Genomic DNA, 288,358 nt, shown 5'->3' on the forward strand with positions numbered 1-288,358 from the left:
CTGCTTAAATGCATTTGGTGTGGTGGCATTTCTGTAAGATGGCCATAATTCCTCTTTGTAAACACAAGTAATTTCATGTGGAGTAGGAAATCCTGTGTTTTCTTCCCCCTTGCAATTGCATTTCACCTGCTCAAAACCTACTCACGACATAATGTAGAAACAGCAGTTGGGAAGGGGTTTTTGGGGATTTTTTTGGTGTTCTAGGCAGGATTTCTGTTTTTATTGATTCAAAAAGAAAGCTTAGATGTTTCTAAGGATTTCTCAAAATTTCCAAACCTGTGATGCTCTTCCTCAACTGTTGTCTTTCAAAAGTGTGCTTTCACAACTACTAAATATCAGGAAACTTCAATGTTCTGAATTTTGCTAAATTCTGCTTTTAAAATTTAAGTGTGAACACTGGGTGCATTACAATGGTTGCACTCCCAAGGAACACAGTTTCGACGTGCTTCATTTTCAAATCCCCCTTGGTGCTTCTCTTGACTCCTCACCCCAGTCTCCCTGCCCGCAAGAACCATCTCCTCAAAGAGCTTTGGGTTTGAATTAATTTTCCTCCTTCTCTGAAAAGCTGCTGTGGGCCATCACTGCCTTCAGGAGATCTCCCCAGGGTGGCTGCCCCTCGCTGGTTAGCAGATGCAGGGGCAGGGGGGCTGGACTTGCTCTCTCGCAGGCATTAAACAGTAACCAACAGCAGAGATTTATTTGCATTGTACTGACCCAATAAATAAAACTGATCTTGACTCTGTAATTTGGAGTCAAGCAAAAGCAAGTCGAAAAATGTACCGGTAAGGAGAGAAACCAAACACCAAATAGAAAGAGGTAGGAGAACAATTTTCTTTTGTGATTCGTTAAAGCAAGGGGTACACCAAATAAGTGGTAAATGTAATGATGAGAACTTCCTCAAAGGGGCATTTCTACACCTCATACTCAAACAGCTAAAACTTGTCTCAATATGAAATCTAAGGAGACCTCAGCTTTTACTTCTGAAACAGTTTTTCAAATTATTCTGACAGTTTCAAAGAAAGTTTTTTCTGTCAGAATAGCAGAATGGTTTAAGACAGATTAAGAATAAATGGCCAGAAATGCACTGGTTTCCCTCTAAAATAAAATCAAACAAAGAAAAAGAGAGGGAGGCTTTCTGGGTGCATGGAATTCGACACAAAAAGCATTTGAAAGTATGTCCCAGACCTCAGCCTTAGCTCTTGGCTTCTCTGCACTGAAGAAGAAAATTAACTGGTTTAAGAAACGCATATGAAATTTCCCATCTGGCTAACAACATGGATGTTTCTGCTCACTGTGACAATCTGAAAACGCTGCTGAGATGTTTTAAAGTCAGTGTTTATATCTAAAAAGCCAAATCTTCCACAGCTAAGGTGCCCCTCCTTGCTTCCCTAGGATATATTAAGACAATAAAGTCCATCTGAAACTAATTTTTAAAGGTGCATAGCCACGTCATATGTGCTTTGATTAGTGCCCTTTAAAATCTATCTTCTTATACTGAAGCAGGTATTTACTTTCAAAGCTGTTTTTTTCCTCCATCAAGGAACATTTAATAACTGGATTTAAAGCATTTACTTCTATAGTTTATATTTGCTTGCTAATCATCTTAACATTGCTAAATACATGTATCATGTGAAGGTATACTGCTACAATTCTTAACTTTCAAAGGCTTCAGGTACTTTGGAAAAACTGATGATGTTATGACAGACAGGTAAAGAGCACCATAAAGCTGTCTGCTAGATACAGTGTATGCAGAAGCAATTTGCCTTCTAAAACTCTGAACATGATATTCTCTAATATTTCCTGGCAGATCTTCAGTAGCTAGAAAATAAGCATTTCCATATGTAAGAAAATATTCCTTTGAAATGTAGATTTTTCTTTACAAGAAAAGAACACAGAGAGAATTGCATTTTTAAGCTAAGGGTTCATTATTATTTATTTTTCTGCTTTGAAAAATGTTTTGCGCTTCCCATACAGCACTTAGGTGGTAATTGCAATTCTAGAATGAGCTAAATTACTTTTAACAAAATTCCTAGCTTTTTTTGTCCACTAAGAATAATCTCTCAATAAACAAATTTTGGCTAATACATTAGCTCCTCACCAAATACTTGGATTATGTTAAATTTAATTACTTCTGCATACATTATCGCATGTATCTAAAATTTAAAATGTGCTCACAACACTGCCTCTCTGTCCCGCTGCTTTAAAAGGGTGTTTTCCCCTTTAAGGAAAGCATTTAAAAATGGTTGCTAGTCATCTCAGTTGCTGCAACCACATGATGCAATCTATTGTCAAATTAGTGGGTGGCAGCAAGTGGAAACAGATTTCACCAGCAATAAAGCCTATCATATGATTTCATCTGTTCACAGTCATACAATCTCTTAGCCTGTTCCTTCAGTTTGATCCAAAGGCTCTGTCCACATGGAAGCTGATCTTTGCTATCTTAAATGCCCCTGCTAAATAACAGACTTTGTCTTTGTGAATGGTTTACACTGAGCGGCATTTTGGAAGTGTACAGGGAATTAAACCATTTAGCACAGAACATTTTGCATGTTTTTTAAAAAGTGGGCCAAAGGCACAAATATCTTGCTAAGTAAGAACTAAACTTAAAGAAAATAGTAATAAAATATTTGCAAAAAGAAACCAAATTAATTAAACTTGTAGAAAAATTGTGCATATTATTAGTTATACATATTATTATTAGTTATTATGTATTTGTAAGATGTAGATGAAAACTATATCTGAAGTTCAAATAAAGTAATCTATCTAGTATTAAGTTAGCAGTAAACATATGAATCAGCAAAAAGATGGGGGTGGGGCAAAGGAGAACAACTTGGTATAAAACCAGCTACAAACGTGTAATGTAAATGGAAAACTAGAATATTTCTAACCAGAAACATTTAGTTTTTCTTACAGAACAGTGTCGTGAGACTTATTTCTAACTTAAGTGCCAATAAAATCACTGTCACAAATTATGAAACCAGTCATGTGTTCTTGGTTCTTTATAAGCTGGTGAAATATCTTCAGCCCCACCTGGTCCAGTATAACCAACAAATTACAGGTCCCAGGGCCAAGATCATTCATCTTGTAATGATAATATGAAGGAGTGTGGGAAATAGGAAGCTCAGACACAACAAAAAAAAAATCATGGAAGAAAACCACAGTGTGGGTGAGAGAAGACAGAGGTTTGTCCTACCCCTCTGTATACCATACCTGAAAGACAATTGAAGCAGTTACAGGGACTTAGGGACTCTCCCTCCCTCATACTACAGCTTTTCCCTGTTTCCCAAAGACTTCTAGAAGAGAGCAATTGTCTTGTGCACTCATTAGCTGAGGAAAGATCATTTGTTGAGTGCAAGTTCCTTTCTGACACCTCAGCACCAGTGAAACATGGTTTCTTAGCCCTTGGCTCAAGGCTAAACTTTGACAAAAAAAAGCATTCCATAACTAGTCATCTGCAATATTGCTCTACAATAACTAAATGTCCCAGTTTGAAATGAGGAAAAATGTAATATTCTTCAGACCCTGGACCACTATCTGAACATTGATTATTCTTGAATAATGTGATTCGCACTTAAATGGGTTGGTCAGTTAAATTAAACATAAATATTTGTGCTGTCAAATAATATTCAAAGGCCAATATTCAAATTTTTCTGGAGAAGTAAGTGTCACAGACTTCATTTCAGAGAACTGTAAGCTTATATGCACATCAATAGGACCACCATTTCCTTAACAACTGTGGAAATGCTAGGTACAGTGCACAGCATGTATTGGAATTTCTCAGCTCTTACTCAGATTAACTTTGACCACAAAAGGAATCTGGCTATAAAATATATCTGACAACACCTAATGCTGCATCCTCTATAAACTCTTGCCATTGAAATTTGGTTCTCTTGCAGTGTAGAAAATTGGGAAGCATGGAAAAACGTAGAACTCTGGATCTAAATGTGGGTCCTATTCAGAAAAGTACTGATGTATGTGCTTAACCTTGCTTGGATCTTAAGCTTCACTAAAGTTAAACATGTGCATAGATGTTTTGTCAGTATATTTGCTAGGTTCACTGTTGAAGCTACTTTATTAGTGAGGTAGTTTCAAAGACATAAAGAAATACAATGGTATGAGACAGAAGTCCTCAGCCTCAGAGTTAAAGGCCCTCTTTTTTGTGTATGTAGTCATTAATGTAAACAGATCTGTATTTAATTGTATTTCATTTCATCTCAAACATATCTGTATTTTATGTAGTCATTCTTGTAAACAGATCTGCTTACAAAAAATATTTATGCAAGAAGATCAAGTATTTGCACATCTAAGGACCCATTTTGCATGGGCAAATAGTTGTTTACATGTACAGATGAAAAATAGAGCTACACAAATATGCAAGTGACTCTGAAATCTTGACACACATTGCCTTACAGGATGAAGCTGGAAGAAAGTCAACAGGCAAGAATTATCCAATTAAAAGTCCTCAGTCGTGTATGCATTTGGAATTAGTTCTAAAGACTTTGCAGAAAGAATCTACCACAGTAAACATTTCATCATCACTAATTCTGTCCAGATTCATTCAAAGCATATCCTCTTCTGAAGAACCATTTATACATTTTTGATTGAGAGAAAAAAATCAGCAAAACACTTGTTTCAGAAAGCTGCCAAAAAAAGATCGAGACACGTGTAGTGGAAAAGTATCAGGACTTTATTCACTTTCAAAAAAAAAAACCCCAAACATAAAAAGCCAAAATTATTGAGGATCTGAGAGAAAAATCTGGCTCTTGGTATTTTAAAAATTCAGTTAAAAAACTAAACATACATTGGTTGTTATAGAGAGAACATCTTACTTTCAACCACAATTGCAGATGTGGTGGGGTTGAAGTGAATATGTATGTCTGATAATATTTAACAGCTATGTAAAAGATGCATAAAAGTGATCTGAGATTTCTTTTTTCCCCAAAAAATATTAGGTAATTGTGAGTTATGCACTGACTGCCCAAAGGAATATAGGAGCATTCCACAAATAACTGAGATTTAAGTAACCTTAAACAAAAAGTAACAGTTGGCCACACAGTAGTGCTTGTTTACAGATAACACATTAAAAACAGTAAAATAAAACATGCATTAACCAATAGTCAAATGTAAAGAATTTACATAGTTGCTTGATCTGTCTGTGTAGAAAACCATGAAAGAAAGTCTGCAGTCACTAATGAGAGGTAAAGGGGAGTACATCTAACCACTTGGTGTAGTAGAGAAAGTTCACTACCAGAGTACCCTCATCTCATTCCCTACCCAGATCAGTGCCTTTTCTGTCATGTTAAGTCCCTCCCAACATAAAAAAGCTACCTGCACAGGTCTTCCTTAATACAACAGATAATATAGAGTGATTTAAAACTCCCTGCTCTTTGAAGCTATTAATACTTAATTCTGAGATCACAGTAGCACCAAAAGGCCACTGATGAAGGCCACATCATTCTACATTTAAGGCAAAATTAGAGGAAGCAACAGTCTCTGCATCTGAGAACTTAAACTCATTTATATAGCCCCATCAGGCAATTTCTGTACCATTTTCTAGATTTATCTTGTAGAAAAGCAGGCTCAAGTTCATTGTCAAAGAGCTATTTTTGCAAGCTATTTCTATGAGGGTTTGTGTTTAGAATCATAGAATTATGCTTGTTCAACCTGTGACAATGCTTGACAAGTCTTTCAGTGAAGAATTTTTCCTAATATCAAATCCAAACCTGCCCTGGTGCAGCTTGAGGTCATTTCCTCTCATCCTATCACTTGTTGTCTGGGAGAAGAGACTGGCCTTCATTATGTGACAACATCCTTTCAGGTAGTTGTAGAGAGCGATAAGGTACCCCCTGAGCCTCCTTTTCTCCAGGCTAAAAGCCCCAAGCTCCCTCAGCTGATCCTGATAGGACTTGTGTCTCAGATCCCCCACTAGCTTTGTTGAGCTCCTCTGGACACACTCCAGCACCTCAGTGTCCTCTTTGCAGTGAGGGGCCCAAAACTGAACACAGGATTCAAGGCTCATCAATGGCCTCATCAGCACCAAGTACAGGGGGATGATCCCTTCCCTGGTTCTGCTGGCCATGCCATTTCTGATACAAGCCGGAATGCCGTTGGCCTTCTTGGCCACTTGGGCACACTGCTGGCTCATGTCCAGGCCTTGGCTGTCGATCAGCATTTGCAGGTCCTTTTCTGCTGGGCAGCTTCCCAGTCACTCTGCCCCCAGCCTGTAGCGTTGTTGTGATCCAAGTGTAGCACCCAGCACTTTGCCTTGTTGAACCTCACCTCTCTTGGTCCCTCTGCAGAGCCTTCCTGCCCTCCAACAAATCAACACTCCCACATGACTTGGTGTTGTCTGCAAACTGACTGAGAGTGCACTCTATGGCTTTTCCCAGATCACTGAGAAAAAAACTGCCCCAATACTGAGCCCTGGGGAACACCTCTTGTGACTGACCACCAGCTGGATGTAACTCCATTCACCAGGTTTTTACCCAGTGAAGAGTACACTCATCCAAGCCATGAGAAGCCTATTTCTCCAGGAGAATGCTATGGGAAACAGTGTTAAAGGCTTTACTAAAAACCACGGGGACAACATCCACAACCTTTCCCTCCTCCACTAGGTGGGTCGCTTTGTCATAGAAGTAGCTCACATCAGTCAAGCAGGACCTGCCTTTCATAAACCTGGTTGTCCTGTATGTGTCTCATGATGGCACTCAAGATGACCTGCTCCATGACCTTCACTGGCATAAAGGTTAGGTTGACAGACCTGTAGTTCCCCAGATCCTCTGGTCCTTCTTGTAGGTGGGTATCACATTTGACAACCTCCAGTCAACTGGGACCTCCTCAGTTAGCCAGGATTGATAGTAAATGACAGAAAGTGGCTTAGTGAGCACTTCTGTCAGGTCCTTCAGTACCCTTGTCTGGATCCCAACTGGCCCCACAGACTTATGTGTGTCTCAGTGGTGTATGAGCTCACTGACCATTTCTCCTTGGATTGTGGGTGCTTCGTTCTGCTTCCTGTGTCTGTTTTCCAGCTCAGGGGACTGGATACCTTGATGACGACTGGTCTTACTATTGGAGATTGAGGAAAAGAGGTCTTTAAGTACCTCAACCTTTTCCTCATCCTTTATCACACTGTTTCCCCTTGCATTCAAGAAAGGATGGAGATTCTTCTTAGCCCTTCTTTTGTTGCTAATGTATTTACAGAAACATCTTTTATTGTCTTTTAGAGCAGTAGCCAGATTAAGTTCTAGTAGGGCTTTGGTCTTTCTAAATTCCTCTCTGTTCCCTGCCCCTTCTTCTAAAGGTCATAAACTCTCCTTTTTTTTTTTTTTCTGAATTTCAGCCAAAGCTCTGTTCAGTTAGGCTGGTCTTCTTTAGCTTCCTTCTTTGGTACACCTTCAAGCCCCTGATGCTGCCTGCTGGTGGGTGGGAACTGTGAGTGAGTGGGGCTAGAGCTGAGGTGAGCTCCAGAGAGAGGATGCACTGGCCATGCCATGTGGGCTGTACAGGGCCAGCTCACATAAACAAAGTCAGCACGCATCCCTCCATACAAAGATATGCCCCCCCAAGTTTGCATTGCTCAGGCTAGTAAGGTGAAGACCCACGAGAACATAAATGTATCTTCATAAATATATCACAAGGATGAATATCGGAGAGAAAGATAGGCTACAAAAGCTAAAACCAATTTTGGCACAAGAAGAAATGGCTGTGAAATAGCCAGGGGATTTCGAATCTGTTATCTAGCCATCAGCATAGTGAGATTTTAGAACAGCCAGCCTTTAGAAAGAAAAAAGGGAGCAAACCCCTTAGGTATTTATAAGACGAAGCACAAGCTGTCCATGAAAAGTACAGTGTGCTGTGATCACCTGGAACAGCAGAGGACTGGTATTGATGAGGTTCTAAAGGGTTTCAGATTTCTAAGGGTATTTTCTACAGCATTCTTCTGTTTATCATTCTCATGCAATCCAGGATTCGCATGATGTTGACAAGTGTAATATATTCTTTGTAAATTGCAATTGAATCTTTGAATCTCCAGACAGCTGAGAAACTAGTTTCTCTCACCTGTTTAATTAACCATGTCATGTTTTCCAAAGAGAATTAATTGTCTCAGTGAAGCAGTAAGGAGACTCAAAGGTTTGAAAGAAAAATAAATACAAGCACACAGCAGGGTAAACATTTATCCAATAAACATTTTCACAGCTGAGTTTCAAACTTCTCATGTTCCAGCTTCTTATATTTTATAATCTCATCCCACTTGGTCCTGGCACCACATCTCTTTGAGATATGCCTCATGGGAAAACACTGCCTTGGTAATCAAAACATTTAGACTGTGGAAGAAATATAAAACAATTCTCAAGGAAGTTTTATGGCACAGCGACTGCTCTGAGACTGTAACTTTTTCTCGCCTGGTCCTTAACAATTGATGAATAGAATTGGTTTGGTATCAGGCTAACTCTACCCTGATCGGCTCAAGTTTTGGCAGATGTTTCCTTTGAGTAGAAGCCAGTAACACTTCTGGTGACAAGCGCAGTGTATCTTCTTCCTTGCTCTTCTGCCCCTGAGACTGGCTGTTGCTGCTTTCCACAGCCAGAGTTAACTCTAAAAGTCTCAATTTTAACCAAATTGAAATGGCTTTTCTTTTTTTTCTTTCTCTTTTTTTTTTTTTTTTGTTTTTGCAACTGCTTTCATTTCTGCTTTTACCAGCACTTTTTTGAGCATTACTCTGAGAATGGACTAAACAGTTGTATGTGAAAAGGAGAAATGAAAATGATCTTCAGATAGTTGTTCCTACAGTGGAAAGCGTTTTTAGTGTTCAGCTGTGGTTTTATGATGGAAGAAACCCTTTAGGGCATCTGTGAGATGGCAAAGTGGCAATCATTGAAATAATGATGTTAATCATTGTCAATTCAATCCTGAGAGGGCTGAGGCCCTTTCCAAAGATGCTGAAAGTTTCTAATTCTCTGTAACGTGATTCCACACGGAATGTTAAAGGGAAAGGCCAGCATTTAGCATCTAAGATGAGTAACTTCTTCCTTGTAAAAAGGAATCTGGATAAGTCATGAAAAATATGCATGCATTTCAATGAGAAGAGTTTCAGGTTGGGCAAGGGGGGGGCGAAATGTGTTTTCTGTCTTTGGAAATACCCTCAGCATTTTGAAAGCTTAGAGCCATTAATATATCTTAGTCTTTAGAAAAACTGTTGCAGTACCTGAATTTAGAAGTGGGTTTTAGTACCAGTGTCCTCAAAGGTTTTCCAAGCCCTTTAGGTCAGATATTAAAAAATCAGACCAATATACCATAGCTTCAGTGAAGTCAATGGAGATAAGCCATTTATCATAACCAGCTAAAGGTCCCTCTTTGCATATTTCAGCTCTAAAGAGCGGTAAATCTCATAGAAGTAGATAGCATGCCATCAGATAAGTTTTTGAAACCCAGTGATATATTAAGTATGGTTTAGATTTTGCATTAGTCAAACAAAACTGAGAAACACCTTCCTTCGGTTTGTTCCATTTCTGAGTGTTACAGAGTAAATCTTAAATGATTAGCTGATGCTTTAATGACTCCACATTTCTATGATCTTGGTCTCATTTTAACTTTTTCTTCCACTCATGCTTTTGCATGTGCACGTCTGTATTTAGACCTGCTCTTGTCCTCACTGGCAATATTTCTACAGCTGTACTTTCTTGGTTTTCTGAGCATCAAAGACATGGAAGCACCTGTGCAGTCTGAGGTGTCCAGCCCTTCCGAAATCAAGCTCCAGGTATCAGAGGGCCTCAGCAGTGGGACAGGCTTTATAGATACTCTTGAAAGACCCAGCCCTTTCAGATTAACAGAAATGCAGAAATTGTCTTCCTATGAATAAAGGGGGAGAGCCAGAAAGTGCAAGGAGCCATCTGATTTTCTTTTCTGAACACCACCCCAATGTTTGGAGCAGCTCATCGACACATCTCAAAATACAGCACAACCATCTCCAAACCATCCCAGTGGGCAGTGTTGGAGGGAAATACATTTATCACATTTGAACTGTAGATACTATTGGTGTGGCTTCCCTGCTCTTTTTGAACTGTTGACCGCAAGAGGCAAAACTGTGATTGCTGCTTGTTGAATACCTGCCTGAGGAGATGAAGGCTTTGAGCTTCCCCATCTCCCCTCTCTCACACACCTGCTCCCAGGTAGCCACAGTCTGACCACCAGTAAAAGTAATAATCTCTGTAGCATGAGAAACAAGCAGGTTGCTGAGCCTCATGTGTACCAGAGAGCCATCACAAGGAACTGAATAAGTGATTTTTTTTTTCAAAGGCTTGCTTATAAATCATTAAAGTGACATGGTACAGGCTTGGGGTTTGTTTTGCAAGACAGAATGGGAATTGTAACATCCGTATTTCAAAACATATACTCAACCTTACACTTCCATTTCCTGTGGAAGGTATCCAAATTTACCCTTTCATTTCTTGAAGAGCTGTGTCTTATATTTATTTGTTAGAATAAGCAAACAGCTGACTACAGCAAATCCAGGGAGCTCTTTTAAAACTACCCACTAGCATCAAGATAAGTGCATTTCAAACATCCCCCAGGAACTTAAGAAAATGCACCACTTACCTGATACCAGCTGTTTCACTTACTTTTACTTTAGTGCAGCTGGAATAGGCTTATCCCAAACCTTTATGATGCCCAAAGTCTGAAACTGCCCCCAACTCTGTTGTGTTGAACAGAGCGGAAAAAGGCAGGCTGAGAGGAGCCTGCTGTCAGGTTAAGATTTCCTAGTGTGTCTTTGAGGGGGCACATTATCTCTGACAATTGATGTCCAGGCACCTGAGCACATCAACCGCTATCAGAGTGCCCACCTGGTGGGAGACTATGATGCTCAGTAAGGGCGGTTCTCCAGGCCAGTGAGGTATACAAAATAGGTGTCCCAACATCTAGTTATGAGATTCACTGCATCAGGGAATTAAGATGTTGCCTCTTGCAGTTTTAGTGCAGTTAGGTTCAGGCTCCAGAGACACTGCTCACAGCTGAAGTAGGACCCGTAGGAGGTGGGTGATCTTGGCAGTGACACTAGTTCTTGGTCTGAACAGCAAAGCCTTAGCTAAAAGTTGGTCACCATAAAGGGCAGCAGTAACAAACCTCCTCTTTAGGGGCATTTGTATAGTGACTGTGGGAATGGCTCCAGCTCTTGTGCTCAGGAGACGGATGAGGAGGTGCAACCATGTAACCCATCAAATAAGGAAGAGCATAGGGTTATAGCCCTGTTTAAATTGCCACCACCTCCCTACACCCTTGCAAATCAGTGCCTAGGTGTCTGCAATGTAACAGTCTGGACCTGATGAATGAGGAGTCCAGTGCTCAGCAATTTGCTCTGAAACATGCAGGTGTGGAACATCATGCATCCCCCTGTGATGAATTCAGACCTGGCCCTGCTTTTAGTCAAGCTAATCCCTCAACTGTTATGTGTGGTGAAGACTTTGGTTGCTGCAGTGGCTGGGCAACCAGTTCTAAACTATTTCCACTTTTCCTTGTGGCTGCAGCTTCCTTCAGTGACTGATCCCATACACTGCTTTCTCCACTGCAGATACCTTATTCTGGGCTGTCAGCAGGTAGGGAGGTCACTGCTGATAGATTAGACTTTGGTTCTTGTAGCCACTGCTGCTGGTTATATTGCTTTCCTTTCATCAAAGGGTATTTTTATTTTTATTTATGTAAATTTGAGCACGAAGGCAGTGTGTCACAAATCACAATCTATCAGTTTCCATTTACCACAAAGACCTACACATTGGTGTGTCAGCAAGAAGAGCAACATCTGATGGCTGTTGACTGACTCAAATTGCACTTCCAAGATTGGAGATTGCCATGAGAAACTGATGGCAATTCTTATCTATTAGCAGGAGTTGCAGGACTTTTAAATAACTCATTGAAGTACTGGAAAACATATTTATAGGAGCTTCAGGACAGGGTTCCCTGCTTGCAAAGTCTGGCCTAAATAACTAGGGGTTAATAAACAGTCTCTTGATAATTCTGGCTCTAGTATTTACTCCAAGGGTTTCGGAGGGTGGCAAGGCTTGGGAAGGGAGGGGCTTTTCACATTAGTAGGGCCATCTGAGAACTTTTTAATCCTTATTACTGTTATACTTTTCTATGCTTGCCAGCCCGCAAGAAGGTTTGAAAGTCAGCCTGACCTCTTGTGTGTCTGATCTAGATCCAACAGGGAATGAGATCAGGGAGCTGTGAGAAGCAAGCTTAATGGGGAGACTGCTGCAAATGTAGCAAAACAAATAATAGAGGCTCGAGTTTTTTTGTTGTAGAAAATACAGTGCTATGGCTTTTGGGTGCCAAGAGGCAGTTCTTTTAATAGCTACATTCTTTGTAATGCTGATGAGTGGCAATATAGAAAGATGAAAGTAGGAGGGCATTGTATTATGGTCTTACATATATTATGCCACAAAGAAAATGCGGTTGCTGGGTGGGGATTCTTCACCCTCCTCCTGCTGAGCTATTCATACAAACTCTCCTCTGTGGATAGCAATCCCCATTCCATCTCTCCTAAATCCCAAAGGGTTTGCCAACTGACTTTCAATTTTTCAAGTGGAAATCACAGGACTGAATGGTGCATTGAAGTATTTCCTCCTACACCTCACTGCTCCTTTAGGAAGTGAGCAAACAATTTTTTCCAAAAGATGTATGCCATCTCCTGGGAACAGTAGAAACTGCAAGTCCCTTGTCTGGAAACCCCCTATAAATTGCATTTGCCTCTTCTCGGAGGTCATTATACAACCACTAGATAAGGTCTGTGAAGCTAGGAATATCCTCCACACCTAAATTGTTGAACTGTCCACAGTTTACACCAGAAAAGCTCAAATTACATTGAAAATTCCATCTTTTACTTTGTGCACTGGAAGATTTGGATGTATGCCAAGCAGTATCACAAGACTGGATTCATCAATACGTAATACTAATCAGCTACTGAGCTGTGGTGGAACTTAGCATACACTGATGCAATGTTTTAATACAAAGGTTCGAGGCTGAAATGCAGCCCACGACATTGCTCTGATGCATCTATTTCGTCCTACAGGACAAGTGCAAGAGAAAGAAGAAAACCATCAGAGATTCCCTTCGTAAAACACCATACAATTCTTTAGCATACAAGAGAAGATATGTTTCTCTTAAGTCATAAACTGAAACTTGCATGTGTCAAACAACAGACTCATCTCCTCATTACCTGTACGCTTTTTTGTTTTTGCTACTGACATTCCATTAAGCTTTCCCCTGTCAGGAAGACATGACAGGGAAAAAACCCCATGGATACAAATAAATACATTTTTGCATTTTGAATTAATAAATGTATAGGTGGATGAATCCTTTGTCTTTGGACTGGTCTTTGCAACAAGTTGATTATTTCATGTGGACGGGTCCTTAAAACAATGTGTGTAAGCATGGTTTCATACATAAAATGTTTTTCAGCATTATGTCTATCCAATATACCTGCAAAAAATCATAAAAATAACTTTGGTTACATAAAGGTAGAACAATATCTACTTTAAATAATTAGGGATGACACACTCTATGCACATGCAATTTGCTTTTATGTGGCAAACACTAGATTTAATCATCTTAATTTATCACTTTTTTATCACCTAATGATCCTTTTTTTTCACTTTCTATTTATTCCAGAGACCTGAGGGACTTCGAACAAGAATGAGATTTTTTTTCCCCAAAAATGTATCACCTGACAATACCAGAAACTTTATAGAATGGCATCAAAAGTAATCAAACAGTCTTCAAACAAGATTTACCACAATATAATTTATAAACTAATGTTATTGTTCATCCTGGCAGCTTCCTGAGACACACCAAGTTTTGGTGGGAGATTGGTTTGACAAAACCTGTGTGTAAATTGCTGGTATGACGAGAGGTCCACTGTGACCCACTGTCAAAGGCGTGTAATGTCTTTTGACTGATTTAGTAATGCACATGCACCCTTGTGCACATATCCTCTGCTAAGGAAAGCAAACACTCACAAAACATGGTCTTCAGTTTGAACTTAAGAGACTAGAAAAGAGACACTAACAATGACAGAGGAGCAAGAGTCCAGTGTCAGGCATCCACATTGACTAGTGGCTGAGCTTCAGCAGAGGACATCTCTAAACTCCCTGAAGTCAAATCAGGATTATCCAGTCCTCACCACCAAATTCCCAGGTTAATAGAAATTTTGCTTCATAGTTTGTCTTCATCTCCCCCTTCCTGAGATCTGCCGAGTGCCTCTAGTTACCGTTTGTGCTGTCCTCACCTGTGTGGCAAGGGTGAGGGAAAGGGTGGGAAAAGGTAGGAGGAGGTTCATCTCAGAGTGTTGGAGAGCCCTTACTAGAAAGAAACAGGCTTTTCTTTAGGGTGGATCACAATCCACTGACACAGAGGTTTTACTAGATCATGTTCTTTCATTTACATCCAGCTAATTGATTAATAAAATAAATTCTAAATCTCCAAACCACAAATAAAATAAATTTTTTTCACAGGATCTGAGGAAGTCAGCACCCAGGGAAGTAGAGCTAGAAGTTCACTGAATCACCATCTAGTGATAGCCACCTGTCAGTGACCTGTGTCCCCGCAGTCAAGTCAGCTACTCAACCCTCTGTGCCACCCCCTCAAACACCGACACAAACTTCTGGTACTTTACCCCCTGCTTGGTGAAATTCCTTTGACACCCATGCAGGTACTCACAACAGCATGGCTTAAATTTTTAGGGAGCAAGAGTGTAAGGAGTCTTTTCATGGACAAGAAGCTCTATAAATCTGGTAATGCATCATCTTGATAATTTTAATATAAAAATCCCTAATCAAGTAAAAAAACTTTAAGCAGTATAAAATCCTTTAGCTCCAGACTTACATAAGATTTTTAAGTTTGAGCAGACAGAGCTACACCATAGTTAGATGCCCAAAGGGGAGGTACCTGGCTTGCCTAGAAGCTGCAAATCTCCTCCATGCCCACGGTAACTGTGCATTTCTCACAGTTTTGAAAATCTGGCCATTTCCTTTTAAGCAGCTTAAGTGTGGTATGAGGAATCTGCCTGTAGGAATCAACACTTCAGGATCTGGGCTTACACAAGGGAGTACCCTGCTGACTGCCTGCTTCTTCAGGCAAAGTGCAGAGAAAATTAGTGCAAAGTTAGTACCATCTAAGTGGATTTCTGCAATGTGTTTGCTATGTGCAGTAAGCATTTACTTGTCTTTTGAGACCATTAATTTTATATACGTGGAATGGTTAGCTGAGACAAACCACTCTTTTATAAACCATCAGCACGATGCAGGACACTGTTCCACGGGTTCTCGTTATAACGTCTCCATTGTTTGGGATGTCTCAGAAGTAGACTTCTGGAGTGTGGCCAAAACCAGAGGGAGAGTATATTTCTAAAAAGATATTATTGTTATGCATACTCTGTCTCTGACCTGGACTTTTCTTTCACTGCCTCTGAAATTACTTCTCTCAACAATGCTTATTTTTAGAATTCTAAATCTTTGAGATTCTGTGTTTGTGTGGGTGGTTGCTGTATCATATTTAGCATAGTGATTAAAGAAAGGCTATTTTATCCTCTTTTAATTTAGTTTACTTTAACATCCCATTTGCAAACTCCCTCTGACAAAGAAATAAAAACTCTTTCTGAAGCTAATCAACTCCTACAGTTAAAATTTCCCTAATCTCTGTTCTGACGCAGGCTGTAGAATACTCCGTGTTGCCTATGCAATCTCTGGGAAAACAATGCACTTTTTAGGTTGGTTTTACTTCAGAAAACTTATTATGCAACTATCACCACTGATTCCATCAATCTATTAGTGGGACTATTAGTGGACTATGCAATCCTGATGTAGTATGTATCAATTTTTGTTATTGAAATAAAGTAAAAAAATTAAAGATGAAGAGAAACAACTCTAAATATATAAAGAACTAATGATATGACGTAAAAGGGCACTGCTTTCACAGTCTGTATTCTGAGTGGATTTTCAGTTTATGTAGGGACACTATGAAGCCAACACACTGCAGCTGAACTCTGCTTGTTACTGAAGAGTCACCATCATTTATGTCCCCACAGCAATTCTGACATATTGTATTCCTGACCATTTGAAAGGTGCAAATATCAAACACCCTTAAAAAAATGTTTTAAATCTGAAAAATAAAATCACAGTGACAGCAGCACTGGTCTGAGCTGCTGCCAGTTTTAAAATGTGGAAAAAGAGGAGAAAGACCCCTGACTTTATATTCCAGTGATTTGAGATAACAAAAATTATATGAGTGTATTAAGGCTGAAACAGTTGTTGGTGGGGGGGTTTTCTTATTATTTTTCCTCTTCCTGTTTAATCCCACAGGCTGTTGATTGCTGACCTCAGGCTCCTCGGTCTGCTGTTGTAAGAACTGGCCAACGTCATTACAGAAATCCTCCTTCAGTGGACAGCAGCAGTTAAACTTGCCCAGCGTTACCCAATAAGGAAGCTTGTGTATTGGTGTCATTAGTGGGAAGCAGCAGAACCAAAGAGAAGGAGGGGGGAAGGAAAGTTTGAAAGATTGCAGGCCATCGAGATAGATACAGAGCATGGAAACAAAACATGTTTTATTTATTTGGAAGGTTGGTGCCCTCAGCTGGAACAGAAGTTTGGAAGTGTAGTAGAGGAAAAGTCTAATCCATCACAAGCACTAGCTCAAGCATGTTTAAAATCTGTTTATGAAGCAGTTTAAGTGAATCTGGGCAATGAGAGTTAGGAAATTGTAACCAGATTTGTTTAGTAGATTACAGAAGTAACAGCAGCCAAAATTTAGACATAATCTTTTCTGAAAAAAAAATTCCAACAAATCTCCCTTAAAAGTGACTTAGCCAACACTCTATTCCCAGGCCAGGTAAAATGCATATATTGACTGCTATGAACAGTGACGTAGATGAACTTGACTTAAAACAACTATTTTCATATGCCTTTAACCTAAACCTAAAATGCCTGTGAAAGATAGAGCAGTCAGGCTTGTCACAGAGCAATAAAATGAAAAGCACTTGCTCTCTGGCATGTCTTTGATTTCTTTCTGAACAGCTTGGTTCAGTCAGATAATTCTGTTCGTAGTTATATCTATTTAGTCTTGGAGTAATGCCATCAAATTCAATGGTGCTATATGGATTTACATGGCTTAAAGGAGAAGAAAGTATGTGCATTACATCACTAGAGTTACTCTAGCAGTGCATTTAGCCTAAAATGTGCAGCTAATGTGCTAGATTATTTAACTGTTACTGAGATGAGACAAGCACAGGGCATAGTTTCAGAGGCCATAATATAGCAAATACAACATTGTTTTACTTTTCAGCATTTCCATACGATTTGTCTCTCTTCCCACACATGTGGATGATTATCCTTGAGGCCACAGAGCTTTGCGTGCACAAAACATACATAGTAATTACTTAAGAAGATTAGGGAGAGGGTGTTATTGTGCCTTCAATAATAAAAGGAGAAATGGCACTCTAACCTGATGTTTTTGTAGTATTACTTGCAAACTCCATTGTCCTCTTCCTTACACAAGTATGCACATGTTGTGCTTATATGCATACACTCACTTTGGGCCTCAGCTGGTTAAGACTGTCTGTGGGTTCTTGACACCTACAGCTTATCTAAGTACAAATAAATCAATGCGACTGAAGCAAATACAACTAGCAAAGAATGAATCCACAAGCTAATATGACACAAGCTAGGCCAGCAGTGATAAATTGTTTAAAGAGTACTGGGTTGAGGAAGTAAGAGAAGAAAGCCCCCTCAACTGTGTGAAGGTGTTCACACAATGGTAGTGAGCTTGTCGTTAGAAGATGTTGTTCTTGTGTAGTAGCTTCGACCAGTATTTTCAAAAGATGCAGAATGAAGTTATCTGAAATTAATCTGATGAGTCAGACGTGGCTGTTGAAGCACAATCTAATCATAGAGCTAATAGATTGCTGGTTTACAGTCACTGCACCTATGTGGAGGTGTAGGTGTAGTGAAACTAGAAGTGGTCTGGTATTATGATGATAATGCCAACGTTTCATTGTCTCCCTGGTGAAGGAAATTGGCAAAAACTGAAAAAGCCCTTTCGAGAAAAACTGTAAGTTTTGGTAAGATAGTACTTTATGGACATTCTGTAAGGTAAATTGTTGGCACAAAAGATGGTGCGCATGAAAATGGAAACCCTGGTGTTTACTTATATGTATGAAAAGAAATAGGTCAGTGACTTTGTTTCCATGGTGACCATTATTGAAATAAAACAAACTGACACCAATGCTGATTTATTTCCCTATTCTGCACCCTTTTTAACAATTGTTTTAATCTGAGGTTGCTACTGAGTAAACAGGATGTCAGAATGAACTTCCACAATAAGATCTTCTCAGGTTAATAATGAGAGAAAGGTCTGCTTCAGAACAATTCCACTTTTTGAGCAGGAACCGATTCCCACTATCCTGCAGTAATGTAGCTGCCATGCTGTAGTGTAGGAGATTATTTGGAATTATTAGACAGAACTAGTTTGAACAGAGATTCACCAGATCCTCAACATTTCCCAAAAGGATGGGAACAATTTCTTCTTTGGAAAATATTTATGTGAACAGACTCTTCGGGACTATATGTTTCAGTCAAAAACAGACAGGGAAGGATGGATTTGAGATTCAATAGTTTTGCAACTATGAATCATTCCTGGTTTTGCTGGCTGCCCACCCTCTGCTTTGAGTCAGAGGGGTACCGTAGTTATTGGGGTCTGTGACTTCAGAAAAGCTTGGTCATCTAAATCATCGACATTTTATGTTTTGCTGAGTACAGGTACAGTTTAATAGCTTTAATAAAATTGGTCTTGTTCTTTGTGATGCTTACTTCTCAAATAAGTAAAGCAATAATCATAAGAGTTTTCTATTTCACAGAGGTTCTGTGAAGTTAAATTCATTGAAGACTTTGAGATGATTCAATATCAGGTTTATAGAGACATGCTGTAAAGATAAATCTTGCAGGTTTTTGACACAATGTACCAAACCAAGAATATCAAACTTGTTATCTTACCATAGCACATAAAAAACATTAGACATACCATGTTTGTTTGGCAATGTTTGTTGTATATGAATTGTCATGGATATAGAAATGGAGGAAAAGAGCACGGTGCAATAGTACTTGTGACGACAACATCAATATTTGGGAGTGGTTTAGTGTATATAGTTTGTTTCCCAATATCATTGTTTTGATCAGTTATAATCATAGCCAATAAATTTATTTAGGCAAGGTAACTAGTGAGGAACATCCCAAGTCAAAGTTTTATTGTTTTTATCCTGCATATGATATTGCAGCAGCCCTGCTGTTTCTATTAGTACATGTAGGAAAACAAAAGTTCAAGGAATACATGAACACTAGGTGTGTTTATCAGAAAATGCATACCTATTACATGCATGTAAGTTTTTAAAGAAACAGAAGCATAAAGAATTGAAACCACAACTATTAAACAAAGTGCATTTCCCTCTCCCTGTTCAGTACGATGAAGTCTGTGGCTTCAGTTGAAGCAAGATTAGACTCTAGCTACTTTCTTTTAAAGCAAAGGAAGTAGTGTCCCTCTCAACTTGAGCTCCAAGCTCCCAAAAACTTTTATTGGTATTTTTGTTAGGATGAGATTTTTTATTTTATACCTCTTTTCTTAAAAACCTTTCAGTGAGTTTCAAATGGAGATTTGGATGTCATAAAAGTAAAAAGCAGTGATGGATGTTGCTTCTCTTCAGAAATGTACTAATGGTAGCCCAGTGCAATCTATTTTTTGTTGTTGGTTGTGATTTCCTATACCATGGTTTTGCCATCTGAAAGCCAGGGGTAGGGAATTGTGTCTGCTCATTATCAGTTACAAAAAGACATAAGGCAGAAAAACACCGATTATCACGTATCAATTTTTAAACAGAAGAAAAGTTATCTTTAAGTTCATTATATACCAAACTGCATCATGAAAGGGCAGGCCATTCAAGTTACTGAGTTATTCTTCAAATTATTCTATGAGTAAGATGACAACAAAATCAAGGCAACAGTCCTTTTCCCATCTCAATTCAGTAAAAACACCAGTCACTCTAAGTCCAGAATGTTTCATTTAATGCTGTGATGGTTATCTTCTTTTCCTACAAGGCTTCTTCTCCCAGTCAATTTTTTTAGGATTTATCTCATCAATTTGAAGTATTTGAGGTAAATTCAGACTCCTGTAAATTTCAGTAATTTTTTTTGGCAGCTTATTTTGCTGCTGATTCTAAGTTAGCTCTTAGTCTTAAGTCTTTTTATCTTCCAGGCATATACTTTCTCAGGAGATGTCACCTTTCTGATCAGGGAAGAGATACCTTCCTTGATGTACACCTTTCTGATGATTGTTGCTCTTTCACCATACTTAGGCTCACTTTTTCCCTCTACATCTGCATCTTTGTTCAAAATTTATACAAAGTCCTCTGTAGTTTGTTTATACATGGTTTAAAAAGTTTCTAGCTTTGATACAGCCATAAATAGAAAGGAGTTAAGAAAAATCAGGCTCTGCTTCAAACTCAGCCCACTGAAGTCAAAGGGTTAAAAATGAATGGCTAATTCTGATCCACCATAGTTCTTTCCAAAATCCTACCTTTTGGGCAATCAAGGACATTCCTTTGAATTCCCAGTGACTACAGTGATAGCAAACTGTAAATGTCTACCATGAATGGATATATTCAAGACAAAATGTCAGAGTGGTGAAGAGAAGCAGATGTCTTCTTATCAGGGATAGCTTTAGAAAGATCAAATCAAATTTACAGCAATACCAACACATGGATGACTCATCAGTGGTCATATGCAACTCTGAACATGCAATGAAGTACTAAATTATTTTGGTATTACATCCGTGAGTTCTCACAGTCCTTTTTTTTTATTTAATTGGCTTTTCCAGACTAAGAAAGGCAATGAACAAACCAAACATCAGAAAATTATCTTTTTTCTTAATTAATAAATTCTTTTCTCAAGAAGGAAAAGGTCTTGTGAGCTGAGAAATGTTTCACTTGACTTAAAAATGCATCATTAATAGAGTTTAGAGGAGTATAGTGTGGAATAAGTTGAGAAGGAACACTTACAAGCAACCCAACCAGTCTTTGAACCATGAAATTTCAGTAGTTCAACTGTTACCAAGATTTGTCCAGTAGTGAATAAAAAAAAGGCCTAGGGATACCTCTACCTTGTTGTCAGAAGTCTGCATCTATTGCATAATGTGGCTCAATATCTCTCTAATTATACTACACACTTGGCTCTCTAATCACAGACCACACTTTGGTAAATAGTATAGGCATATTCTTTTCTATTGTCAAAACTACGTAGAAGGCAATTTAGCTTGAAGACCTAGCAGTATTGAAAAGTTTTTTTTAATAAGGCATTTTTTCTTTGAAAAACACATTTGAGCTGCACAAAATGTAGGAAATACATACGGTAGCCAAGCTATGCAATTTTCCCAAAATGCAGTGTGCTTTGTGTTCTAGGTTTTAAAAGTACAAATGCATTAGGCTGCAGGTAAATAAGATGCTTTATCTCTGGAAATTTTTGGCTACTATAGCACTCTTCCTCACCCAGAAGAAAAGAAAGCATGCTTTCCTAAACCTTGCCCTCAAATAAACTTCGGGTTGTTACAACTGTTACAACTATTCTATTTATATAAAAACGGAACACATACTTAATAGGTGAGAAGGTATTTAGCAGTATTAAGAATATAGGAAAAGAGACGATTTCCACGTTTTTGTTCATATTTGACCAAAGGAAAAAATTAACTCATAGTCCTACTGCACAACTTGTGGAAGAAGACATAGTATGGCGGCTTGTGTTCCCCTGAGCACTAGCTGAATGAAAACGGTACAATGTAGGGCAATACCTCTTCTCCAAAAAAGTGTGTTTCAGTAGCAAAGAGTACATCTAAACTGCTGCAGTGTTTCTGAGCTTCTGGGCCAAGGTATGCCACTTGACAAGGTATGGACCCCATACTGTTATGAGACATACACATACCTCAGACAATCTTGTCCTGGTTTTCGGAGCAAAATTCATGTTTCTGAGCCCCAGGAGTTTGGGAAGTGGAATCTCTAGGGTCTTTCCTGGCAACAGGTCCCCAGTGTTTCAGCTAAGGGTAGCCCTGCACAGCTCAGCTCTGCCCACTTTCACTTAGATTGGCACAGGGAAAATAACCTGCAATTCTTCATGCTTTTATTGCAAATGCCATTAAGAAGGTTGTGAGGTGAATTGCATACCATTTAAGAGCTCCAGTGCTGTAAAGGATTTTTGATTGAGGGTAGTTTTAATTCAGGGAAAAAAAGCCCAAGCAAACAGCAAACAAAAGGGCATGCATTCCAGTGCATGTAAATAAACATTAAACAAATGCTCACTAGAAGCACAAATTATGACTGCTGAGGTTAATTAATTGATAAAATTATTTGTATAGGGAGGAATAAAGTCTGAACTGGGTCTTCCTCAAAGACCTGTGCCAACTCAGACAGACATTAGGTGCTCAGTGTGTAAATTACTGGATGAAGTATTTTGGCCTCTGTTATGCAGAATATGTCACCATAACCTATTAATCACTGGGCTGATCCTGGAAGAAATTATGCACTGCTCCTTCCCTCTTTGCAGTGGAACAGCACTATATAATCTATATAATTTTAGGTATACAGTTATACTGAATAATGTGAGTGGTGATTTCTAACATTCTAGACAGCATATAAATATGTAAGAGATATTCAGTAGCATCAGGTGGCTTGGATTGTTTGCAAATACACTGGAGTTGCATATTGCAACTCTATATTCTGCTAATCCTACAGTGGCAAATGGAAACCTAGCTAGATGTATGCTAAATAGAAAGACGGAATGGAAAACAGGTGGAGAGCAGCCCTGAAGAGAAAGACTTGAGAGTGTTGGTTGACAAGAAGCTCAACATGACCGGGCAATGTGCACTCACAGCCCAGAAAGCCAACTGTATCCTGTGCTGCATCAAAAGCAGCATGGCCAGCAGGTCGAAGGAAGAGATTCCTTCACTCTCCTCTGGTGAGACCCCACCTGGAATACTGTGTTCATTTCTCCAACACCCCCCCCCCGCCCCCAATAGAAGGACATTGACCCATTGTTCTTGAGTACAGAGGCATGCCATGAAGATGAATCAGAGGCTGGAGCACCTCTCCTATGAAGACAGGCTGAGAAACCTGGGGTTGCTCAGCCTGGAGAAGAGAAGGCTCTGGGGAGACCTTACCTTCCAGTGGGCATGTAGCAATAGGACAAGAGGTAATGACTGTTAACTGAAAGAGGGTAGGTTTAGATTATATATCAGGAAGAAATTCTTTACTGTGAGGGTGGTGAGGCACCGGAGCAGATGGCCCAGAGAAGTTGTGGATTCCACATTCCAGGAAATATTCAAGGCCAGGTTGGATGGGGCCCTCAGGAACCTAGTCTAGTGGAAGGTGTCCCTGCCCATGGCAGGAGGGTTGGAACTAGAGGATCTTTAAGGCCCCTTCCAATCCAGGACATTTTATGATTCTATAAATCTGTAATAACATCAGTTGTTCTGACGTGACAAGAGAGAGCTTGGCATAGTTTTCAATTCTGCCTGTTTTTTTTCCCCCCTTTCTTTAATAGGTCATCTGTGTGAGACTAGTGTATTGATGGCTAATTAAGAACATAGACTGAGATTAACATACAAGCAAAGAATAAAACAGGCTCTTTAGGCAGCAGTTGCAGTCATTGACTAGGCAAGGAGAGCTTCAGCTGTTGATGAGTTCATCTAGCTGTCAGTCCCACAGGTGGTGTCAACCACAGTTACAAAAGCTGGTTTAGATCACTTGGAAATTTCTTACCAATCATATTATAGCTTGTTCAGATGTAAACCAGTAACCATGATGTAGTTTTTACCCAAAATACTTATATGGACTCCTAATATGAAATAGAACAAACAATATCTAAAGCTAGTATAAAACTGCATGTGATGATGCATTTGGTTTTCTCTGCTTTAAGATAATAGGTAGAGTACTTGTTTCGGTGAGCCAAAAACAAGTCTACAAAAATTTACTAGTATTTTAATGATATGATACTTTTGCTTCCATGTATAAAAAACAGTTATGCACCTGGGTAATCCTAGTCTGGACCCAACAAGGCTGTGATAGGATAAGTGTTTATTTTTTTCTCTTCTGTGAATCTATCTAGAGCATCAGCCCCCAGGGACATAATTCAACTATTTGATTTCAAGTGCTTCTTTCCTGTATGTGACTTCTTTGCACACAGTTTTCTTTCTTCTGTATGCCTGGTGCCACCACTTACTTGGCCCTGAGGGTGATGAGCTGAATGCAACATGGATTAGTCACATGGAGCACCATTCAAGTTGAAGTCTGAGTAAAAAGAAAGCCTTGAAATGGAAAACCTGAAAATAAATCTGTATATGTATATACAACAGATGTGTATGTCTGCTCCTTATGAGACAGCTGGAAAGGGGAAAAGGATCCTTTAAACACACTCATAGTAATAGTCAGGACATGAGGCCTAAGGCAAAGTACTAAATGATTTAGCTCAGATACCATTTAGTCAGAGAAAGCCAAGCAACCTACACTGTAGGCCATCTGAACTGACTCTGGGCCTTAGATCTCTCCAAGACAGTTGGTGTGTCCCATAGAGACAACAGCACTCTTTGCCCGAGGCATCTGAGTCCTTGCACAACAGCTCTATGACTTCTCCTTTCTACTCTCCCTTCTGTCCTTGTTAGCAAAGAGCAATGAAGGACCTAATGCAAACATAGTCTGCACACACTGTTGTTGACCGTGGGTCTTCAAATGGCATTGGAAGAGGGTCCTGTTGCATGAGAACAGCTGAACAGCAAGTGCCAAGTATGATCCTGCTGCGATATTAAGAGTTCTGAATAATTTCTTCTCCAAAACTTCAAGGTACCTGCCAGCAATGCCAACTACAGTAAGGGTGGGAGGGGAAAGGAAACAGCATGTGTCATTCCTTCCTACTGCAACACTTTGCTTTGGTTTTTATTACCAGCCTTCACTGATAAAAGTAAGCCAGGAATAAGCAGAAAAATCTTACAAACATTTAAAAACTCCCTTTAAAAACTTCTCCTCCTTTCATTTGATTTTTCAAATAATTTTTCTAAGCAGACAAGGTATCCTATTTTTACTGAGGATCTAAAAATACTTTTTCAAAACCTAGCTTATTTAGTCTCAGAATATCCTTCTGAAATAAATAAGAATTGTTTTACAAATTAAAAAAATCTAAGCATAAAGGTTTAGTGACCTATTCAGGCGAGAAGTGTGTATCAGAGCCATGACAAGTATCTTTCCTGATTTCAGGTACTCTGTCCTAATCAGAATAGCACTCCTTCTCTCTGCATCAAACAAAAAGCAGAAGACAGGTTTGTTTTAGCTGAAAATGTGCTTCTATCCAGAGAGAGCAGATATCATTTTTCACTGCGTTTGACTGATCAAACAATATATTACACTCATACTGTCTCTTCTTTTTCTTCTGACAGATTCATAGGAGAGCCCAAAACAAATACATTAAACATAGAAGGCTTCAAAGTTACATTGTCCTATTTCTTGTGGGAATATTCTGTAACAATCATATATACTGGCAAAATCCTTTGTATATCTTAAAAGCCAGCAACAAAAAATCTTTAGTTGTTTAAAGTTTTTCAACTTTTTTATTTTTTGGGGGGAAAAAAGAAAAAGAAGAGGAAAAAAAAGAAAAATGCTATTATTGAGGTAAAACCAGCCACAAATGCGTGACTCACCCACTCACCATTACATCTGTATTTACACTCCATACTGTCCCTAAAAGTCTCCCTGAGCAAGGAGAAGGTCATGTAGTTGAGTACGGTAGCTGTTAATCAAACTGATACTACTCAGAGAAGATAGTTTACTAATTTTACTAGAACAACAGTATTACTGAAAGATGTGACATTTTTGGCTGCAAAGAGGAAGGATTAAAACACAGAAACAGTTAAAGTACAATTAAAGTGGTTGTAGTAGAATCAATTTTTACTAGAACTGCCTATTTCAGTTGTTCCATTGCTGCAGTGAAAACTGGGACAATTCCCTCTATATAGAACTGAGAATTTTCTACTGCCTTGGTATTGCTAAATCAATAAGAGAGATGATTTATTCCTGGAACTGCTACAGATATTTCTGAATGATAATTTTCTTCCATTTGGAACAAACCAGAGTGGACCAAATTTAGTATATTTTCAAGACCCTTGCTGGGGCAGGATACTTCAGGAACTGAAAACAGGAGCAAAATCCTTTTTTCATTTTTAGTCACTCTTTTTCTGCAACAAAGACCAAATGCAGAACACCTCTAATTTCACTAGATATTAAATTTGTACAGGAGCAGCACAGTTCATGAGAACTGCACACTCTACTGCAATTTTCAGGGGTTTGTCACTGGATTTCCTGTGGCTTTTCAGGTGTGTTGGCATCACAGAATGAAGAAAGCCCCAAAGCCCACCCATCCTCACTGTTCTGTGAGCCATGCAATCCTCAGACCCATTTGATTTCCTCAAAGAAGAGAAAGAGCTAGAATTACAGCTGCTCACTGCTCAAACTGAGTGAAATCCTTCTGGACATGTGTGTAGAGCAAGGCATAATGTGGCATTAAGAGGTGGCATTAAGAGCTGGCATTTTCCTTCTTCCAGTACATCTTGGAGCTAGGGACTGAGGTGGATCAGCTTGGAATTTCTCATTAGCTACTACAGTGCTGCTCTTGTGTTTGGGTTTGTAGCATTGCAGAAAAACACATTTGATTTAATATTTTTTTAATAAGGTTTTTACCTGCAATATTAAACAGATTCTCTTCACATCAGTCATTCAAAGGGAACATGGCAGCTAGTGTAAAGGTGGGTCTAAGCTGAGGAGATCAGAAGTGGGTCAGTTTGCTGACCTGAGCTGGAGTATTTTTGTGGGGGATTTTGCCTTGCATGAATTTGTGATTTGCAAATGAACTTTGCATCAAACAAAAAGACTAGACAGTCAGATTGTCAGATATACCTATTTCTCTGAAAAGAATGCCACAGCCCTTCAGCTATATGCTGGCCATCTATATGTGGCTGTTCAGAGATCTTTTTCTCAGGAATACTGTAAATGTTTCAAAAATAAATTTGAATGGAGAATATAAAATAAGCAATTTTTTATCAGGCTAACATAACTTTTCTTGTGCTGTGGTAGGCTTCAAGAAAAATAACAAAAAGTGGGTGGAAAAGCAGAACCCTACAGTTTTATTAAGCATGAATGACATTAAGTGTTGGCATAAACCACAGGGTGAGTCAGTGCTGTTAGCTGCGAAGCATTCTGTCCATCTCGTAGTCATATGATAGAGAAGGAATGCTCCTCACAGCACACACAGAAATTACTTGTCTTGGCAGCACCGACAAACACACAGCCCCAAGACATTACTGTGTAATAATTTCCCTAGCAAAGGAACAAAAACTATGACTGAAGCTTTTCCTGACCTTAGAAGTTGAATCAGTTGGTTAAAGCTGACCTACTTTGGACTTCCATTTTCAACTTCTTTAACAAATAGTTGGCTTTCTTGTTCTGTGACACTGTTTTTTGGTTTGTTTTGTGAGGCATTTTTGATCCAGGGAGGAGCAGTAGATCAAGGATAAGATTTTCAAACATGGTGGGAGATAACTGGAGAAGAATTTTCCTTTGCAGATTACATGTTTTCTTACAGCATGTTTATTTGCTACTGAATTTACCCTAAATATGGCAGACAACACATTTCCTTTATTACTCATCATATATTTTGGTGAATCATAATATCTATGAGTGAATCCCTAAGAAAAGAAGAAAACAGGATTACCTTGATGGTTTGTGTCATCATAGAGTACCTTAGTCACCAAGTAGGCATTATATAAACCCCAGAGTAGTATTTTTTCCTATATATTTTAAACTTGCTGTAAAGAAATGGGAATTTTGTTATTTTCTCTTTACAAAAGCTAAGAGCGTAGCCTACTCTGTACAGTAAAAAGTAGAGTTAACCTAAATTTTTTTTCTTAACCATCCAAAGCACCTGCAGGCAGTCAGCTTTAACAGAGCAACTAAACTCCCTTCTTGGCTAGAGACAGAAGGCAGAGTTGCATACCTCATCCTTATGGGTGGAACCTCTACAATTATTCAGGGGAGCTTTTACACAACACTACTGTTTCGCCTTTGGAAATAGGAATACTTATGCCTTGGGTATGAGGCTCATTCTCTACTCTTGTCTCCCACACATCCACTCTGGGATTTCATCCATCACATCCATCAGTGACCCTCTAAAAAGCTGCAACTGGAGCTGAGGGATGCTACAGTGACCCTGCAGAGTTGCATAGTGACCAAAGTGTAAGTTTCCTAGGAATTTTGGATCTCTTTTGAAGAGCACGTCCTTCAGCCATAGTCTCATGCCAATGAATCTCTCCTATTTAAAAAAAATGGCCGTTTTCCCCAACCAAATTAGTCAACTGTGAGTGACTACTTTTCTTTCCCACCCTTTTTCTATACGTTGTAGTAATCAGAAAGCACTCCAAAAATGTAGGCATATTTAAGAACTTAATACACCCTACTGCATAGTGGGGACTTGATTTTCCCAAACACAGCACAGAGTCAGACATAAAACCCAACATCTACTTACCATCATAAATGCTGGATAAATATTGCTTGTTTTAGAGGAAATGGATTATTATATATTATGTATATGAGGCTGGTATCTGAGCATGAAAATCACGCCGACTGCCAAAATATAAGGAGGGTTGTCATCTAATACAGGCATAGAAACATTGTGAAAATGAGAACAATAGTCTCCTTCTTAAGGTAATCTGAGTTACCTTGAGCAACACTGGAAGACACTACACAAATATTTCTGTTTGCAGTATACTTCATAAGAGCTAGAAATGTGAGAAGGATTTGGATCCTGGCTATAAGTGCAAAAAATCTGTTCCACAAGTGGAGTAAAAACAACATTAAAGGTGTTTAACTAGCCAAATAACAGTTTCTCTGCATCCTTACCATCCACCTAGCAATTGCTGGCAGGGAGACAAATATCTTATTGGGTGCTATTAATAGCTCAAGATCGAGCAATCAACAGTGTCAAGCGTACCAGCCTTGCCCAAAGCTAAGTTTCTAAAAAAGAAAGTAAATCAACTTCTATTCATAGGGAGCTGCGGTAAGCACAGACAAGCTAGGACCATGCTTCAGGCCCAGAAGACAGTTTAATTTTGTCATAACTATATATTATAATACTACTTTGGATACTTAGACCAGATACCTTCAAAGTGTACCATGGCACTAAATTAGATAGTAATCCTGCTATTTCCAATGGGACTATTTGATAGCACTAAACCCATGTACAATTTTACCAAGTATAAATTCAGAAATTAAGGGATGCAGCCCAGTTTATACTAGTTGAAAAAAACTGGTATAAACACCTTTTTCCAAAATCTTTACTTTGTCTAATGTATGTATACACTTATAAAACAATGATTGTTCCTACTTTATCCATCTGGAGACAGAGACATTTCAACAAGTCTTTACAGAATCACAAATCTAGGATCTTTAGAATAGCATGGAAAGAGATCTTAGGGTCTTGATTAAAGAACACTTTATTTCTAGTGTTTCCTTTGCAAGGATAGAGAAAATGGTACAGAAAAGGGTACAATGCTTTTCTTCCCAAAATATGATTTTTGTCCAGTTCTGACTTTAACATGTTAAACATCCACCAGATTACACCAAGGCAGCATTCATTGTGCTAGCAGGGCACATTTGTCCTGCTGTTTCTATTCTAGAAAGAATTAAGATTTTTCCAAAAGAAAGGTAGTGTTACAACTAAATTAATTTCCAAAGTTAAAGATATGTGTTGTCACATTCTGCATTATCATCAATCTCACTGATTTAAAAAACCTAAACTCTCATGCAATTTTGTGGGGATATTAGATTTATAAACAAGTAACACTCAAAATGTTTCAACTGTGATCTTTTTGTCCTATGCAGGCTTAACATGTTTATGTCCCAAGTTTTCTCAACCTTCACTCCTGTGATTCATGACATCAGTGACGTTCACCAAATGAATAAGCCTTTGTGTGCCCCAGAGTCTTCTTTAATATTGTGTGTCCTGTATCTCATGAAGGAAATCATAAAAACTAGAAAGTCACAGAATACAGTTGTAGTGTCTATAAAATAATACAAATAATTATTTGACTACATGAAAAAAACCCCTACTATAGTTTATTTTATGTCTAGATATAGTTTTATTTCTTAAGATAAAATTTCCTTGTAAATCTGTACAGAAATAGCCAAGTATGATAACATTCATAATAACTACTTTGAATCACTGGGATAAGTTCTACTCTTGTTTAGTTTGATTTTAATTCAACAATTTACATGAGTGTTGTAGAGGTCAGAATTTGCCTGAGAATTTTATTTTTTGCCACCAGAAGAATTAATATAGGCTAACATATTAATATGGATGCTAGATTCATTAATCCAGTAATTAAAATTCTATATAGAAAACAAATTTTATTCAAAGTCTCACATTAAGTAATAAATTTTTAAGAACTTTATGGGTAAGTTACATTTTGTACCTCAGCAATTTCTGAACCTGTTATTCAGACAATATGTGCTGTCTAGCTTTGCAAGGAAATAACAATTCTGTGGTTATGACATATATTGTCTTCTTATACCCTTTACGTTCCTTTTGCCAACTTCAACCCAATTCAATGGTATGTAAGTGTAGCATAGTAGTGCCACAAGAATAGATGGGAACATATGAGACTCCATTGTTTACATAGAAACATGGAGTAATTTAGTTTGGAAAAGACCTCTGGAGAGCACTTGGTCAAACTCCTTTCTCAAAATGGGCTAGCTAGATTTGCTGAGGAACTTGTCTAGTTCAGACTAAACATCTTTGTGAACTGATACTCCTCAGCTTTTCTGGGCAAGCTGTTCCAGTGTTTCACTATCATCTCTGTGGAAATATTTTTCCAGTTAGGCAAAGGATGTTTATGAACTTTGTAAACATTAAAAAGTCTATAGTAGAAATGGGAGAGTTCCATTATGAATAACCCTAGTATGGAAAAGCTTAGAGTTTATTAGGTCCCTAAAGAAGCAATTGCACAACTCTTTACAAATGAAGCATCATTAATTTGACTACTCCCAGAAAACTTCATTTTTTTTAAGGATTTTAAAGTTCAGCAGCAGTATTTTCTGACAGCTTATAAAAGTCCTTATACAAGAACAGCAGGACTTATCACTGCGATGTAAGAAAGATATTAAGCTCTTAGAGAGTGCCTAAAGGAGGGCAATGAAGATGGTGAAGGGCCTTGGGGGGAAGCCGTATGAGGAGCAGCTGAAGGACACTTGGTCTGTTCAACCTGGAAAAGAGGAGACTGAGGGGAGACCTCATTGCAATCTACAACTTCCTCCTGAGGGGAAGAGGAGGGGCAGACACTGATCTCTTCTCTGTGGTGACCAGTGACAGGACCCAAGGGAATGGCCTGAAGTTGTGTCAGGGGAGGTTTAGGTTGGATATTAGAAAAAGGTTCTTTGCCCAGAGGGTGGTTGGGTGCTGGAACAGGCTCTGCAGGGGAGTGGTTACAGCACCAACCCTGTCTGAGTTCAAGAAGCATTTGGACAATACTCGCAGGCACATGGTGTGACTTCTAGGGGTGCTCCCGTGCAGGGTTAAGAGTTGGACTTGATGATCCTTGTAGGTCCCTTCCAATGTGGCATATTCTATGATTCTGTGTGATTCTGTGACATGTTTTAATAATTTAAAATAAGATATATGACAGCATGCTGGGCTGTAAGTATTCCCATAGTACCTTGGAAGTGCTAATACATGGTAACTTAATGAGGACAGAGGGTTACCATATGTTCCTCAGCATTCTTCACCATACAATAAAAGAGGAGAAGTAGATCCTGCTGACACATTATGTATTCTCCTCATGCAGGCAGGCAAGAGCAGGCAGGTAGAAATTTAGGCTGGAGGAAGCTTTGCCAGAATGCCAGCCAGTGCATCCTTGGGTTTTTGCATAGAGTTGTTTACCCTTTTTCTGAACTGCCAAGAGTTGGAAGGGGTTTTCCAAGTGGAACCTAGTAGTATGTTTTTTCTTGCCCTGAATGGTTTCTGAATCCCTAAGTGCTGCGTATATATTGCATGGTCTCCCCAGCTGGTGGGGCCAAACTTATGCTGCAGTCACAGTCTGAGTCTGTGTAGGTTGAGATCACATTTCCTATTTACAGAATCACAGAATCATAGAATGGGTAAGATGGGAAGGGACCACAGTGGATCATCAGGTCCAATCTCCCTGCTCAAGCAGGGTCATCCTAGAGAGCACATGGCATAGGATTGAGTCCAGATAGTTCTTGAGTATCTCCAGTGAGGGAGGATCCACAACCTCTCATTTCAGCACTGTGTTTGTGGAAATGAAAGCATAGTATGTGGCCTGGAAGTTGGAGGGAAAGGCACTTACCAGCTTGTCTTCCAGTTTGGTGAACTAAGACAAGTACACCTTCCATGCAGCTTATATGTCACTTGTGAAACCCTAAGCATATACTTGCTTTGACAATAAGCAATGCCTATACACTTAGACAATCATTTACACCTTAAACTGTCTTTTCCTTTCCTCATTGAAATACATATATATGGATAAAGGAAAAAAAAATGTAGAAAGAGTGTTTATACAGCATTACAGAGGTGCAGGGGGACAAAAGGAAACACTGTAAAACTCATTTCTACATTGTCAAGCTTTAAATATCTTTTTAATTGAAAAACTATCAGTCACTTTAGCTCTATTAAGTACTGTCTATACCTCTGTCACATGCCAAATATAAATTTCAACATATTATTTTATAGTAACCTTAAAATAGATGTTTGGTGTCTACAATTTAATGCGGTTGGAAAAAAAATTTCTTTTCGAATCTTCTAACCAGTATTTTTTGTCATATTTTACATCGCCAGTAATTTTTTGCATGCAAGACTCACATTTGTAGATACACTACATAGAGACTGACAAGTAATTGTTTAAGGTTTTCAGCAACAAGTACTTTCTTTATGACCAAAGGACATTTCACAGAGTCACTTCACAGAATGCAAATCAAATCACAGAGTAAACGCCTTTCATCTTAATTAATGTTGGAGAAAAAGTACCGTCTTTTTAGAAAATATTCTATTTTGGCATCATTTGAAAAGAAAGCTTTAATTAATAGTACGTTCAGTTTTCTGATGTTGAGTACTATTCAGAAATGTGGGCATCTGCAGCCAGCTAGAGGCCATTAAACATGCTTTTGCACTCTGTTGACAGGGTTTTGCCTCAGTACAAAAAAAAGCTTCAACAAAAGTCTCTCTAGCAGCTACAGAAAAGTGAAAGAGTAGGAGAAGACTCGGAAAGCATGTTAATACATCAGGTAATGCATAGAAGGCAGAAAATGAAATTATGAATCTGTATATACATAGAGTGAAGCGTTTATGTGAAATGGAAGCTGAGTGACTCATTTCTTGGTTTCCTGACTGAACAACAAGTTTGCGCCAAAATAAATGTTACAAGGCTTTTATAGGAGGGATGCAAAGGCAGAAAGCAAAATGAAAAACTATAAAAATCCACCTTGTCTGTTAAGTCAGCTGAAATTGCTGATATGTAATTGCATTTTTCTGAAAACATAGTACTGAGGGAGGGAAAAAAAAGTGTATACGTGTATACTTCTACATTACAGCTAGTTCAATTCTTGCTGACATTTTGGACTGGCCACTATCAGAACAAGAATGCTAAATATACTGTAAATCTGATCTGTAAGGTCCTATTGTCCCTGAATTTGAAGTGACCCATTTAATCCATCAAAAGAGTGAGAGTATTCTGAGCATCTGCTGCAGGAACTTCTACAGTGCCTATACTTATACTTGCATAATCCTCAGAAACAGGATCTTGAAGTGAAGGGGAAAATCTCTTTGCTACTTATTCACAACTCTGATTTCTGGTTCCTTTTTTTTTTTTTAGAAAAAAAAAAAAGGTAAAAAAATCCCAAATACAAAATGCAGTCCTGGAAACACACTTAACCTTGGTGTCCCAGATCACCAGGTGTTTCCCTCTGTTCCAGTGAAATGCTTTATTCACCAGCCACTGGAAAAATCCCCTGCAGGTTTGATTGATCCTGCTAATACTTATGCATTTGCACAGTGCAGTGTTGGCACACAGTTGCTAGGACTCCTTAGCAGAGATTCAGCTGCAGCCAGGGATGCATTCACGGGATAGCTCACTGCGTTGCTATGCCTGCCAACTAGTGGACAGATCCACGCTGAGCCCCTTAATTAGCAGAATCCATGTTAAGAGTACATTTTCTGCATCTTCTTTATGCATATGCCTCAGGTTGATACAATACTGGTTAAAATTGTTATTTCTTTAGATTTTCTTTCTTGAAGTTTGCTGCGTGTTCCTTGCTATAACTCTTCTATTGACTTTGATGCGAGCTTCAAGTACTTAATTATATAAAACCCCAGCCATTTATTTAAGGGCCTGAAGGTAGATTTAGGAGTCTAACTTGGAACAGTGATATATATTTTAATATTTTAATTTTAAATTTATATAGCACAAAATGGACGTGTCATGCAAGATCTAAGCTTAGAAATAAACCTGAGGCATTCTGATCTCCATAGCAATTGTAAAAAATTACTCTGAAGTGGATCACGTGGATCACATCAGTCAGGATGACAGTGTGTCTCTGCAGATGTCCTACAGTAATTCTGTTCATGCCATCCATTCTTCCCAAAATACTCTTTTGAAGGCACTGAGGCAGGCACAGCTCCTCAGTAACACAGGGATCAGAAATTAGACTTGTAATGGGACTTAGCTCCAGCTGGTTCCAGAAAGGCTGGTTTATCAGTGGGCCAGTGTTCTGGGGTTGTTGACTTTTGTGTTGTGGACAGTTGTCACAGTGAGCCAAATCACCCTCAGGACTCACAGAGTTTGCTAAACCTGCCATAACATGCAAACATGTCTGCAGTGACTGCCAGTGAGAGCAAAAGAGGCCTCCAAACATAGAAAACAGGGGGCTCTCTATTTGAGCTTCAAAGCTTCCTTCTTTTTGAGGCTGATCACAGCTTCTAACACACATGAAGTGAAAGAAAAAAAGCACAAAGCTGAGTATTTGTCACTGCAAACATTAACGTAAGAGCAATGGATACTGAAGAGGGAAACCAATGTCTAACAAACATACCACAGGAAAGTCATCAACAAGACCAGTCACTTGCAGAGTGCAAATAATGTCACAGAGAACCATTTGGAGAGAGCAATTCTACTGATCCAAACAGCCCAACATGGCCATGAATGTGTCCTGAAGGGCAGCTTAAAAACACTAAGCTTGCTAACTTCTTCCTGTGGAGGACTGGCACCCACCCGACTCCACACAATTCTGACAGTTCGGAGAACTTGAGAGCAGAAGGTTCTCCCAGTGTTTCTTCCCCACACATAAAGTCACTGTTGCCTGCTGGCATGCAACACACACCTGCAGCATTCCAGGGAAAGGTTTAAAAAAAAAAAAAGTAGGAAGTAGAGCAAATCCACCATGGCCAACAGTGATGAAATTCTGATATATTACCACACCTGTTTGGAATAGTTGAAGGATGTGGAAGAGGTGTTTAGGACAGTTTTATGAGCATGTCTGACTGTGTGAAAACTGAGAAAGTGGCCAGATAAGTACGGATGAGGTGACTTATTTGGAATGTAGGATGAGAAGTGGTTAGATCAGACAGCAAATGGCTACAGTGGAAGCTAACCTACCTAACAAACACCAGATGATGACTTCTTGAGGATATTACTGCATCTCTTGGTAAATATCTACTGTCTAATTGCCCAAGACACACTGAAAGATCAGCATTTTTTTCTTTTTTTTTTTTTCCTAATTGGGAGGATACATGGGATGATCAGAGACCATAATGCCTTGCTGGGGATATTTCATTACCTGTGGTGTGAGTACCAAGTTTCTAGTAATGTTCATTTCAGATTGACCAATAAAGTTGTTTGAAAACTGATCCAACCCATGTTAAGTAAAAAGAAAAACTCTTGGAGGAAACTACTAGAATTAGGTGTCTATGGCAGATGCCTTGTGATTTATCTGCAAAAAAAATTACTTCAGTTAATGTAGGACTATCCTTTTTCTTTGTATCACATTACTAATTTTTCTTTTCTCTTCTATGGACAAAAGATTGCCACCTAAACATATTGAATAACATTATTGCACTTCAATTGCACATTAACTGGAGTTCATAAACTAACACTTATTTTCCTGGATCCATTCTAGGCAGCATTCCATTCAAATATGTGATGAATGCCACTAGATAAGGAAAGTATCAGAAATCTCTTGCTGTGATCATACATTCATTTTTCTCAGACAGCTAACTCCTGAAGCCCTTGTTTGAAGTCAACAAGAATTTTCCTTGAAAAAAAACCAGAATTTGCCCAAAGCAATTTTCTTTTTTAATACAGAAACTTTCCAAGAATCCAACAAGCAGCCCAGTCTTTATTCAAGCAAAATGCTTAGTAACATCACAAGAGATCATAAAAGCCATGTGAAGGACAGCAATAAAAATAAGAAAACTGACTTGTCACAAAGGCAGTTATCTGCCACATGAATTAAAGCATGCTGTTCCCGATAACATAGACAACACAGTACTTTCTCATTAAATATTCTTTTAGTGAATCTGCTCATGGGTGCAGGTGAAGACTGATTTCTCCATGAATTTCAAATATTTGCAAAAGTTCGAGAGATAATTTGTGGAAGAGCGTGACTATGAGAATACATATAGCTGGAGGGGTTTCACTGCTGATCTGCACTTAGAGCAGCTTAAAATTGTTTCTATACCAGGAAAAGACAGTGCCTTCAAATAACTTGCTTGAAGAAGTATAAAGCACTCTCGAATGGTCTCATCTTGATGCACAGAGGACCCTATACCCACACAGAGATGGAGACAGACCACTGAAACACACACCCCATGTTTCTTTTTCTTTCAGAACTTTGGATAGAATTTCATTTTGATAAACTGAGATTTATGCTGATGTAAATTACACATGCAAATCTTCCATATGTCAAGATGGGAAAATATACCACTTATATTCTGTACTTTATATTTCTTCCTCCTGACTAAAGTAATTTTATCAACATATTACAGGCAGTGGGGCAACACTTCATAAGCCAGATGTTTATTGACCTATGTGACCCTCCAAGTGTTTTCCTCCTGATTATTTGTGGTATGAACATAACAGATAACATCTGAAGTAATGTGGGAAAATGGGCCGATAAAACCAGTCAATTTTGATTTTTGTTTCAGATCATTTTGATTTCATTGGATTTTGTTTCCTCTAGGTAAGAATTTAAGGTGAAAAAAAAACATGCAAACAATTGAGCTGGCTTTCAGAAAGTTCTTAATTTCCTCTGTTGAATGCTGTAAGGCAGCTCTGAAAATAGGATGAAATGAGAAAAAGGTCAGTAATTTAATTCTACAAGAGAATTTATATAAAAAAATAGATGCTATGTATTTTATAATTAACTTTTTAGTACTATTTATGAAGGGCATTATATTGGCATAGTCATTAAAAATATTATAGGAAAATAATTATTCTTGGAATACTAATTGGTACAGTGCATCAGAATTTAGAGATATTATAGAAGATTTTAAGGTACACTGAAGGTTAAAGATGCATAAACAAGCAGGATAATCCTTTGGAGAGTAATTTGCCAAAAACTAATTAATTATGATCAGAAAATTGTATTTTTCTTTCTGGATGGCATCTGAAGCCTTGAAGTTTTTTTTATATTACACAACCCCAGAAGAACATATAATGAAGAAAAAGGAAACAGAAAAGAAGACGGATGCTCACTCTCATTTAATTTTTCCAAACAAGCAGTATGCAGCCTTTGGTTAGGAGTTTCCCAGTTGTGAAAAAAGCAATTGTTGCAGAAATAACTGCAGCACTCACTCCTCTTCCTCTGACTCCAGATATTTTAATGACCCTTCAGTAGAAAACTATTGGCCATACAGCTGACAATGAAACAATTTTTGTGTGCCTCTCATTCTGTTCAATGCCAAATCACTTGGATGCCATGAACTATCATCACCAAGGACTTAGAGCTGCCCAGCTGGTTTTACTCTGAAATATTTGAGGCAGTGATTTGATTCATCTGTCTCAGCTGAGGAGGAAGTAATTATGAATATAAAGATGGTGAGACACAAACATTTCCAATCATGGTAGATATTTCTGAATTTTGCCTGGCATCACTCATCTTTCTCTCAAGAACAGAGAAAGAGGCTGAGGAAAGCGTAATATTATTTGAGTGATGGTTGGTTGGGGACAGAAGTGTCTAATGCAATTACCCTTCTGCTCTTCATTCCTGATTCTATTTAAAGAAAATTCTACATAATCTTTCAATGCGAAGTTACATTACATAAATAACTGACTTGTCACTAATTTCTGTTTCATATGAAAAACTCAACTCCAAAGCTCTGAATTTTGCTACTATTTAGTGAAAGAAAACTACTCTAGATACTTCATCATCATCATCACTGAAACAAACTGCTCTCAAATACTATTATTTTTCATTACTAGAAGACTAAGGATTAGACTGAATTACTTCATTTGCCCTAGGTCTAATGGAAAACTTGTAAATTGATGATGAACAAACTGTCCTGAATGTTAGACCCCCTGGGCCAGAGAAAATGCAGATGATTAATTTCAAACTGCATATGAAAAATACCTCCAGATTTACAAAAGTAGTTTCCAAGGTAGGATTCACTAAACCTAGTAATTCACCTCTTTGAATGCCACAGGTTCCATGGTTGAACTACTGTTCTTCATTAAAGACAATGCCAATGATTGTTTTTCCATTATATATTTTGACTGCTAGTAGGATTTGCTGAGAACTGATTTTCCAGTTCACCATCAAAATAAATTACCAGGTTTGTCAAACTGTCAGAGCAGAAATTGCCCACTTTTAACCAGTAGCTTAGAGCCCTCACTCAAAATGTACTACTGAGTTCAACGCCATGTGCTTTAAACAGCATGTGAGAGCCATTCTGATGTGAGCGAGCGTTTGAGTAGGTTACACAAGATGAAGCAGGGAAAACAAGGCAGTGGAGGAAGATTTATGCTCAAGGAGCTTGACGAGTGATATTTAGGAGGATGGTGCAACAGGAGTCAGAAGATCTAGACCAGGTAATGTTCAGCTATTTATATGCAGGGGAGCTGAGTCAGATACAGGGACAAGTAGCACTGGCTCCTCCCACCTTGCATACTAAAAACTTTGGGTTTAAATTATTATTCTGGCTGGATCAGGCTCAAAACGATGTAAACTCAACCTCTCTTTTAACAGTTGTTTCTCATTTCATTTTTAAAATGCTTCAGACATATTACCAGTGTTTCAGGCTTTGATACCTAAATTGGATATAAAGAAGCCATGTTAAAAAAGCAGCAGTTTATCCCAGTTAATTTCCACAGATCAGTTACTAAGATTTCTTAAACGAATCATTAGAGAACTTTGCCTGGCCTGTGGTATGTGTAAACTTTTTTTAGGCAATAAAGCTAGGATTGAGAAAGCTTTAGGTGTATAAATAGAAGTAGTTGCTGGAAGTCTTATTTTAGCATTAACGTGTTTGAAATTAGATTACAGATAACATGCGGAGGAGTATAAACACAAAGCACTTCTGTTACTGTGTGTATGTAAGAAAGCACATCGGTCTCTCACAGCCCACAGCACATCCCAGCTGTGCAGTGGCAAAGCATGTTTGTAATAGGGGTCTGAAAATGCCAGATGGACTCCAGAAAACTGATCTTAAAAAGGATTTAAGTAGCATATGGGGGAGGGGTAGTGTCTAGTGAACAATAACAAAGCTTACAGTGCTGCTTGGAATTGGACAAAGCATCAACAAGCTCCACAAGCATAAGTTTACCTGCCAAAATCCAAATGCAGTTTTCAAGTAAGATACAAAAAATAATTGTATTCATATGGAAAATGTAAAACACTGCTGTGGTTCTTCATGTACGGAAAACAACCTTTTCTTTCTATCTTTTATGTTTCAGTTTGATGTCAGTTGTTTTGAACAACAAAAGGGAAAGGAATCAGAATTTGGACTGAAGCCCATTTACTGAAATGTATGTGAAGGGAAGTACCAAAGATGCCATACGGGAAGGTTTGGGCTATGCATTAAAAAGCTGCAATGATAGAAATTGAAAAGAACAAATGAGAAGAAAAAAGAGCATCTTTTGATTTCTTTCAAAATTTTATTACAACACAGTGAGATTTAGATGTCTGTATGATATATATATATTACCTATCTGAATGACAACCCCCCCTTACTTATATTCTACTTGGGTATTTGATTTGGAAGAAGAACATAAAATATTATTGAGTGGTGATATGCAAAATATATAAACAAGTAATTAACTATTCATTTGTACAGGCTGGTATAGTGGTTATAAATTAAGTATTTGTGGATTCCCATCTGTGTGTGTATTTACTACAAACTTCATGAACAGGGAATATTTTTTTCTATCCCACAAATAATCTGTTGGGATGTTTGTCTTCATTTAACCTCAGAGGATTGAACTCAGCTCTGATACAATTCCAGTCTTTTCAAAAGATTTACTTCTGCTATATGAGGTCTGAACATGTGATGTTTTTCTGAACTTCCCTGAATTTTCCTCTTTGCCCTGTACTGTTTCCTTCATTACAGCAATGTGTATGTAGCGTTTAGTTTTAGATACAGTTTTCTTCATCTATTTAGGAAAAAATAATGTCACGAGTGGTAAAAAAAAATCAGTATTTTTTTTTAATTGTAGAATGAGACATAATTTAAACATATGTAAATAAGGCAAAATGGTAGGGTGCTTTGTTGTTTTAGCTCTTTTCTACAGTCTGCTTTAGTGGGACATTCCTAAAGCAGATGAAAGAAAGCAACATGCCTCAGGCCACATTTCTGATTTCCCTTTATTTTACTTAGTTTGGCCAGTTGCAGATGTTGTGCATGTACATTTATGGCATACTGGATTGGATACGTCATTTATGGGCATTATTTTAGTCCATTGCTAATATTCAATCCACATTTACTCACTATCCTTATCATCAGTCTGTCTGACACACTTCAGGTTCAGAGGTTTCTTGAAGAAGACCCTTACGTGTTTCATTATTCAGCTGAAATATATACTTCATACCATTTCTCTCATGAACAATGTAAAGAATTCCCAGAATTTCTGTAAGCAAATGCATCTAATTTGCAAACACTGGAAGATCTCACGCTCTCCCTCTACCAGTGTCTAAAGACAGTGGTGGTTTTGAATGCCTAAGCTCTTTTGCATGTAGAAAATTAAAATGACATCTACATTCTTTGAGATGCAGGGCAGTCTGTAGTACCCCACTCTTCTGGCTCCATCAAATCATGGTGTCAAGGAAGTCTGCTGTAGTGGCCGACTGCTGGGTGGCAATCTGAGGAAAACAGTGCAAAGTCACCTTGAGCTCAATGTCTGTCTCTCAGTTTGCTTGACATGTTCCTTTTGTGTATGCTAGGATCATTACTCTGTAAGTCAGTAGCAATGAACAGATTTCTAACAGCAATTAGTTTTTTTGTGCATCGAACAAATGTGCTTTCTCTTTTAAACAAGATTCTCTTTTCCCACAACTTCAGAGGTAATATTTATTCCCCACAATTGAGAGGAACTATATTTAGACTCAGCACTGCTACAGGTTTTTACTTTCATAAGCCTATTTTCATATTAATGCATTTAGCTTTATCTGCGCTCTCTCTAGGCATTATATTTTATTTTTAATCAACCATAAATTTCATTGCTATTAATCATGTTTTCCCCTGTAATTGCATCAAACATGCCAATAGCAATTACACTTGATTCACCTACTGTTTATATCTCTTTTACAAAATAAGAGTCCTCGACTGTATTTGTTATGATCCTTAGAGTGAAGAGCATTTAAGAATTGCTTACTCAATGGGCTGAACATTAACTCAGTAAGAAGATTTCTCATGTTTTAACATATTTTGACTCTACAATTACATCAAATTTTCCATAAATCTCCATTTTATATATTCCCCTTTCGTGTTTATTGTGGGCTTCACATGTCATAGCTATTTATTTTCCTAGGATTCTAAACAGGCATACAAAACCACCATACGTAAAATGAGTTGCATTTCACAGAACAGGATACATGTTGGTCCTTGTAATTATACAACATCAGAATCTTTTAGTAGAAGAATACAATTAATCCTGCGCTTAAATCTGTCTTAGTAAGTTTATGTTCATTAAAAACCTTTCTAAACTGTATAATTAGGGCTACAAGTTGGTATCTTCAGCACGGCATCATACTCCTTTTCAAGTTTATAGTGTGTTCCAGACTATTTCTCTTAAGCAACTTCTATGCCTCCATCTACGCTATTACTCATTAGTTCTTCACTTTAAGTGTTTTGGTTTATTTTTCTAGTTAGGATATCAGTTTAAAACATGACAGCTCTACAATCTCTCTGGGAAATTTCTTTCAAGGTTCCACTACTCTCACAGTAAAAAAGATTTTCTTATATTCAAGGGGAGTTTCCTTTAAATCATCTTGTCCTATTGCCTCTTGTCCTTTCACTAGGCACCACTGAGAAGACTCTGGCTCCATATTCTTTACTCCCATTCATCAGGTATTTATACACATTGATACGATCCCCCTGAGCCTTCTCCTCTCCAGGCTAAACAGTACCAACTCTCTCAGGCTCTCTTTCTGTGCTGGATGCTCCAATTCATTAATCATTTTTGTAGACCTTTGCTGCATTTCTCAATGATTTTGGTAGACCTTCACTGGACTCACTCCTGCATGTTCATGTCTCTCTGTACTGGGGAACCTGGGAGTGGATACAGCACTCCAGGTGTATTCTCCCTGTTGCTCAGCAAAGGGGAACAATCAGCACCCCAGGATGCTGCTGGTCTTTGCTGCAGGAGCACTTTGTACTAGCACATGGGTTATTCTTCCCCCAGCTTAGGACTTTGCACTTCCCTTTCTTGAACTTCATTATGCTACTGTTGGCCAGTTCTCCTGCCTGGTCCCCCTGGTGTTTTAGCCATGCCCCTCAGTTTGGTTTTGTCTGCCAACCTGCCGAATGTGCACACTATTCAGTCATGGACGTCATTAATGAAGAACATTAACAAACAGTATTGGCTCCAGTAATGAACCCCGGGGTACACTACACACTAATGATTAGTCTTCAGATGGACTTTTTTCCACAGATCAAAACCATTTTGATGAACATCGGTTCAGCTTGTTTTCAATCCACCTCACTGTCCCACTTAGCTGCCCCATACTTCATTAGCTGGTTTACCAGGAAGTTATGGGAGAAAACATCAAGAGACTGACTAAAGTCAAGACAAGCTGTATCTACTGCTCCCCTCCATCCAATATGTCAGTTATTTAATTGTAGAAGGTTCTTCAGTCATTTAAATATGATTTCCCCCCCATTAATCCCTGCTGAGTACTCCCGATAACATTCTTGTCCTTCTTATGTTTGGAAATGCTTTCCAGGATCATTTGCTCCATCACTTTCCCAGGGATCAAAGTGAGACTGGCTTATCTGTAGCTCCTTAGATCCTATAACTTGACTTTCTTGAAGACAAGAGTAATATTTTCTTTCTGTCAATCCTCAGGAACCTTTTCCCATTTTCAAGACCTCTCCAAGATTCAAAGATCTTGAATTACTGAATGACAAGGATTGGCCTTGCAACGATGGTGGGTCAATGAGTCCTTGTGTCAAGCCTGTTGGGCAGTCCTTTTTCTGGCCTACCACTTGCTGATCCATCCATTACATAATTTTGTGTTTGCTGCTCGTTTTCTCCTGCTGAGATGTCTTCTCAGCTTCCATCTTAGTTTGTAGATTATTTTTCCTTCTGTCTTGATTCTTTTCTTGATTATTTTGTTAGAAAGATGAACTACAGTAAAAGGCAAAAGTTACTATTCAATATCATGTTCTTCTCCACTAAGTGGTCAGTCACTCCTCCTGACACTGATTAATAAAGGTACTCTTAATTCATTGCCTTCATTCCTGTACTTGATGTAAGCATGAAGTAATATTAATATGAAATTAATAGCCCAGAGTGTTATTTACGGCAATACTAACTTGACAATATGGTAGGATATGGGGCCTGAGGATGTCTCGACTTCCTGTTTAATCAGCAACTTCTTAGATATGAGTGGTACTTTGATCAGCTATAAAATAATCATTGCTTTGGCATGATAGTGTCACTACAATATCTTCTGCCTGCAAGCTTTTATTACCAGTATTTACACTCAGCAGTATCAAGTTTTATTTCAAAATGCTTCAAAATTTGGACTTACTGGGACTGACTAAATTTGTGCATCATACTTACAGGGTGCTGATAAAAATTAAAAATAGGTTTAGGCAAAAAAAAATGCTGTTACAGAAATGGAATGCATCTAAGTAGAGAGATGAATGCATGCTAGCATTGCTTGACATGAACTTTACAGAAATTATACCTTGTCAAAGTACATGTAGGTCAGTTTTGCTGCAACTTCCATCATAAACTAAGTAATTACAAACACTCATAATTCTCCCAGCACTCAAAATCTCAAGACATCATCATTTTAAGTCTGTTTGTTGCAGTGACTTCAAGAAATTATTATATGGTCTGTTCAATGCAGAGAGTTAATGAGTAAAATGTAAGCAAATATCAGTTTAAAGTCATAAGGCTTTGACATACTAAGAAGGTACCACAGGGTAATGAATTGCCATGTGTCATATCTTGGAAGGTAACTGTCCACATACACATTCTTCTTCTCCTGAAAATGCAATACAATCAAAGGTCTTTTTTCTTTCAATTAAAGAAGGACAGGCCACTTCACTTTTACTCTAGGTAAGAGAATGCACACCGAGAGTTCAACATTGCAATTTTCTATGTCCTAATAATTTGTTCATTTCCTATGTATCTGCAAGAGATCGAATGCAAAGGTACTATTAGGATTACCCAATCTAATATCCTGCAGAGCAGCAGCCAGCAAGATTCACAAAGTAATTTCCAGAGTGATATCAACAACTTTTTGATCTAGATTACATATCTAGAAAGACATCCGACCATCAAGCACACCACTTAAAGACAATTGATTTAAAACATCTCCTAACAAGTCAGTGATTGTACGTTAAAAACTTATGTATTCTGTTGAACTGGACGTCAAAACTGCAGGGGATGAAGAATAATATCATTTCCTCATAAGCGATTTCCAAGGTTAGTTCACTTAATTTCTACTTTGAGTGCAACTGGTATTATCTTCCAGGTGCATTCCATTCTCTTTCCCTCCTTGTAAATGAGTACGGAATTGCCATAATCAAACAGATCAAAAATCCATCAATCCCATTACAGAAGGTTAACATGGTTGCTTAGGGAGACAGCATCAGAAACTGATCAAGCGTAGGGCAATGTTTTGTAGGAATATTCTCCATACTTCCAGGTACATCCTACATCAGAGTCTTCTTTGGGGCTGCTACATTTGAGATCACAGTTGGTCCTTCTAAGGTTTGCCCAGTCCCTTTTCTTTAACTCCCTCATACTCCCTGCCAAATGCTCAATTATTGTTATGGCTGGTGAAGAAAGCTTGGTGGCTGTGGAGCTGGCATACTCACCACACAGCCCTGGAAGCTGGTGGGATAGAATTCACGTAAACGGGGGATGAATGGGTGTCCTACCCTCATCCTGCTCCAGTGCTTAGTTAGGACTGGGCTAACAGTTACTCCAAAGCAAGTATGAAAACAGTAAACAATAGGTCACTTGTTAGTTTGTCAAAAAAAGCAGAACTTTAGTACTTTGGATGCTGAGAATAGAAGTTTTCTCTAATTTATAGACAAGCAAAATCAAAAGGGCAATAGAAATTGGCTTTTCAACAGACTGACTGGAAGGAGCAAGTAAGAGCCCCTTTGGGGAGTGGTAACTAAGTAACTAACTAAAGAGGTTGCAATTCAAGAAGATGAGAGAGATGGAGAAGGTCCCCAGTGTGCTGGGAGACTGATTACTGATGCATACATATGAGGGGAGTGGAAACCCAGAAGAAAGCAAGAGATGTCAAGGGCATACCTCAGTGAGCAACACAGGAAAGGTGTATTTGGAGAAAAATTTCTGGAAAACCAGGCAGATTTTGATTTTGGAACAAAGAGTGATTATAGTCACTCTTTGTGATATATAGATTATAGAGTGATTATTTCTATTATTTCCTAGAAAACAGGATGCCGCATACATTCCTGTAAATTGCCAGGATTGTTACTACTGGGCTATTCTCCACCTCCTTTCTAATTAGCAGAGGCTCTTAATATTGGCTAACCACTCCTACCAAAGGCAATGAATTCCTTCTTTGCATGCAAAACTGAGAAATTTATCTCACAAGCATTTATAGAACTGCAATCACAGTAATATTTACATATTTTACAGCACAATAAAACAGATTTTTTGTCATGAGTTTCCAAAGTGTAATGTAACACATGAGATTTATATGGAGATGTTAAACCCTGAAGGTTCACTGAGTTTTATTAAAAAGTGAACTATGATTCAGTTTTCCCAGTGCACAGTTTAAAACTCAATGACACAACTGCATGTGTAAAGCGATAAAAGATCATGATAATATTACTTTACATATTAACAGTTTCAACTGTGGTATACTAGCTTCCTTTTGTAGCAATTTAATTCTACGCCTTTTTAAAAAGTGTCATACTAACTATTTGCAGGAAAAATTGGCCTCATGGCCAATGGGCATTTAACCCAAAATAGTTTACTCTATCTGAAAAATGAACAACAATCTGATTAGCTTTTCCCCAAACACAATTTTCTTTGGAAAGGGACAACACTGCCGTGTATGAGACAGACATGGAAAAGTACCCACTTTCTTTCCAGAGAAAACAAGGATGGTTGTAAGCCCACCTTGCCTACCTCCTTTCAGGAACAAAACTAAACAGGAAATTTCAGTTTGATCTTTTCTTGTAGTGTCATATTTATATCAATAAAAACTGATGTGGAAATGTCAAAAAGCTTTAATTTCAAATGTCGTTTGTGTTACGCTAAGTCCTACTACATGAACAGAACAGTATCATTTGGAAAGCAGTTGACTTTTTCTCCCCCTTCCATTACTTCTGCTGAAATGCAGTTCCAAAATAACACTCCACCAACATCCTGATTTTAAATTCCCAGCTTAAATTTAACTATGGTCATTTCACAGGTATTCGTTATCCTGCCAGCACTGTCCCTTAGTTGTACAGCTCTTTTCTTCCCTCATGTTTTTCTCCCCATCTTATACATGTGTGGTATGGCAGCTAAAACACCAGTACTAGGGCAGACTCCACCAGTGCCTGCACTTCCCATCAGTTTTAGTTGCTAGTTTTCTTTAATGATTATGACACAAGCACCATGAAATGTGCTAATGTCATATAATTGGGAGCATTAAGGATGCAAACCAGGACCGGAATATCCTTGAATCATCATAGAATGGATTGGGTTGGAAGGGATCTTAAAGATCATCTATTTTCAACTCCACTGCAGTGGAGAAAAACCCTATCAAATGAAATGCAACAGCTTAAAATGCAAGATGCTGTGCTTGAAGTCTAACAGCACAAATTTTTGCTCTGAGAACTTTTGCTCTTTGTGCTTATGGTTGGAAATAAGATTTTGCATGTGTTTATCACACAGGAACCAGCAGGCAAATGGAGCCTAGAACATATTGGGAAAGGCACTGCAGAGGTACTGAGTGCCAGTGCATTCCACAGTGGCACTCGAATGCTTCAAATCTGAAAGTAGTGGGAGATAAGGTAATGAAGTACCTGTTTTCTGAGGCATTTACTTGTTAACGTTAATCTGCATTTTATTTTGCATTTCCCCATGCAATTACAGTATTATAGCAAAGAATTAAATACTTTAAATGTACTGAAAAATAATGGAAGGATATTGGATGAGATATTTTGATTTAATTTTAGCTCTTCTCACCACAACAGTGCTTTTATTTTACTATTTTTCTTCTTCCTCTGTACCTTTGCCAAGTGTGGAAATTAACATGAATCTCTTTGTCAGTCTTTCCCTGCTGTGCAAGCAATTTCTAAACATCAGGTTGAACTGCATAAGCAAACCAGCCTTGTGCTCCACACTGCTGCAGCCAGGCTCCTTCCAAAATGTGAAGTAATTTACGTGCAGTTACACTACGTTTTAAACAGTGCTGTAAATACGAGAGCAGTTTAATGCTTGTATTTTAAAACTCCTCTTGGCTGAGCAGAAGAACAACACTCCAACATTTAAGTGGAGTCCATTTTCAGAGATTCCTCATTAAAAAATTCTCAGTGACTCTGACTGAATACTTGTAAGCAAAGTTTTCCTCCAAAACCAGCCTTTAGAATCTGTTTTACTTTCATTGTTTTCACACGAGTGCCTCTCCTCTCAAAGGATCAGAGATTTTCCCTTGTTCTTTGGTGATGAAGGCTAACCACATCTTGTGCTGTTGTGGTAGTTTTGTCTGGGGCAGAGTTAATTTTATTCACAGTAGCTGGTATGTGGATGCATTTTGGATTTGTGCTGAAAACAGTGTTGGTAATGTAGTGATGTTTTCGTTATTGCTGACCAGTGCTTGCACAGCATCAAGGCCTTTTCCAGCTCCTCACCCCACCAGTGAAGGGGCTGGGGGTGCACAAGGGGTTGGGAGGGGACAAAGCCAGGACAGCTGAGCCCAGATGACCCAAGGGACATTTCACACCATACGGCGTCATGCTCAGGACATAAAGTGGGGGGGAGAAGAAGGAAGGGAAATGTTCAGAGTAATGGCACTTGTCTTTCCAAGTCACCATTACATGTGATGGAGTCCTGCTTTCCTGGGGATGGCTGAACACCTGCCTATCCAGGGAACTGGTGAATTAATTCCTTTTGTTGCTTTGCTTGCATGCATGGCTTTTGCTTTACCTATTAAACTGTCTTTATCTCAACCTATGAGTTTTTCTTACTTTTATCCTTCTAATTCTCTCCCCCGTTCCACTGGGGGAGGGGAGTGAGTGAGTGGCTGTGTGGGGCTTTGTTGCTGGCTGGGGTTAAACCATGACAGCTGTATTGGGAAAAGTGTAGCCAGTAAGTCAAATGAAGTGGTTTTTTCTCCTTTATGTTGTAATTATGAGACCATATCTGATATACTGTGTTCGGTTTAGAGCTTCGCAATAAAATGAGGACATGGATATACTGGAATTAACCCACCGGAGGGTCACCAAGATGACCAAGACGCTGGAACACATCACACATGGGAAGCCCTCTTTGTTCAGCCTGCATGAGGGAAATCTAATTGGAGCTCTTCTGCTATTAAAAGTTGATAGGGACAGTGTCCCTTTTTTATACAATAAAAAAAGTAAGAGGTAATGGTCCTAAGTGGCAATAACAGAAATTTTGATTGAAACTTAGAAAAAATATTTTGACTGGGAGAGTGGTCAAACACTGAACCAAGTTGCCCATCCAAGTTATGGAATCTCCATCTTGGAAGCTATTCAAAACTTGACTGGACAAGGCCCTGAGAAACCTGACCTAACTTCCAAGTTAGATCTAAATTGAAAGGTGGCCCTGCTTTGAGCAGAGTATGGACCAGATTAGCTCCAGAGGTCACTTTAAATTGATCTGTGGTTCTAACATAATCAGAATTTGCAATATTACCTTGCCTTTGTAATCCTTTGGAAACACATGAAAGAGTTCTACTGGTGTTATTTGTTCTCAAAGATGATAAAGCAACTCTTCCCTCCTAGCATCTTACCTCTTTCCTCTTGGGGTATGGTTGTTTTTTTCCCCAAGCCTATTCTTGTGACTCTTGTGTGTTAAAGAGGAAACTTTGCTCATGTTGACTTGTTGCTCCCTGGTGTTAGTACTAATGTTCAGCCCCTTCTTTCCAGATTCTTGGTCACTCTGTAAAATGCCACCTGAGGGTGACAGAGGATGACAAGTTGCCTACACAGAAGAGACAGCAGTATGCTCTCATTACAAACAAAACTAACAGCATACTGTGTTGTACCAGCAGGTGAGTGGCTAGAAGACAAGGGTAAGTTCTTACTCCCCTTTAGTTGGTGCTAGTGAGGCCATACCTGGAATACAGTGTTCTGCTTCACCCACTCTCTGTCTCAAAAGGGATGTCGAGAAATTTGAAAGTCCAGCAAAGTGGTGTGAAAATGGAAAGGAGCCATGATGCACTGTGAGAAGTTCCAACCGGATGCTGCAAAAAATGTCTATGCTAAGAGTGTGGTGCAGCATCAGGACAGAGAGACTGACTTCATCCTTGGAGGTTTTCAAGGCTCAGCTAGACAAAGCCATTGCTGACCCGATCAACCGCCGAAAAATCTTCCTTCAACTATGCAAGTGAACTGGATGATTTTCAGAGGTCTCCCCAACCACTATGTTTATACTTCTGTAATTCACAGTCTCCTATATTACATTGTTATCTCTCCTGCTGTGTTCCCCAGCTACCTCCATTGCCCCTCCTTTTTAGAGAAGTAACTCCTGTTTTTTCCAGAAAATAAGTCTTCTATTTCTGTCTGTTCTTTGCCCATTCTTTTCAGTGATTTACACCTGTTCTTCAGCTCAGCTCCTCCTCTACTAGCGATCCCTTCCTTGATTTTCACGTGTTGGCACATGGTTTTTTGGGTCATACAACTCATGCATGCATCTCTCCTCTATGTCATCTCATTTAATAAGTGTCTGTGAATTTCAAATGCCTGCACAGTCTCCTCTCCCTTCTCTTGCCCTCTATTTTCATATCGCTCTTTCACCAGTCCTCCAGCTGCAGCGCTAATGCTCAGATCTTTTCTTCTGTCTGGCAACACTTCATCAGTAGGCAATTTCCATTGGGTACCTGTTCAAGATTAGGAAATATCCCACAGCTTCTGCATCAAGTCCTTTTCATGCCTGTTCTATTTTTAGTCAGATTTTATGCATTAAAGAAATTGTATTTCTCTGTCCCATGCCTGCTTTTAATAGATGGTGGAGGTTTTTTTGGATGTGTCATATTGAGTCAACAACAATCTGTGCAGGCATGAAAATATATAGTAACTTATGCAAACTATCAAGTTTGTGTAAGACGATTTTGCCTGACCTTTTAAAGACATGTAGTGTATAAATTAGTTCTGTGAGTAAGAGATCAATTCAGATCAAATTTCCCTAAATGTAAAGAGAAAATTGTACTTCCTTCATCTCACCCTATAAAAACATGTTTTTTCTAAATGCTCTTTATTTTTTTGCTTTTATAGTCCCTTTCCTCAGCATTGGCTACTTCCACTGTTAAGTCTCTGCAGTTAACTGTCCATCAGCTGTGATTAAAAGCAGAAAGCTGCAGCTGGCTCAAATGCAGGCTGTCTGTTACTCAGCTCCCCTGGAGAAGACTGTAAACTACAAACTGCAGCAAACCACAGATCCCATAGACTCTAACCAAGCCAACTAAGCACCAACCACTGCAACCTTCTTTTTGATTTGAAATTAAGTGGGCAGCTGAGAGAACATGCCACAACTTTTGGTATACGTTGAAGTTCCCTGGATTGAGGGAGATGTAACATGACTAGGTGTGGTAGTTTGGTCTAGGCCTTCCTTGGTGACCAGTTTGTAACCAAGGAAGGGCCCAGATTTACCCAGTATTCCCTACCATTTTTACGTAAGCCAGGCTATAAGAAGAAAGGAGGAAAGGCCTTCGCTTCTCTTTCCTTCCGGTGGCTTGGAGGTGCAGGTTCCCTGCTGTTGAGTCTGTCGGGCTGGGGAGCGAGGCCTGGTTAGGCCTTGCCGACCTTGGGAGACGGACGCTGCTGGTGATCGTTCCAGTGTGACTGTCCATTGTCCCAAGGAGAGTAGTAAGATAGTTTTTTGCTAATTTCTTTTAGTTGCTAGATCTCAGGCTACTGATAGGGATATATATGTATATATATTTTATTTTGGTTTTGTTCCTTTTCCCTTCCCCCTTCCCTTTCCCTTGTGAAATTGTATATATATTTCAATTGTATATAACTGTAATATAGGTGTAAATATATTGATATATATTGCTTTAGCTGTCTCTCTCTCGTTTCGGTTTTCTTGGTTGTTGTTTTCTCCCTCTTCTCCCTGAGGTTTGGGGGGGGACTGACGGACTTCTTGTGGTAAGGTTTGGAGACTTGGCAGGGAGCCAGCTTCAAACCATATCACCAGGTAAGCAGAACAGAGAGCAGATATAGCTCGTTTGAGATGTGATAACACATAACCGACACACATTTCTAGTGCTGCAAACTCATCTCTATACCATGATTTTAATATATTTGGTGATTTTCTTTGATATATCAATTCCCAGAGTCTGAAGACTGCAAGAAAATACCAAACTTCATGGATTTTACGCATTGAGGACATTGACTGCATTCTTCTACTCATGGTGTACTTCAAATAAATTTATCTACCTTGAGTCGCTCCCAGTCCTAAATATCTATTTATTGAACTGCTTTGCTCATGAAAACTGGCAATCACAATATTTTATTTATGTATGTTTATCGCAATAAAATAAAATAGAAGTTCATGCATCACATTGTCTCAACCCATACTTGTGGACATTTATTTTTAAAATAGATGCTTCAATGACAAGTCAGACCTAAATAAAACATCTAAAACTTCACTTTTCTGATCATCATTCCTAGATTTGTTTGCTACATAATTTTATATCTTTTTTTTCACTACCTTTATATTAATAGTCTAAAAATTTTTTGGAATAGGACTAGAATATCATATCACAGTATGGAGACTATTCTATTTGTAGCAATAGGAAGGCTTTAAATGAATTAGTGGTGCTGAAACAAAGCAAAAGGAAGAGTTTTAAAGTCATATTTTTTCAGCTGATGGTAAAATATAGCACAACTGAAGAATCATGGTTTTTACTGCTTGCTTATTTAGCTTCATATTTTCTTTTATAATGAAAATGCTTGTATTAATTCATACTTACTCTTTTTTCTTTCTTAGTAAATGCACCCCTGTATAAACAATGACACTGTCTAATGCTGTAGATCTGTTCTATTAGCTGGATACCAAAAAGCTAGTAGTATAAGCTGCCACTTGCTTTCTGTTCTGACTTCTTTATGTTGCCTCACCACAGTTTTATGTGCTAATTTTCTGCAAATCTTTGTCTTTGAAATATACAAACTAACTTCATCATAAAAATGTAAGATAACATACCAACCATGGGATTCTCAGAGTGATCCTCTTAGGGCCTTCCCCCTTTACCATCATGATTTAAAAGAACTTATACAAAAATACAAAGTGATTCATGAAGGGCATTAGGGCTGTGACAGAAACTTTTGTCTGACCTTTTGTGGGATCAGGGGATTTAAATTAGTTCTGTAAATAAAGAGCAATCCAGATAAAGGTACTTGAATGAATAAATAACTTGGAGAAAAAGGAAACCATTTTGTTCAGGTAAAAGCTGAACTCTTTATGTGTTCTTTATGCTGAGTTGATTTTCCTTTCCAAGAGAAAAGAATATATGATAGGGTAAAATCTTCACTCTTTTTTCTCTCATACAGGATTTTCAATCAAAGACTGAAAGAACTGAGAAAATTAATTAAATTCAATGTATAGGCTAAACAGTTATTTTTCATGTGTTATATGATTGCAAATACATTTTTTAATTTGAGGAGATTATCTTTTCCTTTTTAGCTAATGCACAACAAATGAATTTAGTGATCAGTAGGAAGTAGGAATTAGAAGATTTAAAAATGTGATAATGAACAAATTAGGATAATTCAAATAGGCAATCTCTGCTCACACAGAACATTGCCTTAGTTTTTATGTATCAAGTTAATATGGAACACAATTATAATTTTACTCAATTAATTGCACAAGAAAATGAAGCAGTGTTTTGCAAAACCTGAAAGTCTTTCAAAGCTATCCGTTTTCTGCGATTCTCTGCCAGACAACTATCATTACTTAACTAAATCATGCTTTTCAGTTACAGATACTAACGACAACTGTAGATAATATGCTATCCAGTGCCTGAAATTAAGCCCCTGTAATGATAGTTTAAAAATTATAGTATCTTCTAAGTAACTGTTATCAAAGAAAACAATAGATATTGGAGAGAGAAGACTCTGCACAGAAGACTACATCTTCAAATTTAGTTGTCTACTCCTATATTTGCCCTAAAGGTCACAGAATTAATTCCAAAACCTGTAGACATCTTCAAGCTATTTTAAGTTACTATGAGACATTAAAAGGTTGATTACTCTAACAAGATAAATACTAGAAGACCAGAAGTCCAGAACCAAACTAAATTCGTATTCCCCAAAAATGAAAAGGTTCACAACAAAGCAGGTATTTGAGTCAGGATTTAATTTTAAATATTTTCTTACCAATAATCACAAGTCTTTATCATCTTTGAACTGTTGAAAAGAGTTGTGGAAAATACAGCTGAACCTAAGGCTATGTCTATGGCAGTGAATTAAACAGTACTTGTGAGTGTTCCCAGACACCTGAATATGACTGGTCTGAAACTATTAGATCAGCCCCTGGCATGCTTTTGGCCTGTACCAACTAGCAGTCTCCCAAGCAATTCCCAGACATGGTCTGAGCGTTACAACATCCCACAGACCATTACCACTGAAGGATTTGCATCCAGCCACCCTGTTCTGGAGGCTGGCTGTGTTTGTTTACTGGTGTACTTGCAAGTCAGTCCATGCCAGTTGACTTCTGTGCCTGGGAATATTCTTGGGAACAGTTTTGTCTGCTAGTACAGACATACTCCTCTCCCTTTCTCACTACTACTGAGGGCAAGGAGGATGCTTAAGAAAAGTAAAGACCAAGTCAAGGAGGTTTCATTCACTTAAAATCACTTTTGATAACCAAATCCATAAGGATGAGGCTTTTTTCAACTCAGGCTGGACTTACATTTAAAGATAGAATATGCCAATAGTCAATGTTATAAGCAACCAGAAATGAGTGCCTGCCACTTCAAGTAATGTCCGGGAAGCCAAGAGCACTAATTCTTGCTTCTGCATAGAGTTCCTCTCTTGTTTTGGACAAATTGTTTACAACCCAGTCTATAATGTTTAAACTGTTAGGCTACAGGATTATGCTTCTTGTCTGCCTCCAATGCAATCTGTTTAAGCCTGCAATAAGATGATGATGCCCCAAAGCAGACAGCCAAGTACCCTAATTGTAAAGGCAGCCCTAAAGAGATGATGATTTTAAATACTTCCAGCTGAAGAGAGACAAAGTGGAAGGGCCAGTGGTTTCCATTTACATGCTGAATGCTCTAACCACTAGGATAGAAGGTACAGTACAACAAAAGTTTACTTGCTCCCTTCCTACTTGTAAGTACTTATTTTCACAGGACTTCTAGATACTTACCTTGCAGTCTTGATATAGATATGCAAGTCCCAAACAGAATGAATTTTCAGACAAACTTAGATATTTCCAGTACTTTTTGGATAATTTTAAATGGCTCCTCAGAACATGATGGGTTTGGGTTATCCTAACTTTGTCTAGTCCCAAAATTCTGGGCTTTGGATTCCACACTTAAGACCAAATCTCATAAAATTTAATCATGCTGTGCTGAAATTATGGGCACCTAATTACTGTAATAGCTCTGGCTTTTAAATCTCTGATGTATTTACACTGCCTTCATACTTGGAGCCAGAGTCAAAGTACCCTGGAGACTGTCTGCATGTTGACTATCACTTTGATTCTCTTCTGGAAAATCAAGGTGCCTCCCCACAATAGAAATCAGAGGCAGAGAGCAGGACTGGCTGATATCTTAGCTCCTCCAGGCCATATAGACATAGCTTCAGCCATTTGGTTCTTTGAACTCAAACACAGATTTCAAGTCAGTAGAAACAAAGCATGGCTTTAATTCCCCTTGTGTAAGATGGGGTAGCAGAGCTTTTCTACCTTACAGGGATCAGGAATATATTACCATTCTAAAGTCACTCAGCAATAGACCACAGGAGCCATGCAAAACATGCAGCCAAAAAGGTGAAAAGCTTTTGGGAGTGTAGAGGAGGTTGAATGATGGAAGCAATTATGGATCACTGGTTCTCAGGACAGACTCACACTGCCCCAAATCCTAGTGAAAGCTTCTTTATGTACACTAAGTACAGCTGAAGGACAAGGTACTTGCAGCTTTGTGGCACAGGAGCAGAGTGGGGCAGGAGCCAGCAAAGCAGGCTGCATGCCAGCTGAGTCCCCCAGTGCCAGGGGAATTTTCAGCTGGGAGAACGTGGCTGCCTTCCAGCCTTGCTCATTGCTCATCTGCATATACATATTTATATATGTATATGTATATCAGAACTTTTAAAGGAATAATTATCTTACATATGTCTTCTAGTTTGACTAAGATTTTTATCCCACATCATCTAGTATAGAATAAACCTGCAGATGCCTGATCTGTGATTATGCCTCAGCTTTCACATAAACCACACTGTTAAACAATCATGCTGACAGAAATTTCTATGCCTCTCTACTGAGAAAAAAATTAAGACTAAATATCCCAACAGTGTAGTAGCTGAAATACCTGTATTGGAGAAGAAATATAGGTAGGCACTCCAAAGATCTTCAATAACAGAAAATATCTTTTCACACCTAGCACAGAAATAGGTGGGCAAAGGTATTGGCTAAAGGCAGAAGGGAAGAGGGAATACAAAACTGGATTTTGTCATAAAAGTAGGTGTTCATTTCTTCCACCTTAAAACCCCCTTACTTTACTAGTTACTAGGTGTTTCTAATTTAATTCCTTTCGTTGACTTCTTACAACTTGTTCAGCCAGCTCCGCAGACAATTGATTTTTATTACTACATACCTCAGTGCCTTCCTACACCATTTTTTTTCCACTGACTATACAGTTCTTCAAATCTCTTCAAAATTGTATTGTGTTTCTTTTTCTAGTTTAGTCTGTCTTTTCAATCAACCTTATCACTTATTTAGCACATTCTTCTGTAAAAAAATATAACAGATATTGTATAACATCAAATATTTATATATATGGTTGCTGCTTTCAGAGGTGTGATTTCAAGGTTTTCATTATGGTGCTGCTGCTAGTGAAAATTGCTGATAAGACAGAAAAATAGCCTGATCATGATATTGTAATTAGTTGACACATGAAAGAACAATATTTGAAAAACACTTTTGAATAGTAAAAGAGCTTTTAAGATCCACAACTGAGGACATCATGATGGTGCTGAAACTTCTTTATCAGATTGGCTTCAACATTAATTACAAAGGCAGAGTTCACACTGACATCTGCTGTTAAGATTGCCTAACCTTTCCCATTATAAAACCATTTTCTACTTGATTGTTTGGGCTCATCTTTTCTGGGACAAATGTCATCTTCAGAATTAAATAAAAGGTAATAAGAGAGAGTCAGTGTTTCAGATGAACTTTTGATTTTCAAGAATTACATGGGGAATAACAACTTGCTTACTTCATATGGACTCTCAGTTATTTAATTTTAAAAATCAGTTATCTACAACCTTCGAAATAAGAACCCGAAAATCAGCAGTTTCATTTGCTCAAATTTCCTTAGAAAAGCCATACTCTGCCAAGTTACAAACCCTAGAAAAATCAGACAATACTCACTGACATAAGTGGAAGGGTATTACAACTTTGTTTCCAAAGTCTTTGAAGATTCTACTTTCTTTTACCTCTGACAAATCACAAGGAGTAAAAAAAGAGAGCTAGGGAAAGCAAAAGTATGTAGGACGATGACAGAGGTGTTGCAATGGGGTGTATGAAACAGAAGAAGAATAGACAAGCTTGATATGATGTGCAATGCCAGTGAGCAAAGAACAAATATTAACAAGAAAAAAAAAGATGAAAATAATGGGGAGGAGGATAGGAGGCAACAGGCATTTTAATGATGAAGTATTAAATCACAACTCTAATATCTTGACACTTCTCTGATCTTTAAAAACTGCCATAATTTTCCATCTCCTACCTAGGTGTCCACAAAAATGATAACACATTTTTGTTACTCCTTTGGTAATAAAATAATGATGAAGTTCAACAACCTAGACAGCCCAGGAAGATAACTACCATGGAAGACGAGCCTGTAGTTGTTCTAACATCCCCCATTGAAAGTTGGCCTCAGGTTTCTGTGCAGTTGACTGCATATCTCGAAACTGAGCCCAGACATATGCTATTACAAAATCATTTGTTCTTCTCATAAAAGTGATATTACTCAATTCAGGAAATATTCTTCATAAAATAAGTAATGTTTTAAATTATTGGCATCCCTAAAATTGTTATTGTTGAGTGCTCATCTGCTAAGACCTACATATGAAATTGTTGTTTACTTTTTAATTAGGATGATTTAACACCTTGTTCTTTTCATTATCCTCTCTGAATAGAATTTAGAATCAGGACGTTTGGGGGTTTGACCCTGAATTTGCCCCTAGTTTTCTGTATGACTTCTGAAAATTCAGCAAATCCATCTGCCTTTGCTGTTACATTTATAAAATAAATATGAGTGTACGTGACCTATGAGCAACTTACAGCGCTTTCCACATACACATTGGAAACTACATTTTGTCCCAGGACAGCAGATGCTTAATGTAAAAAAACCCCCACAACTGACATCAGTAAAGGGCAATCCTTGATGTCTTTGACGTAACACAGCACAGCTCAGCATTTACACTTTCTTTCCCCTATACTGACAAGCCACGACCCCAGCATTTTATGGTCATCCACCACCTAACTAACACTTCATTAAGTAGAACACCTGCAGTGATTTTTAACCACAGCCCACCGCAATTCAGCTACTATTGGTCTCCATTAGACCAGCAGTCGTAAACTGGTTGGAAACTACCTGGTTGTCTCAGTCCTATGGGGTTTTAAGATAGAAAATAGATGAACAATTGGTTTATTTTCATTATTTAAATAAGGAAGAATATTAAAATAAACAACTGATATGAGGCTGACTGATGTACTTTTGGGCTGGGGTATTCTTCAGATACTGATAAAGATTATAGAGAAAAATTAATTCAAATAGCTGTCCTCCTGATGTCAATTGGAACTTAGTGTGGGTTTCACTTAGTTTAGAATCCCAGAAGGTTCCAGAAAGCTTCATGTGTAGTTGGACTCTGAAATATATTAAAATATCTGTGCTTGTAATTTGCATTTCAACAAAATAGCTAAATGAGTTAAAATATACAATAGCTGAAAAACTGAAAATATAAATGAGTATCAAAATAATTGTATTTGATTAAAAAAAAATTCTTCAGTCCAGTATTTAGCGTTGAATTGTGGTCATACGCTTTGCCAAGTCTCTGTGCACAGAACTGCTGAGCAGCATTCACCAAGTCCTTGGATGCCCTCAGGGTGCTTTAAAGAGGTATTCTGCTTAGTATCTTAGTATCTCTATTTCCCTATTTCTATGGGGTTTACCCTTTGGCTTTTCCTTCAACTCTCTTTTTTTATTATGTTTATAATTATTTGTGGCTTAACTAATTTCTAATATGGAAGTTATTCTATATCTCTGATCATCCTTGTTGGCCTTGACTAAATGTTCTTCAGTCCCTTGTACTTTTTTGAGGTGGTAGGGAAGGTCAAGACCAGAACTGCTCAACATATTACAGATAGCGCAAACCCACAGATTTACATTATGGCAGAGCGACAGTCTCTCTTCTGTTCTTCATTCTTCTCCTAATGGCTCCTAATATTTGATTTACTCTTTTGGACACTACAGAACACTGAAGTTTCTGTGTGACTATCTATCATAACTCCCAACTCTCGTTCCAGTCAGCTCATGTAAGTGAAATTAGGATTTCTTCTCTTTATGTATATCACCGAACATTTATCTACACTGAATTTCAGCTGTCATTTTATTGCTCAGTCACCAAGTTTTAGTACCCTGAATAAATTGATATCATCAAACTTGATTACCTCACTGCTAATGTGCTTTTTAGAGTAATTTATAACCATGTTGAACAGCAAAGGCCCTAGCATAGATCATGCAGAACCTCATCTGTCACCACCTTCTACTGTGAAAACTGACCATTTATTCCTGTCTTCTCACTATTTAACTATGTAAGGGTCTTTCCTCTCATGGAGTGGTGCAAAGTTTCCCTAAAAGTCTCTAATAAGACACTTCTCAAAAGCCTGTTGGAAAAACCAAGTAAGCCACATAGCTGTTGATACGATTTCAGAAAAGCCAACAAAGAGATCATTTTATCAACATATTCAGTAACTCTGGTCTTGATAGCTAATCTGCATGGTATAGATGTCATGCTTTAAAAATGCTTAAAAGCTTTGTAGTTCCCAGGTCTCTTCCCAAAATTTTGTAAAAAGCTGGCTTCAGATTTTCAGTTGTCCTTGGGTGCCAAGGAAGCTTTGAGAAAGTTACCACTGTCATGTTTGGGGAATCATTAATCTCTTTTAGTCTTTAATTCCTCTTGAACTCTCTCATGAAAACATCTTTTGCTGGCAATATGCTGCTCTTTGTGTGCACCATTTGTCCCATATGTGGTCTTCTGTAGCCACTTCCCTTTCATGTGGGTCCTCTGAGGAGTCTCTCACAACGACAACTTTAGGTCAGAACCTGTCCCATTTCTTGTGCATTGAGTGCTGATGAAAATAATTAATGTAGCTCCTCTGTGATGGCCTAACCCTCCCCTGAGTGCTCTCCTCATACCACAGTTGCCATCCTGGTCCTTCAAATGTCAGCTTACTTTCTGCTTTTCTTGTGTTTGAAGAAAGATTTATTGCTACTTTTGAATCCTTCTGCTAGATGCTCCTCTAAATTCTTCTTGTCTTCTTTTACATGTTACCTGACAGAATATAAATTTTTTTCTATTTTTTTAATAGAAACATCAGTTTTTTGAAGAGTGTCTCCTTGCTTTTGTTACGCTTGTCGCTTGCTCCTTAGCTATGTGGATTTTCTCTTGCTTTTTCCCCCATTTTTCTTCATAAGCAGGATGTGTTGGACCCATGCTTCCAACATAGTGGTGACTTTCCTTCCCTCATCAAGTATCTTAGAATTTAAACACTTTGCCACATTTTCTTCTTTAACTGGCAGCCTATTTGATTTTTCTCTGCTCTGATTGATGCATTTGAAATCCCATAGCATTACCAGTACCACAAGTTCCATTTCAAACCACATGCTCTTCTGAAGCTACTGGCTTTCTCAGCACAAGTTCACTCATGACACTCCTGATTTAAGTGCCAGAAGCCCAGTTCCCTTAGGAACCCACTCATATGGCTTCCCTGTATCAAAGCAATGTTTCCAAATCCTGGTAAATCTGACGCCCTCATTTTTGCAGCTTTAATATCTGGCTGAGGGGATGGCATTTGTGTTGGCACCAGTATTATTGTGCTTGCCAAAAGCATAACAACATATATATTTTAAAATGGGGTTGTTTCCATAATCTATTTCAAGTATGGTGTGCCCTCCCAGACAATTGTGCTGGTGCAGCCCAGGGTGACGAGCTGCAGAGAGAGGAAAAATGAACAAGGGAGTGGTAGCCAGAGAATTTCTAAGTGAGAACAGCCACCAAATATTTCACAAGGTGCAGCTACATCCTCAGAAGTACTCTGTACAAGTAATTCTCCTTCACATGAATTAACACTGTAAAAATACAAAACAATTATATCGTACTGTTTGCTATCCCATGAGTTTACAAAATTACAAGACTATGAGTATGAACATTCAGATGCTTATTTTGACCTAGAAAAGTTTAGGATTAAGTTTAAGACAGGAATATTTATATCAGACTTTCTAATAAATGCAACATATTTCTGTTGTTCAAGGAAGTATAATTGTTTCCTTTCTCACCTTCCCTTCAAGCACATACTTCTTTTCGTGTTTTCTCACTGTGGGTTCATTTATATTAGTGATATAGTGTGGGGGACTCCCATCAAAAAGCAGCAAAAATATATGCATGTGAAATGATAAAAATCCTTCAGCCTCTAAATAAAGAATGGATTACTGGTTACAGAATCTAAGATCTCTCCCTTCCTGAATGATGCTGAAAAGCTTTTTTCTTCCTTAGGATCAAAGTGTTTAGCCTAAATTCCTATTTCAGGGTAATTCCTATGTATAGTCTAGCTCTGAAGTCTGTAAGTTTGTTTCCAGTAAAAATTTTTTTGGAAAAACAATTCCTGTGCACTTGAGTTGTCAAGCTTCTACAGTCTATGCAGTATCCAGATACTAGGGCTCAGTAGCATGTCTAAATACAGGGAAATACAATAGATTTGAGCAAATACAAGTAGTGTCCAAATACAAAGATTTTTTTTTCCTCTTAAAAAAATCCTTCATGTAAAAAGATTGATTTTCCCAACAGAGTCTTCATAGTGAAAAAAAAACAGGTAAAGTGTAATGTCTAGGAATGTAAAGCCCTGTTTCTGAAACTGCTCTGCAGTAGGAGGGCAGAATGAGGTTCTGCGTCTGTACTCTTTCTTTCAACATTTGAAACATGCACATGTCAGGAGTAAGTTTACTCTTGCATATATGAGAAATCGTGAACTCGTTGCAGGCACAAAGCCAATTCGTTTAATAACTCGGCATTGTTCTTACAACAAAGTGGATGTAGGAATGCATTTGAAAAGGTATATCTTGGTCACTACTTGTAAAGACTACTACATATTCCAACAGCATCTCCATATACCAAGAGAAGACCAGGGCAGTTCATGCTTTCAGAGGCCTTCTTGGATTTTACATTCTTTCAAGAACTAATGAAAAGGTTTTTTTAAGAAAACCAAACAACTGAAGTCAAGAATTTGGGGGAGACCAATACAATTCTCAATTATATAAGGTATCTGAATTCTATAATTGTTGGATTAAAATAGTAATAGATTAGAAATAGGAATGAAGCTGCAGGAGATTCAACAAAAATGAGCAAAATCTTCATGTTAACATCATGAAGAGATACACACAAATGCATTACAGACAGCAACTCTTCAACAGAGCAGTCTCAGAGATAATTCAGCATGTAACAGATGAAAGTAACAAAAAGATAGCAAAAAGCCTGCCCAAGAACCCACCCCCAACACCAAAACCATCAAAAAACAATACAGAGCAAAAAAGACAAGCAAATTACAAGATCACATAAAATTGCTCATGGCGTCCTCTGAAGAAAAAATAAGATGATGGACAGACCTTCTGTTTGGGGTCATACACTTGCAGCAGAAGAAATTATCATGCCAAAACTTGTAGTCAAGGGAAAAGGAAAAATGAGAGGGAAAAGGAGAGAAGGAAAAGGAAGGGGGAAAAAACCAACATAAACCAGAAAACATAAATCTCAGCCTATCATAAGACATCAAGATGAGGCAGCATACAAACAGGAAATTAAATGCTAACTACACAGTAAGGCATCAGTGAACCTAGAAGGTTATGAAGACTCCTATATTATGACTTGCGAATAGAGAGTAAAATTGAAAGCACAACAAGATAGATTAAGATTATACAATGCATGATCATAAACCCACAAGAATCATTTAATAATCCCCCCCCCCCCCCCAAAAAAAAGACTCGCAAAATATAAACAGAAAGCTTACAGGCTGCAATTTCGGGTAGTACAGACAACATGAAATCTAATGTCACTGAAAGAAATCATGAAACTTATTGGAGATTTCTGACAAATGATTTAAACAGATTCAAAATTTAAAAAAAAACAACACCTGAAACTACCTAGAGCAAATGATAGACTGTGGCATCCCTGCAGCAAGGCTGCTGGAAGATCAGCAGGTTGTATTTGAAGGATTGGAACATCTTCCATGTATATTACACCTGCAAACAGAAAATGCAGTTCAGCCAATGGAGATACTGCATCACATTACATAAATAGAAGAAAAATGGGAGAATCAAACACAATAGAAAAGAGACAGCTCTGGTCATAGAGCTTTAGACTGATCAATATGATAGTAATTGCACACTTAGGAAAGCTGCACAAGAAAATGATGATATCTGTGTTTGTTTTTAAACGTGGAATGAGACTTTAGATCCCAGTGTAAGAGCCAGCCTAGATAAGACAATTCTGTAGGAATTCATAGGAATCCAATTAGAACTCCAACACCACCACCAAATGTAATTTCTATCCTTTAGATGATCCATTTGAGTTAGTGCCCAGATGGCAGAAGGTGAAAGTCACACAGACATGAGATATCTAAGTTCAGTAGCAAATATTAAAAGAAGCTGTTGGTCTCAGTGCTGTTCTGATTTGATTAGCTGTCCTTGTCTCAAAATAGACTAAGATTTCACCTTTAATACAGCTAGCTGTACTACACAATATACTATAGTACAACAGTATACTACCTCACTAAACTGAATTTTCTCTTCAAATACTGAATTGCACATGCAGCCTTATGGCTGCCAATGAGATTTTTATGGATATTATTCAAGTGGTTAACAGTATTTTCATTTACCTTTTCAACCTTCATTAAATATATGTTTTGTTTTGTTTTGTTTGTTTGTCTTGTAATGACTGTAAACATTAGATTTTTACAGAGTATTAGTTTTTCATCAAAATACTATTTTCCACTGGAATAGTGCCTTTAGAATCAAGATAGTTGACTGTGCTGGAAACCCAAGTCCTTTAGCCACACAACAAGAAATCAAGAAAGTGTAGGAGGTACCCTTTCTTTGCTAAATGAATAAACCAACTGAGCAAAGCAGAAAACATTTATCTTTCCTTGGAAATTAATATGTTAAGATTGGAAAAATACCTCTTTAGTGAAATCCTTCATACAAAATGTATACTGCAGTTCTCACAGCACATAATTTTACAATTTCATACATTTAAAATATAAAGACCAGGTCTATTCTAGCTTTTGCTATTATAGCAATATGAGAGAAGACTGTTGCCTTTTATTGACATTTTTACATTACTGCAGGTTCTATTCCAGGTTATGCCCTCTAACCATAAAGTCAGTCTTCAGTACATTTACTGTTTTGTGCCAACAGTTGGCAAATACAGTGTTCAGGCCCGGTCAGATGGGGCTTGAGGCAACCTGGTCTAGTGGAGGGTTAGAACCAGATGATCTTTAAGGCCCCTTGAAACCAAAACCATTCTATGATTGCACGAATCTGAGGGTATAGCTCTCAAAACACCCTTCTGTGGAGGCCTGGCTACACTGTGTATCTAGAAAATTGCAATGGTCTTTATTCCTCTCACTTCTGACTGAGCACAGAACTACAAAACTACTTTGGTATATCAACATTTTCACCATTCTGGGAAAATTGCAATGTTTTTTTTTCTTAAAATATCAGTGCCTAAAGTCAAACCATGACACACAAAAATAAATTCATTAGAAGTATGTTTGTTTCTAGTTCAGAAGTATTCAGACACGCAAAAGCGAAAACACAGGAGTTCAGAAAGTGTTATACTTATTTAAATGTCATGATTTTAAAAACATGTGGAGGGATTTTCCAGTCTGGAGTACTACACATCTACGGCCTTAACACAGGGAAAGTACTGTACTGCCCCAGCTTGGAAAACATGGACAGACAACTGAAACTGTAAATAGTACCCTACTTAGTAATTAGTTTTACTGAAATGGTTCACTGGATTTCATTAGTTTGCCTTAAAAATTAGCAGCACATCTTGTACCACTAGTTGGTAGTAAAACCTATAATTCAATTTGTTCTGTGGCCTTGTGTTAACCTTACTCCCTCTGTCACTATATTTTATCTGTAGGTATAAAATAAGCATAATTTTAATGCTGCATATTTTAAGGTATGACACTATAGCTGTTTTTCTTCCTAGAAATTAGTGATACCAGATAAAATTAATGATAGAAAGAGTTAAAGACTAACCATCTTGCACTCTCTGTATTACATTGCAGATTCCATTTGGGAAACAGATCCATGTTTCCTTTGCAGGGACAGCAGAGCATGAGTAATAGTCCTCTAGGCTCTCACCTGAGAAGGCACTGGGTTTCAATGCTAGAGCAGCACATCCCAAAACCGAGAAGTTTCCTGTGTAGTAACTCTGGAGTAATGCCACAGACTTTAGAGAAAGACTGTAATAGGTCATTTTATGATGTACAAAATACAACAATTTTAAAATATTTGGAAATATCAGCACTTCTGCAAATCCAGACAATAGAAGTAGCGTGAAAGTTTTAGCAATGCATGCAGTGCCTTTCTTCCAGAAGCTGGAAAATGCAGATGAAAAATATTGTGCCAATTACATAGACAAAGAAAGAAAATTACACAGAGATTAAACAGCTTCAATAGATTGAAAATTTCTGTAAAGTTAAGCGTATAATATACCACTGAATTTCCTTATTAATAAAAATGTCCTATATTCTTCAACACCTATTCCATATACTCTTCATAAACTACTAGTCTCCCAGTATTCCAAGCTTCTTGAGGCTTATGATGTCTTTTCTACTTTTATGCAGAGCTAGTTTTGCATAGAATGAGTGTGATGCAGAAGTCTTAAAAGACTGATATGCAATGACAAACATACCATGTAAACTTGAAACAGATGATGAACAGACTTTTGCAGCACAAAATTAACCACGATTGTATGTACTGCTGCTGAACACTGAAAGACGTGCAGGGAACAACAATGCTGAAAAACTAAAGTAGAAATGAAAGTTGGCTTTTGTGTTAGACTTCAAAAATGAATTTTCATTAGTATCAGTACAGACAGAAATTGCCTGCACATACAATCCCATTTACATTCCTGTAAAGTGTGCATCAGTTCTTTTCAAAACTGAAAATAAACTCAAGATTCAAAGTTCTTAATCCTAATGCAGAAGACCTCAAAAAAACTCCCTGAAAAACCCCCAAACTTCCCAGGTAATCCTTATAACGAAGTTAGAACAAAATCAGGATAAGTATGCAAAATACTGAGCTTGTGCAAAGTTTTCTAGATACTGATTCGGTTTGATTTCTTTGGGTTTGAGTCCTGTGTAAAAAGCTGTCACCTTGTGTCATGTACTTGTAGGCTGTAGTTCACTGCTAAAGCGATCGGCGATCTTAAATTTTTTGGCACGGAACTATCCTACAGCCACCAGAGGCCACTGCTGTTCTTTGCCTTTTCCCTGCATGTAACTGGGCTGTAGCGAGAAGTCAGCTCACAGGAGCCCCAGGCAAAAGTCACACCGGCTTCAGTGCTCCTTTACATATTTATATGCCAATGCTGCATTTCTGTAGAGAAAATTAAAAACAGTACACTTTTTAGTCGTGGATAGAATGAGAAATTATCTAAATATTCCTCACCCAACCTTAGCCTTCAGGAAGAAATGAAATCTTGCATTCCAAAAATCTGATTTCATTCTTTGATATGATTAAATTTGTTAGCTTAAGGCAAGCGTTTAGATGTAATTTAATTAGTTATCTAAAAGGCTCTAACTTAAGAAACCCCCCCACACCCACAAACACACGCTCATTTGCAACAGAACAAGATAAATGAATTAACAAAGTGATAATAACATTCAAGGATGATAAAATTACTAAGTAATGCTTTGCTACTAGAGTTTACAGGTATCAGTACCCAACTTGCCCTATTTTTTTGATCAGGAATCTGAAGTATCTGATTAATACTATTTGCAGAGACTGTAGAAAGTAACATTAAAGTAATAAATGTAATAAATGAGGACAGGATCATCCAGCTTGGTTAACTAAGACTACATCATATTAAATGTCTTATAATACAGGCTACTGAAACACTATATAGTTTGTAATTAAGAAACTGGTCATGTGCTGGTGTATGGGATGGGGGAGAAAGAAGGGATATCCTGGAAAGCAACTTGAGCATTTTAATAGTTTTGCAACTAAGCAGCAACAACCTGCTTCAGTGGGAATGGGCTTTGGATCTATCCTTGGGTGTTAGACTTGAGTAGCCAAAAACACCCAGAAAAGACAGTTTTATCACTGCAGGCAATATTCTCATAGCATTCCCTCTGTACAGAAATATACCCTTTCTAAAAGGGCATTTAAAAATTAAAAGGTGTAGAAAGAAAATGTAACTCAGAGAAAGCTTTAGAATTTTAAATACATCAAACTATTGACATAACGAAAAAGATTAATCAAGTCACACATCAAAAGTAAGTATTTTATATTTTTATTTAGTAAGAAAGACATGTAATAAAAACCTAATCTTAGAAGCTAAAACTATGAATCCAAAGATGACATGGAGCAGTGTCTTTGGAGGCAATGAAATCTATGAAGTGCTGAACAATCTGTCAATAAAGCACATACCACTTTATTAATATCTTTCCAGTGAGCACACTTCCACTGCACACAAGTTACAAGGGACAGAATCAAACGCTATGGCTTATGACACCCAAAAATCGCTATTAAACAAACCAGTGATCTTTTATGACAACTCTCGTCAAGATCTGGAGAGGGTCTTCTGGCAGGAAATGACAGAACAAGGGGGAATGGCTTAAAACTGAAGTAGGTTAGATTTAGATTAGATTAGAAGAAATTCTTAACTGTGAGGGTGGTGAGGCACTGGAACAAGTTGTCTGAAGATCCCTGGATGCCCCATCACTGGAGGTGCTCAAGGCCAGGTTGGATGGGGCTTTGAGCAACCTGGGCTAGTGGGAAGTGTCCCTGCCCATGACAGAGGCTTGGAACTCAATGATTCTCAAGGTCCTTTCCAACTCAAACTGCTCTCTGATTCTGTGATCTCTCCAGTCAGCACATGGTTCAGGCAGCAGAGCTTGGGCACGGCACAGCCAAACCTTCAACAGCACCAAACCATGCATGCCTTGGAGGAAGATGTGTTCCTGGGCACCAGGCGAGCCCCACGTGCTCACGTTATGCACACCTCAGGCTAAAAAAAAAAGTAATTCAGGGAGGATGCAGGAGGGGAGGGCAAGGAACAATCTTCTCCAAGGAACAAAATCATAGGATACGCTGACTTGGAAAGATCATGGAGTTCAACTCCTGGCCCTGCACAGGACCATCCCCAAGAGTCACTCTCAATGCCTGAGAGTGTCATCCAAACGCTTTTTCAACTCTGTCAGGCTTGGTGCTGTGACTACTTCCCTGGGGAGCCTGTTCCAGCACCCAATCACCCTCTGGGTGAAAAATCTTTTCCTAGTATCCAATCTAATCCTCCCGACGCAACTTCAGGTCATCAACCATGCGCCTTTGGTCGAGCCCCGCCAGCTTCGGGGCTGTGAAAGCGAGACTCCAGCCCCCACAAAACCACAGAATTGTTAGCGTTGGAATGCCCTCTGCAGATCATCCAAGTCCAACCCTCCTGCCAACGCAGGGTCACATAGAGCAGGTGACACAGCAAGGCGTCCAGGTGGGACGCTCCTGCTGGAGCCACATGCAGGTAGACTCGGCGTGCCGGCCCCGGCGCTCGGGAGGCGCGGAGACCCCATCCGGCGCCGGCCCCATCCCACCACCTCCAGCTCCGGCCGGGCGCCATCCCGGCCCCGCCCCGCCACCACACCCGGATGTACCGACCTGCCCCCCCGACCGCGGCCGCATGCGCACTGTGTGCCCGCCGCCGCCCCTCACCGCCCGTGCCCCCGCCCGCCCGCCCGGCCCTGCCGTGAGTTCGCCGCCGCCCCGCTCCCCCCGCCCGTGCCCCCCGCCGGAGCGCCGCCGTCCGCCCCCCGCCGACCCTGTATAGGGCCGGGCCGCGCCCGCTCGTCCCGCGCCCCGCCTTCTCCCCCCTCCACCGTTCAAGTGTCTGTGTGTGCGTGCGCCAGGGGGCGGGAGGACGAAGGGGAGGAGGGGGCGGCCATGCCGAGGGGGCGGCCCCCCGAGCCCGGCGGGGAGAGTGGCGAGCCCGGCGCCGAGGCAGTAACGAGTGCGGCCGGGCGGGCGCGACCCGCGGCCCGGGGGTGGGAGGCGAGAGCCTCCGCGGGCTGCGATATAGTCCCCGGATGGGGGAGGAAGGCCGGGTCTATTGTGCGAGGGTACAGGCGGGCGGGGGAGGGAGAGGGAGGAGAGGGGAGGGAGTCGGGCCGGCCCTGCGGAATGATACGGGCGGGCAGCGGGGAGCGGGGCCGGGGCGGGCCTCGTCCCGCTGTCTTTGCCCGCGGAGCAGGGCCGTGGCTGTGGAGGCCGCTGGAGGAGGGTTCTCGGCCCTGGCCGCCCTCCTCCTCGCTCTCCTCCTCCTCCCGCGATGCGGTCCCGGCGCCGGGCCGGCGGGAAGGGCCGGGGGAAGAGCCCGGTCCGCCTGGCGGCCGGCAGGACGGGAGGGCTCCGGCTCCTTCCGCCGCTCTTTTCCCTCACCTCCTCCCTCCGGCCACACTAACGAGAGCTTCGAATGAAGGATGATAAACAAATGGAAAATGAGGTTTAACTCGTCCACTTCTCTGATTTTCAAGGAGAAAGTAGTTCTTTTTTTTTTTTTTTTTTTTTTTGGCCTTAAAAAAATCCTTGTAGTTGTTTTCTTTGTGAGTATATGTGTAAAAAAAAAAAAAAAACCACACCAAAACCCCCCTGGTTTTCTTTCCCGAACATATATTAGTCTTCGATTTAAAAATTTTTGTTTGCGTTTTACTGTTGTCGATGGCTGGACAGTAGTTCAGGGCAGGATTGGTTTGATGGGGGTTTTTCTGACAGTAGTTGGTAGATGGTGAGTTTTATGGCTCTTTTGTGCAGTTTATTTCTGCTAATGTTACTGGGGTTCTGTGAGCAGTATCTGATTAAGGCCCACAAACTGCAAAAATAGTGTTTCAGGTAGGCCTGAAACCCTTATCTGTGACTTCTCCTTCAGCACAAGCACTTAGCAGTAGATTTTGGGGGGGGGGTTATATTTTTTTTCAATAGATAGAACAGAGTGAGATTTCATAAAGCATCTGAATACTGTGGTTATTTCAGTCATAAAAAGTCAGTTAATATTTTCAGTATATATTTAGAATATCTGATTTTCCCAGTGCTTGCAGATGAGCTCTGGCTCTGCAAGGGGAATGTGTAGGTGAGCCTTCTGTGGAATATTTTTTTTTTGTAGGATTGAAGTGTGCTGACAGGCAAAAAAGAATTGCTGTGATGTTAGGTGAATGTTGGGAAGTTGGATAAAATGTTTTCTACATTATGGAAAGCTAAATGGGCCACAGTTTCCTGTCAGAAGTGGGGAGTTTTTGTTGTTTTGGTTTTTTTTGTTTTGGTTTGGGGTTTTTTTGTTGTTTTTGTTGTTGCTTCTGTTGGGGCCATTTATCTCAGCTTTTGATCACTAAGGAATAAGCATATCAAGATAGTCCCAAGAATTTCTGCTGTTATATTTTGGAGGTTGTAGGTTTGGGCATTTTTAAAGTTTACTTGAACACAAAGATCTACTTAATTCTCTAGTAGTTCTTGAAAGGTTGCACATGTCATAAATGCGTAAGCTCCTGTACTAATGGCATGATGCATGAATGAGAAAAAGATCAAAACTGAGACAGACTGTCCAGAAAAAGTTCCTAGTAACTGTTCATTTTGCTTGTAGTTGGATCTTGATCTTAGGCTCTTCCTATGGTAAGAGGAGTGTATGGCTGCCAAGACTTGATGTGAGTTTCATCACATTCCGTATTTTTCATGTATTTGTTTCTTTTGAAAGAAATTTGCTCGTTTACTAACGAAATTGTTTCGCAGAGGTAGTTTGCAGGCAGTGGTTTAGTATTACAGGGTGCAGGGCTACCATGAGGATTCAGAGACATCTGTAACTGCTGTGACTGTTTCTATATAGACAAATTTTGTGGGTTCTGGTGTCTTTGGTCCTTGGGATTTCAGTAGTTTGGGAAAACAGCAAAGTCAGTGTTGGCAAGTGTCATGTTTTTTTCTACACTTCTGTGTGACAAAAGAAGGTCATGAATGAGGAAGCTCCAGCTGAACAGGACAGCTTGAATTAAGGAATTTTATGTTCTGAGGACGTTTTGCTGTTTGTCCCATTCAGATATAGACTGACAAACTTTGAAAACTAGTTGTGCAATTGAAGCATAGGCTTCGCTTTTGGCAGGAGGATTTTTTTTTAGGAAACAGCTGTTTGCAAAAATAAATTTCATATCTCTTACTTAGGAAATTGTACACTTTTAGGTTCTTTTTTAGTGTGGTCCTTGGAATTCCTGCGGCCTTGTTATGCTGATGTGTATCATGAAAGAGAAGTGTTGCTCTGTAGTTGTACAGTCTGTATGTTTCTGGTAATGCATCTTTGAGAGAAAATAAAGGTGAATCAGTAATGTTACACAGCTTCCTTTAGACTTCTTCAACCGCCATGCATGTCAAAGACTAGAACAAGTTCTTTGTTCTAGGAAAATGAAATATGTTGGATAAAAAAAATGAACTCTAGGCAACAACAGTCAAAATAATATCGTGACCTCAATAGCTGCTATTCTAAGATAACCTTTTTTTGGCATTGTAGTGTTTCCCCAAAACCATTTTGCAATGATTTCTTCTTTTTTTTTTTTTTTTATCTCAATTGAACTGTTCAAATTGACTTCTCTGGGCACAAACCAAAAAATGGGAGGTTCTGTCTGAGCATAAGGAAACACTTTTTCAGTGTGAGGGTGACTGAGCACTGGCATTGGTTACAGAAGGAAGTTGTGGAGTCTTCTTCCGTAGAGAGGTTCTTTCTGTTGTACCTGTGATGTTTGTCACTGAATAGCAGCAACATGAAATGAGCAGTTTTGACCTTCATGACTGTGAGATCTTTTTCAGATAGCAGAGGAGGAATTCTTTGAACAGCAAAATGAAATATTTTAGGACATACTGAAGCGTTTTTTAAGCCTAGAGTGTATGTCACATATTAAACCCGAAGGCCACTTTTGCGCAAGTTTGAGCTGAATTCTTTTATGAGTGCAGTTAAAATTTGAGTTTATCGTGCCTTCGGGAGGCCTGAATTGTAACAGATTTCACATATGAAGAGTGCTAAATATTAAATACACAAAGCTGAGAAACAGAGAAGATGACACAGCTCTGCAGAGCTGGCTGTATTTGGTTTGCATCATTTATGGTGTGAGTGTATTGAATTAGGAGAAGGTCAGTTTGGAGGCTTTACATTCCACTTTTGTATTACTGAAAAAAATTGAAACTTGAACTCCCCAGTGAAGTCTTACCAAATTTTTGTTATGTAGATTATTTTAGTAGTTGTGTATTAGGGTTTTATGTGCTGGCCTTTGACTGACAAGAAGAGAATAGGGGAGTCATGTCTTGAAGGCAAGAATGAAGAGGTTGAGGTGCTGCTTATGTGATGTGCTCTAAATCTGTTAAATAGGATAGGTAGAGGTAATTCCTTTTTAAAACATACAGAAGGACAACTGCCCAAACTTTTGCCTTAGAAAAGATAATTGTTAGATTTTAATAGCGATACTGTTGTTTGGCCATCTCACTATTCTGCAGTAAGAAAATCTGTGGTTATTTACGAGGGGTGTGTTGTGTCTTAGGGAGAAGATGATAAACTTGGATCACACTGGTGTGCTTTAATTCCACATTAGATCCTCACTATACTTGAAATATGTGTGTGTCTTTTCCCAAGTTATTATGCAGTTGAATGACTTGTGTTTAAGTTCTGTCTCTGTGATAATTTCAGCCCCTGTTCGGTCCCTTCTCTGTAGCTTTCTGCCAATTGCAGAAATCTTATTCCCTATTGCACTTGTGCTGATACCTTCATACCTCATTTATTCATATGCATTAAGTACTTCCAGATATAATTACAGTTTCTATTTGAGACCTCTCTTGTCTTTCTTATGAGGTTTTTTGCTGCAGTTGGATTTTGTTCGCTCCCTGGGAGAAGGATGATCATGTGGTAAATCATTGACTTCATTCAGAAGTTTCTGTTAACACTGTAGTGGCTGGGCACAGCTAAGGGTCATGGTCTCAACCAGGAGATATCCAAATCATGTAAAAACAAACAGCTGAAAAACAGTGGCTTGGTATATTCATATGCAACTGTGGGGAAAAAAGTATAACTCCTGTTTTGGAGTATTTAACAATAAATATGACAGGATTTACCTGAATGGCAGATGAAGCTATCGAAGTTGGTTAGGGAGATGCCAATATTTTCAGTTATCTGTGTAGATTAGGATGATGCGGATGGTGTATCTGTGTGGTGGGTTGTCCTTGGCCAGCCATGAAACACGCTCCAGCCACTTGCTCACTTTCTCTTGCAGTAGGATGAGAGAGAGAACAGGAATGGCAAGAGCAAGAAAAAGCTTGTAGGTTGAGATGAAGACAGTTTAGTAAATAAAGTTTTAAAAAAAAAGAAAGGTAAAAAAGAAAAAGGTAAAAACCCCAAACCAAAACAAAAAACCCCTCAAGCCAGCTGAATCACCATCCAACAAAAAAGCCCAACCAAGTGATGCAAAGGCAAATGTTTGCCTTTAGTCACAGATTTTAAACAGCTGATAGGAAGGAAGTTGAGTCCATCCCAACCAGACCCAATGCAATCCATTTAGTATCTAACCAGTTATGATGGAGCTGTTAATTCCATGTCCTGTCAGGCTTCTCTGCTGCTGCAGTGCATTAATGTAGCTGTGCAATGTCTGGAATCGTCTGCTCCTGAAAGGAGTGCAGCTGCTTTATGTTGGCACATGCTGAGTGATTGGCCCCTGGATGTCCCTCCCAGCAGTGCACTCCTGGAAGCCAAGTGTCCGGACTGGTAGTACTTTACATTCCTGATTGTGTGTTGACCAAAACATAATAAAACTACCTTGTCTTATACAAGCCAATATTGATTGATTTCTGGATTTTGATTTGATACGTGGACCGAGAGTTAGTCTCTCCCCTTCTCTTCCCATCAGAAGTCACGAGGAATGACTTCTATTTTTGGTTTAAGAGTACTGAACTAAATTTAAAGTAAACTGTTTCTTTTATGATTGCAGAACTAGGCAAAATGTTTTAATGATTCATTATCATTTGCGTTCTATGAGTTCAAGTGTAGTATGAGGAAATGTCAGTGTTGGCATCCCTGTTTTGTTCTCTTGTCCTACCACTTTCTTGTCACTCATAAATTAGTAAATAGGTTTTGATAGGGTCAGACCCTTTTGTCCCTAGGCTTGCCAGCTGCCATTCAGTGACAAATTTTCATCCACAAATTTCACAAGCTTGAGTGCTTTATTCGCAGTGTCCTCTCAGTCAGATGCGAGGAGGTTATTAGAGGTCTAATAAGGCTGTGCTGCATTCACAGCTGAATGAGTCCATCTGCGCCTTGCAGAGAGGACTGCAGGCTGCCATGAGGCACAGTGCTGCTTACATAAGGAGGGAAGGCTTGGAGTGCTCTTATTCTGTCTTCCTCCTTCCACGCTGAGTTGTCGTCACTGGCTTATAGCAGAGAGCACCTGCTCGCTGACTCAACTCCCGAGGTCAAGTGTTGGTGAAGGCTGTGTCACGGCTGAGTTGACCCAAAGTGATTGCTACTGCTCTGTGAGGGGCAATAAATTTAAAACAGAAATTACAGGTTGTAACATTAAGAGTATTTAAATAAGACTATCTTTAAACTGAAAGTTTATTATCATCGATAGGTACTTCACAAATCTGATTCTGCTATCTGTGGGCACTTTGGACAAACTGTAAGGATACAGACAAAAATACATTTGAAAGTACATACAGGCAAAAATGTGTTTGACAGTGCATAATGAGCTAAGTACTCCCTGTTTAGTTTAATTGTTTTGATACTTGACTGTCTCTCTCAGGCTGTGATGTAATAAGGTTGATTTATGTTGCAACCAGACTAATATGCAAATTGGAAAAAAAATAGTAAGTGACAGCAGCTTCTGCACTGTTTCCATGCAGTTCATATTAATAAATGACAGTGTTTTAAGCTTTGCACCTGTTCAGTGAGGTTTATTATTTGTTGTACTGTGCAGATCTGAAAAAATCACTTGTTTTTTCTAAGGGTTTGTTACTCTGATAGTAATTTTGTGTTTTCTCTGTGTGTGTTTATGATATCACTGAGTAGCTTCTCTCTACTAAGAGCATGCCAGTTTTTTGTGTGATTGTGCTGACATTATGTGTTTAATCAGATAATGTCTTCTTGAATTAAACCCTCAAACTTTTAATTCTGTATTGCTGGCTTGAATGGCATTCAGTTAGTTCATTAATAGACAGCAGACTTCTGTTTTCATCTGCCAGAGTATGTCTGACATTAAATAGATTGCTTAATTTGTGTACCTAATACTTATATTTTTCTGAGAGCATAAGCATCATATTATCTATTTATTATGTGCTTCATAATATGATAAATGATGAATTGTGTCCATTAAACACTGTGTCAGGTATGTCAGTATCTTCATTTTGTTTCCCTTTGGTACACAGAGAATGTTTAGAATTGTTGTGGGTTTTTTTTCAATTAACAAATTTCTCAGGGCATTTAAAAGTACAGGGTCCATACCCCACTGCCAGCTTCTTGAACTGACATAATCTACATGTTTTTTTTGGTATTCAAAAATATTGGCCTTCAGGATAGGTTCAGTATTTTGCAGTGATTGGCTTGTTTCATGATCCAAGTTGATGTGTCTAAAAGCACTTTTTCCTCTAATATAAGGAAAGATTGTTTTATGATGATTTATCTAAAATACAGTATTTTAGGTTATTACTTTGACTTTTATGATAGAGGTATCAGTGTAAAGTCTTCATCTGGATATTAAATCTAACAAAAAACTTTGTCAAACTGTTGTTTCATTTTCACATTGAAATGAAGACAGACTCAAGCCATACTTCATGAATCCAGGAGTGCTGCCTGGAAAGTCAAAATATAGCTCACTTGCTTGTTAATTTTAATTGACAGTGTCTTTCCTGGTTTTCTCTATCTTGTTACCTCTTTCTGATTTAATGTTAATCATTTCTGTCTTTTTAAAGAAAAGCTGAAGTACTGTCTTCTTGTATATCTCTGCAATCAGGTGGTATGATTTCATAGAAATATAGTCATCAAATTCTGTTGAAACATCACATTTTCTGTTGAAAATCAAAGATATTTGATTTTTCATTTTATAATTAAACTCCTTTTGAATTCCAGAAGAAAATTCACAGCCTGTAGATTAATCAGTATTACAGTCAATATTACAGATATGATACACATTTTAATGAAAATGATACCTAGAAATGTTATTGAATGAAAACTGGTGTCATTTAGTAATGTTATTCAGACACTAGTGAACATGTTGCTTTTTCTGTGTTTCAAAGTTAGCACCTTTGATGTCGGTGTTACACTTTAGCTACTTCAATTTCTTAGGCATTGTTTTTGTATATTGTCCAGTGTCTTTGATCTTAAGAGTGACTTTAAAGATAACAATCTCTTTGGTTGAAGGAGAAGGCTTGAAGGCCTTTCTAAAGTCATGGATTGGATCATTTTTCAGTTGTCAAAGTGAGAGGTCAGGCTTTCATGGGGTTGAACAATTACTCCTTTTTCTAGGGGAAAGGAAAACCTTCTGCATTACGTTTTCATATAGCCCAAGTATCAGAGTAGATTTTTCTTCCACATCCCTTGTCCTGTCAGTATTTACAGAAACTGATTTTGTGTCCTTTATTCAACTCAGGGGTATTTATCACAAGGATGCTTAAAGGACTGTGTCTTTTAGTTAAAGCTGTGGGTTTTAATTATTGAAGAAATATGACTGTTTCAGGGTTGTTATTGATAGTGTCTGCATATACTATGAATGTACAGCTGAGAGTCCATTAAAGGATGCAGTAGGTTAAGTTTACACATGATAAATATTTGTGATACTTACATCTTTCTGTTACAGAGAAATACTTTATAACTAAACTTTGCAAAGCAGAAGTTAATTGGGCATCTCGGTCCAGAAATGGGAAGTGTAAGTCCCTAGGACATTGTTTTTACTTCTTGCCCAAAATATATTATGCTGAAATGTTTCCTACAGCTTCCTCAACTACAAGCTTTTAAAGTTTATTCATGAGAATTTTGGCAAGCAAAAAATATGGTCAGGATATAAGGTACTGATTTTTTTTTTTCCCCTCCCTTGTAAATGTTGTGGTGAATGAGACAGGACTTTGAAGTGGGTGCAGTACTGAGCAGAAATACTGTATGAATTGTGATCTTTGATTTCCTCTGAGGAAATGTAAACAGAATGCTGTAAACTTCTACTTGTGTTGTTACTTCCTGTGCCTAATTCTTATATTCATGGTGGAAAGTACTGACTTAAAGAGAAATATCAGGCCTTGAGTGTCTAGATCACAAAATCAATGTTCCCTTCTTTTGGTGTTCTGTTGTCGATGTAGTTGGAGCTGTAGGAATGTTTGAAACTGAATTCTGTGGATTTTTTCGCTTCAGTGTCCCTAACCTGCAGCACAAGTCAATCAATTTTTATTTTCATTTTAATAATACTGCTTTGAATGATATAAGTCCTCCTGCCAATTGCTTTTCTTCAAGTTATTCTTGAATAAAGATAACTTCTGTAGTAATGCAGTATCTTCTCAAATGTAAAATGTGTTTAACTTAGTTGGATTGATATTTTCTGTATATCGTAAAGTATTTATATGTTTAACTTTGGCCATTTGAGCAAGAGGGTATAGAAGCTTGGAACTTGTATATCCAAAGTTATGTGATTTTAGGAGTTCAAAACAAGAAAACTGTATGGACTTAGACTGGGTCTGTTTAAAAGAAAAATACATCTCTTTCTTCACTGACTTAATGTGTACACAGTTTGACTTCCAGTTTATTGCCTCTCTCTCAGCTATTTGAAACAGTGGTGTTGGTTTTACAACTCTAAAGGTTTTAATATAGGTTTTAATAAAGGTTTTACATTGCCAAGTGTAGAAGAAAGAAAAGATGTCCAAATTTTTCTTAAGGAAAAAAAGAGAGAGAAGTGATGGAGGGCAGAAAACTTGTATAGTCAGAACTACTGACTACGTAATTTTTAAAAGTCTTAAAAACGTGCGATGTAATATTATTAAAAGCAACCCTTCTCAGTATCTTACTCATACCTGGTGTATCTGGCAGAGTTTTATTCTGTTGCAAATTTGATGGATGTTTATGAAGCACAGGAAGAATTTATTTCAAATTACTAGGAAAAGGTGATTGTTTATCTCTTTAGCAACTGGCAGTATGGATATATGTGGTTGATCTGTTGTCACTGAAAGCAGTAATGTTTATGTTTGATATCTGCAAGATCCCTTGAATTTAGAGTGTTGTATAAGTCAAAATCTTAGGGGAGTTGAAATAGTTTCTGCTTCAAAAAATTTGTTTTTTACAATAAATTATAAGTAGATGAAATATGACTTTATACAAATGTTTTGATTGTTGTTTTGTAGATGACGTTCTGACACCAAATATAGAGAACGGAAATTTTCCCTACCAAGTACCTAACTTGCATAAGTGTGAGATTTGTTTGCTATCTTTTCCAAAAGAGACCCAGTTCCAGCGCCATATGAGGGATCATGAGCAAAATGACAAGGTATGAATTCTGGTAGATATAACCAATGTATAATGATATTTTCATAGACTGTCAGGTAAAGCTAACACAAGACATCTTTTCCATTTTTTTAGTCACACCACTAAAAATTACTACTTGGGGACCTCAGTTAAGTTTCTTCTCTTTCATGTTTTCTCATGTTTCCTTTGAGACAGGACCTTACTTTGATGTTGTTTAGTTCGATTGCTGTTTCCAGATCAGTAATTTTTAATTTTAGCTATTTTCTTTGACTTATAAAATATTCAGGTAGATGAGGAAGTGTGTAGGTTTCTTTCAATCGAATTTTCAAAGTGATTCTATATATTAGCAATAAAAAGAAAATAATACTTATATTGATTAACTGGACCTCACTAATAAACTAATTTAGTATGTATGTATTAAGCAGTAGATTAATGTCATCACTTTAGCTGCTTACGAGTCAAATTTAGGAAAGAATGAGAAAAATACAGATATGTGCTTAAGACTGGACTGACTTTTTAAATGAAACTTCTGCCACAGGTTGCATCTGTAATATGAAGCATTTAATTTCTTTTCCTTGTTTTCTGTTTCACAAAGCTGGAACTACTTACATGTGATGGAAAAATAATTTTATTACTTTTTGAGGTAGTTGTACGTACAGATTAATTTTTACAAAATGTAGCACTTTGGGATAACTTACGTATACAAAGAACAACTTAGAGAAGATTCAATGTTGTAAAGTTGATATATGACTGTTAAAACCATGCTATTGCACAGTTATGTAAGAGCTTTTATATCTAGAAGTGAAGGTGCTCTTAAAAAATGAAAACTGATTGTGCAGATACCAACTGAAGAGCAGCCAATCCTAGTATAAACTGTTTTGCTGTTTTGATTATTAATTTTGCTTATGAAGATTTCATAGAATCATAGAATATCTTGAGTTGGAAGGGATCCACAAGGATCTCTGAGGCACAGGACAGCCCCAAGAATCACCCCATGTGCCTGAGAGTGTTGTCCAAATGCTTCTTGAAGCCTGTTAGGCTTGGTGCTGTGATCACTTCCCTGGGGAGCCTGTTCCAGCACCCAACCACCCTCTGGGTGAATCGTGATCACAGTTAAAGTAGGAAAATATATCTCCATCTCCTGCTTGTTCCTCTTTACTGCTGACTTCATTCTTCTCAGACAGTCTCAGTTTTGAACCTCTGCTTTACTTAATTTTCCTGCTTTCTTTCCCCATGTGCTCTTGAAATGCTATATTTGTATCTTCAGTAATGAGATGCAAAGGAGAAAAATAATTAAGATTGGTATTGTTAAGGATCATTATCATATGTAGGTACTTGAACTACTCTTCTATTTTTAACATTTTGATTTGTATGGTTATATGTGTCACCCAGGGTATATGTAATTTTGAATTAATGTAATTAATGAATTTTGTCTTAATTTTTGTGATTTTAACGAACAGCCTCACCGATGTGACCAGTGTCCAATGTCATTTAATGTTGAATTCAACTTGACACTTCATAAATGTACTCACAATGGCGAAGATCCTACCTGTCCTGTGTGCAACAAGAAATTCTCCAGAGTAGCCAGTCTGAAAGCTCATATAATGCTACATGAGAAAGAGGAGGTAATTCATTAAATGTCATAACTTAAATTTTGAAAAGACATGTCATAATAGTTTTATTTAATCCCCTACCCGTATACCTTAGATTGGAGGAGTGAATAAATTGTTTGATTTAAAAGAAATAAAAAAACTTTTAGTGGGGAGACTGTTTTAATAATAGTTACAAAAATTAATAAGCTGGATATAACTAAGTGTTCCCATCGTGTCTTTGTTAACAAAGAGAATCTGTGCATGTTTGACATATATATAAATATTAACTGATTGGTTATTTTCAAATACTTTTATTTTGAAGATATTTCTGTGACTTCATCTACATAAGCCCACATGTAATAATCTGGGTGATTGTGTTTGATGGCAGATGTCATGGTGAGGCACTCTCACCATCTATAGAAATAGAAGAAGTTGTTCCCTTATCTACAACTCCCACTTCTGTTTTTGAGTGGTGGTTTTGCTTCAAAGTGCTTTGTCTTTCTTTCCCTCTCAAAATTTAGTTTTCCATTTTTATAAGGTGTTGGTTGAATTCTTAGCAAACAGTTAATACACAGTGGTGTTTTGCACCCTTCATAGGCATTACTGCATTATTGCAGTTGCCAGAGTTGATTGCACTGCCCAAAATACCAAGTTTTCAATCAAGTAATTGCTCCTTCTCCCGTGAAGGCTTTTTTAAACTTAGACTTTATGTTGGAGAATTGGAGCTAAAGCGCTGTTATCATCTGGCTTCTGATCATAAACATAACAGTGGTATATTTCTCCATGCCAACTGCAGATGGCTTTGCGGCAGTTTTGACCACTACGTTTGGGATAATAGGCCTGTTTATACTTGTCTAATCCAGGCAGGGTATACCATGTGTAGAGATTGTGTTCCTTCTTTAATCATGTTTTAGTTCACATTTTGTCACATACACAGCCAAGTTAAGTGGACTTGAGTACAATTTTGTTGCATGTTAATATATCTATAATGATACATGGCTTGATGGGTATTATTAAGGGAACTTGATTTATAAATGGCTAAAAACATCAGAATAAGGAAACTAAGCGTCAAGAAAGACACCTGAGAGTAATTTTTGATATTCATTTCTGCCACTAAGTGATTTTTCATGCACTTCAGCAGCTCTAATTTTGATACTTGGTGCAGATGTCAGAAGAATAGGCTGTGTGATGCCTTCTAATTTAAAATTCAATCTGCGGTTTGAACATTAAATTTATAAAAATATGAGTACCTTTCAATTGCTAATGAATGTATTCTTATAATGCCCAATAATTTTATGATGAAACAGAGATGAATGTAACAATTCACAGAGAACTGCAGGAATAACTTGCCCAGTACTTTTGCCTAGGACCTGTAGGAGATCTGGAATTTGAACTTGAAGCAGAGGTTATTGACCATCTGAAGTTATTGATGTCTGAAGTTATTTATGCACACCAGTGAGGAACATTTAACAGAGATAATAGATATTTTTAGACATTTAAGCTTAACTCTCAGCTTAGATTTTGTAAAATAAAGATGGAATGACAAATAAAAATTAAGAATTTTGTAAAGCAAAAGGAAGTCAAGAGCTTTTAGTTTTCATTGAAATAATATTTGACTTTGATTCTACCTCTGAATTTCAGAGAAGTGACAATAGTTTTGCATTAAACATCAGAAGTTAGTTTCCATTCTAAATGTCATAGAATAATAATATAACTGGAAAATGGTGTGTTTAACACTGCTGTAAAATTAATGGTTTATCTGTCAGAAGTATTATGTGTCCCTATTAATTTCTGTCAGCTTTTCTGTGAAGATAGCTTAAGAAAATTCAGTACTAACTGTGGTGGGATTACTGTTTAAAAATATAATTTTAACCAGTAAAAGTGAGATATCCCTGACTCTACATTTAAGGTGCTTGTGGTTGGAAAGTAGTATTTGTTACCAATGTTTCTGTAGACCATAGTGTAATGGCACTGAGGTAAGTTTCTGTGTGTGTCTTGAATCAGCCTACCAAGGAAATAGGGACTGGTGATGGTGGTACTGAAGTGCTTGCTGCTGCTGCTGCCGTGTGAACTTTTTTCAGAATTCGGTTTCAGTGGAGTTTCTTCAAATATAAATATTAATATAATCTTACAGTGATTATTGTTCATGGTTTATATTATGGGACTCATAAAATTTTTTTGCTGTATACTTTTATTGCTGCTTGCTTCCAGCTGACAATGTCCATAGAAGGATACATTAATCTGCTTGAGCAAAGCTTGTGTGTATACTGCTCTTTGGGAATATTTTTAAAAATCAGTGTCTATTATCTCTCTCAGAATCTTATCTGTTCAGAATGTGGAGATGAATTCACTTTACAGAGTCAGCTGTCCATACACATGGAAGAACATCGTCAAGAATTGGCAGGCAGCAGGATCCACAGCTGCAAATCTTGCAAAAAGGAATTTGAAACTTCCTCGCAGCTAAAGGAGCATATGAAAACTCACTATAAAATAAGGTGACGATCACGGGATTGTAACAAAATGAGCAGATGCTAGTTTTATGGTGATAGCTGGGAAAAGCAGGAATAGCATTTCTAGTCAGCAAAATACCATGATTGATGCAGATAATTTCTTTTCTTTGCTATGCCATTATGAAATGGCATTTGCTTTTTAAAACTTTGCTTAAGTTGGTTATTTTTGGAGGCCTTCCCCCCCCCCCCGTTTTTGTATTTAGGCACACATACTAAGCATAGTTCATCTGCTAGCTATTTGTAAACACGGGTTAAGTTTTTCTGATGCAAAGTGGTTTTTTGAAGTGTGTTTATGATTTTAAAGGCTAATAGCAGTACATCGAAGCAAATGTATATTAATTTTACATAGCCTTTATTTTAATGACAAAAGTTCTCATGATTGCCTTCTGCAAAGAAAAGTTGTTCATTTCAGTTTAATTGTTTTTTGCAAGCGGTCCTCATCACAACCTCCCATGAGTTTCTTGTAAATCTGAAAAAGCACAAAATGAAGGTAAAAAAAGAGGCCTGACAAATGCTGTTCTTATTCTTGGTGGATATTTGTTCTGTCCTTTCTTTCAGCTCTCTAGTTTAACTTTACTTTTAGGAATGCGAGAATTTTTTTAAGTTAGAAGGAAGAAAAACTTAGTTCTATTGGTTTAGTTTATATATTAAGAAAGCCAAAAGTCTTGACTAGTTATTTCTCTTTTAATCTCTTCTCAGTTTCTGTAAAAAACAGATGGGGAAAATTACCTATCTAAAACCAAGAAATACTGGCTATTTCCAGTTCTTTTTCTTAGCAGATGATACAGCTTCTAAGATCTTAATAATTGTGTTCCAGAAGGTTGAAAAAAGTATTGTTGTAGATTTCCATTTGCAAACAGAAATTTAAGGGTTTGAAGAATCAAGTTATGTTTGTATTGGGTTATATAAATGTACCATATTGCATACAAAAATCATTCTTGTTGTGGACGTCTCCTGTGTAGAGATGAATGAAGATTAGGATGAATAAAGAATAGAGTGAATATAATATGATGGTTGTGATTTTGAGAGAGTATTATGTGTGCCCCATGCTGACATAAAAGACATCTAAGTGCTTCATGATCATTTGTTTATTTTCCTAAGCATGGATTATTTCTGGATTCAGAACTTTCTTATATGACATTCGTCTTATTCATCAGTTCAGATGTAGAAACGTGTTGCAGTTGTGTTCCATAAACTGCTGTCTGTACTGGTGCTGTGCTGTCCTTTAACCAAGGACCAATACAACCCATGTATATGAGCAGGGTTAATGACTTGATTCAGTGTTCCCGCTCCAGGTCATCACAAAGCAAATGCAGCTCAGACCTGTGTTTCACAGAAATAATTTTGAAAGGAAAAATGTGGAAATTCAAATTTTATTGTTGAATGTGAAAAGATTAATTAATGAATTACGAAAAGTTAATGTTTGGTCTAACTCAGTTATGTAGAGTGTATTTAAAGTTCAAAGACACACATGAATTTGACTACTGTTTTTCAGTGTAAAATAAACTTCAGAGATTTTTTAGGATTTAAAATTATGAAGAGCTTTGTTCCTTTAAGTTTTTTTCATTGAGGGGATGCACTTTCATTGCCAAAAAGGTAATAGTTCTCTGAATCATTTGTATTCAGACTATTAGGAAGTTTTTAAATTTAAATTTAATACTAATTTAAATTCAGTATCTAGCTTTTGCTGAAAAGAAAATGGTCATTCTGACTCTAAATGATGAAGTAATTTAGAAGGTGATCTGATCTTTAGTGATTGTCCCTACAACTGCCTCCAAATCAGATATTATTTTTGTTCTTAAAGTGCTGCAGATACAGTGAAGACATATTGCTCATCAAAGAATGCATTCTGACAATCAGGCTGGTCTAGATCTGTCCTCAGGTGAAAAGAAGAGGTTGTAACATCTGTGTTGTTCTCTCTCCTTATCTTCAGTTTTCAGTTGACTTATTCTGGATACTTTTTAAAATTTTAGTAGATATAATTAATATGTAAAATTAAAATATATTACCCACACTGTGCTCATTCTTTAAGATTATAAAAGGATTTTAAAAATACATGTAGTTTTTTTTAAGTAATTGGAAGGGAAAATGTGCTTTCCTTTAAATATACACTGAACATCTATGTTCTCCTAGAGTGGAAAGATGCAGCATTTGAGAAGTTTAATGATTTCTTGTGTTATACACAGACTATTACTTCCCTGCTATTTTTTTCTGTTATACGACTTGTCTTTCAATGTGGTGGTGTGCTTTGCACTTTTGCTCCACATTATGAACAACTGAAAGAACTAGCTAAAAACACCAGGTATTTAAAATTGTTTAATATCAGCTAGAATTAAGCAGTACTGAGAAGCTGGATTAATGTATAGGTGTTGTTACTTAGGCAGTATGGAAGATAATTGAATGCTCTCAATACTGTACTGGTTTGCCCGCTGCCTTGTGGCTTCTGCTTGTTTTCCTGAGTTGTTGTGATGGTCTGCAAAATCTGGTTTTTTTCCTTTTTTTCAGTCAGTTTTCCACATTGCTGTTGACGTTTCTCAGCAGCCATTTAAACTAGTTAGTTTGATTTGTAGAGAAATGAATTTGGGGAATTTATATCATCTGTTATTATGGTTCTGTGGAGAGTGTGATTTGCGTTTGAGGGGCAGGGGTGAGTATTTGGGTTGTTAAATTGTTAGCTTGCTCCTTATAGACTTCAGCAAGTGCATTGAGACTCAAATTCATGAGATTTTCCTATTCTAGTTAAGAATAAAGGACTCGTGTTCAGGCAAAAGAAGCAGAGTTGCACAGAGTTGAAAGTTCCCATAAAAATAATATTTGTGAAGTCACTGTATACTTCTGGCAGAATATACTCTGAAAATGTCTCTAGAGAGCCTCTAGGGTGTATCCATTTTTATTACAGAAATAACTGAAATTCTTGGTGCATGTAGGTCCTTAGAAAAAAGCTGATTGCATTGTTCTTTTAGTATCATTATAGACTTTGGTTTTTCGCTGTTGCAGCTGATACTGTATGTTGTTATCAAGTTTACACTATGCTAAAAATGATGGGTTAAAATAAAATCATTAAAATAATGCTTCATATTAAAATTATTTAATTATTTGGGTTTTTTTTTAATGACAGAGTATCAAATACTAGATCTTACAACAGAAACATTGACAGAAGTGGGTTTACCTATTCCTGTCCTCACTGTGGAAAGACGTTCCAGAAACCAAGTCAGTTAACACGACATGTTAGAATACACACAGGTAAGGCTGTGGAAGTAATTATTTTAATTGGCATTGGTTTTACAAAATTCAGTGAACCTGTGAAATGCTAGTCTTTTTCTCCCTGTTGGGACTTCAAATGCTATCAATACATTTCACTCATTAGATGCTGTTACCTGTTGGTTTAAAATAAACTTTTTTTATTTTCCTCTGCTTAGCAAATTTATATGCTTTTAAAATTTCTCTTCATATAATCGGAAACAGTTAAAAAAATTAAAGTACTCTATAGGTTTCATTTTTTACCAAATATCAGTTTTGGTACTTGCAGTTTCAGTGAGCCCTAAACCGCGAATCACTAGGCAAGGGTGAGTCAACTACTCCAAGTAAGATCTTACATACTCTAGAGAGCAGGTTCTAAAATTTACTGTCCCAAAAAGGGTGAAAGTGCATAAGAATTAATAATACTACTGAAATAGTGGCCTTGCATTTGTTTTTAAATTGATTTATTTGAAATTGCAAAATGATCTTGGGGTGCGATAAGCCTAGATTGTAATTTTGGTAATTGAAGAAGTGCAAGTGGCTGTTCAAATTTCCAGAATGAATAGCAAATGGTTTTTTCTAAATTGCTGTCCTAAATATGTGCACGCTTAACCCTTAAGCAGTTGAAATAATTGAAAAATACCAAGCACAGAATAAAAGTTTTGAAGTTTACAGACGACTAAGGGAATAGTTCTTAAGTTTCAACCAGCTATACATCGTATAGCAGGAGTTAGTCCTTAAACAGAACCTTTGCTGGAAGTGTTTCAGTGCTATGCAATATGTATGTATTTTTCATATATATTGAATAAATTGCTGTTTGTCTAGTTTTTAGCTAGTTCAAATATGCAGTTACATAAGTGTGCAATGTTGTTTGTATTAACAGTCGTTTCAGGCAGAGATGTGATGAGTTGCTATTTACAAGAATGGCTTTGTTTACCAAGGAGAAATAAAAATACCATTGCATGACTCTTTCTTAAGAATCTTTTTAAGTTCAACAGATCCAGTTATAGAATAGTAACACAAGAGGTCACCCTTGTACCTGCTTTTAAAAAATTGCTTCAAACAAATACCCCAAAAAAGGTCAGCGAGAATTGAGTATTTTGGAGTCTTGACTGTATTTGATACATTATTTTAGCTTATTCTAGTTGAAATTAAAGAAACAAGGTAATAGTTGGTTAAGGATGCTTCTTTAAAGCTTCAAAAAGTTCAAGGGCATTAATGGTTCTTTAGAAGAATAAAAAGACATTTGTCTACTGGGAAGCCAGAGACAGTCCCAATCTGCACATGACAGTAGATAATTTGAAGTTCCAAGTAGCTAGCAAATGCTCATTTAATTTGTGAATTACTTTATTATTCTAAACCTGCAGACAATCTGTGTGGTATTCAGTTGCTTGAGGTACTGTAACTACGTAGGAAAGTACAACTCTACTGTAAAGAATTTAGAATCCCCAAGTTTTTAATTGTTGAAAGAGCCTGTCTGAGCTACATGTGCAGCATTACATTAGTGTCTTAATTTGCAATACTATTTTTTGTTTGTAACTAGTCATTTCAAGCACTTACACCCTTTTGGGAAAAAAATTAAGTCTCAGAGGCTACAATTCCCATACTAATAACTAAGTAATAAGCCCCTCATTCCTCCTCTCAATCTGTGTTTTAAGTTATACTTGCGGAGTACAGAAATTCCACATTTCCACAGTGGAATTAAGATTTAGTTTCTGTAATGAGATTTACTTAAATAGGCACACTTAACCTGAAGCAATACTTCTCTGTGTCCACCACCTCTTAGTGGAAGCTAAGCCTTTTACCTATGAAAGCCCAGCAGGAATTTTGTCATTGTATTTCAAGATGTGAATCAATGTTCTTTGTCTTAAAAACTAAACAGATCTTAAAGCATCTTCAAATCCCGTAAGCAGCAGAACAGAAAAAATATATTCCTTCAGTGAGTTAAATGCTTGTAATCTATTTCAAAAAATAGCTGCCTTTCTTCCAGACAACGTGAATTTAATTAAGAATTAATAAGTGTAAAGTAGATGTAATTACAGCTATATAACTAGAAGTCATATAAAAATATTTGTTACAGCTGCTTTAATGTACATTATCTTTAGTGCATGGTAGTACTTACTGGTGTAGCAGATATAATGTACAGAATGCTTGTGATGGTTTTGGTAAAGAAATTTGCAAAGGCAGTGTTTTCAAGGTCTTGGAGTTACCTCAGCTAAACTATTTAATTAAAAGGAAAAAAGGGTAATACTGAGTTCATAGCAGAAGTTCCCAGTAGTCAATTAAGACACGTTTGTAATAAACTGAAATTTATTCTTAGTATCTGTATGTTTAAAATATGTAGCATTGTAATCTGTTTACGCACTTCTCTTGTGTTCTGTCACCTACAATTTCTGCGCAGTTTTTCGTGCCTAATCTGTGAATGTACAAATAACTGGAAGAATGCGCAACACTGAGATCACCAAAATTGGGAAATTGTGGCAGAGCATTCCTGTAGCAGTATTGCCTACTTTTTGTTTAATGTTCAATAGCAATATTAGCATTCAGAGTCTTAAAATTATCTTCTGAGTATGATATCTCGTATAATATTTTATTGCATATTTTCAGTAGATGGTTGTAAAGAGTAAACGGCTGTTAATATTTATTGGGGAGTAGGAACCATAGGCCATCTTCTGCAGTGTTACTGTAAGACTTTTTGATTTTTAAACTAAAGGTTAAATTTTTGATACTTATTTATTACTGTCCATTTACCCTCTGGTCCCTCTGTTTCAGTGGAGATATATGCATTCTATACAATTTGGTATACAAGAGTGATGTATGTGGGTTTGTTGTTTCTTTTCTTTCTCCCCCTTTTTTTTTCCTCCAGTGATTTTGCATAACAGCTTCTGAGGTCTTCCAAACTACAAGTCGAGAGAATCCATTCTAAATAATTGCTTTGTATAGATTTCCTTCATTTTAACCATTTTAACTGATAATCATCAGCTAGTTCACAAAACTTTTTCATAAGGCTACATTGTCATCAGAGTAGGTGCTGAGGTTGGTGGCTGAGGTAAACAATTTTCCTTGAAAACCCACTAATAAAATGTGTTTGCATGTATGTACAGATGTCTCTAGGCAAGGTTATATTTTAGCTGCTATAATTTTTCTTTTAAACACAGGAAACTGCTAACTCTTATTGGAAGCTCCTTATGCTCCTCTTCCCCCTCTTCCCTTTGCCTTGCAGGTGAAAGACCATTCAAATGCAGCGAGTGTGGGAAAGCCTTTAACCAGAAGGGAGCTCTGCAGACTCACATGATCAAGCACACCGGGGAGAAGCCCCACGCCTGTGCCTTTTGTCCCGCAGCCTTTTCCCAGAAAGGCAACCTGCAGTCGCACATACAGCGAGTGCATTCGGAGGTAAATACAGTTAATTATGCCTTGGTACTGACATGTCCTGTTCAATTGTTGCTGTTCCTGTGCGCTCCAGTGCTGTCTGCAGCCAGTATAGATTTACTGCTGTAGTGTAGATTGGAGTTTGCTGGTTTGACCAGCGAGCTTTCCTAAATTGCTTGATCTGAATAAATGTGTACTTAGGAGAAGTAGCAAAACCTTCATTGGCCATTGTGTTTTCAGTACATGGATAGATTAGAAAGTAGTGGGTTTAGGTGTATAAAAATGTACCTGTGTCTGTCCTGGGAGAATGAGGACTAGATTCAGATGAAAGTAAGCCAAAAGCATCAAAGCAGAAAATGGTGAAAAATTTCAAGGCCAAACACACTAACTCATCGTAGAGCTTACTTGCCATTTGTATTTGAAGTATATGTCTTGCAGCCTTTTTCAGGAGTTTTTTGGTTACAGGTAGAAGAAAATTGCAGAATAAGATAAAATTTGTTGTCTCAGATCTCTTTATGCCTGTTGTTCTTCTCTGTGATAGACAGGTTTTTAGATTCAAAAGGTACTGCTATGATAAAGTAATGCAATCTTCTGAGCAACATAGGCTGTGCAACTTTGTTCAGTAATTTCCTTACTGACTTCAGTGATTTTTGGTTGGAAATACCCATAGAAAGGGACCTAGTTTTGATTCGTAAGGTATGAAGTAATAGAGGCAGCTTTTTTTGCATTTTTTCTTTTTCATGGGTGCAGAATAGCATCTCTGTTCTCACTCTTCCCCTAACTCTGTCCAAGATTTGTGTTCCCGTTTTCCATTTTTGTGTTACAACGGCAGATATTTTGGGGATTTTTTTTTTACTAAGGATTTTTTAGCGTGTTAGTTTCTTCCTTTTAGGATGTGCCTTAGTATATGGATATGTCTTAGTAGTTTGTATTACACTTGGTTATATTAAATCATACAACTTTGAGTCCTGTGTCCAGTTCTGGGCCCTTCAATTCAGGAAGGACATTGAGGTGCTGGAGTGAGTCCAGAGAAGGACAGTGAAGCATGTGAAGGATCTGGAACACAGGTCCTATGAGGAGTGCCTGAGGGAACTGGGATTGTTTAGCCTGGAGAAGAAGAGGCTCGGGGGGACCTTATTACTCTCTACAACTACTTGAAAGGAGGTCGTAGCCAGGTGGGGTTGGTCTCTTCTCCCAGGTAGCTAGTGATAGAACAAGGGGACATAGCCTCAAGCTGTACCAGGGGAGGTTTAGGTTGGATATTAGGAAGAATTTTATCACAGAAAGGGTGATTAGGCATTGGAATGGGGTTTCCATTGAAGTTGCCATACCTAGAGGTGTTTAAGGAAGACTGAACGTGGTACTTAGTGCCATAGTCTGGTTGACAGGATGGTGTTCAGTCATTAAGGTTAGATTTGAGGATCTCAAAGGTCTTTTCCAACCTGATTGATTCTGTATCTTTGTGTGACTAGTCGTTTTCAGAGTTCACAGCTCTCTGTATGTGATAGCTTTTGCTACATAAAAAAATACATCGACATTGATTTCATTGATTACATAATTTACATTTACTTTTTCCAAACCAGATTGTTAGGGATGAAGTAAAAAATATTTTTTACTTTTTTCTCTGTTACTCAGTTTTTCTGTAAGAAAGAAACAAGCTGTGGGATAAGGTGCTTTAAATAAAATTCTACCTCTTGATCACATCCTATGCTTCTGTGGTCCTGAGCCTACATTTTAGCTTTGGGTAATTTATTGATTTTTTTTTTAAATTTTTTTTTTCTTTCTTGGTCTTGCTGTGTTTTCTTCAAGCATGCATGGAATTCTATGAATTCTTTGTTTTATCCTGAGAAAATTACAAAATAACATAGGTGATAATGAATTACAGACTGTTCTCATTTTGTAAGGCTACAACTCTGTTGAGCTGTAGCAGTATTTTATTACTTGATGTCTCTTTTTGAAAGTCTTGTTAGCAGGTCAGTGTCAAAAAATACAAAATACCATACTATATTGCAAGTACTTCAGTGTGTTTTCTTTTGAATACTTTGTTGCTCCCTTTATAATATTGCAAGTCCTACACTGGCTATTACTGCTGTGATAGACTAAGAAGGGGAAGTGAGGAAGGTTGAACTCTGCAAATTTAGCTGTTTTAATTACCTTAACGCCTTGGTCTGAAAGTCCCAAACAAATTTCTGCTGGTCACTTTCTTATTCTGTGTGTTTTAATTCAGTTCAAACTACATATTAAACTTCCCTGCCCTTCACTGTGTTGGTTTTGTCTGCATTTTTTTGTCTTTGTATTTCAGAACAACCTTTTGTGTTATGTACGATGTTTCATCTTCTGACACATCTTAATTGATAAAGTTGCATTTCAGTTTTGCTTCTAAGTGTGGAACAGTAGGAAATTGTAAAGAGGGAAAAGTCTGCAGTGTCATTTACGAGATGACATTTGTTGTGCTGTCTACTGCTTCCCAACATTGAGAAGTGGTAATAGGCAGTTATAGTCATGCACGTAGATTACAGTTGGTTTGATATCCAAGATATACCAGATTAATTTCATCAGTAACTTGAAAAAATTAAACCATTTTACTCTCATAGTCCCACAGTATATTTGTTATATGGATAAATAATGAAACATATACTTGGTAAATGTGGGGAAAAATTACTTAAATTTTTTGTGTTTTTTTTTTTCTTTAAGGTGAAGAATGGCCCTACATACAACTGTACAGAATGTAGCTGTGTCTTCAAAAGCTTGGGTAGTTTAAATACACATATCAGTAAGATGCACATGGGTGGTCAACAGAATTCTGCGAGTGCTTCAACAGATGTATCTCATGTTACAGCAGTAAGTTTTGTTTGGTATATTTTGAAAATGCCTTTGAGAGTTTAATCAGGTCTATATCTTAATTCCGATAATTCTTTGGATAGGTTAGAACTTATAGACCTGTAGCTTCTTTTGTCTTTTTCATGTTTTGTGTGATTTCTGGTATTAAGTTTCAGGATTAAATGTTGGGAAAATGTAAATTGGCAAAGTATATGCAAAAAAGGATTTACAATTTGAGGATTTGGTTGAAAATACAACAGTTCAATTCTAAAACGAAGTAAAATATAATTCTGGTCCTTACAGATTATGTTAGCCTCCCAGATAATATAAAACTAATGGGGAAGTTTAAGTGTAACAGTAAAATTTAGAACTATTGAAATAATATATTAGTTGCCACACATTTTCAGAAATTGTTTATATAAATCTAGTCCATATAAATACATAGTGGATCCTTCTGTGTGTTTCCAGTAATTTGTTTTAAATGTTAGCTTCTTACATGGCAGATTATAAAGCAAAACTATAGCTTTATTGGAAGTACTGAATGTTTTTCTTTCTTTACCCAGATACAACTAAAATTTAGAAAATGCTTCTGATTTTAGAAGACTGTTCTATTTTTTGAACCAGTACATATTTAATTTATCATAGTACTCTTTTTTTCTTTGAATAGAACTGCCTTTTTTACCTTTATTTCACTCTGTTTTGCTTAATTCCCGACTTTAATGGTCACAAACAAGACCAGTCTTCGAAGAGGAGGGTTAAAATTTGAAGTCTCAACTTCATTATGCAGCTGTATCTTGTTGAAAACAACTGTCTAGTAATGTTGTTTGGAGCACCAGTTTTTTAGATACCATTTCCTTCTTCATGTTAATTCATTAAAAAAAGGCTAATGTGACCTATTTGCTTGCAAATACTTATATTCTCTGTGTCTTTTTGTGCATTTCTGCATTCACAAGCCTAATCTTAAAAGCAGGATGGTAGAGAATTTCTTTATACTACCTCATGTTTGTTTTTCCCAGCTAACTGTGTTCTTATTGTTTTGTTTTGGTTAAATATTTTGCATTTGCCTAGCATATTGATAATACAGCAGTGTGTTGTTATCTTCACTGATGCATACTTCTCCACTTCCATGAAACAGTATAGCAAATACACCTCCATGCAATAATATAAGCAAAGAGAGAGAAGGCAGAAAAAGTCTCTCTCTAAAAAGAGATGTCAAGAAGTTTAACAAGGGAGAGCAGAGATAATAAATGATGTGGCAGTTGCATATCAGAGAGCATTATGCTTTCTATTTGCAACTTCTTATCTGAAACTGCAGATACTTAATTATTTGTATTTTTTAATTGCTTTAGAAAGCTGGCACATTATTAGGTTAGCGCTAACAGTCTTTGATTAGAACTGGCCTTCATTCTGCTCAAAACTTGCAGAGCTGCTTTGACATCAAATCTCCGGTATAATTATTCTATTCTGAAGTTTGTGATAGGCTCTGTCATCCCTTGCTATGTACCTGGGGATAGGCAATGATTATGTCCTTATTAAGTACACATCCAAAAGCTGCAGTTTCCTGAAAAACTGTGCTACCGAAGAATGCACTCTTGTGTGGTACATGAGTACATCTTGTAAATTATGGTTACTGTAAGGCTGTTATTTTTCTTTTTCTGGATCAGTACTTATAGCTAAGGTATTGGTTTCTGTAACTTGTGTTTATTTAATGTATATAAACTATGAAGTAGTGATGGTGATTTTGTGTACTTTTGTTTCTCTCAGTCTCAGTTCATTTTTCTGGGAAAATAAACTGTACCACTTTTCTGCATTATATTAGTCATGTTTTTCTTCTTTTTGACAAAGGTTTAAAATACTTTATTTTCATTTCTTTGTAGGACCCTGTCACCCAGCCTTTAACAACATCCCCTGCTAATCTTTTGCAACCTGTTGATAACAAATGGAAGAACGTAAGTGTAAAGTTTTTGTCACATTTGTGTGTCAAGACTAGAAGTGGGAGAAACTTTACAGAATTCTGTAAATTTTCATTTAACTGGTGAAAAATGATATGCAGTGATCCTCTATGATAAGTTGACCAACTAACATGTGAAGAGAAGCTCTTTAGTGAATGCAGCTGGTTATGTAGAGACAGAATAGGCCTTGAATGGATTGTATTCCCTCATTTGTTTACACAGTCATGATTTTGCATATAATTCCATTCAATAGCTCTTCAAAATGGAGCCAAACGCTCTTCTCTATAAAAGGACCAGAAGCAAGTAAGGACTCTTAAAAATATTGGATTGTTCTGCCCCTCTGCCTTTACTTTGCATGGATACCATGATTTGGGTTAGAGGAAAGGAGTTGTGTTCATAATGGTTGAGCTGGTTGGAATTTGGACAGCAGTGGAACTGTGGGGTTCAGGACGAGCTGTGGAGCTGGGGTAGGAGGATGCAGGACTGACTTTCTGGAACCTCATAGCAAATAGCTGTGATGTACAGGCAGGTCTGTATGTGCCAGTCCCACTGAGAATGCTGGCATGTTTTTTTGCAGCTATATAGCATCTTGTTTGTCACCTATTGATTGCAGCATGGTATCTTAGTGACAGACATCTGACTTACAGTCTCCCTTTCCCCAGTTCAGCTACTGATTATCTTCTGATGTGCTAGAATCCATGAAACCAAGAACTAGGAAATATGGCATTACTGCTTTAAAGTCATTATAAACAGTCCACTCACTTTCTTTTTGTCTTTTACTGTAAATTCATTATTCCAGGACCACTTAACTTATGGCTGGACAGAACTGATATGAACTAATTGGTTACAAATATTTGTTGTATTAAATAATTATACTATTTCCTTGTGAGATTTTAAAAATATTGAAATAGCTTTTCTTCAAAAGTTTAAGTAATTTTTTCTTTTTTTTCTTTTTAAATCGGTTGAAATTAAATTTCAAGTCTTGCATGGTCTCCTGCATTTCTCCAGATGGGAATTAGGCCCTTGTGTCAGGGTGTCAAATTCTCTGTTTCCCTGTACTTGATGGAGCGTGCAAGGTTTTTTCCTAGTGAGAGGTATGAGTTGGAAGCAGTAGATCCCATTGCCTCCTCCTCACAGAAATTGCCTGAAATTGCCAGGCATCTTTCCAACCACTTTGTTCCCAGCCTGTGGCAGTACATGGGGTTCTTGTGACCCAAGTGCAGGACCCAGCACTTGGCCTTGTTAAACCTCATACAACTGGCCTCTGCACATTGATCTGGCCTGTCCAGATCCACTGTTGTCTATTCTCTGTATTTCCTTCTGCAATTTTTGCTGTTTTCACTTGCTCGTTTATATTGTTCACTATCATGAACTGTCTTCAGTAATACAGGGGAAATCAAAGCCATCAAAATTCTTAAAACATGCTATGACGTATTTTATTATTGAAGAGATTCAAGGTACATTAGCTACCCTGCCCAACAGATAAAATACTTCAGGGTGACTTGATCTGCTGTTTTGAAGAAGAAGGAAAAATCTATAATCTCATTAATAGAGAAAAGAAAAATAATTTTGAGGGTTGAGGCTAGACAAATTGACACTTTGAAATAAAGTACGGAATTTTAGTGTGGATAGTTTACTATTGGAGCCACATGTTAAAGTTGAATGGTAACAGAAAAAGTTACCACAATAAACTGCTTGATTTAAAAAACTGCTCTAATTTTTGTACAGTTACTATACTTGAAGGAGTAATTCACTCAGAGCAGTCACGTGGTCTGTGTTACACAGCAGATCAGACAAACCAAGGGTCATCAAAAGATTCACTATTCCAGTTGAACAACTCTGGAATTATGGAGCAGTAATAAAACACTTCATTTTCTATTCTGTCTTTAAAATGGGGTGTTAAAATGAGACCTAGAAAGGGTCTTCTGAAACTTTTTATAATGAACAGCATATCTTAATAATAATGGTAAAAAACTTCATGTGTGTGTATGTGTATATTATTATTCAAAAAAGGTAACCTCCATGAGATTGTATATAAACTGCTGTATAATACACAGAACACACTGGCTAAATACATGTAATGCTGTAATTTTCATGTTGAAGATGTTGAGCAGTTCCTTCATTAACAATTATTTTTTCTCTTGTTACAAGGAAGAGAAGTTTAGAAATGAAGGTGAAAAAGAGTCTTTATTTCCTATTTAAAAAATAAATGCCAAGGCTTTATATCACTTTTTTTTCTTCATATTTTTTGCTAAGGTAGCCTAAGATACAATTATCAAATCAAAGATTAAGAAATTACATTTTTAAACTTCAGGTTTATGTAGTATTTTTACAGAGCCTGATGCCTATTTAAATGTTTAGAGTATAAAGAGATTCTTCTAAAGCTAAGAGGTTTTGAAGGTTGAAAGTTGAAGGGGAAAAGTTGGTAGTTTGTTCTGAAAGGTTTTGATTTCATATAGAAAAAAATCCCAACTAATAGAAGGTTATTTTTTTCCAAAGGACCTGCTTGAGATAAATGTGAACTTTGAAAAGACAGCCATGTCAGTGCTGTTTATTTGTTTTGGAATTACTTTTCCTGTGGCCTCTACATGTGGAATTCTGTAATTGATGCATGTGTTTTGTAAATTGGTTGAAGGTTTAGTAGTTTAATAAATTTAATTAAAGCTGTGAGCTTACAATTTAGAGTTTGATAAGGACTCCAAAAAAGAGATATACAGAAGCAATTCTTTAGTGGAGTGAGCAAACCTTGAATGACAGCTCTGTATAATCCTTATGTCTTATACAAAGAGACATCTTTGTAGTGGACAGTTAACAAACATTTCAGATAAGGGACCTGGACAGGTGAGTTCATAATATATACTTTTCATCTTCCTTTACAAATGTACTGCTGTATATTTCAGGCCACACATTTTCGGTCTCCACTTCTTCAACAGACAGAAAACCAGGTGTCTCCAGCTGCTGCTCACCAGGGTCAGCAGGCTGTCACTGATGTCATTCAGCAGCTCCTTGAGTTATCAGAACCAGGTCCTGTAGAAAATAACCAACCTCAACAACCTGGTCAACAGCTCAACATTGCGGTGGGAATCAGTAGAGATATTTTGCAGGTAAGAGCTCAGTGTGAGAATAGCTTTACATTTCGGCGGTTTCTTTCTCATTCTAGTGAAAATGATTCTGAGTATTTTCAATTATAGCATTCCTTATGCATTTCTAAATCATTTATCAGTAAAGAAAAAAGTGTAAGGATCTACTGAATGGGTATGGAATGCACCAAGATACCTTTTTATATAATAATGCAAAAGAAGGGTTATAAAAATTGATTATATGACCTAGAAGAAAGCTTTAAGTGTACACACCCATACATGAATATTTTTATTGATCACTTTAGCTTTTTTTTTTCCTGTTGCCTGGAAGCAGCTTGTGGCATGTCCTTAGGTGATGCCATGCTTAAATCATGATGACATTTAAGAGGGGAAAAATATTTTTATCTAGCTAAAAAATGAGAATATATACATGGCCTTTACCCTGTTCTAATTAATAAGGGCTATTTGACTATTTCCTATTTGTGCAAGAAATTTTTTTTCCGAGGTCAGTTTTTCCTAAACTATTAGATTCTGTCCTTGATATATCTGGCAGTAGGAGACGCTATGTAACAGAAGAGAGGCAGGGTGGTGAATCAGCTATGTGTGCTTGTTGTGCAGCCTGCACCACATAAAGGCACAAACAGAATGGGACCGGGCAGAGAATAATATTCTTTAATATTAGCTGTAGCCTGCTAACCTTGAAGATATCGTTTTATCTCTAGCCTTTTAAGTACCATTTAAATTTCTTTTTGGAAGACCCAAATATTACATGTAGCTATGTGCGGGTTCACCATGTTATCTGTGCTGAGTTCTGTAATGTCTGGAGTGTGATGTGTAGTTGCAGAAAATAATGTGATATGTAACTATTATCCTGATAGCTATTTAAACAAAAAATGTTGTTTCCTAAAAGGCAGCTGTCGGCAAATGAATAACTGCTGGAAATGCAACTTAAAATCTTAATAGACAATCAGAAGTCAGTGTTGTGTAATAATGTGTTTGTAGGTTTGAAATCTAACTGAAATTCTGTGAGAATGAGACTTCTAATTCCTTTAAATATATTTGCATTATATCTTCCAAGTAGTTGTTTGAGAAAAGTTGGGGTAACTGTGGAATGTTTCTTTCTTAATGTAGAAGTTTTTTTGTTCTTTTTTAGCAAGCATTAGAGAACAGTGGGTTGTCTTCAATTCCTGTCTCTGCACATTCTACTGACTGCAGCCAGGCTAAGACTGCTGGACCCCAGGATCAGAACCCAGATGTCCCAACTCTCTCAAATCATCAAACTGATTCTAATAATGCAGAACAAGATAAGGAGCAAGAGAGTACAGATAAACAAGATAAAAAAGAAAAGAAGTTTATTAAGAAAAAATCACCATTTTTGCCTGGTAATGTTGCCACTGCTTTCTACTTGTTCTGTAAAGACTGTAGTATTTATGTTTATGGCTTTATAAAGGGATTCCCCAAAATATATTGTGGATCAGTGATGAACTTTATTGCTCTTATCTCAAACACAGTGTAAGATATGAACAACAGTATCTATAACAGATTATACAAGCAATAATGCTTCATGTCACCTGTCTCTGGAATAACAGTACTGATGTGATATTGTCACCATAAATATGTGTTGATATTCTGCTTCCCTACTGTGTTGTGTATGTGCAAGCCTGGGTTTTGTCTATGTGTGCTTAAATGCAATTTCATTTTCAAGATTACTCAAGCTTTATGGCTGCTAGAAGTTTGTTCCAAGTAAAACCATCATACTTTAGCGGCTTGCCTGGTAGAGACAGCACTACAAGAAGCCATTGACCTCTGTTTGTAGTATCTTCATAGATACACTGATGTTGCTTTTTCTTTTGCGAGGGACAAGGGATGCAGAAATTGATCCAGAGTCAAAAATTCAGCTTGTTCAGCCTAACTGTGGTAAAAATCAACATTAACACTTTCCTCTGGTAATAAGTATTTTGTTGCTTGTGTATAACCTTAATAACTCTCTAGCTCTGGCTGCAGATAAAAAAGTCACTGCTGTACAGTCAAACACTTTGACAGGTCAAAACCTTTGTTTTTTCATAAAGTATTATGACCTCAGTGTATTGACATGGTTTACAGGAAAAAAACTCACTATGTAAACAGATTTAAATGAGAAAGTATCGGATATTGAACAACATGTATAAATAAAAAACTCTTGATAGGATTTAGAAGGGGTTTTTTGTTTGTTTGGTTTTTTTTGTTGTTGTTGTTGTGAAAAAGCATCCTGTTGCCTTAGGATAGAGCTTAGGGTTCTTGGATCATAAAACAGCTTTTGTGGAAAAAAACCCCTAGCCTTAAATTTTAAATCTATCAGAAGTGCTTGTTGTGCAATTTTTATTCCTTTAGAAGTTTGCAAAAGGTAATTTAAGTATGAATTTGCAGAAGAGAGGGTTGTGCTAAGTATCTCCTCCAGTTAGATAAGTGTTTAGTACTTAAAATAATTTCATGTGATTATGGTTGAAGATTTAGTCATTGTTGGATAATTTTGTTAGATATAGTATTTATAAGTTAACTGGTGCATTATGTTGCATTGCAACTACATTCTACATTTTTAAGTGGCATAGAAACTGCATTGATTGAATTTCAAGAGGAATATCTTGGGTTTTGTTTTTGTCGTTCCAACCCATCACCAGTTTTGTGAAGCAGAATGTATCTGATAGAGAAGTTAGTCATCTACAAACTGTATTGTGATGGTATCTATTTCACAAAAAGTTTTGTTTGTGTAGTTTGATTGCTTTGTATAATGATGTCAGTGTAGTGGGATTTTTGAAGAATTGTTAAAAGGTTTAAAGCAGACTCGTTTTGATATTCCTTATTTTAGGTTCTATACGTGAAGAAAATGGAATAAGGTGGCATGTTTGTCCATATTGCTCTAAAGAATTTAAAAAACCAAGTGATCTAGTGCGCCACATTCGCATTCATACCCACGAGAAGCCATTCAAGTGTCCCCAGTGTTTCCGCGCCTTTGCAGTTAAGAGCACTCTGACAGCGCACATAAAAACACACACTGGCATCAAAGCTTTCAAGTGCCAATTTTGTATGAAAAGCTTTTCCACCTCAGGGAGTTTAAAAGTTCACATTCGTCTACATACAGGTAAGGATTCAAAATTGCTTTCCTTATTTTCCATGGTGTGGGTGAAACCTTGAATGAAAAAAGACAATGTGAAATGTGTAAGTTATAGACATGTCTATCATGTCATTGTTATCTATCAGAGAATGTATAATTTTTAGTGTCTTATATGATGAGTAATTTTTTGTCATAACTTTCTAGTGTTTCATGTCTTTGAGACTTTGGTCTCTTACAAAAGCCATTTGGTTTTCTGATGATGAGTCAACTGTTGTTCCTTTTTAATATCACTATTGTGAGTGAATTTAATTGTGCTTTTTAAAGAGTCATCGTCTTTCATATTTACTCTGCGTTTTCCCTCCCCTTCCCTACACTTTTTGATAATTTCACTATGTCGTTCAGGACTCTTTGGTTACTTCCCATTTTATCTTCAACATTGAGGTGTTGCTTGATGTCTTGACCAGCTTACCTGTTTTCATTATCTTACACTGCATATCCTAAAACTCCTCTGTTCATATGGTCCTTGTTTACATCATACATGATGTCCTCAATATCTGTTTTTCTGTGGCTGAACTATTCTCTCCACAGAGAAAAATGAATTTTCTGCATTTGGTGGACAACCTAGTTGTTTTCCATTTTTCTTTTCTTATTCTGCTGAATAATGTTTCAGCAAGATAAGCTCATAAATGCCCTGCTCTTTCCTTTCATTCCTGTTTATGTAATTACCTTCTGCAAAAGTGTCATTCATTGACAAGGTGCATTTGGTGTTCAATGTGTTTTATAGTTCGATGCATTTAATCCATGAAATATCAATGTTCAGTTCTTCTGCAGAAAGTTTTTCACTTTGTTTTTTTTTTGTAAACTTGCAAACCAGCAATTTTTCTTCTTGTTTAAAGTTAGCCTTACTTTCTAGAAAAACTCAGACTCATTCAGAGTGGCAGAAGCACTATGTGGCTTGGAAAATAGGTAGTCCATTGTTTATGGAACTGCTCTGTGGTTTCATATGATGTACTAGCTACTGTATTTTGAAGTACATTTTTGTACATGTTTTCAACCTGTGATTTTATCAAGCTTTCTGTATAATACCTGGTCGTGTTTCCTAGCCTTTTTAAGTCACAAGATTTCCCCTTGAACAAAAGCTGAAAGTAGTTCAGCCTTACCTGTCCCTGTAACTTATTAAGTTCTCCAGTATCCTTTTCAGGGAGAGATTTCTACTGGATTTTGCATTACAGAAGTCTTTCTTTGGTATTTCCAGTTGGCATGCTTTTTGGACTGCCGTCAAACAGTGTTGACATTTTCAGAGGCTGACCTTGAATTTCTTTAATTTCGTCACATGACTGTTCCTCTGTTTTATCCTATTATATAACACATTTGCCTGTGTGTTTGCTGATTCCTTTTTCTCACAGTTTTTTAAAAGTTTGTTTTGGAAGGACTTTTACCTGGTACCTGCAATTTTTAGGATAGCTTCTGGAACATTTGAAAATTGCTGTCACTTCCGCATCATTCAGTTTCTTGACAACACTGATTTAAGTCATGTTTCAATCAGTCAGAAGTTCAGCAATTTAATTGTTACTTTTGATTGGGTTTCATCAATCTGTTTTGAAAACCTGTTTAAGAATAGACACTGTGATAGAAAACAAAAAAGCAAATTCAGAAAAGAGAATCAGTATTCTAAAGCTACATTTCTAGATTGATGGAAATAAAATCCCAGACTAATCCTTTTTTCTTTTTAATCTTTTGCAGGTGTTAGACCTTTTGCTTGTCCTCATTGTGACAAAAAATTTAGAACATCGGGCCATCAGAAAACTCATATCACTTCACATTTTAAACATACTGAACTAAGAAAGCTGCGACATCAACGTAAACCTGCAAAAGTTCGAGTAGGAAAGTCGAGTGGTCCAGTACCAGACATTCCTTTGCAAGAACCCATACTCATAACTGATTTAGGTAAGGAGCAAGTAAATCTGTACTCTCTTGAAATTTGGATTTCACTGGAATATAAAAGTCACAGTTCAATCAAGCAGACATTCAGAGCTTACTCATAAAGGTGCACTTTGAAATAATAAATAATCAGAAACAATCAGGCTTCAGAAAAGTGCCATATTTTATACTTTGCTTGCACTAAAATTAATAAGAAGGATATTTGTTATTTACAATGAAATTGTATAATCCTTACTGGAAAAAAGAAGTGTGTTTTTACATTAGGAGAGGAGTTTAACTATTATTAGACTGTTGGTATAGAAAAGATGACAGACAGTTCATGACTTAGATTCTTCTTAACATGGTCATGTTTATTACAGATTACAGATGTTAATGAGTCAGTGTGTTACATGATTTTAGAGTGTTTGTTATAATTATGACCTCAACTGAATTAGTGGTAATCATTAGTGGTCATATTTCAAAAAGGGCAGAAAAATTCTCAAACCTGCTATGGAGAATTCATACAGTTCCTTTAATTCTGTTGTAGAATAATTGTCACAATATTACGTAAAACCACTTTTTGGAAGGAAGTTAGTTGTTGTACAGCCCAGTTAGTTGTTGTACAGCCCAATCAAGACATTATATTGTTGTCCAGTAGAGGTCAATGTAGGGGGTGAGGCGTTTACTCTTAGTTTGACTCGCCAGTCTGTGAACTCCTGCCTTCTCTGTTGTGTAATCATCTTTACAGTGGACTCTTATATTGCTAATGTCTTTAGTTTATACTGATAAAATCTTTATCACTCTTTAAAAATGCTTTTGCTTCCGCTGCTTCCAGGAGTTACTGAAAGCAAGAGTAAGGGTTATTTTGGTATCAGATATAAGAAACTTAAATTTTTGGGGCGGAAGCAAAACTTAGCTGACAGCTTCAGACACCCCAATCACACAGTATTTCTTTCTTGAATGAACCCTGGAAACTGCTATAGTGCTTTTCCCTGATTTTAAAGAGCCACACTTCAATACAATTAACATCTGCACATTGAAAGTCCGGATTTTGGAAAAAGATGAATCTTGACAAGAAATGCTATAAAAATTTTTTTCTACAGGTGCTGATAACACATGAACTTCACTGATATTGGAATTTTCAATGTAAAAATAAGAAGTTGTACTATTTGTCTAGAGGGTATCATGTTGTTTTCAACCCCCAACAATATTTCCATGTTTGTACCCCCCCGCTCCACAAAAAAAAAATTTGAGTTCTTTTAGAGTTGTCAAGAACCTAGTATTGTTGCTCGGTAATAGTGTTAATCTTTGACTGGCACCTTTGTTGATACATATATTGCTTTTTAAAATAGTCTTAATTTTTCTAAAAGCCTATGAAAAAAAGTCTGCAAATTGTATCTGTTTCAGTGTTTGTTTCATTTTACTTCAGTAGTTTATGGTACTTACTGATTAGGAAATGCAAAAAAAGTTACTGGAATTTTTTCAAGGCTTTACTACAGTTCCAAAGATGGAACTAATGGGAGGAAATACACTTCTTTATAAAACGTTCCCATTTGGATTTATTTTGCTGACATTTTATGTCTAGAGTAACCCCAATTTTAACTGTTCTAACAGTTCAGAGAAATGTTTCATTTATCTGAGTTGAACAGGTTAAGTAAATAGTTTGGGAGTGTTTTATTAGAAATCAGTTATTTATATAATGTAGTTATTTCTGATTTATTATGTATCTTATTGGAAATTTCTGTAGACTAGAACCATTGTAACCTGGTATACACTCATAAGTTAGTCAGCTATAGTTCATTTAAAGAGTTAATTGAATTATTCCAATCTTGTAAGATCAAAAATAAATTTGAGAGTAAATATTTGTCATATGGAGTTTCTCCTCTTCTGATTTGTAATACTTGTGTAATCTCCTGTATACTACTGCTAATTATCATTAAAGAAGAATGCCAGAAGTAATTTTAAAAGTAGGGGTTTGGGTTTGGATTTGGTGGGTTTTTTTGGTTTGTGATTTGTGTTTTGGGGGTTGTTGTTGGGATTTTTTGGAGGTGGTTTTGGTTTATTTTGGTAGGAGTTTTCTTAATAGAACATCATTCGACTGCACTAACTGAGTTTGTTGGGGAAGGCAAAGCAAGTTTTGGCATTTACGTATATATAAATATATATATGTATAACATACATGTAAAAACATTTTCAAGTCTGAGAGATATAGTTTTTGTTTTTATTGTTGCCATCTCTTCTTAAAATTGAGAGAATTCTCTCTCCTTGTCTTCTGCTCTTTTCAATTAGTTTTGAAATTTAGCAGAAACCATTCAGGCTTTCCTTTATGAATATGAAACATAACAAGCTAGATGAAACAGTCTGAAGAAGGAAAATACAATATAAATGGCTTTTGTGGTGAATATTTAGGACCATTAAGAGATCTTTTTGTATATTTGCTGAAACTTTTCATCATTCCATCAGCCATTGTATTATTAGTATTGTGATGGGTACTTTTGAGTTCACAGTTGTGTGAATGATGATGAGTTGGTTTACTTGAGAAGTCTGCTATTATCCCCATTCTGTCATGATGTTTGGGGTTATACCCTTCTGTTGATTGCTTCTCAGACAGCCTACTGCACTAACATTTCAATGAAACCTAGAATGGTGGGTTGCAGGGGACCTTAAAGATCATCTATTTCCAGTCTCCCTGTAATGGGCAGGGAAACCTTCCACTAGACCAGGCTGATCAACACCTTGTCCAGCCTGACCTTGAACACTTCCAGGGATGGGGCATCCACAACTTCTCTAGGCAACCTCTTCCAGTTAATCACTACCCTCACTAACATCTAATCTAAACCTATCCTCCTTCAGCTTAAAGTCATTACCCCCTGTCATATCACTACATGCCCTTTAAAAAAGTCCCTACCCATGTCTCTTGTCCAGCCCTCTTTAGGTACGAAAGGCTGCTATAAAGTCTCCCTGAAACCTTATCTTCTCCAGACTGAACAAGTCCAACTCTCTCAGCCAACTGGACATTTAGTAGTGGGAACTTCCAACTGAATTTCCAAAATGACACTTGAGTGACTTCAGGGACCAGTGTGTAAAAAGCATTTGTTTAAAAACATTGGTTTGAGGTTTTGGGGTTGTGTTTTTACAATAAGTTTTTGGAGGCACTCAGAGAATTAGCAAAATTGACTGATTAGCTGAAGTAGATGTATAAGTACAACAATTTTTAATGGACTACTTTTATCCTTTAAGTAAAGTCAGGTAATCATGGTGTTTTATACTTTCCATAAAATGCATATTCTAGTTATAGTATACATCTGAGATACACTGATTAAATATCACTTGGTTAAGGTCGAGGTTGGAGGAAGAAGATATTATTGGATCAGCAGTGAATTCATATCTGTCAACTTTTTTAAAAGTTTGTTTATTTTGGACATGGACACTCACTGTAATGAGGTGGACCTCTGGATAAAAGAAGAACTATCACTAAAATAGCATGTGCAGTGTAGTATATATAATGTTAAATAGATGTATACATAATTTTAAATACGTACTGGAAACATACACAGTCTTAATATTTTTGGATGCTCTAAGTTTAATCATGCTTTCTTTGCAAATGCTAGCTCTTCAGACTACTGCAGCTTTGGATAACTTTACCAATTAATTTTTCCTTTTTTTGTGCGTGTGTTTATGTGTGCAGGTCTTATCCAACCAATCCCAAGGAATAGCCAGGTCTTCCAAAATTATTTTAACAGTAATTTTGTGAATAATGCAGAGAGACCATACAAGTGTTTTTATTGCCATCGAGCCTATAAAAAATCTTGTCATCTAAAACAACACATCAGGTAAAATAAACGCAATGAAGAAAGGAAATGTGTGTAATATGAAGTTTATGGAAAAGCATGAAATTTATATAGTATTCACTGAAAAGACTTCTTTTTTCTTACCATCTCTTAAAACAGTGGACTAGTGGTAATTGATTTTTTTCTGTTAAAGTTGGAGGAAGCTTTGAACTAATTTATATCTGTATGTGGTCCTAGCAATGCAAGTGTTCGGTGTGCAGTTTAGTTTATTAACACTTGGACTGTTTTTTTCCTAAACTGTGTATAGAAAATAGCAAGCATTGCTTGTGAATTCTTGTGGTAATTTTGTAATTGCGTACTCCAGATTGTCTGCTTTGTATGTAACTCCTGGTTTCAAGAAGGAAAAATTTAGAATGGAGGAGAAGCAGTGGAGGTAACTAATCCAACCTTCTTTTGAAAAGAAAGGGTAGCTTGAAAATGAGATCAAATTGCAGTTTTACAGACAGTGAGCTTTGACATTAAAGTTATTAAAGTTTTAATTTCTGGATTTTCTTAACTGAGGCTTCTTCCATCCATACAACTGTCACCTTAGTTTGGTTTATTTTACTCATTTTAAGATTTAGTCCTTTAATAACTTTGTAAATCAAACTGTTAAATCTTCTGCTTTCTCTTCTAAAGGTCGCATACTGGTGAAAAGCCATTTAAGTGCTCTCAGTGTGGAAGAGGTTTTGTGTCAGCTGGAGTTCTGAAAGCACATATTAGAACACACACTGGATTGAAAGCTTTCAAGTGTGTTGTCTGCAATGGGGCCTTCACTACTGGTGGTAGCCTTAGGCGACATATGGGGATCCATAATGATCTTCGACCGTATATGTGTCCGTATTGTCAAAAGACATTCAAAACATCACTAAACTGTAAAAAACACATGAAGACTCATAGGTATGTTTACAGTTTTTACGTGAATCCTTCAGTGTAGTTCAGTAGCTGTTCCTTAAAGATACTTGGAAAGGCAGCTTTGCTCTGTAACAAATGCATATATTTGGCTATGGATGTTTATTTATGGGTAGCAAACACATAGGTACCTTTTGAAGGTCTAGTAAATTATGGTGTATAATAAAAATAATAAATTTTTCACATAAATAGTTACGGTAAGTGTCTTAACTGAAACCACAACAAGGCTTTCTTACCTTTCTTTGCAGATATGAACTTGCACAGCAACTTCAGCAGAATCAGCAATCCTCTTCAATAGATGATTCTACAGTAGATCAGCAGAGCATTCATGTTTCTACACAGATGCAAGTGGAGATTCAAAGTGATGAGCTACAGCAGTCAGAAGCTGTTGCAACAGATCAGCAGGCTATTTTAGAGTTAGACCAGCAACCAGTAGTAGGCACAGAAGAAGCAGCACTAGAACAACAGTTGGCTGACCAACCTTTAGAGCAAGACGAGGGTGAGTATTTGAAGTACAGTTAGGTTTATAATGAGGTAAGTTTACAAGTTCTCAAATAATAGTTTCTTGACAAATTTCAGTCCTTTGGCTTTCAAGACAATGCAAGTAAACAACTAGAAAAATACATGGAGTAAAGGCTAGCTACTTAAAGCATATTGTACAGTTTCATTCATTGCTCTTTAGGTTTAGTGTTAAAATATAAAAAGATTAAGATTTGCACTCTTTAGTAGTAGCAAACAAAACTACTAAAATAATATAAGAAAAAATAGTACAAAATTTTACCACATCAGCTCTTATTAATAAAAAGTACTTCTGTATAGTCTACTTAGAAAGTAATACTTGTGTTTTGAGGTGAGAGAATATGAAATATTTGATGTACTTATACATAATAGTGAAACAAAGTATTTTGGTTTTGCTTATTTGTTCTTTTCCATGGTATAATGAGTTAGCAAGTACAACAGGGGAATGTAAGTAAAGTGTGCTATAACCCAATATTTAAATACTTGTTTGACCCATAATTTTTTGCTTATTTTTAATACAGTGAAAATTCAGTGACTATAAAATATAGGAGTTTGGAAACAACTGAAATATGCAGTTATTTACATCTTGATATTTTTCTCTTTTCTTTTCTCCTCCCACCTTCTCCCCTTTCCTTCCCCATTTCAGATAGATTTGTGACATCCCAGCATGCTTTACAGGAAAACATCACTCAGTTTGAACAACAGGCTATAACACAGCAGCCATTTGATCAACAGGGCTTATCACAAGGTTAGTAATGAATCAAGGTTTTACAAAAGTAATTTTTATAAATCTGACTCTTCAGCATAGCTATGATAAAGCACTTCTAAAGTAAGCACCTGCACTCAGAGTAACTGCAATGCAGAGGACTTGCAAAACAATTACTGTTTTGAAGCTATACTTGGTAGAATATTTTGAATACTTAAATATAAATAGATTTTGCTTTTATGAGCCGATGTCTAGTCATTACAGTAGGGGTTTTATAGTCAGGCATTTCATATTCTTTCTTTGATTGTGTTTGAAATTGCTGTGGCAGTTTACACAAATTTCCCCCTAAATATGCATGCTCATAACCTGAAATGATCAGAAACACGGTAAGATTTGACTGAGTAGCTGTTTGGATCCATTTTGAAAAAAGACAGTGCAAAATATAGTCATGTAGAAAATCATACTTTCAGCTGTCCACAGCAGTTTCCTTTTGTATTTTATAGAGCAATGTAAGTAACAAATAAGGAGATTGGAAGCATTTGAAAACTTTTATTCCCTATAAAAGACAGAGAAGTGTGTAAGGCTTATGTAACCTGTAAATAATGAAGAAGCGACTACCTTGCTTTGCTTTTCAGAGCTGGATTTCTTGAATTATTGCTTAGTATGAAGCTACTAATTTTGTTTGGGTTTGTTTTGAGTTTTTTTTGGTGGTTGGGGATTTTTTGGGGAGGGACAGGGTGGGCACGTGGAGTTCCTTACATGGAGAATGTTCAAGGGGTTTTCATTTGTTTTGGTTGGGAAGCATACCTCAGTGGCTGACCAGCTGATATAGTGTCATTTTAAGTTTTATAGCGTCTTTTGTAAAAACTTAATTGACTCTGGTAAGTTGCATGATACTATGAGAAATAGCATAACTTTCTGATTTTAATTCTCTAGGTTGTGCTGCTTTGTATGTAAAGAAAAAAAATTAAAGTCTCCACCTTTATTAAACAAGACTGATCCAGGTCCTCTTAAAATTCTATGACGATTTTCACTGGTTACCTTTTACGTTTTTTCAAATGAATGAAAAGAGACTACAGAAAAAAGTGCAGCCTTTAACTCTATGTTAATCTGAAGAGTGGTGGTGGGTTTTGTTTCCTTGTTAGTGGCTCCTTTGAATTTGAAAACCCAATATGTGCACATTTTTTTGTTATCTTATTTAAACTTCAGTTTTTACATATGTGTATCTTCTCTATTAAATAAATATTGAATGATTTCTTGGGGAGGACAGAGACTCTTCTAGAACTCACAAAACAATTCTTTCATCGTCAGAAATCCAGACTGATCATCGGTACATTGTAGAATTGGTACAGAGAATCAGAACATTTGTGGTGTGGGCTTTTTAAAGTCTCGTTTGTATAAGATGTCTCCTATTCTACTTGGAATCTCATCCACAGATTCCCAACTCTTTGAAGTTTCCTTGAAGATCCTGGAGCCCTTCAAAATTTTTGAATTTCAGGTAGGTAAGCATTTGCGCGGATGCATGCGTTAAATTGGTCGACCCTCTCCCTATGTCTGCATCTGTGCTTCATGCTCCTAATTTCTTTTTCCTATCAGCTAGGCAGAACACTAAAGCTTAAAACACTATGTCTTTTTTATCCTTGGTATTTATAGGCTGTATTCTTGTTAAAATATTTTGGTTCAGTGTTTATTAATAAAACAATGTAGGAGTTATGAAAGATCTTTGATAGGTGTTTTGATATCTCTTTTTTATTGTTTTTTTTTAAGAAAAAAAAATCTTAGCATTTCAGCCAGATGAGACTGATTTCTAGGTCTGCACAGACCTGCCAGAACTTACTCTTTCAGGTTTGTTTGTAATAATTCTGTTGAATTTCTGGTTTGTTCAGATAGGTTTTCTTCTTGATGTGTTCAGACTTGTAAAGAAGTGCAGATCCTGTGAGGGTGGTGCTGTATCATAATCTATGATTCATTTGAGCTAGATTTGAAGACTGAGGAAAAGGACTTGTGTTCTTGGTAGTTTATGTGTTCAGGTATCTTCATTTCAAGACTTTTTAGTGATGTCAGAACAACCAAGTGTACCTTTTATATGAAATTGGTTTGGAGTTATTGAATAATATGTCACCAAATGTGTTTTCATATAAATTACATCACCTTTTCTTCCTTTAAAGTCTCCCTGTAAGCATGGTTGAATGATAATTCAAATAGTAGTGATAGGTGAGTGACCTTGAAAAACTGCAAGAATTCCAAATGCTTCCAAATGTTATTCTGTAGCCCATAGAAATATACCTTTGCCACCAGACTGCTGTTTTGCTTTCCTAAGAAGTTGATCTGCAATCTTAGGACATTCTGATTTTTCAGTAACTATTTACACACTGATTCCAGTCAGTACTGTTCAGCTGGTTGCAAAAGTTGCCTAAGAAGCAAACCTGCAGAACATTTAATTGCTAAGCACTGGTCCCAGCTGAAATGCACATGTGCAGGTAGATGTTGGTAATGTTAGAATTCGAAGGATCTGTCAGTAAAGAATTGAAGTTTTGTCTAAACTAAAATATTGTATTTGCTATGAGTATCATGCTGTTGTTTTCTCATTCTCATGTGCAAGGCACATCTTTCCACTAGTAAACTGATTTCCAGAGTATTCTGTTTTGCAATATGTTTTGTTAATATAGAAGACAATAGGTTGAGTGATGTCCGAAAGCCAAAAAAACCCCAAGCAACGCAAATGATTACTTGTACTGAAAAATGCAAAATGCAGTTCCAACTTTAGAAGACTTCATAGTCATAGTAAGAGACTCCCCTTATTATACAGAGCCTCAGATGTTCTCTGTTCTTTGAAGATTGATCAAAAGCTTCAGGGAAAAACAATATATAGCGATGAAAAAAAAAAAGAGCAGGAAAAAAAAGGTTATGAAATTTATTTCTCTCTCAGACTGAATGTCTGATTTTTGGTGTTTGGTGGTGTGGGGTTTTTTAATGCTGTTCTGTAGAAATTTTATGGTGGTAGCAAATGCCTTTGAGCATGCTCAAGTTGTCAGATCTTTTTTGAGTGGAAAATTACCTTCATGTTAGGTGTTGGGCAAAATGGGAATGCATCAAATATATTCTTGTCACAGCTTTGGTCCATATTTATTTCAGAACTACTTTCAGAAGTAGTATTTCTTTCGTTTTGTCCTCAAATACCTCTACATTCAGAACTTTTCTCCTGAGCATTTTGTTGCACAGTCCTGGGAAATTTTTCGGGATGTCAATAATTGCTTTTATTTAAACACTGTGAAGCAAAACAGGTCATGGTATAGTAACTTCTTTTTTCCTTCTTAGCTAGTACAATTTACCTGCTGATTAAAAAAAGTTTCAGGTTTTTTAGGTAGCTGTTTCTTTGTACATTTAATAGTTATGTCCTTTTTTTTTTCATGTAGGGCATAGAAGTGACATCACTTTGCTTCAGTTTCTTGAGTCTTGTTTTTTTCTGTATACTCATCTAGTGTAGTGGGAATGCCATTTTTCAATAAAGATACTTCTAAAATTTATTTGAAAAGCGTAAATTAGCAGCCCTTTTATCACTGCAAAACTTTTCATTGCTGTTCTTCAGGCTACTTTTTTATTTTGTCATTTCACTAAGTAATTGAGGTGCAAGGTTCAGCTTGTTGAATCCTTTTTTTTTTCTTGTAATCTTGTAGGATTACAAGTTGTAGGAAAGAAAATTATATAGAAATTACAACGATAGATTTGGTGTCAGATTATGACCTGACTAATAGTACTTTCAAGATTTGTTTACATTTCTGGGTTTTCATTCTATAATGTAAGCAATAGCATACGAGTAGGGTTTTTTCCTCTACTGATCACAGTATTCTTCTGGTGTGGAAAGGGTCTTTTGGGAAAATTTCTGCTTAAACTTAACACATCCAAGTTTCTGTTATACTGTAATTCAAAACATTCTTTAAGCATTGCTTTTTGGCCTTTGATGCTGTGGTCTTCTGATGTGGGTTTGTTTCTGCCCTTTTTTCATAATCTTCACCCTTTTTGTCCACTAAAGGCAAACTGCACAGAAGTACTAAAATTGTTGCCCATACCTGAATTACTGATACTTGTGGTTTCATTTTTTTCCACATTACATTGTGGGTTGTTTTTTTAGAAGTATTAGGACTTAAAAGGATTGATAAAGGACATCTATAATAGCATTTAAAAACAATGCAATCTGAGCTATATTTCCCTGGCTCTGAATCATTGTTGCTATCATTTCATCCATTCATTTAGAAAAGGAGGTGATTAAGATCTGATATTTTGGGAGAACAGAACCAAATAAAAATTTCAGGTCTTTTTACTGGAAATGTGAATAAAAATATGTTTATTTTTTACTTTGCAGTTTGCCTTTGAGAGGCTCTACTTTACTATTATCTAAAGAGTGGGAATATGTGGAGGAGATCCAAAGTAGGAGAAAATGGGGTTACTTTATCAGAAACTGGAGTTCTCCTATTGGGTCATCTCCTCCACTCACCCGCCATCCTCCCCACTGAGCTTTGCATCCTTGTGATCGGCTTCCAGTGTAGTTAAGGGAGCGTGGTACCAACGTGGATAAAGGGAGATGGGTCAACCTGTTTGACACATGCATGCTTACATACAAGAAATTCAAAATTTCAATGGCTCTAAGGTAATTGTGGCACTCCGAAGAAACTTCAAACAGTGTTTTTCTGTGGAGGAGATTTTCCAATAGAATTCCAGCTAATGGTAAGTAACCCTATTATGCATATTACATAGATGCCAGAAACATTTGTGTCTTTTGACACTCAACAGTGAAGAATACAAGTATTACTGTGTAGTAATACTACTTAACTTCTTTTGAAGGTAGTTTTCAGAGAAGTGTGGTGTTATTCAAAGTCCAATTCAGTGTATTTTCCAGGTTTGTGACTGTTTAATTTCTGGCAGGTTTTACAGTGAACGACAGCTACAATCAACAGACTCAATTTCCAGCTGTACAGCAGCTGCAGGATTCAAGCACACTTGAATCTCAGGCTCTTTCAACGAGTTACCATCCACCAGCCCTTCTTCAGGTTCCAAATACAGACACTATTAATGTAGTAAGTACTGCTAGAAGGCAGGCTTCATTGTTTTGTGTTCAGTGGTGAGTTTCTTTGCACCATTTCATTGGTGGCAAGTAAAATAAGAAGTCAGAAAAGTTTCAGGATTTCTTTTCTAGGTTGCTTATGTTTAGCAACTGGAAAACGGGGGTGGGAAGAGGATAAGTGACCTGATTACATGTTTCTAAAAAGAAATTGTATGTTTTGGTGTTCTAGACTTAAAAAAGGATATAATGCTGTAGAGTTGGATTGCAATGTTAAAACTGAGGAAAAAGACATAAAGTTATGAAATAATTGTACATTATTACACTATCTTTTGTCCTAATTCTTTGATTTCTATATCTATGATCAAACAATAAAAAAACATTGCATATGTATAGTGGTCATTCATGGAGCTTGCATATCACAATGTGTGATGTTCTTGTGTGGTTTTCATCTCGTTAAATTTGTAAAAGAACTCAGTTGCTAAAAATACAGTTTAAATATAACTTTTTATGATGGTAGCAGCACCTAGCATGAAGACCACCTGTCGTAATGTACTTACCGTGATGATCTGCATGAGTTATTGTCTCTTCAAGCTTGTTTGCGAATTGGAAATGTCAGTCAGAGAACTGAAGTGGAGTTTAGGATCTGGAAGAGTTTGAGTAATTTCAACCTACAGGCTTTGGAGTTTCCTTCTCTTCAAATCTTAAAACATGCTGTTGTTTTTAAGGATTATTCTATAGTGGCTTTTACTTACAGGAATGCTCAAAAAGTAGTGAAGTCTTCAGCAGCACTGTGTTTTGCTACTCAATGTTTAAAATGGCTTCTCTAGTTTTAAATTTAACTCCTCCAACATTAGAAAACCTAGACAAGTTAAATACGTTTTTGTGTAGATTCAGAGAAGTATAAATGCACCACATTGTCTATTTATTCCAGTACAGTAGGTTAACATTTTGGTGCCTGCCTTCTTACTATGAAAGAGCTAGGTGTCATATAGAACTCTTAATTTCTTGTCAAAATTTATGAAAGCATAAATTTGATTACTGGTATTGACTGTAAATGCTGTAAATTTTTTGTTGCCTGTTTGTGTGACTTTATTTCAGTATCGTGTTATTGAAATTTACTTGAGGCTTTGATTTTTAGACTACTCGCTTGATACAAGATCAGTCACCACAAGAAGAACTTGAATTGCATACCCAACGGCCTCATTTTCTTGAGGATAATGAAGATCAAAGTAGGCGTTCATATAGGTTTGTTGTACTTCTATGTTCCGTTACAGAATTTCCTCAATCTTTTATGGCTAGTAAATGTATACAACTAATGAAAACAATTGTCTTCTAATAGATGTGAATATTGCAACAAGGGTTTTAAGAAATCCAGCCATTTGAAACAACACGTACGATCACATACTGGTGAGAAACCTTATAAATGCCAACTCTGTGGACGTGGTTTTGTTTCCTCAGGAGTTCTTAAGTCACATGAGAAGACTCATACAGGTAACAGAGTATACCAGCTCTATATTAGCTTAAACCATGTTTGGGTTTTGTAAATGTCCTGTGTAAGCAAACTTAAACAAATAGCATGCTACTTATTTGTTTCTGTTACTTTAAGGAGTTAAAGCATTCAGCTGTAGCATTTGCAATACCTCCTTCACAACTAATGGCAGCCTTACCAGGCACATGGCAACTCACATGAGCATGAAGCCTTACAAGTGCCCATTCTGTGATGAAAGCTTTCGAACAACTGTTCACTGCAAAAAACATATGAAAAAACATCAGACAGTCTCCTCAGCTGTAGCAGCAGCTACAGATACAGGAGGGGGAGGTAAATTATTTCACTTTTACTTTTACAGTCCTTACTCCATAAGAAATACAGATGTTTTGGTGGATTACATGAATGCTGTAACAGTAATATTACAAAATAGCCTTCCAGCATGGATAATGTCTGATGTCCAGAGCTGCTAAAATTGCTGTGTTATCTAAATTGTTTAAAGAAATGTTTTCCAGGATCTGTCCAGTGTATTCAAGGTACTGTATGTGACATAGTTACTTTAGTATGTCACCAAAGTAGAACATTTTTTGTCCTAAATTACTTATACCCGTATTAGTTATTGTAAAAATAAGAATCAGAAATTCAGCTTTTTTTTTTAAATGAAGTACGGACATGAGTAATTAGACCTTTGAAAGAGATTAAAGTCCAAGTATGTAATGTAGTGGCGATGTGTTTAGTAATAAACCCTTCTATTTTTTGTAATTTCAGCTGATAGATTAAACTAAACAAGCATGGTTTTTTGTTTTGGTTTGATTTTTTTTTGTTTTGCCTTTTTTTTTTTTCTTAAAAGTTGCATGTGTTGAAGATGATGATGAAAACTCTGAAAGAACTTCCAGAAAATCTCGTCCTGGTGTCATAACTTTTACAGAAGAAGAAACAGCAGAACTGGCAAAGATTAGGCCTCAAGAAAGTGCCACTGTCTCAGAAAAAGTTCTTGTCCAGTCTGCTGCAGAGAAAGACAGAATTAGTGAGATCAAAGATAAGCAAGCAGAACTGGAAGCAGAACCCAAATATGCCAACTGTTGTAGTTATTGTCCCAAAAGTTTTAAAAAACCCAGTGATTTAGTCAGGTAAGGAATGAAAAAGTTTTGTGTGTTTTTAATTTGCTAAATTGTTCACCAGAAACTTAAGCAATAATAGTTTCATATAACTCTTTATGTCTAAGTTGAATTTTGACTCATATTTACATAACGTCAAATAAAATACATTTTCTGACTATGACTAACCCAGACTTTTCATATTTATTTTCTTGCAGTATTGAAATTATTATTATGAAGTTTTTGAATAAATTATTTTTTCTTGCTATAAGACCTGCATGTGAAAGCATGTAAAAATCAGGCAAATACTTCAATTTTCTTTCCTTGTTCTGCTTAGTGTAATGATAGTATAAGTATTTAATTAATTCTAAAATTAGTAAGATAGAAAATAAATATTTTTGCAAACTGACGTAAAAGTAGGAATTCAGACGTACATGTATTCTGGAATTATTAGGCACGTTCGTATCCATACTGGAGAGAAGCCGTATAAGTGCGAAGAATGTGGAAAGAGTTTCACTGTAAAATCCACTCTGGACTGTCATGTTAAAACACACACAGGTCAGTAAGATTTTGAATGTCTGTGTTTAGAAACTGGTTGCTTTCTTGACCAGCTGTTTTCAGTACAGATCTTGCAAGGAATGGTATGTTTTCGCTGGGATCTAGCATATGGCACAATGAATGGCAGTAGTCAGTGAAATTTGGTACTTACGGCATCATCAAGTTAATCATATTAGGACATTTTGAAAAATCCATATTATTACAGCCTTCTCTATTAGTAGGCTTCTAAAGCAGTCATACACTTAGCTTCTGCAAAAACTATGTGTGCAAGTATCCATAACATTTTTGTGTCAAATCTTCTGTAGCATTTCGATGATAAATGATTTTCCTGAGCAAGAAGGTGGAGTTGAGGGATTTTATAAAGTTAAACTAGAGGAAAAAAATTATTAACATTAATGTTTGTGCTGCTAAGTAAATTGAAAAAGAAGAGTACAAAAAATTTGAGCGTTCAGCTGTTTGAATCATGCAAGTTGAATATAAACCTAATATCTGTAATATTTAGGTTTTTACAGTAGTTTCTCTGTATTCCTGAGAGAGGTCTGATTTTAATAGAGGTGTTCTTCAACCCTAATTTTGCATTAATTAAAAAACCCTCTAAATCTTTCATACTCGTTTTCTTCTTACCATTGCACTTCTGTAATAAACCAAATCCTGAACTAATTAATTTCTAAAACTGGCTACAGTTTCATTAAGCTTCATTATTATCTCTTTTCAAAAGTACAAAAGACAAAATAGAAAACTTTTAATACTGTAATACATAATTATTTTGCTCATGGAAGCTCCCTCTCTGTTGCACTATATTTGTATTTTCTTCTGTTGTTTAGTAAGAAATACTACTGATGTGTCACATCAGATCATTGCGTAGATTAGTATCTTGTCTCAGACAGTAGCAGATACTAAGGATAATCAAAAGAACAAAGCAGGCATTTGGTCATGTATGTCCAGATTCAAGCAGTTGGAAAGTTTTGGGACTTTAAAAGAGATTGCGTCTCTTTGTTCACTATCTTTAATGGAATATTTTACATTAGATTTGTCCAGAGTCAGGTAATAATCTCCTTGAATATTTAAATAACAGGACTTCAGATGTTCAGTTTACTCTTTCCTGCTTACTTTTTTTTGTTTTCTTCTCTCTTGCTTTTATTTTTTTTATTTCCCTTTTCTACCATTGGGTGGGGTTTTTTTATATAGTGAGAAAGACTGCTAGATGGCTTCCTTTGTGGCACCCTGAATGTGGCAGACAGCTTTTCTGCAGCCCAGATTCCCATTGTCTTACTGGCTCATGTTATTGGGCTCTTCTCCATTATTTGAAACAGAACACTGTCAGAGTTTTACTTAGTTTTGATGAAGAAAAAGTGACAACAGTGCCAGGGTTTTGTAATCTAAATCTGTCATTTGGAGTAGGTTGAATTGAATTCAGGAATTTGATGAGAGATTCTTCTGTGTAAATGGAAACTAGAATTCAATACCAGGAATCATAGGCACACATTGGTTTTGTGATTTCTTTATGAAATGCATTGATTTCTTTCCCTTGTTTAGCTAGAAAGCAATATTGTGCTGGAAGGTCTGGGAATTTCAGGAGTTATAGGGAGTTTTCAGCTGCAGTGGCATGTATTCTGCCAGATATTTACATTATGCTTTTTGTGAATTGTACAACTGTGGATTTGGTTAAGGAAATAAACTCCATAGTTTGCTGTTACTTGTAGTACATTAACAGTTCCATTTGAGACCAAAGATTTTTTCAGATGTTATGCAGTCTGAAAGGAGAGAGGATAAGGAGGTCTGTATATGTGTAGGCCAGATTTCTGTACTTCTAAATTACTTTGAGGGGCTGGTATTTTTGTCTTATGATGTTATCTCACTTAATTTTATTCATTTCCTACCTGTAATCCACTAATTCTAGTCAGTATTGTGGCAGTATTGAAACAGAAGAATAAAGCTGCTGGAATTAAAAAGGAAATGAATAGCCAAGTAAGTAGAAGCCAAATGCTGAAGAGGTTGAGATAAAACTTTTAATTCTCTGGTTTACGAACTGTGTAGTTAGAACAACTGGATTAGTCAGGAAGGTGAGATGAGGAGGAGGACAGAGGCATGAAGGTCACCAAGTTTGATTCTGCATGAAAGCTTTTACAGCATACTGAGTTTTAGTAATAGGAAAAAATTAATATGCCCTTCATTAAGATCCTTAATTCATTTGAAAAGCAGACAAGATTATAAAGAAAAAGTCCAGTTATTTCAAATTTATTCTGTTCAGATTAGTCCAGAATATGTTGGGGTTTTTTGTTAAATGCATGATTTAGTGCTGTCAATATTTTAGAGCTTTTATAACTTCCCTTTCTCTTTTTGAAACTTTTCCAGGCCAGAAGCTTTTCTGTTGTCATGTGTGCAGTAATTCTTTTTCTACAAAAGGGAGTCTAAAAGTCCACATGCGTCTGCATACAGGAGCAAAGCCCTTCAAATGTCCACACTGTGATTTACGGTTTCGTACTTCGGGGCGCAGGAAAACCCACATACAGTGTCATTATAAACCGGAGACAAAGAAAGTTAGGAAGCCTGTTGCCCGCACTTCAACTGAAGCACTACAACCAGTCAGCCTTCTTAATTCATCCTCTACAGACCCTAATGTTTTCATCATGAATAACTCCGTTTTGACAAGTCAGTTTGATCAAAATTTACTTCAACAAGGACTTGTGGGCCAGGCTATTCTGCCTGCTTCAGTGTCAGGTAAAAATGGATGACGTGGTGGTGGTGATGTTGAGATCAAGTTCTGAACTTTGCTTTCTGTTAGAGTTCAGAAAGTTATGGCAAACACTGCTTGCCAAACAGGTAAGAGTTGTACTGAATTCATGGTTCGATGCACATTGGTGACATAAATAGAAATTTATTTATTTAAGAACAAAGGGAAAAACGTATACAGTTCACCTAAAAAGATCTTTTTGTTTCTACTGTGGTGTTGCACTGCAGAGAGGAAGAAATTATAGATAGCAAACAGCTCCGAAGTACTTGTATTCCTTTTGGTAATACTCTATTGCCTTTTTTTAAAAAGAGGAGAAGCAAAACAGTTATTCTGTTTCTCTGCACCAGTTATTTACATGAATAATGAAGATTTTTGGTTTTCAAATGCTTACATACCTTTATTTCCATGTTAGTACGTAGGATGAACTTTGACCCTTTGATACTGAACAACATTTGTGCTGTGCAAAATGTGGCAGTAGCTTTCGTGTGTATTCAGAGTCAGAATGTAAATATCATGTGTGAGTGCTGCTGTGTTTAGGTGCAGCACACTTTCCAATGAAATTTATACCAATTTCTCCAGGTTTCCAAAGCTATTCTGGAGGAGTTCTTGCTTTGTAAGATACTCGTTAGTTGTTAAGTAACAATCCTTAAATCACACAGAATTTATGAAGCTTTAAAACAGGCAATCATCTACTTCAGATTCTTTTTCTTGGCATAAAATAAATGTTGTCTACGTAGCTTTTGTCTTGATTTAATTTATAAAAATAAACAAGCTAAAAGAGGTAGTCAATACTGATAAATAAAAACATTATAATATAACTGTTTTCTTTGGTAGCTGGAGGTGACTTAACTGTGTCCTTGACAGATGGTAGCTTGGCCACTCTTGAAGGAATACAGCTACAACTTGCTGCTAATCTGGTTGGACAAAATGTTCAAATTTCTGGAATAGATGCCAGCAGTATTAACAACATAACATTACAGGTAGGTTGCTTACAATTTCTTGCTTTTAATTTTGTGGAGTCACTTTGAGGGCTGAAGAAAGTTTAAGGAGCATACATAATTCTAGAAGAGTTCTCTAGAATATACATAATTCTAGAAGAGTGAGGCACATGGCAATACCTTGCTGTATGAGTTATACAATGTTAAAAAACTTTAAAAATAGCTGCACAATGGGGTATTTTTCTGGTTTGGTTTCTTTCTTTTTAATTTTTTTTTACTCATCTAGGATTTTGGCATATTGCTTTAAAATATGGTTTTTTTCTTTTAACTGCATTTTGTCTCTTCACTTTGAAAGTACTTTAGACTCTCACCCAGCTTACAAAAGGCATCTCTCACTCCGATCCCCCGAAACAAGCCCAAATTATTGCACAAGATAAGACACCTGTATAACTATGCAAGTTTTTAATAGTTGGATTCAAAATTTCAATTCCTACTGAGGTTGTAAAAGGAACAACAGAAAAAAGATGAGATGATTACATTTAAAAGTTTGTATTTGAAAGATGTGAAACAATGATTTTTAGGAACTTGGTTGTGTTTGATTAGTTTCACAGAATCGTTGAGTTTAGAGGAGAACTGTAGAGGTTACCAGGTACAACTCCAAGGTTAGGGAAGGGACATCTGCAGAGTTGTATTGAGTTGCTCAGTCTTTCTACTCTAGGAGTTTTTAGCGTGAAATGAAGGCATTTTAATTTTTGTTTTTCTCAATCGCTAAATGTTTGTGAAGAGTAAAATCTGTCTTTAACTATAGACAACAGTATTTGGATTGTGAACTGGGACCTTAATGAGCCCTAGTAGCTGAAAAAAAAAAAAAAAATTTCTGGTATTCTGCTCCATGCCTTTTCACTTTCAATGGCTTGAAGACAATGATAAACATTACATGCACTAACAAGACAGTACAGAATACCAGCACTGTGTGTACCTGATGCCTTCCATACTAATATGTAACTATGATCATGATTTCTCAAACGTTTTGCTGATGGAAGAATCTACAGGTGAATCTGAATAGACTTGATACTTAGTGACTTAAGAGACTGGCTATATGCTGACACATAAAAAATAAATTTAAGTTTTAAATGGTTAATTATAAAGTTTAAGAACTGTATCTACTCTATATGCAATAAATATGAATTCCGGATTTATGTTAAGAATATTCATTTTAATCTATCTTTTTTAACTTCAGATTGATCGTTGAAACTTGTTTTTCAGATCGATCCAAGTATTCTACAGCAGACGTTGCAGCAGAGTAATTTACTTACTCAACAACTAACTGGAGATCCCAGTATGGCTCCACAGAATCCCTCCCTCCAGGCAACAGAAAGTGCAGTGCCAGCTAATGTGGTTATTCAGCCCATATCAGGCCTGTCTTTGCAGCCCACGGTAACATCATCTGCTAATATGACAATAGGATCCCTGTCTGAGCAGGAGTCTGTGCTGACAACCAGTGCAAATGGTGAGAAGTGTCAATAGTTTTATTGTGCTTAGAACTTCTTAGTTCTACTTAGTGGTATTATCCACAGTGAGAAAATGTCACCCCTTGCCTACCCCCCAACCAGATACCTAATTTAATAAAATAAACATGCAGTTCTTGCATGAGCATCTTCAGCAAATTTTACAACTTTATGTGTTACCCTTTGCTAATATATTTTTTTTTCAGAAGGTGGATTAGAGAGTAGGTTTATATTAGATATTTATTAGGAAAAAATTCTTTACTCTGAGCGTGAGGAACTGGAACAGGTTGCCTAGAGAAGTTGTGGATTGTCTATCCCTGGAAGTGTTCAATGCCAGGCTGGATGGAGCTCTGAGCAATCTGGTCTAGTGAAAAGCATTGCTGTCCACAGCAGGGGGGTTGGAACTAGATACTTTTTAAGGTCCCTTCCAACCCAGACCATTCTGTGATTCTGTGTAGTGAAAATACTTAAGAACTTCCAAAGTCTTAAGAAAAATACACAATCTTTGTTCTGAAAATCTTAACTAGAGAGGATTTAATTGGATATGAAAATTTATCCTTTAGAATGCATGTTCTAGTATCTCCCCTTGACTACATCATTTATTGTAGTTCAGCAAATAATACTTTAAAAGATTTTGTCTATTATAATGAAAGGCTCTTCATGGATTTTTTTTTTGTTCTACCCCTTGTATTTAGGTGCACAGGACATTTCTCAAGTCATAACTTCACAGGGTATGGTGTCATCTTCAAATGGACAACATGAGATAATGTTGACCATAAATAACTCCAGTTTGAGTCAAGTTCTAGCTCATGCTTCAGGCTCTACTAATGCGACCTCATCAGGAAGTCCTCAAGAAATCACTCTTACAATATCTGGTTGGTATTTTTAAAAATCTTCGATGGTACCAGATCTCTATTTTATAAGGTAACATTTGAAGATAGTTAAAATTAAAAAAATAAAAGTTTGTATTTTGATTAATAACATTTCTTTAATAGATCTAGTATAATATTTAGTGCATTTTTCTTTTGCTTTGTTTTTTATTTTATTTCCTTTTGTTCCTTTTCTCTTTTTTTATGTTCTGTAACGTTTAGTGTTTTTAAGTGTCATGACAATAACGTCTGTGTTCTTCTTCTGCTTGATCATGAATGTTCACTCATCTAAGAAAAATGGTGTCCAACAACTGATAGATTTGGTTTTCAGTTTCTGTGTTTCAGTTTTTATGTTTTATGCTGGTTGACCATCAAGCAAAATTAACACCATGTTAAGTGATGTCTTTACAAGACTTGTTCAATGCAATTCATTATCCATATAGCAGATCTAAAAATTCACACTAACCACATTTGGCCTTTGGTTTGCTGGATTTTTACTGATTCATGAATTTGGTATCTCGAATCTAGATAAGTAAGATCCATATTTGTCTAAATATTAGTAATCTCAGGTATTTCTGTAAATCTTAGGATCTAGATTGTCATAGTTACATCTATATTAGAAACTTGTTGCACCTCTGCATAAAAATCTGCATTTGTAGAAATTAATTTTATGTTTTGGTTGTATTTTCTACTTTTATTATTTTATGATCTATTGTTTTTAGTTCTAAGAACAGTAGCAGAATAATGTTGAGACATTTCCAGTTATAATAGGACTAATTTCTATTCAGGCCAAGATCTTATTCAGCATAATTCTGGAGGCAGTGATCTGAATACTGGCTTAAGGCTAACAGCGCCAACCATCAGCAGTCAGACTACAGGTGCTACATTAACTATAAGCAATGACCAGCTGCTTTCTCAGGGCCCTTCACTAAATGCTCCAGGTATGCATATAAAGATTTCTGTAATTAGAAGTGGTAACATTTTGTTAAAAAATAAATATTAGACCAGATAACTAAATATGAAATGGTATAATCTTGCACATTATGATTCAGGAACTACAGGGCTTTGTGTGTTTTTTTCAGAGTCTTTAAATTGTTATGTCAGTTTAAATGAACTTTATTCCACATAGTAAGTAGAAAATGAAAGCAAGAAGACGTATCTTTTAGTACTTCAGGGCAGTTAAAGGAGTATTGAAAGGCTGTTTCTATAAATCGGAGGACAGAGGAATCTTGTGCATTTGCTGCAAATGTGAAAAAATATCAAAGTCACTCTAGTATTCAAATTTTGAGTTTTTAAATACATATATGAATTTCTACCTATATCTGTTTATATACACACAAACACGTGTTTGGTCAATATTATGTCCATCAAGCTACATTTAGATGAAATTTTTCTAATTTTATCATCTGACTCTGACAATTTTAATGCTCGATTAGCTGTTTAACTGGTTTAGTTGACTCCAAAATAGAAAGTCCTAGTGAATGAGAAATAGAAATTAAATTCACTTAAAATAAGTTGGCAGCTAAGAGGTTTTTTATGTAACAGATTTATATTTTACCATTTTGCATCTATTCCAGAACTTAATACGACAGGTGGAACAAACCTGCCTTCAACAACACCCATATCACAGTCTGCAGTTTCTGCCCAGAATTTGGTAATGTCTTCATCAGGAGTTGGAGGAGATGGTAGTGTCACTTTGACTCTTGCTGACACTCAGGGAATGTTGTCAGGTGGTCTTGATGCAGTTACACTTAATATCACTTCACAGGTAAGACATGCGTTTCTGAACTGGCAGATAAAGTGATATTACTGTCTTTCAGGGCAGGAAATGGAAATTTTGCCTAGAAAATAATTTTGTCCTGTAAATACATAATATTTGAAAACTCAGTTAACTTTCCTTCTTTCTGCCAAAGATGTGTGCATACTGGCATCTAGAAACATGAACTGTTTAAACAGAAGTGCAGATAAATTTTGCAGGGTTATTTTTTTCATTGAATAGATAAGTTCTACTGTTTTAGTGATGAACTGTGTACTTCATCATCACTACTCAGTAATACAGCATAGTACTCCTAAAAATATTAATTACTATTATTTAATATGGTAATTTTTTTCTTTTCCTCTTTGTGAACATGAGAGTTGAAGAGCAGCTGCAACAGTTCCTTTCACAGCAAGTAACAGGACAGAATTTAATTGACTATCTTTAATAACAGGTGGCATTATAAAAAAATTATAAAAATAGTACTGTATGGAGTATCATCTCCCCACTAGCTTTACCATTAGTTTCATTTTTATCATAATTTAATGTTTTTGTGATGTCATAAAGAGCCAAAGACACATTGGCAATACAATCTACAGAGTGGGGAGATTGGAAAAAATTAAAAATCTAGAAAGTGAAAATTTAGAGTCATTCTGTGGTTGAAATCTCAGTGTAAATGAAAATTTACGTGACTACAGTTAGCTGTTTAAATATACCTGTTTAAATATATAATTCTGCTGCTTTTGTTTTTTCTTCTCACCTCTTTGGTAGGGTCAACAGTTCCCTGCTATACTCACAGATTCCAGTCTCACTAGCCAAAGTGGATCAGGCTCACAGCAAGTTATACTGGTGAGCCATACACCCCATCCAGCACCTGCAAACTCTGATGAAATAACGTATCAGGTAGGTACTATATATTTCTGTATCCTTTTGTGGACAAAAGGACATTATTTAATCAAAATACTGTAATAATTCCTTTATAACCTGAATCATGGAGGCTGTCATTCTCAAATAAGAGTATTGGGAAGAGGTTCTCTGTGACTTCCTAGTCACACAGATTCTGTTTCAAGTTTTGAGTTAAAAAATACGTATACATACACGAAAAAGAAATGCAGTTAATAATGTGTTTCTTTCTGTAAATTACATAACCATACTCTTAACACAGACTGCTCCAAAAATTTCTAAGTAAGTTGGTATTTTGATAACAAAAACAGACAAAGTAGGGAACTGTGGGAAAAAAATAGCACCTATTGGTACATGTTTTACATTTTTTCTGTAACCAAATTGTTTTAATAGTGGTGCAACTAAAGTCTTTTCAGCTCCATATGTGTTGGAATCTCAATAGAAACTTTTACACATGTAAGATAGTATTAATATTAGAAAAAGTAGTTCAGACTTCTCTTCTTGAAGGCCCACCAGCCTTGTTTCCCACCAGCTTGGTGATGCAAGCCCTAAAATAGGAGAAATGGGAGAGGCAGATGGTGACCCACAATCAAGTGAAGAAGTGGTGGACTGCACTGGCAAGCAGAGGGCAAGATATGGATAAGTTGTGGCTGATACAGGCACAAGATACTTCAAAAGTAATAAGGACTGAAGGGACGGGGCCCACCTGAAGTGTGTGTGTATGAATAAAGGTGCTGAGATGATGGCTTTAGAGAGGAAACTTCAACACTCTGCTTGGAACAATGTTCACAACTAGTTGTCTCTCTGAAGTGCCTGTACACTGATGCATGCAGCATGGGAAACCAACAGGAGGAACTTAGAGGTCTGCATGTAGTTGCAGGGCTGTGACCTCATTGGAATCACAGAGTGAAAGTGCTACAGCTTACACAATTAAAACACTACGGTGCCTGGATTCAGGATCTTTAGGAAGCGCAGGCTGGCAAGACAGCAACAGGAATGGAACTCTGCCTGAGTGGTGAGCCAACTGAGACCTTATGGGTAAAGACTGGCCAGCAGACCAACATGGGTGACTGTTGTATTAGCCATCTGCTACAGATCACCTCATGAGGAAGAAATAAAAGATGGAGCTTTCATCTTGGTCTTGGGCAACCTACCTGACTGACTCTTCTTGAGCAGGCAAGTTGGACTAGATGACCTCAAAAGGTCTTTTCCACCTAAACCAATCTGTGATTTGCAGTCCCTGGTTCACATGAATTACTTTGGCCTGTCTAAGATCTGAAAGGCAACAAGCAGGGCACAAGGAATCTAGGAAACTTCTGGAGTGCATTGATAATAACTTCTGATACCAATAACTGAGAAACCAACAAGTGGATGTGCTCCTCTGGGGCTGATAATTGCAAACAAGGAAGAACTGATTGGAAATGGGAAGGTCAGGGAACATATTTTGTTGCAGTGACCATGAGATTGTGGAGATCAGGATACTGAGGGAAGGACACAAAACAAATGGCAAGATCATAACCTGGAAATCAGGAAGGCAGATCATGGTCTGTTCAGTGATCTGCTGATGTGGTGGGTTTATCTTGGCTGAGTGCCAGGTGCCCACCAAAGCTTCTCTATCACTGCCCTTCCTCAGGGATAAAGAAATTAAAATGGGAAAAAAAGTAAAATCAAAAGTTCATGAGTCAAGATAAGGACAAAGAGATCATTCAGCAGTTACCTGACCATGCAAACCCAGTACAGTATGGAATAATCTTATATTAAGCAGATCTGGAGAGGAGGGAGAACCAGGAGAGCTGTTTGATTTTAGATATTGTCTTCCGTCAAGCTCAAGAGTCACCAGGTCCCAATATGTAGGAAGATAAAGGCAACAGGAGGCCAGCATGGACGAACAGGGATCTCCTGACAAAACTCGAACATAAAAAAGAAACATACATAAAAGGAAGCAAGATCAGGTGACCTTGAAGAAGTACAGAGACATCATTCAAGGAGACAGAAATGAGTTTGAGAAACCCGATGTTCACCTGGAGTTGAATCTAAAAGGGATGTAAAATGTAACAAGATGGAATTTTACAGGTATATGAGCAGCAAATGGAATATGAGTTGACCTGGTACTGGTTTGGGCAGAGGTGATCCTCACGAGCTGAACTGATGGTTTCAAAAAGAACTAAGTCCATCTCTAAACCAGTCATTAGTAATGTTCCCTCAGGTTCAAATACTGGGTCTAGTACTGTTCATTAATGTTCTTCATTTAGTGACCTGAGTGGTAGAACACAGTGCGTGCTCATCAGGTTTACAGAGATAGAAAACTGGAAGGAGTAGTTACAGACTGAATGGTTGTGCTGCCATGCAGAGGAACCTCAGCAGGCTGGAGAACTGGGCCTATAGGACACTCATGAAGATCAACAATAGGAAGCGCCAAGTTCTGTCCCTGAAGAAGGACAATCCCATGCGTTAGTACACGCTGAGGGCAGGAGGAAAGCAGCTTTTCAAAGATGGACCAGGGGATACTGATATACAAACAGTTGACCATGAGCCCGCAGTGCAGCAAAGAAGGCCCAGCAGCATCTGGGATTTGATAAAGAGAGTGTTGCCAGCTGGTCAAGAGAATTGATCCTCCCCTCTTCTCAGTACCAGTGAGAATGTATCATCTGGAGTGCTGCGTCCAGTCCTGGACCCACCAGTACAAGAGACACAGATATACAGGAGTAAGTGCAGCGGAGAGATACAAAGATGAATAAAGAATTGGTGCATCTAATGTAGAAGGAGAGGCTGAGAGAACTGGGACTGTTTGGCTTAAAAGAGATTCTAGTTGGGGTGTTCTTACCAATGTACATACATACCTGATGGGAGGGACTAAAGCAGATAGAGCCAGGCTTGTCTTAGTCATACCCAGTGTAAGGACAAGAGGCAATTGGCACAAATTAAAACAATTCCATCTAAGCATAAACCCTCTTTTACTGTGAGGGTGTTTGAATAGGAATAGGTTGTCCAGAGAGTTCATAGAGTCTTCATCCTTGGTGACATTCAGAACATGTCTGGACATGGCACTGGGGACATTTGACTAGACAATCTCTAGTCATCCCTTCCAATTTGAACTATTCTGTGTTTCTAATAATACCTTGTGCATGTGATTTTTTACATTTGCATATGCTTATGAGTGTGAGTTCTTAATTCCAGCATTCAAATACTCTGTGAATATGGATATTTTAAAGTGTAACATGAACAGATTTTCTTACTCTTCTGAATTTAAAACTAGATTTTGTGTCTCAAGATATATATTCTTTCATGAATCAGGGTGTCATTTCATAAGGCTTATTATCATATCACTTGTAAAGTGTGACTATGTCTGTGTAGCACTGTTGTAATAACTCAAAATGTAGTAATAACGTAAACTAGTTGTCATTCTGTGCGATGTTGTTTTATTTAATCATGGTGACTGTTGATTGACTTTCCAACATCTCACACTTTTCCTGAGTGTTTTTTGTGATTTCTTTCAATGTGTTTTATCTTGCATCTTTGATTTCTAGTATGGATAATATTCTACTATGTTTTTTATCTTTTCAAGTTTAGTTTATCCTGAATAATTTATTTAGAGTACTACTTCCTTCATCTTCATTTGTTGCTTTCTGTGTTACTGTATTTAAGGTTCTTCTGTATAAAGTTGAAGGAATTTTGTGTTAAATTATTTGAAGGAAGTGAGATTTTCCCAAACATTTCTCATTAATTAAAATGAAACAAAAATGCAGCACAACACTATCCAAATTCTATCAATTATTCATTATGTTTCACTATTTCTAGAGGCAGAGCTTTACTTCATTATGAAAATAGAATCCCCAATAAAGAAATTAAATATTCTTCTCCTGTAAAATCAGAGATAATTTCTTTTCTGTCTGAACCATTTTTGGCTTTGAATTTTCTTTGGGGAGAAATGTGAGAATCATCTGAGATGATATTCAGGAGTATAAAACAGAATGTAGAAAAATATTGTTACAAACACATTCTATTTATAGTTAGAATAATTTGATCATAGCTATTATTGTAGTTTTCTTAAAATACATATATATGTCATTCTAAAGAGCAGTAAAATAGAAATTCATATATACATACAACTTCTGTATGTAAATAATTCCTTTGTATTTGTAAGTTGCTTGTAAGTACTCTCAAAAAATTGGTTGAGGTAGATTCAGAAAAATAAGTCAATGTTGTGGATGTGCCTATGAAATTATCTGATAGTGCTTTTGTAAATTGTTGTAGGTGACAGAGGTTTCCCCTAATGTGACTAAAAGCAGTCAAGCAGAAAAAGAAAGTCGTGGGCACCAGTGTTTTGAGTGTAGTCAAACCTTTTATTCAGTGACCATGCTGACGCACCATTGTAAGGAGGTTCATGGCAAGGAACGAATACACGTTTGCCACATCTGTAATAAGGCCTTCAAGCGGGCAACACATCTCAAGGTATTTGGTAATAATAGTTGATTGTTCTGTTAACTCCTTCTTTGTTTTGGACTTTTTGTGATATTAACAAAAGGTACCTGTTATCCCTTTGTCTTTGCTTTCCTTTTACAGTGTGAGAGGTGTGCATCTGAGAGAGGGAGTCTAAGTGATAATAGAGATAGAGAACTCTCTTCTGGAGCACGGAGAGGATTTTAATGCATATATTGACTACAGAATGAAAAATGTGAATGCCTGTCATGCAAGTAGTAGTGCCAGGAAAAGATTTCACTTTAAGTGCATATGAATATCATCACTGCTAATCCTGATTTCCAGATAATCTTTTGGAATCTCAGGAAGCTATCTGCTATGCACTCATCATTTGATTTGTAGATTCTGCCTTGTGGGTGGAAGTGACATTTGTAGAGGAAGCGTTTGTTTTAAAATATCCTTATGTTATTGCTGTTGTCTAGGATAGTTTCTGTGTTCTGTTTTCTAGATGATGGACAACCAGATACATTGAAGTCTTTTCAAAAAATTAATGGTGTATTTAAGTTCCTAATTGGATTATAGGATGTTCCTGTTAGGGATATTGGGCTGTACTAGGCAAGTGCTATGTTCAGACCAGTATCCTATCTCTGAGAGATACTAAATGGAAGTTATTTGAAGAAGATCTTTAGGAAGAGAGCAAACATATAACTTGCCCAGAATTTTGCCAGCTTCCAGAGTTTATAACAGGAAATTCCTAAAGCCAAAGGCAATGTCTTTGTACTAAGTAGCTTTTAGGAGAGCTCTTCAATAGATTTCCTTTAACTCCAATATCGTATTTTAAGGAAATGTGCTCCGTTTGTGAAGTTCACCCCCTTGGACTGATTATGTCTGTCAACCAGACTATTGGACCTTGGGGAAACTGTCATAAAATGTGTTGTTGTGAAACTTCTTGTTTAGAAGAATTTTTTCAGGAAAAAAAAACAAAACAGTATTGGTACTTGTTTTCCTTAAGTAATGATAACAAAACCCAAATATCGGTCTCTCTTCAATTTGTTTTCTTAGAACTGGCTGTTGTTACATTTTTTTGTCATAATTAAACCTTGATTTCTGTTATATACTGGACCCAAGTTAAAGATGTGACAACAGAACTTCCTACCCTTGTATGTCCCTTGGATTATTATCCATCATTGATTTTTCAGGTAGGCAGCGATGAAGTTGCAATAAGAAGTTCAAAGGCAGTCACAAGAGACTTCATGGCCTTGGAACAACTTTTTAAGGGATCAGAAGAACAAGTAATCTTTTCTTCTATCCTTCTGGTTGCAGAGAATGATGAAGGAAGAGACAGCAGATCAATAACTATCTGAGACTGGCATCACCAGCAAAATTTTGGGGTTTTTGATCATGGATTGGTCCACATGACAGCAGGCCTGCTGCGGATGGGCTACACTTGTCTCAAAGGGGTAAAAGGATCTTTGAGTAGTTAGCGAGGCTTATTGAAAGAGCTTTAAACTAGGTTTGTAGGGGGAAAGGGATAAAACCAGTCTCACTAGAGATAAGCTTGTGGATGGCACACCAATGTTTGAGGAATCATATGCTAGCAAGGCCCTTCAGTCTTCTCCACAGTGCTGAGTACACTGGAGCATGTCTGAAGCGTCCCTGTACCAGTGCGTGCAGCACCGTAGACACCTCAGTGGAGGGAGGGGAAATGGCCAATGACCTGAGACACAGGTCTATAGGGCAGGATGGAATCCACCCTTGCGTACTGAGGGACCTGTCAGAAGAGCTTGCCAAACCACTTTCAATCATTTATGAGCAGCCCTGGCTCCAGAGAGGTCTCAGTTGACTGGAGGTTAACAAATGTGACACTTGTCTACAAGAAGGGCTGGAAATAGGATCCAGGAAACTACAGGCTTGTCAGCCTGATCTCAGTGCCAGGAAAGGTTATGGATTAACTCATCTTGAGTGCCATCATGTGGCACATACAGGACAGTCAGTGGATCAGGCATAGCCAACATGGGTTTATGAAAGGCAGGTTCTGCTTGAGTAATTTGATTTCCTTCTGTGACAAAGTGACTTGCTCAGTGGTGGAGGGAAAGGCTGTGGATGTTGTCTACCTGAACTTCAGCAAAGCCTTTGACACCATTTCCCAGAGCGTTCTCCTAGAGAAGCAGTCTTCCAATGGCTTGGACCGGTGCACTGATCACTGTCTGTATGACCGCGCTCAGAGTGGTGGTGAATAGAGTTACATCCAGCTGGTGGCCAGTCACAAGGGCTGTTCTCCAGGACTCAGTACTGGGACCACTAATATTTCATATCTCTATGAATGATCTGGACAAGGGAAATCGAGTGCACTCTCAATAAGTTTGCAGAGGACACTAAGCTGTGGGGGAGTGTTGATCTGCTGGAGGGCAGAAAGGCTCTGCAGAGGGATTTGGACAGTGTGAGATTCAACAGGTGAAGTGACAGGTCCTGCACTTGGGTCACAGCAATGCTATAGGCCAGGGGTGGAATGGCTGTGAAGCAGCCCAGTAGAAAAAGAGCTGGGTCAACAGCAGTTGAACAAGATCCAGCAGTGTGCCCAGGTGGCCAAAAAAGCCAGTGGCATCTTGGCTTGTACCAGAAATAGTGTGGCCAGCAGGACCAGGGCAGTGATAGTCCCGCTGTACTTGTCACTGGTGAGGTCTCACCTCGAATTAGGTTTTGGGTCGCTCACTTTAAGAAAGTCAATGAAATCCTAGAGTGTGTCCAGGGAAGGGCAGCAGAGCTAGTGAAGAGTGTCAATTACAGGTCTCATGAGGAGCAGCTGAGGGAGCTGGGGTTGTTTAGCCTGGAGGAAAGGAGGCTCAGGGGAGACCTTATAGCTACAACTACCTGAAAGGAGGATGTAGGCAGATGGGGGTCAACCTCTTCTCCAAGGTAACAAGGAATAGGACAAGAGGAAATGACCTCAATTGTGCCAGGTGAGGTTTAGATTGGCTTTTAGGGAAAAATTTCTTCGCTGAAAGCTTGTCAAGCATTGGCACAGGCTTTATAGGGAAGTGGTTGAGTACCCAGCTCTGAAGGTATTAAAATATGTAGATGTGGCACTGTGAACAGTGGCTTAGTGGACGTAGTTTAGTGGTAGGTTAGGACAGTGCTGGATTAATGTGTGGCTTTGATCTTAAGGGTCTTAAAGGACAGTTTCATTTACCACTGGACCATCATGTACTAAAACAAATTCCACACATTATCAGACTCTTCTTCATTAAGGTGTTCCAGAATGTCAGCTGTAAGCAGCCTTTAACAGGAAATTCAGCAAAGATGAAACCATGGGGTTTGGCTTAGGGTTTTGGGAAGGGTTCAGTGACCTCTTACTCATGGTCTTCATTTTATACTGGATAGTATTCTGGAGATCACCAGAAATATTAAGGGCACTGCCAGACTTCAGGCTTTCCAGAAAATCCAAATAAGAGGTAAGGGTATCAGTCTTTAGATGCCAGTACTTAATTATATGGGTTTTTTTCCAAAGGTATCAGTACCAGCAGTTTCACAATTATCCACAAGAAAATCTTCTTTAGAGATTATGTATGAACACCCCTACCACCCACCCTGCCCCCAGTGTCAAAAATTTTCAGTCCAGTGACTTCAGTTCCCCTTCTGATGTGGGTGACTGTTCTGATTTTACAGCTTCAGAGAGGAGAATCTTAAGATGTGCATTGGACTAAACTGCCCAATTCCATATCAGTATGTAGTGGAAATATCTGCAAGTTAACTGTAGATAGTAAATAAAGCACAGAGATGATTCTAAGATGAAATCAAAACAGCACTATCATCTTATTAAAACAATGGAATGAAATGAACTTTCTGCCAGTCTTTCAGAGGTGGCGTTACGACCCGCCCCAGGAAAAGAGGGGGGGGGTAACCCAGGTTTTATCAAAAATTCCTTTGGGGTGGATTAAAGCGAAACGACACTAAATAATCGGTGTATGAAAATATATATTGATAAGATTTATTTTAACAATTTTGAATCAACAGGTAAGTTAACATTTTTGGGTGCTGTCATAACCTTTCTGGGGAGGAGAAAAATGCATAGGGGAGAGAAAGGCAGGATAAGAGCCAGGGAGAGTAAGAGAAAAGAAAGGAACCCCTTTTGGGGGGGGGAGAAGCTGTTTAGGGGAGAGGAAAACCAGGATGAGAGTAAGGGAAAAGAGAAGCTGAGAGTATAAAAGAAATGGACATAGTCACCGCCCACTGGATCCAGCGATGCTTGAGAGCGATGGTCTTGATTCGCAGGCAGTGGGGGAGAAGGAGAACTCCCAAATTCTCAAAGTCACCAGTCAGTTTATATACCCTCAGCATGCTCTGGCACCTCCCTGGCATGAGGGGTTGTTTTTCCTTTTTTGGGCTTAGTCCACCTGAGGCACCTTGTGCTGTGTCTTTTTGTTTCGCCTGGTTCCCGCCTTTCAAGTTTAGCAGAGGGAGGGCGGGTCCTGATTGCCCATCAGGCGTATCAATAGTCAAAAGCCTGCAAGGTCAGTTCTTGCCTTTTCAGGACTTCACACCCCTTGATTGCCCATCAGAGGTATCATGCAAGTCAAAAGCCTGCAAGGTCAGTTCTTGCCTTTTCAGGACTTCACACCTCTTGATTGCCCATCAGAGGTATCATGCAAGTCAAAAGCCTGCAAAAGTCTCCTAGAATGCATAAATCATCAACCATTTCAGTCTCTGACAGGTGGTTACAAATAATGTTTCAGGATAGGTAGAGTGGGAATAAGAGTGACATACCAGTGCATGTGTGAGGGGCTGAGGGCCCTTTCAAAGAAGGTTTCCTGTTCTTATTTTCTAATTAGATAATGCTGGTTTGGAACCCCAAGGTAGTTCCTTGCTGATGAATATGAGAATTACACAAATAAACTTGTAAAATGTCACATGAACAATTAATGAAATACTAAATATGTCTTTAAAGAGGTGCTTGAAGTTCAGAGCTTTGTATTCCCATGAACTCTTTTTCAAAAGTATATATATTTTACAGGAAAATGATAAGAGGTTGACAGATCAGTGGACCTGAACTGCATCACAAACTGTTCAGAGAAAGATGACAGAAAGTTTTATGGTGGCTATGTGAATGCTATCTTGTTTGCTTTCAAGTAGAAAATGGTATGGGGGGGTTGTTGGGGTTTTTTGGGGGTTTTGGGTTGGATGTTTTGTGGTGGAAGAAAGAAGCAACCAGTTTCTGTTAATTTTTCTGGAGTAGGTCATAGTTTGCTTCCACAATTTCAAAGCTTCAGGAGGTAAGAAACAAGATAAAAGCAAAAGATTTTTATTTCCACATAAGCCGTGGTTTACGAATTACTGATTTTTCTCAGAAGACCTTATATTATTTCCCTGTAGTACTGTATTATATAATTATTATGATAATAATATTCTTCCCTGTAACTGTCTCGCTGATTTTCCAGTGTAAACAAACTCTACAGATACAGTTTGACTCAGTTCGTGGAGTGAGGAATAGGACTCCATAGACATCAAGAAGGCTTATTGTTTAGGTATAGTAAAGACTAATTAATAGTTTAGTCTGTTATGGATAGACTAGAAAAGAATATCCACACACATTTTAAAAAGTGGGCAAGTATTTGCAGTACTGTTTCACAAACAGTTCTTGAATAGATTTTTTAAGTTAAATATATATGTATTTGCTTTCTTTTTTAATTTGAATTCTCTTTTGGTATTAATAAAGATATTTAAATGAAAAAATTAATAGATAACATAAGATACTCTTCTAAATTTGCAAGTCTTCTGGGTCCAGCATCAGTGAATTAAAAACACTGAAGTTAGAGCTGTTATTAATGCTTCTTCATGAAGGTAAAACATGTCATATCCTCATTCTGCTGTCTTACCTATAAGGGCCTTAATGATTTTCTTTTCATTTTTTTTCTTTTTTTCTTCTTCTTTTTTAATTAAGAGTTCATTATGAAGTGGTTCTATTTGCATCTTGGCATTGTGTGGCTGTGTATGAGTGTATGTTGTGATAGTCCCCTGTTTGAGGCCTCTACAGTTTCAGAATGGTACTAATTCAGGTGCTGAGGAATACCTATGTATCAGACAAGGAGGAAGATGGATACTGTGGAGGAGAGAGGGGAAAAAGTCCTATATTAACTTAAAATGCAGTTGTCAAAATACCTCTTTGTAGGTGAACAAAGCATTTCAAGAGTTCTGGTTCAGCTTGTTTTATTTTGCTTCAGATAATTAGTGAAGGGACTAACGTATGCAAAAAAAAGCAAGACATACATGGTGGAGTTGTTCAAATGTAAATGTAAAGATACTGATGCATCAGTCTTTCAAAGAGTTGATATACAAAATAATAATCTCTCATTAAAAAAAAAATGCAGGCTTCCATTTTCTTCCAGCTTGTCTGCTGATGACTAAGATTCTCTGCTTTTGTCTTCAAGGTGTGAATATATTGTTTATGTTAAATACTGACATTTTTTTAAGTGGTCTGAAATTTATTTTTTTTTTTTATACTACCTTAGGAGCACATGCAAACCCATCAGGCTGGACCGTCGCTGAGCTCCCAGAAGCCTAGAGTGTTTAAGTGTGATACTTGTGAAAAAGCTTTTGCTAAGCCAAGTCAGCTGGAGAGACACAGTCGCATTCACACAGGTAACAACAGAAATTATTTTTATCTCATGGGATTTTCTTATGAATATAAGGGTGTTATGTTTGCAGTCCTCGCTTATGCTTTCAGCTCACTGCATTTAAATATCAGCTTAAGCTTAAAAAAACCCAAGTAAATTTCTAACCCAAAATGTTTGGAAGTTAAAAGGAGGAACAGCAGACTTGAAATCTCATGATGCTTCACTAAACTTATCTGTATTTTGGGACTGGCAGTACTGCAGTGGTAATGTGAATGCATGAGCTTGTATGTAAAAGTTTGAAACAGATTAATAAGAGCATATTTTAAGCCATTGTTTAAAGTGGTGTAAATACACTGGATGATAATCTTCAAGCATATAGAAGAATGAGCAAATGAGTGGGTGTGCTCCATGATGTTAAACAAGGAATGGACTTGACTGCTGATACTGACTGCTGTATACAGGGCTTCATTGTCATTGAGCTACTTGTTCAGTTCATCTGCTTTTAATCTGTTGTTTTCTTTTCCGCTTAAGTATTTTCTTCAACTGGTAATCTGTAAATAAAGATCATGCTGGCTTCTCCCAGGGAAGCCATCACATTTTCTGTGATGTAAGTGCTTTTCAGGTTGTGGCTTCTGCCCTGCTACAAGTTGAGAGCTGTACATAGGATGTTAGCCCAGCTGCCTTCCCTGTCACCTTCTGTGCCTGAAGAACAGTGTTCTTAAGAACATGAGTTCTAAATATAGGAGTCAGTTCTCCAAAACAAGTTCTTTCTTTTCCCTGTCACTGCTACCAAGAGTGAGCTGTCATGGCTGCTAGAGTTAAAAAAGACAGGGAAAAGCTGTCTGTGTTGCTGTTAAGCTGGATGGGACTCCCACAAAAGGATAGCTGTCTCTTTCAGTGAGTCAGCCAGAGCTTTCTCTTTCCCCAACACCAAGCTGTTTTGTGGTTACTGTGATAGAAAGGAACATTCTGGTTATACTGGGGACAGGAAAAGAGAGACAGGAGTTAAAATCCAAGGAGATTAAAATTCTTCAGAATTCCCCAGTAATTTGCTTTCTGCATAAATGGCCTAAATAACACAGACTCTTAAAAAAGGAAATGTTCTAGTTAAGAGTACCACAAAATATTGAGAAAGCAGGAGAGAACCAGTTTGCATTCTCCCTGCTTTGACTCATGCTGCCCATTGTTATGGGCAAAGAGCACTTCAGGAAGTCTGGGAACAGAGCAGAGTCCCTTTATGCATCTGCACCATCATAGGAGAAATTCTTTCTGGTTTGGAAGGACTTGTAATTCACTTAGTAAATCCTTAGATATTTTTGTTTCTTGTACCTGGGTGCTCATGGGCTAGGAATGCCCACAAACTGTAACAAACCTTGCTAAATTCATATTTATGTTTCTATTTCAGCAGTGTCAGACAACATATCCATATGATAGGACTATGGACTAGGATAGGAAAGGCTAATGTAAATCTAAACTGACTTACTTTCATAAAGGTACCATCTTTGTCTGTGAGAAAGTGTGATTTCTCTCCTGGTTATACATTTTTAACCATTTCTAATGGGCAATACCTACTGAATCAGTGGTTAGAAGGGAAAAGCATTATTTCTCTGAATAACTCTAAATATCTCGTACTTTTAAGATTTACCAATGAAGAGCGGTTTGGAGAAATGTTGAAATTAGAGGGAAGCAGATGCTCCCAGTTCTACCCAAAAGCCATGTGGTAATCCATTACACAACACAAGAAAGGCTGTTCACTTTAAGTGAATAAAAAAAATGGAATCAAAAGTACTTGAGGAAACCTAGATTTCACTTCAAACTAGTGAAATAGTTAGTGACAAAAAAGAAAGAAAACTTCTGTGCTTTAAAGGACCTTATATTGATTGTCCAAGAAATTGGATTTGGCATGCAAGCTACAGTGGATGTGGAAACACTAACATACAGGTAATGAAGGGAGAGAGAAATTCATCCTTTAAGAACAATTGTGGGAAAGTATTCATACTCCTGCTTGTGCTTTATCATGCTAACTAATAACAAGGTGTATATCTAAGTTCAGAAAGTGCTTTTAGCTGTCCTTAATGACATACAACAATGTGTCTTTCATTGATCTCTAAAGTTGGGGTGTTGAATGTTTAATCAAAGGTCGATTTTGCAAAGTAGATATTTTTAAACATTTAAATATTTTTAAATGAATACATTCGTGCATTTATAGTTAGAAATCAGTAGTATTCTGGTAGATTTGGATCAATCCTTTGGTAAGATGTGGGAATCACTAGTAGCTGTTGGCATAGGAGACCACAGGTCCCATGTAGAATTAGCAGAACACTTCTTTTTTAACATATTTGACTTTTTAGTTTCTTACAGACATCAGCTTTGTTAATTCTAGAACATTGCTTTATCTGCATTACTCTAAATGATGTAAAAAGCTGAAGGTTTCCTTGAGTACAGAAAAGTCAAACTGGTAAACTGATTTATTTGCACCTCTGTTAAATAATTTATTTAGATGATAAATTGGATAGGAAAGATAATATCAGTGATTTAGTACTTACATAAGTATTCTGACATTTAATTTGGAATTTTTACTGACAATATGGAGCTGTAGCACTGTTTAGAGAAGGTCTTAAAGAAAACGGTCACATCTGTTTCATTTCTAGGTCATCTTGATGATTTTTACTGAATTCTGAACTGTATTTTACTGTTGAAATGAAAAATGATTAAATATGTTTTTCTCTTTTATAAGGGGAACGGCCATTTCAGTGTACACTATGTGAAAAGGCATTTAACCAGAAGAGTGCCCTTAAAGTCCACATGAAAAGGCACACGGGAGAGAGACCTTATAAATGTGATTACTGTGCAATGGGATTTACACAGAAAAGCAATATGAAGCTGCATATGAAACGGGCTCATGGTTACACTGGTACGTAGCATAGTGGTAGTACTGGTGAGTTCAGAAAGCCATGTGCTTTACTGGGAAAACACAAAATACTTCCCTTAAGTTATCAAGGAATTAAGCACTAATAGCCAAAGACCACAGCTGATGAGGTAATAGTTGCACACGCAACCCAAAAATCAGGCTGAAACAGTGATTGGTTGCCTTTTTGGTTCCTTGTTTTTTATGTGGAACTCTGTGTACAGAAATACAGTACAAAAACTATTCCAGGAAAACAATGATATTAGATTTTTTTAAACTTTTTGAAGACTGTCTAATAAATCTGCAGTATGTGAAGTCATTGTGTAATACCTTTCCCAGCATGATTCCTTTATTCTCAAATGCTATATTGGCATTTTTCTAACACTATACATGAAGTCATACTCACTTGCCTTTTTCTCTTGTACCTTGGTAGGTCCTGTACAAGAGCCTGCTAGTCATCAAGAACAGGAAGGGGAAGATATTAGTCGTGCTCTGAATTTAGAAGAAGTGGTACAAGAATCTTCAAATGAATGGCAAAGTATAGGCAATGTTTTTCGATGACACCTTAAAATTTGAAAGCTAAAAATGTTTCTGGGACTCAAATTTTACAGTTAAAACTTCAAGCATTGAAAATACTAACAATAGAATAATATATTATAGTTTTTCTAATTATTTACAGAAATTACCTAAAAGATGAATTCAATTTTTTAAGCTTGTAGAAGAATATTGGGAAAACACCATTTAATCTGTGCTAAGTTGTCTGTGAATCAGTGAACTCAGGTAATAATGTATACAGTTTCATCTTCGAATTCACAGCCAGTATACCTACTTAAAAAATAAACTGGAAATTTTTAGAATAGAATGATTCCCATTTTTAATGGAAGTGAAGAATAACTTCGTGGGAAAATCATGAAACTGTCCGTCAGCTTTCTTTTTCACATATTTAAGGAAATAATTGACATTGGAAACAAAATGTTGCAGAGTTGATGCATGCATGCAGTATAAAATAGTGGGGTTTTGCCTTCAATTTTTTTTCTTACATGGCACAGGAAAATGCTGTATTGCTGTTCAAAGCTTTTTTTTTTCTTTTTAGTACATTTTGAGAATTCGTTGAAAAAAAATAAAATACCATGATTTCATGGCTTTTATCGAGTTAAACCCTTGAGAAGGGAGCATGTTCATTTCCATTCCAGCCACAGAGGCAGACAGTTGTTAGTTTTTATGGTAAAAGTCTGAGGTTTTGAACTCAGCAATACTTATTTCACAAGAATCCAAACAAGAAGAGATTGCAATGAAAGCTTCTTCTGTTGTTTGCTGTATTGGATCAGCAGGTACATATCTCAGTATCTGTGGAAAACACAGCCATATATTAAATCTGTGAAGTAAACGTACGATTTTGTAGTAGCAGGGAGAACGTCTGATGCACACTATGTCACCTCTATTATACAGTGTTCCCTGGTGCTGTAAACAGTTATCATTTTGAATCTGTAAATTCCTCGTTATTTTCTTTGTGAATTTTGGAAATATGTTACTTTTATTTGTTGTTTAAGTCATTGTTTCAGCAAAACTACCTAGTTGACTATGTAATGCTTTCAAAGGTGCCACTTGTTAAGTATATTCATAACAAAGAAACACTGGAGTAAAAGCATAGTTGTCATTTAGACATTCCAAAGACAGAAGCTTTTTTTTCTTATTTTTGCCTTGTTCTTTTGAATTTTATTTATATGTTACATATATATAGATATATATATGTGTGCTTGTATATGTATATATATATTTAAAGTTATATGAGCCTCTGTGTGGCTGATCAGTATATTTTGTAAATACTAATCCCAGTTGCAGGAATTTCATCTGTTTGGTTGCCACAAGTACTTCTAGATCAGTGGTGGATATGTTGTACTATAATACAGAGCTGGATTTTAATTTACCTTCTGAAAGATAATTGTTCTCAGATCCAAAAAGCCCTTTTCTGTAAATATTGTCTATACTTTGTCTATGATATAAACTAGTTATTTCAGATTGCTGAAGCAAGAAATGGCTGTTGGTTTTGATAGGGCATCTCTTAATTCTTTTGTTAACTGTTTGGCATATGTATATAAGTAATATAGTTGGTGACATGAAAATAACACTTTTGTTATGTGGAATATTTAATTCAAAAACATGCTAAATAATATTACTTTTTTCCAAATCCTGTTTTGTGTATTTTTTAAGCATATGATTCTGGATTCCAGGAGACTCTAAAAACTCTGTTTACCAGAAGTGCATGTCTGAATATTGCATGTAAAGAAAAGTCATAAAGTTCTTCCAGAAGTGCCTTCCTTTCCAGCCATCTTATGAGTGTTTCAGCTGTTTAAGGAAGATATTATATTTTACAGTTGTCTGGCCTCATGACATAGCACCCTGTTTATCTGTTATAGTAAAATGTGCTGTGTTGTGTGTACCATGTATAAAACCTTTTCCCTGTTACTTCAGAGAATACTGTATAAATGCACAGCAAAGCTGGTTAGAGTTGTTTGCTGTGTAGGAGATGATGATTTCCAGAGGTTGCAAAATTCAGTTTGACAGAAGATGATTTATAACTGGTCACATTCAGATGCAAATCCATCCTTCATAATGGGAACCTTATTCCTGAATGCTTGAAAGCGTTCAGTCTGCTCTAGCTGGGATTGCTTTGCCAGCAGGTAAAAACTGGTAGTGGCTGGTACTTGAAGAGAGCCTATTAAGAAGATAGAGGGGGACTTTTTACAAGAACATGTAATGACAGGACAAGGGAGAATGACTTTAAACTGAAAGAGTAGGTTTCAGAGAGCAGATGTTAGAAAGAAATTCTTCATTATGAGGGTGGTGAGCACTGGAACAGGTTGTCCAGAGAAGTTATGGATGCTCAGTCCCTGTAAGTGTTCAGTGCCAGGGTGGATGAAGCTCTGAGCAACCTGGTCTAGTGGAAGGTGTCCCTGTCCACAGCAGGGAGGTTGGAACTAGATGATCTTTAGGGTCCCTTTCCGCCCAAACCATTCTGTAATTCTATGATGCTCAGTGAGCACATGCTAAAAAAAGATCTTGTGAGTAAAAAGATGCTATTTTTAAATGGACACTTCTCAAAGTGAACAGAGGTTTGTATAGCCCAGGTTCCTTGGTAGGACTGAGTTGGAGGTTTTCAAAGTAGTGTATGTGTTCATGTTCAGTACAAATACACGGTAACCAATATGTTGTTGTTTTCAAAAGCAGTAGATGCATTATTTAAGGAAAGAGAAGAACTCTTGTTCTGAGACCTGCTTGAACAGCCATATTGTGTAGTGAGTAAGTGAACAGTGCGTAGGAGTGCCCCTGTTCTTTCTGGTTTGATGTAGTAGGAGGCTTATGCTAGTCTCAGGCTTTTTGGCTTGTGTCTGCTCAGAATTTCTTTTGGTTTATGTCCATTCCTTCAGTACATGAAATTACTCTCTCCCTAGTACTGGTTGTGCGTTCCTGTTTCAGGAAAAATCCTTTTGGTTACAAATCAAGTCACCATTGAAACTGTTGGTTTTTAGCAAAACAACTAGTGAGTACTTAAAAGAATAAATTTCAGTCCAAGTTTTAATCACTTTCAACAGACTCATGTTGGTAAAATAATGCTTTCAGTTGCTGTCCCTGTTTTTTCTACAGGAGGTAAATGCAAAAAAGCCACTTTCAGCCTCTGGGAAAGATGACTGTGAGGGAAACAAGTGATGAAGGCAAGGAAGAAGCTTTGGATAAATTCTGAAGTTCTACAGTGCAGTATTTTGAAAGATGTGTTTCTCAGGGTTTTTTTATCTTCAATATTCTTTCCCATTTTTGAAGGCTATTTGCGCCACACTTGCTCGTGAAAGGCAGGATTTCATTGCCTGTTCATAGACATTTTATGCCTTGCAATATCCCCCTGGTCTGTAGCTACCTCTGCACAGACACTGGTCTCCCATAGGTCTTATGTCCAACTGGCAGCTTTCTGGGCCATGCTAAGTCACCAGCAATGGAAGCCTGTATGCAGGCAGCTGGGTCCCAAAGTGTCATTTTCTAGTATCTGAACATTATTCATAAATTGTGGGAGGAAAAAAAATAAATCAAACAGACCTTCATATACATGACCTTTTTGTCTGTAAAAAACAAAACTGGCCCAAGTTTCAAGTTGATTACTTTATTTCAATAATGAATATATTTAAGAGCTGTGTTCCTATAAGAACAATATGTATTCAAATTAAATCAACTATTACGTTGCAGAGTATACATCTGAATGAAGCTACAATAGAAAAATACACATAGCAACCAGTGTAATAGGAGATGTAATACTTGTGTGTATGCTTAATGATTTTGGCAGTTTTGTTTTCTTTAGTTTCTATGTATTTTCTATCATTTCATCTTCCATTGCTTCATATTAATGGACACTGATTTAAACCTACAATAGATTTAGATATGAAATGCAATTACATAAATATTTATTGGTAACTTTCACTGGGCACTTATTAGGAATGCAGTTTCAACCTACGAAGCACTAACTGTAGTCTACAATGCATAGGCTAAAACTAAAAAAATAAAATAATTAATCAGACACTTAGATGACAGCTTGAAGAAATGGTCAGTTTAAGTAATAAAACAGTGCAATTCAGAAGAGCCTTTTATTTCCCTAAGTGTGGTTGGAAATACAATCGCCACACATTCATTTTAGTAATTCATGAACAATTAATATCTAAAATCTAACTGAGCTACAATTTATTTCTATGAGGCAACTACAGTACAACAGTTAAATGTTCACAGTAGTTTACTATGAGTTTGCTTTGGTGCACTGCCCTTAATAGGCATCCTGGTGTTACTCAGGCAAAAGATGAGCTGATCAAATACAACACTGCTGCAATACCAACAGAAAGACTTGAAATTCTAACATGAGATGTGCAGGACTACCTGAGATACCAGTACTAAAGGGCTTTCTTTCAGAAATTAGACTTTTTTGTTTATGTGTTTATTTACTCATTTATTGTACTGCAAAATCAATGCTGTTGCAGCAGAGTTTACGTCAAGCACTGGTGACATCCAGTGGTCACTTGTGCAATCTTAGATGTTTCTCTGGGAATATCCCTTGTTTCATAACATTAGTCTAACTCAAATTTGAAATCCTCTTTCTCTCCCTCATCTACTCTTAATTCTAATGGTTTGGATGCGATGAGCAATTCATGGCATGGAAAGAATTTCCTTATTGCTATTGCTCTGCACCGTATTGATTCTACAACATCTGCCCCCTCCCACATTTCACATACCTTGAACTCCCAGTGTTTGGTAAACCTTTCCATGACTGCCTAATCCTGTTATGAAAATAAATTATTCTGTGAGTGAGAGAAGGAAGATTAAAACAAAATAAAAAACCAAACCGAAAAAAATCAAAAAAACTATTTGGATAAACAGTCCTTGCAACTTCTGCACATGTTGGGTTTTTTTAACAGCAGTGTCTCAGAAATTCATTAACAGCAGTGCTCAGTGTCCAAGACATTATAACTCTTTATTTGTAATTCTGATGTTCACTAAAACGAAACCAGAAGAGTTGAGCTCAAATTAGGTGCTTGGGAGAAATAATAGAGTCCAGCATACAGTTAGGGCATCCTGAAGAAGAACAAGTAAAGTCAGAGATCTTGTTACTTCACATAAAATAAGGAAAACATCTAATAAAGCTACTTTTTATGTTCCTTTCATTCAGCTGTTGGTCAGGGATTGCCAATAGAAGTTTGTATAATGTACTGCATGCAGAACCTAATTGGCATTAAGTAATGGATTGCATCTATCTAGGTAATTGTGGCAGGTGTTATTAATTTTAAGGCAGTTATACTATGAAGCAGAGTACAGGATCCTTGAATGGCATCTTAGAGCTTCAACGCCTAGCAATTGGTGAACCAGACCGCGATCCAGGTCGGGACCCAGAGCCTCCCTGTGGAGAGAAGAACAGAGTTAGGTTAATTAAAAGTTAATGTGTGTTTGGGGCTATACACTGAAAAACATCAATCTCTAGTGAGTACAACAAAAAGAAGCTAAGAGAAGATAAAAGGGCTGAAGCCTGGCCTGTTTTTACAAATAATAAGAAAACATCAAGCTAGGAGAAAAGAATTGTGACTATTCATAAACCTGCAATTGAGAAAAGAAGCGGTTTTATAGCAAAGATGATCCAAGCTAAAATTTTGGTGTTTCATTCTTTGGAATTTAAGATTAGGCCAACTGGGTGTCTTGTCCCTTAGCTTTAGCAACTATTTTAGGCAAATCTTGAAGATGTGCTTATGACCACAAATGTGAGATGGTGTGGTAATTGTTACTGTAATCAGGTGATGTCTGAACTGCTTACTTCAAAAAAAAGGCATGTGTGTACTTTGGGGCTTTGTTTTCTTTATTTATATTCTTCTCATCTTTCAGCGCTGCCTCCCTAGTTTTACAGAACTGTTTCAAGGAAAAATCAGTCTAATTCATTTGGTAGTTCACTTTTTTTCCTTTCAAAGATATCTTAAAGAGTGGATAACTTTTTTATTGTCAAAGACTGTAGAACTGTATAAAGAAATAGTTGTTAATGCCTCCTGCTGTAAACAATGGGTCTAAATCAAATGGGCCTGAATAGAACTCTGATATGAATTCCACAAGTTATAACGGCTGGGAAAAGACTATCTAAAAAGTAGAACTGGTATATGTATCTCTCATATATATATAAATCCAAGTTAAAGTAGCTGTGATGATTATGCAAAAAAAATATTGAATTTTATTGAGAGATCATTAATGGGTATTTTCAGATGTTCAAATGAAATTTTACAAATAATGTTAGTATTGATGTATCCAAACTCCACTAAAAACTACAAGTGCACAATGTGAAAATTAGACTTAAACGGTAAACATTTGATTTTTACCTGTGCCTCTGAAGAGCTCATTCCTTTTCTTTAATTGCAACATAAGAATTCTTACTACCTCCTTGAAGTTTTCAAGCTGTTGCTCAGTGTTGCATATATTTAAAAAACAACTCTACAATGGAAGACACATAACCTAAACCGTGTAAGAGGTAAAAATGCGGGGTTTGCTACAGGTGAAGGTGCTGTTATGTCTCCTGTTGCAGAGAGGAATAGTAAGAGTCTGAGATTGGGATCTCAGACCTTCCGACTTGAAGGTGACTGCTGGTTGCATTCTTCATGTGCGAATAGTACGGTAGGTGATTTGTTATGAGTGAATGCTTTACTACCTTCGAGGGACAATACAGTCTTCGTCAAAGTACCTGCCAGTGGATATGATGTGTCTGTTTCCTGACACAGAATATGAAAAATCCTCACGACTGACCTTTCTTCCTGTACTGTTTTCATTTATTGGCTGTCTTGGTGGAGCTGTGCTGTGACTTGAAATGGTGATCTGAACCAAATTAAAGATAATCTGACCAAATGTTCATTTTTCGTATGACACAGTTTTCCAATTTGCCTGACTTAAGTGGTGTTGCAAGTTGCTGTACTGACATATTGTAGTTCTCCCACCTGGACTGGGAACAAGCAGGACTGCTCAAGTTGTTACTGCATCTCAGCCAGGTGTATCACTGCCTTGTACTATCTTTCTGCAGTTGATCAGTTTGCTTCAATTTTCACTATTCTAGATAATTTAGCAGCAATAAGCTGTGTCAGCTCATTTGTCTTCTGTATTCCAGCTCATTTGTGTGTTCAATAACAACACTGATCCTGGTGCAGGTCTTTGTGGGACTTTGTGGACTTACCTTCTTTCCTGATGGTAACTAACTGTGTATTTTTACCTTTGTTTCCTGTCATGTAAGTAGTCACTAAGCCATGAAATAACCTTCTAGTTTATCCATGCAAATCTAATTACTTCAGAAGCTTTAAGGAAGTGTGGCTGTTTCAAACATGGCAGGTTCTGGAGAGGTTTGGCTTCTCTTTTTCCTGGACTCAATTTTTTTGTACTTAAGAGTAAGTTGTTGTACTTTACCAGTTTAAAGATTCTGGAAAGAGTGCCCTGGCCCTCATGATAGGATCCCTTATGTCCCTTGTGAGCAGATTTATGCTCATAGAATTTTCCGCTTCCATATCCTGGCTTGTGTCCTTCACCACCCTGCAAAGAAAGATTTTCATGTATATTGCAAATTGTCACATTCAAATTGTCATATATACATTATAATCTTTGTTTGTGATCACTGAAATGTAATACTCAAATGAGGAATTTGGAGGTTGTTGGAATAGAACAATCTTTTATGTAATAAACAAGTGAAGAAACAGGTTAGGAAATGATCTGAATAGACTCAAATCTGAGGGAAGCATCAATCTGTAAAAAATGAATTCACAATCAAAAAATGAATACTTGGAAGGTTAACCTGCATGACAAAATATGTTTTAATTTCACAAGTTCTAAGATGTCAAACATATCAGCTAATTTGTAGTGTTCTGATAAGGAAAAAAAAGCTTAATGGCTTGAAGACTGGTATTTTGTCTTAAAATGCCAGTAATTTACATGCCATCTTGTATAAAATCAAACCTGTGGTAGAGAAGTACAATTTAATTAGTTCTGAGAAACTGTGGAAAGAATTCGTCTGGTCGCTGTTTAGGTAGATCACTTTTTTACTGACAGGGGTTGCAAGGAAAGGTGGGACAAAATACTTGGATTAGTGACAGTGTTAGTTTTGCAGACTGTATAAGAGCAGTTTGAACTGTGGAATAAGCACTTATCCCATCCCAGCACTCCCTCCCATTTTTGTCCATCCCAGAAAAAGAAAAATGCAACAGATGAGTCTTCTAGAACTCTTAAAGGAGAGCTTTGCCATGCATTGGATTTTGCTCCCTTTGTGCTAAAGCAAAAGAAATTATTGCTGCAAGAGCTGTCAAGTTGCTGGATAAGAGCAAGCAATACAATTACCCATCTTAAAGTGCTGTGGAAGGAGGGAGGAAAGTGGAACGGGAAAAGCAAAATAGCAAAATAGAGACAAAACAAAATTATCACGTTGCCGCAGCAGCTTGAGGCAATGGAGCAAGATATGCTTTGGCCTGGCAAATAAAATGGCTGTTACTGAAAGCACATTCATCACCTACCCAGCTAAATCTGGTGAGGGATAATCCTCTTCCCTGTACATGCAAGAAATAGAAACAATGACATGATGATCACTATGGAACATAGCATCTGGGTGTGCCATACACAGAAGAAGATGAAAAGGCAGCAAAAATAATTAAATAATGGCCAGATAATGAGGCAGGAGTTGAAAACAAGTCTACAGTCATTTCACGAAGCAAAAAAAGGTCAAAATTCATTATTGTAATTACAAGAACTGACTTTACTAGCCATGGTTTGTCAGTATTATGTATTGCAAAAGCCAACTGAGCTTAGTAAATATAAGGACAGTTTCTGGTGGGTGAGGCTTGTTTGCAAGCATTACATTTTGTTACTTTATTACATAAAGCAATCACAGCATGAATTGAATATAAAAATCCCTATGAGTGGCTTTGATTTGTCATACCTCAAGTCAGAAAGTGCATGAGTAAGAGAACCATGGCTTCTATGTCTTAAGCCCTTGCTTTAAATTACTCCCAATGATACCTGTAGATTTTTACTTAGTGTCATTAAAGACAATGAATCAGGCTTGCAGTTGAATTAGTATGAATTAGCCCATAAATGGACGTTGCTTGAGCCCCTGAAATTGCTTACCTTTGCTTGCATTGGGGGAGGTGTACGGGGTGAGACCTACAAAGCAACATAAAAAAGTTGTAAAATGAAGGCAAAAATAAATTTAGGAAGTCATCAAGCCTTTTGCAAATTATCCAGGAGTTAAAAATTGTAATTGCACTGAGAAGCTCCTCTGCTGTCTTAGGATTTGCCTAGAACACACTGGATTTATGTCTGTCTTTAAGCAGTGATAATTCCTGAATACTGCCAGTGTTGAAGACACAAGGACAAAACCTGTATATGATGAAGCTGTATAATTGACATCGTTGCTGAAATTTGACTGGGCTAGTGGAGAGTTCCACATGCTTTTTTGGTAGCATTACAGTATTGTTTGTGTTCCTAGGTAAAAATTATTTTTGTATTTGAATGGCATAATGAGTGCAAAGGCACAGTACAATTAACGAGGCTCAAAATAAAGAGTAATGATCGGGGAGTGATGGTTGCTGATGGATCCTAAAGAAAATATTTCATTTTACTGCATAACAAGCGAAGGGGAGACTTACAATGTTCTTGAAGAAGTGGACTACAGGGTTGTCATCAACAGGCCGGCCATGCTGAGATCTCTGGGGGATGGACCCGACGTGGTGGCTGACCCTGGCTGCATGTATATCCTGAAAAACAGAGCAGGCATATCACTGAGTCAGCTGGGAAGGACAGATTATCAGTGATGGTATGAGGAGTCGTTTTCACCAGGAATGAAAAGAAGAGAAAAATGCCTTGGAAATGTACAGAGATTGCACCCTAAAGTTGTCAGTGCTATGAAATGGCAAATACAGAGTGTGTATATGGACATATGTTGTGCATACATATGGATGCACATGTTTTTAACATTACAGCTCAGTGTGGAATTAAGCCTGTTACTGGAAAGTTTAGGTAGCAGAAACCTTTTAATTTTACCTAAGTGGGGAACTTTTCTTGAGGAGGATAGTAGAATGTAATTTTAGAAATTAAACCAGAAATAGAAAAAAACCTTAAAATTATGTTAGGTCATTTTTCATGGTAGAGCAGGAATACATCATGTATCATTTCTCAGTTCCCAAAGACTACATAACATTGATGAACATAACACTGCAAGAACAATGTGGGGTTTTTTTTAGAATAAGGAAATCAAGTGAGGCCGACAATACTTTCTATTTTCAGTAGGGCTTCCTGGGCAAGAGTCCATATTAAGTCAGATATATTGTTTATAAGATTGATCTCCATAGGAGAAAAAAGCAATCAGTGTAGAGAAGTTCAGCTGGTTTTTATCAGGGTTGTTTTTTTGCCTGCTGATGACATGTAGATACTGTTTTAAAAGCAGGAAATTCTAAGTTTTATGGGATCTGTTGGATCTCCGCAGTGTCAGGCAGGCAGCCCTACTTATACTTCTGCAGCAGTTTCTGCTTTGTCATTAGTTCCAGTGTTGCCAAAATATCCTCTGTGGCCATGATTAGGAAGAGAGAGCCAGTAAGCTGCCAACAGGTGTTTAGGGAAAGTTACTTCAGCCATGTGTTTGTCTTGTTAATGTACATTCAAATTGCCCATTGCTTTGCCTTTGAAACCAGCTGACTGCCATGTCATTAGGATAAATAACATGATAAGTGCCAGATCTGAACATCCATCATTAGCAGCAGAAACTGGTTACCATCCAACTGCACAACTATTACAGTGTATGAAGTAGAAAACTTTAAAATCAGATTTGATTGCCTGTGGGCTGTGGATTGCCACAGGCATGGAGAAAAGCTGGCATATAGGGTTTTAGAGTTTAGATCAGGTTGAGTTTCTTGAATTTGGCATTCTGATCAATTATTGGGTGATATCAACTTGGCTTATTGAAAAGGTCATTATGCTGTAAATACAAAGTTTCTTCTGCCTGCAGTGCCAAACATCATCACTGTCTTTGATTGTCTCCCTTTTTAATGTGAATGAAGCAGTAGCAAATCTAAAGTAATTTTTAATTACTGTTCTGAGTGAGTTTAAACAATGTGTTTCCTGATTTACAAATAAAGTGCTTTCATTTAATCTTGTCATCAGCAAACATCATATGTCTTCAGGATCTTTGATATTATTCTCAATTCGTGACAGGTAATTTACATGTTTCCCTTCAATTCATTGTTGGAATTACTCTTTCACCTGTAGTTTGTTTGTCCAGGTTTTGGATCCTAGGGGCAGAGAGCAAAATCCAGCGGTGTTTTTCTGATCTTGCTCGTATTTATGTAATAACTGATATCTATAGGTGTTAAAAGGTAAATTAGAACAGATTCAGAATGAAAAGAGAAAATATATCTGGTTTATCCTGCTAGGATTTGTTACTGGGATGGTGTGATAGAAGTGGACTTTTTTGAATGAAATCATCCAGTAGTCATTGTACATTTCATTAATACATTCAGATCATCACCATTTATCTTTAAATATTCTTTAAGTGCTTGACCTTAAATGATATTCTTATTAAAACCTAATAGGAATAGAGAAGAGCAACCATGTTTTAGGAAGGGATGAAATTTACTTCTTATTTCTTTGTATTACTGGTCTCTATTGCCCAGCAGCTGCAGCGAGTTCTCCCTGCATCTCTCGCAATGTTGTAAGGAATTTCAGTCTTGAGGGCATTGCCAATAGAAAGTATCTTTGGCTTCCATATCTATGTATTTTGAAATGCCCTTGCAAAGTATAAGTTGAATTCAGAGCCCTTGGGTACTGCTGGTGAAGTTTAAAATGGAGATGCCTCTGTTTGTGCCCTTAAAGAAAATTTAAACATACAGTAATTTTTCAGTAACTGAATGGGAGAACACTCAGCTTTTCCCGTTCCCAGTTATTGTTATGTTTGACCTTAATAAAGGATCTCTACTAAGTCAACTCTGCTGTACATTCAAAAAAGCCAAAAACAACCCTTAGGCTCAATTATCTTAATAGATAAAATTTGCCAGTACTGGAAATCTAAGCAGTAATTGGGAGATCTCATGACACAAATGCAGTTTGCAACTTCACTGTGAAATTATTAGTTTTAAAGATTAATAATGTAACTAAGAATTCTTAAAAATACATGTAAAATCTCCACAGTTATCCTGTCACACGGAGTGATTCAATATTGTAATGTTTTGCAGTCTTTTCTGGTGCTGCAGAGGAAGGTTGCACTGGTTTACTCTGTCACCTACCTTAGGCATGTCAGCCAAAAAGAGAAAGAGTAACTGTGAATACAATGCAAAGAAAACATGCAGGTATTTTAAGTCTCAACGTTAGTTGGCATGGCATTCCCTGTATTAGCCATCTACTTTCACATCAGACTAATTACATTACATTTACTGACACAACCTGTATTAATACCTTGAAGGAGCCATTAAAAAAAAAAAAAATTAAAAAAAATTGCAACTTCTTTAACAGTATGTGCTCCACTTGGGGTTTTCTGGAAGATTATTACATTTCCAATTTACCTGAAGATACCTGTGTGTGTGTGTGTGTGTGTGTGTGTGTGTGTGTGTGTGTATATATATGCACACTTTTCAGTGTTGTGCAACAGCTGACTCCGGGTATAAAAAGTATAAAAGTTGTTGTTAAGCAGGCTTGTATTTAGTGATGAAATCCCATGAAATCCATCCCTGACTTCGCTTGCTATAAACAGGGTATGTCAGATCTTGCAACTCATTAAGGGAGACTTTTAGATGCATATTATAAGCTGTCAGTGGGAGCTCTCATCCTCCACAAGGGGATTGCTTATAGCTGAAGATCCCATATATGTGTAAATAGAAACATAAAGCTCTAACTTCTACTCAGTTTGTTATAAGCTTTAGTGACAATAACAGTATTAAAATACTTTGGGTTGGGAGTACTTGCATTTACAGCTTTTTTTCAATCCCCTTCAGTTATTACTGTTAAGTGGTTTTGTTGCCTACTTTAGGATGTGAGATGAAAATCTAAACACATCCTATGTTGTTTCTCTACTGGCAAAATCCAAATACATATGAAATAAGAAATAGCTGATTTAAAATGTAGTCAAACTAAGTAAAGATTTTTGACATTCATAAGAATGAAAAACAATTAACATTTCCTTGGTCCAATGGATCTTCTTCACAAGATGCCCAGTGAGTCAGTGTGCATGAATTTAAAAGAAATCATAAAAAAATCAACAAATTTTAGATTCATATAGACATGAAAAGTACATTTAGATTGGCTTAGAAAACCAAACTGTTCCGCAACCTACAGGATGTAATGCTTACCCAGCCCCACCCCCCCCAACTAAGACATTTTCAACCATACTGGTAGACTAAAATTAGCTTTTAAACATCAAGTGATGAAACACCTCTCATCAGGTGAGAGGCTGAAAAGGCTGAAAGATTATTTGTAAGCTACTCAGCTGATTTTGTATTAGTCCTCGAAGTGGATTCTGAATCCAGACTCTAAGGAAATTCCTACCCAGGTTTGAATTGCTGTAGTTAGTACCACTTCGAAACAGTATGCTAAACAGGAATTGAGACACATCCTTTCAGTAAGTCTTATTCAGTGTTTACATTTTGGTTGTTTTTTTTTTTAATGAGGAAATTTTATTATATAGTTTGACTAGAACAATCTGACAGGCACTTGAATATAGAAATTGCTTCATCTTGGAATTTGGAGGGGCTTTGTGTTCCTGGGCGTAGCTGGCACTGTGTCAGAGCCCTCCAGTGCTACTAACCCAGCCTCTCATCAGGCAGCAACAGAACATACAGCACGTGTCATGTGAGGATGTATTTTTCAGTGCTTATTCTAGTAGTAATATAATTTCTGTGAACATGCACTACTAAACCAGAGCTGTGTTATACCGGTGTCATTGCTTCAATCTTCATTCATGTACAACCCAAGTACCAATTTTCTCTTTGTGATGGTGTTTGTTCCAGGCTGTTCACAGCTTGCTGATCTGTTAAAAAAACCAATGTGGATACCAACATCTTCCCCACTGGCTGGTCTGATGGTGCCATTATAGTTAATTACCAAATTCAGCAGGCTTTTCTAATCGCTTTAAAAAAAATGGGCCACACATCCTTGTAATGGCACTGATAATTTTTACTAATGTGGAAATTAAGACAGAAATGAAATTACTTGCTCAAATTGCCCTTACAGAGGACAATTGGCAGCAAGAGAGATGTAGAGTACAGGAGATTCTGCCTTCCAGAGTTGTGCTGGGATTGTTAATACAATCTTTGTCTAGAAATAGGTGATAAAAAAAAAGAGGTAGAATTCTTACCAGAGCAATGGGAATAACAAACACGTCAGCAATGACTAGAGATGACTGAAAAGTAAGAAATGCAAGGAAGATAAGAAAGATGGCATGAAGGAGGAAACAATGGAGAACACCATCAGGAGAGGCGCCAGTTGATAATTCAGAACCACATTTCCCTATAACACACTTATTCTTAGTGCCTTGTTCACAAATTAGCAGGTTAAAGAATTACTGGATAAAAAAAGAAGAATCAAGACAGTTGTTCAGGAGAGAAATTCTAGTTTATGATGGAACCAGAGTGAGAGACCGGTGCCATCGTACCTTCTGGGTTTTTGCCCATGACCTCTTTATTCCATTGTTGTGACACTTGATAAATGATTCAGAGGCACAACCCAATGCTTTAATTTGCCTTTTCTTTTCTGAAGCATTTTTCTGCCCAGCATAAATCATGTCATTCAAATATTTTTCATGACAGAGGTTCTTTATCTGCTTGGACAGAGTCTGTGGTGCATATTCAGTATTGTCCTCTGTGTTGTTTATCAAGTTAGTATTGATGGCGTAGATTAAACCTTGTTGAAATGATCCATGGCTTGTGTGGGGTTTTTTTTGGCTGAGTTTTTGGTTTTGTTTGGTGGTTTTTTTTGAGAATGATCACTCCAGCAAAAAAGAGACTTTGGCTAGTATTCTCAGAGTAGCTTCTGCTACCAGCAGATTTCACAGCATTAAGGACTTAACTGTACATGGTCAAGATACAGAAGCATCCTAGAGCAGTATTCACCATGATAAATTTCTACTGATCACCTGTATATGTATTTGGTGGAGATGCATCTGTTTGTTGGTGCTGCTACAGTGAAAGAATGTAACATTGTGGATATGGCTATTGGTAAGAAAGCAGAAATTTCTAAATATTTCAAAAAGTCCCGTTCCTGTTTCATATAGTCATGAAACTCTTAGAATGAACAAGATAGGAATTTTTAGGAAAACAAAAATATAAATACTAGGTGCACACTATCCCTTTATAGCTGCTGACCAGAAATAAAGAGGAGAAAAAACCTTGATTTCTGGAAATAAACATTTCATCTCTCAGACTGCACACACTCACCCACCCACAAAGTATTTTATCAGTTCTCAACTTCGAAGGGACTGGCCCAATTTTATTTCTTTTCTGCCTTCAATAGGTAAGCAAATGACAAGCTAAACTCTTGTACAGGTTGTTAAAAGTACTATTGCCTGTATCAGCATAACTTGGAGAGAGCGTAAGTAAGGAGAGTTTACTATTACAAAAAATTAGACATGGCATGGTTCATAGCTTATTTCTTTTAACAAATACTGTCACTCTGAGGTAAAAATTCCAACAATAGAGTTAGTATAAAATAAAGAAGACAGATCACCCCAAACCTAAGGTTTGTACAGCTTCCAAGGCACATTAATTGTATGATGTGTCATCAGAAATGAAAAGGTAGATGCATCATAAGCAAAAAGTTAAAGAGAGCTAAGGCTCATCTTGGGTCTGCAGAAGTAATTCTGTGTTTTACAAATGTTTTTAAAATTGCTTTGTAAGAAATTCAGTAAAATCACCTAAAAATGGCAGTGGACGATTTTTTGTGCAGCTCAAAATGAAACCAAGTAACTTTTGAGAGAAATGAGTAACAGAACATGTCTAACAGGAGACCATTTCAGGAACAACATAAGATATTTTGCATGACTACACAAGATGAAAGCCAGAATTGTCACTAATGGTATGTCATGACAGAGGTACAAAACAAAGTCAGTGGGGAAAAAAATGCTTTTGTCTCAGTTTTCTATTGGGCAGTGTTTACCATGGTACAATCTCAAAACAACTGAAGAACAAAAACATTAATTTTAGCGTCATAAGATGTCAATTGCTAAGGATAATGCAGTACTTCCTTTACAAGGAAATAATATATGTGATGGGAAAAAACCCCAATATAACAGATTTTAGTCTAAAACTGTTTCTTTTTTATCAGATTGGTTCATCTGCAGAGAAATAAACAAATGGAGAAAAATTCAATGTTAGGTAAAGAAATACCTCATGTTACATTTTCACTAGATCTATTTGACCTTCTCCCTGCCCCTCCCACTTGTTTAAACAAACACCCCACCACCTCCATATATAGTAGGAAAATTAAATCCAGACCTTACTCTCAGCTGGGGTGTGGGGCCCTGCAGGTGAAAATGAGAGGAATTGTTGAGAACAGCCAAGGCCAGTTACTACCAAAAGACCCAAAAGCTGACCCTCCAGCAGCCATGCCATTAGGCTGAGGCCCAGGCAAAGTGCACCAGCAAGCCTGGAACTTCACCAGGTGCTCAGAAGAACCCTTTGCGCTCTTCTTCAGCTCCCACTTAAACTTGTTGTTATTACTACTACTATTATTATTATATCATACCTGTGGATAGAAGACTCTAGAAAAAGTTAGGCAAAAACTATACTGAAATATCCTGTTTGTTAGAAGTTCAATGAAAGGGGGAAACCTTTTGATGCAAACTGATTAGAAACAGAGACCTTTAAAATGCTTCAGTTGATTAATGTGTATTTTAGCCTGAACATGTTGCTAACACATTTCTGAATTTCAGAGGCAAAAAGAGACCATATAAAAGACAGTAAAAGCAGTGAAGCCCATTGGCTTTTCCTGTCTGCCCAGTCATGATTTTCTCTTTAACTTGTAATACAAATCAGCAAGCCCCAAATACTTTGTCCCATTTCTGAACAAACTTTGCCATGCAGCTGCTGCCAGATTGAGAACAAAGCATCACTAATACTTCACCAAAAGTTAGTGCTTACATTTCTAAGCATCACTTACAGAGCATTTACTTGGTCCAACTCCCAAATTCATTTAGTTTGTAATAATCGCTTTAAGCAGTAATTTCCTTGAAAATGCAAGTTCCAGTACATTAAATAATGTGTTAACTATTAGGCATGAATAACATGTATATGGCCATACGTGTGTTAAATGAACATGTCAAAATCAATCCTATGTAATGTTGGCTCCTAAGTGTACTCACCTGTTAATACTTTCTGGTTTTGTATGGGTGACAATTTTTTCAACCAGACAGATCTAAAGCGTTCAGAGGTTCTACCACTGCACAAGCTAAATGAGATTCAAACTGGCAGTTCTGATACATTAATTCATGTTTAGGTATTCATCATTCATTAGTACCTGCTACAAACAAGAGGCCAGATTCAGTTCCCATTATCATAAACCGAGAACATCAGATTTAGGAGCTTCAGTTATTCAAAAACCCAGTCCTTTCCTTCCAGAAGGCAACCTCTTTTTATTTCTGTCCCATGAACTGTCTCAGCTGAATTTTGGAGAAGAGCATACAGCCTCTTTTAATGATCTGAAAACCCATCATGTACAAGTAGTAGTTTGTTGCAACTTCTGTTAATGGATTAAAGCATTTAAAACAAATTAAATCATTAGTACACCGGTTGTTGTGATATAAACAGTTTAATGAATACATAAAGCACATATAAAGCAAAAGATTAAAACAAAATTATTGTTACAACCACCATAAACTATATAAAAATATTTTTTACAAGCACACTGCTTGCACAGCAGGTTTTACAAAACAGAGTATCACGAGCAATACCACTCCCTGAAAAATCAGACTTGGAAATAAAAATCACAGTAAGTATAAACTTAAATCAATGTGAGTCTGACTAGTATACAATGTGATTTAACTCCTTTTCAAATTCTTCACGGTGCTGTAGTATACATTAAAGCTTCCACAGCAAATGTATATAGAGTTCAAGTGCAAGAAAAGAAAAATTATTAAATTATTCTGATTAATTTATCTCTCCCTGGCATTATTTAAAACTGTGGTTCCTAAACTTTTTGCCTGTGCATATCTATTGCAACCATTTTTGTAGATCCCTGTTCCAGCAACTGCTTAACTTAGGAGTGGGTTTGGAACTGTTGTTTCAGAAATTCTGATCCCAAACCCTGATTCTGCTCAAGATGAGAAGAACTTCAGCCCAGTGCTCCTCATACCTTTTATCTGTCTATAGGATGGGGAAGCCCCATCTCTTTCCGTATTCCTTGCATCCAGACACACAGATATTGGGAAAGAAATATAGGAGCAAGGCTTCATACAGGCAACAGAAGAACTTTACAAGATTGCATACAAAACTGAAGCAAAATGTATAAGAAAAACTGATTTAATCTTTCACTAAGTCTGGTCTTAGCCTGTTGTTTACTGTCACACACAATATTTTGGTTTGTTGCATTTGTGTCACAAACGTAGTTTTAAGTTTAGTACGTTAATGCATAATGTTAAACCAGGACAGAAAAGTTCTTGTTTCACAATCCAAACTTTAGTAGGAAAAAAAAAAATCATAAACAAAAGAATTACAAAAGCATAAAAAGCTGCATCAAAGAAACAAAATAGCAGTCAGTACATACTGAAGTTGAATACAGGCTAGAATCTAGGAGGCACAGTAAACATTTGATCATTTTAACAAACTTGCTTAGACGCTTTACAAATGTTTAGATAAATATTCTATAAAGATTAGGAAGGAAATAATTTATCCTTATGCTATTCCCTCTCGCATGCTTTTTAAAATGTCTGCACCACAGTTTCTTTCTGTCACCATTTTAAATTCTTCTTTAGTACAATTAAATTTGAGCTGTGCACAACAGCAGTTTTGTTTAGAATATTCTGTCTTAAATTTTTTTCTTAAAAGTACAAAATTCAAGCTGATTTTGCTTGACTTTCGGCTATCCAAAAATATTGATGGGGTTTGGATTGGGGGAACAAGGGCCACTGTGCTTACTGTCCCTTAGAGAAGGGGTATTTCTGTACATTCCAGTATTTCTATTTTTAACAACTCCCATGCACTCTTAATTTAACTTCAGAATTGCAGGGTAAGGGAGAACCTGTTCCATAGGAGTAGAGGAGGCCATGAAACAGTCCCAGCATTGTTCCTACCCCACCTTTCTGTACACAATAGTGAATATTATTCATTAACATGTTTCTTAGCCATGGTTGCAAGAAGAAAATGCCTCCACAAAGAATTTATGTGTTTTGCTTGAATGTCAGCCCTGTAAATCTGTACAAAGAGCAAGTGTTGTCTTTGCATTCCAGTGCTTGCTGGTGTGGGTAGTGGAGATATACACTCCCACTGGGGCATGGACTGGCTGAAAAATGAAGATTACAAGAAAGGCAGCTGCAGAATTGCTTTGAAATGCTTCAAAATAAATCAAAAACAAGTGCAAACAAATGAACAGTGCAGCTCTAGGAACTTTTGCATTTCAAGCCTTTGAAAGTCATCCTTTAAGGTGCTTTTCTTGATCTTATTTACCAAAGACCTGTTTACTTAATGGAGTCTGGAAACTGCCAAAGGACTTCATTCTATTTGAAGTCATCCATGAACACCATCTATCAGTAGTCATACTCAACAAAATTCAGCAAATGACAACAACTATTTAGGGTTTAAGCACAAGTAAGACTATTAGCCATCTGGATTTCCCCTGTGTACACATGTATAAATAAATGACACCACAAGGCTTCCTTGATACAAGAAACCAAAAGGCATTGTTTCAAAGGCTAAATAAATAATAGTTGAAACAACTGTCTGTGCCACTTGCTCAATACTTTCTACACTGCCCTCCCATGAGAGAACTTCCTAGGAATGTTTCCTAGGACATGCATCAATATTATCATTGTGTGGAACAGTGCTAGAGATGCTTTGGCACTGAAGTCCTAATGTGATTGACTTTTGCCAAGATAATAAAACTTCTCTGGGCTTCCAGCTCAGATCTGCAAGTCAGGACTCTGTAACACTACGTGTAGTTGCTCTTAAGAAAAATAAAAAAGTACTTCTGGTGGGTAAAAAAAATATGTTAGAATTGTCCATAATTCTGTACTGTTTTGCAGACATTTAAGTGCTTCAAAATAGCACTTTACTGAACAGCAACAGAGATAAAAGGGATGATCTCCTCCCCTCTCATACATAATTATGTAGAGATCTGTAGAGAATCATAGCAATCTTGTTCATGCCAAAGGATAAAATACATAATTTGTACAACTCGCAGTCATTTTTTAGCCATTACTTCTAAAAAGTGAGTTGGCTGGTTTGATTTATTGCCAAGCAGGAACGTACATACCTCTGTGTATTCCGTATGCAGAATCTAACTTTTTGGTATCGTTTCCTTTGTGTACAAAGAACATTTCATAAACTATTTTTCAATAAAACAGCAAGAGTTGAGCTAGCCAACCAGGTTCCAGAAAATAACAGTGTTGGGAACAGCCTCTGATATTTGCAGAAACTGCTTGCTGCATGTATGAACATTACATACCTACAGAAACAACTGCCTGGTTGCTAAAACTGACAGCAGCGTTACAGGCCCCGGTTTGTAAATGTGAACAATGAAAAGAACAAAACACACAGCTTGCTTAGTACTGACTACCAAGTGTGAGAAGCTGCTGGTTTTATGTTTCTAGAGTATTTTTCATCCAGTGGTCTCTACATTACAACAGCTCTTCAGGGAAGGGCTATTACACATTGTGGAGCTTCCAGGTGTGGAGCTGGGAAGTACACTGACAGCCTGCAGCTGTTGTACCACCACAAATCAGTTTTACACCACAGAGTAGTATGTACTCTGTCCCAGTGTAAAATTATAAGACAGCACATATCACAGGTTAGAAATACCGCATAGACCTCAAAGGTTGTCAAAGGTTATTCATGGGCCCAGTCAGCAATTATAAGCATTGCTTTTTGCAACACACAACTTAAGCAACTACAATAAATTCAGCTAAAAGAAGGTTTTACAGCCCTACAGCAGTTCCATTAAAATACTTATGTAGTGTGTGGACACACGAACACAAGACTCCTCTTATCATTTACGTGGCAAAGCATACAGCAAAAATATCTTAAACTTTGCCACTTGAGTAATAGTGAACTAATATGCCAGCTGCATAGTTTATCAGAGGAGGCAGGTTAATACTGGAAAAGGAAAGAATTCAATTAATAGCCTTTCATCAATACCTTGAAGAAATGGTTTGTTATAAAACTTCTAATAGGAAATGCTTGGAATATATCCTAACTTCTTGCCAGAATAAAGCAGCTGGACAATTTTGTACATCTGGGATTCAGGATAATATCTGTGAAGCCATCTCCTCGTCAGTGCTGTCAACTGAGCTTAAAACATGATTTTTCACAAGCAGGCTGAGAATTTGGCCACAATTCTTTTTCTAACATCTATTTCCAAGTTTGTCTCTCAGTTAGTGCCAAGTGTCTTGCATTTAGTGCTCTCATCCAGCTCCCTTTTGCAAATATTTAATAATAACGTACAAAAGCAGAGCATACAAAAACATACAATGCACATTAAATACTCATAAAAATTCTCTCAATAATGTTTCTATAGCCACCTGGAATTCTAATACTCCTTGTTACTATCCAGAATAGCTCCTCTTGTTTCCCAGATCCCAGATCCCAGCTTTTTTTGTTGTTGCTTTCAGTCTAAAGCCAAGCATTACATTACAAGTACCACCTTGCTGGCTAAGTCAACTCTTGCATTAAAGCAGTTAGACCTTTCTTTGAGACCCACCCTTCCTATTTAATTGTACTGTATTTTCCTGTAGCCTTTGCAGTTCTCTATTCCTCAGAGCTCACCTTGCCCGAGCCCCGCCGGGGAACATGTCTTTCACCTCCAAAGAATCTGCCCAGCGAGTCAAGTAGACCCGAGTCTCTGTGCCTTGGAGATCCATGTCTAGCATGGTCTATAGTGCTTGCAGATGCCATTTTTGATCCGTGCCGGAAAGAGGAGCGTTTTTGTGAAGCCATCAAATCCGAATTCTCTGAAGCTGCTGCACTGTCTTCTTGGATGGTCTGTAGCTCGTCTGACTCTGAGGGCCGATCTTTGAAGGTGTTGTCTTCTCTTCCTGGGGCATCTCGGGAAAAGAGGCGGATCAAGTGGGGGCGACCAGTCGTGTCAGCTGGGTTGGCCTCAGGCCAGGCATTCTTTGGGTCTGCTGTGCCTTTGGAGTCTGTCACCGCTGGGTTCTTCGTGGAGGTCCCATTGTTCTGGTTCACATCTGCCTCTCCTGCAAACAACAAGGATGAGATATGAATACAGGCCTGTGAAAAACAGCCCTGGAACAATGCTGCTTTCTTTCCCTTGCCTTGAGATGCTCATTTCATACAAAACCCGTAATATGTGCAGTTGTAATGAAACTATGTTCTCTACCAGCCTTTAAGAACATTAAGCTATCTTGGAACTGAAACTGGGATGATGTTCTCACACAGATTTGCAGTAGTTCTAGGTGGGTTTTTTTGGTGTGGTGGTTTGTTGTTTTTTTTTAATGTAACATATTTATAAATAGATCAATAGATTACTTGAAGCACAACTGAAACTAACTTTCTTGCTGATGAGAGGCTTTCAGTGAACAATCAGAATTCACATACTGTCCCGTGAGGACTGCAACACTAAACTATGCCCTTTTTTTCCAGAACAGAAGGAAAAAATAAATAATTAAAGTGACACTGCAGATCTGTGCATTCGCAAGTGCACATTCCCTCTCCACGATGTCAGAGCTTTTGGCCCCATTTGGAATCACTCACTGTAACTTCAGTATGAATCAAACAAGCATAATGAGGGGAGGGGGCTCTTTTTCTACTCTTCAATTGTCCTCACTTCAGAAAAGGTAGACAACGCTAAACTGCAATTTCTGCTTGGCCTCCCATCACGGTTTTTCTCCATGTATGATTATTCTGGCACTCGGGGTGCAATGTCCTAGTGCTGAAGGCCTAGAGCAAAACTGTACAATTTGCATTTAGTGCTTGTGAGAAGTGATAAAAAACAATTATCAGAAACTGACAAGCTTTTAGTCAAGAAAGGTGCCAAGAAAGACCCTTGTGGTGAAAGTGAAATGCCCGCTGCCTTCTCCACAGCCGAGTTCTGATGCATGCAGTAAAATATCTGAAAAGCATCAGCTGCAGCACAGTTAGCCCTTTACCTGTAGTAGCTCTTTCTATCAGTGATAAAAAGATTTACTGAGGTTTTTTTTTAGTCTATACTATGATTCCTACTGTTCTAAGTGGAACTGCATCCACTGATGAATATGTCTTATCTCTACGGAACACCAAAAGAGTATTAGTAGGTCATTGCTTGAGAAGCAACCTTCAAGCACAGATACTTCTCACACACTCTGTGTCAGAAACATCTTTTGGAGTTAAGGACGCTCAGAATTTCAGAAATAAGCTACTGTTAGTCATGTGTTACCTTTAGAGTCTGCTTATTATCTTGTTACATCCTCATTTGATTTGGTCCTTGTTGCCATGGGAGGGAAAGGATCTGGTAAATACTGTTATGTTTTTGAAGTACTCTGGACTCCAGTACTTTGCTGATTCACCAGAGCAATTTCAGTTATTGACAGTTATTTCATATGGTTTTGCCCACCCACAGGACAGCAAAGAAAACTTTTCTAAGGCTGAGAATAACTCTTAAATAATATTATGGATACACACACAAGACAGTAATGATGGCTTTTGCAAATAAACACCTGTATGTAGGTTACAATTGGTTGTAACCAGCCTGCTAGTTTTTCATATAAAAACATAAAGTGCAGTTTTGCTGTGCAATATTTTTTTTATTTCTGTGAAAACTACCTAGAAAATGTTAAGGGACTTCAAGAAAAATTTTTTTGGTTAAAATATCTGAAAGTATCTCTCAGGAATACAATTATTTATCCAACACTAACTGTCACTGAAGACCTCATTAGTGGGGAAATATTTGCTGGCAACTTTGGGACTTGGGTTTCCCTGAAAAGATACTCTCAAACTGTTCATATACCCAAATTATTTTCTTAATATAACAAAAGAAAAGTAACTAGCTTGGTAACTAGCTTGGATTTGTGGCACATTCTAAAACTGCAAAACATTTTAAACAGCAACTCTAAGCTTAGATTCTATACCATAATACAAATCCATTCAAGGACAGAAAAAGAAAAGCAAACAAAAGAGTTATTGTATATACCTAAATGCATTAACAAAACAGCAGAGCATCTGCATACTAATATTTTTTACAACAGTTGTTCTTTGTGTCACTGAATACGGGTATTGGTAAGCAACAAAGAAGGGTAATTGTGCCACAAAAGTAGCTTCTCCCAATGCATACTCAGTGAGCTATAAAGTATAAATCTTTCTGTATGCTTTATTTCAGTAATGAAAGCACACATTTAAGTTTTCCTCTAGATTTTCTGCATGCTTAAATCTTCTCTGATATATAGAAATATGTAAGAGATATGGTTAGTATTTTTGCTAACTAATCAAAGTCTTCCAGTGAATCTGGAGAGACAGATCACTTTAATAATGTCTTAAGGATATACAGAATTAATGAATCATGTAAACATATGCTTATTTGTTCATTTAAAAACAAATATTTAGACTTCTATTACTACCCATTATAAATGCTGTGTATATGATACTGATAACATTTTTTGTTGTCTCTCCCTGCAAGATGTTCTTTGTTAAAATAGAGTATCCTTCCTGTACTGTATCGCTTGTACATAGAAAGTTGCCCAGGGAGGAAGAGGCTTTTTTTTTGTTAATCCTTATAAAATAGGATATAGCAGAATGCATTGCCATAGGCATTAACCAGAAGGCTATCAAAGTGTTTTCTATTTACATTTAATTGAATATAGTCATGGAAAGCTGTGCAAATGACAGTGTGAGAAAAGCACATCCTCACACTGGCCCAAAAGTAGCAGGAGGGAGCCAGACTGTGAGCAGGGATGTGACACTCCAGGCACGGCCGAGGACCATTCCCGAAGGCAACACCACCTTTCCACTTCCCCTTGCTCTGTGCCACTCTGGAGCCTCTGCAGGCACAATTTTTCCTGTAAGTGTTGGTCAGAGTGAACAAGGCCATTTGTTCCCTGTATACACAGTGACTTCCATAACGAGGAATACAGATGAATAAAAATTCTGAGCAGTCTGTTAATGAAACGAAAGCGAAATTTCAAAGGTGCTTTCAATGAAACAATATTAAATCCAATGCTCCATTGTCTTTAATAGGAGTTAGGCCCCATATAAGTATTTTCAAAACTACTGTGCCTTGATGCTCAATTGGACATTAATAGTTTATTCCATTTCTTGAGAAGCAAAATAACTCTTTTATGTAAGTTTCTAATTGGCTGGGACCTCACAGCTTCACATGGTTCAAACAACAACTACTCTCAAGGCAATGGAAACCTGTTGTGTGCAAAGTACAATTTCTAACAGAGACATCTTGGATACAAATATTCTTCTCACAGGTCACTTGGTGGAGTTGCTCTATGATAGTCTCCTTGTGTACACCTAACTGTAGTCTTCTTCCATACAGAGGACAACCTGTTAAGCTAAGAGTTTTAAAATAGATTACAAGTTTTTCATCTCCTCCCACTCCTTTCCAGTCTTGCTTTCTTGCAGATACTTGTAATTCCTCTCACATTCCTATTGCTGCTCCCTCTACAAATGTTGTAAAATAAATGACGAAAATGAAGCTGATAGAAGCTGAAGTACATTCCCCTACTTTAACTTCTCAAGAGAAGCTTAGATCAACAGTGACAGAATATTGCAAATATTGATTGTGATAATAAATGACAGGACCTTAAATATCTGTAAGAAATCTTAAGAATTAAGTATCATCTGCTCATTACAAATGCCAGAAAGTACCTTAATCAACTTTGTAACACCAAGTATTTAATATACTTTTATCATAACTACAGACTGCTGTGATTGATTACTAATTTCCTTTTCTTGGCCTCCTTTTCTCAGGGTATGAAGATGAAAATTATCTCACTGAACTAAAGGGACCTTTTGAATCAACCTTACCTTTTAGCTTAAGTCATATGTATTTATAAAGCACTGTTTTTCCACACATGAAATATAATGCATATTTGTCCTTTCTTCTTTTTCAGTCTTCTCTCTTCTATAAGATAGTTAAATATAATGCAATATAGTTCTCAATTCTGAGTCAACTCTATTTCAGTATGTTTACTGAAATGATGACAATAAAATATGAAGTAAAACATCTGAAATTTTGTGCTGATTCACCTGTTTTTAGTCACTTGAACAACAAAGGGTTACATCTAGAAATTTACCAACTTTGTAACAGCTAAGATTTCAAGATCTTTAGTAAGCTGTAACACTAAGGCATATGTATTAGTAAGTTTACCTTGCATTATTTAAGAGGTTGAAACCACTATTTTGGAAGATGTGGATTCTAGTAATATTTGTGGTACAATCAGGCATTTGAAAGAATGAAAGGTCAGAAAAAGGACATTCATCATCACTACATATATGCTGCAGCTGAGGATGTCTGGGTTCCCACTCTGTGTTGAGATAACTGTTTCCCAGTGTTCTCCCTTTCCTTTTTATGGAGTTAAGTTCTTTAGAAAAATGACCTTAAGGAATTGTTTGCAGGAAGTACAGCGTTAGGCAGTGCTGAGAGTCCTAATTCAACTCTGTCTTTGGATACTGTCATGAAGCCAAACACTTCCATTTCTTCTGCACTATCACTCTCAGCACTATCAAACTCTAATGTTCTTCAGTAGATGGAACAGTGGAGTGTGTAAATGAGGAGTCTGAACATGCAGCAGTAATTACAGACTGTGACCTATTACAAGAGCCAAGATCAAACAAAAAGCTGACCAATTTAATGTCTTTGGAAAAAGGATCCAAACTATTTGGTGCTCAGTGGTATCAAGTGTCAAAGGCAACAGTAGCAAAGCCATTCATCCTACAGACCAGTGCAAGTCATCCATCAGAAACAACAAGGCCAGTCATGGCTGCTCTGAGGAGCACTGCATGGTTTAGGATGCTGTGGGAACACCCACTGATCAAACTAAAGGAAGAAAGGGGATGACAGAATGGGTGCAAACCAGTAAACTGGTGCAGAGAACTCCAGCTCCTGGTTTGGACTTTTACTGCAGTGCTGTCCACAGTAGAATGGAATGCCTACAGCCAATAGGCTTCACTACAGAAGTATTTGCAGAGAGAGAGAGGAAAGAATTATGTCTGCATTGTTAAATCCGAACTGCAAAGCTTGATTCATCCTCATTATACTAAGACGCTGCAGACAAAAAATGGCTCTCAGCCTAACTTCACTAATATGGTTAGAAGGCAATATGCCATCAGGCATTTCAATTCACAGATCTAATTACTGGGTTTGTCTGATGCTTGTCAAACAGTTGGAAATCAATTTTGGAAAAATATTTCTGTTTGGAATAGATGACATGCAGCATCACTGTGACAAACAGCTGGTCATGGTTCTCAACGCAACTACAACTGATCTGATGGTGCATTTAGCCTTTACACAAACATTTTCCTCATTTGCTAGCAGAATGAATCCAGAGAAAAAATGCCAGTGTGTCTCACAATACAGATTCACATGAGTTTAACACTCCTACTGCAGTCAGCCAAGAGACCACTTCCATTACAGCTCGCTCTCCTCCCTCCCCTCTTTGCCAAAGCTTGTCACTTTCAGGTAAAAAAATTCCACCCAAAGGCAAATTTTCTCTATAGTTTCAGCATAACTGAAAGAAGAACATTTTTCTGCACAAAAAACTCAGCGTTCCCTACAGGTTAATCAAGCTGTAGCCCAAACCTCCACAAAAAATTAGAAGCCACCTGTTAAGCATAACATACGCTCCTTTGACTTTCCTCATCAACTGCTTCCATTAGACATTATGGAGCCTATAGGGCTCCTACCAGACTGGAACAAAAGGTGTGAGGGTGTTTCCATTCCATTGATGAGCTGAGTACACTTCTACACTGATCTGATGAGGCAGTGAATAAGGGGTCTGTTGTGGCACAATTTCCCTTACAATAAACCTTAGTACTAAAAATATGGGAAAAACTGCAAAAACCCACCTGGTCCAGTATTTACTAGTATTGAGTTAAATTGAATAAAAGACCAAGTTTAGTTCTATACTACATCTTGGGTCAATAAGGCTTACTGGCTGAGCCTGCTAAAAAGGATTGCACTGCTGTTAATAAAGGCACAACATATTTTTAGAGCTGACATTTGCTGTGGTCAGGTGAACAAAACTTCAACTTAAAATTTTACAAGAAGAATCTGACAAATGTTGCTTTTTCTGAATCCCTGATGCCTCATGGAATACCAGTTTCTTAGCTGTTCTCTGCAGAAAGTATTATGCCTCCTGAGAGTTGAAAACCAACAGGTCAAATAGGACCCATTAGACCTTTGTTAACACCCAAGGCTTGGCACAGTTTCTTTCAGACTCATGAAAGATCTCATTCCTTCAAGCCCTCCCTGGTCCTCTCCCACTGGAGAAAAGCTGCTGAGGTAGCAGAACTCGGCCTTACAAAAGAGCTGACATGAAAACACAAAAAGGTTTGATGGAGAGAAGGGAAATGTCAGTTCACATCCTGCTATGGAATCAACTGTCTTTGCAGGTATAGCAAGAGAAAGGAATGACACTTTATTTATATTATTTATGCTCAAATTTTTAGGAAAATAAATACTGCATTCACTTGGGTAAAATAGGAATTTGTAGTTTTTAGCATTAAATTATGCTGCAGGAAAAAGTATGAAAATCGCATATGAGAATATAAATTCTTTCAGACACTAATTATTACAGTATGAAAAAATAAGTGTGATTCCTCTCACTTTATTTCTGATACTAACCTAAAATGTACTCCAGATCTGCTGGGTAAAAAAACAAACCCTCAAACATTTGACATGCTGTGGCATCGATTCACAAGTGGCTATTTTGCTAGGTAAGAGATACAATAAAATCTCTCCTGAAATGACTAGCAACCTTCTTTCCAAAAGGCCAGTCAATGAAAAACTTGCTGGCTGCCAAAGGTGTTTCTAACAGTAGTGCTGTTCTTTTGACAGTGGGATAAATTAAACTCCCGAGCTGGCTTGACAGTTTCTTCTCAGTTCCCTCAGCATACCACAGAGCAGGCCTTGTCATCATTCTGAGATGTACCATTTTCAGCACTTCCCTCAGCTACATGAAAGGTATTTCTGAGAGCTCAGGAAGTGGAGATGGAAAGATTCAGCTGTGAAAGTAGTTTATCTTGAAGGTTGTCTATATAGGAGAAGTTATCTGCCAGAAGCATCCTTTACTACATACAGCACTGTTGATCTGCATAAGGACAATCAAACCATCGACCTCTTGGTAAGGGTCAAGAACAGACTTTTAGATTTTAAGTCCTGGGTCTAGTGTATGCATTGTTTGTACAAGCAGTACAAGTCTGCATGGGTCCCATCTAGTTAAATACACTTCTTTCAGTATGGCAGCAACTGTTTAAAGGTCATGTTTGTACTGAGGTAAATTGTAAAATTATATGTAACACAACCAGTAAATTATGTCCTTTAACAGCAATTATCATCTGCTTTCCTAAGTTTGCATCTTTCATTTAAGGGACCCAACGCCTAAAAGATAGATGCTGATGACAACACAAGTCAATACACTTTAATTTCACATATAAAAGTACTGTTGGAATAAGAAGTGATAAATAATAGGTAGTATTAATTTTGCAAGTTAATTAGGTTGATCAACAGCCTGATTTTTTTTCTTTCCCCTAAATTCTGTTAGACTTCATCATCCCAGACAAAGTGTTTAATATGCAACTGTGAACCATTGCTTGTTTACAGGAGTACCAGTTTCATGATAAATGCATCCCTTAAGCATCACTCCGCAGTACAGCTAACAGTTTTTGGAAAAAGGGTCCCTATAACAGGTAGTACAGATGCTGGGGGGGATTGTTGTTGTCATATCTTTAGCCTCAAGCTGTACCAGAGAGGTTCAGGTTGGACATCAGGAAGAATTTCTTCACTGAAAAGGTGGTTAAGCACTGGAATGTACTGCCCAGGCAAGGAAGTGGTGGAGTCACTATTCCTGAAAGTGTTCCAGGAATGACTGGACATGGCACTTAGTGCTATGGTTTAGTTGACATGGTGGTGTTCGGTCAAAGGCGGGACTTGATGATCTTTGAGGTCTTTTCCAACCTTAATGATTCTATGATTCTATGAAAGAGAAATGGTTCTGGAATGTTATTTGCCTCATGGGTGTGTGAAGGTGTTGTATGCTTGTGAGAACAAGTAAAAAAACCTACAACTAAAAGAGGCATTCAAAAAAGTTAAAAACATTCCCTGCAATAGAACAATTTTTGACCTTGAGATTGTAATAAAAACTGATCCACTTGATTGAACAAACTGCCTTCTGCACTCTGCATGCTTTCATAGAGTTGGTCACTTGGTTATCCATGCCACTGATTTACAATTAAGAACTGAAACAAAGCCCACAGTGGCATGGCCTACCATTGCAGAGGAATGCAGCAGTGTAGGCCTGGCTCACACCCTCTCTTTCTTGTTTTCCAGAACTACTGGCATTGCCTCCCTTTGCTGAGGGTTACAAAGGAGAGTACAGAAAACAAAAGAGCCTGTGGTTGAAACCAGTGGGACTTGCTATGGCAGAAATTTGGAATCTATGAGAAACATGTGGCAATTCTCCATACAGCCCGCAGAAACTTTTTTAAAAACTTAAACAAAGAATTTTATCCACCCACCAGTTTCAAAGAAAAATTGTTCCTTTGTGTTACTAGAACATACAGGTTTGTTTTAATCTTGAGTATCTCACAAAGGATCCTCCCACAGCAAAGTGAGCTGGAGCATCATTTCTAATAAACAATTTCATGTGCTTAAGAGGAAAAATTAAATTACCTGTTCGACCTATCAGCATTTGTGTTCTTTAAAAACTGTGCAACTGACTAGTACTAAACAAAGATTGTTTGATTATTCAGCTTTTCTGCTTCAACTGCACGGAGTCTGAATAATCAGTAGATTGCAAACCTGTACATACCCCACCCCCTCCCAAAGTAATAGCACAACAAAATGACTAGTGCTTTCATAAGATCTCACAACTTCTACTATCATTTGTATTTTCAACATCAGTTTTGTTTTACTGAAAAATAACCTATTCCCATTGCTGCAACCGAGTACCCAATATTACAGTTAAATTTCTTTCATAACACCATAAAGAAACAGGGCCTTAAAATCAGCAGAAAAAGAGATATTGGTGAAATGAGTGAGGTGAGGGCAGAGACTGAACCAGCTGGTTCAAAGAAGTTGCTCACAGAACAATAAGCAGCAAAAAAAAAAAAAAGCAAAACCAACCAAACCAGCTATAGAATATTTTCTGTTAAACCCATCATGTAGCACATCCAAAAGAGGACTTGACAACAGTGCTGTATTTTTCTTGACCAGGAGTTAAATGTCTGAGTGGTATTATATTATTTAAAAAGCATAAACTGCAGAATAAAATACAATTGAAATAAGTTAACCAAATATGCTACCTTTGAAAGACATAATTAGTTTGTGACCAGAGGGAAACTACTTAGAGCAAGGCAATAAACCACAATTTTTATGAGCTATATATTTTAGTCCTACAGAATCAGAGTGTTCATGTATGTTAAGTTTTCCTGAGACCAACTAACTAAACTAAGCCCCAAAAAACACTTCACAGTAGAGCTCAAAGTACTGTACAGGAGTTTTTCATATGTTAAAAGAAATAAGAGAATATGAATACTTTTAGCTCCCCACAAATAATGCACTCATTTGTTTTTTTGAGGATATAATTTCAAAGTTTTTTTTCCAAGACAGCTTTGTATAGAACAGGCAGAGGTAAAAAGCAAATTAGAGGAATGTGGCAGTCCTAGAGAGACGAGTGTACAATGCAACTGGGTATTTGGCAGCTGTGAATCACCTGCAGGATGATGTAATCAACAAGCTTGACATTTTTGCACATGCTTCAGGTGTACACTGCATCCCTGGATTTCTCTATTTTGCCCTGTTAATGTATTCTGAATTGAAGCTTTTAAAAGCCCAGGTGATCTCAGGGAATCACAGTTACAGAATTTGCAGAGAGGGGTATTACTTTGGTAGTTTTTAGAGAATTTTTTTTCCCAGAAAATTCTAAGATACACTACAGTCCTATAAATTGTACATTTTGAGTATGATGTACATATTTGCTAACATTTCTAAAAATATCAGAAACACCCAAGCACAAATAAGTCTGTAGACCATTATCATTGTGTCGAATTGTTGCACATGTAAAACAAAACTGGAGATCTGCCTCTACAGAAGCCAACGAAAAATACTGAAGAAATACACAAAAAAAATTTAAAAAAAAAAAAAGAAGGTGGAGTTAGGATTTTCAAGGCTGCCTAAACTGCAGCTCTCTACAATCTGAACAAGTCCACAACAGTTAGACACTGTATCAGCCTGACATTTTCTTTCAGTTGCACAGAATTTGTTCACACAGCTTATCACATCTCAGAAACTGGTGAAATATCCTAAGATAATGTAAGCACCTCTGTGCCCTGTGGGAGGCAAAAGCCCAGGTGGTGATCCACACCTCCCACCCACTCTGTCCACAATGCCAGTGGTAAGAGCAGCTCCCTGCCTGCCCCGTGAGGATGCAGAGGCCCATGTTGTGACCCACATATCCAGCTGTGTCCAAGAGGTAGAAGATGTGAACACCTCTGGGTCCTGCGGCAATGCAACGACCATGTTGTGACTCACACCTCCAGTTCAACCCAAGACATTATACCAGTGGAAGAAGCTCACATCTCAGTGGGGACAAGAGTCACACCACCAGCTGCATTCATGAGGTGGAAGACATGAGCATCTCTGTGCCCTTCACAGACATAGAGGACCCAGTTATGAGCTTCAAATCCAGTTCAAGATGTTCATATTAAGATCTCTGTCTCATATGGATACTGCATAGCAGTCATCTGCAGCTCCAGCTCTGCCTTTGGTATGAATGGTGAGAAAGTAATTCTGCCTAAAAGATCAGCAGCTGTTAATTTTAAAAACCCAGTAAATGCTTCACAAATATGCCACCCCAGGGATGTTCTGCGCTCCATTTAGTTTTTGTCTACCTGGCAAGGCTTACTCAAAACAGATTTTAAAATGTATTCATGTAATAACACAGGATTTTAGAAAGTGACAGTCACTTTAGAAAGTGATAATTCTGGACTCTGCAAATGAAGCTAGAAGCCAGGTTACTCAAAGGAAAAATTCCACATGCCATATCCAACGCCAGTAGAGAAACCACACCTGAGCACATCTATGGCAAGGATGCTGCTGGAGCACAGACCTGAGGCTGTCTGGCCAGTCTCATGGTTTAAAGTCTCTCTGCAGGCCCTGCCATAAGGAGAACAGCACCAGAGGACCTTGCATTCTGTTCACTACTGTGAAGGAAGGGAACGGGATTTTTGCCACCATGGCCTGTCTTGCTTGTCAAAACAGCTTTGTCTGGAAGCTGCATAATGGAGAATGTCAGCACTGATCTAGGAGCAGAGCCATGGAATTTCTGTGTCAGAATGAGTGGAGGGTATAAAAATATTGTAACACATGCAATAAACAGTGTGTATTTTGTTAAGCTATTAGCAAAAATTTCTTCAAGGCCTTTATAATCTATGTACAATTAAAACCCTAAGAATTTTAGATCATACAACAATGATAAACTGTTCAGAGCAGTGTGCACTTACTGAACTGGCACAGGGTCTTACAACAGAGATTATTTCACAGAAATATTGGCAGAGAGCTAAGAATAAGATGTTTGGTGAAAAGATACCACAAAAAAAAAAAGGAGAGATGAGTGTTTCTTTTGATTATGAAAAGGTTAATGAAAAATGTGAACTCAAGACATTTAGAGCTTGATACAAACCACCTTGTCTGTTTATCCTGCAAGCAATGGCCTACATTTAGCAGGGAATAAAGAAACATTACATGCAATCACGAGACTGTTCGCTCTACAGTATCCAGAGCCTTAAATGTAAGACTTCCAATTCTGAAAGAAAGGACTGTATTTGCACCCGTCACACCACCCTGCTGTTCTCTCATGTCAAGCACCATCTCCCCCTCTGGCCCCCAACAGTTTCCAGTCCTTCCTCCCACCTTCTCTTCACAGGGTTCCTGGACCAAAGCTGCTGTCCAAACCACTCTGCTGTGCTGCCTATTTGACTCCCAGAGGCTCCACCTCCACAGACATCGTGATCCCTCACCATACTGCTGTAGGCTTTAAGAGACTTCATCTTGGATAAGATTCCAAATTATCTCTGCACACCAATTCACTTCTGAAATCTCTCTTCATCATAAAGCCTACCAGGCAGAGCTGTCAGAAGCTACTACAAGCTGACAACAAATATTCACTTCTAAATCAACTGGGAGAGTCACAATTTAAGTGCTACCTCTCCTAACCTACCCTGCCAAATGCTTAAAACCCATGTACATCTTATGATACTGGGAGTTAACAAAAAAACATCTACTTTCAAAGGGTTCCCACTTGGAAAATAAATACTGCATGGCCTATTGCCCTTTCTCAAACCCTTCTGCCGCTCTGGATTGCTGACATTTGTATTCATTAGCTAAGAGCTTTCAAAGTCATTTCACAGCACATTTCACAAACGTCTTTCCAGCAGTACCCCATCAACCTTCTACACCTCCACTAACAGAGCACTGCTGGATCAGCATCTACCCAGAGTTCTCTTAATCCAGTCTTAAGTGTTGCTTGGTTGGTGCCACAGATTGATCCAGTTTGAGAAGTTTGTTTTTGCTGCACTGAAAGAAGAAATACTTAACTTCCCACCATACCCAGTGAAATTTAAATGGCTGTGCTAACAAAAAGATCATACAGTGCTGCCTCCTCCACATCCCAGTTACAAACAGGATTCTCCCCATATCATTTTACAAGTTTGTCTATACAGATAGTGCATGAAAGGAAAACAAAATATTTCTATATTGGCTGAAGTAGGGGACAAAATTCCAAGATTTCCAAAGTAGTCTGGGCTACTGATACGATCTGTGCAGCATGAAATTCACATTTCAAAAAGATGTGTTTGTATGGTGTTTGATAGACTAAGAGAAAATTCGCTCTTCTCACGCATCAATTTGAAGTCTTCTAGTATTTCAGTGGGATTTTACCTGACATACAGTATGCTCACAGTCAGAAAAAAACCCCAGGAAATTATTGGGGATCCCAAAGCTGCTGACATAAATCTAGACATACAACAAAAGTCCATTTCTGCCTCTGGGCTTAGCATCTGTCAGAATAGCCTTTTAGATTTCTGCTTTAATATTCTAGTATCTAACCTCAGCTATTCTATATCTTTAGAAACTCCATTCAACTCTCCATCATAACAAACCATGTCATACACTTCTAAATATATTAATAAATCTGTCCTCATCTATACTAGGCCACATCAGACATATTTTCCGTACACTAAAAAATCATTGATATCAGATTATAAATAATAAAGAGGTTTTTCACAATTTAAAAAAAAAAAAATAATCAACACTTTTTTCCCCCTGTGCTGAACACTTGTGAGCTGTACCATAGTTCTAAATGTGACTCAATGCTATATGAAGAACAATGGTGACAAACTGTATAAAACCGCGGCAGTGATCGATGGTACTTTACACAATATCTGCTTTTCAGTAGCAGCATTCTAAGAGTGAAAAACTGCTTGCACAGTACCAAGCCTTGTACCAGTTCGTGGGAGTTACTGCTATTTAAAAAAGAAAGAAAGAAAGAAAGAAAGAAAGAAAGAAAGAAAAAGAACTCACAAACTTTATTTTGCTATTCGAGTATGTATAAAGTCACTTTTTATGTGATGAAGAAAACACAGCAAAAAGAGTTATTAGTTCTGAAGACTAAAATGGTAGTGCAATGAAGCCACACAATATTTTAACAAGCAAGAAATGCTACAAACATGTTTTTCCAAGTGTACTTTGGGTATGTTTCTTTCAATCCACCAAGCAAGCACGAGAATGAGTAAAACCACACTTCTGCAATAGCCTGAGAGAAATTCAATAGGTTACACAAGAAGGACTATCAAAGGGCAGCACTTGTATACAGAAAATGCACATGCCATACAGTCCTGGTTGCCCTAACTGAGGATGAAATCCCAGGAAGGCAGGTGATACCATGGCTGCTTTTTGCAAGCAGAGATTGCTCCACTGGCACCCTAGGCCAGCAGAAGTCATATTGCAGCCCCCAGCAGCATGCTCATCCCAGCCAGCAAACTTAACTAATGCCTAGAGCGGGCTTGGTGCTGCACTAACCTGGGACTGTCAGGCTCCAGCTGGCAGTTCCTCCTGTGTCTGCTGACAGAAGGCCAAACAATTAGTAGATCTGTGCCTATGTGTGCAGAAGCACCATGCTCAAGTCACCATGAGTTTCTGAAATAAACCAACAACTCTGCCTTGGTTTTCCCAGCAGGTAGTCTTCATTTTTCTGTCTCCTAGGTAGCTGTGCAGACAACTTACAGAAGGTCAAAAGTGCTCCATAGACAGAACTGTGTTAATTTTATCTCTGAATTAACACAGCTGTGTTAATTTTATCTCTGAAAATAGAAGGTCATTTATTTCCCAGGTAAAAACTTTAAGAGCATTTCTGTAGCCACTAATTGGTTTTGTTTGGCAAAATATGAAGTCTTTCATATTCACAGTCTGTGGTATCCCAGAAAGTTATTTAGCATCCCTTTGAAATAAGTAAATAATGCAATCAGTTTACAAAGCCCTTGCAACTTGGTTCAGTTCTCAGCTTAGAATGTAGCCCGTCATAGTGACATATAGTGGACTATAGTGATAGACTCTGCTTATCCTGAGAAAACAGGATAACTAGTACAGTCTGCCAAAGAGATACCACAGACTGTAGAAGTCCAATGTGGTGGAGAAAGTAGCAGGAAAATTGCCTGTGTACCTCCAGGTTCATGTTCATGTCCTATAAGGTTAAAAATGAATAAATAAATAAATAATTAAACAAAAATAATGAAACCAAAACCAAGCAAAAAACCCTAATTCCATCTGTAGGCCTGTGAGGAGTAGTTTGAAAAAACCTTGGCTCACAGTTACCTTTCCAGGGTCCGGAGTGCGCCAGCAGGCTCTGCAGCCTCTTCCCACCCACTCATCTGGGAGTTACCTGCCCACGCTCAAGGTAGCTCTGCTACAGGGTAGTTCCAACCCAGGTCCAGACAGCCAGGAAACAGCACATTTAAGTCAAAGACCTGTGAGAAGCCTCCCACGTGGCTGGCCAAGAGATGTGTTTCAGCTCCAGCTCTTGGCCAGGCCTGACCTGCCTGACACTGCCCGTGCCCAGCCTTGTGTCTCACCATGCTGGGACCTGCCAGTACTCTGACAGCCATCGCTGCTCCTGCTCCCCTCACCAGGTACCCGAGGTGTCTGCCCCTGCCTGCCTTGATGTCCCAGCTCACCCCCACGCTGGGCCACTCCTGCTGATTCCCAACAGCCTGAAAGCATCAAACTGTGAAAAGCAAATGCATTTAATTTTGAGCTTCATTTATTATCTTTGGCCTTCAAAAAAACACTGAAAGAAAACTAATCTGTGCTCAATCTGATGAGAGCAAGAAAAACAGAGGGTTCCACCTCCCCAGTACACACTGAATTATCCTGATTACCTAAAGAAAATGACACTCTTAGAGGAGGGGTTGAACCTCGAAAGGTGTTTTCCAGCAGCAAAATACCCCACTGTGGATATTACTCTCTGAGAAACAGAAGTGAAAAAAAAAATTAAATACACACTGATTAACAAAGAAAGATACATTTCATAAAGATAAGAAAATAAGTAGTTCATAATTAGGACAAAAAACTTGCACTTGGAAAATTCTCCAGCTCTTACTGCTTGCCTTTCAGAAAGTATCATAAAGAGCCATTTACTGAAACAAATCCCCTTCTCCCTACCCACATCTCCTCCTGACAATTCTTTCTGTGACATTAAATAAGACAGGTCTATCATTCACGCTATTTCTGAATTCCCAATTTTCTATTCTGACAAGGAAAATATTTTTCATATACCCATATTCTTTGCAGGTAGCTGACACAATTTAGTTGAAATCAGCAATTGTCAAATTATCCTACATTTCTACTGATAGTGCAAGCAAGTTGCAATCCCTATAAAAAATGAGAAAAATAATAATTTGATTTGAAGTTATATCATGATGTTATCTGAACATATATTCGTTTTCATACACATGTAATTTATCATTTGAAACAGTTTGGCTAGATGACTGCAAGTTGAAGTCATGCTGCTTACATCTTTTTGTCATTGCCAAGTCCGTTACACATAATAAATGCTTTCAAGCTATGCAGTGTCTGGAAGTTGTATGGGGCTAGCCTAAATGATAACTATCATCATCATCACCACCACTAACCAGCAGAAAAATTGCATAATCTTCAGCCATTCTTCTGCTCGCACTGCAGTAGAGACCTGCTAATTTTTTGTAAGATTATCTTGAGTGGTATTTAAGTCACTGGGGAGCCACTTGCACTCATGTGAGTGGCAGAATGCCCCGCCCAGCTCCCAGGAACTTAACATAATTGGGTAGATGTATAAACTTGTTTGTCCCAGATTACTGCATATAACTGCTAATGCCAACTCTGTTGAGCCATTCTGTGAAAAAAATGTGCATCTGTATATCTTTTAAGTCAGCAGATTCACAGACAACTGAGACCTATTTGATGTTACTAAGTTTTGAAAGCAGAATCCTTTTGTCAGCACTATCCTGCATATACATATACACAAATCTGATGTGATTAGTAAATCCCAGTTTACATGATGACTGAATAAAGGCAATCCCCTTAATAAGCATAACCCCCTAAAAATGGATAAATGTTAGCAAAAAGTAAGGGTGGATGTACTCCAATGGAGAGGCACCACGTCTCTGGGGAATACAACAGCTTAACTTTTGACACTGAAGTTTCTCATAGTGGTCATAGACAGTTTCTTTAGGAACATCTGCACAAATATGAGCATTATTAACTCAGAAGTACCAGAGCATTAAACCAGCAGAAGGGTTAGCTAACTAGATCAACTATGCTTAAAATGGTAGCCAGAAAAGGAATTAAAATGAAAAAAGAAATACATTTACAAGAGTCAGTGATTCTATAAAAGAAATGTATTCAAAGAGACTGTCTTTTCATGCTTTGTAACACAAAATAGAGCAAAAGGCTCTGAATCTGGAAAACATAACATTCAATGAATCCCCTTGCACTTCAATGCTGACTGGAGAGATATCAGTGATACCAGAGAAGTAATTTCTTTTCCTCCTCTACGAAAAGATTGTTTGCCCTATACAAGCTCTAAAAAGTCTTTAAAAACCGCCTGAATGGAACTTTTTTACCTCTGACTAAGCATACGTATCAGGGACTATGTGCTTCATCTCCCTTGCAGGAATTACACAGTATCATGATTCAGAACTAAGGTGATCAATGGGAAACATCCATCGTATTGTCATTCCTTAGTCTTTCCTGCATCTATTTTACACAAACTGAAAACTGATCAAGGTCAGTAATCACTGAAAATCTCTGAAGAATAAAGAGGCAGCCTTAGCCTTACTCCCAATGGCCTGAAAAAGTCTGTTCTTCATGTTTGTTCATAATGGATGCATTCCAGTTGCATAGCTGTGTCCATGCTCTGTGTCAGGATGTGAGTTCTGACATCCTCTGTCACCCAACCTGCACATGAAGGTTTCTTTGACCTGGGAACATGGCTGCAGAGGTGTGGAAGGGGAAAGCAAAGGGACTACATGCCCATGTATACAGGAGGAAGTCAGGTTCTAGCCCCAAGAGGGAGATGGAAAATGTTGCTGGGGTCCTGCAATTTAGAGGGCTCATTTGTATCTTGTTATTCCTCAGCTTTAAAAGAAGAGAGAAACGCTTCTTTGCTTTTCATGATGCACATATAAAAATAAATCACTCATTGAGAAAAAAATTCAAAGTACAGAAATAAATCTTTAGATTTCAGCATCAGTTATGTGCTTGATCAGCCAACTTTTCAGTCCTGCTTAGGATGCAAACACTCAGGCACTGTATCTGTACAAAACACACCAACAAGCCAACTACTAACAGCTTTCAACCCAAGATCATGGCCAGTGTGACACACATGCCATGAACTTCAGATCAAGACTCAAGTGCAGAAGAAGGGATCATCCTGTTCCCCTACCAGTAGAAATGTACTTTCCACATCTGTACAATTATTTTGCTTCTCTTCTCTTCCTGCCCCATGCAGACATAACAAATAAAATCAACTGCTATGTCTCTTCTTTCAGCATACAATGGAATGTGTTCACCCAGAACAAATTAAAAATGAGTGGTCTCCAAAAGTGAAATTAAGTATTTTTATTGTGTCGTTACTCTCTCCCTCTTTGGAGAGAGCTTTAGCATGACTCCTCATCAAATGCTTTTTAAGGCAAATATTAACAGTTATCAGCAAGCCAACTTTCAGCCTTGTCACTGGTATGGCCAGGTTGTTTTGGTAGTAAAGTCTAATGGAAATTAAAAGCAAACGAGCCAAATGTGTAACAACTCTACCCTGGAAATAGCCTTTGTTTGAAATGGGTTATATGGAGGAGCTGGCAATAAAGCAGTGGCTGTCAAGTTCTGCTTTTGGACTATTTTTGCTAACTTAACAGAACATTCCAAACAGATTACTACATACTCAAAAAAATTTAAAAGGAAAAAGCAAAAATTAAGTTAGTGCTTAGCCAAGTAAAACCGGATGTTACAGACAGCTGCTGTTTAAGAATATATGTCCACTGAGCCATCTTGCTTGGCTGTCCCCAGTATGTTCTTACAAAACACACACAGCCAGGGGCGCTACTACCAGCCAAACTGGAAAAGTTTAGTGGTGTTAGTATTTCACCTGCCAGGTTAAAGCTCATATGCAGTCTGGCATCAGGTATTTTGACCTTCAACTCTTCTGAAAAAAACCCTGTACAAACTCCAAAATGCCTAGAGTTATTGTACATCTCTGATTTCCCAGAACGTGGTACTGACAGTGTTCATTACTGATGCTTGCATGGACCAGATTTTTCTAGTCCTTCTCTTCCATTTACAATTTTTCCTTCAAGACTGAGTTGTGAATGTGAAATTTTTTTAGGATATTCTGCAGAGAATATCTATGCTTAGTGTTCTTTATTACTTACACACACACATTATGATCTTTCTGATAATTTTTTCAGAGTATGTAAAATTCTCTTTGGGTATTTCAGAAAATCCACTCACAACATGGAAATTCCCTGCTTATCAATTTTACATCTGCTTTTTAATTTCTACTAGTTTCATACTCTAACAGAGAGGGTAACATGCTGTCAGTTTATGCACATTCATCTGGTTTTTGGGTTGGTTTGGGTTTTTTGTTTGTTTGTGGTTTTTAATCTGAAGCAAGATACTAATCCACAGGACTCAAAATAATTAGGAGAAAGGATAAAAGGTCAGCAATAGATTCAGACATACTACTTTTCTCCATACTAAAAAAAAAAATCTCAGAGAGGGACCCTAAGAAAACTGGCTGTACTAAATACCCTCTGCCACATAAAATAAAACCAGAGCAGCTTTCCCACCTCCCCGTTCTTCCTTGAGACCATAGTTAATGCAGCACTTTGTTGCTACCTAAGTAACCACTTCCTTTTGGACCTATTATCATATGTTTTCTGCTGCATCAGGAGAAAATAAGACTGCGAAGGAAGAAATGTGTGTGGCTTTTACTCAGGAATATCAAATCAAGTATCAAATTTATATCCCATTTCCAGCCTCTGGCACACCAAGAATGCAAAATCTAACAAATTGGGTGTTTCCTGATTATAAGCAGCTCAAAGCCAATCACCACAGGCTATTCTACTGGGATGATCTGAAAGAAGGGGTATATTACCAGGCTGTTCTACAGCATCAGTGGTATCATCTGTGTGAATGGTCTCTGTTAAAATGCCTTTGTTAGTAATCTACCTTAAAGCAAAGCAGAGTTTTACTTCAAAACTTTAAAGTTGGTCAAAATAATCCAGTCCAAATAGAACATGGCAAGATCTTGAAAGATAGTGCCTCAACTGAGAACAGAGGACAAAGGTGACTATAATTATTTGCAAGGCAGTGAAAAGGGAAAAACCAAGTGTTAAAATACCTTAAGCTCAAAGTCACTTCTACTTACTTGATAGCATGTGCTTCTAACATAAAAATAGGAAATTCACAGCAATTGCTTTTATATGAAGAAAAATATTAACCTTTATGCAGCTGAACAAAGTTTCGTTAAATCAACTGCTTCAATAGAGCACAGACTACAAATGTCATTCTACACAGAGCTCAACTTCAGATTGAGGACACTGCAAGCTCCTGGTAGCCTGATTTGGTTGGCTTCAAGGGACTCTGAAGCAGAGCAGGACATAATACAGATTACATGCATGTAACAGCTGATATTGGATTTTTCTGAAATGGAGTAAAAGGATTGTTGACAAACAAGACGCTTTAAAACTACTATCAGAGCAAAAAGCTCTCTTGAACTAGCAGCATCAGAAGGAAGAGCTAGTGAGGACAGATGTTAGAGAAAATAATAGGTCATATCTGAAATCTAGGGCTAAGATTGAAATTTATACCCTTTCTTAAAAAGTACAGACAAACTTAAAGTATAGATAAATAGTACAAATATAAAAGTAAAAACGTTTCTTGGTCTGAAGATGGTATGCTGGCAGCATTAATTTAATTAGCAGGGAGAAAAGGGAACCCCCCCCAATAAATCAGTAAAATTCTAACATAGGAATTTAAATATTAAGTTGAGGCCTACTTCAGTAGCTGAAAACTAGAAATTTTGCTAAAGATGATAACTTTTTTTCCCCAAGATTTTAATAGGGCATGGGCACTGCACTAGTAAAAAATGAAACCATCTGATCTTAATTTTAAATGAATGCAATTTACAATCTTCTACTTTTATTCTTCATCATCCAGAAGGAAGAGATTAGGTAATATGAACATTGAAAAAATATGTGTTTGCATTTATTCTACTGCTGTCTAACTGTGCAACACTGGTGTGTCATACCAATACATGTTTGTATACACACATCCACAACATATGAAAACCTTGTTATTAGTTTTCAGATTCAAAGAAAAGAATTCCAAAACTGAATTGAACTGATTCTACTTCACATTATTAAGTTCTCAGGCTAACTAATTCCTTTGCCTTTCAAATACGTACATTCAATCATTGTACACTGGTTAAGTGGTCACTTTACACGCTTAGGAGACTGAGAGCAAGTCAGCACTGCCTTCCTAAAGCTTCAGCTTTTCAGGGATGCCATGTGTTTGCTACAGCCATTTCATAAAAGTTCTGTTAATAGCCATAAAACAAAAAAAATTTAGATAATTTTAATAATCATGGCTGCAAAGGCTCCATCATAGTAAGGTGAAATCTGTGCACTGCAATTAACAAGGGATTTGTGGTTTATGAAATGTACTTGAGGATGCAAATACTTCAGTGACATTTTAATAGCAGAAGTATAATTTTTTTTCCCAAAATAATTTTACTTAAAATTTGCTTTCTAAACAACTACAAGTAAACCCCCTCTGTCTAGTAAAGAGATTAGAGACAGATCCAATTTCAACTGAGATTGAGATTTCTATTATTTGTAAAACAAATTAACCTTTCAATGATGAGAGTATTTTAAGTTCTGGAAACTGTGACCAACTTGTAACACTAGTAACCTAGAGTAACATTTATATTTTATTTTTGCTACTTGCAAAGATAGTACACTTTTACTGATTCTGAGTCTGTGTATCTTGGGCCCGAAATCTGGCTAAAGACTGACTACTAAGAGTTTTATCAGAAAAGAGTATAATTTTTTAGAAAACTTTTCAGAGAAACTTTATTTTTCAAGAGCATCCTGTTGCGGAATATGTTTCAGTCTTTGACTAAAATTTGTTTACAGCAGAATGGCCACAACAGCCCTGAGCAGTGCTATTAACCCAGGTCATCTCACCCGTATTCATCTATGCAAGGCTGGAATATTCACTGGCACGAGGCTTGCAGTGTTCAGTGTTCCACATGGTGTATTTAAAAACAAACAAAAAACTATCTAAATAACTTTAAATTGACCCTTAAGATATGGACTTCTTTTTTTCCTTTTAATTTTTCTGATTTTCAGGGTTGCAAGAAGAGAGAGAGAATGTCTAATACTGTGTAGCAGGTTAATGGTCAAAAGCTCACCAGAAGGAGAACTTTGTGTGTTTGTCAGTAGAGTAGTTGCTAGAAAGCAGCAGAGGTAGATTTGACCCCTGGCAGTAAAGGAAGACCTTGAAGAGGAGGAGCAACTAATGAAGAAAAGGAAGGAACCAGCCTGATGGAAGGATGAAAATGCAGCTAAAGAAGGTCTGGCAGAAAGAAACAGATCAGCGGGTGTGAAGAAAATGTGGGGAGGAAAGCACAGGGAAAAAAGACTGGTGGTAAGCAAAAGCAGACAACAGCAGTAAAATATCATAGTCACACACTGGGAATCAGTCACAGTAAACAGGAAGAACATGGGGTTGGAGAAATGACCCAGAGCATAAGAAAAGCATAGTCAGTGGTACAGGTTCTGTTTACACCAGGAAGATTTTTAAACTGCTCACTGAAAAGCAAGAACAAGGGATTGGGGGCGGGGGGAGGAGGAGTAACAGGCAGGTGACATCTTTGCAAAAATCTGTAACACAAAAAATTTCTAACACTTATTTATGCAGAATCTTATTCCGCTAGTACCAGGGGTCTGGCAACAGATCAGGTTGCATTTCTGAACTGCCGAAGAGGTTTAATTTGAGATAGTAACAACAAGGTAACATATAAACTCTGACTTTCCTCCTCCGAAATAAATCATGGCAACCAGTGATCCCATTGTGCTTTGTTGTTGCATAATTGTTAAAGAAATGCTTTCCGATGCCCTGTGAGAGGGGGTACTATCTCGAAAGCTCAAAGGGATTGTTCATTTGATCACTAAGCACAGTGTTATTCCAAGCACTCATGCACGCAGAGAATGCCTCTATTCTTATGTTCCCCTGAGAGTTGAGATCATCTGAGATATGTCGGCTATCACATATAAAGACCGAGGTAGAACTACTGGCAGGACATTTTAAGTGTAGGGTTTTCACAGACCTGGAATTTCTGCATTTTCGGACAACGGTTGAACTTGCTGACCACTGGGCTAATTTAAAAGGTGCATATAAGCAATATACAAGGTGTGTATAAGCAATCCTTTACTTAAGGATTTCAAGCTTGAGAGCTTGTGTACTAAAAGGGGAAGCAGTTTTAAGAATGACAAAACAGAAACAGATGTGTTTCTAACCCCAGATCCATCTGTATCTCCCCAAAGCAACAGGCAGAAACCTGTAAGTACATTTGATCCAAGGTTCTTAGCACAAGCAGATAGTAACACAGGAGGGAAAAAAACCCACAAACAAACACAAGCAAATAAAGCAAACAAACAAACAAACAAACAAACAAACCACTCCAAAAACCCCACAAGGAAACCCCCTGCACTCAAAACCCAAACACTAGGCTAAAAAGCTGCACACAAAAATAATGTAATTACCAAAGAACAAGACTACTCCATGCTGCCCTGTCCTACCTTCTCCTGTATGAGATTTATTTCTTACCTCTTAAAAATTGTTTTGCAATATTCCATTCAAGTCATTAAGATATCCTTGTGATGCACTTCAATGATTCTTGAATTGTTTTGTTGAAAACATTATGGTTTTTACCAGTAATCTCAAAAATGAAATGCTCCCCCTCTTACCCATAGATATATTAATTAAAAAACAAACAAACAAACAACAAAACAAACCACCTCTCATTCATGCCACTTCAGCAAAAGCAGCATATAGGCAAGAACTCCAACTGGTACTATGTGCCAAAAATCTACAGAAAATTATACACTTTATGACTTATGCTTCAGAGAGACAAGGAAATTGCATATGCATCTCCACTGTGCGCACATTACACACAAACCAGCCTAGAAATTAAATAGATGAATGTGCAGTGCATGAAAGGACATAAATATGCTTTATCAAATTCCTCCCCCTAATCCAAGTTGTAATTTTGTTTTCCTCTCTGTGGAAAACACAGCTTACTAGCATGAGTCCTTATTTTTGTGTAAAAATAATATCTTTAAAACAAATGCATTATTGTAACCTCAGCATTTTAAGGAGACTTGAAGCGTTCTAAAAACCTACACTTAAGTGCAAATAAACTGCAATTTTCAGAAAGATGAGACCTCATTAAAAGTTCTACAAAGAAGAAATGCTAGAATATTTCACTCAGAATAAAGTATCGCTATTTAGCTCTTTTTTTTTTTTAACATTATAAATCAAAAAAATTACAACTTTCAAATGTTCCAAGGACATCCAAACCCCTTTTTATTCTCTAATTAAAATAACAAATAAAACACCCAAATAAAACTACCAGAAGGATCAAATATTTATATATGCCCTCAGTGAAAACAAATCTGCTAAATTAGAAGGGTTGTATTTTTATTTAAATCAGAATATTTGAATTATGAATCTGGCCTTTAAAAATACAAGTCTTCATGTTGCAATATTGTGTCACAACTATGTCTACATGAGCAGACTAATATAGGTGGAGGAGAAAATGCTCTAATTCAAAACAGTTCCCTGTGTCCAACTTGCTTATATTCAGTCTTTTCCCACAATTCATTTCTGATAAAGAACACGATTATGATACTCTGAAAAAATACAGGGTGTTTACTAGAAAAGTCAGATATTTGTATATATCAGTAGTGGTTGAGTGTCACAATGACTAGCCAAAGCAGTGTGTGATTTTGAGTAACATGCTGATTTCAAAACATTGACTTCTGTGTTCTTTGGGGGACAGCTCCAAATGTTGTTTGTTTTTTTTTTAAATTGGAATCTTGAAAATAATTTGCAAGAACATTTCAGACTCAGAAATCCAATAATAGGTACCTTAACTCTAGGTAGAACTAAAAAGGGTCCTTTTACACAAGAACTAAGATGGAACAGTAGAAAAGGTCTCCTATTTTCACTGCAAAAGACATTTGTAATCAGCACATATGTTAAACAAAAAAAAAAAAGGGTGGCAAAAGTATAACTCAGAAACTAGAAAGACACTTGTCACCCCTTATAATTATTTAGAATTGAAAAAAAGAATTACAAGTCAGTACAGAAAGAGTGTTGGGCTGAAGAGAGAAATCATTTCAATGTTTGCCATTATGGAGCAGTCACTAGCAGAGTTGGATTGGTGCAGGTATGACATTGCAGCTGTAATTCTGTCCAGGGCAGAAATGGTATACAGAGAGGGTGCTAATGAAGCACACATCCACACAGAATAATTGTGCTGTTGTGGTTCTGCTACTGAGTTTACCCGAGCAGAACAGGTTTTATCATGAAACTGCAGTTCATCTCTAAAACTAGAGCAATTTGATTCTTGCCCTGCAGTTAAAGAGCAAAATACTGCTTGGTGCTAAAGGAGTCTGACTGGCAGAGAAAGTACCTACTCTCAGAAATAGGAATCAGCTGTAACAGTGCAGAGAAACCTTCTCATGGTCTTCCCATTATCTTTATAGTTCAATAGGCTTAGTGAGCCAGGAGCTTCTGCAGTATGAATAGTGACTGAAAGAATGCTGGAATTGAGTCTGCATTTGGCTTATGGTACTTTAGTAACAGAGGAAAAAAAATCATATGCACCACAAAAATAATTAGAGCACCTGAAAAGGAAAAAATAAAAATCCAAGTATGCGTGCATTTAAGTCTCAACTCCTCAGCTTCTCACTTTTAGAAAATTCCTTAATTAGGTTCAATCCCACTGATCACTCCAATCCACATCCTGAATACTAAATAGAGGCCAGATTTATTATTGCTGGCATATGGAAATAGAGGTCACACCTCTCTGCTGGAGCCCAGGGGGGATTTATCACAGAGGGAAAAGGCACAAACAGCTATTTTGCCCAGTTTTCTGATTCTCACTATAAGCCCAGATCCACCAAAATATCTAGGTCAAAATCTGGATAGCATTTCGAAGTGTTAAAGCATATTCCTAATCCTGCTGAAATCTATATAAGTTCCTCTGTTTATTTTCATTTATCACTGTCCCTTTGTAGGCTGTGTAGCTCATGATGATATTGGCCAGCCACTGATCCCTCACATCAAGGGCAGAGTAATTTGGTGGAAAAAGAAGAGGGAAGCTTTAATTTTTCAAAGGTCTTAACAGTTTGTGGTTTAGGGTTTTATTTCAGCATGGATCTTGAAACAAATTGGCTTTCAGATCTTCATATCAGAATTATGTATTTTGAAACAAAGTAGTAAAATTATTTCAAGAAATTCTGGAAAATAAATAAAAATATTAAACTTTCAGAATTTATATTTAATACTGACTAGGGCATTCAGACTGAAATAAGGCTCACTGTATAACTGATATCCCCACATCCATTACCTATTTTGTAGTAGATTTCCTGTGTTGACAAATGGAGAAGGAACATGATACTACAGCAATAAAATCTGGAGATCAAACAAGAGGGTCTTGTGGTCATCTTAAGGATGGCCAGTTTACACACAAGATTAAACATGACACACAAAACAAAGGACAGCCTGAAGGTAAAAAAAGGTAACAGAATAACACTAATGCCTACTCATGACATAGCCTTGCCTTACAAAAAATGAAATACTGGAAAATTTTAGACCTGATGAACAGGTGAAGCAGAAGATGGCAAAAATGTATCATGTCTACAATTAATCCTGCACAAAAAAGTTTTGCAAAGAATTCAGTCCACTCATGGCAATCAGTGTCAAAACTGCAATTAAAACTTGGCCCATGTGTTCAAGAGTAAAATTATCTGCTTCTCCCATTTGGCTTTGGGTTGCAAGATGTCTGCAGACAAGAAAATGGAAATATCTCTCTGCTTGAAGCCACTTCAAGTCTGCTAGCTGAGCTGAGGACTTCAAGTACCATAGACCTAAGTCAGCATCTTCCTTGGTAGGAACCACGGCATGGCTCTGTTGAAATAAGCAGAGTTGCTGTGCTGAAAAAGCAGGAGGTCCTGTCAAGGTAAATAGAGTTGTTACATCCTGATAAACATTCAGGGAAGCACATTTATTTCAAGGAAGTAAGAGTTTGTCAAATGTCAAGTATTTATTTTTGAAGCATCAATATTTTCATTTTGTTTCCAATGAGTCCAGTGAAACAAAGTCTATTTATTGTAACATCACATGCTGTCTTAGGTATCCAAAACCTATCACTCTTGTTTCAAGAGCCCATTCAATCACTTTTCCACAAGCAAAGGTTAAAAGAAAATCCTATTACAAATCTTTCAGAACAGAAATAAGAACTCTTGTGATTTCCTTTTGTCTGTAGACAGCTTCTGTTGAAGTCACTTGAGATAAACAGATTTAGAGTTATTTTTGCACAGTCCATACATGTGTTTATTTAAACAACTGAGTTTAGTGTTTAAAATGCTGATTTCTACTGCAGTCATCCTGCGGCAGATTAATATGATGCACAGTAGAAATTTTAAGATGCTACAGCAAAAAGGACCAAAAAGAAAAAAACAAAACAAACCAAAAAACCCCCAAAAAATCACAATAGATGACACCTACTAAAAATCAGTCAGACTAATTTAAAGTTGCTGTTTTGATGGAGACACTTTACAGCCAGTATACAAATAGTCCCTTCCAAATAAGTGGGAATATTAAAAGGCCTAGAGAAGGCCAAGCTTTTCATTGGCAACAGGGAAGAGAAGCATAGGGAAGGCTCTAGAGAGGGAGCCTGCTCTGAACAGCACTGAAAATAAAGAGCAGCATTATCATGGCTGTTCTCTGCTCCTCGCAAGGCTTGTGAGCGATTGCAGTCTTGTCGCCACCAGGATGTTTCTGTACAAGTACCAGTGTGTGCACACCAGTAAATACTAGTCCTTTTCACTTCTATTTTCCTCATCAAAAATAGATTATCTCAGATGTGAATTTCTGCTCTGTTCCTCCTTGTCAGCACTTAAAGGGACACTGTTATTCCCATAAAACTGAACTATTGCACAAGTGCTGCCAAGCTATGTATTTGAAGGAGTTAAGCCAAACCACAGTCAGCCTTCTTGAACAAATGCGTAACAGAAAGCCATAGTTTCAAGTATGGGTTGGATTTCCTGCCTGACATGGTACTGGAGCCCTGGAGTTTCACAGAGCTCCAGGGTACAGAGATGGGAGTGCCAAGGGGAAGCTGGCAGACGCCAAGTCCTGCAAATTTTCATTCGCTCATTCAAATGCTCTGCATTCCTTCTTGCTTTCACTCTCCATCATCATCAGATTCATTTTAAGTCTTGTGGGCACATTTGCAAATGCCATACATGAGGCTGAAGCACAATTTAGATTAAATCAGCAGAGAGAGAAAAATACTTCCTGAGGGTCACCACCAAAACAACTTGCGTGGGATGTTTATAACATGCTGTCATTCTCTACTTTCATAATCCTTCACAGGGGGCTTATTGCTGCTTGCCTCTTCCTTCCAGAGCTACACCCATCACACAAAAGAACTGCTGGTGGATGATAGGATGCAGCTACAATGGCTCTCTTGATGCTGTTCCATAATCTTCGGGCATCAACCCAAATATAAGAAAATCCACAGCTTTTTCCACAGTCCCCCCCTTTAATATTGGAAGGACAAGTTGATGCATTTTGGATTTTTAAGCTCAACTCACTATCTTTATAGTTTTGTCAAAGTCAATAGATCTAATTACAGTATTGCCAGTGACCAAGACTTAAATGGGGGCACGAGTGGGAAGTATCACTAAGAAATCCAAGCCAGAAATTTCTTAGGCCTATCTGATCCTGACAAGGATTGGAATTTCACCTGATTGACAGCATGCTGGATGGGAAGCACCAGCTTTGCACTGACCTACTGTATTTATGAGGGCAAGATATTCACATCTGTATCCCCTTTTTCCCCTAGTTTCTATCTTCTGCATTCAGATAAGAAAAAAATCTGGGTTTGGATATCTCTCTCTTGATCTGTGCTGTGGGCAGCCTAGTGTGGCCTGGACTGACAATTGGAGGTAATTATGGGGTCTAGACCATCGGCAAAGTGCCTCTTTTTAATCAGGGGAACTGACCACTAAAAGCCTGAGGAGAATCCATTGTTTTTATACAATTTTTGTAATATTCTGGTTCAAATCAGGTATTATGGATTTTATCCAGGAATTATGTAATGAAATTCCACAGTTTGTATTATGCAAGAAGTCAAAGTAGATTACTTTCATATTATTTTTTTTAAGACACAAAAGCATTATCAATCTTAGATGGTGTTTTCATATTCTCCTAATATATGGTACAAAACCTCATTCTGGTTCCCTTTTAACCATTGTATTAAAAAGTGAGCCATGTTGTAATTCAACTTCAATGACAACATCTGTTTTCATCTCTTCCACGACGGAAGAGTGGTTGGCTCATGGAGGACTAATCTTCTTCTTGTTTCACTACCAGAACTGAGTGTTCATTCAGCCTCACAAAATTGGAAATGGGACAACAGCAACATTTCAGCTCCTTTCCCCAAAATAAAGATCTTTTAGAAGCACTTTTAATTCATTTACAGATAAAACCCTGCCTTAACCCTACTGGATGGTACATAAGGATCAGTGACAGAGAACACTAAGGGCTTCTGTGAAAACAGAATACTCCCTTGGGCTGCAGCGTGCTAACAGGATAAAGATGACAAAATACACTGGGAAAGCAGGAACTTGTTTTCCTGGCTAGCTAATTAGCCAAAGGCCTTGCATCACCACCCAGCAACAAGTGACATTAGACCACCCTTAGCAATCCTCACTTTTACAACCGGCTACAAAGTGTGTTCTGGATAACAATAGGATGGTAAATGCCTATTGTGCTTCCCCCCCATCTTTCACACAGACTCGCCCTTACTGAATAAACAAGGGGGGAAAAAAAATCACCAGATTCTGTACACTGTATAGCAAGCATTAAAATAATGAATAAGTTATTTAGTGTTATTGTGCTGATTAATTACAGTGAGAACAGTCCACCACTGCTAAAAATGCAACAGGCATCTCTGGCTCAGCTCCACGTCTGTGCTAATGATCCTAGAAAATCCAGTCCCTATGATAAAAGAAAAACTCAAACTTCTGTTATGCATATTGCTTGCATGTGGTACACAAAAGAAAAAAAGAAAAATCATACCAAATCAGAGTTGTTAAAGTGCCCTTAAGTGCTTATATACTAATTTTGCAGCAAAGATCAGTGCCATGCTAAAAGTAACCTTAAAAGTTTAGATGCTACTGGAGAACACTACATTAATTATAATGGCATGTTAACTAGCTAGATATCCAAGAGCTACTGTTACTGTTTAAAGCACCAGATGGCTGCCAGAAAAAAAAATGTTTGAATGTTACTGTTAAATAAAGAAAATCCATTAAAATGAGCAAGATACTGGGGAAAGGAAAGAGATGGTAAAGGAAAGTAGAAATATGTGGACAGTTGGAAAACCAGAATTATTACTTAGCATGTAATGAAAACCTACAGGACACTAAATTCCCCCATTTGCTTCTCAGGCAAGAGGAAATAACTGCACCATGGTAATAACACCTATTTTAGGACCATTTGCTGTCTCACCACATTGATTTTTTTGTGTAAGCTTGCCATTATTTTGCATTAAAGTCATAGCTTGTGTTCCATAATTGATTGTGTTTACAAAGAGCTTCCCAGTAAGGTCACTGAACTGCGATAACCCTCAGCTTTCAGCCAGCTCCTGACAAGACTGCATCACCTTCTGATAAAGGCATTGTGCCTTCCAGCTCCTCCCTTCACATTCCGCTCCCTCCCTTTTTTAAAGAAGAATCAAAAAGCAAAAATGGATACAGGAAGAGTGACATCCATAGAGATGTAACACACTGACATATATATTCCCACCTTGTAAGTATATTCTGTAAAACTAGAATACAAATTCTGTTATTTTTTAAGAGAAACTTTATAAACCATCCTTAAATCCTCAGCTGAACAAAAACCCCCAAAAAACTCCAACACAAAACTGATATTAGTTACACAGCATCCAAAAATTCCTAGGTTTGGATGAAGTGGGAGCATGACTACATCTGTCAAACTGCTATAGATGGAAGTTTCACGGAGACAGAAGTTTTTTCAACCTGCATGGGTTTATACAACTACCTACAGGACATTCTGCGTAGGACACAGCAGCAGGCATCATCATAAGCAATGAATCAGGGTGAGTCAGGGTCGCTGTGGAACTGTGCTGAATGTACACTTTTTTGCTGCATCTCTTAACTCTGCATACAAAAAGATACCTTAGGATGTACCCAGTACTGCAATTAGAAACAAGAGAATGGCAGATGGTGCTGGGAAAGCTCTATAATATGATCTTTTCTTTCAGGGGAAAAAAAAATGTTAATTTTGCCTTTTTTATTAATAAAATCCACCCCCACACACACACTAAATCCAAACAACAAGAGTAACAAAACCCCAACACCTCACAGTACAACTCCAGCCTCACAGCATGGATCCCTGGAAAGCACTAAGCCAGAAGAACCATGGTCATATCCAGATATAATTTTAGACCTGATCTACTAGATAGAAATGAAACTTTCCTGTTTAAGAAGATCAAGTCTTACTGTATCTTTCCGAGGAAGATGTTTTTTACAATGAGGGTGGTAAAACACTGGAACAGGTTGCCCACAGAGGCAATGCCCATGGATGCCCCATTCCTGAAAACATTCAAGGTGAGGTTGGACAGGGTTCTGAGAAACCTGATCTAGTTGAAGACATCTCTGCCCTCAGTGGGGGGTGGGACTAGATGACCTTCAAAGATCCCTTCCAACTCAAACTATTCTATGATTCTATCCTGAAAAGTTAGTATACTTTGACATTCATTGCCATCAGAAAGGGGAATATGCTGTAACCATACTGCAGTTCCCCCATGGAGAAATTTTCCTTACTTGTAATTTTATGCTCAACCTTACAAAAAAACCAGTATGAAGTATAAATAAAAATCCGCATTTATCATTTTCCAAGTTAATGCAATATGGGGTTGCACCAAAGAAATGAAGGTCCAATCCTCCCAGTGGTCAGAATGACTGGCAGTTTTCCCCCCTGCTTCTGCCTTACAATTGTAGAGTTGCAATGGATCTGATAAACTTCTGAAAATAATCTCTGGAAGTAAGGCTAACAGTCACCTCCTGATCCACTTCCTTAAACGCATAGCACCATACCCAGCAATTTTCTTCTCTCCCTTGGACTGAGATGTCATTCATGATCCTTTTCTGACTACATACTGGTTGCAACAGACACCATGTTGACTACGTGCAAGTTCAACAGAAGTTTGTAGCAAGCAAGACATTCTAGTTCCCCATCACAGATGCAGATTCAGTATATATGAGACAACAGAACTCTGTTGGGTGCCACAAGAAAATCCTTTCAAAGGACAAACAAAACTAACTCTTGTCAATTCAGAATTTCATAGTTACAAATACCATCACTGTGATGTCTTTTCTCTCCCATACCCTTACCCTTCTGCTCCACTTCTCTACTCTGTCCTCTTGTATAAAATGTACTTCATTTTTGAGAATTAGCTCTCCGAAACACAAGACACACCTGACTTTTTTGTTTGTTTCATAAAGCAGCTGGTACAATGTGGCTTCATCGTTGGTAAGATCATTTCATATACACCCAGTATAAAATTAATATTAAAGAGAAATGCTAAAAAAGCCCTCCAGAATGGTAAGTCCCAGATCCAACCCATATGGAGAAAAAGAACAAGAAAACTAAAACATTTACGTTCACTCACAAGTGGTGCTCCTTGCTTGTATCTACAAAGAATGCTGTCAGGTCAAGGAGACGTGCAAGAGATCCCCATGCTTGGTTCTTTACTGCCATGACATTTTCAATCAATAATAATGTGTTTGCTTCCAAAACTGTACCCAACTGATAAGGACTGCAGAAACCACACTTACTCCAGAAGGAAGTATTTCCAAAAGAAATACTGCCGTATTCAAACAGCACAGCTTTGTCAGATACTTTTTTTATAACAATCTTTAGAATTGCATCTATTCCATGATGTTCACAGCAGAGAAAGTTCCCTTATCCTGGCAAGTCATATTGTCACCTGGTCCAAGGCAATACTAACCTTGGAGAGGCCGGGGACAAGTGGAAATCAAGAGATTTCTGTCTTCTTGCTAAAGAACCCTTGACCTGGCAGTCCAGGCGCTCTGGTGGCTGCCAGGGTCTGGGAGCTGCTGCCACCGGGCGGCATCAGCGAAGAGGAACAGCCACTGCTGTCGGCGGACCCGACTCCTCCCAGCGCCGGCTGCGCACCCACGCACCAAGACAGGAAAGGCAGGCAGCACTCAAGGGGTGCTGCCTCCACTTCTGAAGGGGGCTCAGTGGCTGCGTCAGGCAGGAACTGACTTCTCCGCTGCCTGTGCTAACCTTTCTGTAGGGGGTGGCATTGTCCAGAGAAAGCTGGGGAAAGAGATCTCTGTGAAAAATAAATAAATAAGTCATAAGATAGCTATCTGTGTGGAAAGGGAAGGCTGCGCTGCACCCACTCAAAGGGACTGGAGGCTATTAAAAATTCTTCGGAAGAGGGATTCTAGTCAAAGCTGAAGCTATAAATTAACCAACTACTGGTGCATACTTGATGCTTAGTATAATTATCATCACTGGGGAAAAAGGAAGAATAAAGAAATGAGGAATAGCTCATAGACCAAGCCATAGGAAGAATAACTGAGCAGGGTCTGTAATCATTTAAGTCACAGGACCACAAATAACTCACCTAGGGAAAATTGTTTCAAGTTTATCCTCAGAACAAAGTATTTTAATAAATTTTCCAGAACTACAGGGAAAGGCAGGCATACACAGCACTGTCATTCTCAAGACACATGAAACTTGTATCACTTGTATCGGCCAAAATATTCTCTCTGATTCTCACTACAGTGGTTTCATAAAAGAAAATTTCAGACTCCATTTGCACCATACTTCCTCTCTTTTCCCCCCATTTTGACCTAATCTTAAAAACAACAAACAAGTCAGACTTTCATTTGCAAAATGGTAAAGGGGTTGATATACGATGCTATAGTCTGACTGATTTTGGAGTTGGAAAGAAATTTTCCTCTTTGTTGTGAGTTATCAAAGGTTGATCATCGGCTTATCTTAGATAACCAGTTCAGTTCACAGATTTGGAACATGGAAATTTTTAGCAATTTGTTAGTAAATCATTAGCTTTAAAGACCGTGTAGTACACTGCATGTTGACCTTCTTCAATTAGTAGTGAGGGTATAGCTCACTGCATGTTGATTTTAAGGCTATCAACAGTGAACTTCACGGTTCTTAATTCCCATCTTTAAGCTCACAGTCCCCACATGGACCACAGGCTAGACCAACTATTGGTTTAACTCACTGCTACGTGGGGCTAATGATCAGAATACAGAGAAGGTTTAAAAGCCTGAGATTTTGCTGGTAGAAGGAGGTAGATGGAGAACTCCTTGGTTTGCTGTCTCCATCCTTCTCATGGAAAGAAAACTAGAGATCTAAACTGAGGAAGGACACAGCTTGAGATGCACATTACACCATACCGAGACACTTTATAACCAGTAATACTGGATCTACTGCAAATAACTGGTGGAAAAAATGGAGAGGAAATGAGGTAATAGCCTCAGCACTGACTTAATAAAGTTGAAAGCTATTTCTAAAGTCCATTTGTGGATTCATCAGACACTGGCACTACATGATCAGTGTTGGAAGTATTCATACCAGGAATTCAGGCTCATGTGCCAATCACACTATATTATCTCACTGAGAAAAGATGATTTTGAACAAAAATAGTTTAAATGGTCACAAGCATTGTTTCCATATATAGATTAATTATCCATGTTCCACTCCTTTTGTATCTGGAAAGAAAAAAATTCCGTACTGTATTCAAAAATACTCCACTTATCCAAAAGTTTTCATGCTAGACAGCCTTAGTAACACCTATATAACTTCTGCATACCTTGAGTTTCCACTCTGGAATATAACAGAGCTAAATACTACACCAACTTTCTGCCTTGCCCTAACCTCTCAAGCATTAATGTTAGACTACTGCTTTTTATTGGAGTTCTATTAGCAAAAAATCAACATAAAGTTGGAATAATAAACCTTTCCTTATCAGAAAAAGATTTTCACCCAGAGGGTAGTTGAGCTCTGGATCAGACTCCCCCGGGGAAGTAGTCACAGTCTGTCTGAGGTTGAGAAGTGTTTGGACAATGCTCTCAGGCACATGGTGGGTTCTTGGGGTGTCCTGCACAAGGTCAGGAGTTGGACTCAATGATTCGTCCCTTCCAATGCAGCCTATTCTACAAGTCTATGATTCCCTGGCTCTTTTCCAAATCTTAATGCAGAAGAAAAGGTCAAATGCAGCTTTCAGATCCAATAATAAAACTACCAGCAAAACCTATATGGAGAGCAGGGAGGGGATTCACGGAAAAATATCAAGAGGAGATCATCTAAAATCTAGGCTTCCAAGTATTCTCAAAGGTCATCTGGTCTATCCTTCTAGCACAAGATGATTACATCAGTTTAGACAGTTACTTGTCTAACCTGTTTTTCAAGGCCTGCAATGGTGAATTTCCACACTTTCCAGATGATGCACCCCAATGCTTTAGTATTCTTTTTAGGATTCCTTTTCATAATATTTGATCACATCTTCCTGCAATTTTAAGAATTCACTGTTATCCTGTACATTATGGATAGAGAAAAGTTTATTTTCCCTCTTACTGCATTAATCTTTAATTTTGTTGAACACTTAGATTCAATCTTTCTTCTCTCAGAGATGATTTGTTTTAGACCCTTAATCCCTCTTTGTTTTCTTCTTGGTCCTTTCCTCCATCTTTCCAGGTCTCTGTGGAACTGTACAGCCTGCACTCAAATCCTGTACACCAATATTAAATAGATCACTAAGACTTTGTGGGAATTGTCTTTGTACTAACATATCAAATAACATTTTCCACTTGTCCTACTAACTCACCAAATACTTCATTATCCTCTGAAGACTGTTGTGTTAGTCTGGCTGTTTTTGGACTCTCTTTAGCTGATTCCTCCACCTTGGTTTCAGCACTCTGTAAAACAAACATTTATTGAGATTAGTTATTCTTTTATAGCTCTCAAACGGAAACACTCTTCAAACTTATTAATTATATACATTACATTCTTAAAGAATAGTGAATTGTTAACACAGGTAGTTTTGGTATCTTTGCTATATATATATGTATATATGTATATGTGTATATATATATACATATATGTGGTTTTGCAAAATATTGAGGGCAAATACTCTCAGAAAATCCAGGTTTTTTTGGTTTGGTTTTTTTCTTTTTTTTGCACCTATTTTAATCTGACTAGACCACATAAGATGGAGGTCTAGAAAAGACATCTAAATAAGAGAGAGATCTTAAACCATAACAGACTTGTAAGTTTCCACCTTTCTTCCTCATATTTCATTTTATTTCTATTGACATCTTCCACTGTTGACTTAGTGAACCAAGAGATCAGAAGATAGTGCAGAAATATTTCTCCTTAGAGAGCAAAGGTAAGTGAGCAGCCAGCTTCAAATCTTTAACCAACTCAGGTACTTAACTCTTTAAATTACTTATCTATTTTTGAAGCAAATGTGCCAACTAGCTACCTGTTTTTAGACGGGGCTCAGAGATAAATCAACAGCTTTAGCACTTAAATTGCCAGAAGTTAGAGCATTTCATTCCCAAGATAGAAAAGGCTGAAGAAAACATAAGCTGTGAAACCTTGAGTTTTAAATATTTATACTGCTACTAAAGAAAAAATAACTCATGTTTTCAAAATGTTTTACTTTGGTACTCAAGAGAAATGTATATATGCAAGCCTACAGCCAGGCAGAGAGTAAACTGCATAAGCAGTCAACTGCTGAATGATGGATATGGAGTGACTGATGTAATATTAAATATTGCTGGAAAGAGTTGACTAACAGTTGAGGAAGGAATAAAAAAGAAATGTAGTATGTCTATGCTTTTAAAAAGATGGATATGGCTCTACTCAAGTGCATACTCAATCAGAAAGCTTTGTGTGATTTTGGAGAAATACAATTTTTAAATCCTGACATATATTTGAAAATACTGGTTTACAATCTGTTCATGAAAATTACTATCTTGGGTCTCAGAAACACTCCCAAACTTCTCTTATTTAAGTCTGTCAACCTCCCTGTAGAATACAGGAGTGCAAACTAAAGGCACATAAACTCAAGAGACTTTGAAGCAAGACAGTAAGATTTTTCAGAAAAAAAATTACAGATAGACCTAGCAAGCCTACTGGTGTCACACAGCAGCAGACAAGAATTAGGGAAAGCACAGATGGAGAAACTGTGCTTCAGAGGACAACTGCAGGTCCTTCCTGGAGCAGGAAGTTCCTGTAGGAGTGAAAGGATTCTGCACTCCCTCGAGGCACCAACCTGAGCGTCCCGTGCAGAAAACCCATCAGCTATGAACCTCTCAGATCTGAGGAGGGAATTCAATTTTAGCAAATGCTCACGTCACTTTGGCCTAACTAGTGTCCCTCGGGAAGATGGAGGAACCCAGTCAGAAATCAGTAGTGGCTGTACTGGGAGGCAACTTGTTTTGGGTAAACAACTCCATAATCAGCACAAATAACTTAAAAGTCCTTTCCCCACAGATATAATTTGTAAGTTGTGGAGCCACCCAGTGTGCAATGTGTTAGGTGCCATCCACACACAGGAGGGACACAAGCCAAGGTCCACAGCATCTGTAATGGTTTACTGAATGACCTGCATTTAGAGGCCACTGATTCTGTAAGCTGCATATTGCAGTTGGGTTCTCCCTCCTATTTTAGTTGCTTTACAGTGAGCAGCAAGTCAACTTCATCTTTGTTGTAGAGAGAGAAGGAGAACAACCTTCAACTCTGAAAAAAGCAGAAGACGATATCTGCTACAGCAGGGTAAGCCAATCCCAAAGGAAAAAAAAAATTAAAAATTGTGTCATCATGGATGAGGCAAAATTAATACATTTAGATGATCGAACCAAGTTCAGGGCTTTCCCAAATGAAGGGGATATCTGAACTCTTGATCAGAGCTAATGCTCTAGGCTTTGTAAAGGCAGTGTTTGTTAAATCCATCTTCAAGTGTATTTCATTATATTTCATGTATGGTAAAGCTGGTAGTGCAGGAGGAGAGGGGTTGCTATGCCTCATGCTCTTGTTCCTCTTGGGAAACAGCTGGAAGTCTGTAACCTGCTGTAAGGCATCAAGAGCAGTAGCAACAAAACACTAACCAGCAGAAACTCAGCTGTGATACTCAGCTGTGATACTCAGATATGAAACGAGTTGTCACTCCAAGCTCTTAGTGGAGAGATGTTTGCATCCCTCACTTTGAAAACATGGTTTTGGCAGTCACGGGGAAACTAGAAAGACTGAACCCTGAGACATTTTGGTTTGAGTTAAATCACTGGAAAAACTACATAGCAGATGTGCTGTCTGATCCCTGCATAAGTCACAATGTTGGTGTTGACAGATACCAGCTCCAAGACGATGACAGCAAAGTTGTATGATTTATCAGCCTAAAACATGACAGTGCATGGCTGGATGTAATTCTGCTTGGTATGTCTTCTTAACCAAAATGCAAACTTTAAAAAGATTTGTTTTGCTTTATTATTTGCACCAAAAAAATGACACATTTTTGCTGTCATATATATAATATTTATATTACCAAAACCAATACAAGGAAAATCACTGCAAAATAACAATCAATGATCCAGATGCTCCAAACCAAGTTGTGCTGCAAAACAACACTTGAAAAGTCAAGGCATGGTCAGTTGTTTGATTCTTTTTTCTAGTATCCTGAAAAAAAAGTATCTCCATTCTTTCAATTGGTGAACAGAAAAAGTGAAAGCACATCACCTTACGCTGCCTGAGCTGTGCCAGGAGAGATTCTTTACCTACAGTTATGGTGTGCTTGTGGCTGGTTATAAAATAAAGGCCCTTTGTACATAACAGAGTAAACATAATTCTATCTAGCTCTTTCAGGTTGAATACTCAATGCAGTTTCCATAGTGATAGGGAAAATAGGTTTATTTTACAGTATCAGTTCCCAAGAGAACAGATATATGATTTTAGCATGAAATAAACATTAAACTCAATGAGTTTAATAGGCTTAAACTCAAAAAAATTCTCTCACCCGAAAAAGCATCTCTTAATCTGTACTTCAGATAAAGTGAGGAGGATGTGCCCCATTTTGCAGGTGTTCCAGCATTGGAAGAGAAACCATAGGGCACCAAAATCACTACCAAAGCACAATTAAGTTGTATTTCTTACATGAATCAGGTCACTCATGTTCCAAAACACCATAAACACCTACGTAGCAAGCCAGCATCTACTGCATGATAACAGCTGGTCACAGACTGGAAATACTTCTATTATTTCATAAAGCATTTACAAAATAAGACATACATACACATACACATCAACTGTATGTATGTGAATATGTACATGAACAGCTGCTCTTGATTCAGACCTGATAAAAATTAGAAACTGCATTATAATCTGCCTCAGTTTTACAAGACATTTTTGGTCCAGCTTCCTACTGTAGCTGTCCCCCGGTGCCTTTGACTCAGTTCACCTGTTTTCCATCCATGTGAACACCACAGGCTCCATATTACACAACATTTTAAAACTTTGATAGGTAAATATACAGATAACCAGGAGCTATCAAAATATTTGCAACAAATGAACAGCAATATAAAAAAAATGTTTTGGCTATATATATACCCATTAGTGTAAGAAGTGAGGCTACCAGCATTTTGCTGCTATCAGTCTACTTAGATGATCTTTACCTAGGTGGGAAGTGTTAAGAAGTACTGAGTTACAATAAGCTATATTCTGCAGGTACTAGGCCAGGTTAAAAAGTGTGGTGAAGCATATCACATTTACAGAAGCAGCTATGTCCTCAGGAAATGGAAAGTTGTACTATAGAGTATTCAAGCTCACTTTTTAACTAGTTTGCCATTTTTGCATACTAGTTAGGAAGGGCTTGTTTCTTTTCCTTTAACCACAAAGCTGTTACTCAATGACTTCAGTTTCTAAATGATAAAACCACATAGCAAAGTTAAAAATTCTCATCAGAAACCAAATAATTATTCAAGAAGTGTTATATCTAAATGAGAATTAAAGAAATCCACTGTGAAGCAAAGATTCATATTTTCTGTGCTCTCAGTCCTGCCTTTTACAATCTACTCCTTTTTCTTACTATATACTTAGCTAGTATTTTTAGTTCCATCCCAATAGCACAAATGAAAACAGCTAAAATTTTTTTATTTTCAGAAAAGTGCCACACATGGACATCAAGAATTCTAACTGCAGCAAGACAACACAGACCATGAGTGCACGAACTGCTGCTTTGGCAGTATAGACATTTCTCCAGTTCCTTCTCTCATTCATTCCTATCCACAGCACATTGCCTTCCCTCCTCAGCACTGGCAGCTAGCAGCACTGGAGGCATGGTTAAACACTTGATTACTCCCCATGTTACATTTATAAAACTAAGACAGACAACAGACACCACTTCAAAAGACGGACAAGAGTTTCTAATGGATAAAACCATACTGGACTGTCAATAAGCCTTCATTTTGAAATAGGAGAAAAAGCAGAAATTATTGCAGACAATAACAATCTGGATAATCCAAACTATATCCACAGCAGTAGATCATGCTGCTCCAGACTCAGCTGAAGAAGTATGCAAAGCATTCCTGATTTTCTGCTTCTGCAATGATATTCACCTCAATTCTACCATGCAAGGCTACCTTTCATTCACAAAATGTATATATGCTGTTCAGGCTATAGTATATCTTCATGACACTCAATGTATTGTTTCTTCTCAGAGCTAACTGATTTTCCACAGAGTTCCATGTGAAAAAAAATAAGAAAAATCTTTAAAACAGGAATATGTGCTCCTTCAAAATTGTGACAGTAACAGGATTGAGAGACACATATCATTAAGTCTGTCAAATGCACAGATGTGTCTCTAAATACCAAATACTGCTGCAATCAGCCAGACAGGATTTAAGTCAATCTTAACAACCATAATTTTCTTCATAATTTTTGTACTGTGAACCTCCAGACTAAGTATTAACAATGTTGATTTCATAAAAGCTGGAAGAATTCCTTGTTACTTTCTTATCAGAGACCTCAGTCTCAAAGGTTTTAGCTCCTGTTCAAAGAGAGGAATTTTTACATGTACAGCTTAACACAATCAGACAGATGAGATGCTGTGGACAACCCTCATTAGCAGCAAGAATTCATGGAATGGTAGTTGGCCCTCTTCAGGTGAGCAGAGATCACCTGGACCTGCATTAACAAGTACGTTCAACCATTAATTCTTCTTAAATGTGGAGATTTTCCAAACCCTTTCCATTAGTACAAAAACTCATAGACATATTAGCAAGCACCAAGCTTCTTGCACAAAACAGGAATGGTGAATTTTAACATCGTTATACTGGCGGATTCCTGCTCCTCCAGCAAGACTACTGCCATCATTCAGAAAAGGGTTATGCCAGACTGAAGCTGGGCTCATGTTATCTATACAGCTTCAAGCTCTTGAAAAAATTCCAGGAACTCCTACATCAGTTCGTTCTTCAGTCCCCATCAGCCAAGAAAAGGATTCAGATTTTACCATTAATTTTCAGTTAAATAAAATAACTCTTTCAAACATCATGCTAATCATCTTCAATTTTCGAGTATATCTCATATTTCACTTTTATTTTCATTTCTACAGATTATTTATGTTCAGTTTCTAAAATGCAATACTCAAAATATCCTATACTTGATAGTTTCTACAAAATTCCATATGTAATTATTTTTACATTCCCATGCATGTGTCAAAATCTTATTTAAGATATAAGAGTGAAAAAAAAATGACAGGGTGATGTAAAGACAGAGGGCTAGAGTTTTCCAAGGAGTTTTCTGTTCCTCTCAGCTTCAACAGTACAGTGCTACTGCTGCTGTTGATGCCAATGATGGAGAATTTCAAAAGAAGTTGCAAACCGAAGGATCTCATCACTAACCCCCAAGGCAGACAAAGGCCCTTTGAAAAAGGTCTGAGATGCCTCAGACACATTATCCAGGTCTTTGAAGAAACTAAGTTAGTCTATTAGAAAACCTTAAGGTACCAAGGGGTTGCGATAAAAACCACTGAATTCCAACTCAAAACTTTGCTACATTCCCCATTACCAGTTCCACGCTATTTTGCTGTGTGCTTCCCTTCACTTACGAAGGGTGTTTAAAAATTACTTCTGTTTGTGGAGAAGTTTCACAGATTTCACAGAATATTCTGAGCCTTTAAATGTTCCTGACCACAATGGGGTTCTCATACTTTATAACTGAACTGAAGTCTCTTCAGCTCAGAATGTAACAGGTAAAGACAACTAATGAACCTACGGTATGCTACTAGTTAGCTTTACTAGTCCATACGGTATTTCCCTGTGCTGAGGAGGGAATTTCAAGCATGTAATAGGGAGAAAATAAGGGATTACATCACTTTGTCCATACTACTAACAGAGGTTTAATTGCATTTGGGAGCAAGTTGCTAAAATGACAGAGTTCATTTGGGAACAAAACTAAATAAAAGCAGGTCAGACAACCCTGTGCAAAAATCAAGATTTTTGTAAGAATACTGTGAACAGAAAAAAACCAACCTCAGGTACCCTATGCACAGGGGTAGAAGGAGAGGAAAAGCTGTGTTAGCAATCTGTTACTTCATGGGTACTCTAAGACACTGCCAGAATCAGAAATTCTCATAAAACAGCAAGGAATTTGCAAAACAAGTTAAAACAAGACACAAAAATATGCTCTGGGTCAATATATTCAAGCAAATGTCTTCCACTCGGTGCACATTAACACATACACAGGAAACCTGGATGTGACTCATATAAAATTCAGACAAGTATGGACAGGGTTATGACTTGCTATTTCCTCTGCCAATCCTACAGAGCAACAGCCACTGCACCAGCTGTACAAGCAGTGCAGTGGCACATGTAATAGGAAACTGTGAAGATCGGTATAAGGACCTAAACCCACACTTGGCAACACAGTGAGGTTTGACAGTTCTAGAACACTTGACCTGGCCCTACTATTATTAAAGCACATGTCCTACCTGCTTTGAACCCAGGCAGTGTTTCTATAGTGCCACTGCAAACAGCATCGGGCAGGCAAATTGATGGATGGAGCTCTCTTGACCTCATGAATCGAAGAGGAACCATAACAATGCTCAATGAACAAAATAAAAAATAAAAACTTTGGATATCAAGCACAAGAGCACATCTCTTTTACAAAAAGTCTTCAAGCACATTTCCAGAATGGTCTGAAAAGTGACAACTATCAATAACGATGCTTTCGCAGTCCACTCATCACCTTCGTCTTATCTAGACTGACTACTTTCCTTTAAGCACTTGTTTTAGTTGCATGTTGAATAAGTGAAAATATTTCACTCTCTATTTTTTTCAAGGAAAGGATGTGGTTTAGGTCATAAATACACTGAGAGCTGAGGCTGCAGCATCAACTTTGTATCTCCTTAAAAGCTTCATAAATCCATTGAACAACGGCAGTGTGTGACCCTAGCACACTAGTAATTTGCAAATGCCACCACCTGAGGTCTTTCTGAAGGGCTATAATAAAACAGTGTACAAAAGCAATCAGGTTTTCTTCACAGTTAATGAAAGTACTTCTATATTCCAGCATATTCATAAAATCTGAATTCATACAGATATCTGATATACCAGAAAAAGATAAAGAAGGTCATCTAAGCATCTGAATACTCAAATCTATTGTAAAAGCACAACAGAGATGCAAAATGTAGCAACTAGTTAAAGAATGATGCACAATAGTTAAGAGGGGAAAACCCAAAGTCATTAAAAAAGTGCAAAATAACAATCCACCAGTCAGGAACAGAGCATTACAAATGTTTTTGGGGGCAGAGGTGGTTCAGGCAAAAAATACCTTTCGACCTTGTACATTGAGCTTCTTATATCACAGGCTTGAGTTTGGCAGTTTGCAATTAATAAAAAGCAAAATAATTGCTGCTGCCCAAATAATTAGAGATCCTCAGCCTTGAATCCTCCACAGGACTGACTGTGGCAGCAAACCTGTTGATTTGCCCCTTTTAACCACAGGAAGAGAGAAGAGATGCAAAAGTGGTGGCAGTTGTCTATGGGGAGCTCAATGCAACGGCACAGCAGGGCGCTCAGCAGCACTACAAACACGCCTCAAAGCAACATCCTGAGGATTCCTGCCGCTTCTACAAAGCAGCACTAATCAGCAGAGAAAGCAAAGGCACTGAGAGGTCTTCTAACACTTGCCTGCAGGCGACCTAGAAATATCTGGGCACAAAGGCGTGCAGCTAGGAGAATTCATCATTCCAAACCATGATTCAGTGCATAAGTTACCTGATGTCATGGTACTCAGAGAGGCTACAGCCCCTTTCCCAGACTCCCACCAACAACTTGCTGTACAATGCTGCGTTGCTGTGTTTGCCTGATGCTTATGGATGTTTAAAAAAATAAAAAATAAAAATTTATGCCTGAAGGAATGTCCAAATCTGCTGCATCACACACATCTGCAGTGACCCAGGAACAAGAAAAGTGTCTTAAATCAGCACGAAAACCCCCCCACCAAAATAGTCAGTTAAATACTATTCATTTTCTTCCATCACCTCGAAGGTATTTTGAGTGAAATATATTACAAAATGAAACTATTACAGACCATCTCAGAAATATTCACTGTAAAAGTGTCAAGCCTAAGAACAGTACGAGACTATTAGAAATAAACCCTTCTGCCACATTATCAGCAATAAAACGTCTTTTCTGGGCCCCTGGTTGTGAAAATCTTCCGGCTTCTGTGGTACTCCAATTGACCGCAGAAAGGTATTTTTGACAAAAACCCAACATAGTTGATATCCTGACTCTGAAGCTGGCATTACCATTGTTAAGAGAAAACAGATATGGTTTCCCTCATCAACATAAATTGTTGACTCCACCAGTCTGCAGAAGCCAAGTGGAACACATGTGACTATGTGGGCTACAAAAAGCTGAAGCACAACTGTGCCAACTAAACGCGCACAGAAGGAACTCGGCACATAACACCAAAGATTAGCTTTGCCCAGTTCCCCAGCAGCAAACCAGACTGCAGGGAGGCTAGAATTTCACTTCTGGTAATTTATTCTTAATTCCATTATTCACAAGAACCAGTCCCTCACTGTGCAAAATAATTACACAGAATATATGCCTGGGTCATTTCCTCAATGCAGTTGAAGACTGGCTTTCTTGAATAATAAAAGTATCTTTTAGTGCTTGGTCTGTGTTAAGAGGCTACAAAAAGAAGCTAAAAACAGCGGACAACTTTAAAACACTTTCTTGCTGTTCTACTCACAGTGATTCATGACACTAATTCAAATCCTTTTTGAGCTTAATGAGCAGGAAACACTCTGAAACAACTGCCACTGCACATCAAAAATGAACTTACAACTTCTTGAATTTAATTTTCACTTCCAAGCCTATAGCTCATGGGGAAAGAAAGTTCAAAAGCTGCTATAGAGAAGCACTTTACATTCAAAATTACATCTCTTCAACTCCCTAAAACCTACCAAGACATTTTCAGCATTTAAAAAGCAAAATTTACATGTATTTGCCAAGAATTAAAAGAAGAATAAAATTTAACATCAAGAAGTTAATTTTAGAAGGGAACTTTTCCAATACACTGCTGTTGCTTTAGGTCACTTGGAGGTCTGTAGCCTCATGAAGTGTATTTCTAGGCCAAAGCTAAGAAAAATTTTACACACAAATTGCCTGATAATAAAACATATTATATTTACCTGCAAGATTTTTGGGTTCAAAGGAAATTCTGACCACAGTGTCAGAATTTGAATGCATTTGTTTCTGCACTGTGATTAAAAAAAACAATGAAACTTAACAGATATTTCTTAATCTTGTACAAAAAGGGGTTAGGATTTTGGGGAGGTTGTGGGCTGTTGAGAAAAAGACACCTTTGCCTTTCAGAAGTGGCAAGGTATTTTAATCTTTAACTCCCTCTATGGTCCCAAACTTGTCCCATCTCTGAGGCCTGCATGCTCCCTCTTTACCATCCCCACAAGCTGGGCTGCTCCCATGACTTTTTGGGCCCTCAAGGGACAAAGAGTGGAAGAGAAGCTAAAACTAATTGATCCTAATAATGTGAGGTGACAGAGAGAGAGAACTGAACCAAACCAGCTCTCAGATCCAATCCACCACACAGGCCCTCCCTCACTCCAGTTGGTATGGGAAAACAAGGCTTGTTATGTAACACTTGTTTAAGGAGAAGCTGCCATGAACACACCAACAGTCATGCAAAACGAGGGCTTCATATGAATATACCAGTCTATCCATCCAAAACAGAAAATTACTTTCCCACTTCCCTGTTTGATTTAAATAGGCCAATATTAAACGCATGATCTTGAAAGAAAATGACAACTTAGTCTGTGCTCCTAAAATGAACATAGGTCCTCTGTGGAGTGTAAATATATGCACAAACACCACTTAGAAGAAAATATTTTCAAATGTCAAGTTTTACAGGGGCAAAGTAATTTGATTTACAAAATAATCAATGTGCCTGCCCTTTTCAAAATGTAAATAAAGTTTTCTTTTAAGATAAAAGTTTTGAAATACAGTTGGCACAGAACCAAGGGCTTTTTGTTAGTTAAAGGAAACTGATAAAGACACAAAATAGTTTTTATAATTGTAAAACAGTGGTATGACATCTTTTAACTACCACTTGAGTAAATTTTAAAAAACATCAAGCATACAAAAAAAAATCTCTATTCACTTCTAAAGTGTATGGTTTTGTAGAAGACTTTTGAAATTTAAGCCTAAGTAATCAGCACAGAATGGTGATGAGGAAAGGGTAACTATCAAGATTTCCTGCAGTCAGTCTCATTTCTCTTTTGTATTTGATAAATAAATGCATCCAGCAAATACCACAGGTGATAAAAGCTCCATGCACTAAAGTACAGGCACAACAGAAGGACACTTCATTGCTTTTACTAGTTCTAGCTTAGTGCTACCTTCACTATCAATATGTGAAGAAAAGGAAAGACCTTTTTTGATCATGTTATCAAGGATCACTTTATCAATATACTACCATGTCAAAAACAATTCCTCACTATAACACTATAGAAAAAAATCACTACAAACTAATTTGTATCAAAACTTTGAGTCTAATGGAGACTCACTAGGCAAAAACAAGTATTTCCTTGATAGTTCATGGAACCAACCTCTGCCTTCAGCCCTATTATGTTGTTTCCAAGGTTAATCTTGTCCACATCACCCTTTGTTTGCAAAGCCAGTCCATCAATTCCTCACTTGTCTGTGGGTTGCTGTCTCTCTCCCTTGTTATTCTTAGTTTAAAGCTCTCCTGACCAGCTTGGCCAGCCTGTTGGCAAAGATGCTTTTGCCTGACTTGGTCAGGTAGATTCAATCTTTTCTGAGCAGTTCTTGCCCCTCATAGAGGGTCTCCATGGTTGTAAAAGCCAAATGCCTGTTGTCAAGATCAGCTGTGCAACCAGTTGTTGACCTCCAGGATTCCCTTCCTTCTTTTCAAGCCCTACATCCTCACTGGGAAGATCAAGGAGAAAAACCTGGCTCCTGTGCCCTTGTTCCACAACACCATGGACCCAAATCTCTCTCCTAAAAGAGAAAGTACATGAGAAAGCACACACAGAAATGTAGTCGTAACCTATGTAATTTCCATACCTCACCAAAGACATTGCAAGACTCTTAGAAGTATTAGTCACCTTTGTAAGTCTTTTTTATAGATCTTTTTAAGAGATAGGCCTTGCCCATTAACTCTCAGCAACTCCAATTCTCACTCAAGTCAATCAGCAGGAAGAAACAGAAAGTTAAATGCTAAATTTTGACATTAAAATTATCTGGCAGGAAGAACTACCTCTTCAGAAAGCCACAGTACTACCCCAGGGCTTTGTTCACCTGATGTCCAACTATGGGCCCAAATCTGGCTGACCTTTCTTTCAGCAGGCCACTGTAAGTCTTCCAGGTATAAACCAACTAGCAGACAGTTGACCATGGTACATAGATAAAATTACTTACTAGAACACAGAGAAACATCCTAGAGACAAAGAATAAACACCAAAATGCATACAATACTTATCTGAATATTTTTAAGAAAGCAATTTCAGAGCACCTATTACAATCAATTTAAAATTTTGCCTGAGACACTTGAAGAGAAGCACAATGAGGATCCCTTTCTCACTTTTCCAGTTACCTTAACAACCACAAAATGCAAAATCTAAAGAGAAGACTAACTGATTTCGGAAATATTCTAGCTGTCAGTCATTTTCAAGAAACTGTCTAAACTGAACCAGAAAGAGTGTCATAAAATATACAATAAATAACACAAAACAATGCACCTAATTAACACTAAAGCAATACAATGCAAGTTAGGAGATGTCAAAAAATCTAACCAAAAATAATCTACTCCAACAACAAGGAAAAAATTCCCCAGCAAGGTCTCCAACACAAATGGAAACTGCTCCCATTTGCTGCTTGCTTTGACTTTTGTATCCATTATCAGGAATGGAGGAGTAGACCCTTATTAGTATCATAATTTACCTTTTGCAACATTCATATGTGCTAAACAAGATCATGGCTCTTTATGATTATTTTCAGATATCAGGTAATTTGAAAATCATTAGCAAGTCAATTCTTCTTCAGACATCATACACACTCCAAGTCTTCAGCAAGTACCCAGTCAGTACCCACACAGATCACTCATAGTGCAAGAACACTGATAAAACAGGAAAACTAATATTACATAAAAAATCTGTATTTTCTTCTTTGACAGCTTCTTCAAAAGCGAACAATATGACACTGCTAATGGTGAGAACTGCATTAAAGCCTGCTCGGTTTTTCACAAAGGTGAATACCTTCAAAGCAAAATTTGTCAGTCACCTCTGCATATATGGCATTATGTCAATGGTTTGTGTAAAAACAGATACGTCCTCCCATGATTTTGCTCCTTATTCCATTAGTTTGTCTTCTGCATTGGATTTGCATGGCCAGGTTTTGGTAACAGGGGGGCTACAGGGGTGGTTTCTTTGAGAAGCTGTTAGAACCTTCCCTTATGTCTGATGGAACCAATGTCCAATGGACCAAATAGGTCCAAGATGGATCTGCCTCTCATCAAGGCCAAGCCCATCAGCTATACTGACAGTGCCTCTGGGATAATGTAGTCAGTAAGGGAGGCAAAACAAACCTGCAGCAGTAGGGAGAAATTAAATATGTCAGAAAAACAACTCTGCAGACACCAAGAAAAAGGAGGTGCTCCAGGCGCCAGAGCAGAGATTCCCTTGCAGCCCATGGTGAAGGCCATGGTGAGGCAGCTGTCCCCCTGCAGCCCATGGAGAACCTCATGCCAGAGCAGGTGGATGCCTGAAGGAGGCTGTGACCCCATGGGAAGCCAAAAGCTTATCTGCCAAAAGCTCTTGGCAGGACCTATGGCCCACAGAGAGATGAGCTCAGGTTGGAGCAGTTTTGCTGGCAGGACTTGTGGCCTCTTGCGGGTCCCATGCTGAAGGAGACTGCTCCTGAAGGACTGCACCCTGTGGAAATTGACCCATGCTTGGAGCAGTTTGTGAAGAACTGCAGTCCGTGGGAAGGACTCAGGTTGGAGAAATTTGTGCAGGACTGCCTCCAATGGGAGACACCCCATGCTGGAGCATGGGAAGAGTGTGAGGAGTCCTTCCCTGAGAAGGAAGATGCTGAGAGACATGGCATGATGAACTAACTACAACCCCCATTCCCTGTCCCTGTGCAGGAGTGAAGGGAGTGAAGTTAAGCACAGTAAGAAGGGAGGGGTGGAGGGAAAATATTTTAAGATTTAATTTTTATTTCTCATTGTCCTACTTTGAATTGACTGGTAATCATTTAAATTAGCTTTTCTCAAGTCAAATCTGTTTTGCCCATGAGAGTAACCAGTGAGTGATCTCTCCCTGTCCTTATCTTGACCCAAGAGCCTTTTGTTATATTTTCTCTCCCCTATCCAGTTGAGGAGGGGAGCGATAGAGCAGCTTTGGTGGGCACTGGGCATCCAGCCAGGGACAACCCACGGCATTTTCTGAAAACAAACAAGAGAACAATGCTTCCCTCCACACTTTAACCCAACACAGAGGCACTCTCACAAAATCTACTGTGCAGAGTTACAATTGCACGAATATGATTAAAAGAAAAATGTACCATTGTAACACATGTATGAAGTTGCATGCTGAACTACAACCTATGTATTCAACAGGTGAACTTTCCCATCTCAGAAGGGAATAAGAAAGTCTCAGAGGAAAAATATTTTGGAAAAAAAACACAACAAACCCAATTGTTTACCCAAACAAGACCAGAGAGATGACATTTTAATTGTTTATTTTCAGGCAATTGTTCAGTCTATGTTTAAAATGTCTAAATTAGCATTCATATAGTACTGACCACTGTGAGGGGAAAAACAACAAGAACAACAACAAATCTTGAAGAGCCGCCAATGTTAATAAGTGGCAGAGGCCCATTTCACTAGTTGCCCCACAATTGGTACATGAAAGTCTTCTAAAGCAAGAAGTAAGCTACAAGAAAACAGTGGATGCATTGTTTCAACCAGCAGCAATAATATCAGAATATTTATGCAGTTGTGAGGTACCTGGACTTTATTGAGCACCTATTTTAAACTTGATCAGAGCATCTGATCACACTGGGACTTCCGGATATTTTAAGGCCTGTCACTGAGCCTGACCTCATCGAGTTCTGGCTACCCAGGCACCAACTGGTTTGCTGTACCAGTTCCACTAATACCTTCAGATTTTGGTGCCCTCCTCTGGAGCACACTTACACTCTAATGGAGCCCAGAGTGTAACATGCAGATGTGGGTATGCAATATTGTGTATGTACATATATGTGTGTGCGTGTATATATATATATATATGAAATACCTGCATATATATGTGTGTGTGTATATATGTGGGTATTTCATACATGCAATCTGTTTAATATTTTTCCTAACTTGCATGAAGCGATGTGGCTAGTTTCTAACAGGTCTTGGTGATTTCATATGGAAGGAGTACAGCTAAAATATTACATTTTTTTCCTATATATCAATAATTTAACACATTCCTAACTTTCAGAAATAGTCATCTTGAGTTAATGATTGCTGCTTACCACACTAAGCCACTGGTAAGACATATCCTGAGTGCCCAAAGAAATTACTCATTCAGATCACACACTCAGTGCTTCTTCAGTCCCAGGTGACATCTGATTCATCAGATACATTATTACATCTGATACATTATTACAATACACATTATTACTCACCTGGAAATAGGGGAGGTTTTCCTGTAAAGCTAATTGCTTCCACTTATGTACACCATAAAGAAAAGACTCCAATCAGAAAACATTTATCCAAAGTGTTTTCAGATGGTCAATATGATAAGATACGTGCTCCATAATATAGATGGTTCTCATACCTTTTGAAAATAATGAAGAGCTAATCTAATTACTGAATAAGAAAGATGCCATGTGCACTATACACAATCCTGAAGTTCTTCAGGAGCACTTCTTGTTTTGTTGAAGGGACAGTATTGCTTTAAACAGTTGTATCTTCCATTTTCCAAATGTATAAAGTCAAACAAAGAAATTAAACCTGAGAAAGACCAAGAAATATAAATTCCCAACTGATTGTAAAAATAAATGTCCATCTTCTCTAATACCAACGTAAATAAGTATCAGAAGTGATGACAATGAAAGACTCGTGTGCATTATGGACAGGAGAAATGGTTAAGACCAGAAATACAGCCTGTGAGCAGCCAGCTTATCACTCAGTGAGCCAAAAAGCAAACAGAAACTGACATTTAAAAAGATGATTCAGTTTACCAGAGCTTGATTCATTAATGTGGTTCTAGTAAAAACCCTGCACAGCTTCAGGAAAAGTATCATGTTGAAAGTGCTATGTGTTAAAAAAAAAAAAAAAGGATTTAAATAAATGCTACCTTGCACTACCTAAAGACATCATCTGTGCAAGACCCAGTCTCTGGGTGGGAGCATGAAACTACTAGCAAACATTTCTATTCACTGCCTGAGGTCTGTCTCAAACTCTAGGCAGGAACAACTGTTCTTCTCTTCTTCGACTTCCACCTTTTCCTCTAGTGCCTAATTTTTAGATCTTTCCTCTTTTATAGCTATTTAATTAGAGGGGAAAAAAAAAAAACAAAACAGTAAACAAACAACAAACCAACCAAACAAAACCCCAACCATTAGCTCAGCCTGTCAGCATTGCCTTTTTTCTGTGACCACTCAACACTAACTCTGTACTTTACAGTGTACAGGCTGGTATCAGTCAAGACTTTGTAAATCTGTGACCATTGTCTATCTCCCTATAAAGGTTTCAAGCAAATAAGGGCCATCATCCAACAAGAAAATGCATGTCATGCCTCTTCTGTCTTTTATGTGGATTTGTCTTGAAAGGAAAAAGGCCTTCATGCTTTTTGTCAATTATCCCAAAGTGCAATACTTTATTGTAGTATAAAAGACTGTCAAAGGTAGGGTACACTCTGTACTCAACAGAAACCTCTGTGTTAACACTGAAGGAGTGATAATACATTGGTAAAGTGAGAGACATTCTTAATACACAGCATTTCAAATGCTTGGCTGTTTTTCTCTTTTTTATTAAAAGCAGATGACATAACAGTTTTAACTGTAATTGTTCTCCATGGATAGAAGGTGTGTGGGAACAGCCTGCTTGGATTTACCAAAGGCAAACGTTATCTGACCAACCTGACTGCCTCCTGTGATGAAATGATTGGTTCTGTGGAGGAGGGGAAAAGCATAACATCATATCCCCGACTTTAGTGTGGCCTGTGACACAGCCTCCCACAGTCTGCCACTCTACTCTTATATTCAGACAGAGAAGATAAGGTTTGGGTAGGTGGAATACAAGCGGTGGATAACTGGTGCATCACCACACTCAAAAGACTGTGATCAACAGCACAGCACCCTACCAGCAGTCAGTCAGCATCCACATCCCTCAGGGATCAACTCAAAGGCCAATATTGTTTAGTGTCTTTATTAAAGACCCAGCTAATAACAAACTGGTGGACTGGTCAGTACACTGAAAGGAAGAGCTGCTATTCAGAGGAACCTCGACAGGCTACAGAAATAAACAGACAAGAATCTCATTAAGTGCAATAAAGACACATGCAAAACTCTACATCTGAAATGGGTTCACTCCATTCACTAGGATCAGCAAAGGCCAACTGGCCTGAAAGTAGCTTTGCAGAAAAGATTCAGTTTATTTTTTGCATCCATTTTACTTAAGTGACTATAAATGATTGCATTAAAGGTGTTTGGAACTGCTGAGCAGCTCCTGAAGTATGGCAAAGGCAGGCACTATTAGCAAAAAGGCTTAACCCTTGTTCTCCTAAACTTGGCCATTAGAGAGAAGACACATGAGTCCCTATGGAGCAAGAAGAAAAGGGTTTGGAAGAACAGACATGTACTTAGGGTTGTGCTGACAATTTTTCTCCCCTTGTTCTGCTTTGCTGCTTCTATAGACTTTAAAGATACTTTGCTCAGAGTCAATACCGTCACCAGCAATGACAGCTTCCTGAGGGAAAAGTTGTGTCTAAAATACACCAGTCATAGCTGATCACAGAGAATTACAGAAAAACAGGAGTTTGAAGAACAGTGAAAAATTCAGGACCAGTTTCATCCCAGAGGGAAGGGTTTCTGACCTCAAAACCAAAATGGGTGGACTGGATGAGAGACTATAAAATGCTCAGATACTCTGCTCTCCCAAACACTGGCAAAAAATGCAATCAGACAGTACTTGAGAATTATAACCCATCAAAAATGTCAACAGTCTTTACTATGCCAGGAATAGAGATCAACGCACAAAGGTTTACAGAGATGATATAATTAGTTTTGGTTTTTGCTTGGTTTGGTTTGTTAAGTTTTTTTAATTGCCCATAGAAAGAACAAGAAACAAATTAAAAAACAATTGCCATGACTGAATAAATGAAGTAAATTTTTCACTTGACAACTTATGATACTATTCACGTGACAGTGGCAATGCTGATTACTGCAGAGCTCAGGTAAATAACATAAGATCAACTACCAGCTATAATGCATTTCTCAGTGATAAACAAATAACACTCTTGGATTCAGCTAAAACAACATCATAAAAATTCAAGAAACTAATGACTATATATGCCCAATAGATATTTATGCCACTGTTATACAAGCACTGTGGAAGTAGTTCATTATAAAAATTTAGTTTTGCACATCTTTCATATACTCTGACATAATGATATAATTAATATAGGAACCATACTGAAATTAAGTTCTCCATAATCCACAGTGAACAAATCATACAGCCTAATAATCTCATGTTACCTTCCCACCGCAATAATTATTTATATATATGTACAGTCCTCCCTATCTTCCAAGTATTTGCAGAAAATAAAGTAGCTTTGTAATAGAGAAATCAGTAAAAAGATGTAGGACTTCATGAAAGTTCAAAAATTCATCTTTAGCAGCATATAAAGGTCTCCAGCTCAAAGTCCTACTGTAAATTATACTAAGTGTGATTTAAAGGAAAGGTTGATCACTTAAGTAGAATCATCTTCAACAGAAAAGCTCCTTTTCAAGGATAGACACATGACCTTTCCCAAGTAACATTCCTCGAAAAAAAATCCATAGAAAAAACCAAATCCTCTAAGACACATAGCTCAAGGTAAACTTCTCCTTGTATTATCAACACCCAGTCAATTCCCAAGTCACAATGGTCTTTTTGTTTGCCACTCAACGTTCTCCTCCTGAAGGAAGATACACATGCAAAACATACCAATTACATGTGGAAACCTTTTTATTTATAGGTAGATATACATATAAATACAAATACACATACAAATATCACACAAATATTAAAATACATATACTAATATTAAAACTAGGACCCCCAGAGCCCTGAACGACAGGACCGTGACTGTGAGAATAATAAACTCCCAGACAACCCTGAACCTGGGGGGGGACTTGCTGCTTCAGCTGGATCCTGTTGTCTATGGTGCCTGATGGGATTTATTCCAGGATAAAGGAGCTGGCTGATGTCATCATGAGACCTCTCTCAATGATTTTTCAACCGTCTTGGGAATCTAGAAAGGTCCTAGTTGACTGGAAGCTGGCAAACGAAGCAGGCACTGATTTCTTATCTCTAATGACCAGTGACAGGACCTGAGGGAATGGTATGAAGCTGTGTCAGGGGAGAGTTAGGTTAGATACTACTAAAAGGTTCTTCATCCAGAGAGTGGTTGGGCACTGGAACAGGCTCTGCAGGGAAGTGGACACAGCACCAAGCCTGACAGAGTTCAAGGAGTGTTTGGACGATACTCTCAGGCACGTGGTTTGATATTCTTGGGGTTGTCCTATGCAGGGCCAGGAGCTGGACTCAGTGGTTCCCTTCCAATTCAGGATATTCTATGATTCTATGAAATATATCAGGGTCCTTAACTATGGTGCAGTATGGAAAGGATGAAGTAGAAGGGCAAAAACTGGTTTTATCTCCTGTCCACAAGGCCAGGCTGCAGGGAGACTATAACTCTTCAAACTACACTGTTGTTGGTTTTCACAAGGTTTTGCTCACACATTGCCAACAGCAAATCCCATTACATTAATGTGCAAAATCTATGCTAATGCACTACTTGGCTGGCAATTTTAAGTGCACAGACGTCACACAGTTAAAGACTGCATTTCCCTCAGCAACTGTTACTTAGTAACCCTCTGCACACAAATAGAATTTTACATCACTGCATATGTGTTGTGAAGGCTAAAATCCATGCCTCAATTCTATAGGCAAGCAGGAATTAAAGGAGTCATGCGGGCAATTGTAAAACAAACTTGCACTATGTTCAATTGCTTCTCTAGGCAGAGAATTGAACTGGAGACAGAAAACCTGTGCATAAACAAGGAGCTATTTCCACTTCTATTCTCTTGCTGGTAATTTCATCATAAAAAAGAAGCAGCTGTAACTTCAGAGAAGTTAGACCTCAGACAGATTTTTTGGTATTACTCATGTGCTGTACAGTGCAGACTTCATAGATAAGCAAAACAGACCTTGCAAAGCTCTTCACCTTCTCCCTTAGAGGTAGTAAAATCCATTGACTACATAACTTCTGTGTAGAATTGGTACTGCCAGAGCCACAGTCAAAACAATACTGAAAAAAGCTGTGTGAAACAGATCCAGGACTGAAGAAAACAGGTGGAGCATGATGGATTAAAAAAAAAAAATCTTAAAATAAATGCAGATTAGAATCCATCAGCTCTAAATACAAAAACTTAAATAGCTGTATTGTATTAACATATATTTGATCCTTCCCATGTACAGGCTATTTGGGAATTGACTGACAGTCTAACTCAAGCAGCTTGAATAACTACCGGCATGGGAGTCCATAATCACTTTAGACCAAGACACTGCCTTTTTATAGCACAGAACAAAATAGGTGGCCTGCTGGAAATACCTAGACATCTTTTTAATTCAATTCCCTACATTGCCAATAATATCTTATCATTACTCTGCTTTGTCCCATCCTTTGCCTCTAGCAGCCCACAGTTTTATTTTCTAAAATTATTTATTGTAATAAAAGTGGATTATCTTGACACAAAAGCAACTGATTGAGTTACATATATTGCATTTCACCAACAAATATATTTGTATGAAGGGCTTACACATAAACTATATTTGCAGTTATTAAACCAAGTGAATAAGCACATTGATAAGCAAACACACTGCATTTGCAATTCTATTAGCAAGTTTACAACCCCTACAGTCTAGCACATCTCCTTTAGTGCAGCATTCAAATAACCATTTCCTATTTCTTCCTAACTATGAAAAATACTTATCCTAAAGCAGGATTTTGAAAACTCTGGCAAACCAAAACACTCTTCCCCTCAAAATTCCTCCCCTCAAATTTTGTCCTGTAATAGGTAACTCAACAGATATGAAAGTTCTCCTTGCAAAATCATAGAGAATCAATGTTTCAAAATGTGAGTTCCTACTCAAAGCTTTTTTTGCTGTCACAACCATGCCTTGATATTAACAACACTGTAACAAGCAGGATGTCCCAACTCAGACCAGAAATCTTTAGTCCAGTTAAGCACCAGGCATTCTTTTCTCTTAAGGAAACAATGTTAAGATAGGAACCATTTCAAGGTTTGAAAGTAACCACATTAAATCATGACCAAAAGAAGTCCAGATGCTCATAGTTGTTGCTGAAGTGCTCCTTTTCGTAAAGACACAAGACCCAATTTGGCAGCACAGCAGCAGAATTGAGAACTGAGCAGGAGACTTGGCCAAGTCTTACTCAGTGATTGGGATAATTAACTGGCCGTCTGGCTCTCTGCAGGAAGAAAGCAGCTCTGCCCCTGCTTCACCAGCCCATGGTTTGCAGCCTAATTGGTTAAAGCAAGCCTACCAGAGCAAAAACCAGAACAACTTGTCATCTGCTTAGACCAGAGCTCAGAGGCTGGGATCAAAACCAAGGGTCCCTGCTCCTATGCTGTAAAAATAACTTGCACTATGTTCAATAGTGCAATAGTGCACCACGTTCTGTAGTTCAGTGTGAGCCATCTCCCTCGCGGGCTACATGTAAAACATGTTCAGAGGGACTCCTGTTCCTTATATACAGCATCAGAAGAAAGAATCAGGAGTGATACAAGACAGGCAATTTAGTTTGTACAAAGTCTATGTGTCAAGCCCTATAAGCTTCAAAAATGCCACAAACTCCACTTTTTATTCTCCCAGAATCAGGTGACTCAACAGCTGCAATACAGTGTTATTACAGTATTAACTGCATTATGCTCTGGCATTATAAACTCTGCAAAATCCCAGAGTAGAATCTGACACCTGAAAGATCTCAGCATCTGTTGTCAAAGGCAGACATGGGACCTGCTTCACTGGTTGTTTGTGTACTTGGAGTTAAAGGTCACTAGCCAGGACACCCATACAGTCTGTTGAGAGGCTTTTGGAACCCAGAGCTCCCCATTCCACCTGAATACCTCCACTGACAGGGATCTTTTGGCCTCCTCCCCCCACCCCAAGCTGTATAAAAATTTCATTTTTAGATGGTTTTATCAATCCTTGTAAGACCTATATAGCATAGCATAATATAATAACAAGAATAAAATAATAAACAATAGACAAGATGCCAGTAGAAAGGAAAAGGAAGAAACAGATAGAAGTATACTGAAAAAATTTCAGAATGGAATTAAGTCTCCTCTCACCCTGAGAGGATTGCAGGAAAGTAACACAAGACACTGAGGTCAAAACAAGAGGAAAAGGTGTCAGAATTCTTTTTTTTTTTTTTAATATTGAATTGTAGAATCAAAATATCAACATTAACTGGTCAAGTAAATGAATTCAGAATTCTAAGTTTGAATGTTCAAATCCGCATTGTCAGAACATCCTTCATTTAAGCCAATCTGAATGTAGTGGATTACAGTGGTTCAGATCCATCTCAAATAACATAAATATAACATATATATAACATAAATTTTCTCCAAACATAGATTTGATTCTGAAAGAAACTGAAAATTAGCACCACACCATAGGAAAGAATCTATTTCTATCAGCAAGTATAGGGCAGCACATGACACTTTCATGTATTTCTTTCAGCAGAAAAAAAGTAAGTTTTAGTCTTCATTATATACAGTCTTGACCTAGAATCTCATCTCATGTGACTGAGCTCCAGAAGTAACATCACTTGTCCCAAACAGACTCAGTTTTCTGTGTAGCAGCATACCAAAGACAAAACAGTTGTTACTTTAGGCAGTGGGTCTCACCTACTGTGAACTCTGAAGCCTCTCCTAGAATACAAAGATATATTTAACTATACTCATAGTTTATATTTTTAAAATATATTAAAGATATTTGAAATCAAAAAATATTAGGTATTGAAATATCTTCAATATATTTTATGATGCATAAACATTTCTCACTGAGAGGCACTGACTTGAGATTCTGAGTCTCACATTCAGCAATCTTTCATCTGCCAAGTCGCAAAAAAAACCAGGATTGTCTGGAATTTCAGACATGAGTTTAAAAAAAAAAGTACTGATTATTCAGGCTTTATCACTGTGCACCATTAGGAAAGTTTTATCTGCAGTAGAAAGTTCTGCTTCAGCGTTAAGAAAACACTTAACTTGTAGTTCATAGGGAACATCAGAATGGATAGTCAGACTCCCCAGCGTGGAGGATCTTGCCTTTTGAAACTGATATAGAGAGTACTTTTGCAGCCATCCAGGGATATAAGCAGAGTATGAGTACTTGAATATACCCTTGTGTTTATACATAAACATTTTTAAATTTACAGTTGTACTTTTTTCTGTATGGGCATGTACATATTATATATATGAGTGCACAAAAGGAACAGAAGTGAGATTTAAAGTTTTTTGCACACAGTTCCACTTCACGTTGACAAATTTTAGCCACATTTCCCCAGAAGAACTACACAGCAATTCTTATATTTTCTGCATAAAACAAATTTTTCAACAGGTACAAGGTACAAATGCAAAAATCCAACACAGCTTTATGATAAAGGAGTATATAAGTGGTGATGACAGTAGGTCATAAAAATAACAGAAAACAGTTTTGATTTTCATCTTTCAAATATTGACAGTGGCACTACTGGATAGCCTTGCAAAGCAATGTACTGTGGTATGCTGGGACAGTTGCAGAAAGTCATATGCCAACATGAAGAGAGAGACCTGGCTTGAAAATAGTTTTTCTAGTGGATATGTGTTGTCAGAGAAGTGTAAATTTTCTGTTTTCTTCCACGGTGTTCACACCTTCCTGATCAGACTGCCTGTTAGCTGGCCATCTCTTCACTGTTTCTGAGCATGCAACAACACTGTTAGCAACTAAGTACTATTTCTAATGCCTCAGAAAAATCAAAGCAATGTATTTTGACTGCATCAGAGGTACTGGCAGAAAGTAGCATGCAGAAAGAAACTGGGCATAAGAAGTAGAGGGAAGATAAAGTAGAAGGAGCTAGGAGTACAAGCCAGTTATGACCACAAAACCAAAACAAACCCTCCACATCACTCAGACTTCAACATCACTGTCTTGAATTGTTTTGAATCAAAACACCTCCAGCATACTGGGATTTCCATAACTCATCTGAAAACCTCAGCACCACCAAACAGTGAATCCATTCCTGAAGCTTTACACAGAACAGGAACAACTGAGGACCCCAAAATGGTGACTACTGTTTTGATAATAAGTGTCTGGTTTGAAGATAGATCTTAGGGGTGGTAGACTTGTTAAGATTTCTGGTTCTTGGGTCTTTTCGATGGTTTTTGAGCTGCCTAGCAATCATGAGCAAGCTGAGTGCCCTCATGCCTCCCTAAATCAGCTTTCAGTTCTAGCTAAGTTTAGCCTCATCAGCCTGAACATCACTCTGTGGCACTGTCACAAAAATGCAAGATTTCCATTATTGCCTCTTCCTGATTACAACTGATGCTCAGAAGTCCCCCTAATAATCCAGGGTAACTGTTATGTACTGTGTGGCTTTTGGCACTATGCAAATTCTGATATTTTTATGGCCACATTCACTGGTTGCTGCACTGAAAGATCAGATTGTTTTTAAGAGTGAATCTTATCTCAGCAATCAAGAATAAAGTTATATTATTCTGCTTAAAAGTTTTTCAGTTTCCTTTTTAAAAAAAACCTTGTTTTCTCCAGCAAATGCTATCAAAGCATTTCCATCAGCTCAAAGCAAAGCGCCTGAAAAAGTTAAATAAAAAGGAAAAACGTTCTGTGACATTTCAACTCAAAGAGAAAAAATAAACTGTAGCCACAGACAAGCTAAATTTACTCAGTGTACAAATAGTTGCAGTTATTCAAGAAATTCAGCTTCTGAAGTGCAAAAAGAAGCTACTGTCAGTGATACTTTCTATGGGAAAGTCCTGTATATTTGTCCTTATGATGTCCATTACACACTTGCTGAATTTACAAACAAGAGCAGGATTCAACTCAACAATGTGGAACTCCTCTTTTCTCATGGCAGAATATTTAGCATCAGATCTAAGCAGAGACAGTGTTTTGACTTTGTACTGAGGCACAGTGTAAAACCATGTCTTACAACTAGTTACACTACGCTAGCTGCACAGTAGTTACACTAGACACAGAAGTGCAACAGTGTGAAGCTGAGAATTAAAATAAAGCATGGTTCCAGCACTTTCCTCACAGCTGCTGCCCAGGAGCATCAAAGACAACAGAATTAGCACTAGGAGAAAAAGATGAGAACAAACTTTAAAATGCACCTTTAACAGGGTTTAATACTTGTGCTAGAGGGCAGGTTTGTCTTACACTGGAGATTCCATTGTGGTTTGGCACTGGGTATCCACAGGTAAAGCTTGGCAATTTCTGTAATAGGGAGAATACATTTCATTGCAAATGAGTTTGCATCCATAACTGCATTCTAAGGTAATACATTGTTGCAGAAGTGTTTTTAAGCTCTTCTCAAATATAACTAAGGCCCAAGCAACAAACAAGAATCTTCATCTCACCCAATTTCAGAGCAGGTGATACAACAAGTCCTGGTCGATGGCAAGTTAAATATGAGTCAGTAGTGCGCTGGCAGCCAGGAGGACCAACCGTGTCCTGGGGGGCATCAGGCAAAGCATCGTCAGCCAGTCAAGGGAGGGGATTGTCCCACTCGGCTCTGCACTGGGGCAGCCTCACCTTGAATACTGTGCGCAGTTTTGGGTGCCACAATGTAAGAAAGACATTAAGCTCTTAGTGTCCAAAGGAGAGCAATGAAGATGGTGAAGGGCTTTGGGGGGAAGCCGTATGAGGAGCGGTTGAGGTCACTTGGTCTGTTCAGCCTGGAGAAGACTGAGGGGAGACCTAATTGCAGTCTACAATTTCCTCATGAGAGGAATAGGAGGGGCAGGCACTGATCTCTTCTCTCGGGTGACCAGTGACAGGACCCGAGGGAATGGCCTGACATTGTGTCAGGGGAGGTTTAGGTTGGATATTAGAAAAAGTTCCTCACTCAGAGGGTGGTTGGACACTAGAACAGGCTCTGCAGGGAAGTGGTCACAGCACCAAGCCTGACGGAGTTCAAGTGTTTGGATGATACTCTCAGGCATATGGTGTGAATCATGGGGATGGTCTTGTGCAGGACTAAAGGTTGGACTTGATGCTCCTTGTGGGTCTCTTCCCACTCAGCATAATCTGTCATTCTGTGAACATATTGTCGCGTGTTGATCTGTGACCACCATAACAGTAAAAGCACAAACGGTTATGTGAGGAAGGAAGATACTGCTCCCTTTCAGGATCTCCATGTCACTTACTGCTTCCTCAAGATTAAAAATATGAACAACTTTGCCTTCGTTTCTCTGGTGTGAAGATGCTAATAAACTGAACAACATGTTCTCTGGCTGAAGTATGGGCTGACTCATTAGAAAAGACATCTCAGCAAATAGAACAGTTCACAGAGAGTTCACAAAGAATTCCCAGTGCATTACGCTCCTGTTCTTCCAGGAGTATAATTGCTAATTTAAGTGGTACTGGCATTAAACTCATTTGAAAGGACATTTATCTAGTTCTGTATCAAAACTAAAAAGGAAGGAACTATAGGAAACAACCTCAACAACAACATGGCCCCTGAAGCACAGAGTGCACTTCCCTCTTCTAGTCAGTTCTGTAGGCTGAGGGTGGGAAAACAAAGCCTAAGACCCTACCTCTTCCCCAGCCAAAACCACAGTGACTGCACCTCTTCCTTTTACACCCATGCAAGCTCAACCAGCTCAAGACCTAAATCAAGAAACACTAGTACTTAGCCGTTGTGTGCTGAACAGGAAAACATGCTCTCAACTTATTTTATGAAACCATTGCCTACACATTTACTCGAAACACTGAAACACTTGCTGAAATCAAAATCTGAGCTTGTCATATTTTAGACATTAGAAAGATCAAATATAATGACTATAACTGACCATACTAAATTCAGCGCCCGAAGAATTTAATGAACAGTCAAGTATTGAAACATATCACTTGGATTTAGACACATGAATTGTTCCCTTTAACTTTGTAGTAGAGCTATTTGCCTAGTGAACCATCAACACAGACTTCCAATACCAAACTGAAAGATGGTCGTAGGGTTAATTTTTGAGGACAGATGTCATAGCTGCTTCATGCTTGGCATTCTCAGAGGTTTCAAACCGTACAGTCATTTCTGTATCATTATGATATCATCTCACTAGCTGAAGCACGTTAGCATCTGAAGGCTCCACTCAAGGTCTCCAAGCACTACCATTAATACAGAATGACACTGCATCAGTCCCAACAAACATTCCAGAGAAAGTAATTAAACAGAGAGACAGAGAGAGCACATGAGGACTTGCTCAAGGCCGAAGCTAGGTCGATGGTAGAAACTGAAAAAAACAGACATCTATCAGATTCAACTGGTAATGCTTAACCTGACTGCCTAGAATTTCCCTTCATACTCTTGAAGAGGATTTGCCTCTTCCAAAAGCAGCAATTCCTTGTGCCAGGCACCAGCTTAAACAGATGCTCGTTGGTCACAAGAATTTCTTCACTGTGTATGTAACCTTTAAAACTGGCTGGTGAAAATGCTCATCAAATCTGTCACAGAAAACACTGTCGCTCTCAACATTTTAAAGTTTTTCTCTCTTTTTCCTTTGCCTTCAGAAAGATATTAGCTCAGAGGGAGTGTTCTAATCAAAAACATCAAATTGCAAAGAATACACCATAAAAGGACCCATGCTTTTTATTGCTTTACAGCAAAAGGTAAAACTGAGAAAACACACAATTACACTAGAAAATAAAAAGAGTGCTATGCAAGTTTGCTAGGGGAAAAAAGTGAAAAAGCTGCATGATTGATTTGTGGATGGCAATAAGACTATATAAATGTAATAAAATCAAAAGCCACATTTGTTAGTTTTTTCCTTTCTTGATAATTTATGATGCATACCAAGAGGAAGCACCTTGTAAAAACCACACATAGCTCAGGTCTGTAAGTGGTCTCAACCATGAGGTAGTGCATTAGTGTGAAAACCTTTTTGCTTGCAGATTGTTGAGCATATATGAGATGATCAATACAACTACCAACACGTGCCAGCCATCCTCAGAATTTCATCTCCCTTTTACAAGGGAGAGGCAGAAAACTTTCTGTCAGTGTTATCAGGACCACTACTGCTGTCTTAGACAGGGTGCAAATTTCTGAACATTAGAAAGACAACGGAGAAAAAATGAGTAAAGAAAATAGAATCTCCTCAAAAGCAGTGTAGAAACCATCTGATTTACTGAACTAGTGATGCTGAGTTCTCCTTAAACACTGAGAACCAGGCAGTTTATTAAAATTATCGAATCAACCACTGCAAAAGACATTATAGAATCTGGGTGCATACCTCATTGCAATTAAAGGCAAGGTTTTTCATAAGTTTACTACCCAGTAAGACCCAGTCATTATTAACAGATTATTTTTAGTTCATACAAAACATTAAATTTTAGATTGAGTGCCTTATCACCACTATGTCTGTTTTCAGTTTTGGCCTGCAGTTACATTTGCCAAGGTTTTTCAGAGCTGGGTATCAGAGGGTTTGGTTCCTTGGTGTTTATTTACAGCACAACCCAAGTACATCAACGATGTGAGCTGGGTAGAGAATCCAGTATTTCCAATAATCTAATATATTCTAGGCCCTTTTAAGTTTCTTGAGCAATCCCTTGACATGGCAGGGCCATGGGTTTTGATCTTTCTTTATAGGTCACAAGCTTGGTTTCATGCTTGCCATAGTAGTATGTAACCATGGAAACCAGGCTCCTTGGACTAGGTGCACTTGATAGTTGCTGTGGAAGAAATGGGACAATGCTGGAAACCTTCCTTCCAACCCCCTCGTCCCAAACCATCAATGAAGTTAAGGGCCAGTTTTGACAGGTGCTAAGAAGGTTCAAAGATTTTGGGATGGCAATAACGTGCTGTGCAGAATTCTCTGAGGAAGACAATCAAAATGAGGAGTAGCAGCGAACTTTGCTGTTGTGACACAGGCAGCTTTAGTTATTACAGAAGAGATTGTGGCACTTTGTAGCTTAGTGATGCCAAATTAACTAAGATCAACTACAGTTCTGAACAAAAACCAATAAAACTTCACTGTCTACTCTGTCTACTCCTCTAAGTTAGGTCTCTGAGAACTTAAAGAAACTCAGGGCATGAAGGATAGCCCTTTTGCTTTTTGCTGTTGTTTTTAGATATATTTATGTAAAGTTTAAACCCAAGTATTAACACTAAGAACAAAGTAAACAAATAGTTACACATTTACTAATGCATTAAGCAGATGCGAAGTCTAGAACCATTCAAAGTAAAAAGAAAAGATAAATTACTGGTTCATTGAATAGGGTTTTTGTATCTTACAAAACTCTAAAGGATGTCGATCCATCAAACACAAGAGAAAGCAACCCAGCAGAAATGAGATGGTGTATATTATTGCTTTGAGTAAAACATAAGGGTTTTGTAAACACTTTTATACATTATTTAGGTCAAATAGACCAATTATTTTTTAAAGCATTCATTTAATTTCACAGTATCTCATTATTTATTAAATAATTGCTATAGCTTGGCATATTTATAAATCAAGAGGAGAACAATATTTTGAAAGAAGTGTCACAGCATGGGAAGCCATTTTACTGTCTTTTGCAGATTTCCTAATTTGAAAGCATCTTGGTATCATCTTAGATATTTGATGAAATAATTCCTTTTCTGAAATCTAGTTCTAATTTTGTAATTCAAATAGTCAAATTTACTAAAAGTAAAGTGAAGTTAGATGTCAACTAAAAATAATCCCAACCCCATAGTAATTGCTGTATTACAGGACATTTACTGAACAACCAAGAATTATGATAGCTGCAGTTGGCAACAGTTTCTCTAATGTCACTACACATAAAATAGTTCTGTGCAGAAACAGTCTATCATTTCAGGAGCCACTACCGTCTTTGTAAACTTGACATCAAAAGTTCAAAGATGCTGCCTAAAATTCTGTTGTTTTCTTTGGTACTAAAGGTTTGAGAAAGGAGGTATAGTAAACAGTCTGAAGTGTGAAAGTAATGAAGTTTAGAAAGACTCTTGAGGAGATGTTCACCTCTTTCATTGCAGTTTTATCGCTATGAGTGAGGAGGGGCAGTTCAGCATTTCTGAAGTAGTCTCTGAAAGCCTCAGCAATTGTCTCCCATACCATACTAGAAGACTGGTGGGAAGACAGTTCTAATTTACAGCTATATTGAACAACAACAACAAAGCTACTTCAACTTAAAAAAAGAAAAAACGAAAGGGAAAGAAAAAGTCTGACATGTGGTTAATACTACCACTAAGAAGAACTTTAATGCTGCCTGTAAGAACTGAATCAAGATTGAGTACCTATAGGGAATACATAGTAGCACTTTAACCATCTATTTCCTGACTTTAAATCTGTGGCCTTGAAATTTCTTGTGACATGACATTACTGTGCACAAAGGGAGATTTTGATCAAGCATTGCTAATTTGAAAGTTTAGGGGTTTGGGGTTTTGATTTTTGTCCCTCTAAGAAGGATGAGTGAGGGACAGAACATTTTACTACAGTAATAAGTTCCCCCTTCAAAAAACAATTTTGGTAAATGAATATTATTTTGATTGCAGAATCAAGTATTCTCCATGAACTAATCAGGAAAAGGAAGGAATTTTAAAGAACTGCAACAAACCACTTCCTTGTGGATCTCTTCTACACACCATGCGCAAGACTCAAGGCCACCTAACTCTTCCTCACCACCATAGTCCTTCCGCCTACCGCATAGGCTGCTACAATTTGAAGAATCTTTAGCTTTTTGACGCCCCATGTGCCCAACAACTCACCCCCCTGCCACGAAGATGAATCAAACACCTGTGATCCCACAGCTTGAGAGAGGATACAATGTCTTTTTCTGACCAAATTTTGTCCTCAAGTACCAAATCAGGGCATATGTAGTGCACTACAGCCCATCAAGCTCTGTAAACCTACCGTAACACACCTGCAGGACCTCACAGTCAGAAAGGATCAAAATACTTGGCTAAATGCATCTGTTTGGTACATTCGACTTTGCTGCACAACAGTTTTCTAAAGGGCAAGTCACCACAGGACAACAACTTGGGACTCCTACTATTGTTTGTACTAAAACCGAAACTTGGGCCACAAAACCATTTTACAAAATACTGCACCAACCCAAAACAAAACCATATGTACATATGTAGCCAGCTGTCCTGTCTTCTTGCTGTTTTATCCCTATTCCTTCCAGTGTGCTTATGTATTTTCCTAAAGGAGATGGCAAAGAACTAATAACTGTACAAATTCTAGTTTGTATACCTTTTAGGGATAGCTGCTTATCTGCCACAGCAATGCAAAATACCCACATTCCTCCAGAAAAAGCCCAGAACTATCTGTTTACATCATCTGTCCAATGCAAAGGGCAATAACTTTATACAGTGTGGGCTTCGACTGTAAACTGTTATTTTTGGGTGAGGATGGGTGGAGGGAAGATAGCAACAGCTAGCAACAAGCAGCATTTTTTTATATATATATATGGGAAGATGTCCTGTTTTAGGATATGTGTGAAATCTCTTCTGGTACAACACAGAAAAATAAATAAACAAGATGTTATCACAAGCCAAACAGAATACCACGCTATTTGCAGAAAATACAACAGTGTCAGCAAAAGCTTAGAAAACAAATATGAACTTTTAATGAACATTTTGACAGTTCTCATATTTCTTTGGGGGGAAGGAGATTTTTAAAGCTGTATCTCCTCAGACTGACAGTCTTTTCCTTTAGAATCCTCTTATTTTGTGTGTTTCCATATAGCTTCTTTCTTATGGATAAAGCCAGTGACTGCTGAAATGGAAAACAGTCAACACACAGAAAATAACTTGGCTCACCAACTCTAAAAATTCTACAATATCTTGCTTCTAAGGATCACTTCATTCATTTCCATCATGACTGAGAAGCTTATTATCAGCTGTGGATCTGACATGGGAAAACATCACATCTCTCATTAAATCCAGCACAGGAAAACCTGATTTGGCCACATCTCACAGGATTTCATCTTTTCATAGGATTTCATCATCTCATAGGATCTCATCATCTTTCAAAAAAAGGTGTTCATTTTATAGTGTCAACTACAAAATAGTAATGGTATCAGCGATCTGGTAAACAACTGCTCTAAAAAAACCCCATATTTCATAACATACATATTTCTCAGGTAGCCTCATCTCTACAATTTTCTCCACCTACCTTGGTTGACTTGTCAGCACTATGTTCTCGTTTTCCTACATGGTTCCCCATGCTGGATCACCAAAACCTAAAATTCTGAAAAGATAAAACCAAAATAGCATTTTTGAAACCAATACATTTGCACAGAAATACAAATTAATTTTTCATCTGAGACATAACAAAGAAATTTTTCTCATACAATAAGCATTTTTTACAGTCCAAGGTAAGATCTGTGAAGGATGCTGAGGAACAAAAATATGCTTATCTGGTCTATTTTGCAAATTAAGCAATACCAGAAAGTTTACCACCTTCTAAAAAGAAAACTAAAAAAATAAAAAATGTTCATTGTGAAACTTGTATATAAAACAAGACTAGACCTGTTTTTTGATATTATGTTTATAATAACAAAACAATGCAATATGTATCAAATAATCTGAAAATGCAAACTTCCATAAAAGATCAAGTAAGTTCACATTTACCATTATATAAACAGCAATTACTGAAAAAAGCACCACACTAAACTGCCAACAACTTGCTGTGGAGGTTAAAACGTGTAAGTTCTTTACAGTTCCCACTTTCATGACAAGCATGTAAGCAAGGAATGCCAACTCTTTCTTTGTATTTTCTGTCTCATCCTGTTGTATTTCAGCTTTAACAGAGCTCATGTAGGTTAAACCACAACACTCAAATTTCAGGTTTTAGAGCACACTTGTGGTTATGCCACATATTTCTTCTCATAGAAACATGTGTTTGTATAGGATTTTACACACAGGTGCTGCCTTCAGCTGACATGAATGCAGTGCATCATAGCATTTAAAGTCAAGAAACTTAAAACGACATGCAAAAAATGTTCCAAGTGGATTTTTTCCTCTCAGAATCAAGAACTGAATTTTCAGTAATAAAGTTCAGCTTCTGGTGCTAACAGTAACACTTTATTACTCTGCAATAAACAGAAGTATATACCATCAAACTTTAGCAGCAGAAATCCTGGCACTATGCTCTCGCTATCAGAAGGATAAATTACTTCCTTAAGCATAATCTTATGACTGGAAGAAAAGACAACTAGACTTATGATAGAAAATGCATGAAGCAAAACAATAGGCTGTTAACCAGTTTCGCTCAGTAGAATACATATAGTTACAACCCTCATCTACATGATTTGTGTACAAAAGGATTCTAAAGAGAGAAACTTTGATTACTCATGACTTTCCATCACAGAAATGTGAACTTTGTGAAAAGCAATCTTATACTGTATCTCTACTGCAGATTTTGGAGAGACTGATAGATTTATTCACACAGACACTCCACTCCCCCACCCAACCACCCAAAGACAAATTTCAGACTTTGAGGGCCTATAGTGCTTATTTGACTATTCACTGAATTCAATTTGCTCTAAAATCAAAGTGCCACACACTGTATTACATTTATTCAGTTAAATAATTCCTCACAAATACATACCTCTAAGTTTTCACAAAAGAAAAATTAAAAAGCATCCAAACTCGGTAAATGTACCCAAGGTAGAATTTACTGACAAATTGGAAACAGATTTTTTTTTTAAAACAGCACTGTCTATGGCATAAAAGATGAAAAAAACCTCAACCAAACAAACAAAAAAACCCACAGCAACCCTATCCTTTTAATTTGTGAAATCAATACAACCAATTCACATATTTTGAGGTTCTTAAAATTTTCAAGGAAAAATACAAATAAATTCATATACACTGGGTTTCAGAGCTGAACTTCCTCAAACCAGCCTTTCCTCTACAAATTATAAGCAGCAGTTCACCTCTCATTACCTGTTTCACAACATAAGGAAAAGAGAGTGGAATACAAAACTGTAAGCAATGTCTACAGAGAAACACAAAGACATGTTCCATGTATTATTCTTCCACTCATCAAAAAATTAACTATCAAATTTGATCTATAACACACGTCTAAGTACACAGATTACACATGTACACTTGCAAACCTGAACTGTGATCAGTGTCCTCCTGCCTCCTGTTAGTCTCCCTGGTGTCTTTGGAGTAACACTCCAGGAACAATCACCCTGTACCACAAAATTCTCAGCATAGCAGGGTCCCAGTCCTGCAATGTCAAGGTAGACAAAGATATCAGATACAGAAGAGCCAGGCTGTGAAACTAAGCTAGATAAATATTTAAAAATCATTTGCTGCCCAGTGAAAGGAAAAGTAATGAAAACCTCTATGCTGCCATGCTGTAGATACCTGAAAATAATAAGGCCAGTTTTCCACTCACAAGTCTGCACAAAGCAAGCAAACAAAATGAAACCCAAGGAAATCAGGGGTGGAATTAAATGATCTCTAAGGTCCCTTCCAACCCAAGCTATTCTGTGAAAGAGAGAAGAATATGAAATGGCTAATCCACGTGCTCCTGATTCCCGGGCGCATAATTCCTTCAGCAAGATGCTAAAAATTACACATGGAGGGAAATAAAAAAGAAAAAAATAGCTTGGAGAAATGGAAATGTACAACATTATTCAAAGTTTAGGAGTGTGGTTTGAAAGTACACTTACATCTCAGCCAAGTGTTACATTTCTCTACAGGGACAAACTTAAAAGCTTGGAAACTAATAGCACCGATTAAGCCTGTAAATTTTCAGTTCTGTTTCATTTCTTGTTTTGAATGTATCAGAGGGACAGCATGTGGTCTAAATTCACATGATCAACCCCTTCTTATTCTGCAGACACTAACAGTAATGCAACTAGATTTTACTTCATTTTTTTCATGCATAAATGAATGCAGATGATCAAAAGGAAGATAAGTTAACTACAGGTACCTACTATTAATTCCTTATGTAGCACTTTTTAGCCAAAGGGACAAAAGCAACCAGGTCCTAGCAAGGATATCCTAAATGTTACAGAATTCTTCATGCTACCTATTAAATGGAGAAAACTATAAGTAATAATTTGGAAAAAAAAAAAAAAGGTTTCCAATCTGATGTGAATTATGAAAGGAATTGTATAGTGCCAACTGTTCTGAAGATATCTGACTAGGAAGTGAAACCATATATATACACAAGCCTGTAAACATTAAAAACATTTACAGCAACAAAAAGACTTAATTTTTCACTTTAGCCTCAAGCAGAAGTCTGCCTTACTTGATTAAAAAGTGGGCACACGGATCCTTTTCACTTCATCATGCAAGTACACCCTGAAACATTACAATTTAAATGCTGATTTTGGTTGTTACTGTCCTGAGGGAGACCACATTGCAGTTTCTATCTGCGCCAATCTTTATGCAATGAGTTGAGCCACTGACTTCAAAGGGATTACTAATTTTTCAACCTTTGTAGAAACTTGCAGCCAACTATTCAAAACATCTGAGCTGGAAAAAGACTCATATTTTCATTTTAGTCACCTTCACAACATACAGGTTGCCAGACTAAGCAGCTCTCTATAAAGAGAAGAAACAGCTTCTTGCACTTACTAACAAATGTCTGTTGACTGATCAACATGCTTGTTTGCAGAGGAATCCATGCATGCTTTAGCACTGATGAACAACCACAAGAACAGTCACGATGCTCCAAACAATGAAAACACAGAAGTATTGTAGAAACGCAGTAATCATCTTTGAATCTAACAAGAATCACACCCTGCCAAAATAGGCTTGCACGTGAGATTTAGCTTTTGACCACTACAGCATTTATCCAAAACCTTCCTTATGAAACAGTGCAAATTTTGTAAATCCTGTGAGATGAAAGATTTTGCACGTGAGCTTGAGTCACAGAATGACACTATGCATGCCTGCAGTGATCAGTTACATCATCAGCTCCCCTACAGAAGTCCCCATCAAGACTTCTTGGTTTCATATTAAAACCATCTGAGAGGTTCAGAAAACAACAGGCCACACAAATAAACTGATTTAACAAGACTAAAAGCTGGAAAAACTTCTGCTACCCAAAAACTTTTTTTCTTTTGGGTGAACTAAGTAAATTCATGCAGGAAGCTGTGAAATGCTGCTGCAGGCACCGCCAGCAATCACCCAGCCACCTCAGCACCATGCTATAATCACGTACCTGGCTGAATCAGCTCTGCTGCCATGACCTGGCACTTCCCAATCCATGACTGATACAGCAATAATTCCAGCTATGCCACCTGCTTCAAGTAATTCCAAAAACCGTCACAGGATTTTGCCCTGAGGAAAGGAAATCAAATGTCTCCTCACATCCATCTACCTTTTTACGGAGTCGGCCTAACAGGTAACCTGATGGAAGCCTAGACCAGCGTTCCTGCTTTCTTCACAATAGGAACCCATATTCCAACTAGCAACAACTACAGAAACGCCACTGCCTTATCCAAGGAGAGAAACTTCTCCTTGCTGTTGCCAAATCCAAAATAAAAAAAGAAAAAATACAAAAAGGCATGGAAAAACATATCACATACCTACAAAAATATGCTTATGTTGGGATCACGTAACTTATCTTCATCTGCACAGTTGATTAAAAATTTTAGAATCATGTATCACCATATCATTTTTTTAGCTCATTCTAATCTGCCTTGAAATTAATGGATATTTGTGGTTAAAAAAGAAGTTCTAATCATCTTCCCATACACACACACTCTACTATAAAGAAGTTTATGACTTAGAATTTTCACTGAAAGACAGAAAAATGCTACTCTAAATGTTTTGAATATACCAAGAAGTGCAATGGTATCACTTTCTGCAGTTTACACTGTTTTAAATGCAAAATATCATTTCCTTATTCACTCATGGGAGCTTGCAAAAAAGTTCATCCATGCAGTCATCAGACTTTAAATAAGTGATATTGTAATTCAGGAGTCAAAACAGTCTGTAAACAATTCTGCATTGAGCACTTTTATTGAACATTAATGGTTACTTCATATTAAAATGCATCAACTACTGTATGTCTATCATAGGATGCTGCAAATGGATTGTTAAATATGATCTTACCTCTTCCCACACGTTAATTATGACTCAAGAGAACTACACATAATAATAAAGGTATGCAAGGACTTACATATTTACAAGTATCAGAACATAATTACTACCTTGTCTAGGAATACATATTCATCACAGTTGTTGGATAATAGTGCAGAGTTACAACATTAGATAGTTTTAGCAAGTGCTCCTAGTCTTACTCACACATGGGAATGGTAATCGTAGAATATAAAAATATTTGAGGAATTTACTTAAAACTTCCTGCTAAATTAATGACTATTCTTATACTTGTAAATATTGTACTTTACTACTATATCCAGGTCTTATTAGGAAAAATGACAAGTGTAATTTCTTTTAAGAAATGTGCAACTTGTCTCTATTTTTGGTAGCCTTCTAATGTAAACTATTAACCACAAACATACCCAGCAAAATGACAAGCAAAAGATTTTTTTTTTTGTAGTGTCAGATCCAGGTTACGTAGGTTCCTGGGAAGCAAGCTGACACATTGCACAGCACTGGTTGCCAGCTTTGAGTGGCTTTTTTAGGCTCTCAGTGTGATATGCATCTTTGCAAGGAAGCCTTTCACTTCAGCCTTCTTTCAAAACAGATTGAGACACTGAGCACACCTCATCTGTTGCTTCAGAATTCCCTCGTGGTGGTAACCTAATACTCCAGTGCACCAAGAAAGAAACACCTCCAGCAGGCACGAATGAGTGACCTGCAGTTAATTCCAACAGCAGCCACAGTCAGACGCTTCATAGACAGATGTGAGAAACCACATAACAAAAGCAACCTGCCTCATGGACAAACTGCTCCCTAAGAATCCTGTCCTCTTAATTCGAGTGTTAAATTATTTAATAAAATATAGTGCCTTATATCCCTCACAGGTTTCACTGTTATTTAATGCAGATTTAATATTTCATTATTGTGAAAGTCTGCAATTCTTGCTAGATCACACTTTATTTCATTTTTGACATCCACAATTATATTTCTCTGACGAATCCTTCATGAAAGAAAAATACATTATTCGAGACACATTTCCATCATGAACTATCAAAACCAAGATTTCAGAGAAGTCAACAGGAGTTTAGTACTTTCAGATACATTTAATCATGTACAGTGCCTTGCATATCAGAGTCCTGCCCTTACTGACCCGTCTAGACATTACAGCAATTTCCATGTTTACAGACAACTGCATGCACCTTAGCAAGGATCCTAGACCTAGAAAACCACTCCACTGAGAGATGGGCTAAGTTCTGAAACACTATTTATCTGAGAAAGTACTTCCCAATGCTAGCACATTGCTCAATAACTTACATATACCTCATATAGCATTGCAAAGGACACCAAACTTACTTAATTTTCTCTGCAATTTTCTGCAACAGTAGGGTACATGGGAAAGGTTACAACACTGAGAAAAAATATCTTTTGAGAAAAAAATGCTGTTGAAAGCTATTTCCTAAAATTGCCATAGGGTGAGCAGAGAAGACAGAACATAAGATTTAAGATGTTTTCTGATTGTTTGATTACAATTTTCCTCTACTGCCAGCAAGAAGGTTATTGCATATTATTTTTTGTAAAAGCATTTGATTTCCAGGAATCTTGCCTCAGCACAGCTGAGCATAGTCTAAACTTGATTATAGACAACAGTGAAATTACAATGAAATTGCTAAACCACATATATTTATTTTCTATTTTAGACTTTTGTCCTTTCTTCCTTCAACTCACCCCACTCTCCCTGCTAGAACACCAGCAGCCTCATCCCACACATTGAGAAAAAGAAAGCATAAAATTTGAAAAAAAAAATTTCTCAACAGGGCTTTTCTACCTCCCTTCCCAAATAGAAAAGTGCTCACCTAATATCACATAGCACATGCTGATATCTACACTCCCTTATACAAATGGAAATCATCAATGATTTTAATCATTTGGCATTAGTCACATGTTCACTGTTTGTCTTCAAAACACTAAGATTAGTGGAGCCCTGTGAACTCTGTGTCAATGCACCTGCTGGGTCATAAGGAAATTTCTTTAATCACCTACAGTGCATCTGATGGAGGAACTAGGTACGACCCCAAAGGCCTGGGGCAAAGTACAGATACACCCAATACATCCAAGCACCATTCCCTGTGCTTGCTGCACTTCTACTAGAGTACCTAAAACCCAGGATCTCGACTAAACGTGGATCTCCTTGTATGTCCTCTATGACTTTGCTGAGATACTTGTGCCTCACAGTTATTCCCAGTCTAGGGAACAGAGAGGGCCACACGTACACTAACATATGTGCCCCTTGAATGCATACCAAAAGGGAAATGTTGCCCTCCTACGAAATTAAGACTGATTTATCTACTCTTATCTCAGTCACTAATATCAACAGGTTTCATTTAATTTGCTACATACAGGCATTTACACACAACACCACAACAAAATAGGCCAGGGGTAATTTTTTTGCATTTTGGAGAACTGTTTAGGTCTGCATGACAAAACCTTGGAGCAAGGACCAATTTTTCCCAACCCTCTGAAAAGGACCAGACATATAACTGTTGGTTATTTTTTTCAGCACCTGTATGCGCCAGAGACAAATAATTTGATACTACAGTAAAATCAACTCTCTAATGAAAATAATAATAATAAATAAAAGGACAAAGAAAGATATATAAAGTCTAAGAACAGAGACATGTCATAACCTCATTGTATGTAAAGATATGCAGTAGACTCCCAAGACCATCACTTTTCAACATCCTAGCTTCTAAAGTACCATATTTCTTTTAGGATTACACCCCCCCAGCTGTGAATTTCGACTTTAGGCCTCAATGAGTCAACAACTAAAAGTCACACATTTGTACCAAATGCTAAAATAATTTTTAAAAATATAGACCAGCACACAAGGATATATAATATAAGTAACCAGAAAAAAATGAAAAAAGGATGACATTTAAATTCAAATCATGGAGAATTTTAGGCCAAAGCAATAATTTTATCAGTATTGGATAGGAAAAAAGCATGGAGCTATTGAGAAATATACAGAGAAGTATTTGTTACTTGGAGACTTTCAGTTTCTGAGATCAAGGTACTCTGAAAACAGACAAGACCTAACATTTGTTTTCCCATAAAAATTTAAAAAATAGCAAGAGAATAAAACCAAAATATATTTGAAAACTCACTTTTTTTCCCCTTCTCAGCTTAGAAAAAAAAGCTCTCTCCAAATGGTGAATGGTATATTCTCCCTTTTAAAGTGAGGTAGGTCGCCTAAGTTTCCCAGTGAACACACTTCGATGTGTTTCATTAACACACTGTAGAGACTGAGGACAAAACACACACCTGCAGTTCTAAACATGCATGAATCAAAGGCATTGTATGCTAGCTCTTCTCATATTCAACAGACCAACAGATGGGACAAGAAGATGATTCACCCTCTCCAAACAGCATTAACTGTGCTGTGAGATAACACTGAACCACTACATCCTTTTCAATTAAAAAAAAAAAAAACCAAAACAGGAAAAATATCTCTCTCTGCCCAACCTTTGTCCCTTTGTCTCCCTCTCTTCTGACTTCATATATAAGCTATCTATACTGTAAACATATCAACCAACAGTTGTATTTCCTGTAAATTCTCCTCTGTTACATTTGGCATAAATACTGATATTACAAAAGGGTCCGACTTTCACCATACTCCAAGTTGACTCCCTCTTGACCCAATCCACTACTGTAGTCATATCTCTCCCTTCCCATAAACACACTGCCAAAGGAGCACAAAACGTGATCTTTCTTTTCTGACATTAAAAAAATGCATCCTTAACTATATGCTTATATTTCTCAATTCTTTTTGCCTTCTCTTTTACTAACTTGATTGTCTGAGGGTTCATGCATGAGATTATGCTCTTAAAGTACTTTTTGAAGTAATTTGATGGAGACTCAGTCCTCAGGATTTTAATTTGTAAGTGTGCTTAAAACATGCAACAAGGTTCAAGGTTCATGTGACAGCCTCCTAACAGATTACATTTATCTGCAGTCCAGTAGCAGAAACACAAACAAGACAGTTCTCCAGTTTGAAATGGTTTGCAATAGAAGTTGCAAGTGACACTTCATGAAGCTTAACTAAGGATTTGTAAATTCCTCTGGTTTTAAATCAATAAATAAATTTAAGAACAAAGTAACTTAGAAAGCTGTATAGAAGCAATTTTCTGTGCTCAGGAATACCTATCTGGAAACACATATACTCTGACACCAATCTGGGATTTTCTCTGGCAATGATATGCTGTTTTGCTTTCCCTTCTGAGGAGAGAAAACAAAATTATTTCTTGCTAAGGAGAACTGTATATCTGAGGAATAAATAAATCAATTTATCTTCTTTTAAAATGAAATTTTAGTCCAGGTGTTTTGGGTTTTAGTTGCTTAGGTCAGAGGCTTGGCAGGTTACAGTCACTAAGCTGTGAGTTATCGCACTTGGAATTTTAAATAATTAATGAGTAACAGCAGCTGTAATCTGCATGAGAAACAGCACTGTGACACAATTATTTTACTTATGTGCTTCTTCAAATATGCTTTCAAGTACTCGTGCCTCATACTGGAACATTGTCTCATTTTATCTAAATCTTAAATTCTATGTGCTACTGTTGCTTTCCTAACCTTTATCCAGGGTATGTACAAAGCAAATATAGAAACAGTCATTACTGAAAACTATTGAAGAGAACAATGACTGGGAAAAATTTCCATTTGAACATGAGAATGTATGAAATGTACACAAGGCTATTTTCTCCCCTTCTTTCATTAAAAAGAAAACCAGACTGTTTATTTCATGCTAAAAGGATGAGAAAAGAATGTGACAGGCCACTCATTTCTTCAGCAGAGTTTTCCAATGCAGTTCACCATTCACATCATATTCAGTGTACAAAAGAAATAGATAATAAAATCTGGAAACATATCAAAGTAATGGAGTAAGAAAATATGTGTTTCAATATGGAGACTAGCAGTGCATTCCCTTTCAAAGATTATTATCAAAATATACCTCTAATCCACTACATGATTAAAAGCTAGGCAAGGTTGCATATAATATTTACAGCACCAATCACGAGAATATCTTGTTCTTGAACAAGCTGCACTTGTAAACTATTTTATTTTTATTGGTAACTAAATATTTTAAAAAGAAGAAAATGTTTCAAACATCATCATTCGTGACAGGGTCCACAGCCTTCAACCAAGAGTGGGTTTCCAGACAGCACGCAAAGACAGCAAGGAAGTTCCTTCCCTAAAGGTCTTGCAACATAAGCAGACAAAACATGTGACCAGGAGGTAAAGCTTTCTCCCATATTACAGATATAGAACAAAGGCAGAGATAAGTTAAGGATAATACGTAAAAAATTACTTACAGCCCACTTGAGAATCTTTGACAGATATTAGGAAATTAAATCCAGACCTTTCATTCCAAAAACCCGTTCTCAGCTACTACATAATGCTGGGGTGTGTAATCACAACACATGCCTCCTTTCTTATTTTACGAGTGCTTCATGGACGTCAGGTTCTGCCATCAGTTATACAAAATAACACTCCAGCTATGATGACACAGCCAAGCAGCTTCACATGATTTTACACCAAACTCCATGAATATACAATGAGGTTATTTCTCTGACATCTTAGGTCTTCATTCAGCCAACTTTGTCTCAGACACGGAAAATGCTAACTATCAGGCTCAAGATTATCACAAGACAGAGTGGAAACCACTGCAACAACCCACTCCCTGCCTTTTTTTTTTTTTTTTAAACAGCTATAGCAGAAGGTCACTCATACCATGAGATAATAAGCTTGTGATTAGCACCCTCACACAGGATGTGGGAAACCAGGGATCATTTTAGAAGATACTGAAGGGAAAGATCAGTCTGGCTTGATCACAGGATAACTGTGAGTCACCAGTGTGATCTGGCAGGGGAAAATAGATTAAAAAAAAAAAAAAAGACAGACTGTATCATGACATTTCCAGTTAAGATAGGGAAGAATTAATGTCATCACACAAGCCACTAGCATAACATCAGCTGAATACAAGGTACGATTCCAGTCAGCCGTATTTAACAACATGAATTTTTTACTAGAACAGATGCAAGGATGAGGAGAGCAATAGGAACCTATTATAAAGGGATAAGACCAAAAGCCCCTGACTTGTCAAGCCTAAGTAAAGCAAAGCGAAATGAGTGGTGTTAGGAGAAATACATGCTGCCCACATATAAATCTAAACTGAAAGTCAGAGTATTTCTAAACATCAAAAAAGCAGGACTCTGCTAGAACCAGAGGAGAGTAGAAAACCTAGCTGTGTTCAAGACAGAAAGCAAGAGCCTGACCACTGTATTTCAGAGACTTCATGAATGGTGTGGTTCTTACCATGGCATAACAGCCCCAAATGACACAGGCCACTCCTTTTGCCTGAGGATATTTCAGTCCATATTTCTAAACAGCGTACCTGAAGCATTGACAAAGAGGTGGGGAGCAGAGAGGAACTACCTTTTCATGAACCTGTTCGTACACTGACAACTGACTTTAAAAAAGGATAAAACAACCTAACCCCCAAACAAAGCAAAATGACAAAACCAGCAATACTCTGGAAAGAGAGAGCAAAAAGGAAATATGACAGTTTTTAGTCAGCTGGGTGTAGGGCATTGGACAAATAGACTTTATTCTGCACTCTGAGTTCATTGATGAATTCCTGTTCATCCATTTTATCCTGTAAGGGATCAGCCCAGAGCATGAGAAAATTGTAACTCTCTCTGCACAGACACACATTTACTGAAGAAAGGGACCATCACTCAGGCTCAACAACCTTTGCAGCCTGCTCCTTGCAGCAGGAAATGAAGGCCTGAACACTCTGAGGAAGAGACAGAGCTGATCTCCATCCCAACTACAGCACAGCAGGGTCTTGGCTAACCAGTTCTTCTGTGAGCATTGGCCCTCAGGAAACAGTTGTGAGACACACAAAGTCCACCTCTGCCCTCCACAGCTCTAGGAAGAGAAAAGGCAGCAAAACACACTTTGTATGGATACTGACTTTCAGTAACCTTTTCTCATTTGCTGCCTTAGTAATCTGAGACATTTAATTCTCAGCACTAGATAGACTAGCAGCTTCATACAAGGCTCTTCAAGTCTCTTTAATCCCTATTTCCCAAATCATTTACAAACCAACTGGCCTTTTCGTAACATTCCTCCTAAGACTATATTCCAAAAGAGTCCTTAAAATCCCCTCCTAAAACACTCAGCAGTAAACATTCCATAGAAATGCAATAATGAATAGTATTTCCACAGTCTATGGCTGAAACTTTATGTCACATATACATGTGAAAAATTACATAATGAACTCTTCCAGCAACCTGTTTGTGCATCACATCACTGATTCAATCGATAAAGGTCCTTCTCATCCCACTCCTTAACAGAGTTAAAACCTTTCACAAAATAGATACCAAGCTGCTGGTTTGGCTGAATTACTTCTCACCTCAAACAATACCTCTACCCAGCCTGCTACCATTCAACTCTTAATTCACTTATAGCACTTTCTAACAACAACAACTACAGCACAAGTGCAGCCATTAATACAAGTTACTTTCTGAAGTACAAAGTCCACCACACCCGAATTAAAACCTGTCATTTAACATCTGCATGAGTTATCCACGAGTGAAAACAATAGGTCTCTTATTTAACGTGGCATCGTACTTTAACCAAATTTTATTAAATTGCAAGCAATTAAGTTATACCCCTAGGTTTTAACTAATTTATAACACTTTTTTTAGTGGAGTCCAGGTATTCTAAGTTAGCAGTTATGATTAGTTTGAAATGTTGCAGCTGGAGTCTTTCATGCCCAAATACATTGGTGCAGGCCCACGAACAGTCTCTTTATTTCAACACTGCCCAGCTGTGGTCCATAATATTTAGTCTGTGGCATTTTAAAACCTTAAAACCTTTGTTCTTACAAAGCTAGTGCTACTGTTTAATCACTACCTTCTTTTGGTGCATCCACTAACACTAATGCATTTCCATTTATAAGAAAGTATCTATTAGTAAATCCATTCCTGGCTTTGTATTTGAGCATCTGCCAAAAGCAATGTGAATGTCCAAAACAAAAATACAGCAATTCTAGGGGGAAAAAAATGTTTTCCCCATTTATTTTCTTGAAGCACACAATATTCACTCAGAAAAAAAACACCTTGATCAAAAACACAGCTCCACCCCCAAACCACAGGTTTCATAGTATCTGGCAAGGATGTTTAAAAACATAAGCTAAAAGCACTGCAGACTATGTTTAAAGCTAAGCAAAGTGGAAAGCAACTATCACCAGAGCTGGTTTGGGGTTTTTTAACATAGTTGCATGTAAACATTTAATCAGTTTGGATACATCAGAGTTCACTTATATTCACTCAAATTCAATTCGCAATGCACATAAATTTCCCTTATCTTGCCAACTACATCATATGAATAGCCAGTCCTAAAGCACTTTAAAATGACATCAGATATTGGTGGTCTGCTAGAATGGAGAAGGTTTGCAGACCATATCACAAATGCTCTCTCAAACGCCACATGGGGAAAAGGTGTAAGCAGACGATAACAGAATCAGATGCACAGTGATGCCAGGTCCAGTGGGACTGGAACATACAGGAGCTGATGAACAAATGATATCAAAACATAGCACAAACAAGGGCACCTAATAATTTTGGTACCAACTACCATTTTGCTCATTTCAAGTCAAAACATTCCAGCAACACCATTATCTTGCTCATCACTTGCTTACCATTTGCCTACTGCAAGTTGTCCAGATGCAAATGTAATCCAGAAGTTTTCACAAAGGAGTTTTTTTCATGCTCTGCTCCCCAACCTGCCTGATCTTATATTGCAAATACAGAATCTGCAAGCAGAAGGAAATCTCTCTTGGCCAAACACGCAGTATGTATGTCCCACAGCAATGCTACTCTGCATTCTGTTCAGTCTGAACTGTAACTTCTTGCCTCAGTTTCCCCCAAACACAACTTTTATTTTCTGCTTCATGTGAACCAACACTATTTTTGTGACTTGTCCGCTTCTGGCTCTTTGTTATGAATTTCTCTTAGGAGAGCAATCCCAAGAATCTCTCTAATGAGTTAGTCTTGCTCTTTATGATGGGGGTTGAAGTGAAATAATTTAAGCGCATCTTTTAGTTTCTCATGATAACTTAATTTTTAGGAACTTGAGTGATATCAGACCTCATAAAAATTGGTATTCTGTGTAAAGTCCACAAGATCATAAATGATTATTATAAAAATATGGTCTCTTAGGACTGGCAATTTTTATTTACAACATGGTTTAAAATCTGTTCAAAGCATAGAGTTCCCAACAAAATACAAATAAGAATAATTTCAAATATTTTTGAATTGCAGCAATCTTTAAATAAAAAAAAACTTAAAATGCTTAAAAAATTATATGATAGTCAACTTATTTAACTTACAGTACAGGAGGAGTTTTTATACAAACAGAATGTAATTATAAGTCAACATACTCTAAGTCAATGCCTCTCTCAATCAATAAAAAAAAAAGAAATCACAAAATGACCCAATATCACAAAAGGACACATACAGAATAACCTTTTTATCTGTTTATTATCTATTTAAAATTAGTATACCAACAAATCTTAATGTCTTAAAATCTTGCATTCATTTGTTCTTATTTATTTGGGTTTTTCTTATTCAAGCAAGCTCACTGAAGACAATTGTATTGGCTTGTATCAGGCAGACACTGCAAAACCAGTTTTTATGCTTGTGTGTGCCAGTATTATTGCTGTAATGCATGACTGATTATGAAATTACTTAATTGCTCTCTTTCCAAAGCCCTGGTTATTTCTTTCAGGTTAAAGTACAGAGTTGGCTGATTTTGAAATACCTTTAATCATTTGTGCATCTTCAAATTTAATATTCTACCAATGTCATATTTGCATGTATAATATTTACTAAACTGAACAAGAAGAAGATGGGATTTTATACTTCATGAGTAAAGCATAAAAACAGCTTCCAAAAATGTGAAAGATACAGACATCAGAGATAAAAGTGAGAACTTATATATCTAAAATTTATCACAGAGGTACCATTTACTATTTACCTTACAGCATCTGACTTTTCCCCCTGCATGCATTTTTCAGCCTCAGTTTAGAAAATACCAATGTGATTTTGGGGTACACGTAAAATCAAGTTAAAATACTGACAATGACTTTCCAACTATTATGATTTTTTTTCCTAAAGTACTAAAATCTTACTGCAATTAAACACTATTGGAAGCATTAAAATAATGAGTTAGTTACACATGCCATTCAAACCATTTTATGAAAGCTGTATTTCTGATTAATTCACTGTTGATAGGATTGATACTATTGAACATTTCATAGGATTGAACATTTCTAAGCTGTACAATGTAACTCTTACCATTGGTTCACTTGCTGGTCCTGTAGAAATGTTTCATTAAATATATTTATAGCTTTACTCGCCAGAGGCTTTTCAGATCCTAAATAACAATGCAGGTAATAAAAATGAATATCTAAATGTACAATTCTGTACTGGACAAAGGACAACTATCATCACATGACAAAATTATTTTGATACATGATGAACTGCACAGAGTAATCATTGTTCGGTGACAACAGAAGTTGGAAAATTAAACATCTGAACCAGTAAAGCATGTGGGGCCAATGATAAGATCTAAGAAACACTGAATTGCCCAATAAGTCATTGTGAATTCAGTATTCAGCATCATACATCAGGTTAAATTTGTTTGCTTCTTACTCCATGCAAATCAAGCAAGTCACAGTTTTACTGTGGGTCTTATTGCATTTGACAGTTGCTGGTGTTTTCCAAAGACCACCTAAAAACTATGAGTAATAAGGGAATATAAAAATGATGATTAGCAGAAAAAAGCCACGACATGATTGGAGAAGTTGTAAAAGCAGATTAGGCGTAGCAACAAAACAAAACAAAAAAACGGCAAAAAACTACCAAAAAAAGAAGCTTTAAATGCATATTAGAATACAAATATAGATTTGTATTCTACCCCTCACTGACACCTGCATATGTGTTTCTTGATACTCTCAAGCTAATGGCAAGACTATGGACCCAAATCAATATAAAAGAGAATCCAGGGCAAAGCCCACTGGCTATAAGCACATCACCAATACAATGATCAAACCAATACAACTATTAAACTTACTGTCACTTTTGCTGTCACCTTCTTGTCTTGTAAATTCCTCAAACATACACAAGGAGCAAGAATCACTCTGGAAGCAACATCCTGTTCCTAACAAGCTTGTTCCCCTGGGTCACATGAAGTCCCGACTCATTCACCACCACATTCCCAAGATGCAGGTGCTTCATCCTGTGACCAGCATGCACTCAGTCACCTACAGATGGTTGGACAGCAGCTATACTGGTGAGCAGCTCCACCGAAAACAAGTTGGGGGTCCTGGCAAGACATGAATCAGCAATCCACCTGGCAGCAAGGACAGCTAACAGCATTCTAGGCTTTGGCAACAGAAGCACAGCCAGTGACTGAGGGAAGCAATTGTTCTGCTTCGTGCACAGTCCATTACTCTGATGTCTGCACTACTGGGTCTACTTTTGGATCCACACGATGAACTGTTGAGTGAAGCAAGTTCAGTGGAAGGCCACAAAGATGTTTGTCAGCTGGAACACATGCCCTGTGAGGAGAGGCTGTAAGAACTGAGATTTGTTCAGCCTGCAGAAAGCTTTGAAGCACCTAGTATCAAATTTTCAATATCCAAAAGTAAATTATAAAAATTATGAGACCAGGCTTTTCACCAAGTCCATGAGGGCAGAACAATGTCAATCATAACCTGAGAAGTTGTAAATATTTATTAGATAAGGGGGAAATAACACTATGAGGATAATGAAGCAATGGAACAGGTAGCCTGAAACATGGTCAAATCTCTGTCTTGGAGCTTTTAAAGATGCAACTGTTGAGGAATACATTTGGTGCAGGTCGCTCAGGTTGCAAGCTGCAGTGAGAGCTGCAGACTGAGCTCTGGCCTGAGACCAGAGGCCTGGAACTGCCAACCTTTTGCATAACAAAGGGCACAGGGACCTGTGGCCCAGCCAGGTGACTGGACAATCAGAGACACAACAGGAGCCAAGGACTCAGGAGGAAGAGCAAGACATTCATGCACTTAGACTGTGAAGCTATAAAAGTCCAGGTGTCCTTTGTTCAGGGTCCCTTCTTGAAGGCACCAGCTTGAGCTATTTCTGTGTTACTCTACCGTGAATAAATTGTTTTACAGAGTGAGACATCTGAGAGACTGCTATATGAAACCTGGGGTGGAACTGGTAAGGAAACCTGGTCTGATTGTGAGTGTGGTGTGTAGGGAGTCAAGCAGGGCACCTGCCAACTCCCTGGAGTCACCCATTGTGGAGGGGCTTTGGTCCCAGCAGTGAAAGTCTCTGGCATTGGGAGTGTGACTGTCAGAGAGCCTTGTGAATGGTCAGGCTGGGATTGGAGACCCAGGTGGGAGACTGTAGGACACTGCCTTGGAGTCTCCTTTCTCCAAACATCCAACTGCTGGCACCAGGTGAGTTCACATGGGATCTTTGGAGCAGGGAGGAGCCAAAGGGTGACTGTTAAAATTCACTGAGTAGATTCTGTATAAATTAGAATTTTGTGCAGATTTGGTGAAATCATTGGTAGTGGGCTGAGAATGGGTGCACAGCCTGATCAGTGTAAAGCACGCAGAGAGGAGGTGTGGAATCCCTCATCAGGCACAAAGTGGGGGGCTAAAGTCTCTCCTATGACGCAGAAGGGTTTGGAGATCCTTAACACAACTAAACAAAGTACTACCTTGCTTGGTCGGATCTTATGAGTGATGCTGCTGTGAGCAGAAGGATGCACTGGAGACCTCCCTTCTAACCCAAATGAATTTACAAATCTATGTTAGAATCGTATACCTATGTTATGCAGAGCATGCACATTTAGGAAGACAAGAGAAGCTTCAGGCATACTCAAAACATGCTGTACATATGATCTATATACATGCAGTAAATTGAATGCCTTCACTCTTCTGTGAATTGTACACACTTACGCAGATCAGAAGAATTGTGCCAACAAGGGCCTCATAGAACATGTCCTTCAAAAGCCTCTACAAGGCTACTCGACTCACTGAATCAGAAAGACTGTACAACTTTAACCAGGTTAATCCTAATTCACTTAGAAGCACTGCAGCTATGGGGGGGAAGGCACCAAAACCAGAAGCTAATTATAAATAAGAAAAGACTACACGTACAGCATACACCTCATGGTTGATACAACAGTCCCTAAAGGTAAAATATAAACTCCAGTCAAGAATTCTGAATATGCTGCTACTCAGCATTTTACCACATCACTCCATTAAGACAAGGAGCATATTTTGTTGTTGCTATACCTTGCTTGTGACCTCATTCAGGTCTAATGATTGGACAAAATATTACTCACAGGAATGAAACATACAAACCATTTACAATAAAAGACCAATTACATTGCAAAGTTTTCATTATTTCTTTCTCACTTTTTCCAGGGGCACCAAAAAATATTACTTGTGGCTATAATTTCAACCTTCAGTTGGAATCAAATATCTTCCTGTGGTGCTTTCATTAATAAAGCAGGTTGTGGCATTTAGGAATTTTAAGGAGAAACCAACCAACCAAAACAACACCAAACCTAGTAACCACACCACATACAAAGCTTTTTTACCACAAGAGGAGGAGAAAAATAGAATATTTCACAACCCACTCCATAAGTCAGCCAAAATTTAAGATTAATTCTTCAACATCAACAGTCCTGCATTCAGTTGAAATGTTTCCACTAAAGCAACAACTTTTTCATGTAAGCCTATTATGGGTTATTTCCCACTCGACAAGTGTATCTTTCTGAAAAACAAAAACAAAGCCAAATTATTGCCTACCCTCCAGGTGAACAGTTCTGAGTCAGACTATGCTGATGAAAGCTATTCAGAACCCTATACTCATCTCTTTTCCATGAGCAAGTAAGGGCAAAGTAATAGTACAGATAAAAGATAACAAAAAAAACTAAGCGAGGGAGTTTCTATATGTAGAAGCTACACACTTTAGTAAGAAGTCCCTCAATACAGTAACTTTCACCATCTGAGGAAAGAATCAAAAAGACGCAACAAGCACCAAAGAACAAATAATTGCAATGGTTTTCCTTTAAGTCAGTCCTAATTATTTGAGCACGTATATTAAGGTAAAAAAACAAGTATGGGGAAAAAAATAAACCCCAGTTTTCTTTCTACTTTCATAAAAATAAAAGGAGAGTTAACACCAAGGTTGACTTCAGAAATATGAAAAGGTTCTGCCCATCTTTGCTATCACCAATTCTGTTAATACATGAAGCACTCCAGGCAACCATTTTCAAAACAGTTCACCACTGCATTTTGGTCAGCCTTTCAGACACTGTGATTTCCTTCTTTAAACTAAGCAATGTAGAGATGAAAATGCATGGAATGGAATTGCTGACTATTTTTCAGTGACCACTTCACTGAAGACAAAAATTAAAATGAAATCACTGTGTAACTTGACAGTGATTTTAGTAATTTATGTGATTATGGGGTTTACTCCTATTTTAACTCTCTAGAATGGTGTGAGCTATCAAAACATTACAAATGCAATACAGTAAGGGTCAAAAAGTTTCCTATTATAATGATTATATCATTCTTTATGGATAAAGCTCCAAGCCACTAATCTCTAAAGTTAGTGCTTTTTATTGTTTCATCACTATTTTATCCCATACCACAGAACTACTGAAAACGTCAGCCAATTATTTTCCTTCATTTAGTGTCAGCTTTTGCTGTCATAATTTCACTGTAACAGGTCCTTTATGGGCACAAACTTGCACAGCCGTCCTTCACACACAAAAAAAACCCAGCATATGCGCAAATTCACAATAATTCCTTCTGTATCTTCTTAATACTCAAAGGGACAAGGATATTATTTTATTTTGATCACTATAAGTTCTATCAGATAATATTCCAACGCTACTTTTCATCCAGAAAACTAACAAGATCTGACAAGAGAGTTTAACTAAAGACTCATGTTTTAAGAGTTAAAAGAGAAGAGTAATCCTGACATCTGGGAAATAATGATGGAGAAAGATAACTGAAAAGCATTACAATACATTACACAACATCATAAAGCAATGTCTTCCTATAACCATGAGACGTTGTGGATTTAACTGCCATCCCAGAAGCTGATGAGTCTCTTCCCAGATGAGCTGAGAGTCTAATATATATATATATTATTAAATATATTAGGTAAAAATGGCAATGAGATAAGGGTATGTTGATGACACTCAGGTTTAGGCACAGATTTGAAGGCCAGAGGACAGTAATGAGTGTCACTGGGATCTGCAGAATTGCTGCATTAAAAAAAAAAGGGTAGTGTGTATATTCTAGGTACTTGGTACTCCAGCCTGAGGAATGACCATCTCTACCAATTAACATTACCAACCTGAAGCCACTCTACCTCACTTCAGTTTGCCCATCTGAAGCCCATCAAGGAAAACTAGAAATATGAATACTATTCTGAAAGTACAAGACAACTGTCCTTAGGGCTGTGGGGCTATTGCTATATTGGAAACCACGATTTTACCATGGCAGTTTCACCAGTGAAACACCTTATGTTCAAAGATGAACATACCTCATGATTGGCTTCTTAACTCCATACCACACTTTGGTAAGACCACGTCCAGAAAGGGCTGACAGTAGATCCTAAGACACAACAGATGATGCAGCTATACACTGTCCTCCAAAAGACCCTTGAACACCCAGAATACACAACTGCCTTCCAATCTGGAAACTGTCACAGCCCAATTTACAACTGAAAAATAACCAAAAACAAAAGCAAAACTGGAAGTGCATGACAGCTACAGAACAGCTGTATTTCAGGGCTTTTCTAGGCTTTGGGCGACAAATACATTACCATTGAGATGACAGGCTGTTGTTGCACTGTACAAGTCCTTGATCTAACGTAATCCATTACATATAACCATTATTTTTCATGGTCTTGGATGTATTCACAAGACCAATCAGAAGAACCGAGTCAAAAATGCAGCCAGAACAGCTTTATGTGTGTCTGGCAGTACTGATCTCTCACACTGCCAAACCTCTTTTTTTAAGTGTCTGAATTCCAAAGATAGCTACAAATTGTCCAACTGCACCACTTTACCTGAATTTTCTGACTTTCAAATAAGAAGTAGGCTAAGAACAAATGCATTTTCATTTGTGATCCAGAGATTTCAAGTCTTTAGCAGACAGCAAAGATAATGCATCATGTAAACATCTTAAAAAATACACTACTTGCCTGAATTAATTTTAAGAATATATGTTGCTGTGTATTTGCTTTGATTTTCCTCTCCCTCTAACTTTCAAAGCATAATAGAAACTAGATTCCCTCAGTTGTTAACTTAACCAATCTGAAAAGACCTGAATTTAAATATTACCAAATGTTTGAGCATTCCCAAGTGCTTGAAAAGATAAATACTGAGAATTGCAATTATACACTTAAGAAATTTTATAAGTGTTGGAAAGAAACACAAAAGTCAGATTTAAAAAACATTTTTCATTCCAATGTGCAAAACAAACCTAGTACAGCTGATACATTGATCAAAAACTGCTGACATCTTAAAAAAAATATGTAAAACCCACTATTGTACCTTCAGTCATTGTGTGTTTAAAAAAAAAACAACAACCAAACAACATCTGATTTGATCAATCTTTTCAGATTCATTACTTTCCTTGTTTCTCCTATTTAAAAGGCCTTCTGAAAGCTTCGGTGGGGGGGGAGTAAAATAAAAAGCAATAGTTCAGTAAATATTTAGAAAACTAAATTCCCCACTGAGTTATTTCAAAATCACTTCAGGACAGAAGCAAAAAAAAAACTGGTTGGAAATTTCCATGTTATTTCTTGTTCTTCTCTCACGTGCCTTTTGTGTGGGCTTTCCTGGGTTATGTCCAAGATTTACAACTATTCCAAGCAACAGAGCTGGGATTTCACAGTTACTGCAACTGATGCAAGAAGCCTCATAGGAATGATCTCACTCTACATTAACCAAAGAGTTCTCTACTTATTTTTAACGGAGCATTTTAAGAAGCATAAAGCTTCTTTCAGACTATGAAAACCTCAGAACATTAAAATCTGAATACTGTTGTCAGGAACTGCTTAAGTATATGCTATTTAGAAATTCTTTAACCACCTAATAAATGTTCATAATAGATTCTGAATCCTTTAAAGAACATAGTAGTAAAGTGTATGTCAATCTCTACCCAAAAAGTTACACCCAGCGTAATCAACCTTTTACAGAAGGGTCAGTCTTTGCAAACCTCTCAAATAAGAAGATGAGGTGTAGAAAATTCGTAAGAGATTGAGCGATATCTCCTGGACACCAAGAAAAAGTCTTTTAAAAAAAACCAAAGACCAAACTCTGAAAACAGCTGGCAAAGCAAGAAAACATGAGTACCACTTGTTATTTAGAGAAGTTAATGAAATTTTTAATCATAAGCATAACTAGCATCAAAACTATTCGCTACTATACCCAAAAGCCCACGTGACATAAGGATTCAAACAGGATAACATTTGATATATGTGGTGGTTAGACGGAATACATTTCTTCATGTGCTACTAATACAAGAAAACAACCAGAGAAAAGAACACAGAAAGTACATAATGATTGAATGAAATAATTAAGTAAAGAAAATGTAAAACATGTTGTGACATAGCCTTTATTTAATGTCACCAAATATGTAAGATTAGATGCTATCATTGTCTTGCTGGGGGAGATCCCTCAATGAACTTTTGTGCAACTCTTTCCAATAATAGCCAATTCTACAATGCTTAGCATAACAAAGAATATTTTGTCTAAATTCTCAAGTTGGCAAAACCCTTGGAGAACTAGATTTCAATTGTGGCATCTTAATTTGTGGTCTAGTCAGTATTACTATATTGTGCTCCTTCAGCTCAAATGCAGCACTCATGCATTGTCTCATCAGGGTGAGAACAATCTGCCTGCAGAATGATTAGTAGAAGGAGACCCAGAGCTATGACTGAAGGCTACAGTAATACAGCTCTAACGTAATCTCCACCAAACTCAGCCACTGCCTTTGGCAACTGTGTCCAACTTGTTCTTTTCATAGCAATTATCTAATTAGGTCCAAATCTTTGTGTAGAAGGCTGGGTGCCCCAGAAAATGGATAGAAATATGCAAACAAAGTACTGAAGCCTAGTGTTACCTGTCTGAAACTCCAGTTATACAAGTGATTTGAGTACCCAAGCTCTAAAAGCATATATCTTTTTCCTGATTCTTCTTCACTTGGTTGCTAACTTTTTTTTTTTAAATACATATAAATTCAGGCTTCTTCAGAAATTACAATGTCCTGATGATTTTTTCTTGGAAGCACCCAAGAATTCTGGACACCTTTCTGTCTTCAACAGTATTTTAAAGAAACAAGACAAATTCCTGCCTCATAAAAGACTATGAACTGGCTGCATCTAAAAGTTCCTGACTTCATGCTCTTCATCTCTGCTGTCTTTTATTTAAGAGTCCCAACGCAGAAAACGTGAATAACAATTTCAACCTGACATCTTGCCTGAAAGAAAAATTATTCAGGTAATTAAACACCACAGGACTGAGCACTTCACCAATGATCCAGAAGACTCTGCTGTCCTTTAATCCATGAGAGAGTTTACACTTTAAACCTTGTATGCAAGATCAGAATCTTAGACTACAAACTTTCCAGTCTTCTTCCCATTAAACACTGGTTATGCTTTCAGTGTTTTAATAAGAAAATATTAGATTTCATCCACATTAATGTTGATTTCATCAACATTTGACGGTGTTGACTGTCAAAAATTCTTATGTTCTCATGTAAATTAAATCAATTTAGTTCTGAAAGTAAAAATTTGAACCAAATGGCCCAGGTTCTAATATATGAGCACCAATCTTATTTTCATGACTCTCCCTTTTGGCAGGTAAGAAGTTAACAGAAAACATATTTTGAACAATGAACAACATTTACTACTTATGCTTCAAGCAAGAATGAGATGTCTATTTCAGTTTATTTGGTCTTCTCTCCACAGTTCATTATATAAGTGTTTCTTTAGACATAACAATCATGTAGCAGAGTAATTAGAGCCTAAAGTGTTATTATTATATGTTCTATTTGATGAAATAAATAACTGAAGTGGCTATTTCAACCATATGAGTAATTTATATCAAGCACTGAATAAAACCACCACAAAAAGAACACACAAGAAATTTTTGCATACATAATGGTATTGAGACTGAGACAGTTTGCTCTCTTGCTTCATCTTACAATTATTATTCCACTATACCTTCATTTGTAATTCCACACGCCGCTATCACTCATCTTCTCAGACTCTCAGAACTGGAAGGAACTGGATGCATGTTCCAACTACACTATCAATTCATGGGGTGACCAATGTCAAGTCATGGTTGTTGCCATGCCTTGAAAACAGATATAATCCTCTCTGCATGCGCAGGATACTTTGAGTCAGTGATTTCCAGTATACTGACAAGCTTGTCTTTAAAGAGGATGTAAGGCCTTAGCTAACTAGAAATCTAGGTATCATATGGAAGCTGACCTTATGAGAAATAAATCCCAATTCAAGAACACGTTTGTCATAAAAATTTTCACAAACACCCAAAATTAAGCAATTAAAAATATGAAACTATTTTCAAGTTATATGCTGTAATTTCTATCATCATGGGTCTGACCTAAAATTTATCACCACAATAGTGACAATAGTGACTGTAACCTTATTCATATCACCTATCATGATAGAATAGTGGCTTGGAAAGTCTGTGAACACTCTTCAGCAGTACAGCATGGCATAAACCCAATTTCTGCTCTTAATTCTCTACTTATTATGAATACAATGAAGTTGACAATACATTTTATTAATGGCTTTCTCCCAACTCAGTGAAAATGAATTCGAATCTATTTTGTTAGGATACATTAGAAGAGTGTGGCACTCTTTGCCCTTTTCTTTACATTATAAATACCAAACTTTATTTTAAATGCATTATCTCAGAGCCTAATGCATGAACACTGCTTGGAAAATTAATATTCATCAATATAACTCCTCTCCATAGGCCTTTGCAATCAAGAAATTGCTCTCTGACCATCTTATCAGTGACAAATAATGTCTGTAGAATGCTTCATCTCACCATCTATTTCCTCAGAGACTAAAAGTCTACATGTTTTCAGACACTACTGTATAAGATCAAAGAATATACAACACAAAAAACTTTGCGTCTGTCAAGCACAAAGGCAACACTTCTACCAAAGGGAATCCTTGAGCCACAGTTGCCCGCAGAGCATATTCTAAGGAAGCATCACTGCAAGCTTTCCCTATCCTGATCCTCTCTAGGCACTTACCAGTAGAAACTTTGGTATAACCTGGTATGGCATTTATAATGTTCTTATAGGTGTTCTTTAGAATCATTCAGAAGGCAATCTGCAACAGAGTTGATCTAAAACACAAGTATTTAATCCGTGATGCTTGAGAGCTTTGACAGACTCATACCAGTTATTACTAACTGCTCTAAGATCATTTAAAGATTTTAGAGAACTGTTTCCTACTTGATTGCCAACAGTAATCAAATCATTAACAAAATCCAAGACTGTTCTCTTACTCTGTTATTATTTACCTTGACTGACAGGGTAATCATCCAGCCAGGTATTTCAAGCCTTTATACACAATTGCCCACAATTTACAGGTTAACTTGTCTGTATCTGTGAACTAGCAGCACTCCATAGACACAAAACTATATTACTCTCAGGACTTCATAAAATAATTTATGGATATAACAGAAATAAAACAGTGCTGTCACTCCTAATCATCTGACTCAATTTTGGATCCACTGAAAAGGGGGAAAACTTCAGTTTCTCCACAAGAAAGCCTTTTCCCAGTTTCTTCATATTATTTTAATCAACTTTACTCCAAATGTAGCATCTGATATATTGTAGCACAAAGGCGGAGCACACAGGAAACACTATCACGATGGGCCTACTTAAAAATACATGTTTACATTCTCTCCAAGGCAAACCGTGCAGCGATTTTTTAATAAGTCCCTACAAGCGCACGAAGACACTAAAACTGCAGCCTTTGCTATCGCCACAGCTCATCACAGACAGAGTTATTTTAAACACCGTCAAACCCCCCACAGCAACCGCATAGCCCCTGCACAGCCGGTGACACGCATCAGAAGCACGGCAGCCCGAGCCGACCCGAGCCGAGCGAGGCGGGCGGAGAAGGTGGGGCCGCGGGGGGCGCCGACAGAGCGTCCCAGAGGCTCCTCGCCAGCGCCGCAGCCGGTCCAAGCCTTCCTCACAGAAACTTCAAGGAAATCCCTGCAAGAGCCGGTGAGTGCAGCCCGGGGCGGGCAGCGGTGGGATGCGGGGGCCAGCACCCTCCCGCCCCAGCTCACGCCAGCGCCGTCGGAGGCCGACCAGAGACAAAAAAAAAAAAAAAAAAAAAAAGAAGTTGGCCGTTTCTGTTTAAGGCTTTGCGATGTGAAACCGGAAGCCCAAGGTAGTGACTGATTGCAGGCCTCCTGCCCCGCTCCCCGCGCGGTTATGTAAGGTACAGCCGCCCCGACGGAGGGCGAGCCCCGCGCCCGTCGGCCCCGCGGCGAGGCGAGGACGAGACACCTCCGGGGGACCGGGCCGGGCAGCTGCCCAGCTCTCCCACCGATCGCCCCGAGCACCGCTCTCCCTGTCCGCAAGTACCTGTTCCGCGAGCAGAATCCCTCCCCCGAGGGAGCCCAGGAGACACCTAACCTGGCCCGCCTGTGCGGAGCCACTGCTCAGGTGTCCCGCAGCCAGCCGCATTCCGCGCGCCCCCGCGGCTGCCCCCGCCGAGGAGGATGGGACGCGGGGCTCGCACGCGAAGAGGAAGAGAAACAAGTCGAAACAGCTGTCCCCCGCCCGCCCCCGCGCCTGGGTGAGCGCTCGCTCTGTGCGCCTCCTTCCCACGGAGCAACAACAACAACAAAGCACGGCTGGCGCAGAGTGCGGGCTGGGCACGGCCAGGAGCGGCGGCGGTCGGGAGGCCTGTGCGCCCTTCTTCCCACCGCGAAGCGTCCGGAGAGAAAAAACAAAACCCAAACCACAAAATAATAGAGAAAAGAGTAAATCATAACGCACCCGGCGCGTCCTCCTGTGCTGCGTTGCTCCGGGGGCTGCATGCAGCGGGCGGGGGCAGCCGGGGTGCGGGAGGCAGCGCACACGCACCCCCGCCCGCCGGGAGCGGCAGCAGCCAGGTGCGGAGAGAGGCAGGGATGGAGCCGGGACGGGGGAACCTCCGTGCCGCGCTCCCTCCCGCCGCCACAGAGCCGGCGCTCTCCGCCGCCGGCGGGCAGGAGCAGCCCGCTCTGTCGGCGCTGTGTGGTTGGTTCTTGCTTCTTCCCTACCCCTGGCCCGCGTGGCAAAGCCTGGGCCCTCGGTACTGCCGGGGTTGTGCGCCAGCCCGGCCCTGCGCCCGCCCGCCCCTCGGCAGCCGCCGGCCCTGGAGGAGCAGCGGCGAGACGCCTGCGTGCCCCGCAGGCCGGGGCGGCCAGGGCAGGGACCCCCGGGGGCGATGGAGGGACAGGGACCCGCTACCCCTCGTAGGGCGGGCACCGCTCTCCTGCTTGGTGAGAGACGCGAGTGGGTCTGGGCCACTGGGAGCGGGGTTTGGCCACGACGAGGCGAGCCGTGGCAACCTGCTTGCCTTGCCCGCCCGGGGCTCACTGCCCTCTCGGTCCTGGCTGCCGTGGGCCGGTAACTAACTCCCATAACTGGGCCTGCGGGAATCCTAATAAATCTGACTGCCGAGGGGAAAAAAGGTACCTGCGGTGTTAGACTCAAAAGCCCGCAACAGAGATCTCTGCCTGGTCCGAGTCCCATCGTGAATCTCGTCATTCCAACGGGAACCGCATGCTGTCCCGTGGGCTTCCTGCAGCCCATGACCCACTGTCACCTGAGCATGAGGCACAGGCAAACTTCAGCCACTGTGAAATGAAGTTTCACAGCACGAGCCCTAAGGGTCGGGCTCTTTGGGGTTTATAGGGATTAGGAATGCCTTTTGTGTTTCATCCAGCGTCTGGGGATCAGTTCACTCGAATGAATATTTTAGGCAAATACTGTTTCCATCCAGTGTGAAAATGCAAAAGTACAAAATAATTTTATAGACTTTTTTAAGAAGTTGCTTTATTTGTAAAGTTCATCAGTGATTACTGTATCTGTTGCACCTGCATCATGTTTAAACCACAACAGGTGGAGAGTTATTAACTCAGCTACACGCTGTCATTATGTAAAATTTTTTTGTCCTGCTGTCCATCTTTGAAGATGAAGGAGGTCTTAGAAAAGGATTTTGGGCCAGATTAGAAACTCCATGTTCTCATGGATAAACAGTTATTTGGGTAAACATTTCCATTATATGAAAGGAAGATCCTACTATCCTAACACTGCAAAGTAAGAAGTTTGCAATGTTAGTCTTTATTACATGTCTGAAGACTACCATGCAGCATACTAAAACCTGAAGATAAAATGCTGAAATATGAGTTAGAAAGGATCACAGAAGGAAGGAAAAAGTGAAGAGGAAAAGAATAGGTGGCATATCACCATTTTGAGCAATTCAAAGTCTGGGAATTTTATGTTAGGAATACATAAAATACTGTTCTTTCCTCACACTCCTCACACTGGCAAAAAGATACCACTTTCTTTTGCTGGAAATTTGAGGAGCACATTAAATGAGTTCGATACTTTAGCTTTATGTATATTTTTTTACTTTTAAATGGTAACTTTCTTAAAAGCATGGCAAAAAGAAACCAATATCTAACAACTTTAAAAGATAACAATTTCAGTTTTCAGGTGCTTATCTCTCCCTTTTTTTGCATAAAAATCTCAGGGGAAAATTAGATCCAAAAATCTCATTTGATCACAGTCTCAGAAGGCAGATTAATAAATTATGACAATGAGATTAGAACCCCAATCTTGTTTTCTTTCAAATTAAACTGATCTGAGCTAGAATAATTATCCTGCGGCTAGTGTGTCATGTTAAAATCTTTGCATAGAAATATGCATACACAAATTATACATTCGTATATCTATACATGTGTGTGTGTCTACATACATTTATGCATCATTACTCCATTGAGGCCTAAAGGTATGTAAAGGTGTGAGGAGATTCACAATTACAGAATGTGGACACAGTATGTAGGGAAAAAAAGTTGGAAAAATTATTGCCCTTGTACAGCTGTGTTACCTGGTACAGCTGCAACAGCTCTCTCTTAATGTGTTGAACGTCTCCCTGTTCAGTTTGTAGTTTCCCTTATTGCTCCAGGATTTTTGTATGTTATCAGATGCCAGAATGCTTATTTACATATACTCATAAAAATTAAACTTTAGTAAAACCCACTAGAATCATTGGACAGCAATAGCAGCTAGAAATGTAGACATTCTGATTTGCCCATTATAGTTATGCTATTCATAAATGCCAGCTCCTGGAAACATTTCATGATGAAAACAAGTGTGTATGTTCAGCAGCAATGTATCCACATCTACAAAGCCATATTGCTTCTTCTTCTGTTTGCTTCCTTTTACAGAGAAGAAAAATATCGTCTTCTTTTTAAATATTCCACACACTATTTCACCCCTGGTCTTTGGGACGCTGTAAAGAGCTCTATCTGAATAAACAACAGTATGAAAACAAGTAATAGAGGAAAATTAATCTTGATTTTTTAATTTAAATTAATTGTCCAGTAAAAATTGCTTCAGTCAAGTATGAAGTGTTCCTTTATGCAAATGAGAGGGAATGAAAAGAGAGCAGAATTTGCACAATATTTCATATGTATTTTATACTACAATTGGCTGGTTATTATTCTTAATGAGAAACAGTTGACCTTGTTGGCCAATAGGTTAGACTTATTAGGAAAACTAAAGTTTGGGTGTGAAAGCCTCATAATGGGTAACCAGAACAATGTCATATAAACTCAAAGAATGATTTAATTAAAATTCACTGAATGCTATTTGAATTAAGATGAAAGAACAGCTATTCACTTTCAAGAACTGAAAATGGGAAATAGCAAAATGCTGTAATGAGTAACTGTCATTGAGGCAGTGGAGATTGCCAATGCAAGATTAGCAATATCAAGCCCTACATGCAAAGGAAACATAATCTAGACCTAATTAGGAGTCATTTGAAATTTTTTGTGAATGGACCTTTAGTGAACTCCAGATGATAACACTTTCATTTAAGTCTTAGAATCAAGTCTTAATTGTAGACTTGCAATGTTGACGTATTTTCACACAAATGTTTTATTATGTATGAGTCCTTGAAAATAACAACACAATGCTTACCCTATTTTTATAAGCAGAATCAGACAAGTTGTTGACACATTTTTTTCCCCAGAAGACTGATACAAGAGCATTTCCTCAGCAAGTATTTGTTTCAGTAATGTCAGACTGTCTGTATAGGCAAATGGAACACCATTATCTGCAGATACTGAGATTGAAGGAAAATATCAAGTTCGGCATTCTTCCTGAGGAAGAGAGTGCTCTATAAGCAGATACTGACTTTTGTGTACTATTGAAGAATACGCATTTTGGATTTTATGTGGTGTTTCATATTTACTGTATAATTCCCCATATTCTGTACTTAAAGTTCTGGTAATTTCCTTTATCCCTCATGGCCATGAGTCCCGTTTCCCCATTGGTCAGTTTTTGGTGCATTGCAACACTTTCCCTATATGGTTATTCCATCCCCTTGGTTTGCCCAAACTCCTCTCCGGTTACACCCTCTTTCTAGAATGTTCTCTCCTTACCTATGTAAGGTGGGAGCCATTTTGAAGCAAGGAGTTAAATAAAGGCTTTTCTTCTCACCACCACCCTGAAGTGTTCTGACCCTCATTTTTCCACCTCCGTCAGTTATGTGTTAATGATCAGTGTATCCCAAAGTTAGACTTGGTTGCTAAGAAATTTCTGTATAGTCAGGGTGACTAATCTTCAGAAAATCTCACCAAATATTTAGAAAAATGTCTCAAAATGTCCTTCTTCATCAAATACTAGTGAAAGGGGCAGTGAAAAAGCCACCATTTCTGAAAGCTTTGAGTCTCCAAAAATTTGCATTTTAACTTCTCAATGAATCTCGAGAATCAGGGAGGTATTCTGCAGCCACAAGTGGACAGACCCTCTTCAGATATCTTGTCAGAATTCACTGTCTCTTACTAGCCACGGGTATTAAGGCTTTCGACCTTATTGTAAATGTGCATTGTAAAGAAAATGTTTCTCCTGGTACATTAGGATTCCCTAGTGAATGAATACAGCAGTGGGTAAATGACAATATAACAGATATTGAAAGTCCTTCCAAATGTGTTATATCTTTGCCTGAATGAGAAAGTAAAGCTATTGTTTACAGAAACACTGACATTTAAAGATCTGAGTGATGTTTCATTTTAAAGAAGGAATACTCTGTCAGTGATCAAGCAGGAATTATTATTTGGAATTATTTACCTAAATATTTTGTCTTTAAATTCTAAAGCATTTTTCAAGAAGTGAACATTATTTTTATGATACCACCAATATCCTGTTTGCCAGAAAAGATCAAAAGGTGATTGTAGTAGCACAAGGCCATGAAGATGAACGTAGCAGGCTTTCAAACTCATTTTCTCCATTTTCTATTTTTTTGTCTACGTCTAATCATTGCCTCTGACAACACAGTTTTCTGGGAAAATTATTGTCTCGCGGGATATTTCACACACATGTCATGTACTGCTGTAATATAGGTCAAAAAAGTCCTATGACAAGAGGAGTTTTTACTCTTCTGCATCTTCTAAGACAAACATTCCAGCTAATGGAAAAGGTTCACAAAAAATATTTGATGTGGGCTATTAAGCACATTACTGTGTTTCTGCTTTTCACTTGCACTTAATCAGTAAACATTTCTGATGTGTGCAGTTCATTTGCAAATGAATGAATGGAAAATAAGCCTGTGTATAAATACCTCTTCACTTACACAAATTAAAGTGTCTGTATTCTCACTAATTACTTGTTGCCTATAACACCAAGGTCATGGGTTCATTCACCGTATCATCCATTCACTTAAGAGTTGGACTCAGTAATCCTTGTGGCTCCCTTCCAGCTTGTGGCTTCCCTTCTGATATTCTGGAATTCTGTAAATCTACTTACAGATGCATGCACACACGCAGATATACTTAAATATGATGTATTTATATCCTTTTTTCTTAAACCGTGGTAGAGTGTGTTAAAGGTTTCTGTGGGCAGACAAAAAGCCAACTTGAAGTGAGACAGAAATTAATATATAGAGGACTCTTCCTACCTTTTTTTTAAACCTCTGTTCTTCTCATCTTCCCCTTTTTACTTACACGTTGGCTCTTACACTGCATGTTCTTCAGAACTGGGACTTCTCTTTGGGTTGACCGGAACAACAATTCCTCTGTTTCAGTATAGATGCTTTTAAAATAACTGTCCTCACTCAGATCAGAGTCAAAGGAAGTTCTGACCATCTGTGTCTCCATTCACAATATCCATTTTCTCAATCCAATACCTGCAGTGTGTTGCAGTGCTGTTTTGTTTCTAATGTCAGTTTATAGAAGCCATTTGGAGAAATCATCTTTATTCCTGAGATGTGAAATACGTGACTTCTATCACACTCAACTTGGAAACAAATGTAACATGCAGGGCTGTCTAGTTGGAAGTCCTTTTACTTCTCTTCATGCAAAAAAAGGGAGAATGCTTTTGTTCGGCTTTAAAAATGAGATTTACAAATCCCCAAGAGAAAGTTTCCAAAAAGAGTAACTGGAAATAAAAAAACAAGTTTAGAACAGAAAGACAGATTTAGTGTACCTATCAAGAAGAATGATTGTCTGGCACCCACAATGAAATAACTTTTTTGTTATTCTTTGTATAATTATAAGATTCTGACATTTGAATTTTCAAGTTCATTTTTATGAGGGAAATAAGAGAAATATTAAAATATGTGATATAAGATAATGACAATATGATTTTGTTTACCATAGTATATTCCTTTAAATTAAAATCTGCAAAGACTAAGATTTGTATTCAATGCAATTTATGATCACCTAGCTCTTGAATTCACTGCAATTTGAGACTAAATCACAGAATGTAGATGAAATTTGATATGTCTCTACAAGAGAATCTGATGTGTGCTCAGATCAGTTTTACACTAAGTAAAACATTCTTTAAACCTCAAACATGATCGCCATCATTATAGTTTCTCCTGTTGCAAAACAGAGAAGCTGTAGTCTCTGTGTGGGCAGACATCTACAAAGCTCTGCTTTACTCCTATTCAATGCGCTTCCAACAAGAGGAAGTCAACCAGTTTCACACATAAAACTCACTCCAGAATGCCTGATCACAGCTGTGGCAGTACCAGCATAGAAAAAGCAGAAAACATTTGTAATAACTGAACCCGGGGCCTTCCCCTTTGCACTACAAAAAACAACCTCCTACTGCAAAAAACAATCACATTTTGCAGCTGGGGTTCAGCTTCATAGGATAGGAAATCATGCCATTTTTCTGGTTTGCATAATCTAGAGGGATCTGAAAACAACAAGCAGTTTTCAGTACAAATCTATGCAAAGTACACGATTATAGGGCATGTACTTGCTTGTGCTGCCTTATCTTATTCCCCCGCTGGGAAATCCTTTTCTCTTTCATACATGGTAGAGTGCTAACCATTCTCTTTCCTTTAAGCTGGAGCAGATTAAATAGCTAGTACAATATAAATAAGAAGGAATTTTATCAACTATGCTTACAATGCTTGTTAATGGACTGCAGATAACTTTGTTCTTCTACAAACTTTAGCTAGAGTTGTCAATGTGTAACATTCCCTTCCTCAAATTATGCATTTGCAAAGTGTTTAAACTAGGAAATTGAAGGTGAACGACAAAAGAAAATTAATTGCCCTTGTAAAATTTGTTTTTAGAAAGGAGGTATAGTATCCTTGCAGAGTGTTGTGTCACTACAATGAAAGAGGTCCAGAAAACATGAATGTCAGTAGTATTTTAAAGATGAGCACAATAGTATCCCAATTTGTGCCAGAGAATACCTATTCTTGATGATCACTTCTGACTGGCAGGGATGTATTGACTTATGCTATGAGGTAAACAAATACTGAAGTAGAAAGAGAGAGGCTTTCAGTAGCAGTTCATTCCTTTACAGTATGCTCTGTACTGCATTGCTTAATACTAATTTACCCCAAATTCAGAAGTAGTTGACAGGAGGATGATTCAAACCTCAGAGAGTGCTTCAGGTTCATGCATCTAATAAAGTTAACCATAAGAAAACATTGTTATTTGGACTGGTTATGAAAAAAACTGTGAAAATAAGAACGATGAAGTCTGAATCTATTAAAACACATACAATATTCAGTAACCACTGTCAGTAAAGTTCTGATCTTGTGCTCATGAACAATGGTAGATTGAATAGTATCATCTTCAGTTCCCTTCTTCTTTACAGTCATAATGCAACAAAACTCAACTTTGAAAAGCCACAGCCTCCAAATATGCAGATAATACATAACTGTCTTTGAAGTTTCAAATGGGCTTGAGCAAGTTAATCACTATCCTATACCTCTGCAGCCAATACTGAAAAATTCACCTTTGATCAGCTCTGGAATTGACTATGTCAAGCTTTCTACTTCTTGGCCAAAACAAATGTAAGGTACAATAGGACTAACAGGGATATCATAGGACTTACATAATACGCATTTTAACCTGCATAGTAGATCTAAACTCTAAGTACTGACAACCCATGGGGATTTGTAGACATACATTACTTGCTTATTTTTATGCAAAGAAAGCAACTTTCTGTACATTCCTGGTATATGAAATAGCTTAAACAATGTTTTGGAGGTGGGCGTAGCCCATATAAACTGTTTTCCCAATCAAGTAAAATTCGACAAAACTGTAAGTGGCCAAAGCTGAGTCTTCCAATGGATGGTATTAATGACTTAGCAATACTTCGAGGTTTATCTATGATCTAGTGTGTGCTAATTACTATTTCATATTTTTTGAATACAAATATCTTGTAAAAAAAAGTATGTATTTAAGAAACAGGAGTAAATGTATCCAGTTCCCCAAAATATAGTACTGTATAGATTTTAAGAGATTCTTTGATCTCTGTCCTAATGAAAACAATGGAGCTTCTTTGTGTTTAGTTGTTTTAAATATTAAAGCTGCCTCTCGAAAGTAAATGGATAGGCAGTTCAGAGATAACAATAGTCTACCACATTCCTGGTAAATTTTTTCATTTCTGATAAGTTCTAGTTACTAATATGGAACTCTAGTTTCATTAACAGAGAAAAAAATTTAATAAATGGGAAATTAAAAAAAATAGCTAGGTAGTATGAAGGATGGTGGCAGTAAGAGGAGGTACACTTAAAAAAAGAGAAAATATAGAACACAAAAAATATTAAAAAAAAACTCCCATAGGTCAGAGAGAACTCAGGCCTGAGAAGATACAGGACTTAGTGTGTGTTCCATGGACTGAAGATTTGCTTAATCATAATTTCCAATGAAAACAATTCATTGCTTAGAATTTGCTGATTCTATGGGAGAAATAATTAATTGGCAGTCATTAACTGGATTTATCTGTCAGATAAGCTGTATCTGATTTTTAGCTACTGATCATCAAATATAGACTAACTGAAAATTCACTTAGTACTAGCTAGTTTTACTGCTTATGTAAAGAATGCTTAAATATTATGGGACTAATGAACAGTTATGACTTGGTGAAGAAAAGAGTGACAGTATTTGTTGGCACAAGTTTGTTTCAAAGAAAAAGTCCTAAACTTGTATGAACGTTCACTTTTTTCATAATCTAGTTATGTATTTTCTTCTACATACAAACTACTACCATGCATACATGTCCACTACTTCATGTAATGATCATTGCCACAAATATATGAATAATGATTTTTGAGAAGAGGAGCCTAAAATGAGCTCTTTAGTCCATATTAAAACACTTAAATACATTACCTGATTTGCAGTAGCAGTGTGCTTTAACAACAGCCAGTGTGATATCAGTGGGGATTCTTGAATGCTTAGAAACTGAAGGAAAATTTGAGAATCAGATGCATTTCAACAGGGACACACCCTATATTGTCTATTTTTATTCCTTGTTGTTTAATGCAAGCTAGATAAAAAGGATGCCCATAAAATGGGTGGAAGATGTCAATTGAGAAAGGATGCAAGTAATTTGATAGGACAAGATGAAAATGAAAATCTTGAAGAAATTAAACTCTAAATCTTTCCTAGGTAGTGCCTTTACAAAAGAGAAAACAAAGGCACTATACCATTAACTTCCTTATGCAAGGGGTGAACCTGTAAATCTTCCAGTGTATGAAGTTTGTTATAAGTAGGACAAATAAAAGCAGAAAGAAGGTAGTTCCATTCGTAGCAAAAATGTTTAGAGATGGGGAACACTAAATAAAAGCATGGGGTGAAGAACTAGAATGAGCTCCAGTTCCTATGGTCTCGAATGTGTTCTGTCTGCAGCAGGGCTCAGGTACAATCAGTGATCTGAGGGTCACCTGTGGTGATCAAAAATCATCCTCTTGGGGTTGTTTCTTGATTCCTCTGTAGTTCTGAGATTCTGACATCTGCACTGCTGGTGGCATGCATGCCATAGTCACACACGTGATCTTTTTGGTAGTCCAAAATACTCTGATGAGGACTAAGCAAGAGACAGGATGGTGCTCACTGAGTTGAGGAATACAATCATCATACCAGACCACGACTGATGAAACCTGTGGCTGTGACAGTTCTGTGGAGGCAACATCAAATGGCCCAAATAGCTGGCAAAGTTTTTTGTAAGGTTAAGTATTGGGAAGAATTTTTTGTATTCGATTTCTCATGCAAGTCCAGTGCAGGAGTTCAGTGATAGTAGCTGAAAGAACTATTTGTCAGACTAAGTATCTTCTTTCTGTTATTTTTTCCTGATTAGATTTTTGAAAATTAGTTTTCCTAAAACTAGTAATCAAAATACTGTGTACAGTTATACTATCTGTGCTCCAGTACAACTTGTAGCTGAGACAAGAATGTATGTTTGTGCATGTAAATGACTGACAATAAGAAGAGGGGTGGCAGCAATGTTGAAGGGGCAAAGCTATCAGTTTAAATATTGCATAAATGACTGATTATGTACAATTTTTTGTTAGTGGGATGAAACTTCCACTGTTCAATGTTTTAGAAGACTGTCCTTTTTCTAAAATAAAGAAAATGCAAAGTATACTCAATTGTTGTACAGCTTACACAGCTGTGGAAAGATTAAAATCTGATGCATCACAAAGAGAAATGTTGTAAACTGGAACCATGATGTTTGAAGGGGAAAAATACTTAAAATGGAAAACAGAAAAATAAAAAGCTAGTTACTTGTCTGCACAAAACTGAAAAAGAAACAAAGCAAAAGGAAACCAAACAGAACAAGTCGTTTCTATGAATGCCTTTTAAACTTACTTCAGCAATTCCATTGGGAAACATCCAAATTCAATGAGTCAATGAGTTCAGAATTAAAGTGAGTATATTCACAAATTGTAGTGTATTTTAATAATTTCAGAAAAAAACTCAAATCTTAAAGTTTCAGCCCAAGGAATTCAGTCCTGTGTACATATTTGGAAAAGTCTTCATAAATTAATAAACCTGTGAAGGCCAAAATTTGTAGTTATAAGTTGTAATTATATAGGGATAAATATAAATTATTGTAAAAATTAATCAGAGCTGAACAGCTGCCAGTGGCTGAAACTATCCCAGTAAAAATGCCAGTGTGAGAAGCTTTTTGTAGACCAGGCTCATCTATGGTTCAGCTTTAGCCCAAGGAAGTCTTTATCAGAAAATAGCTCTGATTTAGTCATCCTTATTGTGCTAACAGTACATGTGTTGTCTTTGGCCTTGTGCAAGCTTTCCTTCACCAAACAAAAATTATCACAATTCTTTCATTAAATTTTGTGTTTGGTACGAGAGTGATTGTAGGCCATGGCTAGGTTTCTCTTACACGATTTTCCATCAAGCCCATTGAAAACCTGAAAAAAATTCAAAAAGTCTGTAGAAGTTAATAGTGTTTTTCTAAATACACTTTAAACAATATTCAAATTAATAAATTTAATAATAAACTACTAAAATTATTTTAAAATATCAATTTTAAGGTGATAAGAAAAAATATTTTATTTACTATACTTGGAAATCAAGATTAATTTTGTTCAAAGATAAGTTTTGTAAAAGTGTTGCTGTAAATTAGCCAGACCACCACCCTGTCCAAAATAGCAGAAGACAGTTGTGGTTCTTTATTACTAATATAGCTGGTGCATTATTTTTGCATCAAGTGTCAGCATCTCACAGAATGAGAATCCTTCAAAAAGGACATGTGACAGAGCAAAGAATATTAGAGTGCTCTACTGTGGAAAGACTATTAAGGTAAAATGTGATTTTCATGGCAGTAATGACACATCAATCCATGTTAAATCACTTATGTATATAATACCACAAGACTCTTAGACTGAACACCTCCTTACATTAAAACATTTGGTTTTACAAATAACATACTCTTCACCCATTTGCTAAAATCTCATGCAATAAAATTCTCCGAGAGCTGAACTTCACCAAAATGAAGGTAGATTGAAAGTATGAAAAAGTCTGAAGACAGTTTTTTTATTGAGTATATATAACCCACTAAAACTGACATAAATCTTTAGAGGGGAAGGTAGAGACAACATTGTCAGACTATCTGCGCCCTCAATTCTCCCTGTAAAAGCATATGCAGAGCTATCTCTTTATCCTCCTTCCAGTTGCTTTAATACCTTCAATTGCAATAATGCATATGTTAAAAAAAAAAACCACAACAAGCAAAATATTCCCACCCCCCCCCCAAACCAAAACAGCAGCAGCATGACTGCAGTTAAGCTTTCAGTGGACTCAGACAACTGTCAGGCAAGCTGACCGACAGTGTTTGTGACCAGTAGTTTATGCCTCTTTACACTCCTTCCCATCTGCCTGTGTCCATCTGCTGTCTTGTTCTACTATTTAAAGTCTTTATAATACTCAGCATCTTTTACTTTCATGTTGGAAACAGCATTTAGCACAAAAAGGTCTTGGGTTCATCATGATGTTAATAAATATTATTACAGCTAAACCACTTTTTTATAGTGTGGATTTTTTTCATTTGGCTAGATCAGTTTCTCATGCTGTGCGATTGCAGTTCATGATGACATTTGAAGAATTCTGTACTACCTACTTTTTTAATGAAAATACCTACCTCCTGCTGGCTGGGCACAAACTAAGGGCTCTAATACAATCTAATTTGCAGCCAGATGAGGAAAAAAATCTGTCTTAACACTGAGGTAACAAGTTTAGTTCATGACTGTTAGTTAGCTCCTGATTTCCATCAAGTGGGAAAGAAATTAGTTAAATCACTATTTGCAAATATTATGCGTGTCTTTAAAAACTGTCAATATTCATAAGAAGTAACATACTTCTAGAATTAGAGTTGTTTTGTTGAAACTAAACTGCAAAAATTGAAGGATCCCTTTCAGCATCAGGCCTCTTGCTGATCCTGAAGGCTGAACAAGCTGAGCAGAATCTCTCCAGCCTCGTTGGAAATCTTGTGTTTTGCTCTGCTGGTGCTGAGTGCTGTAAGTGGCACTGAAAAGCATCCCACTTTTTCAGCAGAAAGCATCTTTGAGTGGGGAGAAAAAAGTACTTCCAATGGGTGTTCCACTTGCAAAGAACAGCTTGCTGAATGTCATCTTGCACTTAGATTCACTGAAGCTGCCTATTCAAAGCAGTATCCGTCTGCTATCCTTACCTCCAAATCTGGGCCGATGCAATCAGTCCCTTTCCCTTAACTCAATAGGCAGATCTACGTCAACTTTAATGTCAGCTTAATCGGACTCTAAGCTCTTCAGGGAGAGGAATTGAATTTTCTGTGATATGTGGCATCTAGCTTGCTGTCAGAGATTTAATTCAGGGTGATAACAGTAGATAAAAAAAACCCTGGAACTCATTTTATTAAGTAGAGAAAAGAGTATTTTAATTATAACTTCTGTCATAAGGCCACTCACTGTTTAAGTGAAATATTAGGTTAAAATAAAACGTTTCAAGCATCAGATGGTATTTATGGACACTTTACATGTCTGACACTCAGCACTGTATATAAATGAAGTCTTATATTTGTTCAATAAAAGAATATTACTTACCAATTTCACATTCTCTGTTATTTCCCTTGCAAAGTACTAAATTTAGAAGAAAATTGTTTTTGTGTTGTCAATGTCTCTCTCTCTGTATCCCTGTCTTGAATATTAGGTCACAAAGTAAATAAATATTTCTGTTTTATCCAGTATAGTTGAGAATTAGTGACACAGTGCATCATTATTACCTACCTGTATTTGGAAAAAAATCTCACTTCTGGGTTAGATCTTACAAATTCTTGGTGTGTTGAGGAGTGCTTTTTTTTTTACAAGCACTACTATTAAGAAACAATGACATTAGTTGCCAAGTTTTTTACTATATGAAGTGTCAGAATAGGTGAATTTGTCTTTTATACAATGATCTGTTTTATCAAGAGCCTTTAACATATGTGGATGTACTGTTCGGGAGAGGTGGTGTGCTATAAGGTCTATAAAAGTGTCATCTGTTGGCGTGATTGGAAAAGTATCTAATATAGATGTGCTGCCACCTGTCTTTTTCCGCAGAAACTGTCACAGTCATTCCATTTCAAGGCTGGCAGTTGAGTCCTCAGCTGTTGTGGCCCAATTCAGTGTTTGGCTTCTGCTGAGACTGATAATTAACTTTCCAGTTGTCAAAACAAGCTTCGAATTGAACTACTCTGAAAAAAGGTAAAAACAGTCGATGCTACACTTTTCTGGGGCAAATGGTAGAAGATCTCATTTTCTTTTGATTTATCATTGAATCATAGAATGGTTTGGGTTGGGAGGGACCTTAAAGATAATCCATTTATTCTGGGCTTTTTCTTTGTTTGAGAAAAAATGTAACTTGCCTTTTTCTCTTGAAAAATTAGTCTCATTGAGGAAAAACTCCAGCTATTTTCCTTCATTTCTCCTACCATTAGACAAAGAGAAAAAGGTTGTAATTGGGAAATAAATGCAGATGACTTGGGAAAGGGAAGTGTGATAATCACGATGCCTCATACCAAGTTCATGCACAACTATTAGCACCTGATGCGCCCATTAGCTATATTGATGCCGAAGATCAGTTTTATCCATTATGAAACTATTTTCCTTCCCCCAGATCCATGAAATTGTTAAATTTGATCTTTGTAAAGAATGAGATGAAAAGATAGCTGTAGAACTGTGTAAACTGTGCATTCGGAGTGCATTCAATCAAGTTTAAAAAACCCAACATATTAATTTTTCTGTATTTCTCTCCCATGAAGATCTTACTGGTTGAAGCTTCCGATCAAGTGTTTGGGAAAAGTATCTCAAGGAGTCAAGAAGCCAGCAGTGAAACTACTCACTTTTGAAGTAGCATATATATTAGATAGAGACCTTTCAGGGTAGTGAAATAGTGAAGAGGGCTTTTTAAGCCTTGTCAGAGCCCTGGCACAGAGTTCAATTAACAAATCCAGACATTGATCAAACCTCTCTCTTCGTTACTGGGAAGGCTCATGCATGTACAGTGGATTGCCCAGCAGTGACAGGAGAAAATTAAAATTTTCATCCAGCCAGTTACATTATCAGTAGCTTAATTCTTCTAGGAATTATGCTTCAGGTAGAGAACTTATGTTTCCAAAAAAGCAAATGTTATCTAGAAGGCAGAATCTTCTGGAACTCCCTAACCCTTTCAGGGTTGAAACAGCTGTAGGGATTTTAACTTTTGGGAGTTGGAAAGAAGGCACAAAATTGAAACACAGATCTACAAGATTTCTGCCCATCTTTACTCATAAAAGATATTCAAGTACATGCTTACAGCAATTCCAGTGGGATTCAGTCATGTGTTTTAAGCTGGATATCAGTGATGTTTTGAATCAAGGTCAATAAGTATATATACTCAGTGATCACACAGTGACTAGTTTTTCTAGCTCATCAGAAAGGTTGAATTTTGAGATGATACGGAGTAGGTAGAAGAATGCCCTTGCAATTTGAAAAAAAGGAAAAATATGTCTGCAGCTTTATTGTCCTAACAGTGTTAATATTTACAACTGAATGCTTTGGAGTAGGAGGTTGGAGATCAGTTACCAAAATTCATTGTCAGTCCAGGCAGTACTCAGCCAGTAATGAGATGCAGACAAGCATCTAAGTGTAATTATCTCAGTTATGGTTTCGATGTACAGATTGACATAGAATATGAAGTGCAGTGAAAGCTACATCCCACACTAAAACATGGAAAGTAGTCATTAAAGGGAGGAGGAAAGAACTTTACTCACAGAAGGAAAGATTTGTCTACTAGCCAGTTATATATAGGCAGCAATGCCTTTGCAAAAGGTTTGCTGCAAGAAATATATGCATATTGAAGGACGGGAAACCATTCTGTTTTTCATTAAGAAGAATGGCCCGCTTATCTCCTGTGTAAGCATGGATTGAAATGAGTTTTGGAGCAAAAGAGTAGGTCCATCTGAATGTCCTTGAAGGACTGAAGGGGAGGAGAGCTAATATTCCAGCAAAGGGTAAGAAGGTGAGCAAGTGGAGGTGTAAGCACAGCTGAAGATGCACTGTGAAGGTGCTTCTCTGTGGGAAGGCAAAAGAAACTGTGATGGACAGAATTTCAGGTAGAGGTTACTGAGCAGAGGCAGTCTGAGACATGAGAGAAAGACCCAGGCCCCAGATGATAACTTCTTGAAAGAGACATAGTGTTACATGAATAAGGGAGAAAGACTTTTCTTATATAACCTTGCCTTAGGTATGTAAGGCATGGTTTTCTTTCACTTAGGCATATATATCTTTTTTGGTAATACTTTGTAACTGTACTGCTTCCGGGTGTTGTGAATAAATGCTTGCATTTGCATTCTACTGTAACTGAGCTTGAGTGGGATTTAATTTAAATGGAAGTGCATGACATTGATCACCTAAAAAAAAATCTATATGTTGGGTTACCTCAATAAAACCTTGCCTCCTTACTTCATACCCCTATACTCCGAGGGTGACAGAATAGGCTACATTTCAGTAACACCAATCAGATGAAGAGTTTGCACCACAGACATCAGGAGAGAGTCATGGTTAAACATGAGGTTTGCAGGGAAAATGTCAGAATCATTATTGGTTTCCACTGCATTAAAGGCTGAAAGAATCTTAAGAATCTTTTAAAAAATAGAACAAAGCCACATGCTCCACAAGCTGCTCCGTAACTTTGGAGTGAAAAAGATGTAGGACATAAGGCATAAATATTTCATGAACCAGTAAAACTACAATATGATCTTCCAATGTAGCAGGCTCTATACAAAAGCTTTGCAATGCTTTGCCCTTAAAGCCCCCAGGGGTATTCTCCTTTTTGAACAGTGGAATGACATGAATTCCAAAAGCAGGAGATTACGTAAAAGGGAGAGATGTTTCATTCAAAATCAAAATGGGAAAATCAATGTATTTAGCTGACATTAGACTTCATATTTATCTGTAACATGAGAGCCTATATTCTGGAATTGCTCTTCCGCCCTCTGACTCTGCCTTGACTTCTGTACCTCTTTGAAAGTGTAGGCTTTAGTGCATGTCTCTGATGGTCAGAAACAAAAAGAAAAAGCTTTTTGTTTAACACTTCTGTGTTCTGCAATAAATAATAAAAACAAAGTAATAATTATTTAAATTAATGTTTTGTCTCCAGGTATATATTGGTTATTACATTTTTGATTATTGTTATTACAATATTGCTTGCAAGATGCTGCCAATATTTTGTTTTCCCATCATACCAGTGAAGTAAAAAAAAACAGAGTGAAGGTCATTGTGCAGAAGGAAAACTAGCCAAAGTAAGGGAAAAATGGATGCAAAGACAGATGAAATTTCTTGTATATTTGTGACAGTGGCTGCAGAAAACATGGATCGTCCTGAAATGAAACTGTCAGATCCAGCAGTGTAACCAGTGTTGAAAAAATTTGGTCACATATCTGAAATCCAGAATTAATCTCACCCAAATTTCACAAGTCATAGTCCTACACAAAAGTTATATGGGGAAAAATTAAAACCGTGAAACAACCCATGTTCATATGTTTTATTTGTTTTATTAAACGGCTTCTTCATTCCTCACTAATTCCATTCAGCCTAGTGATATTTGTCCCCAGATTTTGAAATCAGTAATATTCTGCACACAAATGATCTTACAGACAGAATAATCTGTGAATCACATGACTTCTATAAGCAGCTTGTCCGTGGAAGGAACATGGTCTGTGGTGAAGAGAAAGTATCATGTGTTACATCATCCCTAAGTGTTGATTGATGCCTCAAGTCATGAATAAGGCACTGTGGCACACTCTGGCTAAAGCATATTAAGAAACTTGAGCGAATCTGTGTGGGTAGGGAACATGAGTCACTCTTGATAAATATAGAAAAATTAACCAAGCTACATCATCCGAAACACCAGACTCCGAGGTAGAAATCCCTACACAGTTTTTAGCATATGGTGGATATAGCTGAATACTTTATATGAAAAAAGAGACAATGAAATTCAACAAGGTTTCAAAAAATTGTTTCCTTACATAATTTTGAGTGCTATGCAATAGGGATAGAGCAAAGATGCGTTTCAAAAACAAGCCATCTTTGTCTTGGTATGGGGCTTTCATATCCATGAAGATGGAGAAGTAATAAGCATGAAGCTGCAATCAGCAGCAGAATAGTTTACTTCATCCCCCCACTTTTTGAACTGGAAAATACAATATATTGCATTCTTGCATGCTTATTATATGACAAATTAGTCTGCTAGTAGAGAGAAGTTATTGGGAAATGTGATGCAATTTCTTTCTTAAAATTCCAATACTGTTGTTAGAAAACTGGGGGGATAGATAAAAAAAATAAATGACAGACAAGGTCTGTTACAGGTTTTGGTTTTTTAAAAGAAATTTAATTGTACACTCTTTACTGTTTGCACACATCTGGTTTTAGTCTTTAAAGCAGATCAACAGGGAAAAAAGTGTTGAATTTTTCTTTTTTTCCTGTTAGGTGAATATGCATAATCCATATTTTTTTTTCTGTCTATTATTAACATACTATTATGACTGCATCTGGTGGCATCCAACTGTAGCAGGTTACCAAAGCTCTAGTCAAACAAGTCTAGCCAAATCTCTTTACAAGATTTGGGAACAAATTAGCACTCTGATCCTTTCACTTCGGGAAAATTTTCCAATATGTTGTTTTGAAGCGTGTAATGACTACCCTGAGAGTCATAATCTGCTCTGGTATCTTCATCTGTCTTGGGACACTAGCTAACAATGAAATGTTGGAAATGCAAAAAGCTTTCTCATTAATCAACCTAAAATCAATATAAGATATGCATACAATGGAGCACAGAAAAGGCAGAGTTGAAGAATGCTTGCCTTGTCTCAGTCATTTGCACTTCAGTGCTGTTGCCTGTAACAGTGTGACTGCTAGAGAAGCAAGCATGGACAAGTTTAAAGGAGAACTACCTGTGCCAACAGAAATGTTACATACGAGCCAAATCTCTTCTTTTTATAGAAATTCACCTATGTTTTAACATATTCAATTCACTGTAACATAGGGTTCTTTTAGAAATAGGTTCTTCTGCACTGTTAAAAGAGATAATATTATTCCTCCACAGGTTGCACCTTTCTGTGCTCTGCACCTTTCTGAACATCTCCAGCAATGCAAGTAGTTTCTTGGACTTATTTACATCCATAGTGTTTTCCTCTTGGTGGGGAAGAAGCTGGAACACTACATTCGTTTTTAACAAGAGTGCCATGGGCCAATGCCATGAGGCACCACCAGCTTGGCTGTCCCTGTTCCTGGAAAAATAGAATGAGAAGTCAAGCTGCTCTTGCTGAATGGAGGGATATGGTACCTATTTTTTGAGGCTCTAGGGCCAGCTTAGACACAGAAAGAGGGCCAGTGTGGAACCCAGTGCATCTTATCTGAAATGTGTCCACAACAATTAGGACTTCTGTTTTATATGTGCCCATTTTCTACACCAAAGACCTTACTTGCTTGTGATACTCTGAAATGTCTAATGGGAGGGATGGAGAGAAAACACTGACTGTACTGGGCAGTAGGTAAAGAAAGGACCTTGTAAATAAATACACCAGAGCACAAAATATTCTGCCCTCCTGTCTTGAACAAGAAAAGCAAAATCCCTTCCAAGTGCAAGGAATTAAATGATGTTAAACGGAACACCATCAAGGCCCATCAACTATCCTTTCCTTGGATACGAGAGTATTACTCACCAGAGGACATTTCATTTTTCCTCTAATGTTTATTCGTTAACCAAACATACTCTTGGTTGTCATTAATTATATATGTCCCAATATACTTGCTGGGATTTGCAGTCACTCAGAGATGAGCAATGAGAACAGAATACGAATAACTGTATCATAAGCAGCTCTTGCCAAAGTACATTCAAATTAATGGATCTAAGAAATTATTTCTTTTCTAATGAGAATCATTAAACATGAGATTTAATTTTAGCAACATCTGAAAGGCATAGCAGACTGTCAGTCATTTCAAAGACTAAGCAGCTGTTTGAGCAGTTATTCTCTAAGGTAAAAAAAAAATATATAAGGAAAAAGCCTTAAAAAATGTTAAACCAAGTGTTTTGCTAATAAGTTAAAACTAAAGGTATAAATTATAAAAAATTCTTGTCTTGTGATTTGCAATTAAAGTACATTTAAATTTTAAAATATGTTTAAATTGTGGAACTTTGTGATATGGAATGGTGGTATTCAGTTGAAGGTTGGACTTGATGATCTTGGAGGTCTTTTCCAACCTTAACGATTCTATGATTCTAAAGTGCACCTAGAGAAAATGAACCAAGTGAATGTATGGAAAAATATAATTCTTTTGCCTGGAAGAGCATATGATCTAATCAGATCATAGAAAGGCAAGAAATGGATGATAAAAGCAAGCAAACCAAAACAAGTGAAAGGCAACTGTATTTACCATGTTCCATGGGCTCCAACCATTCATTATCAAGCCAAAAAGGTATATCCTATGCATTAAAATAATATTTAAGAATTATAGAAAAATGGAAACAGAAAGCTTGGGGAGAGGGAGTGAAGTTGAATGGAAGAATGTCTGAATACAGCAAGGTCTCTAGCTAGCTTCTAATACTCTTTTGTTCCTTTAGCTGATGGCTCTAAATTGACACACACACACACATCCCTCCGGTGACATAATGTACAATAAATACTAGGAACTAAGCTTAACATTTCAGAATACGATGAATCAACTACTATTACTTCTATTTTATTTTATTTTCTGTACCCATTTCCAACTATTTCAGTGGGAGATGCAAATATTTTTGCAATATAACACAAATCTTTACAAATAGTAGGATAGTTCATTTTGATGATTATCTTGTTGCAACACTGATAATGACCTGACATAGTAGTTTAGATGCACCAGGCTCTAAATGTTGTGGTTTTTAATAACCACATCACTTTTGTGTCCTTGCTGCCTGTGTAAACAATCCCTTGCCAAATACAAAGTCTAAATCCAGTCCTCAATGTACCCAATATTTGTCATCTGTGAGGAAGTTTGACAGTTCGTAAAACCAGCATCTTTGTTCATGTAAGCTTTTAAAATTTCAAAAATTAGCAATGAAAAATGCAGCTTTTTTCTAGCTACAGAACTATAAAATTACCTTTCCTCTTTACTTACCAGGATAGAGAGAGACATAAAAGATAACAGAGAGTCCTTCCTGAACAAAGACAGTCACTATAAATTGAATACTTCAAGTTTTCACTGTTTTAACTACAGTACTGCAAAAATATGGGGAATATTTCTGTCTGGGTTTCACCTTCAATTTTGCACTGAGTTAACTAAAGCCATGACAATACAGTGATGAAGTTGTGTTTCTTAGGAGAAATATAAGCTTTCATCTCAATACTTAACAATGGAAAATCCTGTTTAAATTTGTAAGTATGAACAGCCTTCTAATGGAAAAAATTCTGACTAAATCTAGAAGAAATGTCATGAGATATTGCAGCTAGAACACAACTTAAAATCAGATCCAGAGATCTTGGCTGTCATTTTCTAGTGCATTAATTAGTCCATTGATCTTTCCTTCTGAACTCTTAATGAGGCCCAGCTTCCCCTGCCCACACAGAGGGAGAATCTTTAATATGGCTTAATTGTTAACAGAAGTGTGAGTCAGTACATTAATTATCCTTAATGTCCTTTCCCCAGAGCAGGAAACTAGGACAACCATAGCAAAAACGAGGACCTTCTGGACAGAGGAGCCTGGAGACGTGTTGGTCTTTCCCCCAACAGCTGATTTATGAATGAACTATGAGGACAAAACCATTTTGCTACAATAGTCTTTAGCAACTGTTTTGTGTCAGAGTTACATCTTAGGAAGACTGTAGGTTCTCTCCTAGGCATCTGTGTTCCATCAGCAAAAAGTTCAGGTAATTCCTATGAAAGGTTGAGAAAGCACAGTTTGAGCAGAAAGGAAGAGAAATACAAGTGGAAATCTCACAAGTCCCTGTGATCTGTCAAGGAAGCAAATTTGTTTCGCTAATCCTCCCTTTCAAGATTAAAAGTGATGGGTAACATTCTTCTGTTAAATCAGTACTGCAATTTTAAGTGTCTACAATGGCAAATTGCATAAATAGGATTACTTTATATTTCTATTAAGCACTGCTGTTGTATTAAGTCTCTGAGTTTTCCTACCATTCTCTGCACTGCTCTAAATAACCATCTCTGTTCCACCTAGTGCCAGCATGCCTTTCCTGGATCTGGTCTGCCATCTAACACCCACTGAAACCTTTCTCCAAAGGTTAAAGCACAGTTCTGTCATATTTGGTGGCACATGATGACGAACGAAACATCAGTTCTGCAAAATGTGTGAGTGCTATTATGCTCTTACTCTCCTGAAACGTGCACCTAAACCTAATGCTGGTGTTGGTACTGTCTTTCCTGAGTAAAAGAAAGAAAACTAGAAGCCTATACAGATATTATTAAACTCTCTTCCTTCTAAATTTTCCGTCATGCAGTGACGCTCATGCACTATCCTTGGCATGCCATTGCAAGTCAGTAAAACTGACATTGCTGTGGCAGTTTGCCAGTGTCATGCAGATGTCATGGATTCAAATATAAACTGGGTAAACCATGGGAACCTACCATGCGCTGCTAATATATTAGACCTACAGGATAGTTTAAATACATGTTAGGTGGTGATCTTTTGCAGGTATGGCATATATTTGTCCAAAGGTAGGTAATTATTTATTAGCTTTAAACGTTTTCAAGTAATTGAATATTTATGTAGCTGTACACCTTTTTCCTTTATCTTTGCATTGAATGAATCTACTTAATTTATAGCAACTAGGACAACATAGAAATAAGGGGAATTTTGCCTACAATCTGATGGCTAACATTCATGATGTTGTCAGATTGGCTCTCACAAGCTTTTTAGTTTTGATCTATGAGAAGCTTAGAAAAGTTTTTGCTGTCACATCTGAATGCTACGGTATTAGAATTTACAGTACGGAATGGCTTGAAAACTTAATGAAAATGAATCCGGGAGAAATTACTGAATTTTTAGGATCTAAACAATTTTACAAAATTGTTGTACATAGATTTGTTTCAGAATTCAGCTAACAAATCAATCCTCAGAGCAATACTCACGGCCATTTCGGAATCTGAACAGAAAAAAGAGTCAGAGTCTTGTCACTACAGATAACCGTTTATTTTATACACCTTTTTGCATGTCTATTACTACCTTTACTTTAACACTTCATACTGCATTTGATTTACCGTGTCTTCCATTTTACTGCAGATATGAAATTAACTGGCCAGAAATTAATGCATGATTTTAGCACAGAATTTGGGGAGAAAAACAAAAAGGCAATTTTAGAATGAAAAACATCCCATTAAATGTTAATACGGTATAAATTTTCCACAGTTTTAATTTTCATTATTTTATTGATCTTATTTGTGAAGTTTTGGCACTTTTGAGAACATTTTATATAATGAAAATCAGAGTTCTGATGCGGTAAATCACTCACTGCAGGATCATTATATTTTTATTATAGTATCTAAATATAAAAGGAATTTGGAAATAGTTGTTCTCATCTATATTTTTTTAGCAGTTACTGTGCTGAAATGCAGGTGACATCACAAAATACAGAAGCAGAAAAGACATAAGTCCGGAGAAATACTGGTAGGAAGAAGGAAAAGATAAAAAAAAAAAAAGTGGAAAAAATTATATAAAACCGCAAAATTATTGAACTTTCTTGTAACATTTATTAACCTTTCTCTACCTTTTCTGCTTTCCTTTAGAAGTATTGTTAGATAAGAAACATGAAATAAGTCATTATTTTATGACTGCTGGGTAAGGAAATATGAACTCTCCTGATTGTTGTTAACCACATTACAAGAGCTTCAATATTCCTTGAATACATAATACGTACAAAACAAACCAACCAAAGACAGGAAGGCTATTAAGTCAAGGTTTCTAAAGTTAGGAAGTGCCAGCATAAAGGCCACCACTGTCTAACCACATAACTGAATGTTATTCTCCAGTGGGACCCCTGCCTCATTTAGCACACAGCTGGGTAGTGCTCTGCAGTTAGACAGCTATTCAGTGTTTTGGCTATTTTTTTCCCCACAATGTGCAGGCAAGGCATTATTATGCCTTATATATCATATTTACCCTAAACTGCAGAAATGCTGTTTTAAAGACAGAATTGTTTATTTTCTCATGACCTTTTATGCTGCTTGTAAATACAGCACTAGGATGTTTCGTAACTCTCTTGATACATGAAAAGAAGAATAAAGCCAGAAATTAAGGCAGATGTTTCTATTCATTTATATACCTAGCCTTTGTTTCAAAGTATCTAATCAATACTGGAGTGTCACATTTTGAATGCAGAAAGCCAAAGTCTCCTTGACCTGGCTCGTAGTTGTAGGACAGATGCATAAGTGAATTCAACTTAGTCCATAGCAATGGTCTCACTTTGTGAAACTATGCTTCAATGAACAAATACAGTGTGATTATATAAACTATCACACTATATAACTAGCACATTGTGTGCCCACAAAAAAGCAGTCAAGATTGGTACGATCTCCTACTAAAATTGCAAGAACGACAGTGACAGCTGCAAGAGCCTCTCATGGCCACAGGTACTTGCTTCCTGCAAAAACTCTGAGATCACTGCTGCTTTTTCTGTCACTCAACCCCACAGAGTACAGTGCCTGCATTGTGTTATACTTCAGGGCAGATGTGATTGGAGGTTACACTCATAGAGATTTTTTCTTTTTTTTTTTTTTTTTTTTTTTTTTTTTTCCCCCTGGCTTTGTTTCTTAATATTAGTAAGAAACTTCCACATCTTCCTTATTTCAGCACAACTGGTCTTATTCAAGCCCTTTGGTTATAAAAACAAGGAATGGAAATTTGTAGCCTAAAATGACTTGCATTTCTAAAAGTCAGAAAGAACTACAGTAAAGCTTGTGGACAGGCCTAAAAGGACAAGTTGCAGGCCTTTGCCATTTGCATTTTGGAAGTTTCCATGGCCATTTGATTATTAATTTGCATGCATGCTACCACAGCACAGAAGAGGATGGACTTAAAATTGTCCTTTTCTTTTTTATCACATAAACTTGCTAAATTTCAAGATACAAACATGATTTGTTTTCATACTTGGTTTTATTGCATTAAGATTTAAGCAGCCCTGTTGTATAGCTTTTACATTTAAGCAAACTGTTCTTCTGCAAGACAGTCCCTTAGATGTTTGATTCTGCCCTCATAGTAGAGGGAATTGGCATTCACATAGATCTGACATTCTGTCAAAAGGAGCTGTCAACATGATTAGGAGTAAGGTAACCAGAGAGATTCCAGCATCAGCTGCATGAATGTGCTACACCCAGTGGTTTTGATAGTGAAGATGAAAAAATTCAGATTGGCTGCTAGTAGGGATGGTGTGGCTATTGCTATGCAGCCCAGGTTGGGCTATGGCTACCTCTTACCCTTGTAAACTGTTTTAAATTTAGGTTAAAACTTTTATCCTTGACGTGGGGTAAAACTGCAACCCCCAGTGTAATTACATTGCTAGTATGCTGATATGCTCTCAGGTTTTCTAAATATGAAATGCAGTTCTCCTTAATTTTCATTACAGAAAATAATTTTTTTTCTTATTCCACAATACTGTATGTACTGCTGGAATAGAGACAAGATTACTGTAACTGCAGTCATGTGCATCAGGGATGGCAGCTAAAAATTGGCTCTATAGCAGTTACAGTTTGAACTATATTAATGATGCAATCACTCTATAGCACAAAATTTGCAACATTTTTGGGACCTTAAATATTACACAATAAAAACCAAACAAATATAATTCACTTCATCAGACAAGAGGAGTAGCAGAGACCTTTTTGTTCACCAGCTGAATTTTTACTTCTATCATGTTAGAGAAGGCTAACACATGCTGTTCAAATGATGTTGCCTCAAAGTAATACATTCACATTTTGTAACAAGTACTGGACTATTTCACATTTATCATCTGCAGCTGGAAGCTTCTAAGTTTAGAAGAAAGACCTGTCTACACTTGAAGTATGGGTGTGAATATACAAAATAGGATTTGTAGATTGAATCTAATCAAACATCCAGGCCTGGTATAATCTATAATTGCATCTCAAATAAGCAAACATCTTCCACCAGCCTTTTTATGCTACTAGCATAGCATATAAACATCATCGAAGTCAGCAGAACCGAAGCTCAGTGAGACTTCTTCATTGCCATATTGTATCTACTTCTTGTGTTTTCAAGTTTTAGCTATTATATCTGATTAGAAAAGCATACCCTCTCCAATAAATAGGTTAAAAAAGCTAATCAAAGAAATGAAGAAAAGAGTTTGACTTTATTGCTCAACTTTCCATTGAGCGTAGGAAGAATTCTTTAATTTCTAAAGTGTAAAACACAAACCTCTAAAATTCTCTTTGCTTTCCCTATAACTTGGCAAATCCATGGCATGGGCAGCATCCCTTTTGCTGCTAAAGGAATGTTTAGAGAATTTAATGATAACCCTTTTAGGGGGACTGAAAGTATCAGAAAGCGCATTTCTTTATACTACAAAGGATGAATGCAGCTGAGCTACCGAACTTCAGAGCATTTGAACTAGTTACAAGGAACTTGAACTACTTACTGTGAAACTCGCTTTTTAATATGCACCAATACTGTGAAACTCAGCAATTTTATCCAACTTCAATTTTCCTTTGATCTGCTGAATGCCCAACTGGCATTATTTTTAAAGTTTGGTTCATGAATTTTCAAATTCCAGTCTGATTAATTTCTTACCTTGCCTTGATAGAATTTCACATATAACCATACATTTGTCTCACTATGCATGAAAGACTAATTTTCAAGACTAAGACTGAAAAGCATTGTTATTATAATCTGTTTTTACCTACTGCATAAGATTCAGCCCCAAGCATTGTTCCAACACTTAAAACAAGTTAAAACCCCTCTATACATCTTTCTGGAAGCTTGGCTTCAATTAATAAAGTTTTAATACAAGGATAATATTTCTTCTTGGTTTCAATTAAACCAATCTTTAGTTAGCAAATATTTTAATGATAAACCCAACTGAATTTATCAAGCTAGAAATGAAGTCTATTCTAATTCAAATTTCTGGAAGTGTTGAAAATTGCAAAAAGTCTGCCTTGACAGCCATTATTAAACCACTCAGAAGATGAGGTACTGAGAGATGAGACTCTGATCTAGAACTGTAACACTGAAACAGTAACCAGAGATGTTGGCAAAACAGGAAGACTTGGTAACATTGCATGAATTAATGTATTCTGGAAAGTAAAAGACTCATATACAAACTTCTCTTCATTCTTCCACCTGTATCACAAACCTGATGTATATAGTTTCACCAAACTGAAACACCCTGGACATTCATCAGCCCAGTGCATGACATGCAATGCTTTAAAACTTCTTGTTCTGTGACTAGATAGGAACATTTCCAAGTGAAGACTAACCATGAAGCTGTGCAATCTCCTTCAACCTTTCTGTTTGCCAAGTGACACAACAGCTTTATGAAGCAGAAGCTGCTTGCCCCACTGCATCATATCTGAAATCAAATGTCACTTCTGATTAAAGTAGGCAAGAAAGAGGGATTGTCAGAAAACACAAACATAACACAAATCACGTTAGATAACACTGCCTAACATAAAGGATAAGAATTTTATACTATCTATTGTGAATATGTATGCACTCTTAATCTCACCAGCAGGTAGTACTTAACCAAGTTTTCTTTCTCATCATAGAATTACCAGCTCTTGCAACTGGCTGAAGTCATTAGCAGCCATTCCAAACTAGCACAAACATTATACTGATTAGAGGTAGCATGCTATTCCACAGCATCTGCATCTTCTTTCTAATTATTAGAGCATTGCAAGTTTAAATATTCTAACAAGAACAAATTTTGCCAGTCTAACACCTAAACCCAAGAAACTGATTTAAAAATGGTTAAAATAGCAGATACCTTTTACCTGCATTCTGACTTTTGAATCAGCTGCAGAGGAAACAATAACTCTGCAGAGGTTGTCATCAAGTGTTGATTTTAAGGAAAAAAACCCACTAGTATCTGAAGCGTCACAGTAGAGGACTGAGACTTTGGAACTTTAAAAAGAATTGTGAGTGATTTCTACTCCTTCTTGAGCACAGCACACTACCTTACTGCTATTGTTGTCACTGGACTATTTCTCCAGTGGAGGAATTCTGTTTGGTGAGAAAGAAACCTTTTTGCCCATAGTAAATGTTACATTTCAAAACATCAGTTTATAGCTGTCAGGAAAATAATAAGGTTAGAGGGAATTGAAGATCTGCAGATGTCTCTGGTAACATTACGCAGATCCGAAGACTGTACTGTGTGATATTTACTTTATAAAAAACATACTACAGGCCCCAAGATATGCTTATCCTCAAAAGTACAGTACATCACTCAAAAGGCATGTAGTCCAAGAATTAAGATCCAAAAATGAGTGTGAGAAAACCTTGACAACCTAGATTTCACCTTATCTGGTATGATGCTTTTGCTTTTTACAGGTCTTATAAAATTCTGTGTATATGTGCAAATAGTGGAGGGTTGAGAGAAAACATCATTATAGAAAATAAGAGCAGTATGGGTCACTCATTAAAAAGATAATACTAACCAGATTAAAATATTTAGTTGTTATGCTTTGAAACACTGGAGAAAAAAAAAAAAAAAAAGAAGGCTGTTTTCTTGTAAAAGACCACCTTGTGATTTTATCCAACATGCCCCATTTCCTCATCAGCCCCACCTGTCACAGGCCTGCCTTCTGCAAGCTTGAGGATAGGCAGAAAAATACTCAGTGAAGGCTACTATCCAAGTGTTTAAATGCATGAGAACTCCATGACACGTATAAATGTTAGAAATATATGTATATGTATGTATGTATATGTATACACACAAACACACATATGAAAACAATTGTTACCAGTTATCTCCAGAATTACACACTGCCTCCCCTGTGCTATACTACCATTGCATGTCAACATTCATTGGCATAGAATGACAAAGAAAGATTTTAATGAGATTTCTGAAGGTCTGGTTGGAATGGAGCCCACTTCTCCCAGTGCAGGAGCCTCATCCATCTCACAAGAAAAGAAAGGAATGTACGGAGGAAGAGGGAACACAAAATGCAGCTCCAGTGGAGCCCATGAAGTTGTCAGACGCACGGTCAACCATGAAACGTTGTATTAGTGAAGAAGTCAGGCTGATGGAGTTGCAGGCTGGAGCCTGATGTTTCCTGCACTGGGTGCTTCATCCTGCAAAAACATTTGCTCTACTGGACCCCGGATCTGGAATTTGGTGCAATGTTGTCAGGGAATGAAGTTGCATTGCAGGTCAGGGATTTTTCCATTGGTTTGTCTTTCTGCAGAATATTTTACTTTTCAGTGTGCATCTTGCAAGTGCTTGGGCAAGTGAGAGAGGGAAGCAAGTTATATTAGGAGAAAGAATAACCACCATGTGAGGGGAAGGTTGCTGTCCTTTGAGCAGCTGATTTGTGGGAAAGATTGTCCTACCAGCCAAAGCAAATTGCATCTGGTTTTTGGATGAAATATAAAATCACAGTCCTGTCCACCTAACCCCAGTAAAGAACATAGTTCTTTATCCAGCAGGTTAAAGAAGGAGCTTAAGCAATCGTGACATGGCTTTACATGGAACACGTGAGGGGAGGACTTGACCAGAAACCACTGTGTGCAGCTGGCACAGAATGACTGATGTCTGCTCCCTGGCCTGATGTAGTGGGGAAGGGAGGGATCTAGATAGGGATCTGGTGAGACCCATGTGATCACAGGGATCTGTTGTCTAGCAGGGCTCTCCCATTGCATGAATGTAGATGCTCAAAAAAACACAGCTCTACACCATTTGCTTCTGGTGTTTCTTCATAACTGAAACATGGATGAACCACATGCATGAAACATATCTAGTGCTTTGGGCTTTTTAAGAGATGAGTCTGCTTGCTTAGGCTAAAATAATTCAGGAGTGAATTAACTCAGGAGTCTAGGACCAGGCTTGAAGGATATACCCAAAAGATGGATTTCAGATTCAAAAAAAGACCGTACTTTGGATTTACAGCAGCCATATCTCTTTTTATCAAACATTCTATCTGCTCCAGGGACTGTATATGTACAGAGTACAAACTGTAATCTCTGCATTTTCCCTGAAAAGTCACCCCCTTGGATTGTTAAGCCAGTATTTCTGCACCATGATTCTACCTGGGACCACAGGTAGAATCTTGGCCATCTCCTGATGGGTATTCTCTCATTGCAAGCACCTCTTCCTCCTCAGTTCAAGAGGCGGAGGTTAGTCAGCTAACAGCTGAAAGCTGTGGCTTTATTGTTGTTTTCTCTAAGTAATTGAATCAAGAAAAAATGTTCCTTCTATTTCCCAACCTTACCAATGCGGCTAAGTGACCATTTGCACCTCTAATAGCAAAGTCTATTCAGGTAACTTATAAAATATTATGTACAGCCATGGTGTAAGAGTAGTTGCCCATGATGTACAGCCACTCGATCAAGACAGAATTTTCCAAATAATTTTTATTATTAACTTCTGGTACTCTGACCTAACAGGATGTAGCAATAGAATTAAACTGAGCAGAATGCCAAAATACCTGCTAATTAACTTTATTTAACTTCCTCCTGTATCTGTCTATGAGCAGGATACAGTTTCAAAGAACAAGGCATACGAGACCTTTAAATGTCCATTAATTGTTTAATTTTCTAACTGCTCTTTGTTAGCTGAATGATTTTTGAACCCTTCGGATTTGTTTGTGCATTGTTAGGACTGATGCTGGTGAAGAGGTACCCTGTGGCTTCCTTTCTGTAGGCAAGAGGAATCTAACATTAACATTATATTCCTAGCTCAGTTTAAAAGGAGGGATGCTGAGCTTTAGAGAGCAACTGCACAAAACAATATTACACAGTAGAAATGTAAACCAAAAGACTGAGCAGATTTCTTTCAGCTCAGAGAATGCAAGCTGATCTATGTACAAGCACAGTCAAAAAAACCCCAAACCTTTTCATATTAAATTAGGAAAGGAACATG

The 288,358-nt window shown here is 37.6% G+C and overlaps 2 protein-coding genes across 8 annotated transcripts; one reads left to right on the forward strand and one right to left on the reverse strand.

The window, feature by feature from the left end:
- The first annotated feature begins 69,459 nt into the window (after nucleotides 1–69,459).
- Nucleotides 69,460–141,816, forward strand: ZNF236 (zinc finger protein 236). 7 transcript variants are annotated; one of them, XM_018070020.2, is made up of 33 exons: nucleotides 69,460–69,476; nucleotides 79,115–79,257; nucleotides 80,696–80,860; nucleotides 83,144–83,322; nucleotides 86,456–86,580; nucleotides 89,801–89,973; nucleotides 92,644–92,790; nucleotides 94,647–94,718; nucleotides 97,622–97,825; nucleotides 98,955–99,183; nucleotides 100,647–100,919; nucleotides 102,636–102,839; nucleotides 106,501–106,645; nucleotides 107,282–107,542; nucleotides 107,803–108,053; nucleotides 108,720–108,821; nucleotides 113,703–113,854; nucleotides 114,980–115,086; nucleotides 115,181–115,332; nucleotides 115,448–115,660; nucleotides 116,178–116,457; nucleotides 116,879–116,982; nucleotides 119,338–119,703; nucleotides 120,551–120,696; nucleotides 121,921–122,164; nucleotides 122,858–123,037; nucleotides 123,820–123,972; nucleotides 124,609–124,799; nucleotides 125,559–125,690; nucleotides 129,945–130,142; nucleotides 136,616–136,745; nucleotides 139,458–139,634; nucleotides 140,062–141,816. In XM_018070020.2, exons 2-33 carry the CDS (start codon nucleotides 79,231–79,233, stop codon nucleotides 140,187–140,189), a joined length of 5,610 nt encoding a protein of 1,869 aa, XP_017925509.1. In that variant the 5' UTR covers nucleotides 69,460–69,476; nucleotides 79,115–79,230; the 3' UTR covers nucleotides 140,190–141,816. The 7 variants fall into 7 exon arrangements, with proteins under 7 accessions (XP_017925509.1, XP_029814775.1, XP_017925503.2 ...); XM_029958915.1 differs by lacking the exon at nucleotides 69,460–69,476 and adding an exon at nucleotides 69,642–69,729 and having other exon boundaries at nucleotides 79,113–79,257; XM_018070014.2 differs by lacking the exon at nucleotides 69,460–69,476 and adding an exon at nucleotides 69,642–69,729 and having other exon boundaries at nucleotides 79,113–79,257; nucleotides 120,581–120,696.
- Nucleotides 141,817–143,764: 1,948 nt separating this feature from the next.
- On the reverse strand, nucleotides 143,765–232,717 carry MBP (myelin basic protein). The gene is made up of 9 exons (XM_018070021.2): nucleotides 232,641–232,717; nucleotides 230,693–230,767; nucleotides 198,307–198,397; nucleotides 162,113–162,543; nucleotides 149,810–149,917; nucleotides 149,289–149,324; nucleotides 148,679–148,711; nucleotides 147,585–147,707; nucleotides 143,765–145,557 (listed from the first exon to the last, which is right to left on the reverse strand). The coding sequence occupies exons 2-9, from the start codon at nucleotides 230,741–230,743 to the stop codon at nucleotides 145,501–145,503; spliced, it is 930 nt and encodes a 309-aa protein (XP_017925510.1). The 5' UTR covers nucleotides 230,744–230,767; nucleotides 232,641–232,717; the 3' UTR covers nucleotides 143,765–145,500.
- Nucleotides 232,718–288,358: the final 55,641 nt, after the last annotated feature.

This window comes from Manacus vitellinus, unplaced genomic scaffold, assembly GCF_001715985.3.
Source record: "Manacus vitellinus isolate BGI_N305 unplaced genomic scaffold, ASM171598v3 scaffold_17_pilon, whole genome shotgun sequence".
NCBI classification, from domain to species: domain Eukaryota; kingdom Metazoa; phylum Chordata; class Aves; order Passeriformes; family Pipridae; genus Manacus; species Manacus vitellinus.

What these genes read in the sequence shown, in the direction of transcription:
- MBP (XM_018070021.2), bottom strand. Translation starts at nt 230,743, where the DNA reads ATGGGGAACCATGTAGGAAAACGAGAACATAGTGCTGACAAGTCAACC. An exon ending in GTGCTGACAAGTCAACCAAG is followed by an intron (nt 198,398 to 230,692) that starts GTAGGTGGAGAA and finishes TTTGTTTTACAG; the next exon opens with AGTGCTGAAACCAAGGTGGA. An exon ending in CCCGGCGGGGCTCGGGCAAG is followed by an intron (nt 149,918 to 162,112) that starts GTGAGCTCTGAG and finishes TCTGTTTTTCAG; the next exon opens with GATATACATGCAGCCAGGGT.
- ZNF236 (XM_029958915.1), top strand. Translation starts at nt 69,671, where the DNA reads ATGCCGAGGGGGCGGCCCCCCGAGCCCGGCGGGGAGAGTGGCGAGCCC. An exon ending in TGCTACATGAGAAAGAGGAG is followed by an intron (nt 80,861 to 83,143) that starts GTAATTCATTAA and finishes TATCTCTCTCAG; the next exon opens with AATCTTATCTGTTCAGAATG. An exon ending in TTGATAACAAATGGAAGAAC is followed by an intron (nt 94,719 to 97,621) that starts GTAAGTGTAAAG and finishes TGTATATTTCAG; the next exon opens with GCCACACATTTTCGGTCTCC.